Below are 287,632 nucleotides of genomic sequence, written 5' to 3' on the forward strand. Positions count from 1 at the left end.
CCTGTCCTGTCCCTTCCATTAGTGTCATGTCACACTGCCAACTCCACCTTGGATGAACAAACAAACTCATGGAAGTAAAGCACAGTTTGGCCAGGTGCACATATTTCCTCCAAGCTCCTATTCTTGCCCTGTGATGCACTCCAGGTGTGTTGGCCAAGCTGTGGCCTCATGGACTCATCCCTAAATCACCTCCCATCACCTATTCCACTCTATTCTGACCTACTGTCAAAGTTCTGGCTGCTGATTTTTATATTCCTTCTATTTATTTTCCCACTGTTCCTGTTGGATTTGGCTTTGGTTTACTCAGAAAGCCCTGAGTGACGCCTTTTCTATTTCAGCCCATCTTCCTTTACGCCAGCCCTGAACAGAAGGGCTGTTCTCCTACCCGGCCCTCCCTGGCCTTGCAGACAGGACTCAGGACCAGAGAGCCATCCAGGGGACATTCACCACATCAGAAGAAGGTCAAATTGGCAACAGCCAAGCTAGATTCAGCATTAGATGTGGAGGTTCCAACAATCTCCAGAACCTTTGGCCAGGCTGTACCTCCGGGATCTGAGATCAGCACACTCTATAGAGAGACAGGGACACATTCAGCAGGACTGCTGATTCCCCAGGGAGGCTTTGAGAAAGTAGCGCTTCAGGAAGCAGCATCTGGGAGCTGATCGTGCTCCTACTTGGCAGCACAGAGCTGTCCCGTCCCTCCCACTGTTCCAGACGCAGTGATGATGGAGCAAACAGCACTGCACTGTGGCTGCAGCAGCTCGAGCTCACAGCCAAGTCACACAAACTGAACATGTTCCCTGCCCATTGCGTACTATTTGGGGGTAGACATTGGAGCCAGGCAGGCCTGAGTTTGAATACCAGTGTGACTCTTTGGCCCCAGTCCCCTTTTAGCCTCAATTTTCTCAGCTATTAAATGACAGTGGTTATACCTCCCTCACGGATTAAACCACATAAAAATGCACAGCATGCACATCACTTGATACAGCAGACACTGACCAATGTGAATTCTGATTCCTTTTCCGGAGAGTCTGATTCCAACCTGCGGCAGAATCTCCAGGATCCTAAAGTAGATGTGCTCCACGGAGACATCCTCTGTACTCAGCCGTCCTTCTGCCTGGCCCTTCAGGAGCAGGGCCATAACCTGAGTCAGATGGGGCTCTTCCTTCAGAGCATGATTGAATAGGCTTCATGGGAAGGAGTGGTGCTGAGGGTGAGGGACTCAAAACAATGTATACCACTTTGTTTTCAAACTTCAGTGAGCGTGGGAATCATTTAGAGAGTTTATTAAAAATAGAGGCCAGGGCCAGGTGCAGTGGTTCACGCCTGTAATTCCAGCACTTTGGGAGGCCAAGGCGGGCGGATCACTTGAGGTCAGGAGGTCGAGACCAGCCTGGGCAACATGGTAAAACCCCATCTCTACCAAAAATACAAAAATTAGCCTGGCATGGTGGCAGCTACTAGGGAGTCCGAAGCACGAGAATCTCTTGAATCTGGGAGGCAGAGGTTGTAGTGAGCCAATATCACACCACTGCATTCCAGCCTGGGTGACGGAGCAAGACTCCGTCTCAGAAAAAAAAAAAAAAAAAAGTAGAGGCCAGGTCACTCCTTAGACTTACTGCTATTAAATAAAATTTAGAGGAGGCCATTGGTTTGGACTGAGCTCTAGGCCTGACAGACCAAACCAAAATAGTCACTCATGCTGAAGCTCTACCCCACCGAGTTGAAAATAAGTTGTTTATCTGACCTTCCCAGAAATTGAGAATGAAATAATAGCCCAGTCCCCAAGCTATTTGAGCTGGTCGGTTTGAGCTGGTATGATAAGAAAATCTTCTCTACTTCAACCTTTACATGGAAAGGAAATTTGAAACCACCAATCCACTTTTCATTCTCTGTTTCTGCTTCTCTCCCCTCTTCTCTGTTTCTAAATCCAACCTCCTCTGCTCAGCTTATCGGAACACTCATCGTTCTTTATGGAATGAAGTATTGCTCAATTCTAGAATTGTAAATAAAAGCCAAGTAAGATCTTTAAACTGGCCAGGTATAGTGGCTCACACCTGCAGCCCCAGCACTTTGGGAGGCTGAAGCAGGAAGATCATTTGAGCCCAGGAGTTCAAGACCAGCCTGGGCAAAACAGTGAGACTCCAACTCTATAAACAACTATTTTTTTTTGTTTTCTTTTTTTGAGACAGGCTTTCCCTCTATTACTCAGGCTGGAGTGCAGTGGTGCAATCACAGCTCACAGTAGCCTGGATCTCCCAGGATCAAGTGAGCCTCCTGTCTCAGTCTCCAGAGTAGCCAGGACTATAGGCATGCACCACTATGTCTGGCTATTTTTTTTTTTTTTTTTTAGTAGAGACAAGAACTTATTGTGTTGCTCAGGCTGGTCTCAAACTCCTGAGTTTAAGCGATCCTCCCACCTTGGCCTCCCAAAGTACTGGGTTTACAAGCATAAGCCACCATGCCTGGCCTACAAAATTTTTTTAAAGAATTAGCTGAGGCGGGGCGTGGTGGCTCATGCCTGTAATCCCAGCACTTTGGGAGCCCGAGGTGGGCGGATCATGAGGTCAGGAGATCGAGACCATCTTGGCTAACACGGTGAAACCCCATCTCTACTAAAAATACAAAAAATTAGCCGGGCGTGGTGGTGGGCGCCTGTAGTCCCAGCTACTCGGGAGGCTGAGGCAGGAGAATGGCGTGAACCCAGGAGGCGGAGCTTGCAGTGAGCCGAGATCATGCCATTGCACTCCAGCCTGGGCGACAGAGCAAGACTCCATCTCAAAAAAAAAAAAAAAAAGAATTAGCTGAGTGTGGTGGCACAAATTTGTATCTCAACTACTTGGGAGGTTAAGGTAGAAGGATCGCTTGAGCCCAGGAGGTCAAGGCTACAGTGAGCTATGATGGTGTTACTGCACTCCAGCCTGAGCCACATAGCAAGACACTGTCTCTAATAAATATATAGTCTTGTCCCTTGGAATCTCCTGAGTTATAAGGGTTTTTTTAATATGCTAATGAGATGACTCAAGATGGGGGGGCCCTAGATAGCTTCAGGATGGGGGCTGGTTGCCAGAATAACCAACCAAGAGATTTGAGGATTAGAACTGTCAGGCCAACTTCCCTAGCGGGTTGGGGGAGGAGTGAGTTAAAGACTGAGTTTGATTATCAAAGACAAAGACTTGATTAATCTTGCCTATGTAATGAAACCTCCACAAAAACCCCTAACCAATGGGTTTGGTGAGTTTCTGGGTTGGTAAACATATTGATGTGCTGGAAAGGTGGGGCGCCAAGAGAGGGCACAGAAGCTCTGCGCCACCCCACCCCCATATCTTGCCCTATACATCTTTTTCATTTGGCTTTTCCTGAGTTTTAGCCTTTATAAGAAACCAGTGAGCACATGTAAGGTATTTTTCTGAGTTCTGTGAGTCATCCTAGTGAATTAACAAATCTGAAAGGAGGTCATGGAAATCCTCACATTTGTAGTGGTCTGGGCGGAAGTGTGGGTAGCCTGGGCACCCTATTTGCAGCTGGTATCTGAAGACAGGGGCAGTCTTGTGAGACTAAGCCCTTTAACTTGTGGGGTCTGACGCTAACTCCAGATAGAACATGTCAAAATTGAATTTGGGACACCCAATTGGTGTCGTGGAATTGGTTGGTGTGATTGGGTGTCAGAGCTGGTGTCAGAAAAAAACACTGCACAGGAACCTGTCACATTTGCCCTCTCCTGACTTCATCTGGCGCTTGTACAACCACACATCTTTATAGAATGTGGTTAAGCTCAGAAGAAACTGCCAATTCCACTACAATTCTCTGACCTAGATTCAGTGTTAGCCTTTTGAAGAGACGCAGAAGCGAGGCTTACATTTCTCTGTTCAAGCCTGCCCAAGGCAGGCCTGGATTTGCCTGCGGGCCTCTGATCTTCTTCTGACTACAGTCCACACTGCACCCAGTGGGCTGTTCCAACGGACCACGGAGCATAGGACCTCAGCTCTAGAACAGGGCAGAACACACTTGCTGGCCATCTGATGGACTCACTGCCTGCCCTGACTGTGGAGGGACCCTGTCTTGTAACCCTGGCCACATGGGGTCTGCCAGAGCCATTCTATCTGGCTAGATTTTTGCTCTAGTTCCTCTCGGCTTTTTATCAGTAGTTCAGTTTTTCCTAGGGCCCCAAAGTTGCTGAAATAAACTCGCTCAGCCATTTCCACTTGAATGTGCCCCAGGAGTCCAGGTAAAGGATCTGCTGAAAAGACTTCCCTCTTGCCCCTGAGGTCGCAGCCATGCTGCTGTCCCAGTGTGTGTGGTTAAATGCCATCTCCTCCCCTCCTTGCCTTCCCTTCTCTCTTTCCTTCTGGAGAGGCCACACAGTTTCATCAATCAATGCCACCTGTCTTAGTCCATTTGTGCTGCTGTAACAAAACTACCTGAGACTAGGTAATTTATCAACAACAGAAATTGTTTCTCACAGTTCTGGACGCCGGGAAGTCCAAAATGAAGGTACCGGAGGACTTGGTGCCTGGTTAGGGTCAGGTCTCTCCTTCTAAGGTGGTGCCTTGAAGTCTGTGTCCTCACGTAGTGGGAGGGAAGGAAGGGCAAAAGCGCCTAAACTGGTTTTCTCCAGCCACTTATAAGCCACTAATCCATTCATGAGGGCGGAACCTTCATGACATCATCACTTCCCAAAAGGTCTCACTTCTTAATACTACCACAGTGGGGATTTAGTTTCAACATGAATTTTAGAGGGGATACATTCAAATCACAGCACCACCCGTCTTGGTGTACCTACTGGTATACTTGAAACCATTCAAAAGGGCTTCATTCTCAGTCTTTTTTTTTTTTCCCCCCAAAAAATGTGGCGTTTCTTGACAGGAACTTCCTCTGCTAGGACCCCATTCAGAACAAAGTTAATCTGGTCAATGAGTGTCTCCCTGACCTGCAAGGAAGAATTTGGTAAGCTATGGCACAAAATCAAGGGACATGACTGAGGCTCAAAGAGCTGTAGAACTCCAAGTGGAATTTGCTGGCCAAGCTTCTATGTTGAGCAGAGGCTGAAGTCATCCACAGAGAGGCTTTCTTGGGACTACCGGGAAACACTGCAGAGCTCCCATTAGTTAGTGGAAGATCCTACCAGCTGCAAAGCCATCAGAAGAGGACTAGGTCCCAGATTACCATAGTGAGTGCAGCTGCCATACTACCCCTGGATCACCTATTGAGTGAATCAATCAGCCAGGGCCCTGATCATTACTAAACATCCTTTTTGGATATGCCAAAAAAGCAGAAAGAAATGGCCTGACTGCTCTTTAGTCGGCCATTTCTCAGGGTTACGTTTGTATGAGTAGCCTTGAGGGATGAGGTAACATCTCCCAGAAAAAAAGCAGGCTTGCTTGCCACTCTATAAAAGTGGTAGATTTCAGCTGCAGTGTGAGTCCACTATGTGTACAGTGTTTACCTGGTTCTCTCTGTGTTGTCTTCATGGGTCTTGGGGGACATGGGGAACTAGCCCCAAAATCATGAGTATGCTACTTGTTGTGCAGTGAGTAATAAAATCCTTTGTCTCACCCTGCCTGGCCTGTTTTGCAATTTTTAATATTATATAAATGATATATATGTATCCTTTTGTCACTGCTTTTTTTGCCCCCTCCCCCCCCTTAACATTGTAGTTATGAAATTCATGTCTGAGGATCTGTGGAGTCCTAGCGCAATCATTTTCCTGTTTTCTCATCTTCCACTGCATGGATATACCACAATTTGCTTATCTGCTTTTCAACTGAAGAACCTTGTTTGTCTCAGATGAAGGCATCTTCTGCCAGCATCCATGCAATAGTAATTTATTACCTTGCAAGTAGGATAAAATTCCAGAACCTGACATACCTTCCTCTGACTCCATTCCGGAGATAGGATACTGTAGGATAGCGTGGGGATGCTAGAGATCATTAGGTAAAAAAAGCAGGACTGAAAATAAGGCCAAACTAATAGGAGACAAAACCAATAGGATGAGAAAAACAAGTCTTACTGACAGTTTTAGTCTAGAGTCATCCATGCCTGGAGGCTGTTTTTAGGAGAGAAATCATCTTGTCTCTCTCTTAAACCAAATCCAAAACTGCTATTTTGGATTTCTGTCACATGCAGCCAGTCCTAATCCTAACTAATCAAAGAGTAACTTCTCCAAGTTCTGATTTGGCAAAAAAATCATGATTATATCTTGTTGGATATTTATCATTCAAGCTGACCACATACAATCCATTCAAAAGCAAGATATTATAAGAGTGAGACGTGCACATTAGTTGGGACCTCTTGAACAGGTGGTGTCAGATAGGAATTATGAAGACCACACTGGCCAGGTGCGGTGGCTCATGCCTGTAATCCCAACACACTGGGAGGCCGAGGAAGGAGTATTACTTGAGTCCAGGAGTTCAAGACCAGCCTAGGTAACATGGCGAAACCCTGTCTCTACAAAAAATATAAATATCAGTCAGGTGTGGCGGCACGCGCGTGTACTCCCAGCTACTTGGTGGGTTTATGTGGATCGCTTGAGCTCAGGAAGTTGAGGCTGCAGTGAGCAATGACTGAGCCACTGCACTCCAGCCTAGGTGACAGAGCAAGACACTGTCTCAAAAATAAATAAATAAATAGGAAGAACATACTATGCATGGCTCCTATAGTTAGCAGATATCAAAGGCACTGTTACTGGATCAAGCTGTCAAATTTTTGAAAGCGACTTCTCCACATTTATTTAAGAATTTTTTTTTTTTTTTTTTTTTTTGAGATGGAATCTTGCTCAGTCACCCAGGCTGGAGTGCAGTGGCACAATCTCTGCTCACTGCAACTACCGTCTCCTGGGTTCAAGTCTCAGCATCCTGAGTAGCTGGGATTACAGGCACCCACCATCATGCCCAGCTAATTTTTGTATTTTAGTAGAGACAGGGTTTCACCATGTTGGCCAGGGTGGTCTTGAACTCCTGACCTCAGGTGATCCACCCGCCTCGGCCTCCGAAAGTGCTAGGATTACATTCATACGCCACTGTGCCTGGCCGAGTAAGATAATTTTTTAAAGCTGCTTGAATGTTATTTTCTTCCATTAATTAGATTAATCCATGCTTTTAAATGTAAGATTCCCTATTACAGGGAATGGAGCCCAGATGAAGTTGGAGAGCAAATCCCTAATCTGCCTTGTCCCCAGAGTTCTTTCTAGTATGTCGGCAGCTTGTTTTTTGAGAAATAGCAGGGTAATTGGAAATATTGAGAAAGGTTCCAGTAAGGTTTTATCACTACTACATAAATCAGGAGACCAGGGCAGACACAGATAAAACAAGAATCAGTGTGAGGCTGTGGCAACGCCTGCTACTGAACCTCGGACAAAATGTCAGAAGCTCTTCTGTGAGATACAGGTATTTTGATAAGTCAAAATATTATAAATGCTTGATTTCTCAACCATAATTCCCTGTGTAGTTATTTCTGATTTCCAACTTCTAACATGTTCACAATTCTCTAATGAGATTAGCACCATCACTCTATTTTGGATTCATGTTGTTTTTGCCAGCTCGGCATTCATTCTCACCTTGGGAACAGCATCCAGATTTTCCCTTGGGGAACCACTCATCCCTACTCCCAATCCATATTGTTGAATGAGGCTGATGCTACCTTACCAAGCACCAGGTAATTGGTTCACAAGGGCACATGATTCAAGCCTGCCCAGTGAGATTCAATACTGAGAGTTTTGTGAATATACTGGGAATGAGAAACTTGTTTTATACTTAGATTGCAACTGTAGGATAACCTGGTGATGGTGCTAATTTCACACGTCGACCTCCTGAGTAGCTGGGATTACAGGTGCCCACCACCACACCCAGCTAATTTTTTTTCTTTTTTTTTTTTTGAGACGGAGTTTCACTCTTGTTGCTCAGGCTAGAGTGCAATGGCGAGATCTCTGCTCGCCGCAACCTCTGCCTCCTGGGTGCAAGCGATTCTCCTGCCTCAGCCTCCTGAGTAGCTGGGATTACAGGCATGTGCCACCACACCCAGCTAATTTTTTTGTATTTTTAGTTGAGACAGGGTTTCACCATGTTGGCAAGGCTGGTTGCCAACCCCTGACCTCAAGTTATCCGCCTGCTTCAGTCTCCCAAAGTGCTGGGATTATGAGCGTGAGGCACCCCGCCTGGCCTGTGTTGCAATTTTTAACATTATATAAATGATATATATGCATCCTTTTGTCACTGCTATTTTTGTCCCCCCAACTTAACATTGTAGTTATGAAATTCAGGTCTGAGGATCTGTGGAGTCCTAGTGCAATCATTTTCCTATTTTCTCATCTTCCATTGCATGGATATGCCACAATTTGCTTATCTGCTTTTCACCTGAAGAACCTGAAGTTGTTTCCACATTTTTATTCTTATACATAATATGGCTATAAATATTCTTACATGCATACGCAAAATATCATCCAGAGTATATTACAAGGAATGAGGTGTTGCTGGTTTATGTGCAATTTGACTTAATTAGATATCAACAATTTGTCCTCCAGAGTGGTTTTACCAACTGAGACATCCACCAGCTGTGTATAAGAGATGCTTCACATTCTCTCCAGCATTCAGTCATTCACTCAACACATATTTATTAGTGATCTACTAGTTTGTTCTACTTACTGGTATGCAGTAGTGACAGTTCCCACTCTCCTGTAGCTTCCATTCTCTTGGCACTAGATATCCAATAACAAATAAATGAATGAATATATAATACATCCGGAAGTGATAAGTGCCTTCTTTTTTCACTGCAACCTCTGCCTCCCGGGTTCAAGTGATTCTCCCGAGTAGCTGGGATTACAGGCGCGCACCACTATGCATGACTAATTTTTTTTTTTTTGAGAGGCAGTCTCTGTCACCAGGCTAGAGTGCAGTGATCCCGACTCACTGCAATCTCCGACTCCCCGGTTCAAGTGATTCTCCTGCCTCAGCTACCTGAGTAGCTAGGATTATAGGCATGCGCCACCACGTCCATCTAATTTTTATATTTTTAGTACAGCTGGGGTTTCACCATGTTGGCCAGGATGATCTCGATCTCCTGACCTTGTGATCTGCCTGCCTCGGCCTACCAAAGTGCTGGGATTACAGGCATGAGCCACAGCGCCCGGCCCTAATTTTTGTATTTTCAGTAGAGACAGGGTTTCACCATGTTGGCCAGGCTGGTCTTGAACTCCTGACAAGTGATCCACCTTCTTCCGCCTCCCAAAGTACTGGGATTACAGGCATGAGCCACTGCATCTGGCTGAGTGTCTTGTTTTGAGGCTCTGTGGGTACAAAGGACTAGCCCTTCTTCCTGGAGACTTCTTTATTTACGGTAAGTGAATGCAATGCCCTCATGAGCCCAACATGACCTAATTCAAGAGAACAACTTTTAAAACTTGTAATTACCATAAAATTAGAAGATGAACATTTTACATTGCTATAATGTGTTAAAATATACAGTATTTTGGAATCCATGTTCTCAGATGACCTATATAACACCAGGCAGTATATGAGGAAGTGGTGAAGTGTTCCCATCTTTGCAGTCACGCTGCCCAGAATTAAATCTTGGTTTCCTGACTTACCAACCTGGTGACCTTGAACTCTGTGAACTTAACCTGTCTAAGTCTCAGTTTCTGTACCAGATAATAGTGCCTGACTCATAAGGGTGCTTATCACAGTGCACACTAAGTTTTTAGCATGGTGTCCAGTACATTTTACTACCAGTCAATTAATAATAATTGAATAGGCCAACCATGTGACATTATTCCTCTTTTACAGATGAGGAAACTGAGGTTTTCAGTGGCTGCACAAATTGTCCAGCCAGGAAATACTGGTGCCTGTTTAACCCAGGTCTTCTGATACCAGAGCCAATTTTCTACTACAACATTGCTTGTATATATAAATGTATCAGGATTCATCCAATAATTATTTATTGAACATCTACTATATGATAGTTACTTGGTGCTTGGTGCTAGGAAATTCTAAAATAATCCTAACAGGGCTAGTCATCTTTGAGCAACCCTGAAAGCACACATATCCTGAGGCAGGTCCCGGCATTCTGTTTCATCCAGCATTGGCTAGTCATGAAGTGTGAAGATTTTATTGACACTTTTTGTTGTTGTTGTTGTTTTTAGATGGAGTCTCGCTCTGTTGCCCAGGCTAGAGTGCAGTGGCGCGATCTCGGCTCACTGCAGGCTCCACCTCCCGTGTCCACGCCATTCTCCTGCCTCAGCCTCCCGTGTAGCTGGGGCTACAGGTGCCTGCCACCATGCCTGGCTAATTTTTTGTATTTTTAGTAGAGACAGGGTTTCACCATGTTAGCCAGGATGGTCTCGATCTCCTGACCTCGTAATCTGCCCGCCTTGGCTTCCCAAAATGTTGGGATTACAGGTGTGAGCCACCGTGCCTGGCCTTATTGACACTTTTATAGGGGATGGAGATGAGGATTGTATCACATTTGACTGAAAGCTCCTTGAGGGCAAAGACCAACTTTTACTTATCAGTGTATAACCACTACTTAGCACAGTGTCTAGCACATACTCATTGAGTATTTGATGAATGAGCAACATGCCATGCAGTCAAATTTAATCCATTTTCTTAAATAACTTCTCACATGCAACACACCATGCAGTCAAATTTAAAGCATCTTCCTAAATAACTTCTCACATGCCCCCCATAATGCCTTCCCCAGCGGCTGCTCCAAAATCTTTGATGAAATTGAGTTGAATTAAACTGTGAAGGCTTGGTGCAGTGGCTCACGGCTGTAATCCTAGCACTTTGGGAGGCCAAGGCAGGCAGATCACTTGAGATCAGGAATTTGAGACCAGCCTGGCCAACATGGCAAAACCCGTCTCTACTAAAGATACAAAAATTAGCCAGGCATGGTGGTGCACACCTGTAGTCCCAGCTACACGGGAGACTGAGGCAGGAGAATAGCTTGAACCCGGGAGGCAGAGGTTACAGTGAGCCCAGATTATGCCACTGCACTTCAGCCTGGGTGACAGAGAAAGACTCTGTCTCAAACAATAAAAAATAAAAATTAAAAATTAAAAAATTAAACTGTGAATAATTCTACCTTTTTTAAACTTGATAAGATTCTCTCAGAGATTCCTGGCTTCCAGTGCAGGTAGTTTTTTTATTTGTTTTTTGTTTTTGTTTTTTTTTGAGACAGGGTCTCACTCTGTTGCCCAGACTGGAGTCCAGTGGTGCAATCTTGGCTCACCACAACCTCCGCCTCCCAGGCTCAAGCGACTCTCCTGCCTCAGCCTCCTGAGTAGCTGGGATTACAGACATGTGCCACCATGCCCGGCTCATTTTTGAATTTTTAGTAGATACAGGGTTTCACCATGTTGGCCAGGCTGGTCTCGAACTCCTGACCTCAAATCATTCACCCGCCTCAGCCTCCCAAAGTGCTGGGATTATAGGCATGAGCCACCACGCCAGGCATGTACAGGTAGTTTTTATCTGAAATCAAGTAGAGTGAGTTTGGTTTGCAAAAATACATAAGTTGGGCTGGGTGTGGTGGCTTGTGCCTGTAATCTCAGCATTTTGGGAGGCTAAGGCAGGAGGAAGGCTTGAGGTCAGGAGTTTGTAACTAGCCTGGGCAACAGAGCAAGAACCTATCTCTAAAAAAAAGTTAAAAATTAGCCAGATGTGGTGGCACATACCCATGGTCCCAAGTACTTGGGAGACTGAGGCAGGAGGATTACTTAAGCCCAGGAGGTTGAGGATGCAGTGAGCCATGTTTGTGCCACTGCATGCCAGCCTGGGTTACAGAGCAAGACCCTGTCTCAAAAAATAAATTAATTAAAATAAATTAAAAAGGGGGCCAGGTGCAGGGGCTCATGTTTGTAATCCCAGCACTTTGGGAGGCCAAGGCAGGCAGATCACAAGGTCAGGAGTTCGAGACCAACCTGACCAACAGGGTGAAATCTGTCTCTACTAAAAATACAAAAAATCAGCCAGGCATGGTGGCTTGCGCCTGTAATCCCAGTTACTCAGGAGGCTGAGGCAGGAGAATTGCTTGAACCCAGGAGGTAGAGGTTGCGGTGAGTGGAGATCGCAGCATTGCACTCCAGTCTAGGCAACAGAGCAAGATTCCGTCTCCAAAAAAATAATTCATTAATTAAAAATATGTAAGTCTGGCCAGGCATGGTGGCTCACGCCTGTAATCCCAGCACTTTGGGAGGCCAAAGTGGGTGGATCACCTGAGGTCAGGAGCTCGAGACCAGCCTGGCCAACATGGTAAAACCCCATCTCTATTAAAAATATAAAAATCAGCTGGGCCTGGTGGCACGTGCTTGTAGTCGCAGCTACTTGAGTGGCTGAGGCAGGAGAATCACTTGAACCTGGCAGGTGGAGGTTGCAGTGAACCAAGATCACACCACTGCACTCCAGCCAGGGCAACAGAGTGAGACTCTGTCTCAAAAAAATATATATCTATATGTATGTAAGTCAAAATATTAAGTCAGAGAGCCAATAGTTGAGTAAGCAACAACAAAAATGTACTCATGGAAAGATAAGGAATCATCTAAGATAGTAGCTACTGAGTGCCCTTTAAGGGAGAACTGATGATAAACAATGTTGGAGTTCAGAGAAATGACAAAGAGAACAGGAGTGTGGTAATGGACCAATGTGACTGGAGAGAATCTTTTTTCCAGGTCTTTTTATAGACAAACTGTGACTCAGTTTGGTTATTATAACTCAGGGAATTTTCTCTGTGTAGCAGCTTGTCAATAGCTTAGAACTTCATATTGTTTTTATTTTTATTTTATTTTTTGAGACAGGGTCTTGCTCTGTCACCTCAGCTGGAGTGCAGTGGTGTGATCACAGTTCACCACAGCTTCAACCTCCAAGGCTCAAGCAGTTCTCCAGCCTCAGCCTTCCAAGTAGTTGGGACCAGAGGAACCTACTACCACACCCAGCTAATTTTTTTTTGAGACAGAGTTTCGCCCTTGGTGCCCAGGCTGGACTGCAGTGGCATGATCTTGGCTCACTGCAACCTCTGCCTTCTGGTTTCACGCTATTCTCCTGCCTCAGCCTCCCGAGTAGCTGGGATTACAGGTGCCTGCCACCATGCCTGGCTAATTTTTGTATTTTTAGTAGACACAGGGTTTTACCATGTTGGTCAGGCTGGTCTCGAACTCCTGACCTCATGATTCGCCCACATCGGCCTCCCAAAGTGCTGGACCTAACAGTCATGAGCCACCGTGCCCAGCCTAACTATTTTTTTTTAACTTTTAGCAGAGATGAGGTCTCGCTATGTTGCCCACTCCTGTGCTCAAGCGATTCTCCTGCCTTGGCCTCCCAAAGTACTGGGATTACAGATGTAAGGCCACTGTGCCCGGCCCAGAATGTTTTTACGAAAGCAGGGTCTGACCCACACCCTGCCATTTCTATGTTGAATGAGGAGGTGGTGGCAGCGTCCAAGGGTTCAGATTTCCTCATGCCTGGCTCCCCAGGCACTCAGTTTTGGGGACTGACCTCTATCTGATAAGAGACAGACCTTGGCTGGACACAATGGCTCAAGCCTGTAATCCCAACACTTTGGGAGGCTGAGGCAGGTGGATCACCTGAGATCAGGAGTTTGAGACCAGCCTGACCAATATAGTGAAACCCCATCTCTACTAAAAATACAAAAATTAGCAGGGCATGGTGGTGGGCACCTGTAGTCCCAGCTACTTGGGAGGCTGAGACAGGAGAATTGCTTGAACCCAGGAGGTGGAGGTTGCAGTGGGAGCTGAGATCATGCCACTGCACTCCAGCCTGGGCAACAGTGAGACTCCCTCTCAAAAAACAAACAAACAAACAAAACAACACAGAAAAAACCCAGAACTTATTCTTCACCAGGCCACCCTGACACCTCCCTTTCTAGTTAGAGGAAATACTATCTACTTTAAGTAAGTCTCCTTTTACATAAATGCCATAATCCCTTCTCCCTTTACCTTATAATCTCATCCTCAGGCCCTTACCCCCAAAATAAAAATAAATACCTCCTGAAATTTGACAGTGCTTCATTTTCCAGATTACTACCTTACCTCTGACTTCCGTGCAGATGGAGAATTTCCCCTAGATTTAGGCTTTTTTTTTTTTTTAAGTGCACAGATATTCCTTTAGAGTTTCACTGTGGGATGAAAATGGGATATTAGGGTGAGGAAAAATCAAGGTTTGTGCCTGACAGTTGATTCAAGCACAAGGTAATCCTATTTGCGACAATATATGTTAGTTAAACCCTTCAAAGGAAAATGAAATCGAGAAAGGTACTCCTTACAATTTTTTTTTTTTTGGAAATGGAGCCTCTCTCTATCACCCAGGCTGGCGTGCAGTGGCACAATGTCAGCTCACTGCAACCTCCGCCTCCCGGGTTCAGGCAACTCTCCTGTCTCAGCCTCTCGAGTAGCTGAGACTACAGGCACCTGCCACCACACCTGGCTAGTTTTTGTATTTTTAGTAGAGACAGGGTTTCACCATATTGGTCAAGCTGGTCTCAAACTCCTGACCTCAGGTGATCCACCCACCTCTGCCTCCCAAAGTGCTAGAATTACAGGTGTGAGCCACCGCGCCCAGGCCTCTTTACATTTTAGGGAGACATCATGGTACGTTCATTTTCTACCAAATGGAGTAACAAGACCTTTCCTAGAGACATTTAGCATTGGGCACGCAAATGCATTTCTTTCTTTCTGTAACAGCATGTGCTTGGCAGAACACTGAGAACTGGAGGTTGAGAAAAAAGAAAAAAGTGGTCTTCCTGCTCAGAGAAGAGATTCTAAGACATCCTTGCTAACACAGCATTGCCAAAGGGCTTATGTGTGAATCAACCACAAAGTTAAGTGGCTGATGAAACTCAGAGTTTATGAGAACTTCTGATGAAGCAGCACATAGGAGTGCCTGTTGGTTATTGTATGAGTGTGATGCAGTCTATAATTTGACTTGTTTGGGTCTTTTTATTATTATATGTTGAGCTCCACTGAAGCCTGTTGCAAGTCTTTTTTATTTTTCGATTGCTATCAAAATTCTTCCGCTTCATGATGGAGAATTGAGGCTCTATGGCAAGAATGCTAAATATTCCTTAAATTACAGACAGAAGAGGCTGAGAGATAGTTATTATGTTTCATTAGCATCTGATTCCAGGCACATAATCCCAATTCTCCTAATTTCCTAATCAAAGATGCATTTCATTTCTGCACTCACCACAGTCTAGTTGGATACCCTCTGAAGTACCCAGGAGCCAAGCCAAGAGCAGTATCAAGAAAAGATAGATGATTATGCAGATGGCTTGAGTAAAATTTGTCTTTAGGCTCCCAGTACCCTCCCACTTCCTAGGCTCAGTACTCCTCTAGAGTTGCCAGACTTAGCAAGGAAATACATAGGTGCCTGTATGTTATCTCATTAAGGCCCTTAATAGCTTTATTTTAATTCTTCTGCCATCAGAGCCTACTTTTTTGGGGAAAAAAAATTTCAGATTAGTCATCAAGCCTTAAAGCAATATTTCTCTAAATATGGTCCTAGATAATCTGCAGAAGAATAACTTGGGGAATATGAAAAACGCAGATTCCTGAGTTTCACCCTAGACTTTCAGAATTAGAAATTCCAGAGGTGGGCCTGGGAATATGCATTTTAAATGTCCTCAGCTAATTCTGAGACACGATCAAGCAAGACAATTATTTAATGACCTTAGTGTCTTTCCTCTCCAATTGTACATACCTGAAGACTCCATCCTACTTGCAGAAAAGGAGATAACAAAGGTTCAGTACCTGGCATTTACAAGGACCTCAATAAATACTTGTTCCCTGAATCCCTTCTTAAAGGAACTGTGGAATTCAGGAGCCAGAAAACACCCGAGGTCCCTTCCCAGTCCCCTGAAGTAAAGAGAGTCTGAGGCTGTCTCTAATCACCTCCGCACACGGAGGGGAAGGCCTAATTCATCTACCTGACCCTGTCTGGGCCAAGCTCCTCGAGGCTGGCACAGCTTTGACAGTCAGGAAAGCCTTCTGGGTAGTGGCTCCAACAGAACGAAGTCCAGGACTTCATCTGTGGGACAAAAAGAATGGATCTTCAGTAAGTCTGTGTGCAGAGAAGACCAAAATGATTTACCTCATTTCTAAACTATGAGTGTACTTTTTTTTTTTTTAAGACGGAGTCTCGCTCTGTTGCCCAGGCTGGAGTGCAGTGGCGCAATCTCGGCTCACTGCAAGCTCTGCCTCCCAGGTTCATGCCATTCTCCTGCCTCAGCCTCCTGAGTAGCTGGGACTACAGGCATGTGCCACCACACCCGGCTTTTTTTTTTTTTTTTTTTTGTATTTTTAGTAGAGACGGGATTTCACCGTGTTAGTCAGGATGGTCTCGATTCTCCTGACATCATGATCCCCCTGCCTTGGCCTCCCAAAGTGCTGGGATTACAGGCGTGAGCCACCGCGCCCGGCCAACTACTACTGTACTTCTTGCCCCTTGTATCAGAGTTAAAATAGAATTTTCTTCCAAGATCGGTCTCACTGGAAGTCTGCTATCTATATTTTCCCGCTTTTCGTCTGATAGCCACCGACATTAATGACCAGCTCATTACATGTTGAGGTGTGGGGAGATGGAGGTAGAACACTGTCAACCCAGGATTCGAGTTTAGAAAGACTACAGGCCCCAAAATGCAATTTCACCTCCCAAAAACTACAATTCCCAACATGCAATGCAACCAGGGCACGCCAAGGAAAAGAACTGCAAGCGTGGCTGCAAAGTTTGCCCCTCTTGTTACCCTCAGGCAAAGGAATGATTTAGAAAGGCCCCAGGGGCTATTTTTTGCAGGAACGGTCACTCCCTAAATCCAGGCAAGGAAAGGGAGGAGTCTGAGCCGAGTCACGCCCCTGCCCCTGTAAACTTGTGTCGCCTCTAGCTTAGCGAGCACTGGAGTTTGAAGAGCGGGCAGTAGTTGCACACGCCGAACTTTCCCTATGGCTTCGGTGACCAGAGCCGCGTTTGGAGAGCTGCCCTCGGGAGGAGGGACAGTGGAAAAGTTCCAGCTGCAGTCAGACCTCCTGAGAGTGGACATCATCTCCTGGGGCTGCACGATCACAGCCCTAGAGGTCAAAGACAGGCAGGGGAGAGCCTCAGACGTGGTGCTTGGCTTCGCGGAGTTGGAAGGTGGGTTGAACTCGGCAGAGGGCTGCGAGCAGGCCCCAGACCCACGCTACACACCTCCCGGATCTATCGGGCCACTTGCAATGAGAGGGACCAAGGGGGAAAGTCGCCTAGCTTGGGACCGTCTGACTTGCAAGTGCGTGCATCAGGCTAACAGAGGGCTGTGTGGCCATCCGGCGTTTGGGAAAAACTGTAATAAATAAGCTATGGGAGTTGGCCTCTGGTTATCCGTTCAGGCTTTGCCCCAATTAACGTAAAAGGTCAGCTGATGGTAAGATACACTTCAGCGATCCTGGAGCGATCTTTGAACTGCCTGATCTTTGAACTGCCTGATCCCTTGAGGGCTGGAGAGGAAAGAGCAGGCAAGAGGGGGTGTGGCTCCCAGTGCTTCCCTTCTGAAGAAGGAAATTCAAATACTTGCCTCTTCTACTTCCTTCTTCCTTGATCAGATTCTCTTTGAGGCCTGGTTGTCTCAGAAATGCTCCAGTAAGCTCAGTGGTTGCCTAGTACACCAGCTACCCAATAACCATTTAGGGAACAAAATAGACAAGACCAACTCAGTGTCTAGAGATCAGGTCTCCTACCAATTAGGATTGACTTTTATCCCAGAATCCATGGGCAATTAGGATCAGGCATTAATTCATACATTTGAAAACTCTATTAATCCATTGACCCTCATTCAACAGGACAGACAAGGTCCCCACTCTTGTGGTTTGGCTGGGGAGATAGACTTTGACTCAATAATTGCATAAAGAAAGAATGACAATTGCAGCTTTAACTCAGTAATTGCATAAAGAATGACAATTGCAGCTTGATTGCAGCAAAGGAAAATGTACATCATGCTCTCTTAGCACCGTGGTGTAACTAGACAGAAAATGAGGTGTGAAATAAAGCTGGCAAAGAGAAACTGAGAGTTAATACTCTCTGCTTAGTGGTTGGGGCATAGACAAATTCTGCTGGAGAGGAGGTTTGAGGTTTTCCTTTTGGTGTGTCATTCTGTCTGGTTCTTCAGATATGTAACATGGCTCATGGTTACATGTTGGCCAGACAAGCCTGGCCAACATGGTGAAACCCTGTCTCTACTAAAAATACAAAAAAATTAGCTGAGCATGGTGGCACGTGCCTGTAATCCCAGCTAGTCAGGAGGCTGAGGCAGGAGAATCACTTGAACCCGGTAGGCGGAGGTTGCAGTGAGCCAAGATTGTGCCACTGCACTCCAGCGTGGGTGACAGAGTGAAACTCTTATCTTAAAAAACAGAGAGCAAATTTCAGATTCCTAAGGTAAAAAAACAAAACCCAGCTTTCTGTTGAACACCACTATGCCCGGCTAATGTTTTTGTAATTTTAGTAGAGATGGGGTTTTGCCATGTTGGCCAGGCTGCTGGCAGGCACCTGTAATCCCAGCTACTTGGGAGGCTGAGGCAGGAGAATCGCTTCCGGGAGACGGAAGTTGCAGTGAACCGAGACTGCGCCACTGCACTCCAGCCTGGGCGACAGAGTGAGACTCCATCTCAAAAAGATAAAAATATACTCTAACCTTTCCCTCTGCCTTTCTGTGTAACAGCTGACCATAAAGAAAGTAAGACCCTCATTTCAGAGGAGTCCTGCCCCATACCTGGGAGGAAGGAATGCTGCATGGGGAGGCCAAGAAAAATCTGAACACAGGCCTTGCCAAGTTTCCGCACTCCCTCTATTAGCAACAGATCCTACCTTTTTTGTCCAATCATATTTCTACATGGCTGTCCATGCTTCACTGGACCTAAGCATAAAAATGGATTGTTTTCCCTGTATCTGTGGGTCTTCATTCTGAAAGCTCCTTTGTCACATAAAACTATAATCAAATACATTTGTTTGGCTTTTTTATTTATTTTTTAGAGGGGGGAATCTCACTCTGTCACCCAGGCTGGAGTGCAGTAGTGCAATTATAGCTCACTTGCAGCCTTGAACTACTGGCCTCAAGCAATCCTCCCACTTCAGCCTCCCAAAGTGCTGGGATTACAGACATGAGCCACTGTGCCCAGCTGTTTTGCTTTTCTCTTGTTAACCAGTGTTTGTTGTAGAGGTGTGGGCTGTGACTCTTGCAGGGGAGATATACAGCACTCTGTTACTATTTTGATGGTGTGATACTATATTTCGAGTGCATTAAAACCTATGTTAACAATAAACTGGTAACAGTAGTTGTTAAGAAAGGATCCTGGGTACCCAGGGTGCAGGGGGTGGGAAGGAGACTTAATTTTCACTGTATATTCTTTTAAAATGTCAGAGTATATAAACATATATAAACAAACAGAGGTAAATAATTAAAAGTAATAAGACTTGACAGAGGCCGGCATGGTGGCTCATGCCTGTAATCCTGGGAGTCCAAAGTGGGAGGATCGCTTGAGGCCAGGAATTTGAGACCAGCCTGAGCAACACAGTGAGACCCTGTCTCTAAAATAAATAAAAATAAATAAATATAAATTTAAAAATTTTTTTTAAAGATTTGACAGAATAAGGGGCTATCTTGACATTACCATATCTCAAAAATGGTTTTGAGCCATGCGGAAGATCTGAGCGTGAATAATTCCATGAGACGTGGTCCTTTTGTAACTGCAGAGTTAGAGATGAACAATCTCCAGTTTCCCAGACAGGTTATATAAACTGTTTGGATGACAGCCATAACCAGAGGTCAGAATGGTTCAGTTTCTCCCTGGGAAAATGAGATTTTTTTTTCTTTCATGGAATTCTAAAGAAGAAAATTATATAAATTTTTAGTTATAGTAAGGGAGGAAACCACCCCTCATATTGTCTTATGCCCAGTTTCTACCTCCAAAGAAAGAAGTAGTGAAAACTAAAAGGCAGAAATGAAATCCACAAGCAGCCAGCCTGGCATTGCGCCCTGGACCTGGTAGTTAAAGATCGACCCCTGACCTAACCGGTTATGTTATCTATAGATTCCAGACATTGTATGGAAAAGTACGGTGAAAATCCCTGTCCTGTTGTGTTCCGTTCTGATTACCAGTGCATGGAGCCCCCAGTCAGGTACCCCCAGCTTGCTCAATTGATCACGACCCTCTCATGTAGACCCCCTTAGAGTTGTAAGCCCTTAAAAGGGACAGGAATTGCTCATTCGGGGAGCTCAGCTTTTGAGACGCAAGTCTGCTGAATAAAGCTCCTTCCTTCTTTAACTTGGTGTCTGAGGAATTTTGTCCTGCTACAACAGCCTAGAAAAATCAGTAATGCCTCCTATGAGTTTTTCTACCTTTTTTTGTGTTGAAAAATGTTTTTTGCCGGGCACAGTGCCTCACGCCTGTAATCCCAGCACTTTGGGTGGGCAGATCACAAGATCAAGAGATGGAGACCATCCTGGCCAACGTGGTGAAACCCGTCTGTACTAAAAATATAAAAATTAGCTGGGCATGGTAGCGAATGCCTGTAATCCCAACTATTCGGGAGGCTGAGGCAGGAGAATCGCTTAAACCTGGGAAGCGGAGTTTGCAGTGAGCCGAGATTGTGCCGCTGCACTTTAGCCTGGTGACAGAGCAAGACTTCGTCTCAAAAGAAAAAAAAAAAGAAAAGAAAAAAACTTTTTTTTAAGTGCAGTGGCGGGATCTCGGCTCACTGCAGCCTCCACCTCCTGGGTTCAAGCGATTGTCATGCATTAGCCTCCCAAGTAGCTGGAATTACAGGTGGGCACCACTACACCTGGCTAATTTTTGTATTTTTAGTAGAGACGGGGTTTCACCATAGTGGTCAGGGCTGGTCTCAAAATCCTGACCTCTAGTGATCCGTCCACCTTAGTCTCCTAAAGTGCTGGGATTACAGGCGTGAACCACTACGCCCAGCCTAAAAGTGTTTTTCATTGGCATGTCCCACCTACAGTCATTATGATTTCTTTCAAAGCCTGTGCTGAGAATATTTGCTTATAAGCCGCAGGTATAAACAACCTACGCATACAATCATCGAAACGCCTTCCTTTTCATGTTTCCCCCAGTTACCACCAAAGATCTGGCTATTAACTGCCATGAGAGGCATTAAGGAAAAAATAGAAAAAGTAAATTTAGTGCCTTTAGAAAACCTGGGTTCAGAAGAGGGGATCAGGGAAATAAAGGATCAAGTTAGAGGCTGTAGTTTAATGTCACACACGACCAGGAGTACCCTGGTGGGAGCATTGAGAATTCCTGGTTTAAAGTTATGCTTCCTTCCTTAAAGCCGTGTGACCCCGGGCAATTTATTTAAATGCTCCAGACCTATTTCCTCACGTGAAACAAATGGATTGTGATGATTTAATGAGCTATGGGCTGTGATATGTGTCTCACCATATCTGACCACATATTTGATATGTCTCTGACCAGAGTGAGCAATTAATAATTGTTATCCCCTTTCTTTCCTTTGCCCCCAAATACCATCTATCACTCTACTAGAACTTTTTATTTCACTTAATTAACACTGCAAAAAATGGCATGGAGATTCATCTAGGACAGCAAGAAGCCACTAAAAAGTATATAAATTATCTGAGATTACTAAAGTGCTTATTAATTAAAGTTAATTGTTTTCTTCATATAACCAAAGGATAAGTCATTCTGTGAATGGAGGTTTTGATTGAGAGTGGTGAGTAATTTTATTTCAGACTTTAGTGCATGCTGGCTAATTTTGGTCTGTCCGAGGTGGGTGTCATAGTTGTGGTCCTTGGGATGTTAGAGGAATGGAAAGGGCCATATCCCATGATTAAGCGTTTATTAATTTATTCTCACCAGTGCCTTGCCCAGGAAAAGGGGCGAGCATTTCCTCTACTCTAAGCTCAGCAATTGTCTTGGTTAAATCAACATTCATGGCTTGACCCAGGAACTTGGAACATTTTCATGGAAAACAGTATTTTCTGCATTTCAAAACAGATTTTTAGCCATGCCTTATTCGGGATTTGGGGATTGTCACTTTTTGTAATTCTGATTTGATGTGAAAGCTTAGTAACTGTATTAGTCAATTTTCACACTGCTCTAAAAGAACTGCCTGAGACTGGGTAATTTATAAAGAAAATAGGTTTAATTGACTCACAGTTCCTCATGGATAAGGAGACCTCAGGAAACTTACAATCATGGCAGAAGGCGAGGAGGAAGCTAGACAGATCTTCCGTGGCAGTGGGAGAGAGACGGAAAGCAGGGGAAATTGCCATTTTTAAACCATCAGATCTCGTGAGAACTCACTGACTATCACGAGAACAGCATGGGGGAACCGCCCCCATGATCCAATTACCTCCGCCAGGTGGGATTACAATTTGAGATGAGATTTGGGTGGGGGCACAAAGCCAAACCATATGAGTAACATTTGAAGGTAATATAAAATTTGTTCTAAAGGGTTTTTCAGAGACAGGATTTCTGCTGTGCTTAGAGTCTAATTCTTAAAAACTATTCCTCCAGGGGCAGAGTGGCTCTCACCTGTAATCCCAGCACTTTTAGAGGCCTCGGTGGGAGGATCACTTGAGCTCAGGAGTTCAAGACCAGCCTGGGCAACACGGGAACACTCTATCTCTAGAAAAAAATACAAAAAGTATATAGGTGTGGTGGTGCATGCCTGTAGTCCCAGCTATTTGGGAGGCTGAGGTGGGAGGATCACCTGAGCCCGGAGGTCAAGGCTGCAATGAGCCGTGATGGCACCACTGCACTCCAGCCTAGGTGACAGAGAAAGACCCTGTCTCAAAAAAACAAAAACAAAAAAACCCTGATAATTATGGGGGAAATAACAAACAACAAAAAAACCCCAACTATTCCTCCAAACCAAGGAACTGGCCTGGCGAGTGCTGCTTATTTCTTTCACACGCATCCCTGTGAAGAGACCACCAAACAGGCTTTGTGTGAGCAGTAAAGCTTTTTAATCACCTGGGTGCAGGCAGCCTGAGTCCGAAAAGGGAGTCAGCGAAGGGAGATGGGGTGAGACCGTTTTATAGGATTTGGGTAGGTAAAGGAAAATTACAGGCAAAGGGGGTTGTCCTCTAGTGGGCAGGGGTGGGGGTCACAAGGTGCTCAGTGGGGGAGCTTTTTGAGCCAGGAGAAGGAATTTCACAAGGTACTGTCATCAGTTAAGGCAAGGGACTGGGCCATTTTCACTTCTTTTGTGGTGGAATATCATCAGGTAAGTCAGGAACAGGCCATTTAAATTTCACTTCTTTTGTGATTCTTCAGTTACTTCAGGCCATCTAGATGTATATGTGCAGGTCACAGGGGATATGATGGCTTAAGTTGGGCTCAGAGGCCTGACAATCTCCAAGACGTGATTGTTTTCAGGTAGTGGTCACTTGTAAGGGGATTCTTGCAAGCCCGAGTGGTAGGATGGGAGCCCTGCGGTTGTCTTTGTGGTTGTCTCCAACACCCAGTATGCCTCCGGCAGAGAGCGGGAGCTCAGTGTTCACTTGTTGAATGAATCAAAGTAGGACTCAAAAATCTCTACAGTCAAACATCTTGTTTTTTAGAAAAAAATTCTGCTTTTCTATAATTTTTGAGTTTCTGAAAAGCAGATGAAACAAAACCAAGGAAAGATTGTTTGGCTCTTTGGGACTCCTTTTGGTTAACCAGTGTATGGGATTTTAAAGCTATTTTCAGAAAGAGAAGAAGGTGGGGAGAGGTGGGAACAGGAGAGAGAGATCAGCCTGGCCTATGCCTAAGGATGGAGGTAAGGTCAACAGAAAGCCTGTGCTTTCCACATAATTTGATACTGAAGAACACGAACTCATGAACTAGACTGTCTGGGTTCAAGTCTTTGTTCTGCCACTACTTAGCTGTGTGTTTTGGGGCAAGTTATTTAACTTTTCTGTCCTCAGTTTCCACATCTGTAAATTGGGATAGTAATAGTATCTACGTCATAGAAACGTTCTGAGTATGAAATGAGGTAAATATAGAGCACTTAGAAAGTGGCTGGGACACACTTCGGGAGGCCGAGGCAGATGGATCACCTGAAGTCAGGAGTTTGAGACCAGCCTGGCCAACATGGTGAAACCCCATCTCTACTAAAAATACAAAAAAAGGCTGGGCGCGGTGGCTCACGCCTGTAATCCTTGCACTTTGGGAGGCCAAGGCGGGCGGATCAGGAGGTCAGGAGATCGAGACCATCCTATCTAACACGGTGAAACCCTGTCTCTACTAAAAATACAAAAAATTAGCCAGGCATGGTGACGGGTGCCTGTAGTCCCAGCTACTCAGGAGGCTGAAGTGGGAGAATGGCATGAACCCGGGAGGCGGAGCTTGCAGTGAGCCAAGATCCCGCCACTGCACTCCAGCCTAGGCTATAAGAGCTAAACTGCGTCTCAAAAAAAAAAAAAAAAAAAGCACTCAGTAAGCGTTAGCTCTATTATGATAGTCCATGGCAACACTCTGATGCACCTGCAGATTAGCAAAGAAGCAAACCAAGAAAGGCCTGGAGGAGAAGGATTAATGTTTAATCTGTACCCAGCCAGTTGGGTAATGGAAACCTGTGACCTGTAACTGGCCGAATGAGCTCAGGATCTGTATCCTGAGAGCCTCTCCATCCCGTGGAAAAATAGTTCATAAGTTTGAATTGCATTCTCCGCTGATCTGAAGTAGACATGACAGATACAGAGTACCATGGGAAAAGACAATGGAATTCAGAGGACGTCTGAGTGAAAACTAGAGTGGAAAGTAATCTTGGTGATAATACAGAAAACAATCTCCAAACCTTAATCTTTTCTATTGTAAACTAAGCACAGGCCAGGCGTGGTGGCTCAAGCCTGTAATCCCAGCACTTTGGGAGGCCAAGGCGGGCGGATCACGAGGTCAGGAGATCGAGACCATCCTGGCTAACATGATGAAACCCTGTCTCTACTAAAGTATACAAAAAACTAGCCGGGCGTGGTGGCGGGCGCCTGTAGTCCCAGTTGCTCGGGAGGCTGAGGCAGGAGAATGGCGTGAACCCGGGAGGCGGAGCTTGTAGTGAGCTGAGATCGCGCCACTGCACTCCAGCCTGGGCGACAGAGCAAGACTCCGTCTCAAACAAAACAAAACAAAACAAAAACTAAGCACAGAGGAACTTAAAGAGAAGAAAAGTACCGTAATATGCCCACACACAAAGCTGTGTGAAGACGCTGCTTTGCTTTTTATAGCCCCTCCCCTAAAAAGGCCCCAAACAGTTTGTGCTCATTATGTAACCATCAAAAGGAATATGGGGCCAGGTGGGGTGGCTTATGCCAGTAATTTCAACACTTTGGGAGGCCAAGGCAGGAGGACCACTTGAGCCCAAGAGTTTGAGACCAGACTAGGCAACATAGGGAAACTCTGTCTCTATAAAATAAAAAGTAAAAAAATTAGCCAGGCATGGTGGTATATACCTGTGGTTCCAGCTACTCCAGAGGCTGAGGTGGGAGGATCATTTGAGCCCAGGAGGTCGAGGCTGCAGAGAGCTGTGATGGCTCCACAGCACTCCAGCCTGGGCAACAGTGAGATCCTATCTAAAAAAATAACAAGGAATATGGGCCGGGTTGGGTAGCTCACGCCTGTAATCCTAGCACTTTGAGAGGCCGAGGCGGGTGGATTGCCTGAGCTCAGGAGTTCGAGACCAGCTGGGCAACATAGTGAAACCCTGTCTTTACTAAAATACAAAAAAAAAAAAAAAAAAAAAATTATCTGGGCGTAGTGGCTGTGCCTATAATCCCAGCTACTTGGGAGGTTCAGGCAGGAGAATTGCTAGAACCCAGGAGGCGGAGGTTGCAATGAGCCAAGATTGCACCACTGCACTCCAGCCCGGGCGACAGAGCAAGACTCTGTCTCTAAAGAAAAATGAAAAGGAATATGGTAGATATGTCATGACATGGAGCAATCTGAAGATATTTGATAAATGAAAAGTTGCAGAACAATATATGATTATGATTATAGTGTGATATTCTACATAGTATGATTCTCTTTATATAGAATATGTGTGTTTGTGTATTTGTGTATTTACTTATATGTAGTTAATTCAAATTTTAAAATAAAGTGTGTGTGCCAGACTGTTAATAGTGGTTACCATTGGAAAGGAGGGGAGTGGAGAGGTGAAGGAAGGCTTTTGTGTTTTATTCTTTGTTTAGGTTGCTAGATTTCACAAATAAAAGTACAGGATGCCTGGTTAAATGTGAATTTCAGATAAATAGCTTATACTTTTTTTTTTTTTGAAACAGTGTCTCACTTTGTCACCAGGCTGGAGTGCAATGGCTCGATCTCAGCTCACTGCTGGAGTGCAATGGCTCGATCTTGGCTCACTGCAACCTCTGCCTCCTGGGTTGAAGTAATTCTCCTGCCTCAGCCTCCCAAGTAGCTGGGACTACAGGCGCACACCATGACACCCAGTTAATTTTTGTATTTTTGGTAGAGATGGGGTTTCACCATGTTGGCCAGGATGGTCTCGATCTCTTGACCTCATGATATGCCTGCCTCGGCCTCCCAAAGTGCTGGGATTACAGGCATGAGCCACCGCGCCCGGCCACAACTTTTAAAGTATAAGTATGTCCTGCGTATTTTAATAACATGAATATACTGATACTAAGCAATTATTTATTGTTTATTTGAAACTCACATTTAACCAGGCATTTTATATTTCCTCTGGCGAGCCTACTCTATATCCTTGTGTATTACCTAACTCTCTTTAAAGGATATTTTAAAGTACTAATTATGTGATTAAAAAAAATGAGAAAGAAGAATAAGATCGTTTCCCCTCGAGACCACAGGAAACTATAACTTTGGCCTAGAGAAAAGGAGATTACAAAGCAGTGTTATACAGTCCCCCATCAGCAATAGTTTTGTTTCCTGCAGTTTCAGTTACTCAGAGTCAACTTTGGACCGAAAATAGGTGCATACAGTACAATAAGATGTCTTGAAAGAGAGGCAAAATGCTGGGCACGGTGTCTCACGCCTGTAATCCCAGCACTTTGGGAGGCCGAGTTGGGTGGATCGCCTGCAGTCAGGAGTTCGAGACCAATCTGGCCAATATGGTGAAAGCCCGTCTCTACTAAAAATACAAAAATTATCTGGGTGTGGTGGTGCATGCCTCTGCTCCCAGCTACTCAGGAGGCTGAGGCAAGAAAATCACTTGAACCTGGGAGGCAGAGTTTGCAGTTAGCCAAGATGGGGCCACGGCACTCCAGCCTGGGCAACAGAGTGAGACTCTGTCTTAACAACAACCACAACAACAAATAGTTTTATAAAAAGAAAGAAAAAAGCACACAGATGCATGTACTAAAAGATGGAAGAGTGTGTGCACATAAGAATATTAGCAGTGATTCTCTCTAGTGATGAGATGAAGGATGATTCCAGTTTTTTCTGTGTGCTGTATAAAATTCTTTACAATTTTGTATAATGAATATTAATTACTTTTGGAAAAGGAAAGGATCATATGTAATGAAAGCCATTTTCTGTGATTTGGTGAGGACTTTGACATGCCCAAGATGTTACCATGTGCAGCATCCCTCTGAAGAAGGTGGGGGACAGTGGCATGCGCCACACCTTTGGATTGAGGGTTTTTTTGTTTTTTTTTTTTTGAGACGGAGTCTTGCTCTGTCGCCCAGGCTGGAGTGCAGTGGTGCGATCTCGGCTCACTGCAAGCTCCACCTCCTGGGTTCATGCCATTCTCCTGCCTCAGCCTCCTGAGTAGCTGGGACTACAGGTGCCCGCCACCACGCCCAGCTAATTTTTTTGTATTTTTAGTAGAGACGGGGTTTCACCGTGTTAGCCAGGATGGTCTTGATCTCCTGACCTGGTGATCTACCCACCTCGGCTTCCCAAAGCGCTGGGATTATAGGCGTGAGCCACAGCACCCAGCCTGAATTGAAGTTTTAAAAGTGCTGTCATCCCTTGTCCTTGCAGGATACCTCCAAAAGCAGCCATACTTTGGAGCAGTTATTGGGAGGGTGGCCAACCGAATCGCCAAAGGAACCTTCAAGGTGGATGGGAAGGAGTATCACCTGGCCATTAACAAGGAACCCAACAGTCTGCATGGAGGAGTCAGAGGGTTTGATAAGGTAAGTCTGGCACATGAGACGCAGTTCCCTTTAGGCTCACTTTATACGTACCTTCTGCTTGCCAGGCACGGTCTTAGGCCCTAGAGCACATGTGTGGTGAGGAAATACAGGAAAGAGGTCACTCCCATGGTTCAGGGCAGCAGGTGCAATGGGCATGTCCCAGGACCCATCCTTCTCTAGTTCATCTGTTGAAACAGACAGGAGAGCCCCAAGAGAAAGGATGTCAGTCTTTGACTTAGGAAAAACGAGAAACAACGTTCTCACAGTGTTGCAATCAGGGAGTTAGATTGAAGAGATGTGGACTGATAACAGTATCTTCCACTTATTGGACAAGACACTAACATATATTATCTCTTACCCTTACTAAAACTCTGTGTTATCACTAAATGGGAAAACTGAGGCACTAAAAGACCACATGACCGGGCACGGCAGCTCACGCCTGCAATCCCAGCACTCTGGGAGGCTGAGGTGGGCAGATCACCTGAGGTCAGGAGTTTAAGACCAGCCTGGCCAACGTGGTGAAACCCCATCTCTATGAAAAATACAAAACTTAGCTGGGTGTAGTGGCCACCTGTAATCTCAGCCACTCAGGAGGCTGAGGCAAGAGAATCGCTTGAATGTAGGAGGTGGAAGATGCAGTTAGCTGAGATCACACCACTGCACTCTAACCTGGGCAACAGAGCCAGACTCCATCTCAAAAAAATGAAAAATAAAAAATAAATAAAAGACCACATGACTCCTAAGTGGGATAACCAGGGCTGCCTGGCCCGAAACACTCATTCTTACACCATAGCTGCTGGTGTCCACCCAGGCTGCATGGGTGCCCCCGTCCAACATGCTTCCCTGTACCTGTCGTTAAGCCCCCCGCCCCATGCAGCATGGCCCTGCACCAAGGCCTGCCCTTCCACTGAAGTGCCTCCCCTTCCACTGAAGTGCCTCATGCCTCAAAATCATATCAGATTCTCCCCAGTTCCTCCCCTCCACATGAAAACGTCCATTCTTTAAGCAGATCCCTAGAAAACAAGGTCAGGAAAGCAAATTGATCGAACAGCTTCTACCTGGCTTGGGAGTGCTTTGCCCCCTGCTTCCTAGCCCCATGGGAGTCTATGGGTTAACCCCAGTGATTGCTCTCTTACTAGTCTGATTTCAGGCTGTGAAGGAGTAAATTTCAGTAGTTAACTTTCTTTTACATTATACCACCCAGGTTATTTGCTAGAGAAGAGCCAGAGAAGACAGAAACATGTATGCCCACTAATAGCCACAGTTTCTTCTCTTCTGCCTCTAACCATCACTTGTCCTGCAGAAGGAGGCTGTTGGCTCTGGTTTCCCTGCTTCCATGAGCTTCCTGCTGGTGGCCTGGAACCAGACTGACTGCCCCATGGGTTTCCCTTTCCTCAGGATGGGACTCTTCATGCCAGGGAGGCAGAGGGCAGCATGTGCTCTGCCCATATTAGTGCAGAGTCTCTAGAACATGCCAGGATCATGAGCAAACCCCAACCAGAGGAAGTAAGGCCCAGCCTGGCTTCAGACAGGGATCTTCAGAGGAGCCTTAGGACAGCACCTCGTTCTAGCTTGCCCCTGCTCCACCTGTTCACTGTGGCATTTTCCATGGTGTTACTTAACTTATATTCCCTTCAAGAACACAGCAAAATCGTGAGTGTACATAGCCTTCAGTGCAGTGTGCCCTTGAGCCCCTTCTGTGAAGCAGGGGGCACAGTAGGCCGGGGACTCCTGAGGCTCACAGTATAAAGAGGGAGGTGGACTCTTACATGATAACTGTTAAAGGCGAGAAGCCACAAATGCCGCAACAGATGACAACAAGGTGCAGTAGGAACTGGGTGTGAACAAATGAAATAGCAACCTAGGAGGTAGGATTGGAACTGGCCTTGAAGAGCCAAAGCATTTCATTCAATACATGGATATGGGAGAGAATGGCTGCACAGTGGCCCTGAGAGGGGTAGGGAAATACTTTGAACGTTTTTTGGTTTTTTTTTTTGAGGTAGAGTTTTGCTCTCGTTGCCCAGGCTGGAGCGCAATGGCGCCATCTCAGCTCACCACAACCTCCGTCTCCTGGGTTCAAGCAGTTCTCCTGCCTCAGTCTCTCGAGTAGCTGGGATTACAGGCATGCGCCACCACGCCTGGCTAATTTTGTATTTTTAGTAGAGACGGAGTTTCTCCATGTTGGTCAGGCTAGTCTCAAACTCCTGACCTCAGGTGATCCACCCACCTCGGCCTCCCATAGTGCTGGGATTAAAGGCTTGAGCCACTGCACCTGGCCAACTTTCAACATTTTTATAAAGCCACTGAAAGTTTTTGAACAGTTGGTTTTGACATAGTGCCATGCGCCCATCAGGTGAACGTTGTTTTACATTGTGTCACGTCTCAACAATGACTGAATAATTGTTGGTTTGGAGGTATGTGTTTTTCTATTTATACCAATGCTTTTTTTTTTTTTTTGAGATGGAGATTTTTTGCTCTTGTCCCGCAGGCTGGAGTGCAGTGGCGTGATGTCAGCTCACTGCAACCTCCGCCTCCTGGGTTCAAGCGATTCTCCTGCCTCAGCCTCTCAAGTAGCTGGGATTACAGGCATGTGCCACCACGACCGGCTAATTTTGTATTTTTAGTAGAGTACAGGGTTTCTCCATATTGGTCAGGCTGGTCTCAAACTCCAGGCATGAGCCATTGCACCCGGCCACCAACACATTTTTTTTAAGATGAAAGTTGAATGGGATTTGAAATGGTATAAGAAGGTCTAGAGCTGCAAAGTTTCTGGAAATTTAGAAACTATAGGCTCAGGGAAATCATTCTATAAATAGGAATTATACTTAACCAATCATATTGGTTTACCAAAAATCTTTCCATTGTGTCCTTTCTCTGCAAAAGAAAAACTAGGGAGCAAGTTAAGATTTCATTTCAATTATTTAATTCTTGAAATGTTCTATTTGGGATATTCTATTTCCTTTTTAATTACACGTGTAACAGGCTTCATATTTTGAGTGTCTTGACAGTTCAACCTTTCTGGGAGCTAACTAGGGTGTAAAATGAATTTTTCACTAAGCTCGGTGAAAGTATTTCACATACCAGCTGCTTTCACTGTAGGTGAAGGCAGAAACCTCCGTTCCTGCTGGGTTCTCCTTCCTGGCAAATGCCGCGTCTGTGAGAGCAAAGTGGACAGATCCTGGGCTCAGAGGCCACTCCTGGGTCCCACAGAGGCTATTATCTTTCAAGTCTATAGAGTTTGGCCTCAACTTTTTTGTTGAAAAGGAAGATTCAAACAAAAACTTCACTGAGACTAAAATGTGGAATAGTGGAGACAGCCAGTCCTGAGTTTGAACCCCAGCTCTGTCACATATAACATGTATAACTTTATCTATTTACTTATTTTTTGAGATGGAGTCTTGCTCTGTTGTCCAGACTGGAGTGCAGTGGTGTGATCTCGGCTCACTACAACCTCCACTTCCCAGGTTCAAGTGATTCTCCTGCCTTAACCTCCCAAGTAGCTGAGATTACAGGAGCCCACCACCACACCTGGCTAATTTTTGTATTTTCAGTAGAGATGAGGTTTCACCATGTTGGCCAGGCTGGTCTCGAACTCCTGACCTCAAGTGATCTGCCCACCTTGGCATCCCAAAGTGCTGTAATTACAGGTGTGAGCCACCGCACCTGGCCACATGTGTGATTTTAAACAAGATTTTTTTTCCTTCTAAACAATGGACAGGAAGTATGAAACTCCCTACCCTCCCCGACGCACACTAGGAATGTGGAAGGTAGATGTGGGTATAAGTTAACTCCACTGAACTCAATTTGCTCATCTCTAAAATGGAGGTAAATAATATTTGTTGAAGCCACATGAAATTGCCAGTGTTCAACGGTTTTGACCTACAGTGATGGTCATTTCATTTGGTTCAACCAAATCTTTACCTTGCAAGATGATTTATGTAAAGCACCAGGTCATTGACTATTCAGCATTCAACAAATCGGAGGTCTCATGCCTGCAACAGGCCCCTTCTTTAGTGATCCCAGAGCTCTCTAAAGGCACTGGGAATCTCTGGCCAACTCATCCCCTGATAATGTAGAATAACGGAACAGACTCAGGATCCAATCCAATGCCACACACTAGCTGTGTGGCCTGGGGCAAGCGGTTTATCCTCACTGAGCCTCCATTCTTTCATTATTCAATGAGGATGATGTTACCTACTTTAAGTCTGCTTTGAGACAGATGAGACAGTGTCTGTGAAGTTTCTAGCAAAGAGTCTTGACTCATAATGGGTACCAGATAAATGTTCGTTTTCCTTTCCCTGTAAGTGTAATCTTAGAGCCTCTAGGACAAAGTTGAGAACAACCACTATGTTAATCCAAGATTCCAATTCCTATTTCCAAAAGCAAAATGCTTTTTACTTATTTATTTACTTTTTGGAGACAATGTCTTACTCTGTCACCCAGATTGGAGTGCAATGGTGCAATGGTATGTGCGATCTCAGCTCACTGTAGCCTCAACCTCCTGGGCACAAGCGATCCTCCCTTCTCAGCCTCCTGAGTAGCTAGGACTACAGGTATGCACCACCATACCTGGTAATTTTTTTTTTTTGGAGACAGAGTCTCGCTCTGTCGCCCAGGCTGGAGTGCAGTGGCACGATCTCAGCTCGCTGCAAGCTTCGCCTCCCAGGTTCACACCATTCTCCTGCCTCAGCCTCCTGAGTAGCTGGGACCACAGGTGCCTCCCACCACGCCCGGCTAATTTTTTGTATTTTTAGCAGAGACGGGGTTTCACTGTGTTAGCCAGGATGGTCTCGATCTCCTGACCTCATGATCCGCCTGCCTTGGCCTCCCAAAGAGTTGGGATTACAGGCGTGAGCCACCGCGCCCAGCCCATACCTGGCTAATTTTTTAAACTTTTTTATAGAGATGAAGTCTCACTATGTTGCCCAGGCTGGTCTTGAATTTCTGAGCTCAAGTGTTGGGATTACAGCATGAGCTATTGCACCCGACCACAAAAAAAAAAACTTTAAAAATAAACTCCATACTTTTTTTGTCGGTCTTAGAATCATATTTTCTAGAACAAGAAGAAACTTGGAGATAATTTCTTCAACCCCTTTATTTTATGAAAGAGATTAATGCCTAGAGTCACACAATGGGCTAGGGACAAATGAGGCCCCCCAAATCAGGACTCTTGACTTGTGGGCTACAACTCTTCTTAATGGCACAAGTGCCTTATTTGTTTTGAACTCTGCCTAGGGAACACAGAGAGCCTTGCAGGAATTTTAATAAATATGTGTATATAGTACCCCCAAGAGACAGGGGCTGATTTATTAAAGTTTTTTTAGTACTCTCAGCAGATATTGCTATATGGCATTTAGCAGAGTGGGGCTACAAGATTTAAAAAAAAATCAAAGAAAAATCATCAAAGAAGAGGAGAGGAAAATATTGTAGACACACATATACGTACAAAGTTAGAGAAAAGAGAATGGGGAGTGTGAGAAGGTAGAGAAAAACAAAAATATGGAATAATTAAAATCCAGGGGCCGGGTGCGGTGGCTCATGCCTGTAATCCCAGCACCTTGGGAGGCTGAGACAGGTAGATCACTTGAGGTCAGGAGTTCGAGACCAGCCTGGTCATCATGGCGAAACCCTGTCTCTATGAAAAATGCAAAAATTAGCCGGGCATGGTGGCTCATGCCTGTAATCATACTCGGGAGGCTGAGGCTCGAGAATCTCTTGAACCTGGGAGGTGGAGGTTGCAGTGAGCCAAGAATGTATCACTGCACTCCAGCCTGGACAACATAGTGAGACCCTGTCTCAAAAAAAAAAAAAATCCAGGCTGTCATTCAAAAGTCTTAATTGATTGTATAACCATTTTCCTTGTGAAATCAGTTGTCTTTAAATATTGAAATGTGGCTTTAACTTGAGGTTGGAGCAACTACACAACTTTGAAAATACTTTTTTCCAGGTACTCTGGACCCCTCGGGTGCTGTCCAATGGCGTCCAGTTCTCGCGCGTCAGTCCAGATGGTGAGGAAGGCTACCCTGGAGAGTTAAAAGTCTGGGTGACATACACCCTGGATGGCGGGGAGCTCGTGGTCAACTATAGAGCACAGGCCAGTCAGGCCACACCAGTCAACCTGACCAACCATTCTTACTTCAACCTGGCAGGCCAGGTAAGTGAATTTGTTCTTTCCTGCTTCGTGCTTTGTGGAATGTCCTGGGCTGTGGCTAGAGAGATCAGAGCAGTGTGGAATTGCTGTGGCAGTGAGGTCACCCTCATGATGACAAAAAGGGCCCAGTAGAGGACTTATAGTAGGTGCTCAATAATTGAAAATTATAGAGAAAGACAGAATGAGTACATTGTACTGCCAAGAGAGTACCTATTTCTCATTTGCTTCAGACAGGTAACTAACTTTCAAGAACTCCCTCTCAGAATCTAATTGTAACATGCACTTATATTTGCTTCCCTTATTCCACTTCTATTCCCCCCTAATTTGTTCCAATTAAGATGCCTTCCACCCTTGGAGCTTTGGAAATGGCATGGCCCAGCTCCTTTAGATATGCTGCCAATATGTGTGTGTTTCCCTGTGAACCTGCCACCTCCTCCCAGGGGTTTGGGTGGGCCAGTCCTGCCCTGCACAGTACCGTGGAAAGAGCACTGGATTTGTATTTAGAAGACCTGTTTTTTTTTTAGCTTAATAGGCATGTTCTCGATTTCATAATCATAACACCACCTACTGTTTGTCAGCTGCTGTTAGAAGCCCTTTATGAAGTTGTTGGTTAAGACACTAAAATCAACCCAGCAGAGGAACAGACCCCAGTGGGGGACCACTTGAACTGCCCACCTAAGAGTGGTGTAGAGCTGCTGACAACCCCCCTTAAAGTGATCCCTTCTGAACTACCTCATTCTCTCCTAACGGTAACAGTTTAGCTCATTGAGGAGGCTATCATATCAGATAGAATAAAAAACTCAGCTAAACTCTGTAGATTATATTTTTTACTTCCTCTTTATCTGAAGAACTCATCATTGTCCACTATACTTGACTCACTTTGGCCTCATTTTCTACCGAAAGATGATATTCACAGTCAGCTAGTAATAGCTCACATTTTTATACTGTTTCAGGAGTTTGCTGATGATCTGCTGGGTTCTGTTTTCTAGAATTTTCCCAAATTGCAGAGTTAATTGGTTCTTGTAAAATTTCCAACGTTCTCCCTTTAAAAAAGTTGACCCTTTACTTGCGTGTTCCTTATCTTCAGGAACTTTCACCATCCTTCTTGAAATCTTAAAAACAAGGCCGGGTGCTGTGGCTCATGCCTGTAATCCCGGCACTTTGGGAGGCCGAGATGAGTGAATCACCTGAGGTTAGGAGTTTGAGACCAGCTTGACCAACATGGTGAAACCCCGTCTCTACTAAAAATACAAAATTAGCGGGGCGTGGTAGCATGGGCCTGTATTCCCAGCTATTCGGGAGGCTGAGACAGGAGAATCACTTGAACCTGGGAGACTGAGGTTGCAGTGAGCTGAGATTGTGCCATTGCACTCCAGCCTGGGCAACAAGAGCGAAACTCCATCTTTAAAATAAATAAATAAATAAATAAATAATGTTAAAACCAAAACAAAAGACAAAAATAAAACAAAAACACTCAGACCTAAGAGGCTCTACTTCTTAAAATAAGTTCAGAAAGAAACGACAGAAATAGAACAAAGTATTGTTTTATGTAGGTAATAAACTTTGGTGATAATTCTGTTTTTTACATTTCTGCGTACTTAGGACATCCTATTTAATAATGGGGAGGGGAGATCTAAAGGAATAGATTCAGAAATAGAAAGAGAAATTATGCATGCAGTATTCCATCTGCCAGTGTGTTCCAATGAAGGTAAAAAGCCTTTTTTTTTTTTACCACCCTTCCAGTCCTGCAGGGACTTGCAGTAACGGGTATTTCTGAATCTCTTTTTAGAGGCTGAATAGTTTCCTAGATCTTAGACGCCACCCAAAAGGGCAGTCAGTATAAACTTCCTTCCATATACCACAGATTGAATATCCCTTATCCAAAATGCTTGGGGCCAGAAATGTTTTGGATTTTGGAGATTTCCAGATTTTGGAATATTTGCATTACGTATACTTATTCGTTCAGCATTCCTAATCCGAAAACTCGAAATCTGGAATGCTCCAGTCAGTGACTACTTTTCTGAGCATCATGTTGGCACTCAAAAAGCTCAGATTTTGGAGCATTTCAGATTTTAGATTGTCTTTTTTTTTTTTTTTTTTTTGAGATGGAGTTTTGCTCTTGTTGCCCAGGCTGGAGTGCAGTGGCACCATCTCGGCTCACTGCAACCTCCACCTTCCGGGTTCAAGCAATTCTCCTGCCTTAGCTTCCTTAGTAGCTGGGATTACAGGCGCCCACCACCACACCCAGCTAATTTTTGTATTTTTGGTTGAGATAGGGTTTCACCATGTTGGCCAGGCTGGTCTCGAGCTCCTGACCTCAGTTGATCTGCCTGCCTCAGCCTCCCAAAGTGCTGGGATTACAGGCATGAGCCACCGCACCTGGCCCCAGATTTTAGATTTTCAGATTAGGGATGTTCAACGTGTATCTTAGTAAGCGTAGCTTGAATCCACAGTCACCAGCTTCAGGTTTGAAGGTGGATGGGGGCACCAGCCTTCTGAGGCACTCCAGTAGGAGTGGATGATCACCAAGCCGGACCTGGAGTCAAGGGCTTCTGCATCTTCGGAATATCTCTTGCCATATCTTGAGAAGCATTATCATATATCTCAAACCCTCCCCAGGGACATAGCTCAAAACCTGATATTTAAATTAGTCAGCTCATCTTATATATTTTTGTGTGTTATTTAAATTTAATAAGTGGTATTTTTGTTTCCGTCTGCTTCCTCAGTATTTTGGCTTTTGTCTTCAGCCTTGTCCCCTCATGGCCACAGCTCCAGGAATCACCTCCTCATATAGTCACATCCAGAGACAAAAAGACTAATTCCTTTTTTCATATCTCTAATGTCCTCGTTTTAAGAAAAAGCAATACCTTTCCTAGAAGCCCTCCAGCCAACTTTCTCTGACTTCTCATTGGCCAGAAGTGTGGCCTATGCTCTGCCTAACCCAATCGCCAGCAAGGGAATTAGGCCACGATGATTGGTTTAGACCAGTCAAAATTCGCCCTCTGGGAACGGAGAAGGGGAGTCCCCTTCCCTGAATATCTGACTATCTGGTCTAGCATAGGATAAATCAACAAACCTGGTTTCTGCCTGGGGGCACAGAGTTGCTGGTAAAAGAGTTGCCATGGCTTGTAGGTAGTAACCTGCAGTGTCTGTACCCTCCTGCTAGGAGTGATGAGAGCTGAGTTAAGGCTGTGGTAGTGACATTGCACAATGTCTTTAAAGTCCCCTGCAAATCATAATGGGCTCTGTAAATGGTTAATGTTACAAATGGGTAGCAGCCAAGCAAAGTTAACCAAAACAAATACTGAACCCAGAGATGGGCCTCAAGGTCTGTTTGTGAATCAGCATTTCTTGCCAAGTTTTCATCAGTCTTGAAAGGAAATGATTCCAACAGTAATATTCCACCAGAGTAGATCATTGCATTTTTCCAGCCTAGAAGAGTCATAAAAAGAAGCATGCATCTTTTTATTTTTATTTTTATTATTTTTTTTGAGACGGAGTCTCACTGTCTCCCAGGATAGAGTGCAGTGGCGCAATCTTGGCTCCCTTCCACCTCCACCTCCCAGGTTCCAACGATTCTCCCGCCTCAGCCTCTGGAGTAGCTGGGATTACGGGCGTGTGCCCCACGCCTGGCTAATTTTTTATATTTTTAGTAGAGATGAGGTTTCAGCATGTTGGTCAGGCTGGTCTCGAACTCCTGACCTGAAGTGATCTGCGCATCTCAGCATCCCAAAGTTCTGGGATTACAGGCGTGAGCCACCGCGCCCAGCCACAAAGCATGCATCTCTTTAATGAAGGAATGTTGCTACCGCTTGGTGACCCTTAAGAAGGTGGGTGCCTGATGAATGTTCTTTTCCTTCTCCTCCTAGGCTTCTTCCTAAATCTTAGATTCATCAGTTTATTTGGTGTGTGATTTTCATGTTGATTCATTTCTCTAGTGCTAAAAAAAAAAAAACCCAAAAAAACAGAAAATGGAAATTTCTAAGCAGCTTTATTTATAATAGTAAAACACTGGAAACAACCCAAAAGTCTATCAACAGGAGAATGGATAAACAAACTGTGATACATTCATACAATGGAATACTACTCAACAGTACAAAGGAATATAACATGGATGGTCCCAGGAGCATTATGTTGTGTGGAAGTAACAAGGCACGAAAGAATATATACTGCATGGATCTGTTTCTAAAGAGGCAGGCACCTAGGAAACAGAGGGAAGACCTGAATTAATGCTAGGCCAGGAGTCTGGAGAATGGCTTTGCCTCCTGCAGGCGTCCTCATTGGATGACATTAGATAGATTGTGTTCCTCTAGGCTTGTTTGTGCACAGGAAGTATGGAGACGCTTCAGTCCATCTGGGTTCTCCTTTTCTAACACGCTTCATTTCTGTACGTGGGCTGCAGCTCCCAGTTTAGTGCCACCAAGGCCTTGAACCCAACCTTCGCACCCCTTGTCTCGGCTGACCCAAAGCCCTCCATGTTGAGCTGAGTAGTGAACAAATAGGGCCAGGAAAGTACAGTAGTCCCAAATTCTCTTCCCTCAGCTCCTCTCCAACAGTCCCAGGGGCATCTTCAGGTGCTGGCACCACCTGAGGCATGAGAAGATGGCAGGAGAGAGAGCCACACAGAAGAGATATCCCCTCTAGTCTAGACCTGCTCTAGGCAGGGGTGCAGACCCTCTCCCATCTTGGACCTGCCGCCCCAACTCAGAGCAGGGACCAAACAAGCTGTAGGAAGTGCAGAGGAGAGGCCTCTGCCCTGGCCTTGTCCCCCACCCACTCATACCCCTGTCCAGCATGCACCCACTGGGAGAATACAAGAGCATCATGGTTCTTCTGGCCAGGCGCGGTGGCTCAAGTCTGTAATCCCAGCATTTTGGGAAGCCACGGCAGGCAGATCACTTGAGGTCAGGAGTTTGAGACCAGCCTGGCTAACATGGTGAAACCCCATCTCTCCTAAAAATACAGAACTTAGCCTGGCATGGTGGCGGGCGCCTGTAATCCCAGCTACTTAGGAGGCTAAGGCAGGAGAATTGCTTGAACCCTGGAGGTGGAGGTTGCAGTGACCAAGATTGCACCACTGCACTCCAGCCTGGGCGACTGTAAGACTCTGCCTCAGAAAAAAAAAGAATCGTAGTTTTTCAGAAAAAGAGCCAGTTTCTGTCATGTGTAGACATGCATTCTCATGGTCTCTCAAATCTTGACCTTTCTTCTCAGAATGACTCAGTTTGATTGTGTGGGCCAGTCTTTCAGACCATAGAATCTGTTTCCAGCTAACCTGTCCTAACCCTGTCTCAAAAAAACGAGCTGGCCAGGCACAGTGCCTCACACCTGTAATCCCAGCACTCTGGGAGGCTGAGGTGGGTGGATCACCACCTGAGGTCAAGATTTCAAGACCAGCCTGGCCAATATGGTGAAACCCCATCTCTACTAAAAATACAAAAATTAGCTGAGTGTGGTGATGCGCGCTTGTAATCCCAGCTGCTCAGGAGGCTGAGGCAGGAGAATCGCTTGAACCTGGGAGGCAGAGACTGCAGTGAGCCAAGATTGCACTACTGCACTCAGGCCTGGGTGACAGACCGAGACTCTGTCTCAAAAAAAAAAAAAAAGTCTACTGGGCATGGTGGCTCACACCTATAATCCCAGCACTTTGGGAGGCCGAGGTGGGCAGATCACCTGAGGTCAGGAGTTCGAGACCAGCCTGGCCAACATGGATAAACCCCGTCTCTACTAAAAATACAAAATTAGCTGGGCGTGGTGGTGCATGCCTGTAATCCCAGCTGCTCGGGAGGCTGAGGCAGGAGAATCACTTGAATCCGAGAGGTGGAGGTTGCAGTGAGCCGAGATTGCGCCATTGCATTCCAGCCTTTGGCAACAAGAGCAAAATTCGGTCTCAAAAAAAAAAAGTCAAATGTCAAATTTCCCCTGAGGGGCAAAATTATCCCCAATTGAGAACCACTAGTTTAGCTTATCTTTGAGCATTCACTAAGCAAAAGCCCTCACTTGGTTTCCCTTCCGCATCTTCTGGTGTGAAGCTTTAAAATATGTTGCTATTGAATAATAGCAATATAATATAAAATAATTATTTTATATAATAAATAAATAATAATATAAAATAAGCATTTGTATTAGAAACATGCATGTATAAAACTATTTGCTGATTTACAAACAGCACAATGCACCTTGTGAACAATAACAGTTCACAAGGACCCTGGAAAAGGTAGAGGCATCAGTAGCCCAAATTTATTTTATTTTGTTTATTTATTTATTTATTTGTTTGTTTATTTATTTTTTGAGACGGAGTTTTGCTCTTGTTGCCCAGGCTGGAGTGCAATGGTGTGATCTTGGCTCACCGCAACCTCCACCTCCAGGGTTCAAGCAGTTCTCCTGCCTCAGCCTCCGGCATAGCTGAGATTACAGGCATGCGCCACCACGCCCGGCTAACTTTGTATTTTTAGTAGAGATGGGGTTTCTTCTTTTTGGTCAGGCTGGTCTCCATCTCCTGACCTCAGGTGATCCACCCACCTTGGCCTCCCAAAGTGCTGGGATTACAGGCATGAGCCACCGCGCCCGGCCCCATTAGCCCAGTTTTAAACCAAAGGAAATGAGAGTCTATGAGGTTAAATAAATTCCCCGGGACCGCTCAGGAAGAGCTGGAACTAGACCCCAGGCCTTCTGACACTGACCAGTACTTCTTGCACCAGCCTTTGACTCCCCCGACAAGGGCAGACTGCATCTTCATGGAGGAGGTGGGCAAATTCTCAAAAGCAGGGACCACAGTTCTGACACCTGGGCTTCTGTCATGGAGCAGAGAGTGGGGCCTCTGTGTGGAAACTGGGCTAGAGGGGAGTGCCAGGTGCACCCCCAGGAGTGAGCCTGGAGCAGTCCCCTGACCTCTCAGGCTGTGTTTCTGGTTACCAGCCCTTGCTCTTCTGGTTGCCTGGCGTGTGAGAAGAGTAGAAGAAACACCTACATGAATAAGCCAAAGTCCAAAAGGCTTTCAAACCACTGTGGTCTCTGATTTTTCACCTTCATATTCTATTTAGAAAAGAAAATGCGTGCACACTTGAAAGTTTCTTCCAAATTTATCTGTTGCTATTTTGAGGCTTTATCTACCTACACTTAAATGATTATATTCAATCATGACCATCAGCCAAACAAGATTTTAAAAGTTTTTGTCAATGCCTGAAAACATTTTTGCAAAAGAAGTTAAAAAGTGGGTATATGAAATAAGACTAAGCAGGAAACCTTTCCCCTATCTTTTCCTCCCAGGGTTCCCCGAATATATATGACCATGAAGTCACCATAGAAGCGGATACTTACTTGCCTGTGGATGAAACCCTGATTCCTATAGGTTGGTGAATTTAACCTATTTGTGTTATGTGGGATCGTGGATTGGCTCTTGAGGCCAAGAAAGGACATTAGTGGAGAAAGTGGTGAAATCTTTATAAAGTCTGTAGTTTAGTTAATAGAATTATTCCAGTGGTAATTTCTTAGTTTTGATATGTGTACTGTGTTTATGTAGTCTTAGCATGAGGGAAAGCTGGGACAGAGATGTAGTATTTTTACCACTTTTCTGTAAGTCTAAAATTATTTCAAAATTTTAAAAATTTTTTTAAAATGGTGAGTAAGATAATACTTTACTGGGGCTGGGCATGGTGGCTCACACCTGTAATCCCAGCACTTTGGGAGGCCAAGGCGGTTGGATAACTTGAGGCCAGGAGTTAGAGACCAGCCTGAGCAACATGGTGAGACCCTGTCTTATTTTTTTTTAAGATTAAAAAAATGTTTTTTTGGCCAGGTGCAGTGGCTCACGCCTGTAATCCCAGCACTTTGGGAGGCCGAGGTGGGCAGATCACGAGGTCAGGCGATCGAGACCATCCTGGCTAACGTGGTGAAACACTGTCTCTACCAAAAACACAAAAAGTAGGCGGGTGTTGTGGCAGGCGCCTGTAGTCCCAGCTACTCGGCAGGAAAATGGAGTGAACCCGGCAGGTGGAGGTTGTAGTGAGTCAAGATTGTACCACTGTACTCCAGCCTGGGCGACAGATAGAGACTCCGTCTCAAAAAACAACAACAACAACAAAAAATTTTTAATGCAAGAGAAATTTTTTAAAAATTTAAATAAGTTTACTGGATACTCGTCTTACACCAGGTAAGAGCTTTTGTTTTAGTTGGCTTTTTTGGGGGTTCGGGGGAGGGGACAGGGTCTCACTCTGTTGCCCAGGCTGGAGTACAATGGCGTGATCTCGGCTCATTGCTGCCTTGACCTCCGCAGGCTCAGGTGATTCTCCCATCTCCACCTCCTGAGTAGCTAGGACCACAGGCATACACCATCATGCCCGTTGTATTTTTTAGTAGAGACAGGGTTTGACCAGGCTGGTCTCAAACTCCTGGACTCAAGCAATCTGCCCGCCTCGGCCTCTCAGAGGGCCCGGATTACAGGTGTGAGCTGCTGCGCCCAGCCACTTTGTTGTCTTTAATGGGTTGAGTTTATGGCTGCTAGTTCAAACTTTTTATGAGGAAGAAAGGTAAGCATGTGAGCCTGCATACCAAACAACAACTTCAGTTAACAGCAGGCATTAGGAACTCCCATAAATAGAGTGACTACAAAACTAATTGGAATAATAAGGAAAAATTGAGATCAATGGGGTCAAATTTTTGGCATCACGGTTTTGAATATTTTCCTGGCTCCAGGGCTGAGTTTAAAGGCTTTTCTGTTTGTCTTGGTAGCACATGTCATCTTGTGATATTTACATGACTCAGTAGAAGGGCATGAGTAAGCTGGCCCATCTGGTCCTAGAGTCAGAATTATTGCAGTAGAACTATATGTTGTGAACTGCAAGGAAAAAATAGTGGTGGCTGCTGTTTTATGACTGATAAGGAAGAAAGTGAACCAATTAGCTTATAAGTGGAGGTTATGAAATAAGTGCACATTTATTTGTGTATATTTATGAAATCTTCTCATGCTATCTGGTTGAGTTGATCAGATGAAAATCACAACAGGGCATAATTTGTGCATTTAAAGGCCCTGTAAAGGCCAAGTTATTTTACTTGATTGTAAAAAGTCATTGTGGCAAAGCATAGTAGGGCTTAACATGCACTCTAATGGACTGTATAAAACTTGTGTTCGCTGGGTGTGGTGACTCACACCTGTAATCCCAGCACTTTGGGAGGCTGAGGCAGGGGAGGATCACTTGAGCCCAGGAGTTCGAGACCAGACTATGCAACACAGTGAGATCCCATCTCAACAAAAAATTGAAAAAAAATAGCCAGGTGTGGTAACACGCACCTGGGGTCCCAGCTACTCAAGAGGCTGAAGCAGGAGGCTCTCTCAAGCCCAGGAGTTGGAGGCTGCAGTGAGCCGTGATCTCTGCTACACTCCATCCTGGGCAACAGAGCAAGACCCCATCTCAAAAAAAAACCTAACTGGGAATATATATATTTCAGCTTTTTCTTTTTTTTTAAAAAAAAGACCAAACTATCATTTATAATCATCATCTTTTCATGAAAGAATATTTTAGTACCATAAAAGTGTAAACATATTTAATCTCAGAATAACAACTATTTATATTGAATTTATGTAGCTTTTTAAAAAATATATGGTATCACTTGGAGCCAATACTGTAAAAAAAAATAAATAGCAGATTATCCAAATGTATCTGTTTTCTGTGGACCAGTGAAAATGTTATCACTAACTCATAATTGAGAACTAGTAATTGATCTGTAAGGCCACTTCTATCTCTTGCATTCTTTAATTCTACGAGGCTCCTAGCACAACATTTTAATGCTATTTCCACAACTCTTCAAATGCTTTAGAACTCTATCATTGAAGTAAATAAGTTGCTGCAACTTCAGAGCTCATGAAAAATTTGTAATTCTCTCCTACCTATCCATACTTGAGCCAGACCTACATGTTATACCTGTTTGCCCAGTGACACTTAAACAGAAATTATAGTATTGTTTTCTCTTTTCTCAGAAGTCCTTAAGAAACAAGTTTATTGTCTGATTCCTTTGAAACTTCCTCTAAAAATGGGTGGTAACTGCTACCCTGCACTTTAGGAATGTAAGAATTCACATGTCTAGCCCCCTTTCAACTGAGAACAAATCTCTAGGAGCCCAGATTTTCTCTTTTTTTTTTTTTCTTTTTTGTAGAGACAGGGTCTCCCTATGTTGCCCAGGCTGGTCTTGAATCTCTAGGCTCAAGCAATCCTCCCACCTGGGCCTCCCAGAGTGCTGGGATTACAGGTGTGAGCCACCACGCTGGTCCTCATCTGACTCTTAACACTGATTAAAAGCCCATGAGCTTAATTTTGAAAGAAGTCCAAAAGGCTTGCCCATCATTTGATCATTCAGAAGTGTTGCTGGGCTTTCCAGGAGCTGGCAGTCTATGGGAAGGGTCAGCCAGAATTGTGTCCATTACTCTGGAAAATATCAGGATAGACATAACTAGGAGACTTGGCACAGAGGGCAGGCACTGCTGAGGGGGCTTCCAGATAGAGGAAATGAGAGTTAAATAAAACCTGGAAGGGAAAGTGGAAGTTTGCCAGGGAGTGAGGAGGAGAAAGGTGTTCCAGATAAAGATGAACAAGCGTGGGCGGTGCAAGAAACAGCAGGACTAGCCCAGGGAAGTGCTGTGCTTTTGAAGCAAAGCATTTGGGGGACAATTTTAGTGGCAGAGAGTAGATGGGCCTGGAGAGGTTGATTGGGGCCATGTCAGATCTGTACCAGGCTCTGTGGAACTGCGATCCCTAGGGTGGCCCTGGGTGGCCCCAGGCTGGCCTGGAGCTCAAGGCTGATCCACATAGCTGACTCACAGGTGTACTTGAGTCCAGTCTCAAACTTCAGCATGTTCTGCCAGAGCTGGACTGAACCACAAGGCCACTTTCCTGAGACGTGCTACAAGAACCTATTAGACCAGGCCGGGCACAGTGGCTAACGTCTATAATCCCAGCAATTTGGGAGGCCGAGGTGGGCAAATTACTTGAGATCAGGAGTTCAAGACCAGCCTGACCAACATGGCGAAACCCCGCCTCTACTAAAAGTTCAAAACTTAGCTGGGTGTGGTGGTGGGTGCCTGTAATCCCAGTTACTTGGGAAGCTGAGGCAGGAGAATTGCTTGAACCTGGGAGGCAGAGGGTGCAGTGAGCCAAGATCACGCCACTTTACTCCAGCCTGGGAAACAGCGAGACTCCGTTTCCAAAAAAAAAAAAAAAAAGAAAGAAAGGAAGAAAGAAAAGAACCTGTTAGACCGGTCGTACTCCATTAAGACTTCTCAAAATAAATATGCACTATCTACCAACTGTGGTTTTGTTGAATTGAGAAAAAGAAGATACTGATTATCTGTGAGATAAGGTAAAGATTTATGATAATAATAGCTAGTATTTCAGGGAGGACTTTATAAATAATTCATAACACAAACCTGTAAGGTTCTGTTCATTTTTCTTATTTAACAGATGTGAAAACTATAGAACAAGGAGTTAAAGTACCTTACAGAGGATGACCCAGTTAGCAAGTGGGGGAAAGCTGGGATTCACACCAAGGTAGTCTGGTATTAGAACTCAGGCTCTTAATAGACCTGCACTCTGCAGATCTTACAGTGTGGTTAGATGTCAAGAAGGTTCGGTGCCAGACACAGTGGCTCACACCTTTAATCCCAGCACTTTGAGAGACCAAAGATTGGTTGAACCCAGGAGTTCAAGAGCAGCCTGGGCAACATAGGGAGACCCCATTAATACAAAAAAAATGTTTTTAGTTAGCCAGGAGTGTCAGTGCATGCCTGTGGTCCCAGCTATTTGGGAGGCTGAGGTAAGACGATTGCTTGAGCCCAGGAGGTCAAGGCTGAAGTGAGCTGTGATTGTGCCACTGCACTTCAATGTGGGTGAAGAGCAAGACCCTGTCTCAAAAAAAAAAAAAAAAGAAGAAGAAGAACGTTTGAGAGGTAGGGGAGAGGCAGAAAGGAGTGAGGATAGAAAGAAAAGTAAATTAATTTCTTTTTTTTTTTTTTTCTTTTTTTTTTTGAGAATGGCGTGACCAGGAGGCAGAGCTTGCAGTGAGCCGAGATCGCGCCACTGCACTCCAGCCTGGGGGACAGAGTGAGACGCCGTCTCAAAAAAAAAAAACAAAGAAAACAAAAAAACTAATTTCTTAACTATATAAATACCCAAGTGCAACATATAGTCAAGAAATGGGAAGTAAGCCAAAACAAAGAACATACTTTTGCCAGTTGTCAGTCCTCAGCTCTTTTGTCACCTTTTGTACAGGGAGCCTCCCCAGTCCTCCTCCTTGTTCCTTCCTCCCTTCAATTTATTTCTACTTTTCTGCAAAGAAAACAGGAAACCAAGTTTGTTTAAATTAAATATAAGAAAAGGAGAGAGAGAGAGAAAGAGGAAGGAAGGAAAGGAAAAAGGGAAGGAGGGAGAGGTTTCTTGAAATTAAAGAGCATGAATTTAAGTGTCTGTCCTTGTTAGTCTGACAAGAAAGGGAAAGTCCAGGGAAAGTCACCTCAGGTGTCATTGTTCTGTTGCAACATGTGGTGTTCCTGACGGATCCCTTGTCTTTCCGGTTCTTGGTTTTCTCATATGCAGAATCTTGTTGTGACCAAGTTGTGTTGGCAGTTCACTTTCTTTAAGTATATATGTTGGTCATCTCTGTTGAAGATGATAGAAAAATCACCGTCAGTAGAAAATTTACAAACAGGCCAGGCGCGGTGGCTCATCCCCAGCAGCTCAGGAGGCAGAGGCGTTTGGATTTTTGAGCCCAGGAGTTCGAGACCAGCCTTGGCAACACGGTGAAACCCCGTCTCTACCAAAAATACAAAAATTAGCCAATCTCACAGCCCGGTCTCAAAATAAAAATTAATTAATTAATTAATTAAAATTTCAAAAAATGAAAGAAAATTTACAGACATAGTCAAAGAAAAGCCGTACCACTTACAGGATGGCGTTCAGCTATCTGGAGCAGCCCCGTATGGTGGGTACTTCATTTATCCGGGGGAGATGCCGGATAATGAGCTCATTTTAGACCCTTTGCCCTACCTGGCTTTCCCTGGGAAGGCTGCTTGGTTGTGTTGAAACCCTCAGAAATCAACAGTAGAAAACTTCTCTAAAACAGCTTTGGCCTTTTTGCATATGAATGACTTTTACTCTGTAAATCAGTTCTTTTGCTTACCATCCTAGTCCTCTGCTTTCCACCCCAAATCCTGGTTTATATGTTTGTGGTTTTCTTTGTTTGTTTATTTGTTTGCTTGTTTGTTTTTTGAGATGGAGTCTCACTCTGTTGCCCAAGCTGGAGTACAGTGGCTTGATCTCAGCTCTCTGCAGCAACCTCCACTTCCCAGGTTCAAGTGGTTCTCCTGCCTCTGCCTCCTGAGTAGCTGGGATACAGGCGTGCATGCCACCACGCCCGGCCAATTTTTGTATTTTTAGTAGGAATGGGGTTTCACCATGTTGGCTAGGCTGATCTTGAACTCCTGACCTCAGGCGATCCACCCGCCTTAGCATCCCAAAGTGCTGGGATTACAGGCGTGAGCCACCACACCCGGCCTATATGTTTGTTTTTAAAATCTCTCTTCCTAGAGTCATGAGAATTCTCATTAATTTCACTTAGAGCTCCTGGAGAGAAAAGCCTCTATTTTTGTCATTGTAACAATAAAAAAAGTGTAGAGGTTTTTTTCTTTTGAGACAGTGTTTCGCTCTTGTTGCCCAGGCTAGAGTGCAGTGGTGCAATCTTAGCTCACTGCAACCTCCACCTTCTGGATTCAAGCAATTCTCCTGCCTTGGCCTCCCAAGTAGCTGGAATTACAGGCATGTGCCACCACACCTGGCTAATTTTGTATTTTTAGTAGAGTCAGGATTTCATCATGTTGGTCAGGCTGGTCTCGAACTCCTGACCTCAGATGATCTACCTGCCTTGGCCTCCCAGAGTGCTGGGATCACAGGTGCAAGCCACTGTGTCCAGTTTGTTGTTGTTGTTGTTGTTGTTGTTTTTGAGACAGGGTCTCATTCTATTGCCCAGGCTGGAACACAGCAGCACAATCATAGCTCACTGTAGCATCAAACTTCTGGGCTCAAGCAATCTTCCTGGCTCAGCCTTCCAAATACCTAGGATTACAGGTGCACACCACCACGCCCAGGTAATTTTTTCTTTTCTTACACAAATGTGACTCAACATGGATTTTTTTTTTTCTTTTTTGGCAGAGATGATGTCTCACTATGTTGCCAGGCTGGTCTCAAAATCCCTGCCTCAAGCCATCCTTCCACTTTAGCCTCCCAAAGTGCTAGGATTACAGGTGTGAACCACCGCACCTACCCCCAAGAACTCTTTTTTTTTTTTTTGGAGACAAAGTCTTGCTCCGTCAACCAGGCTGGAGTGCAGTGGCATGATCTCAGATCACTACAACCTCTGCCTCCCAGGTTCAAGCAATCCTCCCACCTCAGCCTCCCGAGTAACTAGAATTACAGGTATACGCCACCATGCCCAGCTAATTTTTGTATTTTCAGTAGAGAGGGGGTTTCACCACATTGACCAGGATGGTCTCGAACTTCTGACCTCAACTGGTCCACCCGCCATGGCCTCCCAAAGTGCTGGGATTATGGGCATGAGCTACTGCACCCGGCCCCTAAGAACTCTTTAAATGCACCTAGTGTCACAAGAACAGATAGCTAAACTGTGTCTGAAAAAGGCTCACGCAGGGAAATTTGTGATGGATTTGGGGAAGCTTAGGGCGAATTTTAAACATGAGGCCTTTTGTCAGATCACCTACATTCCTCGGATTGTGCGTGGGTTTGTCGCAGATGCTTGATGTGACAAATTACACAGCTCCTATCGCTTCATTTGATCAGCCACCCGTTGACTTTCAGCCAAGTCCCGCAGGGTTGCTTCTCAGATTGTATCTTTCTGCAAGACAAATATGTTTTCATAGTCTCTCTTTAACTTCTCCCTTTTGTGGCTATTAATGTATACTTTTATGTTTTTCAACTCCTTATTTTTGTTTTCTCTTTATGAAAGCTTTTAACGTGTGCTGTTCTTGAGGGAAATACTGATGCATATCTAAACTTTAGGGGTGTTTTTCACGCTGGCTACAGACACTCGGTAAATAATTTTTCAGGTGATGGGAAAACCCATCATCATGAGAATGTAGCAACTTTTATTTTGTAGTAACTGTTAAAATTGTGGCCACGGTGCTCAGTAAAAGGGGACCTTCCCCTTGTAGATGTTTGGGGAGGAGTGAAGTCCTGTCCTCCATTTTGTTAGTAAATTGCTTATGGATGGGGCATTATCACCTAGAAAGAAAAGAGATACCATGGTATGCAGTAACAGGGAGCCGGAGCAAGAGCAAGACAAAGAAATTCCCTTATGCTTTCAATGCAGAGCCAGCATTTAGACCTCTACCCCAGGCAGGGCCCACAAATACCTGGCAGCTGTGAGCGCCTGTTTTGCTCCTGCCTTCTTCCTGTTGGCAATTTTGAGTTTTGGTGGTTTTTTAGACAGAGTCTCACTCCGTCACCAGGCTGGAGTGCAGTGGTACAATCTCGGCTCACTGCAGCCTCCGCCTCCTGGGTTCAAGTGATCCTCTTGCCTCAGCCTCCTGAGTAGCTGGGACTACAGGTGCGCACCACCACAGCCAGCTAATTTTTGTATTTTTAGTAGGGATGGGGTTTCACCATGTTGCCCAGGCTGGTCTCAAACCCCTGACCCCCTGACGTCAAGTGATCTGCCCACCTCAGCCTTTCAAAGTGCTAGGATTATATATATACATATATATTTTAAATATACGTTTTATATATAAATATAAATTATATATACGTATATATTTTAAATATACGTTATATTTTAAATATATACATATATATTTTAAATATATACGTTATATTTTAAATATATGTTATATTTTAAATATATACGTTATATTTTAAATGTATGTTATATTTTAAATATACATTATATATAAATATAAATTATATATACGTATATATTTTAAATATATACGTGTATATATATAAAAAAATGAGTAGAATTCATCACCTAACTTCTAAAGCTGCTTCTCTAGATGAAATTCCGGCACTTAGGAGTCAGCAGCAGTGTATTGAGTGCATGACCCTTACTCACAGGTGCTTCTTTCCTGTCCCATGGCAGGTGACACCAACAGAAAGCTTCTGCAAGGCTGAGAGCTCCTTTTACCCATGGACCAGGAGCAAAGTTTGCAGCTACACTGTCAGGCTGTGTTTGGATGTTAGCAGTTAGTTTCGCTTTGCGTCTTCAGAGCAATTATCCTTAGCTATTTAAAAATTTAAAAAAAGGGAAAAAAAAATGACGCCCATAAAGCATTTGCTGCTCCGTAGGATGGGAGCACACTCTATTGTTGGGCATTTGAGGCCCTCTGGCATGTGTTTTCTGTTTGTTGTTGTCAGGGTTGTCCCTGTAGTTTCCCAGAAGTAGAACTCCCCGAAGCTGTTTCCCAGAAAGGATAGGGGTGTAGATAATGGATGTCCAGAGACAGAGAACACTCCAGTGCCAGATCCGTGTGCTGCTTTGTCAGACATTTGTTTATTTATTATTTTGTTTGTTTGTTTTTTTTTTTTTTTTTTTTTTTTTTTTTTTTTGAGACGGAGTCTCGCTCTGTCACCCAGGCTGGAGTGCAGTGGCCGGATCTCTGCTCACTGCAAGCTCCGCCTCCCGGGTTTACGCCATTCTCCTGGCTCAGCCTCCCGAGTAGCTGGGACTACAGGCGCTCGCCACCTCGCCCGGCTAGTTTTTTGTACTTTTTAGTAGAGACGGGGTTTCACCGTGTTAGCCAGGATGGTCTCGATCTCCTGACCTTGTGATCCGCCCGTCTCGGCCTCCCAAAGTGCTAGGATTACAGGCTTGAGCCACCGCGCCCGGCTTGTTTGTTTGTTTTTGAGATGGGGTCTCACTGTGTTGCCCAGGCTGGTCTTGATCTCCTGAGCTCAAGTGATCCTTCCACCTCAGCCTCCTAAAGTGCTGGGATTACAGGCATAAGCCACTGTGTCCAGCTGTTATTATTATTATTATTATTATTATTATTATTATTATTATTTTGAGACAGTTTTGTTCTTGTTGCCTAGGCTGGAGTCCAATGGCACAACCTTGGCTCACTGCAACCTCCGCCTCCTGGGTTCAAGCAATTCTCCTACCTCAGCCTCCCGAGTAGCTGGGATTACAGACATCCGCCACCATGCCCAGCTAATTTTTGTATTTTTAGTAGAGGCGGGGTTTCACCATGTTGGCCAGGCTAGTTTCGAACTCCTAACTTTAGGTGATCCACTCACCTCGGCCTCTCAAAGTGCTGGGATTACAGGCATGAGCCACCGTACCTGGCCCCAGCTGTTATTCTTTTTAATTGATACTTAATACTTGATACCTAATACACATTTAATTGATACCTAATACATATTTACAGGGTATATTGTGATATTTTGATACATGTTTACAATGTGTAAGGATCAAATCAGGGTAATTAGCATATCCATCACCTCAAACATTTATCATTTTTTTGTGTTGGGACATTCAAAATCTGCTGTTCTAGCTATTTGAAAATATACAATAAATTGTTACTTATAGTCACCCTATAGTGCTTTAGAGCACTAGAACTTATTCCCCCTATCTAGCTGTACTTTTGTATCCATTAAGCAACCTTTAGGCTGTGCACAGTGGCTCACGCCTGTAATCCCAGCACTTTGGGAGATCGAGGTGGGTGGATCACCTGAGGTCAGTAGTTCAAGACCAGCCTGGGCAACATAGCAAGAACCGTCTTTAAAAAGAAAAGAAGGCTGGGCGCGGTGGCTCAAGCCTGTAATCCCAGCACTTTGGGAGGCCGAGATGGGCGGATCACGAGGTCAGGAGATCGAGACCATCCTGGCTAACACGGTGAAACCCCGTCTCTACTAAAAAAATACAAAAAACTAGCCGGGTGTGGTGGCGGACGCCTGTAGTCCCAGCTACTCGGGAGGCTGAGGCAGGAGAATGGCGTGAACCTGGGAGGCGGAGCTTGCAGTGAGCTGAGATCCGGCCACTGCACTTCAGCCTGGGCGACAGAGCGAGACTCCGTCTCAAAAAAAAAAAAAAAAAGAAAAGAAAAGAAAATTTAAAATTTTCTTCACTGGTCATTCAGGAGCATATTGTTTAATATCCGTGTATTTGTACAATTTCAAAAGTTCACCTTATTGTTGAGTTCTGGTTTTATTCCATTGTGGTCAGGAAAGATACTTGATACAATTTCAGTTACTAGACTTGTTTTGTGGCCAAACATATGGTCTGTTCTGGAGAATGTTTCTTGTGCTGATGAAATAATGTGTCTTCTGAATCTGTTGGATGAAATGCTCTGTAAATGTCTCTCTGTTAGTCTAAAATGCAGGGATTTTTTGTTTTTTTGAGTCTCACTCTGTTCCCAGGCTGGGAGTGCAGTAGCATGACCTTGACTCACTGCAACCTCCACCTCCCAGGTTCAAGCAATTCTTATGCCTCAGCCTCCTAAGTAGCTGGGATTACAGGTGCCCACCACCACACCCAGCTAATTTTTGTATTTTTAGTAGAGACAGGGTTTTACCATGTTGACCAGGCTGGTTTTAAACTTCTGGCCTCGAGTGATCCTCCCACCTTAGCCTCCCAACGTACTAGGATAACAAATGTGAACCACCGCGCCCAGCCTAAAGTGCAGTTTAAATCTAGTGTTTTGTTGTTGATTTTCTGTCTAGATGATCCGTTCGGTGCTGAGAATGGGTTGTTGAATTCCCCAGCTATTGTACTGGTGTCCATGTCTCCCTTTAGATCTAATAATAATTTGCTTTATATTATATATCTGGGCGCTTCAGTGTTGGGTGCATATATATTTAGAATTGTTATGTCCTCTTGCTGAATTGATCCCTTTACCATTATATAATAACCTTTTTCTTTTTTTTAATCGTTTTTGACTTGAAGTCTGTTTCATCTGATGCAAGTACAGCTACCCTGCTTGCTTTTGGTTTCTGTTTGCATGGAATATCTTTTTCCACCCTTTCAGTCTATGTGTGTCTTTACAGATGAAGTGAATTTCCTGTAGGCAACCATAGTTGGGTCATGTTTTTTAATCCATTCAGCCAGTCTATATATTTTAAGGGGGGAAATTTAATCAGTTTACATTCAAGTTTATTATTGATAGGTGAGGACTTCTGTCATTTTGTTAATTATTTTCTGTGTTTTTTTTTTTAATATCCTTTGTTCTTTTCTTCCCCTCTTATTGTTCATCCTTGTGATTTGGTGGTTTTCTATAGTGGTAAAGTTTGATTCTTTTCTTTCTTCTTTGTATATGTGCTCTACCAGTGAGTTTTATATTTTTTGTGTTTTCTTGATAGTAATTATCATTTCGTGGAACACCCTTGAGCATTTCTTGTAAGACTGGTCTAGTGGTGATGAATTCTGTCAGTTTTTGTTTGTCTGAGATATGTCAGACATTTAGTTTCAGGACCTGATTCTAGTTCCCTGCCCTATGGCAACAAGTAGAAACAGATCCCTGGTGCACTGCTTAAGTATTAGGCCAGCTAGATGTGAGCAGATGAGAAAATCAAATCCTTCTATTTTGCCAGGGATTAATTCATTCTCAGGATTGTAAATATTTACATTTCACCTTCACCTCACAGAACTGTAGAATTAGGGGGTGAGCTGGGCAGCTTGCCCAGCAAGACATTATGATGTATACAACACAGTGCACTACTAAGGAGGTGTGTTAAAAGGCATTTACAGCACATAGCTTTTTTTTTTTTTCCCTTATAAGTTTGGTGCTCTTTATTTGTAGTAGTAGATAAGGAATTAAGAAAGCAAAAATGAGTGCTTTGACTAGGTCTTTTGCCTTTGAAGGTAACATTAGTAAAATCCCCTCTTCTTTTTTATTCTTATAAAATTTACCCAATTCACTCTGCCCCCCAGCCCATCTGTGTTCACTTGCTGTTCTTGATGCTCTCAGTTTTAAAAGCTTATTCTAAAATTACATGAAAGCAACCCCATTTTGACAAAATTAGAATTCTGGTAGGAAACGCTTGCCACAAGGCTATGGAGAGAGGCCCAGCAAGACTTTTGTATTTTTTTCCAACCTCTTTTGGTTAAACCTACAATTCGGTAGATGATACAATTACCTCCCTGGGGTAAGTCTCTATCTCTGCCTTGGAGAAATAACAAAGTCCAAAGTAGTCTCCTCATTCAAAGATGTTGCAAACGAAGGCTGTTTTGATCTTTATGTATTAGCATTTGGGTTTTAATCTTTCTGGAGCTCCTGACAGAAAATTCCTTTACATTTATTATATAATTCTAAAATATTGGACATATTTGTTTCAAGCATCTGTCAATACCCTTACTCTTTCCATTCCACTCCCCACTGCCTTCATTAGTCATCAGGTTCTACTGATTTTTAACTCCTAAGTATTTCTCAAATCTGTCTCCTCAGTGTGTATCGTGGATTATATAACTCCATCTCCATTGTCACTGTGCTGCTTTAGACTATCTTTTCTTGTCTAGATTAGTGCCTGGCTTATATTATGGGCTTCATAAAGTGGGATCAATGAATGAATGATTCATATTCTGGACAACAACACTCTAACACCTAACTGAAAAAAAAAAAACTTAACCTCTATCTTCCATGTAAAAGCATCTATCTAAAAGGCAAATCTTACTTTGATAATCTCCAGGTTAATAAACCTCTTAGACAGTTCCCAGGCCTCCCCAAAACCATCTCTCATTTCACTGGTCAAAAAAATAAAAATTTAAAAATTGTAAAACTAAAAAAAAAATCAAACATTTCACTGGTCAAAAAACAAAAACAAAAATGATCTCTGAGCATGCCTCACTCACACCCCACCCTGCTGTGCATCCCTCTCCCACCCCCAGCCTACAGGGACCACCCAGTAACCTCTTCTTTGCTACATAACCCTTACCCTCCTTCTTCACAACTCATATTTTCTCCTTAGAAACTTTCCCCCCCACTTTCTGGAAACCGTAGATTCTTTCTTGCTTATGGTTTTTGTAATGACATCAGCTGTTTAGAATTCATGATGTGCCCAGGCCCTGCTATTTGCTTCTCCACAGAGCTTGCTCAGATAATCCATCAGGATTTAGTCACAGATTGAAAGTAGGGAGCTTCAGGCTTGGTCTCTTTGGGTTGAAGCTAGAAAACTAATCTATACTGAACACAAAAATGAAGCTGAGTAATAGCCAACCTATACATCCTAGGAATTAACTATTGCTTTTTTTGCCCCCAGCCAGTCTCTCTACACTCCTCTCTTCTTTACATTTGTTTTAAACACAGTATATATATATACACACACACACACACACAAAAACACACACACATATATACAATTTATTATTTTTTTTAATTTAGCTGGGCATGGTGGGGCATGCCTGTGATCCTAGCTGCTCAGGAGGCTGGGAGGCTGAGGTGGGATGATATGTGGGATTTTTTTTTTTTTTTTTTTTTTTTAGACAGAGTTTTGCTCTTGTTGCCCAGGCTGGAGTGCAATGGCATGATCTCGGCTCACCGCAACCTCCACCTCCCAGGTTCAAGTGATTCTCCTGCCTCAGCCTCCCGAGTAGGGGGGATTACAGGCATGTACCACCATGCCCTGCTAATTTTGTATTTTAAGTAGAGACGGGGTTTCTCCATGTTGGTCAGGCTGGTCTCTAATTCCCAACCTCAGGTGATCCACCCACCTTGGCCTCTCAAAGTGCTGGGATTATAGGCATGAGCCACTGTACCCAACCTTAAACACAGTATATTAGCCCAACACTGTGTGAGAACTGGGATTCAGAAAACCAGAACATAGGTCTCCGTTCTGCCATCCACTAGCTGTGCTATGAGTCAGCCATGAAAATTCTCTGGGCCTGATTGACTGAATCTGTAAAATCTGACTTGATGAGGATTATATTCATTGAACTCTGAGGTCCTGTCCATTTCTTACATCCTGATTCAAAGACCACACAGAATCTCTAACCCAGATGTTCTTAACTAGGGTTCTTGTATGTCTGGGAAGATGATGAAAGAACTTCAAGGGGATCATGAGCTCTTTAAATTCTATGTAAAATCCAAGGCTGGGCATGGTGGCTCACACCTATAATCCCAGTACTTTGGGAGGCTGAGGCGGGCAGATTGCCTGAGCTCAGGAGTTCGAGACCAGCCTGGGCAACATGGTGAAACCCCATCTCTATTACAATACAAAAACAATCAGCCAGGTGTGGTGGCATGTGCCTATAGTCCCAGCTACTCAGGAGGCTGAGGCATGAGAATTGCTTGAACCCTGGAGGTGGAGGTTGCAGTGAGCCAAGATCATGCCACTGTACTCCAACCTGGGAGACAAGGAGAAATTCTGTCTCAAAAAATAAATAAATGAATAAATAAAATAAAATAAAATAAAAAATTCTATGTAAAATCTTTTGTGAACTGGCTGCATCACCTTGGCCCACAAAGGGGATTTTCTTATCTTTTTTCCTCTTTCAAAGTAATGGTAGTCTATGGTTGCCCTACCATGTATTCTCTTTTTATTATTTTATTTATTATTATTTTTTTTAGAGACAGGGTCTCACTCTGTTATCCAGGCTGGAGTGCAGTGGTGCAATTACAGCTCACTGCAGCCTTGGCCCCCTGGGCTCAAGCGGTCATCCCACCTCAGCCTCCTGAGTAGCTAGGATCACAGGTATGCCCCCACCATGCTCAGCTAATTAAAAAAAATTTTTTGAGGCTGGGAACAGTGGTTCACGCCTTTAATCCCAGAATTTTGAGAGGCCAAGGTGGGAGGACTGATTGAGTCCAGGAGTTCAAGAACCTGAGAAATATAGACCCCATTTCTACTACAAAAAAAAAAAAAATCAAAAAGTTAGCTGGGCCCAGTGGCATTCACCTGTAATGCCAGCTACTTATGAGGCTGAGGCAGAGGATTGCTTAAACCCAGGAGTTCAAGGCAAATTGAGCTATGATGTGTACCACACTCAGCCTCGGTGACACGGCAAGACCTTGTCTCCAAAAAAAAAAAATATATATATATATAGCTACAGGTAAGAAAGTACTTGGATAACAGTAAAAAAGTTAAAACAGTAAAAAAGTTAAAGTCATGACATTGGAGCCTATGAAATGTGTTTTTTTTGTTTTTTTTTTTGTTTTTTTTGTTTTGAGACGGAGTCTCGCTCTGTCGCCCAGGCTGGAGTGCAGTGGCCGGATCTCAGCTCACTGCAAGCTCTGCCTCCCGGGTTTACACCATTCTCCTGCCTCAGCCTCCCTAGTAGCTGGGACTACAGGTGCCCGCCACCTCACCCGGCTAGTTTTTTGTATTTTTAAGTAGAGACGGGGTTTCATCGGTTTAGCAGGATGGTCTCGATCTCTCCTGACACCGTGATCAGCCCATCACCGGCCTCCCAAAGTGCTGGGATTACAGGCTAGAGCCACCGCGCCCAGCCCTATGAAATGTGTTTACCCGAGAGCTGTTTATTGTATGTTGAGTCCCTCCTAGATGGTGTTCAAGGTTGAATGCAAAAACTCCAAGGACCTCTCCAAGGACTAATGGTATTCTTTAAGAGGGTACATTACTGAATCCTTCCTATAAAATGGTCACAAGATCCTTTTATGAGCCTCCAGAATAACTCCTGAAGCTACTCATGTTCCCTACTGGAAAACACATTACCACTACAAGATTGGCAAACATGAACCAGCATGGTAGAAATTTGGCAGGAAGAAAGCTCAAAATTTAGCACTTGGCCAGGCAATGTATAATTCCTGTGAAAATTGCAGGCTAACCTTCAGTGAATTTGCCACAAGGGGAATTATTTGCTAGAGCAACCACCCTTGGAGAGTTGATGGTTCACATCTACCCTTCCTCCAGCACAGGTCTGGACAAGGGCTGGCTCTAGTTCATTCCTGGTGCATAGCCATCCTTAGTGGTCACTACATTCTGAAGGGGCTTAGTGGGACCGTGGGCCTTGGGCAATGGACCTGATGTTAACTCAGGTGAGTTCCCAGAGCAGAATTGTGTTCAGTTCAGCTAACATTTATAGAGCACCTACTGATTGTTAGATGCTGCCTGAGAGAGAGAGGACGGAACACTGTCTCTGCCCTTGAGAAGCTCAGAGGGATGGAGAGAACCTAATGTGGTCAGAGCAGTTGTAGACATAATGCCTGTGGGACTGATGGAGTATAGAAGCCAGGGTAGAAGGAGGCTTCTCAAGATTGTCCTGAGCTGTGAGAAGCCTCTCAGTGTCTGTGAGGATCTAGCCACAAGGAGAGTGAGAGTACCAAAGCACAGAATTCAGGAGTGGGGATGACTGTTAAGCCAAGAAGCCAAAGAGGCAGTTGGACAGGGCAAGGACTAGGGTGCAGAATGTAAGGAGCACTCACTCTCAGGGTGATGCATGTGCAGGGTCAGCACCTGAGAGTGTGTGTCTCCTTAAATTTTGCACCCTAGGCACCGCATTTACCCAGCCCTACAGTTGAGTATAGTGTGATTGTCTTTCTGGGCCATGCTGATGAGCTGGGATTTTTTTATTTTTAATTTTTGACGGAGTCTTGCACTGTCACCCAGGCAACTTCCCCGTCCGGTTCAGCAGTGCAACCTCCCACTCTGGGTTCAATGGTGCAGCCTCCCTCTCCAGGTTCAAGCTGTTCTCCCACCTCAGCCTCCCGAATAGCTGGGGTTCAGGCATGCACCACTATGCCCGGCTAATTTTTGTATTTTAGTGTTTTTATTTTTTTTGAGACGAAGTCTCACTCTGTTGCCCAAGCTGGAGTGCAGTGGTACGATCTCGGCTCACTGCAACTTCTGCCTCCCAGGTTCAAGCGATTCTCCTCCCTCACCTCCCAAGTAGCTGGGATTACAGGTGCCCGCCACCATACTCAGCTAATTTTTGTATTTTTAGGAGAGACAAGGTTTCACTATGTTGGCCAGGCTGGTCTCGAACTTCTGACCTCAGATGATCCACCCGCCTTGGCCTCCCAAAATGTTGGGTTTACAGGTGTGAGCCACCGCGCCTGACTGGAATTTTAACTTTAGATCATAGAGGGCTTTCAGAAGTCAGATTTTACAGATTCAGTCAATAGGCCCAGAGAATTTTCATGGCCGATTCATAGCATAGCTAGTGGATGGTAGAACGGAGACCTATATCCTGGTTTTCTGAATCCCAGTTCTCACATGGTGGCACTACAGGTGAATGCCACTGGGCCTGGCTAATTTTTTTATTTTATTTTTTTGTAGTAGAAATGGGGTCTCTCCATATTTCTCAGGTTCTTGAACTCCTGGACTCAATCAATCCTTCTGCCTTGGCCTCTCAAACTTCTGGGATTAAAGGCACAAACCACTGTTCCCAGCCTCAAAAAAATTTTTTTTTTTTTTTTTTTTTTTGAGACGGAGTCTCGCTCTGCCGCCCAGGCTGGAGTACAGTGGCGCGATCTCGGCTCACTGCAAGCTCCGCCTCCCGTGTTCACGCCATTCTCCTGCCTCAGCCTCCCAAGTAGCTGGGACTACAGGCGCCCGCCACCTCGCCCGGCTAGTTTTTTTGTATTTTTTAGTAGAGACGGGGTTTCACCGTGTTAGCCAGGATGGTCTCGATCTCCTGACCTCGTGATCCACCCGTCTCGGCCTCCCAAAGTGCTGGGATTACAGGCTTGAGCCACCGCGCCCGGCCAAAAAAATTTTTTTTTTAATTAGCTGAGCATGGTGGGGGCATGCCTGTGATCCTAGCTACTCAGGAGGCTGAGGTGGGATGACTGCTTGAGCCCAGGAGGCCAAGGCTGCAGTGAGCTATAATTGTGCCACTGCACTCCAGCCTGGATAACAAGCGCATTCTAAGCTGGGGACTGACCTGGCAAGATTGGCATTTTAGAAATATCACCCCGGGTTGGGCGTGGTGGCTCACACCTGTAATCCCAGCACTTTGGGAGGTTGAGGCAGGCAGATTGCTTGAGCCCAGGAGTTTGAGACCAGCCTGGGCAACATATTGAGACCCTATCTCTAAAAAAAAAAAGAAGTAGCCAGGTGTGGTAGCCCACACCTCCAGTCTCAGCTACTCAGGAGGCTGAGGTGGGAGGATCCCTTGAGCCAAGGAGGTGGAGGTTGCAGTGAACTGTGATCCAGCATGGGCAACTGAGGGAGATCCTGTTTCAAAAACAAAGAAATATCACCTCAGCAACCGTTCTGGTGGGACTTGACTGGAGACAGAGACCAGTTTAGATGCTGTTGTTGGAGCCGGGCACAATGGTGTGTTCCTCTAGTCCCAGCTACTCAGGAGGCAGAGGTGGGAGGATCACTTGAATCTAGGAGTTCAAGTCCAGTCTGGGCAACATAATGAGACTCCATCTCTTTAAAAAAAGGTGGGTTGGGGGGTCGCTATTTTAATAGTCCAAGCAAGAGATGAGACCCAAACTAAGGGTCAGGTGGAAGAAGGCAGTTTAATCATATTTAGGGGGTAAAAATCAAGAGCCCTGAATTGAATGCGTAGATGAGGAAGCAGGAAGGCTATGTGATGACCTCGGGACTCTAGGGCAGCTGCTGGGCAGTAGGGATGGGAATGTTCAGTGAGTCGTGAGTAGGGGAGGAGGGGGAGCTGGCATGGGACTGGGGGCTGGGGGAACTGTGGATTTGATCTTGAAATATTTGAGGTTAGGGTGCCTGTGGCGTGTCCATCTCCTCTGTACACCTGACCTTACACCTCCAGCAGTTGGACCTATGAGTGACGTTAGAGAAATGAGAGCTGGAGACATACATCAGCGTGTACCTTGTAGATTAAGCCACTTGGATTTCCCAGAGAGGAATTGTAGATTGAGGAGAGCAGTGGTCTGAGGACCAAACCCTGGGAAACTCTAGGAACCAACCACCAATATTTAAGGTCCAAAAAGGGTCTACCTTAAAGTGCCAAGGGAGATGGCCAGGGGTAGAAGGCAAGGAAAGAGAAGAGGTGTCTAGAAGTCTTGGAGTGACCAACAGTGTCAATACTCCAGGGAGGTCAAGTGGCAGGAGACCTGGGAACCTGCATGGCTGTGGTGGTTGTTGTCCTGAGCCCGTTTAAGTATTTAACAGAGTGGTCAGGGCAGAAGCCAGACTGTAACCGTTTGAGAAGTGACAAAAAGTAAGGAGAGATTCAGGAATATAGGCCAATAACTGGTTCCCAACTAGGCAGCTTTCTTGAATACGGAACTCTGCCAGGCACAGTGCCTCACACCTATAATCCCAGTCCTTTGGGAAGCTGAGTCGGAAGGATCACTTGAGGCCAGGACTTCAGGACACAGCAAGACCCCATCTCTACAAAAAATATATAAAATAAAAAATTAGCGGCCGGGTGTGGTGGCTCATGCCTATAATCCCAGCACCTTTGGGAGGCCAAGGCGGGTAGATCACTTGAGGTCAGGTGTTCAAGACCAGCCTGGCCAAAATGGTGAAACCCTGTCTCTACTAAAAATAAAAAATTAGCCAGGCATGGTAGCACACACCTGTAATCACAGCTGCTCGGGAGGCTAAGGCAGGAGAATTACTTGTACCTGGGAGGCGGAGGTTGCAATGAGCCGAGGTTGTGCCACTGCACTCCAGGATGGGCAACAGAGTGAGGCTCTGTATCAAAAATTAATTAAATTAAATTAAATTAAAAAGCCTGGCATGGTGGCTTGCACCTGTAGTACCAGCTGTTTGAGAGGCTGAGGCAGGAGTATCTCTTGAGCTCAGAGAGCTAGGGGCTACAGTGAGCTATGATCACACCACTGCACTCCAACCTGGGTGACAGAGCAAGACCCTGTCTCTAAAAAACAATAATAAAAATAAATAAAAAAGAACCCTGGGGCCCACCTCAGAGATTCTGATTCATTGGCTTTAGCACAGGGCCATGGAATCTGTCCCAGCATCCTAGATGCTGCCTCAGTGAGTTAACAGAAAGGACTGGTATTGAAAGTGCTGTCGGCCGGGCGTGGTGGCTTACATCTGTAATGCCAGCACTTTGGGAGGGCAAGGCGGGCAGATCATGAGGTCAGGGGATCGAGACCGTCCTGGCTAACACGGTGAAACCCCGTTTGTACTAAAAATACAAAAAAATGAGCTGGGTGTGGTGGCAGGCGCCTGTAGTCCCAGCTACTTGGGAGGCTGAGGCAGGAGAATGGCGTGAACCCGGGAGGTGGGGCTAGCAGTGAGCCGAGATCGCACCATTGCACTCCAGCCTGGGCAACAGAGCGAGACTACGTCTCAAAAAAAAAGAAAAGAAAGAATGTGCTGTCAACAAGTAGTGACAAAGAGAAGGCTCCTCTGTGAGGCAGGGAAGTGGGATCAAATAACAGTTTTGTGTTTTTGTGTTTTTTTGGAGGAGAGGAGCTGATTTAGGACAAGTAAAATGGTTGTCAGAGAGCACAGGAATCCAGGGAAGGCTTGAGACCGTGAATCTGTGGTGGCCTCAGCGGGTGCTTCTGTGGGCTTTCTCCTCTCTCGGCAGGGTGGAGTCAGGAGCAGAGAAGGCAAATGGTGAGATGACCCGAAGCTGGGGTTTTATCAGAGAGGAGGAACTGGAGGACAGGGTGTAAGACGGATCAAGGAGTGTTACTAAGGGGCTCAGGTCCTAGACAGTGGGCCTAGACAGGTAGGCAGTGAGGGTCGTGGGGGACAGGGAAGATGCATGGCAAGGGGCCCTGAGAACTCGGGGAATATTGCCACATCGGGGCCTGGCAGTCCCAGGAGAGGAGCAGGTCTAGCAGGAATGCCCTTGCGCCTTTGTAGGAGAGCAGCAAGACTAGGAGACTGCAGACAGATAGTGGGTAACTGAAAGGTGAACTTTCTACCAGATAGCAAATCCCTGGATGTCATCCTGATGGATCTAAGATGAAAAATACCCCACCATGAAAATGCCTTACATGGTCCCAACCATGAAGCGTAAAATTGCCTTTTCACCTGAAAACGACCTGCAGCTTGGTTTAGCATTTTATGCTTTGGATGTCATGTAACATCCAGAAGCAATACCCTCCCCACGTTGCAAGTCAAAGTAAAATCAGAAAATGCTCAGTGGAAAGGAAAAAAAAAAAAACATAAGACAAAAAACCAGCAATAGAATAAAGCCGCAAACCCAAAGCACCAACAGAGGAAAAGGAAAAAAAGCTGCAGCATAGACAAGCTTTGATGTTGTGTGATCTGTGAAAATGTATAGAAATGTTACCTTACCAAAAAATTCCCAAGGTGCTTTACTTGCCAACCACTGGAAGGAAGTAAAAATTCCCACCCAGGGTGTTACTTTTAATTATCATCCTCTTTATGTTGTTTCCTAAAATAACAACAGGCATTCTAGAGATGATTTACCAAGATGGCTTAATGAGGTGTCAGATGAGTACCTGTGCCCACGAGCCCCTTTACCGCAGGCCTCCTCATGCAAATTTGACTGACTCTTCTGAGCCCGACTAGATAAAGAAACAGACATAATTGGAGCAGCTGGGCTGGAAGCACAGCTGGGCCATCCGCATGGAGACTAGACTCTAGCACCATGTGCTCTTCCTGTTGCCCCAGCGTCCCTCCCAACTCTTGCTTTTCAGAGCGGCACCCCACCTGAACCTGGGTCTTGCTCAGATGATCTCCACATCAGTGCTTGTCAGCTTTCATGTGTACACAGATCACCTGTGCAACTTGCGAAAATGCATATTCAGACTCAGTGGCTGGGGTGTAGCCTCTGGATCTATGTGTCTAACAAGCCCCTGGGTGATGCATGTGGTTGTCAGATGGTCCTAGGCCCACACTTGGAGGAGCTATTTAGAGCCTACAAAATAGTTACTCCCCTATCCAGTGTTTGAGTCCCAGACTTCTGGATTCCGCCAGCACTGAGATGCTTCTGGGACAGGATGCTTACTATCCATCTTGGGTCAACATGTCAGAAAGGCCTTCCTGTATTGAGCTGAGATCTGTCTACGTAGGGCTCACCCTCACCTGCCCTACTTCTGGGCCTTGGTTCCTATGTGGCCGGCTTAAGACCTTAGAAAGTGGCTGGCATAGGCCGGGCGCGGTGGCTCAAGCCTGTAATCCCAGCACTTTGGGAGGCCGAGATGGGCGGATCACGAGGTCAGGAGTTCGAGACCATCCCATGGCTAACGGTGAAACCCGTCTCTACTAAAAAATACAAAAACTAGCGAGGCGAGGTGGTGGAAGCCTGTAGTCCCAGCTACTTGGGAGACTGAGGCGGAGATAGGCGTAAAACCGGGCCCGGAGAAAGCACAATGAGCTGAGATCCGGCCTGCACTCCAGCCTGAGGCGACACAGCGAGACTCCGTCTCAAAAAAAAAAAAAAGAAAGTGGCTGGCATATCCCCCAAGTATTTTATTCAGGCAAAACATGCCAGGTCCTCTGGCTATAATTTAAAATTTTTTTTCTAGAGACAGGGTCTCACTATGTTGCCCAGACTGGTCTCAAACTTCTGGGCTTAAGTGATCCTCCTGCCTCAGGCTCCCAAAGTGCTGAGATTACGGGCATGAGCCACCATGCCTGGTCTTGGCTATTCTTCTTATGCTATGGTTTGGTCATACTGGTCATTTTCTTTTTTTTTTTTGAGACGGAGTTTCACTCTTGTTGCCCAGGCTGGAGTGCAATGGCGCGATCTTGGCTCACCGCAACCTTCGCCTCCTGGGTTCAAGCGGCTCTCCTGCCTCAGCCTCCCAAGTAGCTGGGATTACAGGTGCCTGCCACCACACCCAGCTAATTTTTGTATTTTTAGTAGGGACGGGGATTCACCATCTTGACCAGGCTGGTCTTGAACTTCTGACTTTAGGCTATCCGCCCACCTCAGCCTCCCAAAGTGCTGGGATTACAGGCGTGAGCCACTGTACCCACCCCTGGTCATTTCCTTCTGATCCTGCTCTGTGTGTCTTTAGGCCTCTCCTCTGTGATACTCATGCTGCAAAAAGTAGCTTGGGAGTGTCACCACCTCATTACAGATAGCCTTTTTTTTTTTTTTTTGAGACGGAGTCTCGCTGTGTCGCCCAGGCTGGCATGCAGTGGCGCAGTCTACGCTTACTGCAACCTCCGCCTCCCAGGTTCAAGTGATTCTCCTGCCTCATCCTCCTGAGTAGCTAGGATTACAGGCACGTGCCACCACGCCTTGCTAATTTTTGTATTTTTTAGTAGGGATGGGGTTTCACCACGTTGGTCATGCTGGTCTCGAACTCCCGACCTCGGGTGATCCACCCACCTCGGCCTCCCAAATTGCTGGGATTACAGGCGTGAGCCACCACACCTCGCCTTACAGATAGCCTTTATGTGACTCGTGTTGAACTTGCTGTCAGCCATCATCCTTAAAGTCATTTTCACACATGCTATGGATCAGCCACATTTCTTCCTAGTCAGTAATAATGATAATAATTACACTTAACACTTATGAGAGTTAGTATAGCAAGGTGATTAAGAACATAGTCTCTGGAATGAGACTGCCTAGTGGGAAGCACTATGATTAGCACCATGTGTTATCTATCACCATCACCATCATCATCATCCATCACCATCACTATCACCACCATCATTGTTACCATTATCATCACTATCCATCTATCCATCCACCATCCACCATCCATCATCCACCATCCACTATCCACCATTATCCACCATCCACCATCCACTATCCACCATCCACCATCATCCACTATCCACCATCCATCCATCCACCATCCACTATGTCCATCCATCCACTATCCACCATCATTACCATCCACCATCCACTATCCACCATCCATCTTCCATCCATCCACCATCCACTATCCACCATCCACCATCCACTATCCACCACCATCATCCATTTACCATCCACTATCACCACCATTTATCCACCATGCCATCACTATCACCACCATTGTCACGTCCGCTGTCACTGCCATCGCCATCCGCCTATCACCGCCATCATCAGTGCCATCACATCACTGTCACCATTTATCCGCCATCCGCCATCCGCCGTTATCCGCCATCCGCCATCACTATCGCCATCATCAATTATCATCCATCCACCATCTTCACCATCCATCCATTCATCCATCCACTGTCACCACCATTGTTATCACCATCACCATCCACTATCCACCACCATTATCACCATCACCATCACTATCACCACCATTATCACCATCACTATCATCACCATCATCATCATCACCATTACTGTCATCCATCACCATCACCACCATCATTAGCACCATCACCATCACTGTCACCACCATTATTAGCATCACCATCACTGTCACCACCATCACCGTCATCATACCACCACCATCATCACCATCCCCACCATCATCACTACAACCACTGTCATCACCAGCACCATTATCATCATAAATCACCATCATCCGCCGTCGCCATCATCCGCCATCCACTTTATCATCCCCTTATGACCATCGTCGCCATCACCACCGTCATCCTGACCGCATCATCACCATCGCCATCTTTATCATCATCACCATCCTGCCATCATCACGCAATCATCCGCCATCCGCTGTTATCACCATCATCCTTGCACCATCGTCACTGCAGCCACCGTCATCCGCCATGCCATCCGTCATCATCCTTGGCGCCATCGTCACAAACCCACCATCATCATCACCATCACTGTCATCATCATGGTCACCAGCACCATCATCACCATCACCATCATATCACCATCACTATCACATCACATCACCATCATCACCTCATCATCACCATCACTATCACCACCATCATCATCATCACCATCTTCATCATCATCATCAATATGTTAAGTAAGTGCTCTGCCTACATTTACTGATTTAATCCTCATAACAACTTCATGAGGTAGGGGCTATTGTTATCCCAGTTTTATAAGTGAGGAAGTGGGACCTCACAAGATTATGTTTTGTGCCCAGGGTAACAGTGACAAGAATCTAAATCTGAGCAGTGTCCATTGGTTGGTTTTGTTTGTTTCATTGTTGACAAAAGTGCAAGACCATATCTGTTCCTGCTATTCATAAATTTCTTCTTTCAGTCAGCATTTTACCCTTACTTTACACTATCTTTTGGATTCCTGGTTCTGTCCTCCCAAGTGTATCTGCCCCTAGCTTCATGCTGTCTGTCATATTGTGAGAAAAATATGTGTCTTCACCTAGATCATACCCAAGGTCAGAGGCCATGTGGCAATTCCCTACAGATTCTGCTCACTGAAGCCCGATGGTGCACATCTCCTGAAGCTCCCTGAGCCTGTAGTCTTGTAACCCACTCAGAGAAGCCTAGAGAGTGGTCAGGCATGATTTGTATTTGAACATATTTGTATTTGGTTCCTGGGAAACATGTTTCCTCCCCGCTTTCAGGTCTGCATTCCAGAATCCTTTCCAAGATGGACCGCACCCTCCAAATTTATAGTTGTTGAAATTAGTCCTCTGGGCAGCTAGATGCAAGGAACAGATAGAAAGCAGGGTCTGCAGAACACACATCCCAGAGGGGATAATGACCAGTTAATCCCCGCAGATAGTTAGATCTAGGAGACTGTCCCTGGGCTTCAGGGCTCCCTGCCTCTGACTCCAGCAGTGCAAATGCAAGCCTCTGTGTTCCCACTAAACCATAGGTGGCTGAGCAGTCATGGTGTTGCCTGCATTTCTATAAAGGAGGAGCTCAGGGCAGCAATCTCATCAGAGGGGAGGCTGGGGCTGAATTTAGGTTGTATGTTTATTTGGGGTGATTTGCAGGCAGGGGCTGCCCTGATAGAGATTACGGGGGCTAAATCCCCCACATAAAGCCATTTTGTGCCACTGCTCCTGTGCCAAATGACCAGAAAGACTGGACTGATTTTTCCCCTGTCTCCTTTCCTGGTTCTGTTCTCTGACCCTGGGTAATTGATGTAACCTAGCTAAGTTCAATTACCCACCCTTTTCACGATGTCGGGATGTCTGCCACCTGTCCCTGGTGCCCTTCTTGGCTTCCTGTGAGTCGTGACTGTGGGAGCCTTGCGACTTTTGGAGGAGAGCAGGAGGCCCTGGGTCTGCCATCAGCATGGGCTCCCTAATCACGCCGTTGTCACCGGAGCCTGCCCGAGCTGCTGGGAAGTAGCAAAACAAGCATGCAGGGAACATTCTTCCACCCCAGTATGTTCCCCTCATGAAATCATCAAGCAAACCCTGAATGCCTTCCCTTGGTGTGGTCAGGCAGAAGGGTTGTCTCTCTCATACTAGAGCAGTCAGTGGCCATTGGCTGACTGAGCCAGTGGATTTGGGGAAGGCTGTCTTGTTCTCTTAGAACAGCATGTGGCCCTAGCAGTCCTCCTGTTCTTGGATAATGGTGGCCCCTCATGCCATGAAAACTGATGGGGCAGGCAGGGGAGCCCCAGCCAGAAATGGGAAGTGTCTCAAACCCTAGTGAAATGATCTTGAATCGCTGATTTACAGGGCTGATTTTGACACATTATTCTCAGGAAAACAGTGGTTTAGGGCAAGGTCTCGAGCTCTGTCTAGGTTGAAATCTTGTCGGGTGTGCTGGCTCACAGCTGTAATCCCAGCCCTTTGGGAGGCCAAGGCAGGAGGATTGCTTGAGCTCAGGAGTTTGAGACCAGTCTGAGCAACATAGAGATACCCTATCCCTACAAAAAAAATTTAAAAATTAGCTGGGCATGGTGGCACACACCTGTAGTCCCAGCTACTGAGGAGGCTGAGGCAGGAGGATCATTTGATTCTAGGAGGTTGAGGTTGTGATAAGCTTTGGTCGTGCCACAGCACTCTAGCCTGGGCAACAGAGCAAGACCCTGCCTCAGAAAAAAAAAATCTTTACTGGCTCTGTGATCTAGCACAATTTATTTGAGTTCTGTAGGCCTCATCCAAAGATAATAATTGGACTTACCTTACTGGTTGTGACAACTAAATAAAAAATAATACATGTAAAATGCTTAGAACAGTTCCTGGCATTTAGTAAGAGCTTTGTAAGTATTAACTATTATTAGTACCATCATCATCTTTATTGCCAGTATTTACTGAGTGTCTAATATGTACCAGACGTGTCTAAACGCATATAGCACATGCACTATGAGCTCATTGAACTACTTTGGGGTTTTTTTGGTGGTGGGGAGGGTTGTTGTTTTTTGAGATGGAGTCTTGATGTGTCGTCCAGGCGGGAGTGCAGTGGCACGATCTCGGCTCACTGCAACCTCTGCCTCCTAGGCTCAAGCAATTCTCCTGCTTCAGCCTCTCGAGTAGCTGGGACCACAGGCGTGCACCACCACACCTGGCTAATTTTTGTATTTTTAGTAGAGATAGGGTTTCACCATGTTGGTCAGGCTGGTCTTGAACTCCTGACCTCAAATGATCCTCCCACCTCGGCCTGCAAAAGTGCTGGGATTACAGGTGAGCCACTGTGCCTGGCTGAACTACACTTGGAAGTAGGGTTTAACCCTGTGCCTCAGTTGAGGAAGCTAAAAATGGGAGAGTTCAGTAACCTGCACAGAGTTAAACTTGTAAGTAATTGGTGAAGTCAAAATCTAGAATCAAGGGGTTTTTGTTGTTTATTTTTTGTTTTGGAGACAGGGCCTTGCTGTGTCGCCCAGGCTGGAGTGCAGTGGTGCAATCACAGCTCACTTTAGCTTCAACCTCCTGAGCTCAAGTGATCCTCCCACCTCAGTCTCCTGAGTAGCTGGGACTACAGGCATGCACCACCACACCTGGCTAATTTTTGTACTTTTTGTAGAGACAGGGTTTTGTTGTCCTGGCTGGTCTTGAACTCCTGGGTTCAAGCGATCCACCCGCCTTGGCCTCCCAAAGTGCTGGGATTATAGGTGTGAGCCACCGTGTCCGGCCTGGAATCGAGTTTTCCTAACTCCAGAGTTACACTGTTATTGTCCTCTGCTACTGCCCATAGTAACAGCCATATTACTGAGTACTTCCCACTTGCTGAGGAGGGTGCTGAGCACTTTACCTGCCTCATTTCATTTAATGATCACAATAATCCTAAGAGGTAGATTCTCATTATCCCCATTTTACAGATGACGTAATCAAGGTTCAGAGAAGCTAAGCAGCCTCCAAAAATTTATACAGCAAAGAAAGCCAGCATTTAAATCCAGGCCTGCCTGACTCTAAAGGCTGTTCTCTTGAGTTTGACTGCCGAACAGGTGAGCAGGATGCTCCTAGGAGGTTGGTAACAGCAATTGGTGATCCATGACTTCTAGGATCCACTGAAACCCAGGGATACACAGTTTGCCTAATCAGCCCTATTTTCTGAGCTATTGTTAGGGACAATTTTCACTTTCTCTGATGCTTCATTTCCCTGCAGTTCTGAAAGCTGTTGATTTGCTCAGATTAAGACCAGCTTCTGTGCCTTTTGCTCGTCAGATTGTTGTGTACGTGTTCAAGAGTATAGAGGAAGGCCGGGCGCGGTGGCTCAAGCCTGTAATCCCAGCACTTTGGGAGGCCGAGGCGGGTGGATCACGAGGTCAGGAGATCGAGACCATCCTGGCTAACATGGTGAAACCCCGTCTCTACTAAAAATACAAAAAACTAGCCGGGCGTGGTGGCGGGCGCCTGTAGTCCCAGCTACTCGGGAGGCTGAGGCAGGAGAATGGCGTGAACCTGGGAGGCGGAGCTTGCAGTGAGCCGAGATCGCGCCACTGCACTCCAGCCTGGGTGACACAGCGCGAGACTCCGTCTCAAAAAAAAAAAAAAAAAAAAAGAGTATAGAGGAATCGTAAACAATCCAGAAGGAGGCCTGGTGTACTACACAAAGTTTTTGCCACGTTGCTATGGGAGGAATCTGTGTTTCTTGAACAAACACTTGAGGTTATGTGACTGTGAGATTCCAAATGTGCATTTCAACATCAGGTCGTGACGGGGCAACTTGTTTTGTGATGAACAGCACCGTAAGTAGAACATATTCTATAGACCAGGGATTCTTAGCCAGGGATGCACGGCAGGGCTTCAGAGGCTCTGGGAACATTTTGTATGTGTGTGTGCATTTTACTGGAGAGAGAGCTCATAACTTTTATAATATTCTCAAAGGATTTCATAACTCAAAAAAATCATTGAAAAATCATTGTTCTCAATTTTAAAATCACTAGAAGAGGAAGCTTCAGAAAACAGAATAAGCCAGGCACAGTGGTGTGTGCTTGTAGTCCCAGCTACTCAAGAGGCTGAGGTGGGAGGATGGCTTGAGCCCATGAGTTCGTGGCTGCAGTGCACTATGATTACACCTGTGAATAGCCACTGCACTGCAGCCTAGGCAGCATAAGAGACCCTGACTCTAAAAACAAGCAAACAAATAAACAAACAAAACAGAAACCTTAAGTACTCTTATGAAAATGACAGTGTGCCCTGGAGGCAGAACTGCACCTTCCTTTTTACGTGATTTATGCTATGGGGCCCAGGCTGCAGTGGCTCATGTCTGTAATCCCAGCACTTTGGGAGGCCGAGGCGGGGAGATCACCTAAGGTCAGGAGTTCAAGACCAGCCTGACCAACGTGGTGAAACCTCATCTCTACTAAAAACAAAAAATTAGCCAGGCATGGTGGCACATGCCTCTAATCCCAGCTACTCGGTAGACTGAGGCAGGAGAATTGCTTGAACCCAGGGGCAGAGGTTGCAGTGAGCCAAGATTGTGCCATTGCACTCCAGCCAAAAAAAAAAAAAAAAGAAAAGAAAAGAAAAAAAAGGTTTCTGCTGTGATTAATACCTGGTCTCTGTATTAAGGAAGTGTGTGTGTGTGTGTGTGTGTGTGTGTGTAAAAGAGAGAGAGAGAGAACACACACTATGTGCCAGGTAAATACTAGTATTAGTTCCATTTTTCTTTTTGAGAGAGTCTCACTCTATCGCCCAGGCTGGAGTGCAGTGGCACCATCTTGGCTCACTGCAACCTCTGCCTCCTGGCTTCAAGCAGTTCTCACACTTGAGCCTCCCAAGTAGCTGGGTTACAGGTGCACACCACCATGCCTGGCTAATTTTTTGTATTTTTAGCAGAAACAGGGTTTCACCCTGTTGGCCAAGCTGGTGTCGAACTCCTGGCCTCAAGTGATCCCCCCACCTCAGGCTCCCAAAGTGCTGGAATTATAGGTGGAAGCCACCATCCCAGGCCTTAGCTCCATTTTATAAATGGGGAAATTGAATCTTACAGGGCATAGAAATACCCGAGATCAGTTAGTAAGTCCACGCAAGCCCTAAGACAGCTTGCATAGATTTGTAAAGCAAAATAAGGAACAAATTATATAAAACCATTTTCTTTGTTTTCTTTTTTTGAGACAGAGTCTCGCTCTGTAGCCCAGACTAGAGTGCAGTGGCACAGTCACAGCTCACTGCAGCCTTAACCTCCCGGGCTTAAACGATCCTCCCACCTCAGCCTCCCAAGTAGTTAGGACTACAGGCACGCACCACCACGCCTGGCTAATATTTTCTGTTTTTTGTAGAGATGGGGATCCTGCTATGTTGCCCAGGCTGGTCTCGAACTCCTGGGCTCAAGAGATCCTCCTATATCGGCCTCCCAGAGTGCTGAGATTACAGTGTGAGCTACTGCCCCCAGCCAGAAAACAGTTTCCAAATAACATGCTTAATATGTGTACAAGTATTTCTTTTTTTTTCTTTTTTGAGATGGAATCTCCCTCTCTCGCCCAGGCTGGAGGGCATAATCTCAGCTCACTGCAACCTCTCCCTCCCAGGTTCAAGTGATTCTCCTGCCTCAGCCTCCCAAGTAGCTGGGATTACAAGCGCCGCCACCTTGCCCAGCTAATTTTTGTATTTTCAGTAGAGACAGGGTTTCACTATGTTAGCCAGGCTGGTCTTGAACTCCTGACCTCAGGTGATCTGCCTGCCTCAGCCTCCCAAAGTGCTGGGATTACAAGCGTGAGCCACTGCACCTGGCCCAAGTATTTCTTTTTTTAGGGGAAAAAACATTATTGGAGAAAATTTCTTTCCTACTCATTTCCCAAATTTTTCTAGGAAGTCTATGTCAGATTTCCTTTCTTTTCTCTTTTCTCCCTTAAAATAATTTTTAATTGTTATTATAAACAGGATGTATCTGTGCTGAGGAGCACAGGTACTGTGCTTTTATACAGTCCTCGTCTGGCAGGACTGTGGTTTTATTCCTGGATTGTCTACTGGGTTGTGTGAAGATGGGCTAGAAAGAGGATCTGTTGGGAAGGAAGAGTCTAAAAATGAATGAACTCAAGAGTCAATAACTCTTACAGCGTCATTACCATCTGTTCCTCTTCTCAGAGAGTCAGGCATGAGGGCCACCAGGCAGGGAAAAAAAGCGACTTGAGATCATGAGAAATTAAAAGCTTTGAATTAAAATTCACCCCAGGTGAGAGAGTGTTCATGGCCAAATATTACAAAAAAGGCTATTTTCCTGTAATCGGTGCTTGGTCAGAAGTTCATAGACCCAGTTCACTTTCTACCTCATTTCTTCAGTCTTCCCCGTCAAAATTAAGTTAGCGCTAGGAGCCTGTAGAATGTGTGTGGCATAAATGTGTCTTGCCTGTACCACAGCTGCACCTTCACTGGTGGCTGGAGCCAGTCCTGTGCGTGTTCTCTCCTGCGCCTCATCAGTTAGCCAATCCCAATTTACCCTTCAAGATTAGGATCCTGTCTGGGCGCAGTAGTTCATGCCTGTAATCCCAACACTTTGGGAGCCCGAAGCAGGTGGATCATGAGGTCAGGAGTTCAAGACCATCCTGGCCATGATGGTGAAACCCTGTCTCTACTAAAAATACAAAAATTAGCCAGGCATGGTGGCAGGTGCCTGCAATCCCAGCTACTTGGGAGGCTGAGGCAAAGAATTGCTTGAACCTGGGAGGCGGAGGTTGCAGTGGGCTGAGATCACGCCATTGCACTCCAGCCTGTGCAACAAAGCGAGACTCCATCTCAAAAAAAAAAAAAAAAAAAAAAAAGGATCCTGACCGGGTGCAGTGACTCACACCTGTAATCCCAGCACTTTGGGAGGCTGAAGTGGGTGGATCACTTGAGGTCAGGAGTTCGAGACCAGCCTGGCCAACATGGTGAAATCCTGTCTCTACTGAAAATACAAAAATTAGCCAGGTGTGGTGGTGGGCATCTATAATCTCAGCTACTTGGGAGCTGTGGCAGGAGAATCGCTTGAACCCAGAAGGCAGAGGTTGCAGTGAGCCGAGATCACGCCATTGCGCTCTAGCCTGGGGGACAGGAGTGAAATTCTGTCTCAAAAAAAAAAAGATTAGGATCCTGTCACACCTCGGAGAACCTTTTGTGACCCCCGCGGCTGAGTTCGATGCCGCTTCTCCCTGCTCCCCCAGAGCCTTAGGAATTCCACTGTCCTTGCATGTCTCACACTCTCCTGTAAGTGTTATTGTTTTGGCCAGGTGCGTTGGCTCACACCAACACTTTGAGAGGCTGACCGGGTGGGTTGCTTGAGCCCCGGAGTTTGAGACCAGCCTGGGCAAGATGGTGAAACCCCATCTCTACTAAAATAATAATAATAATAATAATAATAATAATAATTAGCCAGGCACGATGGCACACATTTGTAGTCCCAGCTACTCGGGAGGCTATAGTGGGAGGATCAACTGAGCCCAGGGAGGTCAAGGCTTCATTGAGCTATGATCACGCCGCTGCACTCCACCAGGGTGACGGAGTGAGACCTTGTCTCTAAATAAATAAATAAATAAATAAATTGTTATGGTTTTAATCTGTCTCTTCCGCTAGATTCTAGGTTTCCTGAGGTCAGTTTAATGCCTGGCACGTAGAAAATGCTCAAAAATTGGTAAACTAACAAATTTGTGTTTGTTTTTTCCCCATCCAAAAGTAAGTGCAAGGATTAGTGTTCTTAAGGTATAATCATGTAAAGGCACTTCTGACTATGTTAAAAAAAAAAAAAAAAAGGAGCGCGGGGCAAGGAGGAGCTGGGGAGGAAAATTAGTCTCCTGTCAGAATTTGTGAAGTCAGTGCTAGGAGGTGAAAACATCACCTCTTAGATACTAGCAGTATACTAGCAATCTATTGCTATACAACAAATTACTCCAGCACTTCGTTCATTGTTTCTATTGGCCAGGAATTTAGACAGGGCACATCTTGTTTCTGCACATGATGTCTAGGGCCTCAGCTTAAAAGATTAGAACAGGGCTGGAATCATCAGAAGGCTTGTTCACTCACATGTCTGGCAGTTGATGTTGGCTGTTGGTTGGAGGCCTTGCTGGGGCTGTCAGCCAGAACAGCCCACACACAGCCTCTCCACGTGACTTGAGCTTCCTTACAGCATGGTGGCTGGGCTCCAAGGGCGAATGCCTTGAGAGAGAGAGAGGGTGAGGCTGGAGCCTTTTATGTAACCTGGTCACAGAAATCACACAGCGTCATTTGGCCACATTCTTTTGGTTAAGGTGGTTAAAAAGGTCCATCCAAGTTCCAAAGAGGAGACACAGACTCCACCGCTCAGTGAAGAAGTGTCAACATCACATTGTAAGGAGAGCTTGTGGATGGGATCTAGACTAGTGTGGCCATCTTTGAAAACTGCAATCTGTCACAAGCAGTCATGGGGAAAAGGCCAAATTCCTCATAATAGACTGTGGGTGTGAATCTCTTATGTAAGACAAGAGATATGAATCAAGGCAGATGGATTTTGTGAAGGCAGTGAGTTTTTCCTTCACTTTCAGAGTGCAGGTAATTTTAACTCTGTCAATAATGCAAATAGAAAGAGGAAGGTTTAATCTTTTGTGACAGAGATCTGGAATGTTAGAAAGTCCTATTTCCAGTGATCAGATCTACTTCATCTTCTTGCAAAAATGAGGCAGTCGTAGTGGCTAGAGTAACACCCTCACGAACTCTCTTTGTTAAGTCATCCCCCCTCCTCCAGTCACTTCCACCTCTTCCTGGCTTACTGTCACTCTAACATCACTCTTGTCATAATCCTTGATTATTTTCTTATCCGTGTTGGTGATACTCTGACCACTCTGCTTCTTTTTTGAGATGGCCTCTCACTCTGTCACCCAGGCTGGAGTGCAGTGGCATGATCATGGCTCTCTGCAGCATTGACCTCCCAGGCTCTAGTTATCTTCCCACCTCAGCCTCCCTAGTAGCTGGAGTCACAGGTGTGTGCCATACCACACCTGGCTAATTTTTTAATTTTTTGTAGAGACGAGATCTCACCGGGTTGCCCAGGTTGGTCTCGAACTCCTGGGCTCAAGGGATCTGCCCTCCTCAGCCTCCCAAAGTGCTGGAATTACAGGCGTGAGCCACCACACCTGGTCCACTCAGCTTGAGATCCACTCTTCCAATGATCTTGTCCTTCACCCTTCTCAGCTGCTCACTTCTTTGACTTTGTCATGACCTCTCTTTGCAACCTTCCATGATCGCTATTCCAGATATCTTTCAGCTCCAATAATTCTTCAGCACCACAAGAACATACAGTTCTTTGGCATAACTATCACCTTTTCACTGTCCCTCCCCAACTATACCTTCCCTTCCCCACCCCCTGCCCCCACCTAGAACAAAGGTGCATCATGCAGGCAGGGTGAGGCGGCTCACGCCTGTAATCCCAGCACTTTGGGAGACGGAGGCTGGTGGATCACTTGAGGTCAGGAGTTCGAGACAGCCTGGCCAACATGGTGAAACCCTGTCTCTACTAAGAAGTCTATCATGAGAATCATCCCTTTGCACACACTCAACTCTCTTGCCCCCTCCCTCCTTCTTGTATGTTCCTAACAAACCCAACCCTGATTAACCCCACCCCGCACACCCTCCACAGCTGTCACCATGCAGCTTCTGGTCTCTATATTTATGAAAACAACCTCTAGTGGGCCCTTGATGCTGCCTGCAGTCAGACATTCTTTGAAATAGGGCATGAGCTGCTCCTCTGGCCCAGAGCTGTAACCCTACAACATTGGGTCATAGCCCCTCATCTGCCAGGCACTGCTGCCCAGACCTGAATACACACCCATCTGGCCTCCAGGAGAATAAAAAATCCTCTTCAGAAACTGCTTCTCCCTGCCGACACCCCTGGCTTTCTGGTGGCTTCAGAACTAAAGTCAGAGGATGTGACATTCTCTCTGAGGGTACCCTTTCCATTTCCGCTTCATTTTTCTGAACACTCAGCGTTGCTGAGAGAGCTATTTTGACATCTTCTTCTATTCTTAGCACCAAAGCACAAAGTCATATATGCAGATAAACCAGGGTTAGAAAAACTGCACGTTCATTTTTTAAATTCTTAGTGAGAAAAATCAAGAGCACCTGTTGGGGTTGGGGGCGTAAGGGGCTGTAACCAAGTCGGACACTCCAGAGGAAGGTGGAAAGTGCCTGAATGGAGGTTCTGACACTATGCAGATGTGTCACCTCGGGCAAGTCCCTTCAGTTGCCGGGGGCTCAAGCTCACCATCTGCAAAGTGAGGGGACGGGATGAGGGAATTCCTAAGCCCCTTTCTAGATCTTTCATTCTTCATCACCAGATGCTACAATATACACAGTTGCCTCTGGGTTTTTCTCTGCCTCTCCTGCCTTCATTCATCAGTTTTTCAATCAACTAAAGGCTCTGCTTCATGCCCAGAGGGTACAGAGATAAATAGGGCACAATTCTTGCCCTTTAGGAACTCACATTCCTTATAGACAAATCACTTGATATATGTGAAAGTTGGTTATACAAACTGGGTCATTCTTGTCATACCCAACTAACTCAGAATTGAGAGGCTGGGGGAAAAGGGCATTTAGGGTACATAGCACCTGCTCCAAGAATTGATTTTTCTGCAAAGCTGAAACAGCCTGCTGTAACCCTAAGACCAGTTTCACCCTAGTAATTGCTAAAATGACCTGCTGTGACTCTAACACTAGTTTTACCTACTGCTGTCACTCACCAGTCAGAGCCTGCCAGCTCCCAGAAGTTTCTTTAGTGCCAATGAGTGTTCTGTCAGAATAGTATGTAACATTTCTCTTTCTAATAAAACTCCCGGCCAGGTGCAGTAACTCACGCCTGTAATCCTAGCACTTTGGGAAGCTGAGGTAGGAGGATCACTTGAAGCCAGGAGTTCAAGACCACCCTGGGCAACATAGTGAAACCTCATCTCTACAAAAATATTTAAAAATTATAGCTAGTATGGTGGTGTACTCCAATAGTCATAGCTACTCAGGAGGCTGAGGCAGGAGAATCCCTTGAGCCCAGGAGTTTGAGGCTGCAGTGAGCTCTGATCAAACCACTGTACTCCAGCCTGGGTGACAGAGCAAGACACTGACTCAAAAAACAGAAAAACAAAAGCAAAAAAAAAATATATATATATATATATATATATAAAATTCCCAACCTTCTCTCTGTTTTCCGGACATACTGAGGACCACCCAGGCTGTGTGTGCGCTCTGAATTGCAATTCTGTGATTCTCTCTCTTTTTTTTTTTTTTGAGACTGAGTCTCGCTATGTTGCCCAGGCTGGAGTGCAGTGGCACGATCTCAGCTCACTGCAAGCTCCACCTCCCGGTTCAAGCATTTCTCCTGCCTCAGCCTCCAGAGTAGCTGGGACTACAGGCATGCACTACCATGCCCAGCTAATTTTTGTATTTTTAGTAAAGACAGGGTTTCACCATGTTGGCCAGGCTGGTCTCGAACTCCTGACCTCAAGTGATCTGTCCATCTCAGCCTCCCAAAGTGTTGGGATTACAGGCATGAGCCACCACGCCTGGCCAATTCTGTGATTCTCAAATAAAACATTGAGAGATTCATCTCTATATTTTATTTTGACTTTGATAAATCATGTAATTATGTCATAATGTGATCAATGTTTTGAGAAAAGTCTGTTCTAAGTATAATGGGAGCAAAGAAAAAAAGATTGGTTCTGGCTATAGAGATTAGAATATTTCACAAGAGGAAATTATGTTAGAGAATATTCTTGAACAATCAATTGGACTTTGCCAGAGTGTGGTGGGCATAGGGAACCCAGAAGGAACATTCATTCCAGTTATGAGAAAGGGCCCAAAGACATGGCAAATCTGGGGGACAAATTCCACATTTTCCATATAGCTGACCATTAAACACATGACCAAGTGTGTCAGTGCATGACGTTGGACAAGATAGATTGGAGCCTTCTCTCTTTTTCTTCTTCTCATTTAGCAAAAATTTCATCATTGTAGAATTGTCCCAATTTTCTAATTTTAAGTCAGGGCTTCTTTGTCATGCTTAAAGTCTTACCCTCTGTGCCCTCTGCTCTGTATTCTATGTGGTAGCCTGAAATCTGGCCCTGTTATATATATTTTTTTATGCCAGCCTCCTGAAGGTGTTCAAGCATACCATTTATCAAATATTTCCATGTAATGTGGCAGCAAATAACAGCTTCATTTTACAGAGGGAAGAGCTGAAGCAAACACTGATTTGTAGATGCTTGGTAACAGGGAAAGAGACCTGATATACGCCCTCTGTCTTTCCTTCACAAAAATTTTGTAGCTTTCTTTGTTTCTTCAAGCCTTCTACCTGTAGTTATATCTTAAGGGAGATAATTATAAGCAATTTTGACTGACCTGAGTCAATCACACTAGGACCGTCATAAGGGTTAGATTTTGAGTTGACTGTGGCTTTAAGGAAGAATTAAATATTGTGAACACCATTTAAAGTTATAGAAGAAAGCATAAGTTACCACTCGGAATATAGGTTGGTAAAGCTAAAATCTTCCTGAGCCCATGAGAATACCTGCTTTTTTTCCCCAAGTCTAATTGTTTCATGAAGAATTGCTGAGCATGGTGGCTCATGCTTGCAAACCCAGTACTTTGGGAGGCTGAGGCAAGAGGATTGCTTGAACCCAGGAGTTTGAAACCAGCCTGTGCAACAAAGTGAGACTCCCATCTCTACAAATAATTTAAAAATTAGCCAGGGGCCGGGCGCGGTGGCTCAAGCCTGTAATCCCAGCACTTTGGGAGGCCGAGACGGGCGGATCACGAGGTCAGGAGATCGAGACCATCCTGGCTAACACGGTGAAACCCCGTCTCTATTAAGAAATACAAAAAAACTAGCCGGGCGAGGTGGCGGGCGCCTGTAGTCCCAGCTACTCGGGAGGCTGAGGCAGGAGAATGGCGTGAACCTGGGAGGCGGAGCTTGCAGTGAGCTGAGATCCGGCCACTGCACTCCAGCCTGGGCGACAGAGCGAGACTCCGTCTCAAAAAAAAAAAAAAAAAAAAAATTAGCCAGGGGTGCTGGTACATGCCTGGGGGTCCTAGCTACTCAGGAGGCTGAGACAGGAGGATTACCTGAGCCTGGCAGGTTGAGGCTGCAGTGAGCCGTGATCATGCCACTGCACTACAGCCTGGATAACAGAACGAGACCCGCTCTCTTAAACACACACACACACACACACACACACACACACACACACACGTATGTGTATATATATATATAAATTGGACATACACCTGTAGTCCTAGCTACTCAGGAGGCTGAGGCAGGAGGATCACTTGAGCATAGCAGGACCCTGTCTCTAAAAAAGAAAAATTATTGCTGCCTTTTTCTTTGCTTTGCTTTTTGTTTTTGTTTGTTTGTTTGGTTTGGTTTGGTTTGCTTTTTTTTTGAGGCAGGGTCTCACTCTGTCACCCAGCCTGGAGTGCAGTGGTGAAATCTTGGCTCACTGCAACCTCCATTTCCGGGTTCAAGCGATTCTTGTGCCTCAGTCTACTGAGTAGCTGATATTACAGGCATGCACCACCACACCTGGCTAATTTTTGTATTTTTAGTAGAGATAGGGTTTCGCTGTGTTGCCCAGGCTGGTCTCAAACTCCTGATCTCAAGTGATCTGCCCGCCTCGGCCTCCCAAAGTGCTGGGAATACAGGCATGAGCCACCATGCAAGTCTGGGAGGTGGTTTATCATGTAAGTGTTGCAGGACAAAAGCATACCCAAGTGAGTCACACTGCTATCTCGGATTTGGCCTTTGGCTTTCGAGATCCAAAAAGTTCAACTATGAATCCTGCCAGAACTGATCGGGGTTTAGAGACTGTAAAGCAACCTCTTTCTATTGTGTCTCTAGCACCATCTACTGGGAGACAAAAGTGCCTTTATTAGTATACCTTCAGATGAAAGTGTCAGCAACCTAACAGGTAGCAGAGGAAGGAGAAAAGGGGAGGAAAGAGAAGCTCAGAGCAGATTCTATGTAAGAAAAAGAGGATTAAATGCTTATATATTAGATGGAACCACTAAAACAAAAATACAGACCTTCTAAATTTAAATTACCAGAAATGCACACAAGCAAACACAGTCCATATGGTAAAAGATGTTTTTTCTTTTTTTTTTTTTTGAGACAGGGTCTTACTCTGTCACCCAGGCTGGAGTGCAGTAGCACAATTTTGGCTCACTGCAGCCTCGACCTCCTGGGCTCAAGCGATCCTCCCACCTCGGCCTTTCTAGTAGCTGGGACTACAGTGTGCACTACCATGCCCTGCTAATTTTTGCTTTTTTTTTTGAGACAGAGTCTCGCTCAGTCGCCCAGGCTGGAGTGCAGTGGCGCGATCTCAGCTTATTGCAAGCTCCGCCTCCCGGGTTCACGCCATTCTCCTGCCTCAGCCTCCGACTACAGGCACCCGCCGCCACGCTCAGCTAATTTTTTGCATTTTTAGTAGAGATGGGGTTTCACCGTGTTAGCCAGGATGGTCTCGATCTCCTGACCTCGTGATCTGCCCGCCTCGGCCTCCCAAAGTGCTGGGATTACAGGCGTGAGCCACCGCGCCCAGCTGCATTTTTTTTTTTTTTAAATAGAAATGGGGTTTCATCATGTTGCCCAGGTTGGTCTTGAACTTCTGAGCTCAAATGACCCCCCTGCCTTGGCATCCCAAAGATTTAAAAAGAAAAACAAAAAAACAGAAGTCATAAAAACAGAAAGTATACTATAAAGTACAATGACAGAACTAACAACAGAACACACACACACATATATTTATATATATATAAAAAATATATATATGCTGTATTAATGCAGTTAAATGTGCCTATTAAACAGAGTCTCAGTTTTTTGTTTTTTTGTTTTGTTTTGTTTTTTTGAGATGGAGTCTCCCTCTGTCACCTAGGCTGGTGTGGTTGCAGTGGCATGATCATAGCTCACTACAACCTCGAACTCCTGGGCTCAAGCAATCCTCCTACCTGAACCTCTCGAGTAGCTGGGAATACAGGCGTGCGCTACCACATCCAGCTACTTTTTGTATTTTAGTAGAGACAAGTTTTCACCGTGTAGGCCAGGCTGGTCTCAAACCTGTAATCCCAGTTACTCGGGAGGCTGAGGCAGGAGAATCGCTTGAACCCGGGAGGCAGAGGTTGCAGTGAGATCATGCCATTGCACTCCAGCCTGGGCAACAAGAGTGAAACTACGTCTCAAAAAAAAAAAAAAGAACAAAACATTAGATGAGAATGGTGGCGCGTGCCTGTAATCTCAGCTACTCGGGAGGCAGAGGCACAGGCAGGAGAATCACTTGAGCCGGGGAGGTGGAGGTTGCAGTGAGCTGAGGTCGCGCCACTGCACTCCAGCCTGGGCAACAGAGTGAGACTCTGCCTCAAAATAAATAAATAAAATGTTTGAGGTGATGGATATGCTAAATACTTGATTATTACAAAATGTGTACATGTATCAAAACATCAACACTATGCCCCATAAATATGTACAATTAGTATGTGTCAATTAAAAATAAAACTACAAAGCCACACCTGTAATCCCAGCACTTTGGGAGGCCGAGGCAGCAGATCACTTGAGGTCAGGACTTCAAGGCCAGTAGGGCCAACATGGTGAAACCCCATCTCTACTAAAAATACAAAATTAGCCTGGCTTGGTGGTGTGCACTTGTAATTCCAGCTACTTGGGAGGCTGAGGTATGAGAATTGCTTCAAAAAATAAAAAAAAGCTAAAAAAAAAATGGTTGTGGCCAGGCACAGTGGCTCACGCCTGTAATCCCAGCACTTTGGGAAGCTGAGGTGGGTGGATCACCTCAAGTCAGGAGTTTGAGACCAGCCTGACCAACATGGAGAAACCCCGTCTCTACTAAAAATACAAAAAATTAGCTGGGCATAGTGGCACGTACCTGTAATCCCAGCTACTAGGGAGGCTGAGGCAGGAGAATCGCTTGAACACGGGAGGCCGAGGATGGGGTGAGCCGAGATTGTGCCACTGCACTCCAGCCTGGGCAACAAGAGCAAAACTGTCTTAAAAAAAAAAAAAAAAAAAAAAAAAAGGTTGCATGTGCAAATATTCCCTGTTTAAAATTTAAAAATTTAAACAGGGAATAAATTAAAAATTTGGCCAGATCACACCTGTAATCCCAGCACTTTAGGAGGCCAAGGTGAGCGGGTCACTTGAGACCAGCCTGGTCTACATGGTGAAACCGTGTCTCGCCAGGAGCGGTGGCTCACGCCTGTAATCCCAGCACTTTGGGAGGCCAAGGCGGGCGGATCACAAGGTCAGGAGATTGAGACCTGGTTAACACGGTGAAACCCCGTGTCTATAAAAATACAAAAAATTAGCCGGGCGAAATGGCGGGCGCCTGTAGTCCCAGCTACTTGGGAGGCTGAGGCAGGAGAATGGCGTGAACCCGTGAGGCGGAGCTTGCAATGAGCCGAGATCGCGCCACTGCACTCCAGCCTGGGCGACTGAGCGGGACTCCGTCTCAAAAAAACAAACAAACAAACAAAAAACCGTCTCTACTAAAAATACAAACATTGTCTGGGCTTGATGGTATGTCCCTGAAATCCCATCTGTTTGGGAGGCTGAGGCGGAAGAATCACTTGAACCCGGCAGGCAGATTGCACTGAGCCCAGATCGCGCCACTGCACTCCAGCTTGGGCGACACAGTGAGACTGTGTCTCAAAAAAAAAAAAAAAAAAAAAAAAGAGCAAGGAATCCTTTGTGCACTTCCCAGATTCTCTCGGTTGAACGGTGGACACCCAGACACGCGGGATGGTATCACCTGGACCTCAGTGTCTCACTTGAGTGCTTCGTACCCAGGCACCCTGAGGCTGTGTGTGAACTCAGAACTCTAGTCTTCAGATACCAGGAAGACTACATTTTTGAAGAGCAGTTCTGAGTTTAAGAAAAGAAATGGGGCCGGGTGCAGTTGTTCACACCTATAATCCCAGCCCTTTGGGAGGCCGAGGCTGGTGGTTCTCGAGGTCAGGAGTTCAAGACCAGCCTGGCCAATATGGTGAAACCCTGTGTCTACACAAAAATTAACTGGGTGTGATGGTGTGCGCCTGTAATCCCAGCTCCTCGGGAGGCTGAGGCAGCAGAATCGCTTGAACCCAGGAGGCAGAGGTTGCATTGAGCCAAGACTGCGCCATTGCACTCCAGCCTGGGCAACAGGCAGGGGGAAACTATGTCAAAAAAAAAAAAAGAGAGAGAGAGAGAGAGAAAGGAAATGTCCTCTTTTACTCAGATAGATTTGTGTGTTCTCTCAGCATTTAGGAACCCACAAAAGCAGAACCAAATGTTTTAAATGACTGGCAATTGGTTCTTCTTTTACTTTTTAAATTATTTTAATGGTAAGGTACAAGTTCCTGCTTTTTCTTAGCCTCTTGAGATTTCAGCCCTACTTTGCATGCTAATTCTCTTCCCTAATAACAGTAGAAGCCAAGTTCCTAAAATTGCCATTTGACCACATGAAAGGGAAAAATAATTATCACCCTAAAAGAGTATATTAACCTCCTATCACTTGCATTTACCTTTAAAATATATGAGACAGCTCTGGGACTATAAGAAAACTTTTTAGGCCAGGCATGGTGGCTCACACCTGTAATCCCAGCACTTCGGGAGGCCACGGCTGGTGGATCACCTGAGGTCAGGAATTGGAGACTAGCCTGGCCAACGTGGTGAAACCCCGCCTCTACTAAAAATACAAAAATTAGCTGGGCGTAGTGGTGTGTGCCTGTAATCCCAGCTACTTGGGAGGCTGAGGCAGGAGCCTCCAGCCTGGGCGACAAGAGCAAAACTCTGTCTAAAAAAAAAGCTTTTAAGAAGACTCAACTGTATCATTGTTTCAGGCTCTGAAACAGAGTCCTTTTCTCTTTCCTCTTCAAAAAGAAAGGGCTGGAGCGATTTGGCCTGTTACAGAGGAACCTGGGATTCTCTATTCTTGGTGCAAGGTTCTAGCACCTGGCTGTTACTCCTGGGTGGGCCATAATTTTAAGAGGAAGTGGATCATCTTATCCTGGAGTTTTCCACCTGAGCTGCTCAGAACCTGTACTTGATTCAGCCAGAACAACTCTGGCTTTTATATATATGTTACTATATACTTATGAGTATATATTTTCCATTGTCCCTTGGAATCCACAGAAGACTGGTTCCAGGACCCCCTACTGATACTTAAATCATTGGACACTCTAGTTCGTTCTATAAAATGGTGCAGTATTTGCATATAATCTGAGCCCATACTCCCATATACTCTATTTACTTATTTATTTATTTGAGGGTTGTTTTGTTTTCTCTTCCCCACCCTCTCCATATTTGTTTGTTTTTGAAGACAGTCTCATTCTGTCACCTATGCTGGAGTGCAGTGGTGCAATTATGGCTCACTATAGCCTTGACCTCCTGGGCTCAAGCAGTCCTCCTGCCTCAGCCTCCTAAATAGCTGAGACCACAGGCACACATCACTATGCCTGGCTAATTTTTTACTTGTATTTATTTATTTATTTTGGTAGAGATGGGGTCTCTGCATGTTTCCCAGGATCTGGGCTCCCATCTCTTTAACAAATTAAAATGAAGGTGGAGAGGGTAGAACCAGTGAGTGTTTGGGGAGGCTCTATATAAAGATGAAACTTGGGCATTTATCATCTTTGTTTTCTGTCTCCTCCCATCAGGAGAAGGTGCCCCGGTGCAAGGAACTGCATTCGACCTGAGAAAGCCAGTGGAGCTGGGAAAACACCTGCAGGACTTCCATCTCAATGGTTTTGACCACAATTTCTGTCTGAAGGGATCTAAAGAAAAGCATTTTTGTGCAAGGTGAGGTACTTTTCACTTCCTGAGTCTGTAAGGAAGAAAGAAATGACACCACCTCCTATCTTCCTCTGGGGCTTTTCCTCTGGCCACATCCGTGGCATTTACCGTGCTACAGGTGACCCAATACCACATCCCATATTTTCTCAAAGCTCCCATGGCACAGGTGAGCTCTTTAGAATGTATCCTCCTCCCGCTGCCTGCCATTACCCTTAGGCCCCCTGCTCAGCACCCCTTCTCTCACTCTCTGCCTGTTCTTTAAGGCTCATTTTCTGTTAGAAGCCTTAACTCTTCCTAGCGTAAGTCACCTTGGCCATCATCGAACTTCCAGAGGCTTTGTGTTTTCTCCATCTGTGACTTATGCCTGCCTACTCCATGGCCAGTTGGAGGCTAGGCATCTCCCGCAGCACTCACCGCCTCCAGCCTTGACCGATAGACACTTGTGTGCACACTCTCGCCTTCTCACCAAATCCCAGCTCCTCATGTCATTTCATCTTTGTGAAGCCCTACCTCTACCCTAACACCTAGTATCATCCTTGGCACTAGCAAATAATGAATAAATATTTGCGGAATTAACAGTTGGTTTTTTTTTTGTGAGACAGAGTCTTGCTCTGTCGCCCAGGCTGGAGTGCAGTGGCGGGATCTAGGTTTACTGCAACCTCCGCCTCCCGGGTTCAAGCGATTCTCCTGCCTCAGCCTCCTGAGTAGCTGGGATTACAGGCATGCGCCACCATGCCCAGCTGATTTTTGTATTTTTAGTAGAGATGGGGGTTTCGCAATGTTGGTCAGGCTGGTCTTGAACTCTTGACCTTGTAATCCACCCGCCTCAGCCTCCCAAAGTGCTGGGATTACAGGGGTAAGCCACTGCACCCGGCTCAACAGTTTTTAAATAAAGCAGAGAAAATGACTCAAACCTAATAGTGACAGAAAAAAGGTCAAAGACCTTCTCCAGGCTGGGGGTGGTGGCTCACGCCTGTAATCCCAGTACTTTGGGCGGCTGAGGTGGGCGGATCACTTGAGATCAGGAGTTCGAGACCAGCCTGGCCAACATGGTGAAGCTCTCTATCCCTACTAAAAATACAAAAATTAGCCGGGTGTGGTGGCGCGGGCCTATAGTCCCAGCTACTCGGGAGGCTGAAGCAGGAGAATTGCTTGAACCAGGGAGATGGAGGTTGCAGTGAGTGGAGATTGCACCACTGCACTCCAGCCTAGGTGACAGAGCAAGACTCTGTCTCAAAAAAAAAAAAAAAAAAAAAAATCCCTTCCCTGACTCTGAGCCCCAGTACAAGGTCCCAGCAGTGTTCCTGCAGCTCCACCCCACTTTCCTCCTCTGTGCTCTTACCCACATTCCTCTCCCCAACCCGGGAGACCCTCCTGCTCTCTCCCCATTTACCCAAATCCTAGCCCTCCTTCTCCAAGCATCTTTCTCAGAACCTCTTGGTTAACTGCCTGTGGTGGGGATGTTTTAACTATTTCATGCATGTGTTTTGCCTCTCAGTGAAACTATAAGACCCAGGCCTGTTTTAATCTATATCCCTTCAACACCAAGTGTAGGACCAGGCAGGAAACTCCCCACTGTAGAGGCCTGGATTTTTATGTTTTATTTTGCTTTGTTTGGTTTTTGAGACAGGGTCTTGCTTCATCACCTAGGCTGGAGTGCAGTGGCGAGACCGCAACTCACCTGCAACCTCAATCTCCCAGGCTCAAGCAATCCTCCCCCCTCAGCCTCCCAAGGACCATGCGCCTAGCTAGGTTTTTTAATCATTTATTTTTGTAGAGATAAAAGTCTCACTATGTTTCCAGGGGTGGTCCCAAATTCCTGAGTTCAAGCAATCCTCCTGTCTTAGCCTCCCAGAGTGCTGGGATTACAGGCTCCACCATGTTTGGCCAAGGCCTGATTTAAAAAAAAAAAAAAAGAACACAGTGAATCTAGTGAAAACCCACAGCAGGACTGTTATGAGGGGAGACCTAACTAAAAAACAGCCTGCTTAAGTCCCAGGGAAGGGAACAGTTTAATTTAGAAAAGCTTCTCTTCACTTTCATGAGACAAGGCTGGTGGTTTTGCCAGGTCAAGCAGAGAGCCCCAATTCTTTATGAAAAAGAATCTCAGTAGGGCATGGTGGCTCACACCTGTAATTCCAGAACTTTGGGAGGCTCAGGCGGGTAGATCACCTGAAGTCAGGGGTTCAAGACCAGCATGGCCAACATGGTGAAACCCCGTCTCTACTAAAAATATAAAAATTAGCCAGGCGTGATGGTGGGCACCTATAATCCCAGCTACTCAGGAGGCTGAGGCAGTAGAATCACTTGAACCCGGGGGGCAAAAGTTGCAGTGAGCCAAGATTGCACCACTGCACTCCAGGCTAGGCAATAGAGCAAAACTCCATCTCAAAAAGAAAATAATCTCAGGCTGGGTGCAGTGGCTCTCATGCCTGTAATCCCAGCACTTTGGGAGGCTGAGGTGGTCAGATCACCTGAGGTCAGTAGTTCAAGACCAGCTGGGCCAACATGGTGAAACTCCGTCAATACTAAAAGTACAAAAAAAATCAGCTGGACGTGATGGCGGGCACCTGTAATCCCAGCGACTCTAGAGGCTGAGGCAGGAGAATCACTTGAACTATGGGGGCAGGGGTTGCAGTGAGTCAAGATCACACCACTGCACTCTACCCTGGGCGACAGAGCCAGACTCCGTCTCAAAACAAACAAACAAACAAAGACACAAAAAGTAGCTGGACGTGGTGGTGTGACCTGCAGTCCCAGCTACTGGGGAGCTGAAGTGGGAGAATTGATTGAGCCCGGGAGGCTGAGGTTGCAGCCTGGGCAATAGAGCAAGACTCTATTTCAAAAAAAAAAAGAATCTCAGCCTCTCCAGGACCTTCTTCTCTCCAACCTGGCTGCTGCCTTCCTCCTTACTCCCCAGCTGGCAGGAGTGAGTCTGTTTTGTGATGCCCCAAAGAAGCCAAGATCAGAGTGAGACGTTGCTACTGAGGATCCTGAAAGCCACCTGCTCATGCCTTGCTTTTGAGACTGGAAGAATTTTCCATCATGCTCTTCTTACCTTCATCTCCTCCTTATATCTGGTCCCTGCTCTGTGGCTGGGTCTGATTCCTGTCTCAAAGCTGCTTCCCAGCTTCTACTCCTCCCCGCCTGCTTTTCTGCCCTGGACTCATGTGGTTTGTGTTTCTTACCAGGGTGCATCATGCTGCAAGCGGGCGGGTACTAGAAGTATACACCACCCAGCCCGGGGTCCAGTTTTACACGGGCAACTTCCTGGATGGCACATTAAAGGGCAAGAATGGAGCTGTCTATCCTAAGCACTCTGGTTTCTGCCTGGAGACTCAGAACTGGCCTGACGCAGTCAATCAGGTAATGCCACAGACTGGCTTGTTGGAGTGGAGTTGTGTCCAAGGTCTCACTATACGACAGAGTTCACTACACTCGGATCAGGTTGTATGATTCAAAAGTTCAGGCTTTGTTTGTTAGGTTGTTTTTTGAGACAGAGTCTCATTCTTGTCGCCCAGGCTGCAGTGCAGTGGCGTGATCTCAGCTCACTGCAACCTCCGTCTCCTGGGTCCAAGCGATTCTCCTGCCCCAGCCTTCCAAGTAGCTGGGATTACAGGCACCTACCACCATGCCTGGTTAATTTTTGTATTTTTAGTAGAGATGGGGTTTCACCATGTTGGTCAGGCTGGTCTCAAACTCCTGACTTCAAGCGATCCACCTGCCTTGGCCTCCCAAAGTGCTAGGATTACAGGCATGAGCCACTGTGCCCGGCTCAAAAGTTCATGCTTATTCTCTTCTCCAAGTCACAGAAAACCCACAGCCAAGCTACTGACTTGGGATTTACATGGTTTTAAGAAAGCTCAAAGCCTTTATCCAGTTTGTTTCTCCTTACCAATACCTTCTCGTTTTCTGCAGCCACACTTAAGGAGCGCTTCCATATCGTCTCCTCCTGTGTGCTCCCTCATAACTTTCTTTTCTGGTTGTTACCTAAAGCAGTACTCCTGAAAGTGCCAGCACACAATAAGAAACTTGCACCTTGGGCTGGGCAAGGTGGCTCATGCCTGTAATCCCAGGACTTTGGGAGGCTGAGGCAGGAGGATTGGTTGAACCTGAGATTGAGGTTAACCTGGGGAACACAGGGGGACCTCATCCTTACGGATTATTAGAAAAATTAGCCGGGTGTGGTGGTGCACACCTGTGGCCCCAGCTACTTGGGAGGCTGAGGTGGGAGGATCACCTGAGCCTGGGAGGTCAAGGCTGCAGTGAGCCATGATCACACCACTGCACTCTGGCCTGTGCAACAGAATGAGACCCTGTCTTAAAAAAAAAAAAAAAAAAAAAAGAAAGGGCCAGGTGCGGTGGCTCACACCTGTAATCCCAGCACTTTGAGAGGCTGAGGCAGGCGTATCACTTGAGGTCAGGAGTTCACGACCAGTCTGGTCAACATGACAAAACCCTGTCTCTAGTAAAAATACAAAAAGTAGCTGGGCATGGTGGCAGGTGCCTGTGATCCTAGCTACTTGGGAGGCTGAGGTAGCAGGAGAATCGCTTGAACCCAGGAAGCAGGGTTTGCAGTTAACTGAGATTGTTCCACTGCACTCCAGCCTGGGCAACAGAAGTGAGACTTCATCTCAAAAAAAAAAAAAGCCTACACCTTGCACCGGATTATAGATCAACACACTGCTTCCCTTCATCAGGAAAGCCTTCCTTTAACAAAGTGTGCTTTTTTCCACTCTGATTAAACTTCTTTATCTCGCCATGAACCAATCATAAACAGTTCCCGCACTGGCGGCCCTCCACGGTGCACTGGTCTAGAGGACTGTCCAGAAGCACACCCGAATGGTTAATGTTGCAGCCTGTGGTGTCAAATGTCACCTGTGTTGCTTCCCCCTTCACAGCCCCACTTCCCTCCTGTGCTGCTGAGGCCTGGTGAGGAGTATGACCACACCACCTGGTTCAAGTTTTCTGTGGCTTAAGAAGGTGTGAAGATATGATCCAGTCCAGGGCTAGGCTCAGCCGCCTGTCTCCTGTCCAGAAAAAAGGTGAAGATTAAGAAGCTTTCAGAATGATTCTATGGATTAAAATCATACAAATGGTGGCTGTCGTGAGAATCAGTCTGGGTATTGATTTCCTTTTCCAGTGACTGGCTCCAGGCCATGTCTAATGACCAGCTCGATTCCCTGTGCAGTTCAGAGGGCAAGTGAACCCAACCAACGATGTCGTCATCTAAGCCCTGATCCTAGCCAGGGACTCCCATGCTGCTGTTGGCTCCATCTCTCCACGCTGCCTCTTTCAACTTTTCGCCCTTCCTTTCTTTAAAGCTATTCTCGCATTGCTTTTGTTTCCTCCTCCTTCACCTCCAACTGCTGTCAGCAACACTCTGGAGTTTTCAAATGTCACGTTAGCTCACCCTGCATGCTGGGAGATGGACCTGTCTCTATACAGCAGTAGATGATTGATAAGTGAGGAAACTGAGACTTAGAGAGGTTGAAGACCAACAAGCTAATAAATAAAAAGTTGAGGCTGGGCACGGTGGCTCACGCCTGTAATCCCAGCACTTTGGAAGGCCAAGGCAGGCAGATCAGGAGGTCAGGAGATCGAGACCCTCCTGGCTAACACGGTGAAACCCCATCTCTACAAAAAATATTAGCCGGGTGTGGTAGCACGCGCCTGTAGTCCCAGCTACTTGGGAGGCTGAAGCAGGAGAATCGCTTGAACCTGGGAGGTGGAGGTTGCAGTGAGCCAAGATTGTGACATTGCACTGGGCAACAGAGCAAAACTCCATCTCACAAAAAAGAGAGAGAGAGAGAAAACAGCTCTCTCTGTCTCTAGGGAGAGGGAGGGGACTTCCGAGAGGAAAAGGCCTGCAAGGGCCTTTGGGTTGACTGAGAAAGCACAGCCAGGCCAATGCTTGGGAAGGCAGGCAAGCACTAGAGACAGGAGATACTAGGGTGAAGAGAGAGCCTTGCCTTTCACAGCACAGTGAGCATGACATTGCACCAGGGACAGAGGTTGTGTTATATGACAAGGCTGGGGGCTCCTTCTTTCCTAGACAATCAAAGCATCGGTGATGGGTTTTGGTTGGTGATTTTGAAAAAAAAAAAGTATGTTATACTAATATATACTGTACTGAATTGAAATAAAACCAAAATCTGCATCTTCAAAAGACTTGTTCCTTTACTCAGCTTTAAGTCTCTCAGGCGTGGACCTTTGGGAAATGGACCGAGAATATGGATGTGTTCTGGATTCTACGTTGCCCTCCAGTGGGAGCCCCGGCATTTTCCTGCCTAACAGGAAAGCTATCTCAGTGGAAGTCGCTTTCCATACTTCCTCTTTCTTTGTAACCGATAATAAACCAAAGATCTTGTTTATTTTTCAATTCATTTCGGCATGGATTTTCTGAGGACCTGCTCTGTACACAGCCCTCTGCTGGGTCTGTGAAGGGGTTCGAGTCAGGTGTGATGCTGCCCACGACAGCCCGTCAGGTGGGGCAACGTACTCAGGTGTCTTCTCACTGGTGAGGTTAACTTTGGTGACTTGAGGCTGCCTGCAGGTCTCTCCACTCTTAAAGTTACCAATGTATACATTAGCCAAGAGGCCTCAGAGATGAACTGTTAAGCTGACTGCAACCCAGCTACCAATTTGATTAAACTGTTCGATGCAGGGTTCTCATACTCTGGGTGCCAGCAATCATTTAGGAAATCCCAGAGAAGAGAATGAACGTTTTCTTATTCACAAGTGCAGGGTTGCCAGTTGCCCCTGCTTTCTGTATCCTGACCAAAAGTCACAGAGTGCCTTGACCTGTGTCCCCTAGCCAGCTGCAGGTTTTTCCCAGCAGGCTTGAACCCAAACCGGGCGTTGAACATTCCCAGGCACTGATAAAGCTGTCTAGGTTGTTCCCTAAAACACTAAAAGAAACTGGCACTGGGCCGGGCATGGTGGCTCACGCCTGTAATCCCAGCACTTTGGGAGGCCGAGGCGGGTGGGTCACCTGAGATCAGGCATTCAAGACCAGCCTGGCCAGCATGGTGAAATCCCGTCTCAACTGAAAAAAAATACAAAAAAATTAGCTGGGCATGGTGGCAGGTGCCTGTAATCTCAGCTAGTCAGGAGGCTGAGACAGGAGAGTTGCTTGAGCTCGGGAGGCGGAGGTTGCAGTGAGCCAAAATTGCGTCACTGCACTCCAGCCTGGGTGACAGAGCGAGACTCTGTCTCAAAAAAAAAAAAGAAAAAGAAAAAAGAAACTGGCTCTGGCCCTGAGCCAAATTCCTTAAACTGTCAGAGAAACTCCCTCACTGCTGACATACCTGGGCACAACACTCCTTTTCTCTCTCAGCGATTGCTGCAGCACTCTGTAAGGAAGTTCCTCTAATACATGCTTTGGATTGATCACCCTGGCGCTTAGAGCTTCTTTCTTTGGAATCCCAGCCGGCCCTATCTCGAGACAGCTTGGAGCACTCCCTGGTGGGGTCTCCCCTGCTGCCACTATGGGGACAATTCCAGCCCTGGATCCACTGAGACAAAACAAAGAAATGTAACAACTACAAATTAGTTCTTAGTGTAATGGCTTCTAGGTTTGAGAATGCCAAATTAATTAATTTATTATTAATTAATTAGCCAAATGCTTTGTTTTCTTCTGTCCAAAAAGAGTATTGTTTTTATAAGAAGCCAAGTCTCCAGGAGTCCAAGTAAGGATACTCATCGCCTGTGGGGCAGCTCAAATAAGTTACTGGCATTTAAATTAATGGTGTTTATAAAAGCAAGTAAAAAGGCGGCCAGACGCAGTGGCTCACCTCTGTACTCCCAGCACTTTCGGAGGCCGAGGCGGGCAAATCACCCAAGGTCAGGAGTTCAAGACCAGTCTGGCCAAGCTGGTGAAACGCCGTCTCTACTAAAAATACAAAAAAAATTAGCTGGGCGTGGTGGCATGCGCCTGTAATCCCAGCTACTCAGGAGGCTGAGAGAGGGGAATTGCTTGAACCAGGGAGGCAGAGGTTGCAGTGAGCTGAGATCTCGCTACTGCACTCCAGCCTGGGAAACAGAGTGAGACTCGTCTTAAAAAAAAAAAAAAATTGGCTACGTTTGTCACACCATGCATCTGAGGCAAGCAAAAATTTGGAGAAACTCTTTTTGTGGCAGCAACCAATCTGTCCTTTTTCATGAAACACACGAGAACTTTGCTTGAGAAGCCCTTCCATGTGCTTATAAGACATAGATTGTGACGTGTGACAGCATGTGAGCATAACTGTGTGATTTTATAAAGTCTCTGAAGGCCCCAGCAAGAAATAAAATTTTAGAAGGTGCTTGGTGCAGTAGCTCATGCCTGTAATCCCAGCACTCTGGGAGGCTGAGGTGGGTGGATCACTAGGTCAGGAGTTTAAGATCAGCCTGGCCAAGATGGTGAAACCCCGTCTCCACTAAAACCACAAAACTTCGCCAGGCGTGGTGGTGGGTGCCTGTAATCCCAGCTACTCAGGAGGCTGAGACAGAGAATTGCTTGAGCCTGGGAGGCGGAGGTTGCAGTAAGCCTAGATTGCACCACTGCACTCCAGCTTGGGTTACAGAGCGAGACTCTGTCTCAAAAAAAAAAGAAGTACAAGGTAAGATGTAATATTAAAATAATTGCACAAACATTGCTGTAAAGATTAAGATGTCATGCTGTGGAGGTGGAACTGGAGAGTTTACAGAAAGTAGAACATGAACAAAATGCAGGACTACCAGCACAGGGCAGGAAGGAAGCCCGGCATGTGTCCTGGTCCCTGGCCAGTTCCCATTTTCACTCTTAACCATTTTAAGCAATTGGATCACCAGTTTTCAAGAGGCTGTTTGGACAGGAGTACAGTCCTTTTCCAATCAAGGCATTTCCTGCGTAACTCAGTTACGCAGGTCATCGTTAAAGTCTCAGATGCTTTGGGCAGCACTTCCAGCTATAGTCAGGCAAGGACGTCAGCAAATCCTCTCCTTATTATAGTTCAAGCAATTAAAATGCTGAAAACATTTGGCAAAACATTTTTTTTGTTTGTTTAGAGATGGGGGTCTTGCTATGTTGCCCAGGTTGGTCTTGAATTCCTGCCCTCAAGCAATCCCCCCTCCAGCCTCAGCCTCCTAAGTACCTGCAACTATAAGCACACACCACTACTCCCGGCTCAAAACAATTTTGGTGCTCTGGAAACAGACATAAAACCTTCCAGTCTGAGATATGTTGTCTGAAAAACTACTGAGCTTTGAGTAGGAATAGTGGGAGTCTGTAGTGTTCTTGCCTGGGGCTGTTCCCATCCCCCTCACTCCTCCAACTCAGTAATTATGAAGGTTCTGTGGAGGACGAGCAAGCAGCTGTGGTTGAAAGAGGGTTCACTCCTTTTGGAGGTGTGAGTGGCAGCCATATCCAAATCATCGTCAATAGAAGTAACCATCCCAGTGCTGTGCAGGCAGGAAGGGCCTATGGCTCTACTGGCCTGAGGTTGCAGTCATGGCTGCAGCAAGCAGATTTTTGGCTGATCGGAGGCTGGGTGCATGTGCAACAAAGATGAAGGGCTCAACAAAAAGTAAAACTCAGGATAAACTTGAAAGCAGCCTGAATATTAAAATTACTCACCTGCCTACACACAGACCCATCAGCAGAGGGCAGAAGTCTGACTGGTTGAGGTATCAGCACAAACTCTCCAGAAAGTGGCTGCCCCCTAAGCTGTGCAGACACAAGGCAACCCCCTAGAATTTTAAAATAAGCATAAGAAGCTGGACATAGTGGTTCGTGCCTGTAGCCCCAGCTACTCAGGAGGCTGAGACAGAAGGGTTGCTTGAGCCCAGTGTACTACGGCTATAGTGTACTATGATCCCATCTGTGAATAGCCAACTGCACTCCAGCCTGGACAACATAGGGAGACTCTGTCTTAAAAGATAAACACAATAATGTTGGGGGGGAAAAAAAAAACAAACCTGGACATTATAAAAAGGAATCAAGTAGGCTGGGCCTGGTGGCTCACGCCTATAATCCCAGCACTTTGGGAGCCCGAGGCAGGCGGATCACCTGAGGCCAGCAGTTTGAGACCAGCCTGGCCAACATGGCAAAGCTCAATCTCTACTAAAAATACAAAAATTAGCCAGGTGTGGTGGCGCACACCTGTAATCCCAGACACTTGGGAGGCTGAGCCAGGAGAATCGCTTGAACCTGGGAGGCGATCTCAGTGAGCTGAGATCGTGCCACTGCACTCCATCCTGGGTGACAGAGTGAGACACTACCTCAAAAAAAAAAAAAAAAAAAAAAGGAGGTGGGGCATCAAGTGAAGAGTTTGTTGAAAACAGTACAATAATGCATGAAAAGTTAACTAGAGAGGCCAGGCACAATGGCTCACACCTGTAATCCCAGCACTTTGGGAGGCTGAGGCAGGCGGATCACTTGAGGACAGTAGTTCAAGACGAGCCTGGTCAACCTAGTGAAACCCCATCTCTACTAATAATACAAAAATTGGCCAGACGTCACCACATGCCTGTGCCTGTAATACTGGGAGGCTGAGGCACAAGAATCACTTGAACCCAGGAGGCAGAGGTTGCAGTGAGCCAAGATCATGCCACTGCACTCCAGCCTGGGTGACACAGTGAAACTGTGTCTCAAAAAAAAAAAAAAAAGTTAACTAGAAAGACTCAGAAGTAGATTTGAGACAGCAAAAGAAAAAGTGAACTTGAAGGTAGAGTAATAGGAATTATTCAATCTGAAAAACAGAAGAGATTGAAGAAAACTGAACAGAACCTCAGAGACCTGTGAGAAAATAGGCACATGAGTGTATGTGTAATGGGAGTCCAAAGAGAGGGATAGAAAAAATAATGGCAAAAAACGTCCAAATTTGATGAAAACCATTAATCTATAAATCTAAGAAGCTCAACAAACTTCAAGATAGTGATTCCCATCTAGGTACATCAAACTGTTGACACATTTAAACTGTTGAATGTCAAAAGCAAACAAAATTTGAAAGCGGCAAGAGAAAAATGACTCCTCGCTATAGGGGACCACCAGCACCAGTACAATGAACAGCTGACTTCTCATCTGGAACAATGGAGTCCAGAATGCAGTGGAATGACATGGTCAAAGTGCTTCAAAACCAGAGATTCAATTATCACCCAGAACTATCCTTCAAAAACAAAGGTGAAATAAAGACTAGAGAATTCATTGCTAGCAAGCCTGCCTTATGAGAAATACTGGAGGAAGTCCTTCATACTGAAATTACACCAGAATCCATGGAAATAAAGAAGATCAGAAATAGTAAATATATGGATTAAAAAGAAAGATGCTATAATTTTTCATTTATTATCTTAAAAGATGTAAGATTGGCTGGGCATGGTGGCTCACACCTGTAATCCCAGCACTTTGGGAGGCTGAGGAAGGCGGATCAAAGGTCAAGAGATCGAGACCATCCTGGCTAACATGGTGAAATCCTGTCTCTACTAAAAATACAAAAATTAGCTGGGCATGGTGGCATGCGCCTGTAGTCCCAGCTACTCGAGAGGCTGAGGCAGGAGAATCACTTGAATCCAGGAGGCAGAGGTTGCAGTGAGCCAAGATCGTGCCACTGCACTCCAGCCTGGCAACAGAGTAAGACTCCATCTCAAAGAAAAAAAAAAAAACGTAAGATTGCATAAAGCAATAATTATAACACAGTATCGAGTTTAGAATACATAAAAACAGCATAAAGGAGGGAGGAGTAAAAGGAAATAGCATTGGAGTATAATTTCTATATTTTACCAGAATATTAATCAGAACTACATTGTGATAAATTAAGATTCAACCACTAACTAAAAAATAGTTTTAAAAAATCAAGAGGAATTAAGTAACACATTTATCTAAATTTTTTATACTAAAAAAAATATTTAGGTCAGGTGTGGTGGCTCATGCCTATAATCCCAGCACTTTGGGAGGCTGAAGTGGGAGGATCACCTGAGGTCAGGGGTTTGAAACCAGCCTGGCCAACGTGGCGATACCCCGTCTCTAATAAAAATACAAAATTAGCCAGGCATGGTGGTGCATGCCTGAATCCCAGCTACTTGGGAGTCTGAGGCAGGATAAATTGCTTGAATTTGGGAGGTGGAGGAGGTTGCAGTGAGCCGAGATCATGCCACTGCACTGCAGTCTGGGCGGCTGAGCGAGACTCCATCTCCAAAACAAAACAAAAACAAAAAACAAAACAAAAAAAAAAACCCCACACACACAAAACCCTGTCCTCCTTCAGGGCCCTGCTAGGGCTTTATTTCTTTGTGACAGAGCGTAGGGACGTTTAGGTCATCAGAGAGACCTGGTAAATACTTCTTCAAAATTCCTTAATAGAGGGCCAGGCGTGGTGGCTCACACCTGTACAATCCCAGCACTTTGGGAGGCCAAGGCGGGTGGATCATCTGAGGTCGGGAGTTTGAGACCAGCCTGATCAACATGGAGAAACCCCATCTCTACTAAAAATACAAAATTAGCCGGGCGTGGTGACACATGCCTATAATCCCTACTACTCAGGAGGCTGAGGCAGGAAAAAAGGTCGAACCCGGGAGGCGAAGGTTGCAGTGGGCAGAAATCACGCCATTGCACTCCAGCCTGGACAACAAGAGCAAAACTCTTGTCTCAAAAAAAAAAAAAAAACAAAATTTCTGAATAGAACGTTAACTTTTTTTTAAAGATGATTATTTCCTTGAGCACAGTGACCTCTACTGGTACTAATATAAATTAAAATGCCGTTTCTGTTTTTTTCAGTTTTGTTTCCAGCATGGGATCATTTGGAGACAGAGAAACCTAGAGGACACATAGTAGAATCCTTCTTTGAAACACGTATGAGTGCTGCTACTTCCTTACTATTATAGAATAAACCAAGCCAATCTTCAATAACGAAAACGACTTCCAGAGCAGTGGTTTTCAATTCTGGTTGCATATTAGAACCAAGGGAGAGGCGAGACACTGTGGCTCACACCTGTAATCCTAGCACATTAGGAGGCTGAGGGTGGTGGAATGCTTGAGCCCAGGAGTTCAAGACCCACCTAAGCAACATGGCGAAACCCCATCTTTAAAAAAAAAAAATGCAAAAATTAGCTGGCATGGTGGCACGTGCCTGTAGTCCCAGCTACTCGGGAGGCTGAGGCAGGAGGATCACCTGAGCTCAGGGAGTCAAGTGATCATGCCACTGCACTCCAGCCTGGGTGACGGATGCTTTCAGAAAAAAATCACCAGGTAAAATGTTTAGATTAATACCCAGGCTTCACCACCCTCAGTGATTCTTTCATTCAAATGTCTTTAAGCACTCTGGGTGATTTTAGTCTGCAACTAGCAATCAGAACCACTGACCTAGAGTAAAAGTTTTCCCTACTATGATCTCATTCACCAATTTTATGGTGTGTAAATGTGTTTGGCTAGAATTTGCCCCCTAGCTTCACAAAGCACTTCAAGGAATGAGTCCTGGAGAAGTCGGTCTTCCCAGACCAAAAGTCTTATCTTAGTAAGGCCCTGGCAACCCTACAAATAATCTTGGTACCCAAGATCTCCAGGTAAAAATTGTTTTGAAAGTTGTAAAGTTGAAGACAAATGTCTAAACCAGGGGCTGGCAAATATTTTCTATAAAATGAAAAGGAGAGAGTAGATATTTTAGGCTTTGTGGCACTTTGTTACAACTACTCAACTCCACTACTGTTAGCACAAAAACAGTCACAGCCGATAAGCAAACAAGTCATGGCTGTTTCCATAAAACTTTATAAACACTACAATTCAAACTTCACACAATTTACATGTCATAAAACGTGAACAATTTTTTTTCAACCACTTCAAAATGTAAAACTTGGCCGGGCATAGTGGCTCACGCCTGGAATCCCAGCACTTTGGGAGGCCAAAATGGGAGGATCACTTAAACCCAGGAGTCCAAGAACAGCCTGGGCAACAAAGCGAGATCTCTACGAAAAATAAAAAATAAATAAATAAGCCCAGTGTGGTGGTGTATGTCTGTAGTCTCAGCAACTCGGGAGACAGGTAGCAGAATCACTCGAGCCCAGGAGTTCAGAGGCTGCAGTAAGCTGATTGTACCAAGGCACTCCAGCATGTGCAACAGAGTGAGAACCCGCCTCAAAAAAAAAAAAAAAAAAAAAAATGTATGCTGAGGCCAGGCACGGCGGCTCACGCCTGTAATCCCAGCACTTTGGGAGGCCAAGGCGGACAGATCACCTAAAGTCAGAAGTTCAAGGCCAGCCTGCCCAACATGGCAAAACCCTTTTCTACTAAAAGTACAAATTAGCAGGGCGTGGTGGTGGGCACCTGTAATCCCAGCTACTTGGGAGGCTGAGGCAGGAGAATCACTTGAACTCAGGAAGCAGAAGTTGCAGTGAGCGGAGATCACGCCACTGCACTCCAGCCTGGGTGACAGAGCAAGACTCCTTCTTAAAAAAGAAAAAAAAAATCTATGCTGAAAGAGCATTTTTCAACTTGAGATTGGTAAAAATCAAGTTTGATAGCCCATCAGGTAGGAATTGATTCAAGGAAACAGGTACTCCTATACACTGCCATGAAGGCAAACCAACAATACCCAGCAAAAATCATAATGCACATACCCTTTGACTCAGCAATTCCATTTCCGAGGATGATCTGGATAAGCATGTTCACCTGTCAGTGGTGTACTGTAGTTATTCACTGCAACACTAATTTTTTTTTTTTTTTTGAGACGGAGTTTTCCTCTGTGGCCCAGGCTGGAGTACAGTGGCACGATCTCAGCTCACTACAACCTCTATTCAATCGGGTTCAAGCAATTCTCCTGGCTCAGCCTCCCAAGTAGCTGGGGGATTACAGGTGTGAGCCACCGCACCGGCAAAAAAAATTTTTTAATTAAAAAAAAAACTGATTCCTCATCAGTGCTAGGCTGTAAGTTTAGAAGGAATGAGTCTGGACCAGCACTTTTCAAATCAGTATCTATTTGGCAGTTCCAATCACAGAAAACAAGTGGGAGATGCACCAAAGCTTATTTTGAGATCAGTAACAGGGGTGCCAAGTTGCATGTGATGTAAGAGAGCCCAGACAGCCCTCTTCCCAAGGGTAAAATTTGTTTAAAACCATTTTTGCCCCTACCCCTCCTCCATACCCTTTTAGCCTTTCAATGCTCATTTCTAGGACGCTGCTAGCTGCCCATCCTAAAGCTACAGGATTAATGCCTCCTACTTTTGGCTGAGAGCTCCCACTTCCAAAAATTAAGTATCAGGATTATTTGTTCAATCTCTGCAGATTTATTGTTCAGTAAACTTATCTTTATATAATACAGAACAATTAAAGCTAACCAAGTGCAACAGATAAATAAGCCTGCCAATTATACACATAACTTTATACCAACCATAATTCAGCCAGTTGTCAAAATTCCAAAAACAAAGAATCCAAATAACTTCCAACATACTAGCGATCAAACTACCAAATAAACTTGATGCAGACCAGTATTCCCAAGTTGCAATGGTATCCAATGACTTTGCTGAAATGCATAAAATGGACAAGCCTAGGTATCTGTGCAACCAGCAGGGTTTTTTTTTTTGTTTTTTTTGTTTTTTTTTTTGTACCAAGGCTAGAGAATGCCTGGTAAAAGCTTGACCAGAAAACTCTCAAAAGTAACTGTTACTGCCCTACTATTCTTAATATATTTAAAATCTGAATAAAGAACCTACTGGCTATAACATTCTAAGGTCTACCAGATGCTACCAAAAAAAAATTAGCTACATGGAGTGTTGCTAAATATAGCTGAGATTTACAAAACCACTTTAGTCTCATTGACATTTCTGATTGACATCTTTAATTACTTTGCACCAGCCTGGCAAAATAGAAGAATGTTGGTGGTTGGGAACTGCAAAACCTAGCTTGAAGATTACCAGGTCTTTGCTCAGAATAAGACAATCCATTTGAATACAGGAGGAGTATCTGGGCTGGAAAATTTTGCAAAGCTGGTTTACATGGTGTTTTGTCCCTATTTCAGACAATTCCTCAAACATGCATTTTTTTGGTATAAAACTGGTTATAACTAATGTAGAAAGCAAAGAAACGAAAGATCATTGAGTAGAATTCCCCCTATGTTGGGGAGTTCTAATTGACACTATGCCACCTAGTAGTAGCCTGAAAGCTGCAATTAGTATAAAGATCATCCAGAAATCAGTTTCTCCCTATTTGTCATACATTTAATCACTTTTGCTTAGTTCCTGTCATGCTCATTTACAGACAGATCAGCGGTCCCACTAGCCTGACCACTGATCATTAGTTTGACAATACCTACTAACACCAACTTCAAACGGATTAGCTAACTTAAGGATCTGTCATGATGCATTCATGCTATATTATAGGGGACTCAAGGTCATCTTACCCAAAGCTACAAGGGTAAAATTTAATTTTCAAAGTCCCTTAAGATCCTGGCCAAGTTTTATGTATAGAACAGTTAGTGATGTTCAAGACTTAACCAACACCTTTCAATTCTGAATGTAGGTCTGTATGAATAAGGTTAACAATTATAACGTCTGACTCTGAAATTCATCAAATTGAGAAGTGTTAATATTGAACACAAATCAAAAATCTAGTTAGAAACATTTTATTTAAATGTGCCAAATAAAAACCCACATTTTCAGACCATAGGATGTTAATACATTCAACAAAAATTTATATTATCTTACTGCTGTGAATTTACAGAGTAGTAATCCAGATCCATTTTGATTAGATGGTTGAATTATCTTTCCTAGGTTACACTTTACAGACATCACAAATCCCTTATAATAATGTAAACAAAATAACTTTTCCCTAAAGGGTGAACTTGAGAGCTTCAGTCCATTCTTTCAGGACTTGCACTTCTGCGAGGACTTCCTGATGGGGAACGACTAAAAAGAAAAACATTAGGTTTGGATCCAATTAGTGTCAATTGAAACTCTCATGTACACGTACTAACTTTCAATAAATTCAAAGGTAGCCTAAGGTACTAATTTCCTATAGCAAAGACCTAAAAATGTCATGAGACTTACATATTCATCTTTTGTCCCTGGCTTAAAATTAGGCTACCCTGGCCGGGCACGGTGGCTTGCACCTGTACTCCCAACACTGGGAGGCCGAGGCAGGTGGATCACCTGAGGTCAGGAGTTCAACACCAACCTGGCCAAACATGGTGAAACTCCGTCTCTACTAAAAATACAAAAAATTAGCCAGACGTGGTGGTGGGCCTGTAATCCCAACTGCTCAGGAAGCTGAGGCAGGATAATCGCTTAAACCCAGGAAGCAGAGGCTGCAGTGAGCCAAGATTGTGCCACTGCACTCCAGCCTGGGCGACAGAGTGGAAACTCCATCTCGAGAAAAAAAAAAAAAAAAAAAAATTAGGCTATCTTCCTTGTCAAAATTGGAAGGTCAACTTGCAGTTAAATATGACAACTATTTGAAGTTTTCTGGTCATTAGCACTATGCAGGTAACTATTTGCAAGACTTTTCTCCTCACTTTGTATCTATTACATGTGGGGAAAAGGCATGTTTCTTAGCAAAATTTCTACCAAGTACTCACAGGACCAATCACATCTTAATAATCACACTAACATTTTATGACTAAATATTTCCAGCTAAAGTATAAACTAATGTTCTTGAATCAAGAAAAGCAATCATTTCAGAAACTTAGCATAGTATTTTAATCTATATAGCACCAATTCTCCAAAGAGCTCAAAGACTGCAAAGCAGTAAGCAAACAAATTCTGCAGAGGCCACACTTGACAGGCAAGATCTGGCAACAAAACATTTAGCTTACCTTCTTTTTGGAGATGGAGATCTGGACTTTGATCGGCTGTCAAAACATGAGAAATTCTATTAAAGAAAGAGTACTAACCAATCCCTTTCTTGTAGTCACCAATACCGTAAAACAAACCCCCAAAAGGTCCTAAGCTTAAAATGTCAGACTGCACTTAAACTGAAAAACATCCTACCAGTTGTTGCTAACAAAGGCCAATCTTCCAACAACTGTTTTTCAAAAAAATGAATCAATTACTGTATCATGATTAATCTTTTACATTGCATATTAATTTCAGGATGCTTCTCCATGCACCTATCAGTTCTAACAAGGGCCTCTTTAATATAATCCCCAAAGTCACAAACGTCTTTCTCACTACAGTTTTACATTCCCTTTTTCAGGGAAAGTAGTCAGTAATAAATAGGACATACACAAATAAGGTACTGTGTTCCCACTAACAACTAAGTTTAGAGTTAACACTTAAAATTTCAACAATTAAAAAACACTTTGAACTCTTTGGATATTGGTGCCATATAACTAGAAGAGCATAATCAAATTTTTACCGTACCTGCTTCTTGGTCTTGAAATAGACCTGGATCTTGATCTTGACCTCGACGGGGATCTTAATAAAAAAGTGAAAAACACAATTATATCAATTATCCAAAGGAATTTCCTTAAACAACTACTCAACACTGTATTAGGTAGGTTAGGCGTAGAGAAGCTAAGACTAAGCAAGATACAACACTTGCCTTATTCTAAACACACTTTCAAACAAACTGTTACGAGACATAAGGAACCACCATTTCAATTACTTGTTTCTATCACTCAGCTGGTTACAGTTCCCGTACAGGAATATTCTCAAACACTGTGTAACATCCAAGGGAAACACATGGTTTTCATTTGATAAGACTGGTATGATGGAAGCAAAACTAACCTCACTTAAGGCACAGATTCCTCAGCTGGGCACTGTGGTGCACAATGGTAGTCCCAGCTACTCAGGAGGCTAAGGCAGGATGAAAATAACCAGACCCCAGCTGGTGTGGTGGTTCACGCCTGTAATCCCAGCACTCTGGGAGGCCAAGGCATGTGGATCACAAGGTCAGGAGATAGAGACCATCCTGGCTAACATGGTGAAACCCCGTCTCTACTAAAAATACAAAAATTAGCTGGGCATGGCGTCGTGCACCTGTAGTCCCAGCTGCTGGGGAGGCTGAGGCAGGAGAACGGCATGAACCCAGGAGGCGGAGCTTGCAGTAAGCCAAGATTGCGCCCCTGCACTCCAGCCTGGGCAACACACAGAGACTCCATCTCAAAAAAAAAAAAAAGAAAATAACCAGACCCCTGAACTGAGACTAATTCAGGTGATAAGGCCAGACGAGAAGAAAGCCACCACTTAGTAAGGCTTTACATTCCTGGATCGTTACGTTTGAGAGCCATCAATTTGTCAGACAAACCAAATCGGACATATCTATCTTTTAAATATATCTAATGAGATAGTTCATAGCTTTCTCAAATAGACCACAAGATTCAGAGTTCCTGCCCTACTAAACAGCAATTTAACTCCCAGTAGCATTCTGTACCACTGTTTTATCATTGATACAGATAATATTGTTGGGCCAGGCGCGGTGGCTCAAGCCTGTAATCCCAGCACTTTGGGAGGCTGAGGCGGACAGATCACAAGTCAGGCGATCAAGACCATCCTGGCTAACACAGTGAAACCCCGTCTCTACTAAAAATACAAAAAATTAGCTGGGCGTGGTGGTAGGTGCCTGTAGTCCCAGCTACCAGGGAGGCTGAGGCAGGAAAGTGGTGTGAACTCAGGAGGTGGAGCTTGCAGTGAGCAGAGACTGCACCACTGCACTCCAGCCTGGGCAACAGAGCGAGGCTCTGTCTCACAATATTGGAATATTATTAATTACATATTACAATACTCATTTCACAATTTTTTCCACTCTATCTCCTTTTAAGGCCGCCTACAAAGAGTAAAGCTCTGGTTCTTAAGTTTGTTTTTTCAGGTCTCTGTCCAAAAAAAAAAAATCCACATTCATTTGTATGTACACACTACTGCCCCAACTTTCCAGTGTCTCCAATCAACCCCATCATTCCAAAAATGAGAAATGTTTCTACTTGCTTCTAATCTCTTTTCCTGGTTCTAACAGGCCTTTTTGTCAGGAAAATCAATTACCATCTTTCAGAGCTAGTATCATCTAATCTGAAGCCACAAGTTTATAGCAATACGCCTATCCAGAGTGTTCACTAAAATTGTGTTGCTTTGGACCTTTCTCTACCACCATGGCCTCTCTAACAAGCCTTAAAATCTCTAGTAGCCCTTTTCTTCATCTGTAAAACTAGATTAATATTTATGTTACAAGTTACATATCAATTCCAAACTTTTACATCTCAAATATTCCCTGAAACAATCCATTTGAATTATGTCTTTAAGACACTCTACTGCTGTGAAGATGTGAACAACCCAAACACAAATAAGAAAAGAAAGTGTTACATACTGGAAATACCTCGATCCTTTTATAGAACCAGACCTAGATCTTCTGAGTGAAGCTGATCTTGATCTACGAAGAGAGATAGATCTTGATCGTCGAGGAGATGCTGACCTTGACCTAAAATAAAGAACTTTAAGTCCATCTCCATATTTTTTTTTTGGCCTGTTAAGACTTCAATTGGGGAACGGTGCAATGGCTTATACCTGTAATCCCAGCACTGGTCTCAAGCCCAGGAGCTTGAGACCAGCCTGGGAAACAGTGCAAGACCATTTCTACAAAAAGGAAAACTAGCTGGGTATGGTGGCAGTGCCTACAATCCCAGTTACTCAGGAGGCTGAGGCAGGAGGACTGCTTAAATCCAAGAGGTCAAGGCTGCAGTGAGTCGTGATTATGCCACTGTACTCTAGCCTGGGTGACAGAGCAAGACCCTGTCTCCAAAAAAATAGTGAGCTTTTTCTTTCTGTATTGGACTATCAGTGAATTTAATAATAATACAGAAAGACTTCAATTAAACAAGATCTCACCTCCGTCCCCTGCTCCTGCTGCGTGAGCGAGAGTATCGCCTTCCTCTGGATCGAGAATGTGATCTAGACCGTGACCTATTTTTCAAGTTAGAGAAAAAACAAAATGTCAGACAATAACTCGTTTTTAAGAGTTTGTGTGCCTCTGCTGAAATCAAATCTCAAAACTATTTAAATTTAGTGTCTCATTTGGAAATAAACTCTGGGCCTATTAGTTGTTGAGTATTTTTTTTTTTTTTTTTTTTTACTACCTAAAAAAAGATTTGTTAAAAGCTGAATTACAACTTAGAATTACATAATATAAAACACTGTAATGTGTATTTAAAATAAACCTTGCAAGTTTGCAGGTCGACCCTCTTTGGCCCATGGTCTAGTAGATCTAGACGATCTAGAAGTATCTATAGCCGATCGCTGCATCTAGATGTTTTCTTCAATCTAACGACGATCAAACTGACAGCCAAATGAGCCAGGTGAGGCTTGATTGACGCAAGAAGATTTTTCTAGTTGGGAATGTGGTCAATCTGGTGTTCCTCTTTCTAAACCGGAGGGGGGCCCCAATTGTAAGCCAAATTTACTGTTACGGCGATCACCGTCTCAAATTTTCTGCCCTTTAAAGAATAAGGTGAAGCTAGGTGTAGATGACTCGAGGGGATCTGGCCTCTTATGCTGATCACCTCAAGGTCTAGGAGGATCTTAATTGTCGGATTTGCAAGGCGCCTCAGCATGATATCATAAGGCTCGTGACATTCTGAATCAAGGCGACTGACTCAAACGAAGAAACCTGAAAGGTTTTGACCAGGTTGATTATTAATATAGTAACATTTTTTTAATTAAACAAAAATTGTAAAATACACCTGTACAATTAACATTCAAGTTTATAGAAAAACACTAGTTTCTGCCTTGCTAATAAAAGAATTACTTGATTAACTAGAATACCAACCATTCCTTTATTAAAATAAATACCTGCTTCTTCTTCGCCGGCTGTAACGATGACAGTCATAGGCATAATGTCCCTTTTCGCCACACTCATAGCATCTATCATTTGGATCAAAGGGACGTCGGGCAGGTGGTCTATCAAAACGTGATCTCCGAGGCATGCCTGTCGATAGTTCAACCCTCACTCGGGAGCCACAAATCACTCTAATAAAAGTAAATTAACAAAATTCTACAGTTAAAAATATATTCAGGACTTCTAGATTTAAAAAGAACTCTTTCCAACCACTCCTTCCCCCTCACAAACTTTGGCGGTCTTTACTAAGCCCTAACTCCATCTCCGCTATCTTCTTTAACCTTCGTGTGCCTTTAGCAAGTAACACCCTGACTAGCTATTTAAGGTCTCTTCCAGACTTCAGTATCCAAGCTTAGCACTAAGTTTATTATCTAGCCACAGTATATTTTAATGAACAGAAGTTTCATAACATCTTACTTACTTTCCATCCAGTCCTCGTACTGCATCTTCTGCATCTCTAGGATCTTCGAATTCCACAAAGGCAAATCCTGGAGGATTTCTCGCAATCCATACAGTTCTTAAAGGACCATAATAACTGAAAGCCCTTTCTAACTCTCCTTTGCCAGCGCCAGTTCCCAGGTTACCAACATACACCTTGGTTTCTGTTTAAAAACGCAAATAGAAGAATGTACGTTATGCAAAACCTGGCCCAAGTTTCAATCAATTATTTGCCTTAAAACGGGCCATCCTCAAGATTGGGCAAAGCACATTAAATGCCCTCTATCCAAGATTGAACTTAGTCCTAAAACTGGTGAAAGTCCGCAAATCCCTGAAAAACTAGACTTTTGACAAAGTTCTTAACGTTCTAAATAATGCGAAGTGACCCTCCCGAACACAGAGATGCGTGGTAGGATACACCGAGGCGTGGGGCGGGAGCCTGCCCGGCCCCGCCCATGAGTCCCGGGCGCACGGGGAGCGCGCGGGCCCGCAGCGGCAGCGGCGTCGGCGGCGGGAGGGCCTCGGTAGGGGCCGGGCAGGGAGAGCAGGGCTGCACCAGCTCTCTTCCTCCGCCGCAACCGCCCCAGGCACAGGCTCGCCCAAGACTCCAGCTCCCCGCCCCAGAGCCATAAACAGCGCTCGAAAGAACTAAAAGAGAAAAAGAAACCAGCCGCCAGTCGCAGATTACGTCCCCATTCCCATTCCGCAATTTAACCGATTGTTTGACGAGAACACGCAGCTCACAGCTGTCAATTTCGTTCCTTCTCAAACACAACCACGATCTTACAGCTGCGGCCAGATCTGTCCGCTGAAGTGGCGGGAAAGCGCTGAGGAAATGCGCCACCACGGTCGTCAATGTGCGCAAAATGGCAGCCGCCGCCGAGGGCGGGGGGAGGGGGGGCCGCCGGGCGGCTCCGAGAAAGGCAACGCGAAAACCGTGATCTCAACCCTGCTTCAGGCTGGATTGGGCCACAAAAATGCCCGAGAGTACGGAACTCGGCAGAGAGGTACACCCGCCATCCTCTGTCTCCCTTCAGCACCCCGCCCCCGCTGCCTCCGGCTTCGTATGGCGTGCGCCGAAGCCGCCATTACGCACGCGGAATAACCGTCTCCCAACCGCCGCGCCAACCCTACGGCCTCGCAGTGCTCATACACCCACAGCAACGTCCCTCACCGGACTCCAGCCTCTTACCTCCTCCGTACCGCCCGTAACGCGACATGATGACCGACCCGCGTGCTCGGCTCTTCAGCTCGCAGCGCCCAGGGCTCGAGTGACGCAAAACCTGACACAGACCCACACCCGCCAACAGTCCCGGCGGCACTACGAGGAAGAGCCCGGGTTCGCATTTATATATGCGGCCGCTGGGCTCTGCGCATGCGTCATCCCGTTGTTCTGCGCGGCACAAAGGAGCTGGGCGGAAACAGCCGAGAAACGACGCGGAAGGAACTGAAGAAACGAACACGCGGGTCATGGGCGGAGGGATACGTTTCCATGGGAACGCCACGATCTCGCCCGTAAACCTGAGACCTTCCCCATGCTGTCCCGCCCCCTCCTCTCCCCCTTTTCTACACCCTCCTTGTCTTCCTTCCCGTATCCCTACCCCCTGCCTCCATTCGTTTTCCCCAGTCTAGGGACCCTCAGCCTTAACAATCTTAGTACGGATGCATTAGACCGGCCTATGAAAGGCTGTACCATTTAACCGCTGATGTTGCAGCCGTCGCGCCTTTCCGTTTGGGGGACCTGGCCTAGTCAGCTACTCTGTGATCTTTGGGGCTCATCAGAGGTAATCGAAGGTTTGGCCCTGGTGAAAAGTCCATGAGCCCCGCCATTCTGAGTGGTGGTTTTTACACCATAGGCTTTAGGAAGGATGACGCACCAAGGGACTGGTGGTAAAGCCTCCTGCCCTGCACGCCCCCTCCAACTTCTTCTCAACCAGTCACCAGTTTGTCACCACCACGGTCTGAGTTCTTGGAGTCTGAAAGACAAAGGAATAGAGCTGTGGGGTCCCGCCCCCCCCCCCCCCCCCCCCCCCCGTTATATTGAAATTGTGACAAAACCCTGAATGTTTAAAGCATTTTGGGCAGTGACAATTTGGAAATTATTTGCATCTGAAGCTCAGAGTAACTGATTTGCACTTCCTAATGCTTTCGTTTTGTAACACGTGTGATCCACCAATACTCAGATCCTGAGGACTGGGACTCATAAGTCATCTTTGTGTATCTCCACTCAGTGGAAATTGCGGCTCAGCCACTCAATAGTGCCAGATAAATGCAAAACTTCTTTACATTAGAATTGCTCTAGACACCAACTACAAATAGAGAAATAGTTCTTTTTTGCTAGAAACATAGACATTACATCGTAAATTCTTGGAATACACAAAAGTTGGAAATGTACATAAAAAAGGACATCTTTAGGTATTTGCATTTTTATCTTTTTCATCTTCAGCAACTTCATTTGGTGTGTATAGGTGTGGAATGTAAAGTACAGGGAAAGGAGGCCTAGTTGGTGAATAAAGCATGGATTCTCTCCAGGTCATGCTATGATTTTCTGCATATTTTTTAAATAGATTAAGTTATAGAGAGAATTAGTCTGTCTCAGGAAAATAGGAAGGAAATAGGAGCTCTGTAGAGTATATGTGTTCTCACTTAGTCTTGGTGATTTTTGTCTTAACAAGGTTCTTCTCAAAAGAATTAAACAATAATTATAAAGACTATATAGGGGCCGGGCGCAGTGGCTCACGCCTGTCATCCCAACGCTTTGGGAGGCCGAGGCGGGCGGATTGCCTGAGCTCAGGAGTTTGAGACCAGCCTGGGCAGCACAGTAAAACCCCATCCCTACTAAAATACAAAAAATTAGCCTGGCGTGGCGGCGTTTGCCTGTAGTCCCAGCTACTCGGGAGGCTGAGGCAGCAGAATTGCTTGAACCCGGGAGGCGGAGGTTGCAGTGAGCTGAGATTGTGCCACTGCACTCCAGTCTGGGCAACAGAGCAAGACTCCGTCTCAAAAAAAAAAAAAAAAATTATATAGTCACTGAAAGATAGAATATAAATTCTGTACAGCCTTATTTCTTCTGTTAAGAAGCTATGAAAATTACTGTTGAGGCCAGGCGCAGTGGCTCACACCTGTAATCCCAGCACTTTGGGAGGCTGAGGCTGGTGGATCACCTGAGGTCAGGAGTTTGAGACCAGCCTGACCAACATGGAGGAACCCTGTCTCTACTAAAAATACAAAATTAGCTGGGCGTGGTGGCGCATGCCTGTAATCCCAGCTACTTGGGAGACTGAGACAGGAGAACTGCTTGAACCAGGAGGCAGAGGTTGCAGTGAGCCGAGATCGCATCATTGTACTCCAGCCTGGGCAACGAGAGCAAAACTCCGTCTCAAAAAAAAAAAAAGAGCAAAACTCTGACTCAAAAAAAAAGAAAATTACTGTTGAACCAAGCATAGATAACTGCTTGAAAGACAGTGCATATTATGCTGTATAATTCCTAATAAACCTCAATAAACTTTTTTTGACTCTGAATACAAAGTCTAGGTCGGGCTTCGTGGCTCATGCCGGTAATCCCAGCACTTTGGGAGGCTGAGGTGGGAGGATTGCTTGAGGCCAGGACTTTGAGACCAACCTGGGCAACAGAACTAGACCCGCATCTCTACCAACAAAACAAAAAGTCTATAGCTGTACTAAAGAAATTTCTAAGCAAGTAATAGTAAACAGAAGCAGTTTTAAAATTTATAACCAATTGCTTTCAAATCCTGATTCACAGACATGCCTGTCTTGGAGACAGGTGTTCAGTAAACTAATTACATACTATTTATCCCTATGAAAGCAGGGTCAGTATAAGGCCAGGCTTTGTTAATCTGGTTACCATGAAAAAATCATAGTACTGTATACTATTTCCACAGACTATTCTACTTTCTACTGAACACTCTTTCTCTAAGAACAGGCAACCAATTCTTTTCATTAAATGTCAATCCAAATCAGGGAGATTTTACTGTGCAGAGAACTTTCATTCCTGCTAATTCTTTTTGAATTCACATTCACCCACATAAGTTTCTGCCTCTGGAAATCTGTGTTAAATTTAGATTACATTCTCAGATTGTTTGAATATGAAAAGTACTTAATTCAAATATTGTAATATTTCCTAATATGAAGTATTAGTTATTAACATGTTACTACTGTTAAATTTTAACAGTATTATTAGTTTAGGAAAGGGGAGTAATTCATAAGCCTTTTACAGCAGTCTTCAAAATGTATCCGCATTTTCTACATTTGGTATTTCCAGATAAATATTAAAGAAAAAGTTCCCTTTTTAATCTTACTTCTCTCACCATTTCAGTTTCACTTTTAAGTCATTATCATCATTATTATCATCACTTGAGCTTGAATGTGAAAACGTTAAAACAAGAAAGGAAAAACAAATTTAAACCTTTTGCACATTAATCTTTTTTTTTTTTTTAAGGCAGGGCGAGAAGTGGGCAGACCTCGGACTCCGCCTCCTGGACCCCAGCTTCCCCCTCTGCCAGGCCAATAATCTATTTTTAATATAAATAAGTAGCCTATGCTAACAATTACTAGTCTTTAATATGTATCTATGTATGTGCTGTGTGTGTGTGTACTGTAGGTCAAGTCAAACAGCTATATTCAGCTTTCTTTACTTTTTCCACATTTCATGATTTTCTGTTTCCTCTAGAATGCTGTTAGGACATTCTGGGAAGGAAGAGGCATGTTCATAATTCTTTCATACTGTATTAAGAAATTAATTTCTCATTAGCCAAGTACTGGACAACTGTCAGTACTAAAAGATGAGAGGCTAGAGAGAGAGAGCAATAGTTAAACAACTGCAGTGCTCTGACCAACTTCAAGAGTGAAACTAGGAAAAGGAATAATGTGATGTAGGAATGCCCCACTGGTACAAATACTACCTAAATGGATGGTTTAGGTGTGTAAAATCTAGGTAATGGTAAAGTTTTCTAAGGAATGTTACATTGTATTATGAAATGGCCAGGTGAGGTGGCTCATGCCTGTAATCCCAACACTCAAGGAGGCAGAGGTGGGTGGATGGCTTGAGCTCAGGACTTCGAGACCAGCCTGGGCAACATGGCAAGACCCTGTCTGTAGTATTATTTTTTAAATAATTGTATTATTTATTATTATTATTTATTTATTTATTTGAGACAGAGTTTCACTCTTGTTGCCCAGGCTGGAGTGCAATGGCATGATCTCGGCTTTATTGCAACCTCCACCTCCTGGGTTCAAGTGATTCTCCTGTCTCAGCCTCTCGAGTAGCTGGGATTACAGGCATGTGCCACCACACCCAGCTAATTTTGTATTTTCAGTAGAGACAGGGTTTTTCCACGTTGGTCAGGCTAGTCTTGAACTCCCGACCTCACGTGATCCGCCCGACTCAGCCTCCCAAAGTGCTGGGATTACAGGTGTGAGCCACCCCCTCCCCGGCCAGGGGGCTGCTTTTCTAAAGAAGGAATAAGGATATTTGTGCATAAAAATACAATAGACTGAGCCCGGTGGCTCACACTTGCCATCCCAGCAGTTGGGAGGCCAAGCGGGAGGATTGCTTGAGTCCAGTTCAAGAGCAGCATGGGTAACATGATAAGACCCCCATCTCTACAAAACAATTAAAAAACAATGCCAAAAGCAATAGTAAACAACCTTCCATGGTATGTAACCAGACAGAATAATTCTAGGACACAGTGGCGTGGGTTTTTGTTTGTTTGTTTTTGAGACAGGGTCTGTCTCCCCCATCCAGGCTGGAGTGTGATCTCAACTCACTGCAGCCTGGAACTCACAGGCCCAAGGGATCCTCCCACCTCAGCTTCTGAGTAACTGCATCTACAGGCATGCAACAGCACTCCTGGCTTTTTATTTTTTTGTAGAGATGGTTGGGGCGGGGGAGATGAGGAAGGGAGTCTCACTATGCTGCCCAGGCTGGTCTGGAACTCCTAGGCCCTTTGGTCTCCCAAAGTGCTGGGATTACACAAGTGAGCCACTGCGCCTGGCCTCTTTTTTTTTTTTTTTTTTTTTTTATTTGAGATGGAGTCTTGCTCTGTTGCTCAGGCTAGAGTGCAATGGCATGCAACCTCCGCCACTCTGGTTCAAGCTGTGCTTCTGCCTCAGCCTCCCGAGTAGCTGGGGTTACAGGCACATGCCACCATGCCTGGCTGATTTTTTATATTTTTAGTAGAGATGGGTTTCAGCACGTTGGTCAGGCTGGTCTCGAACTCCTGACCTCCTAATTCACCCTCCTCAGCATCCCAAAGTGCTGGGATTACAGGCGTGAGCCACCGCGCCTGGCCCCATGAATCTTTTTTAAAAAATCACATTCAAGACTGGGTGCGGTGGCTCACGCCTGTAATCCCAGCACTTTGGGAAGCAGAGGCAGGAGGATCATCTGAGGTCAGAGTGAAACCCCATCTCTACTAAAAATACGAAAATTAGCCAGGCATGGTGGCATGCAGCTGTAACCCCAGCTACTTGGATGGCTGAGGCAGGAGAATGGCATGAGCCTGGGAGGCAGAGATTACAGTGAGCTATCATGACATTGTACTCCAGTCTGGGCGAGACAGCAAGACCCTATCTCGAAAAAAGAAATTAAAAATCACATTCAGTTTATACCTTCCCAGTCACTATTTGTGACTGTTTTCTTTAAAAATCCTGTAGTTTATTGACATTTCATTTTTTGATAGATTTGCAAATTCAAACTATTTCACTTCTGTAATTACATGAGCCAATTCCTTACACTAAATCTCGATAGATAGATGATATTGATAGATACAGATACAAACACAGATATAGATATAGATATCCTCCTGGTTTTGTTTCCCTGGAGAACCCCAACTAATACAGTGCATTATGCCATAAACAATTTTCTAAGTCATTAAATATTCTTCTACAGCATTTTGTTTGCATAGTATCCATTATATAGGAATCCTCTCTTGTAAGAAGTTTAGATTGCTTTCATGTTTTATGTTATAGGTAATGCTGAAGTGAAAAACAAGTCTGCAATAGTATTTGATTCTCACTACCTTCCTTAATACTGGATGTTAATTTTTTAATCTGCCAAATTTGATTTTAAAAATGGATTTTTGGGCTGGGCGTGGTGGCTCACGCCTGTAGTCCCAGCACTTTGGGAGGCCGAGACAGGCGGATCATGGGGTTAGGAGATGGAGACCATCCTGGCTAATGCAGTGAAACCCCGTCTCTACTAAAAATACAAAAATTAGCTGGGCGTGGTGGCAGGCGCCTGTGGTCCCAGCTACTTGGGAGGCTGAGGCAGGACAATGGCGTGAATCCAGGAGGCGGAACTTGCAGTGAGCCGAGATTGTGCCACTGCACTCCAGCCTGGGCGACAGAGTGAGACTCCATCTAAAAATAAAAATTAAAAAAAAGGATATTTTTGGCCGAGCATGGTGGCTCACGCCTGTAATCCCAGCACTTTGGGAGGCCAAGGTGGGCAGATCACGAGGTCAGGAGTTCGAGACCAGCCTGGCAAACACGGTGAAATCCTGTCTCCACTAAAAACACAAATATTAGCCAGGCATGCTGGCATGCGCCTGTAATCCCAGCTACTCAGGAGGCTGAGACAGGAGAATTGCTTGAACCCGGAAGGCAGAGGTTGCAGTGAGCAAATATCGTGCCACTGCACTCCAGCCTGGGTGACAGAGAGAGACTCTATCTCAAAAAAAAAAAAGAATCTTTTAAGTATTTTGTTGATTTACAATGAGGTTGAACGCTATGCTTATTGGCAATTTGTTTCTGTCCTTTGCTGATTTTTTTTTCTGTTGGGGTGTGTGTTCTAGCTTACTGATTCATAGGAACTCCTTCTACTTTAAGGACATCAGTCCTTTGTATTCACTGGTATATTTTCCTGACTTTCGTAGTATTAACAGTTAAATGATTATCTTAAATTTGTTATAGTATATGTATATTGAAAATAATCATAACTATCTGGTAAATGTTAATTTAGGTTGTTTCTTTTTTTTTGAGACGGAGTCTCACTCTGTTGCTCAGACTGGAGTGCGAATAGCGCGATCTCAGCTCACTACAACCTCTGCTCCCCAGGTTCAAGCGATTCTTGTGCCTCAGCTTCCCAAGTAGCTGGGACTATAGGCATGTACCACCACATTCCTTACCTCAACTCCTGACCTCAGGTGATCCACCCGCCTCGGCCTCCCAGAATGCTGGGATTACAGGCGTGAGCCACTGGTCCCGGCGAGCCATGGTGCCCAGCCTAGGTTCTTTTCTTTTCTTTTCTTTTTTCTTTTCTTTTCTTTTATTCTCTTCTCTTCTCTTCACTTCATTTTTGAGAGAGTCTCATCCACCCACACAGTTCACTGTGGCCTTGACCTCCCCAGGCTCAGGTGATCCTCCCACCTCAGCCTCTAGAGTAACTGGGACTACAGGCATGCCCCACCACCTCCGGCTAATTTTTGTATTTTTTTTTGGTAGAGACAGGGTTTCGCCATGTTGCCCAAGCTGGTCTTGAACTCCTGGGAGCAAATGATCCTCCTACCTCGGCATACCTCTACCTCTGCCTCTCAAAATGCTGGGATTACAGGCGTGACCCACTGCTCCCAGCATAATTTCGTTTAATGACTAAGTGCCAGTCATAATCAGTGGTGAAGACAGATATAAGAAACATGGTCAGAAGACAAACATTTAAAAATACAGGCTGGTGCAGCACGTCATGCCTGTAATCCCAGCACTTTGGGAGGCCTAGGTCAGAGGATTGCTTGAGCCCAGACTTGAACTCAAGCTTGAACTCATTTGAGTTTGAGACCAGCCCAGGCAACATAGCAAGACTTCATCTCTATATATAAAATAAAAGAAAAATAAAAATGTCAAATTAAAAAAAATAAAATAGGACCGGGCGCAGTGTCTCATACCTATAATGCCAGCACTTTGGGAAGTGGAGGCAGGTGGATCACCTGAGGTCAGGAGTTTGAGACCAGCGTGGCCAATATGGTGAAACCCTGTCTCTACTAAAAACACAAAAATTTGGCAAGGCGTGGTGGCTCTCTCCTGTAATCCCAGCACTTTGGGAGGCCAAGGAGGGTGGATCACTTGAGGTCAGGAGTTCGAGACCAGCCTAGCCAACATGGTGAAACCTCGTCTCTACTAACAATACAAAAACTAGCCAGGTATGGTGGCACGCACTTGTAATCCCAGCTACTCGGGAAGCTGAAGCAGGAGAATTGTTTGAACTTGGGAGGTGGAGGTTGCAGTGAGCTGAGATCATGCCACTGCACTCCAGTCTGAGTGATAGAGCGAGACTCCATTTCAAAAAAATAAATAAATAAAAGGAGAAAAAGAAGAATGTCCCTTCTAATGGGCTACATGGCTTTTCCACTCAGAACTGAGCCTGTAAGATAAATGTATAATTAACCTAGCTTGTATTTATTTATTTTATTTTTATTTTTTTTGAGACGGAGTTTTGCTTTTGTAGCAAGCTAATTGGCTGTGCCTGGCCTGATAAATGCATGCTTTTACACTTAAGATTCAGTTATGTTTCAGGTTGTTAGCAACAGTAATCACTAACCTTTTAAAAGCTAGGTTAAGGCCCAGTGTGGTGGCTCTTGCCTGTAATCCCAGCTTGCTATTTGTAATTGGCCTTCCATTGTACCCACTCCCACCCCAGTATCCAGGTATTAAATGACTCCCAGTAGAAAAAAAAGATTTCCTACCAAATACTTTATTAATGCTGTGATAACAACTATTAATATTTGAATTTCTTTTTCTTTTTTTCTTTTTTTCTTTTTTTTTGAAATGGAGTCTTCCTCTTGTTGCCCAGGCTAGAGTGCAATAGCATAATCTTGGCTCACTGCAACCTCCGCCTCCCGGGTTCAAGAGATTCTCCTGCCTCAGCCTCCCGAGTAGCTGGGATTACAGGCACCCTCCACCATGCCCGGTTAATTTTTGTATTTTTAGTAGAGACAGGGTTTTGCAATGTTGGCCAGACTGGTCTCAAACTCCTGACCTTGTGATCTGCCCGTCTCAGCTTCCCCAAAGTGCTGGGTTTAGAAGCGTGAGCCACCGCACCCAGTCTGAATTTCTTTTTTCTAACAGAAACAATGCTAGGAAATCTTTCTAGGTTTATACAACTCTCTCCACGTCCAAAGTTCTATATAACTGACCATAATGTTTCATTTCATTAAAAGTTAGTTTTAGGCCAGGTGCAGTGACTCACAACTGTAATCCCAACACTTTGGGAGGCAGATGCATGTGGATCACTTGAGCCCAAGAATTCGAGACTAGCCTGGGCAACATGTCAAAACTTCATCCCTACAAAAAAATCAAAAAAAAAAAAAAAAAAAAAGGTAACTGGGCATGGTGGTACATGCCTATAGCCCCAGCTATTTGAGAGGATGAGGTGGGAGGATCTCCTGAATTTGGGAGGCAGAGATTGTAGTGAGCTGAGATCGCGCCACTGTACTCCATCCTAGGCAACAGGGCAAGACTCTGTCTCAAAAAAAAAAAAAAAAAAAAAAAAAGGAAAGAAAATAGAGAGCTACATACATTCCCTTTTCTGGCCAGATTCTTATCCCCCAAGGCCTTCCCATAGAGAATTTGTTTTTTTTTGTTTTTTTTTTTTTGAGACGAGTCTCGCTCTGTCGCCCAGGCTGGAGTGCAGTGGCCGGATCTCAGCTCACTGCAAGCTCCGCCTCCCGGGTTCACGCCATTCTCCTGCCTCAGCCTCACAAGTAGCTGGGACTACAGGCGCCCGCCACCACGCCCGGCTAGTTTTTTGTATTTTCTAGTAGAGACGGGGTTTCACCGTGTTAGCCAGGATGGTCTCGATCTCCTGACCTCGTGATCCGCCCGTCTCGGCCTCCCAAAGTGCTGGGATTACAGGCTTGAGCCACCGCGCCCGGCCTCCATAGAGAAATTTTACAGCTATCACAGTACAGTTCTACAACATGATCTTATGAAATTGATATGTTGGAGGAATGGTTACAAAAGAATTCTTTTGCTTACAAAGGATTTACTTTGCAGTTTTTTTTTTGTTTTTTTGAGACGAAGTCTTGCTCTTGTCCCCCAGGCTGAAGTGCAATGGCACGATCTCGGCTCACTGCAATCTCCGCCTCCCGGGTTCAAGCGATTCTCCTGCCTCAGTCTCCTGAGTAGCTGGGATTACAGGTGCGCGCCACCACGCCCAGCTCATTTTTTTTGTATTTTTAGTAAAGATGGGGTTTCACCATGTTGGCCAGGCTGGTCTCAAACTCCTGACCTCAGGTGATCTGCCCACTTCGGCCTCCCAAAGTGCTGGGATTACAGGCGTGAGCCACCGCGCCCAGCCTGCAGTGTTTTTTAAAAACCATTTTTTCCTCATCTATAGTTGAATTTAGAAATTTTTTTAAAAAGCATGTTTTGTTTAGTACCTTCCAAATGATTTGAACTTTTCAGAAATGCATCTTCTGGGTAACTAAAATTATTTTTTGTTCCCCCCTTGTCTGACATAGATGATAATATCCTAATGCCGCACCTTACAGATAGTTGTTTGTTTGTCTCTATTTTAACAGCAACACCTCAGACTGAGCTTTGTGTGGAAGAAGTGACCTCAATCAGGAGATCAGGAGCTACCCTCATTACAACCACGTCACTCCACTTCCACTTCAGATATTTCTCATCTGTAAGTGGGGAAACAAATGATGTCACTTACTCTAAGTAAAATAAAAAGTAATCAGGAGGACAAGTTTGAAGATGCCTGTGAAAGTATCCCTGTGGCAACGACGATGAATCTACCATCTTCCTTGGAAGAATGCACCACTGGATTGTATTTATTTCTAAATAATAGATTCTCAGATGCAATAAATCTCATTCATCCATGGTCTAAAAACAGCATGTACCATTCCCTAATGTATGGTATCCTTATGGTTGTCAAGGCCATACTGACTTTTGAGCCACATGATTTACAGATTGGAATGATGGCTGCAAAGGATGCTTTGAAAACCTGTGACAATTTCCGAAAAAAAACTAAAATGACATTGTCTCATCTAGTAAGTAGACAGGGAATAACGGCTATCACAGAAGAGGAATTGCATGCAGAAGTCTGTTATGCTGAGTGTTTGATGTTGAAATCCTTTATATCACTTATACAGGAGGAAAGCATGCTTGCTTTTCTTAAAAGCGGGATCAGTGTTGGGTCAAGTTACCACATATACAAAGACTGTGAACAAGTATTAACACAGATCCCTGACAACCACAGCAAAGCTCACAAACACCTGGTTGGAGGTATAAAATTTGGACTTGGAGCATTCAATTTGATGTTATCACTTATGCCACCAAAGACACTTAAACTACTCAATATTATTGGATATTCTGGTGATAGAGAAGTGGGCTTGGCTTTGCTTCATGAGAGTGCATCTGAAACCCATATAAATAATGTCTTAAGTCTTTTGACTCTACTCTTTTATTACAATTATGTCTATGTAGCTTTTGGTGTTGAAAAGGTTTACAATTCTGCTACAGAGGATCTCTTCCTAGTCTACCTCCAGAAATTTCCAAACTGTGTCATATTTAAATTTTTCCATGCACGTTCTAGTATGCTGAAAGGAGATTTTGAAAATGCACAGTTAAAATTACAGGAGTGCATTTTTACTCAGAATGAATGGAAGCAGGTTCATCACCTCTGTTACTGGGAATTCATGTGGTGCCACATTTTACTGCAGGATTGGAGGCAGGCTTACCACTACGCCAATCTACTGTCTCAACACAGCAGATGGTCCAAGGCAATATACGTGTACAGTAAAGCTATCACCCTGGCTTTGCTTCCTTCTGATTTTGTGAAATCAGTAAGTGAGGATATGAACTCTCTCTTCTTAAAAGTGGAAAGCCTGAAAATCAAATTTTTAGGCAGTGCTGTGCCAATAGAGAAGTTTGTTGCAGAGAAGGGTCAGCGCTATGGTACTACAACAGGCTGGTTTACAGCCCAGCCCCTTCTGGAGTTCATATATGCCTGGAGTGGTTTCCTAGTCATGAGCAAAAAGAATGAGCTTATTTCAAGCTGGCTGTCAATAATCGACAAAGGAGAAGACCTTTTACAAGAAAATCCACATGAAGTGTATGGCACAGATGACATAAGTTTATTAAATTTACTGAAAGGCCTATGCCTGAAACACTTAGGCAAATATTCAAAGGCTGAGTATTACTTTAATCGTGTCATTCAAAAGAAGAAATCATTAAAATATGACCACTATTTGGTGCCATATACTTACTATGAACTGGGAATCTTACACTATCTAAAAGGAGACTATGACAGTGCAACAAAAAACCTAGACAACGTAAGAAATTACAAAGACTATTCCATGGAAACCCGATTACAGTTTAGGACTCACATAGCACTTGAACAAATAGCCAAAGAAAAATGACTTAAACACAAAGTGTGGTTTTGTATAGTAGAAGTGAAATATCTACAGCGAGCAAGTAATTAACAGGTAGAAAAATCATATCTTTGCGGAAAAAAATTCAAGAGGCAGCTGCCAAGAATCTGATCAGTAATGAGAAAGGAATGGGCCATGACTTTCCCTCTTTCTTTCTCATACCTATAAAATGTGGTGTCTTAGAGGCAAATGAGGTGAAGCACATTCTTGAAAACGAAAAGGCAAATGATGTACATTAAAAAGAATTCTATGTTATAAATTTATCAATTATGTTAGAGAACATTTTCAAAACCTCAAAAACATTTTTAACATCTCACTAGATAATTTATACAACTCACTATGCTAGGAATCCCAGTGCTCTATACATATTTTTATTTAATTGTTTTTCTCTCGGCCTTAGTGCCATCTTCTTGGAAACCTCTGTGTCGTGAGAGCCAAGTGGAGGAAGACGTGAATGCACAGGCTGAAGTGTAAAAGAAGAAAGATGAGGCAGAAGTCCAAGTCAACCAGTAGCTTGTGTACCCAGAAACATGGAATGCCAGAGGCTGGAGATGCTGGTACAAGTTGTTGGACTGCATGCTGCTGTCTAAGTAGATCTAGAGCTTCCATCACCATCTGATCACCGATACTACCTCTGATACCCATCTTGCTTGTAACCAAAACAGCCCATGTTGGTTCTTTGCCCTGGAACTGTGACATTCTGTACTATTTCTCTGTTCACTTGTGGCTGAGTATAACAAGCATACAATAAATCACCTCTTCTGCTGTCTTAGCTGAAGAATTAAAAAATTTTTAAAAAGACAAATTTCCAAACAATGATGCACCGAATGGCACAGACTCTGAATGATTTTCCATTATACACAATCATTTTTATTGGCTTTTTATACCAGAGGGGCTTGTCCGCCCTGGGTGATCAGTAGTATTTCTTACCCTTTTTTAGTAAGAAGCAGAATGTGAGTTTATAATTTGCCACAGAATAGAGAAGAAAGCCCTCTCCTTCTTCTACACACACATAAACTCTTTGAAGATAACTGGGAGAGGCCAAGAAGATAGATGCAGTGGCAGTCAGAGGAAAAGTTTTGTTACCACGTAATCCTCCCTTTACTTGTCCTCCTTCAGGTGTAATTCTTAATAAGACCAGCTCTTCAACATAATTAAACTGATGGCATCTATCCATTGTGAGTGGGTTAATCTGAGAGTAAATAGCAGCTGTAGGGATGGGGCTTGGTATTGTTTTACTTGCCTTAGGGATAAAAAAAATGACCTAATTTCCAATTCATTAAGTCTGGCTAAGTGTGTCTGCCTGGTAGTCACCCTTTGAAACAGAACTTGCGCCGGGCGCGGTGGCTCACGCCTGCAATCCCAGCACTTTGGGAGGCCAAGGCAGGTGGATCACGAAGTCAGGAGATCGAGACCATCCTGGCAAACATGGTGAAACACCGTCTTTACTAAAAAGTACAAAAAATGAGCTAGGTGTGGTGGTGGGCGCCTGTAGTCCCAGCTACTTGGGAGGCTGAGGCAGGAGAATGGTGTTAACCCAGGAGGCAGTGCTTGCAGTGAGCGGAGATCACGCCACCACACTCCAGCCTGGGCGACAGAGGAGACTCTGTCTCAGAAAAAAAAAAAAACAACCAAAAAAATAAAAAAAACAGAAGTTGCTAGAAAAGCATAGCTTGCTAAAAACATATCAACGAAACATGCTACCTTAATACTTTGGGTATCCAAACAACCAACTCAGACAAGATGAGGAGTTGGTATTTCAAGATTTAGCGGTTTGCTTTTTAAAACATTTTCCTCATCAATTAAAAATAGACTTTGAAGTGAATAATTATGCTTGAGATATTCTTTATTATTTAATTAGTATGGTTATAGTGGTTAAGAGGGCAGGTTCTGGACTGATTACCTGAATTTGTATCCCAGTTCTGCCACTAACTAGCTGTGTGTGGCCTTGGGCCTCTGTATCTCAGATTCCTTGGCTATAAAATAGGGATAATAATAGTATCTGTCTCATGGTTTTGCTATGTTAAGATCGAGCTAATAAACATTTATTACTATAATTACTACTACTACTAATACTACTACTACATTGTTCTGCAGTGGAGGGAACTTTCTTTGAAAGAGCAAAGGTCCTGTCATTACTTGCTTTGTCAATCTGAAATTTGACCTGTTAATTTACTTTTTCTGTTCTGTTTATTTTGGTCACTTATGAAACAGAAACTCTCTGCCTAAATGCTTTTGGGTTTTGTAAAGTATTTCAACTTCTTCCAGTGAAGAGCACATTTATTAATTGCTTAAACAAATATGTATTGAATGTCTACTGTATGCAGTTACTGAACAGTGCTGAGGATATAAAGTCGGTTTCTCTTCTGAGGGCCTTATTAGGGAGATAATTTAGAAAAGGATTTTGTTTGGCCAGGCACGGTGGCTCACACCTGTAATCCCAGCACTTTGGGAGGCCGAGATGGGTGAATCACTTGAGGTCAGGAGTTCGAGACCAGCCTGGCCAACATGGCGAAACTCCATCTCTACTAAAAATATAAAAATTAGCCGGGCATGGTGGTGCTCGCCTGTAATCCCAGTTACTGGGGACCCTGAGGCACGAGAATCACTTGAACCAGTGAAGCGGAGGTTGCAGTGAGCCAAGATTGCATCACTGCACTTCAGCCTGGGTGACAGAGTGAGAACCTGTCTCCAAAAAAAAAAAAAAAAAAGAAAGAAAAGGAAAGGGTTTCGTTTGGGTGGAAACACTCAAAACACAGGGATTAGACGGGCATTAATTTGTCCCAAACAAAAGAAATCTGAAGGTAGGTAGTGCAGGTCTGATAGTTCATGGCTCTTTTGATTTTTCTTTTATCTTTCTACTTAGCATGTAAGCCTTCTTATGCATGTCTCCTCGTGATGGAAAGAGGCTGCCTCACCTCTAGGCCTTATGTCCAAGTCAGGCAGGCTGGAGGAAGAATGGTAAAGGGACAAAAAGATCTTTCTCCTTCCTAGGAGGTTTCGCCTTTTTTATTCCAGAAGGGATGGCCTTCTTAGAGACTTCCATGTGTATCTCATTGGCTAGATGTATTCATATGGCCAGTCCTACCTGCAAGGGAAACTGAAGATTTTTAGCTTTGAAGCCTCATAAGAAGGTTGTGTGAAATGGTTAAGTGAACCAAGCTACATACAGCAGCTGCCAAAACACATATGCCAATAACAATAAGCTACCAAGTGGTATCAAGGGACATAGTTAAAAAGGGTAGTAGGCTGGGTGCGGTGGCTCACGTCTATAATCCCAACTCTTTGGGAGGCCGAGGCGGGCAGATCACTTGAGGTCATGAGTTCGAGAAGAGCTTAGCCAACATGGCAAAAGTCCGTCTCTACTAAAAATACAAAAAATTAGCCGGCTGTGGTGCCGGGCACCTGTAATCCCAGCTACTTGGGAGGCTGAAGCAGGAGAATCGCTTGAACCTGGGAGGCAGAGGTTGCAGTAAGCTGAGATGGCGCCACTGCATTCCAGCCTGGGCAACAGAGCAAGACTCCATCTCAAAAAATGAAAAATACAATACAATAAAAAGGGTAGTAGGTGGAATTTCCAGATAGCTGAACACATAGAGATTCCTGGAGGGTGGTGCACCCAGGGAGGACACAGATGCTCCACGTCCCGTCCCCCATATGCATTGTTTTTTCTTTCTTTCTTTCTTTCTTTTTTTTGAGACAGAGTTTCACTCTTGTCACCTAGGCTGGAGTACAATGGCATGATCTTGGTTCACTGCAACCTCTACCTCTCAGGTTCAAGTCATTCTCCCGCCTCAGTCTCTCGAGTAGTTGGGACTACAGGTGCACACCACCACGCCTGGCTCATTTTTGTATTTTCTGTAGAGATGGGGTTTCACCATGTTGGCCAGGCTGGTCTTGAACCCCTGACTGCAGGTGATCCACCCACCTCGGCCTCCCAAAGTGCTGGGGATACAAGTGTGAGTCACTGGGCCTGGCCCCCCATATACATTTCTTCATATGTATCCTTTATAATATTGTTTATAATAAACTGGTAAATGTTGGATCAATAATTCATATAGGAGTACTGAGCTTGAAAAAATCGTAAGAACTGGCCCAACATGCAGAAGAAATAGAAGCCAATGGCATTGATGTCACTGCACTTTTCTTTTCAAACCATGAAACAAAGATGCTCTAATTAATTTTCTAATGGAGGCAGCTGCTGCTACCCTTGCACTGCCATTTTATCACTATCACATTCCTGCCCTGACAGGGGTAAAGATTTGTGCTGAGAAGCTGTGTGATGAGATTCAGTGTGAGAGCCCCACTTACTTTTTTTTCTCTTCTTTTTTTTTTTGGAGACAAGAGTCTGGCTCTTGCCCAAGTTGGAGTGCAGTGGCACTATCATGGATCACTGCAACCTCTGCCTCCTGGGCTCAAGCAATCCTCTCACCTCAGCCTCAAGAGTAGCTGGGACTACAGGCATGTGCCTCCACACCTAGACAAAATGTTGTATTTTTTGAGGGGATGGGGTTTCACCATGTTGCCCAGGCTGGTCTGAAACTCCTGAGCTCAAGTGATCTGCCTTCCTTGGCCCTCAAACTGCTGGGATTACAAGTGTGAGTCAGTGTGGCCAGCCAAAAGCCCCACTTTGTAAAGGCTGAAATTCAGTGACACAGATCTCAGACTTCAGGCAATGTGTTGATCAGAATCGCCAGCAATAGTTGACCTTCCTATTGTGGATGGATGAGCAACTGTTAAGTGCTCTGGTGATGGGAGCAACTGGAGCAGTGGACAGATTTATATCCACAGATTTATCAACTTTTTGGTCAAACTAGGTTTTCTAGTGTCCCTGCAGCGGAAGTGCGCCCACCCCATCTTCCGCTGCAGAAAGACTCTAGGGAGTTCACTGATAGTGCTGAAGTTAAACTAAAAAGCTTGGATTTTTTTTTCTTTCACTGGTTTAAAAGATGGAGACTTGGAAGCCTGTAGCCAGTCTGTCCAGTCAGGGTGTGTACATTAAGACATCATCGGCCGGGCGCGGTGGCTCAAGCCTGTAATCCTAGCACTTTGGGAGGCCGAGACGGGCGGATCACAAGGTCAGGAGATCGAGACCATCCTGGCTAACACGGTGAAACCCCGTCTCTACTAAAAAGTACAAAAAACTAGCCGGGCGAGGTGGCGAGCGCCTGTAGTCCCAGCTACTCGGGAGGCTGAGCCAGGAGAATGGCGTAAACCCGGGAGGCGGAGCTTGCAGTGAGCAGAGATCCAGCCACTGCACTCCAGCCTGGGTGACAGAGCGAGACTCCGTCTCAAAAAAAAAAAAAAAAAAAAAGACATCATCCACCCTAAATAGTGCATTCTTTTCTCAGGGACTTTTTAGAAAAACTTGAACTGAACTCTCTCCTAGCAAATGAAATCTCACATCAATCAACAGATATTTAAGTGCTTACTGTGAGTCTTAAAAAGGTTTATTTTAGGTTGGACAGGGTGGCTCATGCCTGTAATCCCAGCACTTTGGGAGGCTGCCTTTGGGAGCTGGAATTAATCAATTATAGTTATCTTGATTTCTAGTTCTTAGTCTGATTTTAAAGTTTTCTACTGGACGTGGTGGCGCACGCCTGTGGTCCCAGCTACTTGAGTGGCTGAGGTGGGAAGAACAGTTGAGCCCGGGAGTTTGAGGCTGCAAGTGAGCTATGATTATACCATTGCACTCCAGCCTGGGTGACAGTGTAAGACCCAGTCTCTCAGAAAAGTTTTCTGATTTTAAACCACTATAATGTAGTTTTTTTTGGTGGTGGTGGGGGGGAATGTAATTTCATTTTAATAAATATCCATTTGGAATCTAGGTAACACTGAGCTACAGCATTTAGATAGGTACTTTAAAACCAAATTATAACATGATTCAACTATATACAACTGTGAATGCACCAGCTCATTTGGCTTTTCAGTCTAACTTTAGAGCAGATGCTTTCAGTTTAATTGCAATGTCACTGTTTTCTCCGAATACACTGTTATAGGACGAACAGGTTTGTATGCCCACTGCACAGTAACAGATCCATTACACTGAGACAGCAGGGATGTGGCAGAGAGTTTAATGACGGCAGAGCACCGAGTAAGGAGATGGGAGAAGACTTTCAAACCCATCTCTCCAAGGAGTTCTGAGCCTGGGTTTTTTATTGTGTTTTGTTTTGTTTTTTGAAACTGAGTTTCGCTCTTGTTGCCCAGGCTGGAATGCAATGGCATGATCTAGGCTCACTGCAACCTCTGCCTCCCGGGTTCAAGAGATTCTCCTGCCTCAGCCTCCCGAGTAGCTGGAATTACAGGCATCCAACACCACGCCTGGCTAATTTTTTGTATTTTTAGTAGAGACAGGGTTTCACCATGTTGGCCAGGCTGGTCTCAAACTCCTGACCTCAGGTGATCCACCTGTCTCAGCCTCCCAGAGTGCTGGGATTACAGGCGTGACCCACCATGCCCTTCCCTGGGCTTGGGTTTTAAAGGCTATCATGAAGGGCAAGGGGCCAGAGATTTGGGGTTATCAATTGGTTTTAAAGGCTATCATGAAGGGCAAGGGGTCAGAGATTTGGGGTTATCAATTGGTCAGGGCAAAAGGGATGAAATCATCAGGATGTGGAAACTGCATTCTCTGGTGAATCAGCTTTTTGTGAGGTCCCTCAGACCAGCTGGCATTAGCGAGGTCCTGCAGATCAGCTGGCATAGGAGTGTTACCAGTATGTGGGATCTGAAGGCATGTCTCAAAGGGAAACCCTTTAATAATGTTCAGGTTATCTCTAGAGCAGTTATGGGGGACTAAAATCTTCTAACGGGGTCTACATGATCCTAGGATAATAGGCGCCAAACAACTACGAGGAAGCAGGTCAGGATTAAGCTGACCTCAGGATCAAGCTGACCTCAGGATTAAGCTGGCCTCAGGATTAAGCTGGCCTCAGGATTAAGCTGACCTCAGGGTTAAGCTGACCTCAGGATCAAGCTGACCTCAGGATCAAGCTGACCTCAGGGTTAAGCTGGCCTCAGGATTAAGCTGACCTCAAGATTAATGCTGCATGTGCTGCAAACTTGGTTTACTTTTGTTTCTTCCCCGATTAATCTTATAAAGTTTATAGGGGCGGTTTCAATGTTGGAGTTAGATGAGGACTTGCTTTAGTTCTACAACTAAAAGGTTTTTTATGGTGGCTTTCTCATCACAAAGCAAAGATCTTCTGCAAAGATGAATTTAAGTTTCCACTTCCTGCAATGTAGGAAACTTCTCAAAGCTCAAAGTTTCAGAATTCCAAAGGGCTCTTGAGGGCCTTTTCCTCTTGGAAGTCCTCTCTCTGTCACTAGAGAGAGGGCTGTTTTCTTTTTCTTTTCCTTTTTTTTTTTTTTTTTGAGATGGAGTCTCGCTCTGTTGCCAGGCTGGGGTGCAGTGGCACGATCTCGGCTCACTGCAACCTCCGCCTCCCAGGTTCAAGCAATTCTCCTGTCTCAGTCTCCCGGGTCCTGGAATTATAGGCGCCTACCACCATGCCCCAACTGCTGACCTTAGATGATCCACCCACCTCGGCCTCTCAAAGTGCTGAGATTACAGTCTGGGCCACTGCACCTGGCCCTTAATCTCTTTTCTAACGAAATTTGGTGTATGCTGTGTTTTTTTTTTAAGACAGGGTCTTGACAAAATGTTGGGATCACAGGTGTGAGCCACTGCACCCAGCAAAGTGCTCACATCCATTTAGTTTAATTTTTAGTGCCAGTTTATTAGAGCTTGAAGAAGGTACCTCACTGTCGCTTTCCTGTACATAAACATAGATATAGTGCTATTGAAGCACTTTTTCCTTCGTTCTGTTTTTTTCTTAACATTTCCATTGAACAGATGATTTTTCTTTCTTTTTTTTGAGATGGAGTCTCGCTCTGTCACCCAGGCTGGAGTACAGTGGCGTGATCTTGGCTTCTTGCAGCCTCCCCCTCCTGGGTTCAAGTGATTCTCCTGCCTCAGTCACCCAAGTAGCTGGGACCACAGATGAGCACCACCACACCCAACTCATTTTTGTATTTTTAGTAGAAATGGGGTTGCACCATGTTGGCCAGACTGGTCTCGAACTCCTGACCTCAAGCAATCCTCCCGCCTCAGTATCCCAAAGTACTGGGATTAAGGAGTGAGTCACCACACCCAACCAAAGCATTTTCATCCTTGGAAAACAATCTTACCTTCACTTTACTGCCAGGGAAACCAATCTTCCCTCTCTGAGGTTGTAAAATCTTCCCTCTGGGCAGGGTAGATAACACTAATCAATTTGGAGACACATCTCTCTAAGATTGGACCCTCCCTCCCTCCCTCCCTCCCTTCCTTCTTCCCTCTCTCCCTCTCTCTGTCTCTCTCTCTGTCTCTCTTTCTCTCTTTTCAATGTCTTGCCCTGTCGCCCAGGCTGGAGTGCAGTGGTGCAATCTCAGCTTACTGCAACCTCTGCCTCCCAGGTTCAAGCGATTCTTCGTTCCTCGGCCTCCTGAGCAGCTGGGACTACAGGCACGCACCACCACACCCAGCTAATTTTTTGTATTTTTAGTAGAGATGGGGTTCCACCATGTTGGCCAGGCTGGTCTCCAACTCCTGACCTCAAGCAATCCACCGGCCTTGGCCTCCCAAAGTGCTGGGATTGCAGTCATAAGCCATCTCTCTCAGCCTAAAATTGGATTTCCTTTTTCTTTTTCTTTTCTTTTTCTTTTTCTTTTCTTTTTCTTTTTTTTTTTTTTTTGAGATGGAGTCTCGCTGTGTCACCCGGACTGGAGTGCAGTAGTGCGATCTCAGCTCACTACAACCTCCACCTCCTGGGTTCAATTGATTCTCCTGCCTCAGCCTCCTGAGTAGCTGGGATTACAGGTGCATGTCACTATGCCTGGCTAATTTTTGTATTTTTAGCAGAGATGGGGTTTCATCATATTGGTCAGGCTGGTCTTGAACTCCTGATCTCGTGATCCTCCCACCTCGGCCTCCCAAAGTGCTGGGATTACAGGCGTGAGCCACTGTGCCCGGCCCACATTTTCTATTAGAAAGATGGTTGTTCTGGAGTCTTTTTCATAATACTATTATTCTAAGCAGGAAAGTATATTTTATATAATGTCTCATGGTGTAGCTGCTCTATACTTCACTATTTTCCCCATATCCAATTTCTCAGCATCCTTTCTAATATACTAATTTAATCATATCATCATCCCATAAAGCAACATTTCCTGATTCTCTGTAGCTTATTTACTGATTCTAATCCTTTCTAATATACTAATTGAATCATGCCACTCCATATATCAAAATTTCCCCATTGTCTATAGCCTGTGTAGTCATTCACCAAATGAGTGAATGTTTGAAAGTAATTAGAATAGTGCCTGGCACAAGTTCTAACAAACAGAAGTTAGTTAAAGAAGTGACCGGGAGGCCGGGCGCGGTGGCTCAAGCCTGTAATCCCAGCACTTTGGGAGGCCGAGACGGGCGGATCACGAGATCAGGAGATCTAGACCATCCTGGCTAACCCGGTGAAACCCCGTCTCTACTAAAAAAAAAGTACAAAAAACCAGCCGGGCGAGGTGGCGGGCGCCTGTAGTCCCAGCTACTCGGAGGCTGAGGCAGGAGAATGGCGTGAACCCGGGAGGCGGAGCTTGTAGTGAGCTGAGATCTGGCCACTGCACTCCAGCCTGGGCGACAGAGCGGGACTTCGTCTCAAAAAAAAAAAAAAAAAAAAAAAAAAAAAAAGAAGTGACCGGGTGCTGTGTCTCACCCCTGTAATCCTAGTACTTTGGGAGGCCAAGGCGGGCAGATTGCTTGAGCCCAGCAGTTCAGGACCAGTGTAGCAACACAGTGAGAACCCGTCTCTAGAAAAAATTACCCAGGCATGGTGGAGCGTTCCTATAGTCCCAACTACTTGGGAGGCCAAGGCAGGAGGATTACTTGATCCTGGGAGATCAAGGCTGCAATGAGTCGAGTGGTACCACTACACTCCAGCCTGCGTGACAGAGTAAGACTGTATAAAATAATAATAATAATAAATAAATAAAATAAGTCATTTTGGATTTGGCGGAGAAAGGTATGTGTGTGTTTGTGGGTTTGAGGGTGAGGCTGGCAAATCTTTGGAAGGAGATGGAGGAGAAGTAGAAAAGCAGAGAATGTGAAGGGAGGGACACCAAATGGAGTGAAAGGCTCTAGGGGGACCAACGGTAAGGGCTGACCTAGGAAAGGAGGTAGCCCCATTTGAACTCAGTGACAACCAGCTACAGGAGAGGGCCATTCTGAGAACTTGTGTTAGGAAGTGGGCTGGGCACCAGTCTCTTAGAAGTCAGTGATTTGCATCAGCAGTTCCTGAGAATTTTACTTACAAGGCTAAAGGGGCAAAAAGGTAGGGAAATTGCCCCAGTCTCATCACCTTAAAAAGAGTAACTGGCCAGGCAGGGTGACTCATGCCTGTAATCCCAGCACTTTGTGAGGCTGAGGCAAGAGGATCGCTTGAGCTCAGGAGTTAGAAACCATCCTGGGCAACATGGCAAGACCTTGTCTCTACCAAAAATTAAAACAAACAAACAAACAAACAAACAAACAAACAAACATCAGCAGGGAGGGCATGGTGGCACACGCTTGTAGTCCCTGTTACTCTGGAAGCTGAGACAGGAGGATCGCTTGAGCCCAGGAAGTCCAGTCTGCAGTGAATCATGGCCCTTGCATTGCACTTCACCCCGGGAGAAAGAATGAGACCTTGTCTCAAAACCAAAAACAAAACAAAACAAAAAGGATGGGGAGTAACTGAAGTTTACCTTGACACTCGTTTCTTTTTTTTTTTTTTTTTTTGAGACGGAGTCTCGCTCTGTCGCCCAGGCTGGAGTGCTGTGGCCGGGTCTCAGCTCACTGCAAGCTCCGCCTCCCAGGTTCCCGCCATTCTCCTGCCTCAGCCTCCCGAGTAGCTGGGACTACAGGCGCCCGCCACCTCGCCCGGCTAGTTTTTTGTATTTTTTTAGTAGAGACGGGGTTTCACCGTGTTAGCCAGGATGGTCTCGATCTCCTGACCTCGTGATCCGCCCGTCTCGGCCTCCCAAAGTGCTGGGATTACAGGCTTGAGCCACCGCGCCCGGCCGACACTCGTTTCTATTTGTAGAATACACACACACACACACACACACACACACACAGGCCAAAGTCTTTCATTCTGGAGTATAGAGTACAGCTTAAAATGAAAATGAACAGTTTGTTGGCGGGGCACAGTGGCTCACGCCTGTAATCCCAGCACTTTGGGACGCCGAGGCAGGCGGATCACAAGGTCAAGAGATCGAGACCATCCTGGCCAACATGGTGAAATCCTGTGTCTACTAAAAAATACAAAAATTAGCTGGGCGTGGTGGCGGGTGCCTGTAGTCCCAGCTACTCAGGAGACTGAGGCAGGAGAATTGCTTGAACCTGGGAGGTGGAGGTTGCAGTGAGCTGAGATCATGCCAATGCACTCCAGCCTGGCGATACAGCGAGACTCCGTCTCGAAAAAAAGAAAAAAAAAAGAAAATGAAGTTTGTCACATGTTGGTTGTAACTCTTTTGGACCGAATTTTTACGAGTTCAAGTGTTTTCCTTCACACTATGATAACAATTGGCACTTATATGAGCTCTTTGTAGATTTACAGAGGGCGTTAACCAGCAAAATCTAACAATCCACTAAAACTACATTAATATAATCAGCCAATCATGTAATGAATAAAGGCTATGGGAAAGATTATTGAAATGATGACAATAAGAAAATATACTTTGAAGATTACATGGAATTTAAATTTCAAGGAGTAAGGGAAAAGCTGATTAATTTTTGATGCTTTCTACACCTTTAATAGTCTTTTCATTCGGTTTTTGTAAATCTCCCTTGGTTTTTACATTTCCAGGAATTCAGCGTTTAGCACCTTGTACCATTTTTTAGTTCTAAAAAAGATTCTGGATCATGCCAGAAGCCAGTTAAGTGCATGACCAGAAATCTGTAGCAGAAGCAAGTCTTTTGCACTTTTCCACTGGAGGGGTTTATAGAGAGTGATCTGCTAGATGAAATTCAACCCGGTTTGGTTCATTTCTTTCCAGCTTCTGCACCTTTAACAAGATTGTACTGAGTGCACATCCCAAAGGAGCAGGCATTTTAATTGCCCTATACAAGCCAAGCAAACAAGAAATACCTTGGCCGTGTCAGAGACGTTGGAATCAGAGTGACTCCATTTTGAGTGAGGGCTAGGGAAATGAGGCGGAGACTTGCTGGGCTGCATTCTCAGAAAGTTAGGCATTCCTAGCCTCTTGATGTTTATGGTTAAGGGAACAAATTAATAACGTTTGCCGCCGGGCGCGGTGGCTCACACCTGTAACCCCAGCACTTTGGGAAGCTGAGGCGGGCGGATCACTTGAGGTTGGGAGTTTGAGACCAGTCTGGCCAACACTGCAAAACCCCGTCTCTACTAAAAATACAAAAATTAGCCAGATGTGGTGGCGCATGCCTGTAATCCTAGCCACTGGGGAGGCTAAGGCACGAGAATCGCTTGAACTCGGGAGGTGGAGGTTCTCAGTGAGCCGGGACCACACCATTGCACTCCACCTGGGTGACAGTGTGAGACTCTGTCTCAAAAAAAAAAAAAAAAAAAAAGTTTACTAAACAGACCCAGACTTGGAAGGGTCCAGATATCCCAATATCTGGAGAACAAAGGCATTCCTAATTTTACTTTAAAGATAATAATATTGATGTTTGCAAAATACAGTAATTAAGAAAATTAATCCTTTTATCATAAACCCTTGAAGTAGAGCGCATCTCCTCATATATAGGACTATTGTATCTAGGATGGACATGTTCCCCTTACTTTCGGGAACATCCTACTCTGTCTACGGAGCAGCTGTTCTTTCACCACTTTACTTTCTTAATAAACTTGCTTTTGCTTTGCACTGCGGACTCGCTCTAAATTCTTTCTTGCGCGAGATCCAACAACTCTCTCGGGGTCTGGATCAGGACCCCTTTCCTGTAGTAGCCCTATCGCTCTTCTCCACGGCACGTTCACCTCACATTCCTAGAGCTTTAGGATTTACCCTGAGGGTTCATGTGCTTTGATTCTAAGGCAAAAGTGCATTTCCAAGTCTACCATCATTGAGGACCTAGTACGAGCTTTTTCCTCTTTATTTATTTTTATTTTTAATTTTTTTGAGACGAAGTTTCTCTCTTGTTGCCTAGGCTGGAGTGCAATGGTGCGGTCTCGGCTCACTGCAACCTCCGCCTCACGGGTTCAAGCGATTCTCCTGTCTCAGCCTCCTGAGTAGCTGGGATTACAGGCGCCCGCCACTAGGCCCGGCTAATTTTTTGTATTTTTAGTAGAGACGGGGTTTCACCATGTTGGCCAGGCTGGTCTCGAATTCCTTACTGGTCTCGAACTCCTGACCAGTCTCAAACTCCTGATCCGCCCGCCTTGGTGTCCCAACGTGCTGGGATTACAGGCGTGAGCCACCGCGCCCGGCCGCTTTTTCCTCTTTAAAGAAAAAAAAGAGATTATTTGAAATGTCCGTCGTGGCAATGGAGAGGGATAGCCCTAGAGGACATGCGGGCTTATTATTATTATTAGAGAAGAATCTTAGCCCCTGTCCGCCTCCTACACTGGAGATTCCGCGACTCCCAGACCTCCAAGTAGGACTACAAAACAGAGGATTCTGGGGGAAGGAAGTGACGACCGGCGCAAAGCATGCTGGTCTCAGGCGGGCTCCTCTCAACGGTCCTTCCTCAAAGCGTGGTTGCTGAGTACCCAGTGTTGCAAGGAGTTTTTTAACCGGTATTTTTCTCGTTTGTCAGGTACTTAAACGTTAAGTACCACTTGGTTTTGAGTACAGCCTTAGGTGTCGTGTGGCTGCAGGACAGGACCAGAAATCTAAGCTCTAGAGCTCTGGCCGCTGCCGCCTCGTTTGTGCATCCTTCAAACAAATTTTAAGGACAGTTGTCATAAATCGGGGTGCCTCTCGATGGCGGGATCCAGCGGAGACACAGAGCCAGAGAGCGCGTGGGTGGATATCAGGAGAGTTCTCTGCTTCAGTTGAGGAGTGGGACGAAGTCCTTTGGTCGATGGAAGGAAAAGCAGAGTTGAAGGGTTTGAGCATCATCTGCAGGCCAGAGTTAAAGCGATTTGGAATGTGGTTGTGCACCGGAATAGATATGTGCTGGGTGAATTTCCTCAGACTGCACCCGCGGCAAATTGGTGTCCCCTCTGCTTTAGGCCGAATTGTACATATTAACTATTTTCCTGAGAAAGAAAAATTCTCAAGCAGCCTTTACACGTGTTCTTTTCCCCAACTATAGTATGAGTTCCTATCAGTACATGCATTAATAATTAATTGTGTTAAGTAACTTATTACGAACTTGAGGCAAATCACAGATGTTCTCTGTCTCTAGGACAGGATGGAGATTAGGGATAAGACATTTGCTTAGGTGGAACATATATTAACCAGCAATGGTGGTTGTTTCAGACCTAGACAGGTGGCAATCATGAGTGAATGGATGAAGAAAGGCCCCTTAGAATGGCAAGATTACATTTACAAAGAGGTCCGAGTGACAGCCAGTGAGAAGAATGAGTATAAAGGATGGGTTTTAACTACAGACCCAGTCTCTGCCAAGTAAGTATGCATCCTACTTCCCTGAAATCTTGACACCCCTTTGTGCTACCTGTATAGACAAACAAAGCAGATAAATGAAAGGCTAATTATTAATACTTTCATCTAAGAATTTTTTGTTTGTTTGAGACAGGGTCTCACTGTCACCCAGGCTGGAATGCAGTGGCGAGATCTCAGCTTTCTGTAACCTCTGTCTCGCAGGTTCAAGCGATGGATTCTCCTGCCTCAGCCTCCTGAGTAGCTGGGACTACAGGCATTCGCCACCACGTCTGATTTTTGTATTTTTTGTAGAGACGGGGTTTTGCCGTGTTGCCCAGGTTGGTCTCAAACTCCTGAGCTCCAAGGATCTGCCCGCCTTAGCCTCCTAGAGTGCTGGCATTACAGACTGAGTCACTGTACCCAGCCTACATATGAGAACTTAACTGCCTTTGAATCTAAATGCTGTTCCGACTATAGATTACATTATCAGACCAGGCAACTTCATAGAAATGGGGCATAAAAATTATTCTTACCATATATATATACACACACACACATATATATACACACACATATATATACACATATATATGTGTGTGTGTGTATGTGTGTGTATATATATATATATATATTTTTTTTTTTTTTGCAGGGGGGGATGAAGTCTCATTCTGTTGCCCAGGCTGGAGTGGTGCAGTGGTGTGATCTTGGCTCACTGCAACTTCCACCTCCCAGGTTCAAGCGATTCTTGTGCCTCAGCCTCCCGAGTAGCTGGGGTTACACGCATGTGCCAACATGCCCCACTAATTTTTTGTATTTTTAGTAGAAATGGGGTTTCGCGGCCGGGCGCGGTGGCTCAAGCCTGTAATCCCAGCACTTTGGGAGGCCGAGATGGGCGGTTCACGAGGTCAGGAGATCGAGACCATCCTGGCTAACACGGTGAAACCCCGTCTCTACTAAAAAATACAAAAAATTAGCCGGGCGAGGTGGCGGACGCCTGTGGTCCCAGCTACTCGGGAGGCTGAGGCGGGAGAATGGTGTGAACCCAGGAGGCGGATCTTGCAGTGAGCTGAGATCCGGCCACTGCACTCCAGCCTGGGCGACAGAGCCAGACTCCGTCTCAAAAAAAAAGAAATGGGGTTTCGCTATGTTGGCCAGGCTGGTCTTGAACTCCTGACCTCAGGTGATGTGCCCACCTTGGCCTCCCAAAGTGCTAGGATTATAGGCTTGAGCCACTGTCCCCAGCCTATAATTTTGTTTATATATACTTCACTATATCTCTTAAAAGATAAGGACTTTAAATAAATGTAACCACAAAAACTTTTTTTTTTTGAGATGGAGTCTCGCTGTGTTGCCCAGGCTGGAGTGCAGTGGCATGATCTCAGCTCACTGCAACCTCCACCTCCCCGTTTCAAGTGATTTTCCCGCCTCAGCCTCCTAAGTGGCTGGATTACAGGCACATATTTTTAGTACAGATGGGGTTTCACCGTGGTAGCCAGGGTGGTCTCCATCTCCTGATGTTGTGATCCTTGTGATCCTGTGATCCGCCCGCCTGACCTCCCAACCAAAGTGTTGGGATTATAGGCGTGAGCCACCTCACCTGGCCTTTTTTTTTTTGGAGACAGAGCCTTTTTCTGTCAGCCAGGCTGGAGTTCAATGGCTCCATCTCGGCTCACTGCAGTCTCTGCTTCCCGGATTCAAGTGATTCTCCTGCCTCAGCCTCCCGAGTAGCTGTGATTATAGACGTGTGCCACCACACCCAACTAATTTTTGTATTTTTAGTAGAGATGGGGTTTCACCATGTTGGCCAAGCTGGTCTTGAACTCCTGACCTCAAGTGATTTACCCGTCTTGTCCTCCCAAAGTGCTGGGATTACAGGCTTGAGCCACCGCGCCCGGCCTTTTTTTTTTTTTTTTCCCCGAGATGGAGTCGTGCTCTGTTGCCCAGGCTGAAGTACAGTGTCGTGACCTCGGCTCACTGTAACCTCCGCCTCCCAGGTTCAAGCAATTCTCTGCCTCAGCCTCCCAAGTAGCTGGGATTACAGATGCCTGCCATCACGCCGGGCTAATATTCGTATTTTTAGTAGAGATTGGGTTTCACCATCTTGGCCAGAGACTGGTCTTGAACTCCTGACCTCATGATCCACCTGCCTCGGCCTCCCAAAGTGCTGGGATTACAGGTGTGAGCCACCACGCCTGGCTATCCTGCCTTCTTTTCTAATACACATTTAAGGCATTCATAACTCTTGTTTAGTCCTTTAATTGTATCCCACAATGATTGGCTGTAGGCTAGGCAAAAAGTTTACATATTTAGAATCCTTAGTGAATATTTGTTGAATAAATGGAAGCATTCGTTGGTGACAGGATTCATTTCAAACAGAGTAGAGTGTCATCTATTATTTTAGTGACCTACTTGGGTTGATGATGCCTCTGAACTTACTTTTCCTCCAAAGTATCGTCCTTGTGAACTTCCTTGAAGATGGCAGCATGTCTGTGACCGGAATTATGGGACATGCTGTGCAGACTGTTGAAACTGTGAATGAAGGGGACCATAGAGTGAGGGAGAAGCTGATACATTTGTTCACATCTGGAGACTGCAAAGCGTACAGCCCAGAGGATCTGGAAGAGAGAAAGAACAGCTTAAAGAAATGGCTTGAGAAGAACCACATCCCCATCACTGAACAGGGAGATTCTCCAAGGACTCTCTGTGTGGCTGGGGTCCTGACTATCGACCCACCATATGGTCCAGAAAATTGCAGCAGCTCTAATGAGATTATTCTGTCTCGTGTTCAGGATCTTATTGAAGGACATCTTACAGCTTCCCAATGAGAGGCCAGGAAGTGTGAACATACTGATAGAAAAAGACTATTTTTTATCCCTCATAAAATGTTTTGAATGTTAAGTTCATCATCTGATTGTAGGACTTTAAAGGTACATGACTCTGTGTGTGTGTGTGTGTGTGTGTGTGTGTGTAATTCTTTGTTTTGGTAAAATCAAAGGAGCGGGTTATAAGTGCTAATTTCCTTGGGAAATTAATGAACTAGGGCAAGGATAGCATCCCATGCAATAAAATTAGCACAGGGACTTCAGAATTGTATGGGTCTTTTCTTTTTTCTTTTTTTTGAGATGGAGTTTCGCTCTGTCGCCAGGCTGGAGTGCAGTGGCGCGATCTCGGCTCACTGCAACCTCTGCCTCCCAGGTTCAAGCAATTCCCCTGCCTCAGCCTCTGAGTAGCTGGGATTACAGGCGCCCGCCACCACGCCTGGCTAATTTTTTGTATGTTAGTAGAGACAGGGTTTCACTTGTATGGGTCTTTTCTTGTGATGGGGTTATACCCCATTTTTGTTAGGCAAGGAAAGCATTTGGAAAAAAATGTAACATGTTAGATTCAATATAAAATATTATGGTAAGATCATGGTCTTGTTAAGTCTCTTCGCTATATGTGTCTGTTTTTAAAATATTTGTCTTTTATTTTTTAATTTTTAATTTTTTTTTAGAATTTGTCTTTTGGTGTCATGATGAAATAGTTTTTGAATCAAGACTGCCCTTTTTTGGTTGAAACTTGAAAGTTTTGACTACTAATAAAATGTAAGCCTTAACTTTCAAAGCCTTATTTATTTATTTATTTATTTTGAGGTGGAGTCTTGCTCTGTTACCCAGGCTGAAGTGCAGTGGCGTGATCTCTACTCACTGCAACCTCCATCTCCCGGGTTCACGTGATTCTCTTGCCTCGGCCTCCTGATTAGCTGGGATTACAGGCGCATGCCACCATGCCTGGCTAACTTTTTTGTGTTTTTAGTAGAGACAGGGTTTCACAATGTTGGTCAGGCTGGTTTTGAACTCCTGGCCTCAAGTGATCCACTCTCCTTGGCCTCCCAAAGTGCTAGGATTACAGGCCTGAGCCACCCCGCCCAGCTGACTTTCAAAACCTTTGAAGTGACCATTACCTGATAATAGTTCTGAGAAAAAAGGTTAAAGTGACAAGATATTTTGCTGCTGAACTCAATCCAGTTATTTTGCCTACTAGATTCAACTCAGTCTTCAGACTTACAATGCTTTCTGCCTATAGTCTCCATTCTCTGGTTCAAGCTTTACTGAGGAAAGAGAATGCAGGAAGCATACTTCACCTACACTTAACCCTACCCCCTTGAAAGCCAGTGAGAGGCCAGGACTCTCTACGGAGGTTCTGGATTAGAAAGGTACCTGTTACAGGCCAGGTGCGGTGGCTCACGCCTGTAATCCCAGCACTTTGGGAGGCTGAGGCAGGTGGATCACCTGAAGTCGGGAGTTTGAGACCAGCCTGACCAACATGGAGAAACTCTGTCTCTACTAAAAATACAAAATTAGCCGGGTGTGGTGACACATGCCTGTAATCCCAGCTATTCGGGAGGCTGAGGTAGGAGAATCGCTTGAACCCAGGAGGCAGAGGTTGTGGTAAGCTGAGATCACCTCATTGCACTCCAGCCTGGGTAACAAGAGTGAAACTTCGTCTCAAAGGAAAAAAAAAAAAAAGGTACCTATTATATAGGCTGGGTGCTGTGGCTCATGCCCGTAATTCTAGCACTTTGGGAGGCCAAGAGTGTGGATCTTGAGGTCAAGAGATAGAGACCATCCTGGCCAACATGGTGAAACCCTGTCTCTACTAAAAACACAAAAATTAGCTGTTTGTGGTGTTGCGCACCTGTTAAGCCCAGCTACTCAGGAGGCTGAGGCAGGAGAATCACCTGAACCCAGGAGACAGAGGTTGCAGTGAGCCGAGCTCGCAGCACTGCACTCCAGCCTGGGCAACACAGTGAGAGTCCATCTCAAAAGAAAAAAAAAGAAAAAACGAAAGAAAAGTACCCATTACTTTGGGAGTCTTTTCAGGTGCATGTCTAGAATGGCCCCAAAGTTTCCACATCAGATTAGAACTTTGAGCTTCTGACTCCCTAGGACAGGAGTCTGCAAACTGTGGGCTCTGGCCAAATTCTGCCTGCTGCCAATATTTGTTAATAAAAATTTATGGCCAGGCACGGTGGCTCACGCCTGTAATCTCAGCACTTTGGGAGGCTGAGGCGGGCGGATCACAAGGTCAGAAGTTCAAGACCAGCCTAGCCAATATGGTGAAACCCCATCTCTACTAAAAATATAAAAAATTAGCCAGGTGTGGTGGCACGCACCTGTAGTCCCAGCTACTCAGGAGGCTGAGGCAGGAAAATCACTTGAACCCGGGAAATGGAGGTTGCGGTGAGCCAAGATCACGCCACTGCATTCCACCCTGGGCGACAGAGCGAGACTCCATCTCAAAAAAAAAAAATTATTGGAACACAGCGTTACCTATTGAATTACAGTTTTCTGGTTTTTTGTGGAGTTTTTGTTTTGGTTTTTGAGACAGCGTTTCACTCTTGTTCCCCAGGCTGGAGTGCAATAGTACAGTCTTGGCTCGCCACAACCTGTGCCTCCCGGGTTCAAGTGATTCTCCTGCCTCAGCCTCTCAAGTAGCTGGGATTACAGGCATGCGCTACCGCGCCCCACTAATTTTGTATTTTTTTAGTAGAGATGGGGTTTCTCCATGGTGGTCAGGCTGGTCTCAAACTCCTGACCTCAGGTGATCCATCCGCCTCAGCCTCCCAAAGTGCTGGGATTACAGGTATGAGCCACCACGCCCCGCTGTTTTTTGTGTTTTTTTTTTTTTTTGAGACAGTCTTGCTCTGTCATTCAGGCTGGAGTGCAGTGGCATGATCTCGGCTCACTGCAACCTCTGCCTCCTGAGTTCAAGCCATTCTCCTGCCTCAGCCTCCCCAGTAGCTGGGATTATCAGGCACTTATCACCATGCCCAGCTAATGTTTGTATTTTCTGTAGAGACGGGTTTCACCATGTTGACCAGGCTGGTCTCGAACTTCTGACCTCATGATCTGCCTGCCGTGGCCTCCCAAAGTGCTGGAATTACAGGCATGAGAGCCTCTGTGCCCAGCTTTTTTTTTTTTTTTTTTTTTCAAAGAGGGTCTTGATATGTTGCCCAGGCTTGTCTTCAACTCCTGGGCTCAAGTGATCCACCTTGGCCTCCCAAAGTGCTGGGATTATAGGTGTGAGCTACCACATCCAGCTGTAAGAAATATTTTAAAATATTTAGGCTTCAGGGCCTTTGAATACAGGCCCTGATAACATAGCTATTTGCCTGCATAGTTGTCTAATAACAAGATGGTATAGCCCAGTGCTTCTTGCACTTTAGCAAATATCAGAATCAGCAAATATTTAGGCTTCAGGGCCTTTGAATACAGTCTGATAACACAGCTATTTTCCTGCATAGTTGTCTAATAACAAGTTGGTATAGCGCAGTGCTTCCTGCACTTTGGTAAGCATCAGAATCAGCTGTAGGGCTTTTCAAAACAGATTGCTGGACCCTCCTCCCAATAGATTCTGATTCAGTAGTTCTAGTTGGGACCCAGGAATTTGCATTTCCAGCAAACTCCCAGATAATGATGTTACCATTCCCAGACCACACTTGCAGAAGCAGTTCAGAAACTTTAGGGGAACAGAAAGTTCCTCCCTGGCAACTTCAAAGTTCCATGATCCTGAAAGCAAAATTTAGCACACATAGCCTTTCTCCTAGTCACTAAGACTCTCCTGTTCAAACCCTGGGATGTCTTCAGAAAGCAAATAGAAGGGGAATATGAACAAACTGAAGTCAGCATGGAAATGATTCTGAGAAGATGAGGGAGGCCTTTGAAAAGGAAGAAGCCAGCCAGGCATAGTGGCTCACGCCTGTAATCCCAGCACTTTGGGAGGCCAAGGCGGGCCGATCACTTGAGGCTAGGATTCGCGACCAGTCTGGGCAATATGGTGAAACCCTGTATCTACTAAAAAAATTAGCTGGGTGTGGTCGTATGCGTCTATAATCCCAGCTACTCATGAGGCTGAGGCACTCGCTTGAATCTGGGAGGCAGAGGTTGTAGTGAGCCGAGATTGTACGCACTCCAGCCTGGGCAACAGAACGAGACTCTGTCTCAAAAAAAAGAAACAAAAAACCATGTAGGAAATAATCCACAGCATCAATTGGACTTGATCTTGGCTCAGGGACCAGGCCTGGTGCCTTGATATTGGTAGATTTATTTGCCATCAAACTAATGAGCTGGGGACATTGACTGTTTCCTGGCAACTGAGTCCCCTGATTGTGTAAACAATTTGCCTGCAAACAAAACCTGAGTGCTTGAAAGGGTAAGTGATCCTGATCTGCCATAGAAACCTTCATGCTTAGGGAGTTTCCCTAGCTAGTTCCTCAGCTAAGAGTCTCCCCAGGAGTTTCACTCACCTGTTTCTAGTTCCTCCTTTGGGCTGTCAGCACCTGTGATTCCAGATTCCCTAGAGGGAGATTCCTCCCCAAAGCTGGCTCCATTTACTGCCAGTTCTGGGTGGTAGCCAGGGCAGTCTTTGAACACATTATCAAGAATACTTTTTAAAATAAAAGGCTGTTTCAACTTCCACAGTGTATTTTTTGTCTCCTTGGAAGCAAAGTTTCCAATCTTTGCACTGATTTCTCACCATCCCCTTTTCATCTGATTTCCTAAATCCACTTTTTTCTTCTAAAGATACTGAAGTTGATTTTTCCATGCACTTTTTTTTTAAGTGGCATTTAAAACATTCAATCAATTGTTTTAATTTGCTGAGAATTGATAAAAATTTCACTTTTTTTTTTTTTTTTTTAAGAGTCAATGTCTTGCTCTGTCACCCAGGCTGGAGTGCAGTGGCATGATCTTGGCTCACTGCGATCTCTGCCTTCTAGGTTCAAGTGATCCTCCTGCCTCAGCCTCCTGAGTACCTGGGAGTACAGGCCTGGACCACCATGCCCAGCTAATTTTTTGTGTTTTTAGTAGAGACGGGGTTTCACCAAGTTGGCTAGGGTGGTCTAAAACTCTGGATCCACCCACCTCGGCCTCCCAAAGTTCTGGGGTTACAGGCGTGAGCCACCACACCCGGCACCCATTAAGTGTTTTTTCAAGCAAAAATAAAATTATTCCAGTACCCATACATGTTTTTCGCTTTAGCACATTACTTTATAATCCTTTAAAGACTTTTAGGTAATTGTAATCAATGTATATACTTTTTTCTTTGTTTTTGTAGTCTTTATTTTTTTGAGATGGAGTTTTGCTCTTGTTGCCCAGGCTGGAGTGCAATGGCGCGATCTCGGCTTACCACAACCTCCACCTCCCGGGTTCAAGCGATTCTCCTGCCTCAGCCTCCCGAGTAGTTGGGATTACAGGCATGCGCCACCACGCCCGGCTAAGTTTTGTATTTTTTTAGTACAGATGGGGTTTCTCCATGTAGGTCAGACTGGTCTTAAACTCTTCATTTCTGGTGATCCGACTGCCTCGACCTCCCAAAGTACTGGGATTACAGGTGCGAGCCACTGCACCCAGCCCATATATTTTTAAATAAAATTGTGATTACTTAGACTTTACTGACTTTTTTATTTTTAATTAATTAATTTTTGATACAGGGTCTGGCTCTGTCACAGGCGTTGGAGTTTAATGGCAAAATCATAGGTCACTGCCGCCTTGACCACCTAGGTTCAAGCAATCCCGCCTCCAGGTGCAGTCCACCACATGGGGCTAATTTTTTTTTTTTTTTTTTTTTTGTAGTAAAGAGGAGGTCTGGTTGTGCTGCCCAACCTGGGCTCAAATGACCCTCCCTCCTCAACCTCCCAAAGTGCTGGGATTATAGGCTTGAGGCACTAACCGCACCCAGCCTGTGTTTTTGGTGACAGCCATTCTAGTTAGGTTGTGAAGCAGTATCTCCTTGTGGTTTTGTTTTGCATTTCCCTAGTGACTAAGGATATTGAGCATCTTTTCATGCGCATGTTAAACTATTTGTTTTTCTTCTTTGGTGAAACGTTTATTGAGATATTTTGCCCTTTAAAATTTTTTTTTGCAACTTCTTCCAGGAAGGCACTCATTTTTAAAATTGGGTATTTATTGGCCAGGCGCAGCGGCTCGTGCCTGTAATCCCAGCACTTTGGGAGGCCGAGGTGGGCAGATCACGAGGTCAAGAGATCGAGATCATCCTGGCCAACATGGTGAAACCACGTCTCTACTAAAAATACAAAAATTAGCTGGGCATGGTGGTGTGTGCCTGTAGTCCCAGCTACTCGAGAGGCTGAGGCAGGAGAATTGCCTGAACCCAGGAGGCGGAGGTTGCAGTGAGCCAAGATCATCATGCCTCTCCAAAAAGAAGATAAGTGATTTGCAAATATCGTCTCCCAGTCTCTCTCATTTATTTGTATGTTCTTAACAGTGCTTCTTGTTTTTGTTTTTTTTTTTTTTTGGAGACAGGGTCTCACTCCATCACCTAGGCTGGAGTGGAGTGGCGCGATCCCAGCTCACTGCAACCTCTACCTCCCGGGCTCCGACCTCCGCCTCCAGAGTAGCTGGGACTACGGGCGCCACCAAGCCTGGCTAATTTTTACATTTTTCTTTCTTTAGAGACAGGGTCTCCCTATGTTGCCAGGGCTAGTACGGAACACCTGGGCTCAAGCAGTCCTCCCACCATAGTCTCTCTAGTAGCTGGGACCACAGGCACACCCACCACACCCACCACACCCAGTTAATTTAAAAAGTTTTTTGTTTATTTTTTTTTATGTAGAGGAAGGGTCTTACTATGTTTCCCAGGCTGGTCTGGAACTTCTGAGCTCAGCCTCTCAAAGTGCTGGGATTACAGGTGTGAGCCACAGAGCCCCACCTGAGAAAGTCTTAAAAACCACAATTAAGAGACTTGGTTGAATCCCTTAGCTCCCTTTTAATTTCAATAGACCCTTCTCTTCAGACCCTTCTGGAGGCTAAATTATGGTCCAGATTGAATTATTCAGATAACTTGAACCTGGGAGGCGGAGGTTGCAGTGAGCCAGGATTACGCCACTGCACTCTAGCTTGGACGACAGAATGAAACTCCGTCTCAAAAAAAAAAAAAAATTCAAATAAACTTTATTTCTCTGTTCTCATGTATCCCTATTTATCTTTGTATTCTGAGTTCCTAATACGGTGACTGACACATAACACTTCTTTAAAATATGTTAAATTGTAATTTTAAGGCCAGGTGCAGTGACTCACACCTGTAATCCCAGCACTTTGGGAGGCCAAGGCGGGTGGGTCACTTGAGGTTAGCAGTTCGGGCCAACATGGTGAAACCCCATCTCTACTAAAAAATACAAAATTAGCCGGGCATGGTGGCGCACGCGTGTAATCCCAGCTACTCAGGAGGCTGAGGCATGAGAATCACTTGAACCCGGGGGGCAGAGGTTGCAATGAGCCAAGATTGTGCCGCAGCACTCCAGTCTGGGCGACAGAGCAAGACTCTGTAGAAAGAAAGAGAGAGAGGGAAGGAGGGAGGGAAAGAAATTATAAGCATAAACGTGGAGGGCATTTTTGCAACCCCAATATGGGTCTCAAACTAGCCAAGTAGCAAACGTTAGTTATAAACTGTACAATTGGCTTTTTTTTGTTTTGTTTTTTAGATGGAGTTTCACTCTTGTTGCCCAGGCTGGAGTGCAATGGCGTGATCTCAGCTCACCGCAACCTCCGCCTCCTGGGTTCAAGCGATTCTTCTGCCTCAGCCTCCTGAATAGCTGGGATTACAGGCATGCACCACCACGCCCGGCTAATTTTGTATTTTTAGTATACATGGGGTTTCTCCATGTTGGTCAGGCTGGTCTCACCTCAGGTGATCAGCCTGCCTCGGCCTCCAAAAGTGCTGGGATTATAGGCGTGAACCACCATGCCTGGTGGCTTTCTTGTTAACGAATCAGATTGCATGCTTCCGTTAATTCAGTCTTAGTCATGCTTACTGTAAAAAAAGGATGGTATAAATATTTATGAGCTAGAAGTAATAGCTACAGCTGGAGTTTGAATGGGAAGGTGCACAGGTGAATTTCAGAGACAGAAGGGCAGCATTAAAGGAAATGTTCCTAATTACTAATTGTTTTGCTCTTGGTCTATAATCAGCGGATTAGTTTCTTTACCACATGGGATAGTCCCTTGGTGCCCATCCTATAGCATGGCTCCTGATTTGTAAAGACATCTGTCTTCTAAGGAGCATCGCATGTCTTTGCTGTTCTTCTGTCTGGTAATCTTACTAATAATCAAGTCCTAAAACAAATGGATTTTTCCAGTTCACACTATAGGAGAAGGGTTACTGGGCCTAGAAACTAAATTTTCTAATCAGGCTTCACTTTAAACATCGTACAGTCAGCCGGGCGTGGTGGCTCATGCCTGTAATCCCAGCACTTTGGGAGGCCGAGACGGGTGGATCACCTGAGGTCAGGAATTTGAGACCATCCTGATCAACATGGTGAAACCCCGTCTCTACTAAAAATACAAAAATTAGCCAGGTGGTGATTAGTGTGGTGGTGAGCGCCTGTAATCCCAGCTACTCAGGAGGCTGAGGCAGGAAAATTGATTGAACCCAGGAGGCAGAGGTTGCAGTGAGCTAAGATTATGCCATTGCACTCCAGCCTGGGCAACACAGTGAGACTCTTTCTCAAAGAAAACTAACGAACAAAAAACCCATTCTACAGTCATAGCCCTCTAGAGTCATATACTTTAAAACAAAACAGGCCAGGCGCGGTGGCTCACGCCTGTAATCTCAGCACTTTGGGAGGCCAGGCAGGCGGATCACGAGATCAGGAGATCGAGACCATCCTGGCCAACATGGTGAAACCCCGCCTCTCCTAAAAATACAAAAAAAATTAGCCGGGTGTGGTGGTGGGCACCTGTAGTCCCAGCTACTCAGGAGGCCGAGGCAGGGTAATCACTTTAATCTGGGAGGCGGAGGTTGCAGTGAGCCGAGATAGTGCCACTGCACTCCAGCCTGGGCAACAGAGTGAGACTCCGTCTCAAAAAGAAAAAGAAAAGGCATATTGGCCAAAGTCGACTAGGTTGGACTTTGTTCAAAGATAAGGTAACAGTGTGTGTGTGTGTGCATGCGTGTGTTTTAAACATTTTAATGTGGGCCTAAGTGTGACAACTTAAATTTTGTAGTGCAGAGGTTTAGCAGTAGTAGCATTCACATACAAGTCATGTCTTCACATTTTCAACATAAGTGATTCTGGCCAGGCGCAGTGGCTCACGCCTGTAATCCCAGCACTTTGGGAGGCCGAGGTAGGCAGATCACCTGAGGTCAGGAGTTTGAGACCAGCCTGGCCAACATGGTAAAACCCTCTCTCTACTAAAAATATAAAAATTAGTCAGGCATGCTGGCAGGTGCCTGTAGTCCCAGCTACTCGGGAGGCTGAGGCAGAAGAATTGTTTAAATCCGAGAGGCAGAGGTTGCAGTGAGCTGAGGTCACTCCATTGCACTCCAACCTGGGTGACAAGGGCGAGACTCCATCTCAAAAACAAAAACAAAACAAAAGTGATTTTTTTTGTAAAAAGCCAAAACAAAATTTAATGATAGAACATGTTTTTAAAGTAAATGTATCCCTATTCATCTGCGCCAGGCTTTTCTCATTTATACATACAATTTCTTCAAATACTTAAGTACTCAGAATTCTTCATAACAACACAATGTACACACAAGCTCTTATTCACACAGTACATGTTTATTAGAGTTGATTTGGCAGAGATTTTCTTTTTTTTTTTTTTTTTTTTGAGACTGAGTCTGGCTCTGTCGCCCAGGCTGGAGTGCGGTGGCCGGATCTCAGCTCACTGCAAGCTCCGCCTCCCGGGTTCACGCCATTCTCCTGCCTCAGCCTCCCGAGTAGCTGGGACCACAGGCGCCCACCACTTCGCCCGGCTAGTTTTTTGTATTTTTTAGTAGAGACGGGGTTTCACCTTGTTAGCCAGGATGGTCTCGATCTCCTGACCTCGTGATCCGCCCGTCTCAGCCTCCCAAAGTGCTGGGATTACAGGCTTGAGCCACCGCGCCCGGCCGATTTGGCAGAGATTTTCACTGTATTTTTATTTTAGTTTTTTTGAGACAGAATCTTGCTTTATTGCCCAGGCTGAAGTACAGTGGCATGATCTCTGCTCACTGCAACCTCTGCCTCCTGGGGGTTCAAGCGATTCTCCTGCCCCAGCCTCCTGAGTAGCTGGGATTACAGGTGTGTGCCACCACACCTGGCTAATTTTTTTTTGTATTTTTAGTGGAGACGGAGTTTCACCATGTTGGCCAGGCTGGTCTCGAGCTCCTGACCTCAGGTGATGCACCTGCCTCAGCCTCCTAAACTGCTGGGTAATTACAGGTGTGAGCCACTGAACCCAGCTGAGATTTTCACTTTCTGTAGTCCAAAATATATTTTCATTTTCAGAGATGTCTGTGGACATAATTTACACCTAATAGCTATTAGACTTTGTTAGTGATTACTTATCTCATTTTGTTTAAAGCAGGGTTTTCTTCACCTTGGTTATATTGACATTTTGGACTGAGTAATTTTTTCTTTGGGTATCCTGTGCCTTGTGGGATATTTAGCAGCATCCCTGGCCTCTAAGCACTTGATGCCAGTAGCACCTCCCACCCCACAAGTGTGAAAACCAACAATGTCTTTGGACATTGCCAAATGTTTCCTGCCCCCTCAAAACTGCCCCCATTTGAGAACCATTTGTTTAAAACAAATAAAAACTACATTGAGCCGGGTACAGAGGCTCAAGCCTGTAATCCCAGTACTTTGGGAGGCAGAGGTGGGTGGATTGCTTGAGCCCAGGAGTTGGAGACCAGTCTAGGCAATAGCAAAACCCCGTCTCTACTAAAAGTAAAAAAAAAAAAAATTAGCCCGGCATGGTGGCACATGCCTGTAATCCTACCTACTTGGGAGGCTGAAGTGGGAGGATCACTTGAGCCTGAGAGGCAGAGATCGCACTACTGCACTCCAGCCTGGCCTACAGAGCAAGACCCTGTCTCAAAAAACAGAAAAATAAAAGAACGCCTACATTGTCTCCTGGGTGAGGAAACTTCTTTATACTTTTTGTATAGGATAGGCCCCCGTATTTGTTAATCTCTATGGACAAATAAAGTCTTATTTGAAAGGCTAACAGGCATTGTTGTTAAAATACATTTCAAACTCAAGGATGGACCAGCCTCGGCAACATGGTGAAACCCCAACTCTATAGAAAGTACAAAAAATTAGCTGGGTTCCAGCTATTCCGGAGGCTGAGGCAGGAGGATCCCCTGGGCCCAGGGAGGTTGAGGCTGCAGTGAGCGGTGATCACACCACTGCACTCCAGTGGCATCGGAGTGAGACCCTGTCTCAAAAAAAAAAAAAAAAAAAAAAAAGAGAAACCAAAGGATGGAATGAAGCAATGCTTGCTCAAAGTGGAATCTCAGGACATAAAGGAAACTTCTTGGCTGCTATCCTGTCTTTTATTATTGTTTTCTTTTTGTCCACCAGGAGGTTCATGTCTTTTATTACTATAGAAGAAAATCAGACATGGATAATCTCTATAGTATAAATTCATTCAACATAGAAGAAAAATAATTCCTTCAGGCCATTTTCAGTAAAACCTAGGATGGGGAGGTAGCAGTAACTGCATTTTCTGTATGAAGGAATAATTTAAAACACCTCACTGATGTGCTCTTTCTGAGAATGTTTATTAAATAATAATATATCATTATTATTATTTGAGACAGAATCTTGCTCTGTTGTCCAGGCTGGACTGCAGTGGTGCAATCTCAGCTCACTGCAACCCCTGCCTCCTGGGTTCAAGTGATTCTCCTGCCTCAGCCTCCCGAGTAACTGGGACAACAGGTGTGCACCACCACGCCTGGCTAATTTTTAAAATATATATATATATATATATATATTTTTTTTTTGAGACAGAGTCTCACTCTGTTACCCAGGCTGGAGTGCAGTGGCCGGATCTCAGCTCACTGCAAGCTCCGCCTCCCGGGTTTACGCCATTCTCCTGCCTCAGCCTCCCGAGCAGCTGGGACTACAGGTGCCCGCCACCACGCCCAGCTAGTTTTTTGTATTTTTTAGTAGAGATGGGGTTTCACCATGTTAGCCAGGATGGTCTCGATCTCCTGACCTTGTGATCCGCCTGTCTCGGCCTCCCAAAGTGCTGGGATTACAGGCTTGAGCCACCGTGCCCGGCCTAAAATATTTTTGGTAGAGACGGGGTTTCACCATATTGGCTAGGCTGGTCTCAAACTACTGACCGCGTGATCCGCCTACCTCAGCCTTCCAAAATGTTGGGATTACAAGCATGAGCCACCGTGCCCAGCCCAATTATATATTATTATACCTGATTTCTCAATATTGTGTTTGTAGCATATCAGGGATCATTCTAAACGCTGATTTTCATTGCTGGTAGTTATGAGATTGGGCTGAATTTCTAAGACCACCCCTTAGAAGTTGGCTTTCCAAACAAGTGCCTCAAAATGGTTTTTGTTGCCATTTCTCTCCTAAAAAATTCAAAGAGGTGAAAAAATCTAGGTGACTAGATTCTAAGCTATCTCTTATCATAGCTCTCTCAGTTGGGGCCCTGTGTCCTGGTTTATTTAGTCAATTAGCCAGGCATGAACTGACTCAGGAGCAGCTCCGGGGCTAGCTTAGATGGGGCAAAGAGGCTGAACTATCTGGGGGAACAGGTTGTTCATGTCTGGGTTGCTGCCCTGTATCTTTTTTGTTTGGTTGGTTTTTTGAGATGGGATCTTGCTCTGTCACCCAGGCTAGAGTGCTGTGGCACAATCCCAGCTCACTGCAGCCTCAACCTCCTAGGCTCCAGGTGATCCTCCTGCCTCAGCCTCCCCAAGTAGCTGGGACTACAGGCACACAGCACCATGCCTAGGTAATTTTTTTTTTTTTTTTGTATTTTTTGTAGAGACAGGGGCTTCCTATGTTGTCCAGGCTGCCCTTGAGCTTTTGGGCTCAAGCAATCCTCCCGCCTCAGCCTCCCAAAGTGCTGGGATCATAGGCACACACCACCATGCCTGGCTAATTTTTTTTTTTTTTTTTTGGTATTTTTTGTAGAGACAGGGGCTTCCTATGTTGTCCAGGCTGGTCTCAAACTTTTGGGCTCAAGCAATCCTCCCGCCTCAGCCTCCCCAAGTGCTGGGATTATAGGCGTGAGCCACTGTGCCTGGCTGTCTTGTATTTTTTATGAAACATTGATTCCTCTAATTCCTGAGGGTTCATGAATGACAGGGCATGTGTGATTCTCCAAAAGAACTCCCTTTTTCTGCTCTTTGATAAAACAAATGATTAAAATTTGTAAGACTTGAAAGCCCCTTAAGTATAAGTGATTGGCTACAAATTCCATCTAAGACCAATCTCTGTGATAAATAATTTTAGAGGTGAGAACTTAGAAACAGCAGAAAGTCTCTCCATGTTAACGATTCATTGCGGTTAGCTGTTCACCCAGTCATTCCATCGCTTTACATTTATGGGACCAAAAGACGCGGAAGAAGCCTATCACTCTGGAACAGTCTGAAACTATTGCTCTGACGACAAACTGAATGAGTTGTTTCTATGTTGTTTCCATTTAGGGCACCTCTGTACTGTGATCACGCAAGTATTGACTGACACAGATTCGTGACCAAGATCTAACTTCTGAAAACAACAACTAGCCTTGTATTTATTAACTAGTTGAGTATTTTAAGCAAATTTTACCCCTGTATGTGGGGGAAAATAAGCTGGAGGAATTATGCTTAATTCCCGTGTGACTTAGGAGGAAAAAGCCAGCCTCTGCCTAGGCTTGTTGAAGCATAATGCAGTGTGAGCATATTCTGTTGCCTCCAGGAATCCATTATTTATGTGGCAACTGAGTGACATCCACGAGACAACCTCAATAGTGTGACACCCCGAGTTCACCCGCTGTGGGCCTTGCAATTGAGAAAACACAACACAGGCTGGAGTCCCCAAAGAGCCAGCCTGGGCTGTACCTGAAAAACCACATCCTCAGTCTTAATGCCTTACATTTGCTGTATTTTAATTTTACAAAGTGCTTTAACAAGATCTTTTTTTTTTTTTTCCCTGAGATGAAGTCTTGCTGTGTCACCTAGGCTGGAGTGCAGTGGCACAATCTTGGCTCACTGCAACCTCCACCTCCTGGGTTCAAGTGATTCTCCCACCTCAGCCTCTGGAGTAGCTGGGACTACAAGCACGCGCCACCACGCCCAGCTAATTTTTGCATTTTTAGTAGAGACGGGCTTTCACAATGTTGGCCAGGCTGGTCTTGAACTCCTGACCTCAGGTGATCCACCCTCCTCGACCTCCCAAAGTGCTGGGATTACAGGCGTGAGGCACTGTGCCCGGCCCACAAGATCTTATTTTATGTTAACCTCTTAGGAACATGTTCAAACCATTGCCCATATATTACCATATGCCTACAGATCCACATGCTAGGCTTAGAGTTTTATCTAAATTAAGCTGCTCAGATAATATTAAATAGGAGAATAAAGATCAAAGTTCATTACTTGCCAGGGAGTTTGAGTTGTTAATAATCTGATATGGAATTCGAGGAGGAAGAAGACAAAGCTCATGCTTTGTCAGTCTATGACCCCTTCGATCAGAATGCTTAGCTCATCTCATTTTCTAAGATCTTCCCAATTAGTCATAGTACAAAATAGAAGAGCAGATTCGTTTCACAGCAAGTATTTTATTAATGTTGTTACCTTGCTAGATTCCAATAGAAGTAAAACAAATATTTGATTTTGATTTTTTTTGAGACGGAGTCTCGCCCTGTTGCCCAGGCTGGAGTGCAATGGCGCCATCTCAGCTCATTACAACCCCCACATCCCAGATTCAAGTGATTCTCCTGCCTCAGCCTCCCAAGTAGCTGGGACTACAGGTGCACGCCACCACGCCTGGCAAATTTTTGTATCTTTAGTAGAGACGGGGTCTCACCATGTTGGCCAGACTGGTCTTGAACTCCTGACCTCAGGCAATCCACCTACCTTGGCCTCCCAAAGTGTTGGGATTACAGGCATGAGCCATCATGCCCAGACAGTAAAACAAATATTTAAAAAACTATTTACCAGGCTCTCCATAAATTACATTAAATGCTGACCATCTTGTTGAGGGTTAGAAATCCTTGAAACACGGCCGGGTGCAGTGGCTCACACCTGTAATCTCAGCACTTTGGGAGGCCGAGGCAGGTGGATCACAAGGTCAGGAGTTCAAGACCAGCCTGGCCAAGATGGTGAAACCCTTTCTCTACTAAAAATACAAAAAAATTAACCAGGCGCGGTGGCAGGTGCCTGTAATCCCAGCTACTCAGGAGGCTGAGACAGAAGAATCACTTGAACCTGGGGGCGGGGGTTGCAGTGAGCCGAGATTGTGCCACTGCACTCCAGCATGGGTAACACAGCGAGACTCCGTCTCAGGAAAAAAAAAAAAAAAATCCTTGAAACACTATACTGCATTCTGATCTTTCTTTCTTTTTTTTAAGATGGAGTTTCACTCTTATTGCCCAGGATGGAGTGCAATGGTGCGATCTTGGCTCATTGCAACCTCCACTTCCTGGGTTCAAGCAATTCTCCTGCCTCAGCCTTCCAAATAGCTGGGATCACAGCATGCGCTACCATGCCCGACTAATTTTGTAGTTTTAGTAGAGACGGGGTTTTACCATGTTGGTTAGGCTGGTCTCAAACTCCTGACCTCAAGTGGTCTACCCACCTCGGCCTCCCAACATGCTGGGATTACAGGCGTGAGCCACCGTGCCTGGCCTGCATTCTGATCTTTCATCATAAAGAAGTAATTTTATTTAATTTCTTATGTCATTATTGTAATGATGAGCTTAAGAAGTTTGGTCTTTGGGGCGAGGATATTCTTACTTAATGCGTTATGTCAAAGCTTCCCAACCTTTTTCACATTCTGGCACATCTATACCATGACAGTATTCGTGCATCTACATGTGGTTGGAAGTGACCATCCAAGAGCTGGCTTTCCTGAGAAAATCAGTTTCACTGGGTGGAAAGTTTTGCTATTAATTATCTCCCAGTTGAGTGCTCTGGGGCAAACTTGTGTTAAACGCTGCAGGTCCACTTGGGCAGATGGCTCTAACTAGGGCGGCATGAGCACCACTGTAGCACCAAGAGTGAAAACTGATGGTTTTTTTCATTTTTGTTTTTTGAGATGGAGTTTCGCTCTTGTTGCCCAGGCTGTAATGGTGCAATCTTGGCTCACCACAACCTCCGCCTCCCGGGTTCAAGCAATTCTCTTGCCTCAGCCTCCTGAGTAGCTGGGATTACAGGCATGCGCCACCATACCCGGCTAATTTTGTACTTTTAGTATACATGGGGTTTCTCCACGTTGGTCAGGCTGGTCTCGAACTCCCAACCCAACCTCTGGTGATCCACTCGCCTCGGTCTCCCAAAGTGTTGGGATTACAGGTGTGAGCCACTGCTCCCGGCTGTGAAAACTGATTTTTAAAAACTTTTTTAGGCTGAGCAAGGTGGCTCACGCCTGTAATCCCAGCACTTTGGGAGACCGAGGTGGGTGGATCACCTGAGGTCAGTACTTCGAGACCAGCCTGGCCAACATGGTGAAACCCCATCTCCACTAAAAAAATAAAAATTAGCTGGGTGTGGTGGTGCATGCCTGTAGTCCTGGCTACTCAGGAGGCTGAGGCAGGAGAATCGCTTGAACCCGGGAGGCAGAGGTTGCAGTGAGCCAAGAACCCACCATTGCACTCCAGCCTAGGCGATAAGAGTGAAACTCCGTCAAAAAAAAAAAAAAAAAAAAAAAGAAAGGAAAGGAAAACTTTTGTAGAGGCTTAATGCAGTTTTCTTCATTTCTTCTAAAGGTCTCAGCCTAATCAGTTCTGTAATAGGAGCCTTGTTTCAACAGCAAGTCAGAATTTGGATTCTGTGGGTGCTTGCATATGTATGTTTTTTATTTAAAGCAATGACATGAATCGATGTCTTTTAAAAATACTGCTTAGAGTCTAAGCTCTTCAATGCACCGAAGCTTAAATATACTTGATAATAGGCCGGGCGCGGTGGCTCAAGCCTGTAATCCCGGCACTTTGGGAGGCCGAGACGGGTGGATCACGAGGTCAGGAGATCGAGACCATCCTGGCTAACATGGTGAAACCCTGTCTCTACTAAAAAATACAAAAAACTAGCTGGGTGCGGTGGTGGGCGCCTGTAGTCCCTACTACTCGGTAGGCTGCACAGGAGAATGGCATAAACCCAGGAGGCGGAGCTTTCAGTGAGCTGAGATCCGGCCACTGCACTCCTCCAGCCTGGGCGACAGCAAGACTCTGTCTCAAAAAAAAAAAATACATATATATATATACACACATACTTAATAATAATCATTTTGGACAGCCAAGGAGACTTCCTGAAAACTTAACTAAAATAATACCTTGAAAAGTGAACACCTTTCACTGATTTCACTGAGATGGTTTTGATTTAGTTTGAATTCTATCCATAGTATGGAACCTGTAGTGACCCTGTCCTGAGGTCCATTTTTTTTTTTTTGAAACAGTGTCTCACTCTGTCACCTAGGCTGGAGTACAATGGTACAATCTCGGCTCACTCCAACCCCCACCTCCCAGGTTCAAGTGATTCTCCCACCTCAGCCTCCCAAGTAGCTGGGACTATAGGCGCCTGTCACCATGCCTGGCTAATTTTTGTATTTTTAATAGAGATGGGGTTTCACCAAGTTGCCCAAGCTGGTCTTGAACTCCTGACCTCATGTGATTGGCCTGCCTCGGCCTCCTAAATTGCTGGGATTACAGGCATGAACCACTGCGTCCAGTCCTGAGGTCTAAACAAACATACAAATATTTTTTCTACTCAGCAATTTGGGATCCTTCCTGGCCACACTGATAGATGTCCAGGGAGAATGTAAATCCCCTGATGTTTTCCAAAATGCTAGTGCCCCATTAGCCTAAGTGGTGGTTGAAAAGAAGCAATTTCATAGAAAGCATTGTGATGACTGTAAATCCGATGGCAACCTTTTTGACCTCATCCATGCCAACTCTGCCCCAGGAATGCTATTAAAATTCTCCTTCGGTGATGAGAAACGTGACCATTGCGTCTGGCTGAGTTCACAGAGAGAGTAAAGATTCCTAAATGTAGAACTATGAAGACATCCAGATTGTTCTGCTTTTAAGAATAGGAGTGTTATCAATAAGGCCAGCTTGCATTTTAATACCAAAAGAGAACTCATTCAAATTTTTTTAAGTTGCCCTTTAATGAGTAAAAATAAAAATCCCTCACAAGTCAAGGTTACTCAGTAGCCAATAGCCTAAAATGAAATTTTATTTTTTCTTGTTCACATAATTTTGTTTTTTTTCCCTTCTCTGTTCTGAATTCTCTCAGTTGAGCCTTGACGACAGGGAAAGAAAAAAAAAAAAGGCGTAATTTCTCCTCATGCCCCTGTCTCACCCCAGTAAAAAGTAGGAGAAAAAGAATACACAGATTAAAACAGAATTATATTATACATTCACTTTTGTGTTATCAGGTGAACTTAATTCACTCCGGAACAGTCACAGAGACAAAGACAGGCAAGCTGGGTTTTAGGCTCTCACCCTTGACACTCCAAATTGTGCTGGGAGTGGCAAGGCTTTGTTAGAAATGGCCCTAAGGGTATATGCACTGCCTCAGCTGCCTTGGGCTGCCTGCCCTGGGCTCCTCCACCAGGGCCAGCCCCAACAGGTCTTTAGTTGGAGGTAGAGGTTCTGCTGTTATTTCCCAGGTGAGCTAGAAGCAGGTGAGTAGCAAGCACTCTCTAAGACTGCTCTTTATTGTGTGGTGACAAGTTTCACAATTGTGCTGATGATCCGGGATCCTCGAGGACACGTACACAGATCAATGCTTGGGTTTTTAATTTTATCCTGGAGAAGCTGATCAAGTTCGCAACGAAGCTCCTTTACCAATTCAGCCACCTAAAATGAAAACTACAATTTGAGCAGTGCTTGGAGGAACAGGCAGGATAGGTTATTGGAGGGAAATACTCCAGTTATGATTACCATTATTTATATTTCTGATATAATTTTAACTCCATTAGGAACAAAAAACGTAAACACATTTTCATTTTGTAGTAGACTAAATGAGGTCCATTATAAAAAAGTGCCTCTATCACATCTCATCTAAAGAAAAGATTTGGGCCAGGCGCAGTGGCTCACACCTGTAATCCCAGCACTTCGGGAGGCCGAGGTGGGTGGATCATGAGGTCAGGAGTTCAAGACCAGCCTGACCAATGTGAGAAACCCCGTCTCTACTAAAAATACAAAATTAGCTGGGCATGGTGGAGCATGCCTGTAATTCCAGCTACACGGGAGGCAGAGGCAGGAGAATCGCTTGAACCCGGGAGGCGGAGGTTGCGGTGAGCCAAGATCATGCCATTGCACTCTAGCCTGGGCAACAAGAGCAAAACTCCGTCTCAAAAAAATAAAAATAAAAAAAAGGAAAAGAAAATTTACTGATCACTCCACAGAATACCTTGTTTCAAAAAAAAAAAAAAAAGTGGTAGATAGGTTGGGCGTGGTGGCTCACTCCTGTAATCCCAGTACTTTGGGAGACTGAGGTGGGTGGATCACCTGAGGTCGGAATTCGAGACCAGCTTGATCAACATGGAGAAACCCCATCTCTACTAAAAACACAAAATTAGCTGGGCATGGGGGCACATGCCTGTAATCCCAGCTACTCAGGAGGCTGAGGCAGGAGAATTGCTTGAACCCGGGAAGCGGAGGTTGTGGTGAGCCGAGATCGCGCCATTGCACTTCAGCCTGGGTAGCAAGAGCAAAACTCCATCTCAAAAAAAAAAAGAAAAAAAAAAAAAGTGGGCTGGGCTCAGTGGCTCACGCCTGTAATCCCAGCACTTTGGGAGGCCAAGGAGGGCAGACCACGAGGTCAAGAGTTTGAGACCAGCCTGTCCAATATGGTGAAACTCCATCTCTAATAAAAATACAAAAATTAGCTGGGCGCGGTGGCTCACGCCTATAATCTCAGCACTTTGGGAGGCCGAGGCGGGCAGATCACCTGAGGTCAGGAGTTCAAGACCAGCCTGACCAACATGGAGAAACCCTGTCTCTACTAAAAATACAAAATTAGCCAGGGTGGTGGTGCATGCCTGTAATCCCAGCTACTCGGGAGGCTGAGGCAGGAGAATCGCTTGAACATGGGAGATGGAGGTTGTGGTGAGCCGAGATTGCACCATTGCACTCCCGCCTGGGCAACAAGAGCAAAACTCCGTCTCAAAAAAAAAAAAAAAAAAAAAGCCAGGCATGGGCATGGTGGCGTGTGCCTATAGTTCCAGTTACTCAGGATGCTGAGGCAGGAGAATTGCTTGAACCCGGGAGGCGGAGGTTGCAGTGAACCGAGATGGCGCCACTGTACTCTAGCGTAGGCGACAGAGCAAGACTCCATCTCAAAAAAAAAAAAAAAGTGGAAGATATTAGATGAATCAAAAATCTCTGTAGCTTTGGGATACACTGCATGCTTTTATGGCATTTTGTTTATGCTGATGCTGTGGCACTGTAGACGTCTTCCCAACATCTGTTTTGCCCCTTCCCCACTGTATGGGAACCATGCAGTTTGGACCCTGTTCTAACTCAGGTTCACACTGTGAGCCTTGCCAGGGTGAATGGCTCAGGTACTCCACGTCTTCAAGTTCAGGACATCCCTTTGGTCACAGGAATTGGTTTAGGAGGGGAGCTTTGATTGAGCTTGTAGGTAAGAAAGTTTCTGGCTCTTCTGGACGGTATGTTGCATACATGTGATGCCAGGAGCTATTGCAAGCCCTTCAATACCACTAGGTTAACCACATTTTTGTCACCACTGAACTGCTAAATCAAACCAACCTTGCCTGGCCTTGACCTGGACTGTCCAGTAAGGTAGCCACTAGTCACAAGTGGCTTATCTAATGTCTACATGAAATGTGGCCAGCCCAAACTGAGATGTGCTGTGAATATAAAATATATACCCAATTTTGAAGACTTAATATGAAAAGGTAATGTAAACAATCTCAATAATTTTTATATTGATTACATGTTAAAATTAAAACATTTTGGATGTATTAGGTTAAATAAAATATACTAAGATTAATTTCATCTATTTCTTTTTACTTTTAAAAATGTGGCTACTAGAACAATTAAAATTACATATGTGGGTCACATTGTATTTCTGTTGGACACTGCTGCTCTAGACTATGTTAAAAGTTAAATATGCCAATCAATTTCTTTTAATGTTTGAGTTGGCATATCCGCTTCTTGTAACATAAGAATTCTAGGCCGGGCGCGGTGGCTCAAGCCTGTAATCCCAGCACTTTGGGAGGCCGAGATGGGCGGATCACAAGGTCAGGAGATCGAGACCATCCTGGTTAACACGGTGAAACCCCGTCTCTACTAAAAAATACAAAAAACTAGCCGGGCGAGGTGGCAGGCGCCTGTAGTCCCAGCTACTCGGGAGGCTGAGCCAGGAGAATGGTGTAAACCCGGGAGGCGGAGCTTGCAGTGAGCTGAGATCTGGCCACTGCACTCCAGCCTGGGCGACAGAGCTAGACTCCGTCTCAAAAAAAAAAAAAAAAAAAAAAAGAATTCTAACAGATGCAGACGTTAAAATGAAATTTTATTTATTTATTTTTTTGAGACACAGTCTCACTCTGTCACCCAGGCTGAAGTGCAGTGGTGCAATCATGGCTCACTGAAGCCTTGACCTCTTGGGCTTGAGCAATCCTCTCACCTCAGCCTCTGGCAGCTGGGATTACAGGTGTCTACGTGAAGTTTTATCTATCTATGTATTTATTTATTTCATACGGAGTCTCGTTCTGTCACCCAGGCTGAAGTGCAGTGGTGCGATCTTAGCTCACTGCAACCTCTGCCTCCTAGGTTCAAGTGATTCTCCTGTCTCAGCCTCCTGAGTAGCTGGGATTACAGGCGCCCACCACCACGCCCAGCTAATTTTTGTGTGTGTGTATTTTTATGTATTCATTTTTTTGAGATGGAGTTTCCCTCTTGTCGCTCAGGCTGGAGTGTAATGGCGTGATCTTGGCTCACTACAACCTCTGCCTCCTGGGCTCAAGAGATTCTCCTGCCTCAGCATCCTGAGTAGCTGGGATTGCAGGTGCCCGCTACCACATCTGGTTATTTTTTTTGTATTTTTAGTAGAGATGGGGTTTCACCATGTTGGCCAGGCTGGTCTCGAACTCCTGACCTCAGGTGATCTGCTCACCTCGGCCTCTCAAAATGCTGGGATTACAGGCGTGAGCCACCGCACCTGGCTGAAGTTTTGTTTCTTAAATATGTGCTCTCCATGAAATGTTTTTCACAGAGACTCCATATAGTGAATAATTGAGACCTGACAATAAATTAAGAATTCAGACCCATTATCTTTTTCTCAAAATAGCAGTGGTGGAATCAGGGTGGTTTTTATTTATTTATTTTTGCTTATCTGTATTTTCTGACTTTTCTTTGGTGAACATCTATTATTTATATAACAATAAGGAAGGTCCAGCACCCTCACTTTACAGTTTCTGTCCTAGCCTTTTATACCAACCCCAGCCCATAACGAGACTTCCCTTCCCAGTATGCTTGCTGGAACTCTTATCAGGGCTCCACTCCTGGCCTCACTTCAGCCTCACTCTTTCTTAGTGTCCCAGTGTAGACCATCATTCATTTATTTTATTTTATTTTATTTTATGAGACAGAGTCTCGCTCTGTTGCCCAGGCTGGAGTACAATGGCATGATCTTGGCTCACTGCAGCCTCTGCCCCTTAAGTTCAAGCGATTCTCATGTCTCAGCCTCCTGAGTAGCTGGGATTACAGGCACCCACCAACATGCCCAGCTAATTTTTGTATTTTTAGTAGAGACGGGGTTTGACCATGTTGGCCAGGCTGGTCTCAAACTCCTGGCCCCAAATGATCTGCTCGCCTCAGCCTCCCAAAGTGCCGGAATTATAGGTGTGAGCCACTGGGCTCGGCCGCCATCATTCATTTTTAATTAGGTCTGTTACCTTGGTTCCTAGAGGAATGCCCTTGACTTCATAACTTCATATTATCAAAGTCCCTCATGACCTGAGCCTCATAGAACAGACCAGTTCTCTGTTTACCTGATGGGAAGCAGCTACAAAACGGATCCAACCATCATCCAGGGAGACAACGAACTCTCCTCTTTGAAGCTGCACATTCACTTGGCCTCCTCCAAACAAGACCAGCGGGTACACAGACACCATGCTGCAGTCTCGGATGAATACCCGACTCGTTTTTATCTTCTCGTGGTACAACAGGTAGGGGCTGTCAAAGTGTCTCACCTGTAACAAAAAACCTCAGATGATGACAGTGAAGTCACTGGCAACAAAAAGGGAACACCCCCACCAGTCCCATGGATTTAAATACTGCCTGTCCATTAATGACTCCCCAAATTTATCTACAGCCCGTGACTTTCCTGAGCTCCAGATTTGCGTGTGTAACTATTGACTTGCCATCTCTTCTTGGACATTTAATAAGTATCTCACACTTCTTGTGTTAAAAAAAAAAAAAAAAAAAGCTTTTGTTTTTTATATTTTTTCCTAGAGATAGGGTCTCACCATGTTGCCCATGCTGGTCTTGAAACCCTGGGCTCCAGCAATCCTTCTGCCTTGGCCTCCCAAAGTGCTGGGAATACAGGTGTGAGCCACTGTGCCTGGCCCAGATGGAATTCTTGATTCTTCTTCCTTGCAGTGTTCCCTATCTCGGGAAATGACGCTCCCATTCACCCAGGGGCTCAGGCCCCTAATTGAGGAGTCATCACTGACTATTCTTTTCCCCCTCACACCATCTACATCGTCACTAAGTCCAGTCAGCTCTCTTTTCAAAATACAAAATGCCTTGATATATTCTCACCACTTCTACAGCTACCAAATTTTCTTTCTTTTTTTTTTTTTGAGATGGAGTTTTGCTCTTTTTGTCCAGGCTGGAGTGTACTGGTGCAATCTCAGCTCACCGCAACCTCCGCCCTCTGGGTTCAAGAGATTCTCCTACCTCAGCCTCTCAAGTAGCTGGGATTATAGGCCCCTGCCACCATGCCTGGCTAATTTTTGTGTTTTTAGTAGAGACAGGGATTTCATCATGCTGGCCAGGCTGGTCTTGAACTCCTGACCTCAGGTGATCTGCCTGCCTCCGCCTCCCAAAGTCCTGGGATTACAGATGTGAGCCACTGCACCCAGCCTTTTTTTTTTGAGATGCAGTCTTGCTCAGTCGCCCAGGTTGGAGTGCAGTGGTGTGATCTCGGCTCACTGCAATCTCTGCCTCCTGGGTTCAAGTGATTCTCCTGCCTCAGCCTCCCAAGTAGCTGGGACTACAGGCTTGCACCACCATGCCCGGCTAATTTTTGTATTTTTAGTAGAGATGGGGTTTCACCATGTTGGCTAGGCTGGTCTCAAACTCCTGACCTCAAGTCATCCGTCCGCCTCGGCCTTTCAAAGTGCTGGGATTACAGGTATGAGCCACTGCACCCAGCTACTAACTTAGTACAAACCATTGTCATCTCACAGAAACCACTGTGATGGCTTCTCGAGTGCTCTCCCCACTTCTATTTTTGCATTTTACAGTGTCTTTTCTACCCAGCAATCAAGGTGATCTTTTAAAAACGTAAGTCTGGCAGGGCGTGGTGGCTCATGCCTGTAATTCCAGCAATTTGGGAGACTAAGGCAGGTGGATCACCTGAGGCCAGGAGTTTGAAACTGGCCTGGCTAACATGGTGAGACCCCATTTCTACAAAACTGCAAAAATTAGCTGGGAGCGATGACGCATGCCTGTAATCCCAGCTACTCAAGGGGCTGAGGCAGGAGAATCACTTGAACCTGGGAAGCGGAGGTTGCAGTGAGCTGAGACTGTGCCACTGCACTCTAGCCTGGGGGACAGAGAGACACTCTGTCTTAATAAATAAATAAAATAAAAATAAAAACATTAAGTTCAATTATGGCTCAAAACCCTCCAATGGTGTCCAAAGATTAAAATCTTAAGTCGTTGCCAGGGCTACCAGGTCCGCCCTACCCCACCCTGCCCCTCGTCCCCATGCCTCTCCTACCACTCTCACCCATGATCATCCCTCTCCACTGGCCTCTTCGTGCACTGCCTGGAACACACCAAATACACTCCCACCTTGTGGTGTTTGCACTTATGTCCTCTGCTGGAATGTTTCTCCTTTCTCTATATCTGCATGACTCGCTTTTCATTTAGGATTTGCTCAGTTGTTTTCTCCTCCTGGAGTTCTTCCCTGACCACCCCACGTGCAGGGCCCCTCTCCTGTCACTCTCTGTCTCTCTATCCTGCTCTATTTTTGCTTTATAGCATTACCTGAGATTCTGTTTACTTATGTATTGCCTGTCTCCCTCACTAGAACATAAGCTCCTTGAGGGCAGAGACTGTGTGCATCTAGGTTCTTCCACTGTCCTCAATAGCCTACAACAGTGCCTGGCACAGAGTAGGCGCTAGTAGATATTACATGGATGCATGAACGATTTGGATTCTCAGAAGAGGAGTAGTTCTTTCTTGGAGAAACATGCAAAACAAACAAAAAAAAGTATTTAAAAAAAAAAAAAAGGAGGGGGCCTGGAGCTAACTCAGGCCTGTGGTTCCTAACAGGCTGAAAGGGCAGATGACCTCCTGATCCTCAAAGTCCTCTAAGCTTAAGGAAATCCTTTCCAGGCTTTGTGAACATGGTCCTCAGTAGTTCCAGAGGATAGAGCAGCCTGAATGTTTCAAACCTGGGGACAAGGTATAGGAAGGACCATGTGAAGAGTCATGTGAGAATGTGTGGTACACTCTGGATATGAAGATTTAAGCAGGGAATTAACATAGTCAAATAGATGTTTTGTAAAGGTAATTCTGGCAGCAGTAGAGTAGTAGAAGGTTGGAGAGAGAAAGCACCAGAAGTAAGATTATTATAGAATTTCAGGCAAATGATATTTGGGGTTCGAGCTAAGGAAGTGGTAGTGGGGATAGTGGGGATAAAAGGCAAATCTTAGAGATGTCAAAAAAGAGACATTGATGGGACCTGGTGACCAACTGAGTTGGCGTAAGAAAAGAATTTGCTGATGCTTTCCAGCGGGAGAGCTCAGAAAAAAAAATGCAGGTCTGGAGAGACAGATCTGGGGTCTGTGTCTGCGTGTAAGCGGCAGTTGGGAGGTGTAAGTGCTGTTGTGCGTTTGGTGGTTCAGGAAGAGTGCATGATGGTGAGAGAATAAGGACAAAGGATAGAACCACTGTTTCAGAGCAAAGGAAGAGAAGCAAATAAAGGAGATAGAGAGGATGACCAGAGAGAGAGAAGAAAGTGATATTTCAGAAGCAAAAATAACATCCAGGAGAATTTCAAGAGGAAGAGAGATTAGCAATGTCAAATACCATGTGAGAGGTGGCATGATGAGGACCAAGGGATCACACTGGCTTTGACAACTAAGAAGTTATTTGTAACTTCTGATGGGTTTAGTAAAGTGGTGGGGGCAGAAGCCTCACAGTGGCAGGCTGAGAGCTGAGGAAGTGGGATCAGCAAGAATAGGTCATTCATTTCCTTTTAAGGCATAGATTCAGTGATGTAATTAGCTCATGACTTCAATTACCATTGCAAAGAAACAATTTTATATCTGAAAGCAGGCTTGAGTACTTTTTGGTATTCAGTAGAATTTTCTTCAAATGGAAATAGTCTTTCCAGAAATAGTCCAATTTCTAGTCTGTTTATTCTTATTCAATCTTCCCTAAGACAGTGGTGCTGCTGGGCACAGCAAGTGATAGAACATGGTGTGGCTGAATTTAAGGGACTGTTTCCTACCCCAGGACGACCTGTAAACATTAAGTGTATACCACCGTTCTGACCTGATAGTTCACTGATGAAGGGTGAATGTGTACATATCCATCGTTCTTGGTGACAAACTTCAACTCAGCCGATTTTGGTTGCATTCTGACAGCTCCAGTACTGGTCTTCTGAAATTTTCCTTCTGGGCTTTTCACCTAAACAACAAGTATTTGTAAAAATAGACGTATAATACTGGGCGACAGAGCAAGACTCCGTCTCAAAAAGAAAAAAAAAGACATAGAATATATATATTCTCATAGAAAGTATCTCTTGGCACAAAAGCACAAAACCAGTCTTGCTCAGTCTTGCCTGAATAGCTTTCCTGTTTCTTCCCTTTCTTTCTTATTTTGTTTCCTTCTGAAAGCAGAACAAGCACATGCTTTTTTTTTTTCCACCAAGAAGTGTGAATATAGGTGCAGTGGCTCTGGGTGACTATACCACATTGTGGCCATGTGGGAGAAAACTATGTTGATATTTTGGTTCTGTACTGATGATCAGGTGCAGTGACCCAGCTGATGACACTGGACCAGAGATCTGAGTATCCCAATCCCAACACCTTTCTTGTTTTTTTTTTTTTTTTTTGAGACCGAGTCTCACTCTGCACTCTGTCTCTCAGGCCAGAGTACAGTGGTGTGATCTCAGCTCGCTGCAACCTCCGCCTCCCAGGTTCAGGCAATTCTCCTGCCTTAGGTTCCCAAGTAGCTGGGATTACAGGTGTGTGCCACCACACCCAGCTAATTTTTGTATTTTTAGTAGACACATGGTTTCACCATGTTGGCAAGGCTGGTCTTGAACTCCTGACCTCAAGCAATCTGCCTGCCTTGGCCTCCCAAAGTGCTGGGATTACAGGCGTGAGCCACCGCACCCAGACTGGTAAATATCTTTTTTTTTTTTTTTTTTTTTTGAGATAGAGTCTCCCTCTACTGCCCAGGTTGGAGTGCAGTGGAGCCATGTGGGCTCACTAAAAGCTCCGCCTCCTGGGTTCACACCATTCTCCTGCCTCAGCCTCCAGAATAGCTGGGACTACAGGCGCCTGCCACCACACCAGGCTAATTTTTTGTATTTTTAGTAGAGACGGGGTTTCACTGTGTTAGCCAGGATGGTCTCGATCTCCTGACCTTGTGATCCAGCCACCTCAGCCTCCCAAAGTGCTGGGATTACAGGCGTGAGCCACTGAGCCCGGCTTTTTTTTTTTTGAGATGGAGTTTCGCTCTTGTTGCCCCGGCTGTAGTGCAATGGCGCAATCTTGGCTCACTGCAACCTCTACCTCCTGGGTTCAAGTGATTCTCCTGCCTCCGCATCCCAAGTAGCTGGGATTACAGGCATGCACCACCATGCCCAGCTAATTTTGTACTTTTAGTGTAGATGGGGTTTCTTCATGTTGGTCAGGCTGGTCTTGAACTCCTGACCTCAGATGATCCACTTGTCTCGGTCTCCCAAAGTGCTGGGATTACAGGCATGAGCCACTGTGTTTGGCCTTTTTTTTTTTTTTTGGAGATGGAGTCTCGTTGTGTCATCAGGCTGGAGTGCAGTGGCACAATTTTGGCTCACTGCAACCTCCGCCTCCCAGGTTCAAGTGATTCTCCTGCCCCAGCCTCCCGAGTAGCTGGGACTACAGGTGCACGCCACCACACCCAGCTTATTTTTGTATTTTTAGTAGAGATGGGGTTTCACCATGTTGGTCAGGATGGTCTCGATCTCTTTACCTCATGATTCACCCACCTTGGCCTCCCAAAGTGCTGGGATTATAGGCATGAGCCACTGTGCCCAGCCAGTAAATATCATTTTAATCTTCTCTTCCAAATTTATATTTTTATATATAAAAAGAAAAAACCATAAACATATAATATAAATAAAATAGCTTGAAAATGATGTATTTTCAATGATATCTTGAAAATAAACATATCTTGAAACTAAAATAGAATCTTTTTTTATAACCTACTTTTTAAAACTTAATATATTAAGAACATTTTTCTATGTTGTGACATATTTTCCTAAAACATAATTTTCGATGGATATATAAGACCTTGTCGTAAGAATTTATAATAATTTAACCAATAAATTCCGTTATTTCACATTTAGATTGTCTGCAATTATAAACAGTGCTGAAATGAATATTCTCCCAGCTGTATCTTTGTACATATCTGCAATTAATTATTTCCTAATAACAAATCCCTAGGAATAAAGCTGCTATCTAGAAAGGGGGTATAAACTTATATTCCTACTCAGAGTAAGAGTACTCATTTTGGGGGGTTCATGACAGCACCAGCATTATATTTATTTATTTGCATTATTATCAAACAATTATTTATTTATTTTAATCTATTTTTGGTAGAGATGGGATCTTGCTATGTTGCCCAGGCTGGTCTTCAATTCCTGGCCTTATGCAATCCTCCCACCTGGGCCTCCCAAAATGTTGGGATTGTAGGTATGAGCCACCTTACCTGGCCTATTTTTTATTGTAGGGATAGGGTCTCTCTCTGTTGCCCAGGCTGGAGTGCAGTGGCTATTTACAGGCACAGTCATAGCTAACTGTAGCCTTGAACTCCTGGGCTAAAGTGATCCTCCTGTCTTAGCCTCCCAAGTAACTGAGATTACCAGTGCATGGTACCACATCTGGCAGTATTATAATTTTTAAAAAGTTTTGCCTATTTATTATTTTTTGAGACAGGGTCTCACTCTGTCACCCCGGCTGTAGTGCAGTGGCACAATCACGGCTCACTGCAGCCTCAACCTCCCAGGCTCCAGTTATCCTCCCACCTCAGCCTCCCAAGTAGCTGGGACTACAGGCATGCACTACCACGCCTGGCTAATTAAAAAAAATTTTTTTTGTAGAGACAAGGTCTCACTATGTTGCCCAAGCTGATCTCAAACTCTTGGCCCCATGTGATCTTCTCACCTCAGGCTTACAAAGTGCCATGAGCCACTCTGCCCAGCCCAGTTTTGCCAATTTAAAAAGTAAAAAGAGGCTATTTCTTTGCTGTTTTTTTTTTTTTTTTAGACGGACTCTCGCTCTGTCGCCCAGGCTGGAGGCAGTGGTGCAATTGCAGCTCACTGCAACCTCCGCCTCTCGAGTTCAAGCGATTCTCCTACCTCAGCCTCCCGAGTAGCTGGGACAACAGGCACCCACCACCACGCCTCCCTAATTTTTTTTTGTATTTTTAGTAGAGACAGTGTTTCACCATATTGGCCAGGCTGCTCTTGAACCTTGTGACCTTGTGATCCGCCCGCCTCAGCCTCCCAAAGTGCTGGGATTACAGGTGTGAGCCACCACACCCGGCCTTCTTTGCTGTTTTAATTTGCATTTCTTCTTACTAGTAACACTGAATATAATTTTTGTGTATGTATTATCTGTTCAGTCATGTCCTTTGCCCACGTTTCTATTAGATCTTTTATTTAGTCTTTTTTTTTTTTTTTTTTTTTTTTTGAGACAGAGTCATGTTCTGTAGCCCAGGATGGATCTCTGCTCACTGCAACCTCCGCCTCCCAGGTTCAAGCTATTCTTCTGCTTCAGCCTCCCAAGCGGCTGGGATTACAGGCACTCACCACCACGCCCAGCTAATTTTTGTATTTTTTAGTAGAGATGGGGTTTCACCATGTTGGCCAGGCTGGTCTCAAACCCCTGACCTCAGGTGGTCTGCCCGCCTCAGCCTCCCAAAATGCTGGGATTACAGATGTGAGCCACCAAGCCCGGCCTTAGTCTTTTTTTCTTTTTCTTTTTTTAAATTGTCATTTTATAGCTCCCCACAGTAGCTGCCCCCCACCCTTCCCTTTGATGACCACTTTTACAGGCTTCAGGGGGACCAGGGAACAAAGCTGGGGCCCGGTAGCCCCACTACACTGTTAGCCAGAGAGAACAAGTCACAGTTACAAATTATCACAACAATTAGTGCCTGTACTTGGGGGATCTGCAAAGTGAGGCGGCTCTAGCTCCCCATTGTACCGGGGTCTATTTGGCAGTGACCTTGCTCTGAGATGATGATATTCCTTCAGCCTGAGGGAATTGATGTTGATGAGACTGGTGGCATCGACTGGCTGGCTCACCATTGCCCTGCATGTTCATGCTCACTGCTCCCCACTGTAGAGAGACAGTGGGGCTCCTGGCAGAGGATGTACACCTGGCCCTTGAAGATGGACACCTGCACTTTCCCTTCCACTTGCTCCTGGGACTTGGCGATGCAGTGGCAGGCAAAGTCACACTCAGGGCTGTGCCAGAAATCGGTGTACACCAACTCAGCAAATTTCAAGCCCAGGCCTTGTTTGATTCTGCGCACTTCCTGGTCCATGGCAAAGGCCTCAGTGTCTAAATGAGGGTAGTAAAGGATGGTGCCTGCTGGGGTCTTGTAGATACCTCAGGACTTCATTTTAATGAAGCGGGTCTCCACGATGTCAATATGGCCCACACTGTGCTTGCCTGCGACTTCATTCAGGTACACGAAGAGCTCCAAGGAGGTCTGGTGGGTGGTGCCATCCTTAATGCTGGTCACTTTCACGGGGACCCCTTTTTCACTCAATCTTGAGAATGTTGGGGGTGTTGGGGGCTTTGGTTGGGTCCTGGATCTTCATGTAGAGACTTGAAGGTGCTGGGTTCTTGGGGTTCTCCAAGATTCCAGCCTCATAGTTGATGTGCATGAGGTTCTCATCCATGTTCCATGGGTGCTTCGGAGTGACTGGGATGGGAATCCTATGTTTCTCTGTATATTCCATCAGATCACTGTGGCCCTTGAACTGGTTGTAGAAGTTGGGGATCCTCCCGGGAGCAATGACCTTAATCTGGGGGGCCAGTGAGTAGCAGGTGAGCTCAAACTGGACCTGATCATTCCCCTTTCCCATGGCACTGTGGGACATACACTTGGCCCCATCCTGCTGAGCAATTTCCACTTGTTTGCGGGTGATGCAGACGCTGGGGAGAGAGGGGCCCAGGAGGTAGCGGTCCTTATACAGTGCACTGGACTGGACGGCTGGCCAGATGAACTCCTCCACAAACTCCTTGCTGATGTCCTCAATGAAAACCTTTTTGGGCCCAAGGTTCAGTGCCTTCTTCCTGGCTTCCTTGAAGTCTTCCTTCTTGCCGATGTTGGCAAGATAGGCAATGATGTCATAGCCTTGTTCCTTGAGCCACATACAGAAGGTGTCCAGGCCGCCACTGTAGGCCAGAACCACGGAGCTTTTGCTGAACATAGCATCTGGGATTGGAGGTGCAAGTTCCTGGCACCTGAAATCTGTCTTTATTGCTCCGTGAACCACTCGGGGCCTGGGGAGCAATGGCAGGTGACAGAGCAGGGCCCAAGTCTTTCTTATTGATGAGTTCTTAGATATACAGTCAGATACATCACTTTTTCCTTTTTGGCTTAGCCTCAAAACTATATTGTTACCTAAAACTTCTTATCCCACATTTATGTTCTTTGTTTCTACATTTTAAGTCTCCACATGATTTTTTCCCCATATTCTTTTTCTTTTTTCTTTTTTCTTTTTTTAGAGACAGGGTTTTGCCATGTTGCCCAGGCTGGTCTCAAACTCCTGAGCTCAAGCAATCCGCCCACCTCAGCCTCCCAAAGTGCTGGGATTACAGGCATGAGCCAATGCTCCTGGCCCCCACATTCTTTTTTAAATAATCTTTTTATTTTGAAATAATTATAGACTCTCAGGAAGTGGCAAAATAGTACTGAGTTCCTTGTACCCTTCACCCAGCTTCCACCAACGGTAAGACCTTACATTACTAGAGTATGATAGCAAAACCAGTAAATCTATATCCAAATGACTTTTTTTCCCTTTCATAACCACACTACAAAGCACAAACAATTTTTTAAAAGTACATTTCAAATGGTTTAAAAAGCATACAAGTGCTAAGCAGAAAATGAGCCATAAATCAGTCAGACGTTAACTGAGGATTTAATAAAAAAAGTGAAGGCTTTGAAAAATGATTCAGTATTCTGCCAAATTCAAACTCTTTGGGGAAAATGGTGCCTTGTTAGGGATGAATAATCAAAACTCAGGTAAAAGTCCAAGAGCACACTCAGGTAGCGTTTCCAGTAGTCTGGCCACAGGTAGTCTTATGGCAAAGCACTGATTTTTTATTTTTATTTGAGACAGAGTTTCGCTCTTGTTGCCCAGGCTGGAGTGCAATGGCGTGATCTCGGCTCACCGAAACCTCCGCCTCCTGGGTTCAAGCGATTCTCCTGCCTCAGCCTCCTGAGTAGCTGGGATTACAGGCATGCATCACCACGCCTGGCTAATTTTGTATTTTTAGTAGAGATGGGGTTTCTCCATATTGGTCAGGCTGACCTCGAACTCCCGGCTTCAGGTGATCCGCCTGCCTCAGCCTCCCAAAGTGCTTGGATTACAGGCGTGAGCCATCGCACCTGGCCCTTATTATTTACTTGTTTGTTTGTCTTTGAGACAGTCTCGGTCTGTGGCCCAGGCTGGGGTACAGTGGCATGGTCTTGGCTTATTGCAACCTCTGCCTCCTGAGTTCAAGCAATTCTCCTGCCTCAGCCTCCTGAGTTGCTGGGATTACAGGTACGCACCACCACGCCCAGCTAGTTTTTGTATTTTTAGTAGGTACGGGGTTTCACCATGTTAGCCAGGCTGGTCTCAAACTCCTGATCTCATGATCTGCCCACCTCGGCCTCCCATAGTGTTGGGATGACAGGCGTGAGCCACCATGCCTGGCTATTTACTTTTAGTCCAGAGTAGAGGGCATAAGATAAACTGTAGTTGAATCAAGTTTCCAACTAACATAGAAAGTTAGTTACATATAGGTTGGCCGACTGACATTTATGTCTATTTTAATTTTTGGAATATCATATGTCAGAAGGATTAAAAATTTTATACAATAAATGTGTTATTGAATAATGTATCCCAACAGATTTGGGGAACTGAAGGAGTGAAAACGTATGCTAAGTTTAAAAGGGTGTGTGTGTGCGTACACATGTGTATATATCTCTTTAAGATGATTAATATGCACATCTTAACTTATATCACTTGGCTACAAATCAAACAAAAAATGGAAGGATCTAGGAAAAATGTTTTGTTACCTGCACTACATTTGGATACAAAGCAGCACACAGCATTGCTGATATCAGCTTGGGGTTCTCAGCATTTGAGTTTGCCTATGAGAAAAGTACAGCATTAATTAACAAGTAATATGGCTATTTCTTCTTTTGTTTTGAGACGGAGTCCCGCTCTGTCACCCAGGCTGGCATGGTGGCATGCAGTAGCGTGATCTCGGCTCACTGCAACCTTTGCCTCCTGGGCTCGAGTGATTCTCCTGCCTCAGCCTCCCAAATAGCTAGGATTACAGGCATGTGCCACCACGCCCAGTTAATTTTGTAGTTTTAGTAGAGACAGGGTTTCTCCACATTGATCAGGCTGGTCTCGAACTCCTGACCTCAGGTGAGCCGCCTGCCTCGGCCTCCCAAAGTGCTGGGATTACAGGCGTGAGCCACCATGCCCGGCCTCTTTTCTTTCTTTTTGAGACGGAGTTTTGCTCTGTCACCCAGGCCAGAGTGCAGTGGCGCCATCTCGGCTCACTGCAACTTCTGACTCCCAGGTTCAAGCGATTCACCTGCCTTAGCCTCCCGAGTAGCTGGGATTACAGGCGTGCACCACTATGCCCAGTTAATTTTTGTATTTTTGGTAGAGACGGAGTTTCACCATGTTGGCCAGGATGGTCTCTAACTCTGGACATCAAGTGATCTGCCTGTGTCAGCCTCTCAAAGTACTGAGATTACAGGCGTGAGCCACTGTGTCTGGCTCTAATATGGTTATGTCTGTGCTGTAGAATTTACCATTTTATTATATTTGGTCTCTACCTTAAAGCAAAAAAGAGCATCTAATTTCTATCTCTTTGCTAGAAAAACTATTTCTAAGTAAAAAACAAATCTACTGGACCACAGTCACATTGGACCCATTCCAAGGAGCCTACAATGACTTTCTAGACTTTTGCAAAGCAGTTACAAAGCCAGTGTTCCGAGGTATAAATGGAGAAAAAAATTCTGGTTCATGAGATGTTCAGAATTTCCAGGAAGTGCTAACTGCACTTGGAACACAGGGGCATCAGGTTCATCTTACAGAAGTGCTCTTCCTATAGTTATAGAAAAAAACTGTCCTGTGTTAGAAAAAATGCTGGCCTGATTTAAGAAAATTCTACCGGAAGTCTATTCTACCTTTTATGAATTTATCAAGAAGCAGCATGAAATTTAAAAACCAAAAACAACAGCAATCATGAGCAGAAAACCTTCTATTCTTTTTTTTTTTTTTTTTTTTTTGAGACGGAGTTTCGCTCTTGTTGCCTAGGCTGGAGTGCAATGGCAGCTCCCCACACCCTCTGCCTCCCGGGTTCAAGCGATTCTCCTGCCTCAGCCTCCCGAGTAGCTGGGATTACAGGCATGTGCCACCATGCCTGTATTTTTGGTAGAGACAGGGTTTCTCCATGTTGGTCAGGCTGGTCTCGAGCTTCCAACCTCAGGTGATCTGCCCATCTTGGCCTCCCAAAGTGCTGGGATTATAGGCATGAGCCACTGTGGGCATGAGCAACTGTGCCCAGCCCCCTCTATTCTTATGAGTGTTAGCTGACACTTAAAAACAATTTTTTATACTTTTTTCTTTTTTTTTTGAGGCAGGGTCTAGCTCTGTTACCCAGGCTAGAGTTCAGTGTCTCAATCTTAGCCTACTGCAACCTCTGCTTCCTGGGCTCAGATCATTCTCCCACTTCACCCTCCCGCGTAGCTGGGATGACAGGTGGTACACCACCATGCCTGGTTAATTTTTTTGCAGAGATGGGGGTGGGGGTGGGGTTTCACCATGTTGCTCTGGCTGGTCTCAAACTCCTGAGCTCAAGCAATCCACCTGCCTCAGCCTCCCAAAGTGTTGGGATTATAGGCATGAGCCACTGTGCCAGGTCAGCTGCTATTTATTTGCGCAAAGTAGAAAATCAAGAATGCCATTAACCCACTGCTCATAAGGCTTAAGTGAAGAATGTCTACAAGTGTTCTCAGGTTAAGATCGTATTTAGGTGCTAATCAAAGAGAAACAAGAACCAACTCCACATTCTTTACCTCTTCTCCTGTGGCATCTAAGACACCATCTCCTCCTTGGGCCCTTTTCTCAATTTCCCTTGCTCTGAGCCCTTCCCTTGCAAACCCTATATCCGATAACAGCTCCGTGAATTGTCGTTTGAGGCTGGCCATTTCCTAAAAGAAGTGGAAAAACCTTTAAGCAAGGGCATCAGCATAACAGTGTTAAGTCTTACAAAAATGAGTGACTACGAAAATGCATTATTTCAGGGGATAGCAATGAGGCTCAAGCGGATTCATCACTCAGATAGGAAGAGGATCTTGTCTGGTCATTTCCAAGAAGCAGATTTCACTTACACAAACTGGCAGGCAGAGTGAAACAGTTATGCAGAAATGCAAAAATTCAGTAAATCCAAGGATCATTTATTTCACTCTAGATTACAATTTTAAACACTTTCATTGGATTTTGGGTAGGCCTGATTTTCCACGAAATTCTTAGGACAGCAAAAAATGCGGCTGGTTTTGACTGGAATTCCAACTCCAAGTGCTGCGGCACTGTCTACTGTCTAGCTTTTCCTACTTGCATTGCTGCTCCTGTCCTCTCAGTTCCTTACTCAGGCCTAGAGTGGTTTGTGCTCTCGGTGGAACTCAGCAGAATGTTTCCTCTTTCTCTTTCCTTATGGTCTTGCTGGCTCATATCTTTTCCTAGGAATAGGGACATCATTAAGTGGTTTAAGATTTTTTTTTTTTTTTTGAGACAGTCTTGCTCTGTCGCCCAGGCTGGAGTGCAGTGGCACGATCTCGGCTCACTGCGACCTCTGCCTCGTGGGTTCAAGCGATTCTCCTGCCTTAACCTCCTGAGTAGCTAGGACTACAGGCACGTGCCACCATGCCCAGCTAATTTTTGTATTTTTAATAGAGATGGGGGTTTCACCATGTTGGCCGGGCTGCTCTCGAACTCCTGATCTCAGGTGATCCACCCACCTTGGCCTCCCAAAGTGGTGGATTACAGGCGTGGGCCACCACGCCTGGCTGTGGTTTAAGATTCAGACACTCCTTTTAGTGGTTGAGCACAAATGTGAGAAAGAAAGTACAAACTTCTTTCTTTTGTGGCTACTGTTCTCACATGGGCTGCATATCAGACAAAGAGAAGGAGACAATAATCATTTAAGGAACTGAAAGCTAAGCAACACTACCCTGTCTCTCAATGATGGTTTAAGTATTTTCTTGGAATGTCTCAAGTGTACATGGATAACTATAATATAACTAGGAGTTAAATATACCACAGTTTCTATTTCATGACAAGGTTTTAATTGAAATCTTAAAAAAAAAATCCTACAATCTAAGCTGGAGTTTAGTGAAAAGACACAACTCTTGTTTGATGGACCTCATAAGTCACAGCAAAATCTACACATAGCCTAACAAAAAATAAATAAATAAATTTAGTAGGAAATATAATTTAAAAGAAATATCCTCATCTTATATTTAAGCATCTTAATGACTTGAGAAAATATTTCTTATTACCCTGTACATATAAATACCCCTCCTTTGATTATTGATTCTCAGCCTCCCAAGTAGCTGGGACCACAGGCATACACCATCACGTGTGGCTAATTTTTTTTTTTTTTTTTTTTTTTTTGAGACGGAGTCTCGCGCTGTGTCACCCAGGCTGGAGTGCAGTGGCGCGATCTCGGCTCACTGCAAGCTCCGCCTCCCAGGTTCAGGCCATTCTCCTGCCTCAGCCTCCGAGTAGCTGGGACTACAGGCGCCCGCCACCACGCCCGGCTAGTTTTTTGTATTTTTAGTAGAGATGGGGTTTCACCATGTTAGCCAGGATGGTCTCGATCTCCTGACCTCGTGATCCGCCCGCCTCGGCCTCCCAAAGTGCTGGGATTACAGGCTTGAGCCACCGCGCCCGGCCACGTGTGGCTAATTTTTATATTTTTTGTAGAGACGGGGTTTCGCCATGCTGCCCAGGCTAGTCTTGAACTCCTCGGCTCAAAGGTTCTGCCTGCCTTGGCTTTCCAAAGTGCTGGGATTATAAGCATGAGCCACTGTGCAGGGCCCCAAAATCTTTGAGTAAAATATGCTTTGCAAAGATGTGTGCCATCATTATTTTGACTTCTCATACCACTCTGGAATTTATTTATTTATTTATTTTTTGAGACAAAGTCTCCCTCTGTTGCCCAGGCTGGAGTGCAATGGCACAATCTCAACTCACTGAAACCTTCATCTCCTGGTTTCAAGTGATTGTCATGCCTCAGCCTCCTGAGTAGCTGAGATTGCAGGTATGAGCCACCACGCCCAGCTAATTTTTTGTATTTTCAGTAGAGATGGGGTTTTGCTATGTTGGCCAGGCTGGTCTTGAACTCCAGGCCTCAAGTGATCTGCCTGCCTCGGTCTCCCAAAGTGCTGGGATTATAGGCGTGAGCCATAGTCCCTGGCCTCATCCCACTTTGGAAGGGCACATAAAACACTGTTGCAACAGGGGACAGAAGCCCTGTCTCTACATTATACAGAAGATAAGACATTTTTAATTTTTATTTTTTTGAGACAGGATCTCCCTCTGTTGGCCTAGGCTGGAGTACAGTAGGGCGTTCATGGCTCACTGCAGTCTTGACCTCCCAGGCTCAAGTGATCCTCCCACCTCAGCCTCTGGAGTAGATGGGATTATAGGCCCAAATCACTAGGTCTGGCTGATTTTTGTATTTTTTATAGAGATGGGGTTTTGCCATGTTTCCCAGGATGGTCTCAAACTCCTAGGCTCAAGCAATCCTCAGGCTCCCAAAGTGCTGGGATTATAGGTATGAGCCACCAAGCCCGGCTAAACATTTTCTTGTATACTTAGTAGGTTCTGATAGATGTAAGAAAAATAACAAAATCTGGTTCAGTATTAGTTCTTTGGTTTTGGGGAGAGGGTAAGGGGATTAGAGATGGCCATGGACCCCTCTGAAAAGCTGATGAAAGCTATGGTCCGTCTCTCCAGAATAACGCACACATGCATAAGCATACAATTTTGTATACAATTTCAGGGGCTCAGAGATTCCAGTTAAGAATGCCTGGTGTAGCCTGGCGTGGTGGCTCACGCCTGTAATCCCAGCACTTTGGGTGGCCAAGGTGGGTGGATCATGAGGTCAGGAGTTCAAGATCAGCCTGGCCAGCATGGTGAAACCCTATCTCTACTAAAAACACAAAAAAATTAGCTGGGCATGGGGGCATGCACCTGTAATCCCAGCTATTCAGGTGCCTGAGGCAGGAGAATCGCTTGACCCTGGGAGGTGGAGGTTGCAGTGAGCCGAGATCACGCCACTGCACTCCAGCCTGGGTGACAGAAGGAGACTCTGCCTCAAACAAACAAACAAATGAAAAAGCATCCCTGGTGTAATTACTGAAAAAACTGACTTCCAGTAAGCAGCAATCTTCAGAGTGCCTATGTTCTACCCTATCCTCCACATAAGTAAACAAAAATTCACCACAAAGAGGAAAAGGAGGTCAGTGGAAAGGTTCAGCACAGAAAGCCTGATATCACAGTGCAGGAGTCCATTTTACCCGGCTGGTAAAGCCAAATATACTCCAGAAATAACATTTGCAATGTTAAGACAGGACACATAAGATAAAGTCGCAGCACCCTCTGGTGAGCTACTCTAATACAAAATGAAGAAAAAGCCACAGACACAACTCACCTGCAGAACTCTTCCGGACAAGAAGTTTTGTCTGCAGTAATTATAACCTGCACGCACACCTTCTCTTGTACTTAGCTGCCATCCCTAAATTTTGGAGAAAATCAAACTGAACTTACTCAGTCTTTAGTGCCAACATGGAATAAAACAAAGCTATTAGGTCATATGCTTACCTTATACGCTTGTAGAAGGGCCAGATAATCACTGTTTGCGAATGCAAATTCCAGCTTTTTCTGGTTAGCTTCTTCTTTTTTATCCCAGGGAGATACCTAAAGGAGGGAGGAAAATCAGATTTAAAGAACACTTTTTTTTTTTTTAAAGACAGGGTCTTGTTCTGTTGCCCAGGCTGGAGTGCAGTGGTGCGATCATAGCTCACTGCAACCTTGATCTCCCAGGCTTAAGCAATCCTCCTGCCTCAGCCTCCCTGGTAGCTGGGACTACAGGTGTGCCCCATCATGCCAGCGAATTTTAAAAAATTTTCGGTAGAGATGGAGTCTCATGTTGTGCAGGCTGGTCTTGAACTCCTGGGCTCAGGCAATTGGCCCACCTCGGCCTACCAAAGTGCTGGCATTATAGGCATGAGCCACCACACCCCAGGTCCTACAGGACACTTTTTATCTGAGGTTTCAAATGGCATTTTCCTATTGCTAAAGCCAGATGCCTTGGGAAAGGATTTTGCGTGGAAAAGTGTAATCAGTGGGTCAGCTAATGAAAGGCAGTTATGATGGTAAATGGCAAGCTCACAGTCTTTGCTCTGTGAGTCTACCTGCCCACCCAAAAGAAGCTCTTCTGGGTCTTTTAGTTCCAAGTGGCAAGAGTCATCAAAGAGCCACTCATTCTAAAGCTACATTTAAAACCTAACATTCTGTTATCTGTGTTCTTTATTTTACAGATTCTTGTTCATCTTCTACGTTTGAATCTCCCTTGCTACTATACCCACACTAGTGTTTTACTCTTATTTATTGTTTTACTTACAAATCTACACTGGGAAGAATCCTCTTATTTTATTACAAATGTTTACAGGTCTTCCTTTTCCCTACAAATGTGTAAAATCAGCAGGGAAGTAAATTTTCACCGCTTTACACATACTAATTCATTAATCCAATGACATTTCTCTGCCTTCTCAGGCTCTAAAAACACCAGCATGAGCTTCAGTAGTTTCTCATGGCAATCTAAACCAATGCCCTAGCTGCAACACCACTGAAAATCATTCTAAACCAACCATAGTGCTTCTAATTTTTGTATATTTAAATATCTTATAACTAATATAACAGCAGTAAAATTTTAGTTTCTACTTGAAAGTAAAATTCCTTCCTTTTTAGACAGGCCAGTGGGAAAAGGATTGCACGTGGGAGGTTAATATTATGTTTACAGAGTCCAGCAAAGGACAGGTGCTCAGTTTTGGCCAAGGATGACATCAACATTTCTTCTCTCTCTCTCTTTTCTTTTGTTTTTTCTTCAGATCACTAAACGAAGGGAGACATCAACATTTCTGGATTCAGAGTCCAGAATGCTCACCATTATACCATGGAACCTCACACCAGACATCAACATTTCGAATGAGTCTTTCTTGATTCCAATAAAAGAAAATGGTCAGTGAGAGGTTGGTTTAGATGATTTGGGAAAAGGCAATGGAAGTCCTGTTCACAAGGTTGATACTGTGTACCCCCAGCAAGTTATGTCACCTCTTCGGGTTCTTGGTTTTATCATTTCTTTCTTTTTTTAAAGACTAGTCAAGTCTCAACAATCAATTGAGATAACTCACTACCACTGGACCAGCTGGTTTATAATTTGTTGTTAAGTCAGGGAGCTGGACTAAGATCTTTTTGCAGATCTGTGAGTTTATAATTCGATGACATATAACATTAAAACTGAAGAAAATGAATACATCCACTGATTCCCCTAACTAGATAAAATAAGCCACGATAAAAATAAAGGCAGAGGCCGGGCGCGGTGGCTCAAGCCTGTAATCCCAGCACTTTGGGAGGCCGAGACGGGTGGATCACGAGGTCAGGAGATCGAGACCATCCTGGCTAACACGGTGAAACTCCGTCTCTACTAAGAAATACAAAAAACTAGCCGGGTGAGGTGGCAGGCGCCTGTAGTCCCAGCTACTCGGGAGGCTGAGGCCGGAGAATGGCGTGAACCCAGGAGGCGGAGCTTGCAGTGAGCTGAGATCCGGCCACTGCACTCTAGCCTGGGCTACAGAGCCAGACTCCGTCTCAAAAAAAAATAAAATAAAATAAAAAAAATAAAGGCAGATTGCTTATCATGAAAGGACCAGTAAAAAAGATTTTTTTAAATGAAGAAGGAAAAAAAAAAAAAAGGCAGACTGACACTCCACCTAACAGCAGAAAATCCTTTCTTCTCAAGTATACGTGGAACACCCTTCAGGATAGACCATATGCTTGACCATAAAACAAAGCTCAATACATTTTAAAGAGGATTGAAATAGCACAAATATGTTCTCTGTCCACAATAGACTGAAATTAGAAATCAATAATGAAAAAAATTTTGCAAACTCACAAATATATAGAATTAAACAACTCATGCCTAAATAATAAAGGGTCACAGGAGAATAAAAAGAAAAATCAGAAAATACTTCGAGATGAATGAAAAGGAAAACCAAAACATATGGGACACAGCTAAAATAGTCCTTAGAGAAAAACTGAGAGCTGCACATGCTTACATAAAAAAGAAAGATCTCAGAACAATAACCTAACCTTCTACTTTAAGACACTAGAAAAAGAAGAGCAAACTAAAGTAAATAGAAAGAAGGAAAGAATAAAGAGCAGACAGTAATGAAATAAAGAACAAATTGGATGACATTGTTCCCTAAAAAATCTTTTTGTTCGTTTTATTTGTTTTATTTGTCTTTGTCTTTTCAGAAATTTATTTTTGACCTTCTCCCTCCCATGCAGATGTGCCCTAAAAAATTCACATCTAACACACAAGCAAATTTTTAGGGGGCTCACATGCCCTTGATTCCTCCATGGTCCCCTTAGAGACCTATGGTCGTCCTCTCAGAGACTCCAGTTTAGATGAATGTTGTTTACTTACAAACGGAGACTTAAAAGCCAAACTGGCAGCAATGGTGAGAGCAGGATCCAAACAGCGGAAGATGGATCCAAACAACATTAGTTTGCCAATTCTCACATCCACAGGCAGAGAGGCCAAGTGATACCCAAGAGGGGTCAGTTTTTCATCTGGAGTTAATGCTCCTAAGTCTCGTAATCGTATTTTTGAGGCACGAAGAGAATCGGCGTGTGGAGGTTCAATGAGCCGAGAGAACACAGACTGGAGATTATGAGCACTAAACATCTCTAAAATTTTAATTCTGAAAAGGCAACAAAATAACAATTTGTCAATTTTATTTCTGGTGGGATGACACAGAGGAATAATTTCTTGTGAGTGAGAATAATTGACAAGTTTAAATACAAATTTTTAAAATCTCGTGTTTTCTACTTCTACCAATAAACCACAGAAGCCCTTTCAGATTCTGAAACTTACTCATATTCAGAATAAAATTCTCTCTATAAACTTTCAAAATGCTTCTTTCCTTAATGGTGGGATCGAATTATGATATAGAGTTCATGACAAAAGATAATAAGTGCTGGCAAGGATGTGGAAAACTTGGAACCCTGCACATTGTTGGTGGGAACGTAAAATGATGCAGCCACTATGAAAAACAGGATAGAGATTCCTCAAAAAATTAAAAATAGAACTACCATATGATCCAGCAACCCCACTTCTAAGTATACACCCAGAAGAACTGAAGTCAGAATCTTGCAGAGAGGCCAGGCACAGTGGCTCACGTCTGTAACCCCAGCACTTTGGGAGGCTGAGGTAGGTGGATCATTTGAGGTCAGGAGTTCGAGCCCAGCCTGGCCAACATGGTGAAACCCAGTCTCTACTAAAAATACAAAAATTAGCCAGGCTGGTGATGCACACATGAAATCCTAGCTACTCAGGGGGCTGAGGCAGAGAATCACTTGAACCCGGAGGTGGAAGTTGCAGTGAGCCAAGATCACGCCACTGCACTCTAGCCTGGGCGACCGAGCAAGACTCTGTTTCAAAAAAAAAAAAAAAAAAAAAAAAAAAAGAATCTTGCAGAGCAGAGATACTTGCACTCCTGTGTTCACTGTAATATTATTCACAATACCCAAGATATGGAAACAACCTACATGTCCACTGACAGATGAGTGGATAAAGAAAGTCCAGTATATATACATACAGTGGAATACTATTCAGGCTTAAAAAAGAAAGAAATTCTGCAATATGCAACAGCATGGATGAAACCTTGAGGACATTATGTTAAGTGAAATAAGTCAGTCACAAAAAGACAAATGCTGGATGGTTCTACTTGTATGAGGTATCTAAAATAGTCAAACTCACAGAAGCAGAGAGTAGAATGGTTGGCCAGGGGCTGGACATGAGGGGAAAATGGAGAGTTGCTGTCCAATAGGTATAAAGTTTCAGTTTCGCAAAATGAGTAAGTTTGAGAGCTCTGCTGTACAACATTATGCCTATAGTTAACAGTACTGTGTTGTAAAATTAAACATTTGTTAAGAGGGTAGATCTCATATTAAGTATTCTTACCATAATAAAAAACTGGACATGAATAGCTTAGATAGTTCTGACTGCTATACAATTAAAGGCATTTATTAAAAAATTTTAAATGATCCACTTATTCCTTCGCACATCTGAAGGTGCAATCATTGTTTATTTATTTATTTATTTATTTATTTTTTGGGGATGGAGTTTCACTCTTATTGCCCAGGCTGGAGTGCAATGGTGTGATCTTGGCTCACCGCAAACTCTACCTCCCAAGTTCAAGTGATTCTCTTTCTTCAGCCTCTTGAGAAGCTGGGATTACAGGTCTGTGCCGCTACACCTGGCTAATTTTGTATTTTTTTAGTAGAGATGGGGTTTCACCATGTTGGCCAGGCTGGTCTCGAACTCCTGACCTCAGGTGACCTGCCTGCCCCAGCCTCCCAAAGTGCTGGGATTACAGGCATGAGGCACCACGCCTGGCCCAAAGTTGCAGTCATTGTTTATAAAATTAATCTGCATTGTGTCCTGCCTTGTGATAGCTCTTCAAAAACTAGTGTTTTAAATTATGAACTTCATCCAGAAAAAGAGTTCTCATTTTAAAAAAACAAATTATGAATATCAGCAACTTAAAGAAAAGTGTAACATACATAAAATTTTATTTACTTCACATACAGCTCCTTTTTAAGTTGCCAACTTATAAACATACAATTTCACATTTTTATTAACATGTATATTTTTGGTACCTTGCCTTTTCTCACTTAATGTAGTTCACTTTAAGACATGAATTGGCAGTAATTCACTTACTTAAATTTCATTTTTATTTTATTTATTTATTATTTTTTTTAGAGACAATTCTCGCTCCGTTGCCCAGGCTGGAGTGCAGTGGCGCGATCTCGGCTCACTGCAACCTCTGCCTCCCGGGTTCAAGAGATTCTCCTTCCTCGGCCTCCCAAGTAGCTGGGACTACAGGCGTGCACTACCACACCCAGCTAATTTTTGTATTTTTAGTAGAGATGGAGTTTCATTCACCATGTTGGCCAGGCTGGTCTCGAACTCCTGACCTCAGGTGATCCACCCTCAGCCTCCCAAAGTGTTGGGATTATAACTGTGAGCCTCCACGCCCAGCCCTACATATATATTCTTAAGCTCTATTTTAGGGCCATGCTCTGCAATGTAAGAGATCTTTATGTGCAGAAATTTAAAAGGAATGGTAAAGGTAACACTAAGGATCTTTTTCTTTGCAAATAAATGAGATTATTGGCAGTCATTCTTAGCCAAATATCTTCTAGAAGTAAAAGGAAAACATGGAACTTAATAGAGTGAGAAACATTTAGACCTTTTGGAAGCAAAACACAAAAAACCAGATGTCACCTTAGACACAGCTGTTCCAGTGGCACTCTTTGTATTTCTGGTAGCTGTTGCTTTAAAAGCTGGTGATTGTAGTGATGGCTAGTGAATAAATGGAAGCAGACCCCAGATGCAACACGGCCTGCTCGGCCTTTCCTTTGTAGAGCATTGGCTTGAGACACAAAAGTGTCCTCTAGACTTTCCATCCCTTTGCTGGCATCATATCTATAAAGAAAAAGAAAATACAAAATTGAGTCATTTTATAAAAATGTGGCCAAGACTGCTTGGCATGGACAGAATAGATGAACCACCTTCCTCCTGCAGAAGGACACAGTGCCCTGTATATTCTGGGATAGTTGAGTCCCTGGTAGGAGCAGCTAGTGCTGATTTAAGTGGCATCAAGTGCAGAGTTTCCCAAACTACACAGTTTCTTTATTTAACCCTTTTTCATACAAGCACATATAAAATCACATGACAAAAAGAGAGAAAAAGCAATTCATTACTTTTCATCCTCATTTGATGTTAAGCTCCATGCTCTTGGCTACAGAATCACTCACGCATCCATGTGCAGTTTTCATAAAGTATTTTTTCATACAGTAACCCATATAGCTTAATAGCATTAGCCATTAACAACTGTGTCTCCCTAAATGAAGCATTTTTAGCCCCTCTCTTACATCACCACAAGACGGAATACCTCTTTTCTTTCATTTTCCCAGAATCGATGACATAGACAACATCATCGATGGTTATGGATGTCTCAGCAATGTTGGTGGAAATTATAATCTTAGTTACTCCTACAGGAGGTTTTACAAACACAGCCTGCTGCTCTTCACTGGATAACGATGAATGAAGTGGGTGAATAACACATCTGGAAGAAAATAAAAGCACATGAAGTATTCTAGCACATAGCACTGAAACTGGATTTCAGTGGGTGAATTTCTACTATGACTTCGGGTATTAGCAACTTCTCCACAATCTGTACTCGGAGCCCAGCTTTTCTACATAGTAAAGTCTTGGCCAGGCGCAGTGGCTCACACCTGTAATCCCAGCACTTTAGAAAGCTGAGGGGGGCAGATCACCTGAGGTCAGGAGTTCGAGACCAGCCTAGCCAACATGGTGAAACCTCGTCTGTACTAAAAATACAAACATTAGCCAAGTGTGTTGGGGGGCACCTGTAATCCCAGCTACTTGGGAGGCTGAGGCAGGTGAATCACTTGAGCCCAGTAGGCAGAGGTTGCAGTAAGCTGAGATCCCGCCATTGCACTCTAGCCTGGGTGACAATAGTGAGACTCTGTCTCAAAAAATAAAATAAAAATAAATAAATAAATGGTAAAGTCCTTTCTGATTTTGACAAAATATTTACTTAGTTCTAGGAACCAAAAACCTCATACCAACTTGGGAAAAATGCTGGAGTGTAATTCAGTAATAAATAATGAGGAGGAATAAATAATTGATATTCTACAAGCAACAAGCCTAGTGCAAACTAACCAGCAAAGAATCATTCTTCCTTTAAATACAGAGAAGAGCTTGTAATCCCAGCTACTTGGGAGGCTGAGGCAGGAGAATCACTTGAATCTGGGAGGCGGAGGTTGCAGTGAGCCGAGTTCATGCCACTGCACTCCAGCCTGGGCCACAGAGCGAGACTCCGTCTCAAAAAAAAAAAAAAAATAGAGAGAGAGAGAGAGAGAGAAGAGAGGCGATAACAATGATGTAACCTCAGAAACTTCATTCTTACATTTTTAGGGAGTGTTCATTTGTCAAATAGTTCTCTTCTTAAATATGAAAACACACCTAGTGTGTCTTGCTCCTGGAATCAGAACTACTGAAGATGATTTTCTCCTATAATGGTAGGACTTCTTTGTTGTTACTAACGCTGCCTTTCCCCCACCCTCCCCCACTCTCTGGGGCTCTGACATCTAAAATTACATGCAAATTTGCTGAGTCACTATGCTATGTGAAGAGAATTTTTTTTTTGAAACGGAGTTTCACTCTTGTTGCCCAGGCTGGAGTGCAATGGTGTGAATTCGGCTCACTGCAACCTCCGCCTCCCAGGTTCAAGCTGTTCTCCTGCCTCAGCCTCTCGAGTAGCTGGGTTTACAGGCGCCCGCTACCACACCTGGCTAATTTTGCATTTTCAGTAGAGATGGAGTTTCTCTGCATTCGTTAAGCTGGTCTCGAACTCCTGAACTCAGGTGATCCACCCGCCTCGGCCTCCCAAAGTGCTGGGATTATAGGCATGAGCCACCACACCTGGTCAATATTTTTCTTTAATAAAAGGGGAATAACTGATTTCCTGCAGCAAATAGGTTTGTTCATTTCCAGCTGGCAGAAACAAATGTATGCTCGAAGAGTCGCACTCTTCCAGGGTCCAAAGAGGGTGGTATCTTTACAGGTAACTGCAATGGATGATTAAGAATATAGAAAGCTATTAGCTTACCGATTACTACGTCTGTTGTTGAAAAGAGAATTACACTGTAGCTGTTCATAAAGCATTTTGATTTCTGCTAGTCCTGGTAAAAATACAAGTATAGCACCTGGGTATATAAAAAGAGTCAATATGTGGGTAAGCATAGGCACAGAAAAGAAACAATGAAATTTTTTTTTTAAAAACAATCAATATGATAAATGAAGTAAATGAAACACTAATATAGATTATAAAGCTGTTTTTAACCAAAATATGCAATAATCTGAGAATTTCGCCTGTGGTCTCAGCTACTCGGCAGGCTGAGGTAGGAGGGTCGCTTGAGCCAGGGAGGTGGAGGTTGCAGTAAGCCAAGATTGCACCACTGCACTCTAGCCTGGGTGACAGAGCGAGACCCTTTTAAAAAAAAAAAAAAAAAAAAGAAAAAAGAAATTTTCACTATCATTTTTATTTTCTTTGTAAAGTCTCAGAGGATTTAAAGAAATAAAAAATTACATGTTTTATATATTCTCTGACTTAATAAGGACAAAATGGAGATTTATCCTTCTATAACCAGAAAAACTGAGGTGTGGAAAAGTATAATGTCTATCAGTATAATGCCAAGAATTATTAGCTAAGCTCTTTTTTTTATTTTAATTTTTAGTTTTTGAGACAAGGCCTTGCTCTGTCACCCAGGCTGAAGTACAGTTGCATGATCACGGCTCACTGCAGCCTCAACCTCCCCAGGCTCAGGTGATTTTCCTACCTTAGCCTCCTGTGTAGTTGGGACTACAGGTATGCGCCATCAATTTTTTATGTTTTTAATAGAGACAGGGTTTCGCCATGTTGCCCAGTCTGGTCTCAACCTCCTGGACTCAAGTGATCCACACACCTCAGCCTCCTAAAATGCTGGGTTTATAGGCGTAAGCCACTGTGCCTGGCCTAGCTAAGCTCTTTAAATACACTTTTTCAGTACACTGGTTATTTTTTTTGTTTGTTTTTGAGACAGCGTCTTGCTCTGTTGCCTAGGCTGAAGTGCAATGATGTGATCTTGGCTCACTGCAACCTCCGCCTCCTGGGTTCGAGCGGTTCTTCTGCCTCAGCCTCCTGAGTAGCTGGGATTACAGGCGCGCGCCCCACACCCGGCTAATTTTTGTATATTTAGTAGAGACGGGTTTCACCATGTTGGTCAGGCTGGTCTCGAACTCCTGACCTCATGATCTGCCTGCCTTGGCCTCCCAAAGTGCTGGAATTACAGGCGTGAGCCACCGCACTTGGCCCCACTGGCTACTTTCTATTTCTTTCTTTTTTTAATTTTTTAGAGACGAGGTCTCACTGTACTGCCCAGGCTGGTCTTGAACTCTTGAGCCCAAGCAATCTTTCTGCTTTAGCCTCCCGAGTAGTTGGGACTACAGGCATGCACCACTGCACCTGGCCTTGACATTAAATTTCTATAGGAAGAGGTATTCTCCTAACCTTATAAGATAGGAAGACTATTCTCTCTATTAATAAATAAAATCCATAAACATTTTACTGGAAATGAGAAAAGGAAACTATAACTGGCTGGCCAATCTGGTAATCTAAATTCAGATATATTTTAGAGACAGCCCATTAACTAACCCTATCATATTAACAGTTTATGGGCTTTTAAATTTTACATTAAAGAAAATAAGCATGAAAACTGATTATAGTATATTTCTGTGTGAAGAGCAGTCACTCACTCAACAATAGTCACCTTCTTTTGTGCTTTATTCAGGGAGAAAAATGGTACTGTTTTCACCAGCCTCTCCTTTATTCCCACAAATATTTATTGGGTACCTACGTCAGCTCCATGTGAAGTGCAATGGGATATAAAACAAGCATCTGTCAGCAGAGAACTCATAACCTATTATTCAGTCATAGTTCTCCTTCCCACTAAATAAATGAGGAATCTGAATTATCACAAAACTGGAACTCTGATGAAGGCTGAAAGAGATCTTACAGCCTTTAAAAAAAATACTTCATAGTAACAAAGAATGCTCCCGTATATTATCTCATTTAATCCTCATAGCCATCCACTGAGAAGGTTATTAGTGGCCAGGCATAGTGGCTCAGGTCTGTAATCTCAGCACTTTAAGAGGCTGAGGTGGGTGGATCACTTGAGGTCAAGAGTTCGAGACTAGCCTGACCAACATGGTGAAATCCCATCTCTACTAAAAATACAAAAATTAGCCTGGCATGGTGGTACATGCCTGTAATCCCAGCTACTCAGGAGACGGAGGCACGAGAATCACTTGAACACAGGAAGTGGAGGTTGCAGTGAGCCGAGACTGTGCCATTGCACTTCACCCCGGGCCACAGAGCGAGACTCCGTCTCAATTAAAAAAAAAAAAAAAAAAAAAAGAAGGCTACTAGTACCCCTACTAGTGACTCAGTAACTTCAGACTCAGGTCACAGAGTTAGTAAGCATGGAGCTTGGACACAAACCTAGGGTTTCTGGCATCAGATCCATGTTCTTTCCATTACATACCCCATGATCCTCTCTGCTAAAATGCCACAAAATTTTATTGAGGTCAGGTGTGGTGGTTCATGCCTGTAATCCCAGCACTTTGAGAGGCTAAAATGGGAAGACTGCTTGAGCCTAGGAGTTTGAGACCAGTCTGGGCAACATAGGGAGACACCGTCTCTACAAAAAATTAAAAATTTAGTAGGGCATGGTGGCACATGCCTGTGGTCCCAGCTACTCAAGACGCTGATGGAAATTGTAGGATTGCTTAAGCCAGGAAGTTGGGGCCGCAGTGACCCGTGATCGGGCCACTGAACTCTAGCCTGAGAGACAAAGTGAAACTCTGTCTCAAAAAGAAAAATTTAAAAAATTATTTATTAAAAGAGAAGATAAGCAAAAAGAAAAATACAAAGAAAAAAAAGCCACAAAATTAAAGAATGATAAAACACACTATTATATGTGAATTGAAAATTTTGTCTATATTTTTATGTGCCTCATCTGTCCGGGATATCTTTAATGTTCACAAATATGTCACATATGTCACTGACTTCCTAGTCACTATATCTACTCTGCTTTAAATTTAGGTAATTTTCTTTCTTTCTTTTTTTTTTTGAGACTTGTCCCCCAGGCTGCCAGGCTGGAGTGCAACGGTGTAATTTTGGCTGGCTGCAACCTCTGCCTCCTGGGTTCAAGCAATTCTCCTGCCTTAGCCTCCGAGGAGCTGGGATTACAAAATTTAGGTACTTTTCTAACATTTCTTCTTCATTTATGATTTTTTTGCTATGCTGGATTTTTTTCTTTTTCTTTTCTTTTTTTTTTTTGAGACAGAGTTTCGTTCTTATTGCCCAGGCTGGAGTGCAATGGCGTGATCTTGGCTCACTGCAAACTCCACCTCCGGGTTCAAGCAATTCTCCTGCCTCAGCCTCCCGAGTAGCTGGGATTACAGGCATGCACCACCACACCCGGCTAATTTTGTATTTTTAGTAGAGATGAGGTTTCTCCATGTTTGTCAGGCTGGTCTTGAACTCCCAACCTCAGGTGATCCGCCCACCTCGGCCTCCCAAAATGCTGGGATTACAGGCATGAGCCACCTCACCCGGCTGATTTTTTTCAACAATAGTCTTCTCCTTTGGAATGAAACAACATAGGCTGGGCGCGGTGGCTCACGCCTGTAATCCCAGCACTTTGGGAGGCCAAGGCAGGTGGATCATCTGAGGTCAGGAGTTCCAGACCAGCTTGGCCAACATAGTGAAACCCCGTCTCTACTAAAAATACAAAAAAATTAGCCAGGCATGGTGGTGGGCACCTGTAATCCCAGCTACTCGGAAGGCTGAGGCAGGAGAATCACTTGAACCCAGGAGGCAGAGGCAGTGAGCCGAGATCGCACCGTTGCACTCCACAGCGAGACTTTGTCACACATACACACAAAAAAAAAATTACAAAAATTAGCTGGGGGACATGGTGGTGCACACCTGTAGTCCCAGTTACTTGGAAGGCTGAGACAGGAGAATTGCTTCATCCTGGGAGACAGAGGTTGCAGTGAGCCGAGATCCTGCCACTGCACTCCAGCCTGGGTGACAGAGCAAGACTGTCTCAAAAAAAAAAAAAAAAAAAAAGAAACAAGATATTCAGTCCAGTGAAGTGATACTGCATTAGCCAATACTCACTACTTGCCAAGTAAAAATAAGGCATTTAAATAATTTTTTATGGCTCACAAGTCTCTTTAGACGACCACACAATGGGCCGGGTGTGGTGGCTCACGCCTGTAGTCCCAGCACTTTCGGAGGCCGACTCAGGCAGATTATCTGAGTCAGGAATTCGATACCAGCCTGGCCAACACTGTGAAACCCCATCTCTACTAAAAATACAAAAATTAGCCAGGTGTGATGGCACATGCCTATAGTCCCAGCTACTCGGGAGGCTGAGGCAGGAGAATTGCTTGAACCCAGGAGGTGGAGGTTGCAGAGCTGAGATTGAACCACTGCACCTCCATTGCCTGGGTGACAGAGACTCTGTCTCAAAAAAAAAAAAAAAAAGGAAAAGAAAACCATGTAATGATTAAAGTGTAAGCAGAAAAAAGCAGCCATTCCCATTTCTCTTCTTTATGACTACATAAATATATATATTTTTTATATATATATATATATATTTTTTTTGAGATGGAGTCTCGCGCTGTCGCCCAGGCTGGAGTGCAGTGGCCAGATCTCAGCTCACTGCAAGCTCCGCCTCCCGGGTTCACGCCATTCTCCGGCCTCAGCCTCCCGAGTAGCTGGGACTACAGGCGCTGCCACCTCGCCCGGCTATTTTTTGTATTTCTTAGTAGAGACGGGGTTTCACCGTGTTAGCCAGGATGGTCTCGATCTCCTGACCTCGTGATCCGCCCATCTCGGCCTCCCAAAGTGCTGGGATTACAGGCTTGAGCCACCGCGCCCGGCCTATTTTTTTTTTTTTAAGAGACAGAGTCTTGCTCTGTTACCCAGGTTGGAGTGAAATGGCGCAATCTTGGCTCACTGCAACCTCCACATCCTGGGTTCAATGACTCTCCTGCCTCAGCCTCCCAAGTAGCTGGGCTTACAGGTGCCCATCACCATGTCTGGCTAATTTTTGTATTTTTAGTAGAGATGGGGTTTTGCCATGTTGGCTAGGCTGGTCTTGAACTCCTGACTTTAGGTGATCCGCCCACCTCGCCCTCCCAAAGTGCCCAAGGTGGGCATTACAAGCATGATCTACCATGCCCAGCCCACATAAAGTAATTTTTTGATCTATTATTCCATTTAATGATTACATTCATTTATTCATGCAACAAACATTTACTCTGTACCTAAATATTCTAGGCACTGTTCTAGGGTCTGAGAAATATAGTGGTTAACAAGAACGGTCTATTCTTTTTCTTTCTTTTTTTTAAGACGGAGTTTTGCTCTTGTTGCTTGGTGGTGAGCCAGGGCGCCTGGCTGAAATCTCTACTCTTAAGGAGCTTACATCCTATTGAAGGAGGTAGTCAGTATGCAAAATTCTAATTTCAGACATTGTTAAGTGCTACAATTAAAATGAATTATTTTATTTTATTTTTTGAGATGGAGTCATGCTCTTGTAGCCCAGGCTGGAGAGCAGTGGCACGATCTTGGCTCACTGTAACCTCCGCCTCCTGAGTTCAAGCGATTCTCCTGCCTCAGTCTCCTGAGTAGCTGGGATTACAGGCGCCCGCCACCATGCCCAGCTAGGTTTTGTATTTTTAGTAGAGATGAGGTTTCCCCATGTTTGCCAGGCTGGTCTCAAACTCCTGACCTCAAGTGATCCGGCTGCCTCGGCTTCCCAAAGTGCTGGGATTACAGGCGTGAGCCATAGCACCCAGCCTATTTTTAGATATTATGATAGAGTAAGGGGAGTAGGGCAAGATAACAGATAGGGTGGTCTGTAGAGGTAAATTGAGAAGAAACCTGAAGAAAATAAAGGATTTAGTTAAGAGAAGATTTGGAGTATTAATTCTAGGGACAAGGGACTGCAAGTGAAGTTAAGAAGGCTCTCGGGATGGGAAGACAGTGAGTGGAGAAAAGTAGTGATTACTCTGTGTACAGTAGTAGTAATAGTGTTTAACCATAATAAGCGTTCAGTTGATCCTCGAACAACACAGGTTTGCACGGCACGAGTCTACTCATTGACAATTTTTTTTCAATGAATATATTGGAAAATTTTTGGAGATTTGTGACAATTTGAAAAAAACTAGCACACAAACTGCATAGCCTAGAAATATGAAAAAAATTAAGAAAGAGACATGTCATGAATGCATAAGACACCTATAGATACTAGCCTATTTTATTATTTATATCATGAAATAGTATATCATAAAATACACACAAACCTATTATAAAGAGTTAAATTTATCAAAACTGCAGTATTAAATCAGGCCAGGTGCGGTGGCTCATCCCTGTAATCCCAGCACTTTGGGAGGCTGAGGTGGGCAGATCACCTGAGGCTGGGAGTTCGAGACCAGCCTGATCAACACGGTGAAACCCCGTCTCTACTAAAAAAATAAAAATTAGCCGGGTATGGTGGCGCATGCCTGTAATCCCAGCTGAGGCAGGAGAATCACTTGAACCTGGAAGGCAGAGGTTGCGGTGAGCCGAGATCGCGCCACTGCACTCCAGCCTGGTCAACAACAGCGAAACTCCTTCTCAAAAAAAAAAAAAAAAAAAAAAAAAGCAGTATTAAATCACAACTGAATGCAGTGAACTATAGTGCAGTATACTGGTGTAATAACTTTATTAAAAAAATGATTTTGTAGCCACCTCCTGTTGCTACTGCAGTGAGCTCAAATGTTGTGAGAATCCACTTAAAAAATGTATTGTGACACTAATCATCTCCAAGTAAGTCATTTGCTTTGTCAGAAAATTATATATTACAGTAAAAAGTGATCTTTGTGGTTCTTGTGCATTTTTCATTGTGTTTAGTGGAATACTGTAAACCTTGAATAACATCATGGACCTATAAAAAGTGCCACTAGTGATGCTGTAAGTACTCCCGAGAAGCAGAGAAAAGTCATGATATTACATGCAAAAGGTGAATTGCTGAACATGTACTGCAGATGGAGGTCTGTAACTGTGGTTGCCTGCCATTTCCAGATAAATGAATCCAGAGTAAGGGCCATTGTGAAAGAAGAAAAAGAAATTTGTGAAGCTGTCACTGCAGCTACGCCAGCAAGTGTGAAAACCCTGTGCTTTTTGAGAAATACCTTTTTATCTCATTGAAAATGTAGTTTTTATGTGGGTGCAAGATTGCTATAAGGCATACCTATATGATTCAAGAAAAAACAAAGTATTATATGACAACTTAAAGCAAATGGAAGGGAGGATCTAAAGCTGGGAAATTTAATGCCAGCAAAGGATAGTTTGATAATTTTAGAAAGAGGTTTGGCTTTTAAAATATCAAGATAACAGAAGCAGCAGTTTCTGCTGACCAAGAGGCATCAGATGATGAGTTCCCAGATGCCATTAAGAAAATCATTGAGGAGAAACGATATCTGCCTGAAAAGGTTTCAAATAACTGATGAAAGTGCCCTCTTCTGGAAAAAAAATGCCACAAAGGACATTTATTAGTAAGGAAGAGAAATGAGTACCAGGATTTAAGGCAGGAAGGGATAAGCTAACTCTACTCTTTTGTGCAAATGTAGTCGGGTTCATGATCAGCACTGCCCTGTCTATAAAGTTAACCCCTGGTCTTGAAGGGAAAGAAGAAACACCAGCTGTCAGTGTTCTGGTTGTAAAAGAAAGGCTGGCCAGTGGGAACCCCTTTTCTGGACTGGTTCCATCAATGCTTTGTCCCTGGAATCAGGAAGTACCTTGCCAAAGTTCTTTTCATATTGGACAGTGCCACTGGCCACCCAGAACCCCATGAGTTCAACATCGAAGACACTGAAGTGGTCTACTTGCCCCTAAACACGTCTCTAATTTTGCCTCTATATTAGGAGTTCATGAGGACCTTTAAGGCTCATTATACAGGGTACTTTATGGAAAGGACTGTCAATGCTACAAAAGAGAATTCTGATAGAGAGAACATCATGAATGTCTGGAAGGATTATTCCCTTGAAGATGCCACGGGAGTTACAAAAAAAAGTGCAAAAGCCATCAAGCCTAAAACAATAAACTGATGCTGGACAAAGCTGTGTCCAGATGTACATGACTGCACAGGATTTATAAGACAATTGAGAAAATCATAAAAGAGATTATGGATATAGAATAAAGGTGGGGAGATGGTGGCAGTGGTGAAGGATTTCAAGATATGGATCTTGGAGAAATTCAAGAGCCAGCAAACACCACAGCAGGGGAATTAACAGAAGACGACTTGATGGAGATGAATGCTTCCGAACCAGTGCCAGACAATGAGGAAGACATAGAAGCAGCAGCAGTGCCAGCAAACAAACTGACATTAGACAATCTGGCAGAAAGGTTCAAGACTACTTTTAACTTCTATTATGACATGGACCATTCTATGATACAGCACTGAAACCAAAGCAAACAGGGGAAGGATTGGTACTATATAGGAACATTTTTAAAGAAATGAAAGAGCAAAGGCAGACAGAAATTATAATATGTTTCCTTAATGTTGCAATGAGCATGCATCCCTCTTCTGCCTCCCCTTCCACTTCTTCCACCTCTGCCACCCCTGAGACAGCAAGAGGAACCCCTCCTCTTCCTCCTCCTCAGCCTGCTCAATGTAAAGGCAACAAAGATGAAGACCTTTATGATAATCTGCTTCCACTTAATGAATAGTAAATATATTTTCTCTTCCTTATAACTTTTTAAGTTACATTTTCTTCTCTTTAGCTTACTTTATTATAAGAATACAGTATGTATGCCAGGTGCAGTGGCTCACGCCTGTAATCCCAGCACTTTGGGAGGCCAAGGTGGGCCGATCACCTGAGGTCAGCAGTTCACGACCAGACTGGCCAACATGGCAAAACCCTGTCTCTACTAAAACACAAAAATTAGCCGGGTGTGGAGGTGCACACCTGCAGTCCCAGCTACTCGGGAAGCTAAGGCCGGAGGACTGCTTGAACCCGGGAGGAAGAGGTTACAGTGGGCCACCATCATGCCACTGCGCTCCAGCCTGGGCAACAGAGTGAGACCCTGTCTCAAGAAAAAACAAAAACAAACAAACAAAAACCAAAAGAGAATGCAGTATGTAATACATATAACATACAAAACGTGGTGTGTGGTTTTTTTCTGTTTTTTTTTGAGACAGGGTCTTTCTCTGTTGCCTAAGCTGGAGTGTGGTGGTGCAACCATGGCTCACGGCAGCCTCCACCTCTCAGGCTCAGGCAGTCCTCCCACTCCAACCCCTTGCTGGGACTACAGGCATGTGCCACCATGCCTGATTAATTTTTGCATTTTTTTGTAGAGATGGGGTTTTCCAGGCTGATCTCAAACTCCTGGGCTCAAATGATTCACCTGCCTTGGCCTCTCAACGTGCTGGGATTACAAGTGTGAGCCATCACACCTGGCCTGTATTATTATAATTATAATCTCACCAGTATTAGGGGTAGTATCTACTGGGCCTTAACTATACTGTGCTAAGTGCCTTACCTATGGTTTCTTTTAATCCCCAGAATAGTTCTACATAACAGGATTTGTTACTGTCTTCATTTCACAACAAGGAAATTGAAGCATAGAAAAGATAAGGACTAGGCTGGGCATGGTGGCTCACGCCTGTAATCCCAGCACTTTGGGAGGCCGAGGTAGGCAGATCACCTGAGATCGGGAGTTTGAGACCAGCCTGGCCAACACGGAGAAACCCTGTCTCTACTAAAAAATACAAAATTAGCCAGGTGTGGTGGCACATGCCTGTAATCCCAGGTACTCAGGAGGCTGAGGCAGGAGAATCGCTTGAACCTGGGAGGCGGAGATTGCGGTGAGCTGAGATCATGCCATTGTACTCCAGCCTGGGCAAAGAGAGCGAAACTCCATCTCAAAAAAACAAAAAAACCAACCAAACAAACAAACAAAAAGATAAGGACTTTATTCAAGGTTACAAGATTCCTGAATAGCAGAGCTGGGAGGTTTACCAGACTGCAAAGCCTGTGCTCTTAACCCCACTGCCGTGTAGCCTGTGTGCAAAGAGTTTGCATGTAATTCAAACAATCATAAGTAGACTCCCATTTAGCCAAGGACTGAGTGTTTCATTTGTGGATCATTCAGGCCTGAATAAAGAAGCAGTTACCTGGAGGGTAGGAGTGCTTTCCGTCCACAATCCACTCTAATAAGGCCTCTATTAATTCAAGATTCACCTTTTCAAAATCCATGATGGACATTGTTTTGATGACTGACTTGCTAACCCCTGAAAGAAAGAAAGGTAAAAATGAGAAGGATATTTATACCTTGTTGATGTATTTTATTGTATATTTATACCATATACAATTTGCCTGTGAATTAGGTGAGTGTTGGTTTGATTTAATAGCATAGATGTTAACATTTAATGTACTGAAATGAACTTTTTTCTTTATTTATTTAGAGACAGGGTCTTGCTCTGTCACCCAGGCTGGAATGCAGTGGTGTGATCACAGTTCACAGCAGCCTCAACCTCCCAGGTTCAAGTGATCCTCCCATCTCAGCCTCCTGAGTAGCTGGGACTGCAGGCATGCACCACCATGCCTGGTTAATTTAATTTTATTTTTTGTAGACACGGGGTCTTACTGTGTTGCCCAGGCTGGTCTTGAACTCCTGGGGTAAGGCAATCCTCCTGCCTCAGCCTCCCGAAGTGCTGGGATTACAGCCACCACACCCAGCCCACTTTTTTCATTTAGTTTCCCAGAAAATCTAGCCTCATCAGAAGTAAGTTTTGCTTGAACAATGACCTAAAGAGCAGGTTCCTGCCCCTGTTAGAAAGACCCAGACAGGCCAGTTTTTACTCTCCTTGTTCCTTCCCCTCTTTTACCCTTCAAATATTTATTGAAAGCTTGCGTTCTGGAAACAAAATTCAAAGTCAAATACATTTTAGAAACTTCTCCTAGATTCAATCAAATCATGAACGAGATATGCTGTTAGTCCAGGTAACACTAACCTATGGCAATCAATGGACAGAGACCACAACTTTCACCAGCATTTTTATAACAGTGACTCGCTGAACCTTTAGGTTCCTTTGAGAAAATGATAAGTGATGGATTTTCCCTGAAAAATAAATGTGATTGTAATGTCTTCAATAACACCCGTGGAGTCTATTCATAGACCCTCACAATCTCCCCAGTCACAATCTCCTAATCTATCCGTGACCTGGTAAATGATGTAGTTCTGTAGGATGTACTACAAGCCTCAGTTCTTTTATTTTATTATTTTGTTTTATTTTTGAGACAGAGTCTTGCTCTGTCACCCAGGCTGGAGTGCAGTGGCGTGATCTCGGCTCACTGCAACCTCCGCCTCCTGGTTTCAAGCGATTCTCCTGCCTCAGCCTCCTGAGTAGCTGGGATTACAGGCACGTACCACCACAGCCAGCTAATTTTTGTGTTTTTAGTAGAGATGGGGTTTCACCATGTTGGTCAGGTTGGTCTCAAACTCCTAACCTTGTGATCCACCAGCCTCAGCCTCCCAAACTGCTGGGACACAGGCGTGAACCACCGTGCCTGGCCGCCTCAGCTCTTTTAAAAGCAATAGTATATTGTTGGGGTGACTAACTCTTCAAAGACTGCTGTCCTTTCTTCTCAGGCCCTCCTAATGACCTATCGCCCTAACTACAGTTTAATTGGAACAAAATAACTATAGTTGGTACCAAGGAAGGGAAACTTTCTATATGAGAAGTTTGAAGAGGGACAAAAGCAGTTTCCGCTGGGTGTGGTAGCTCATGCCTGTAATCCCAGCACTTTGGGAGGCTGAGATGGGTGGATCACCTGAGGTCAGGAGTTCGAGACGAGCCTGACCAATATGGGGAATCCCCGTCTCTACTAAAAATACAAAAAAAAAAAAAAAAAAAAAAAAAAAAAAAAAAATTAGCCGGGCATGGTGGTGGTGGTGGGTGCCTGTAATCCCAGCTACTTGGGAGGCTGAGATGGGCGGATCACCTGAGGTCAGGAGTTCGAGACGAGCCTGACCAATATGGGGAATCCCTGTCTCTACTAAAAATACAAAAAAAAAAAAAAAAAAAAAAAATTAGCCGGGCATGGTGGTGGTGGTGGGCGCCTGTAATCCCAGCTACTTGGGAGGCTGAGGCAGGAGACTTGCTTGAACCCAGGAGGTGGAGGTTGCAGTGAGCCGAGATCACGCCACTGCACTCCAGCCAGGCAACAGAGCAAGACTCCATCTCAAAAAGAAAAAAAAAGAAAGAAAAAAGCAGTTTTGAAACAATGTTGTTCTAGTGGAGTGAATGCCATGTTGGTCAAAAATGAAAAAAAGGAAGAAACAGGCTGCACAAAAAAGGGTGTGGTTGGGTGAGCAAGGTGGAGCAGGAATCACTTTTCTTTGCCAAGACTCCAAAAAGCCAGACTTTTCAAAAAGAAGAAAGGATCAGCTAATTGAAAAAAGAAAATTGAACATAGTTTTGTTTTTTTAAATTATTATTATTGACACAGGGTCTCACTCTTTTGCTCAGGATGGAATACAGTGGCATGATCATGGCTTACTGCAGCCTTGGCCCTTGGGGTTCAAATGATCTCTCACCTCAGCCTCCTGAGTAGCAGGGACTATAGGTGCATACTACCACACCAGCTAATTTAAAAAAATTTTTAAGAGACAAGGCAGCACCATGTTGCCTAGGCTGGTCTTGAACTCCTGGGCTCAAGCAATCTTCTGGCCTCAGCCTCTCAAAGTGTTGGGATTATAGGCATGAGCCACTGTGCCCAGCCAAATCAATAATATATTTTAAATGACCAATTATTAATTTTTTCAAAGAAAAACTAGAACATGCCTTAAAAATTGAGCTAGGAAACATTATTTAATTTGCTGAAAGGTGAAAGAGAACATTGAGATCAACCAGTTCAAGGCTTTTTTTTTTCTTTTTGAGATGGAGTCTTGCTCTGTTGCCCAGGCTGGAGTGCAGTGGTGTAATCTTGGCTCACTGTAGTCCCCGCCTCCTGGGTTCAAGAGATTCTCATTCCTCAACCTCCCAAACAGGCGTGCGCCACCACGCCTGGCTAATTTTTGTAAGGACTTTAAAACAAAAACAAAAACAAAAACAGAACCAGAAGCTCAGAAAAGCTAAGCAATCAGCCCCGTACCATACAGAAGCTGGTGGCAGAGTCATGTTTCCTGACCTCAAGTCCTCCATTCTCCTTCCTTAAAAAGGAGGTCCCAAAGGTACTTTCTGAACTTTCGTAACCTTTGTGCTTAAAATTAGAAAGTCATGGATTAGATTCAGTGATAATTTTAAAAGAAAACTCCAAAATTCTGAAAGAGATGCCAAAGGGATTTTCTTTTTTTTGAGACAGGGTCTCACTCTGTTGGGACTGGAGTGCACTGGTGCGATCATAGCTCACTGCAACCTTGAATCCCGTTGCTCAAGCAATCCTCCCCCTCAGCCTCCTGAGTAGCTGGACTACAGGTGCCAACCACCATGCTCAGCTAATTTTAAAAAACATTTGTAGTAGAGACAAGGTCTCAATATATTGCCCAGGCTGGTCTTGAACTGCTGGGCTCATGTGATCCTCCTGCCTCAGCCTCCCAAAGTGTTGGGATTACAGGTGTGAGCCACCGTGCCCAACCTCAAAGGAATTTTCTTGTTCCATAATTTAATGGAATAAGGGAATGGGAATTATCAGTTGGTATGATGTATAAAAAGAACACAAATTTTTGAGTTAGACATATTTTAATTAGAATCACAGATCTGTACTTACTAGCTGGGCACTATCCTTGTGGGTTTGTATTATATTCCTCTAAATGACTCCACTTTATAGATAAGGAAAACTGAGGCACAGAGATGATAAAGAACTTGCTCAAGATCATTAGCTGGTTTTATGAGAGCCTTGGAGTTGAACCCAGGTCTATAAAATACAAGTCCATTCTCTTAGCTTTACATCTCTCAATACTGGGAAGATGAAATAAAATGTTAGGGAGCTATGCTTATCTTCCTAAACAACAGAACAATGGCTAATATCTTAATTCCTTGGTGATTACCATTCCACATCCAGGATTGGGAACTGTCTTTGGTAGACGGAGAAAAAGGAAAATTCATTTGCCTTTTATCCTATAGAAGCAGTAATGGGTTGGAAGCTCTTACTCATGAATGATAAACACCCCTTTTTGGGAAGAACTAAGAGGAACAGAGGTGACAGTCTAGGGAAAAAGGAGAAAGAAGGGCAGCTGAGATCTGCTTCTAGTCTAGGCTTCAAGGAAGAAAGCAAAAGTAGTAATCCTGGGGTTTCTATGGGCTCAGTTTAGCTTCTATGGATACAAGACCACATAGGAACAAAGAATAGCCAGCTAGAGTCTGGCATGGGAGGAGGAAGTACCTACTAACATACATAAAAAGCTCAGCACAGGGTAGGCCTCAAAAGATGTTATTTTAAAAGCCCACGAATAATGCTAAAACTAGTGGGATATTAAAGGATTTTAAAATCATGTCAAATATTGCTTTATAAGTGACTTATTAACTACAAAAGAAATAGTAATTATCCAGGGGAGAAACCTAGCAAACATCACTTTACCAAGTGAACAAGTTAACATTGCCAATAATGGGACAAACCAACACCACGGGGCCCATGTGCCTTTTGATATGATGCATTGAGAAATCAAGATCGTTTTTGTGATGCTCCAGCCAAAAATGTATAACCTAAATTTAATCATGGGGAAATACTAAACCCAAATGAATGGACATTCTACAAAATAATCTTTAAAAATATCAAGGTCACTAAAAGACAAAGGATGAGGAGCTGTTCTAGATCAAAGGAGACTAAGAACACATGACTGAATGTAATATATGATCCATGATAGGATCCTGAATCAGGAAAATATAGCAAAAATAAACATTATTGAGATAATTGTTCAAATCTGAGTATGGACTGTGAATTATATAATTGTATCAGTGTTAAATGTCCTCATTTTGATCACTGTACTGTGGTTATGTAAGAGAATGTCTTGTTCTTAGAAAAATCATACTAAAGTATTCAGGGTAAAGGAGCGTCATATCTGCGACTTACTCTCAGGAGATTCAGGAAAAAAAAAAAAAATACATGCATCCAGAGCAAATGATAAAGCAAAAAATGAAGCAAAACATTAACAACTGATGAATTGGGGTAAAGGATATATAAGAGTTCATTGTTTAGTCTTGCAAACTTTTCTGTAAATTTGAAATCACATCAAAATAAAAAGCTACAAAATATACAAGAATATAACTTACATTTTACTACCTCACAATTTTTCTCTAATGAGTACATATTTCTTTTATAATTAGAAAAAAAACCCATTGGCAAATAGAGTAACAATTATATTCTAAATATGTATCTGAGCTATTTTTCTAGGTTTAAGGTTTCTCCGATGAATTAAAGGCAATGTAACTATGAAACAAGAATCATATTTTTATTCTTCCACATCATGGTAAGAAAGAATACTAGAAATCTTTGGCATAGTTATAATATTCCCCCAGGAGGCATGTTACCTTTATAACGGGCCAGGAGCTGCTTAAAATCTAACTGTTGATCTGGCACTGCATCTTTGACAGAATCCTGATCCTGGAGGTGAAGGGAGAGCCTCAGGTCTTCTTCCACTTCTTCAAATGCAGTTCTGTTCCGCCTTGCTTTAAGCTTTTCTTTTGAAATCTGTTTCATGGACCGCATATATGGGCTCCCATCCTGTAATACATACCTGAGAAAGACAAAGGAATGTGGTTGTGTGTATGTGGTTCTGTTGGTGAGGAGGGAAAGAATTCACCTATTTCACGTGCTCATTCAGCAAAATGTCACTGTTTCTGCCCAATTCATGTGCCATCCTTCCACCAGTCCAGGATTCTGGCTGTACCCTATTTCTGGTTGGGAACACACTGCAACGCTTTTAGGTCTGTCTTGGAAACCAGCTAAGACTTTGGAGAAAAGCTCTATCCAGGAATAATGCCATGGACATTCAGAAAACACATCTGAGTTACAGCCTCAGTAACACCCCTCTTCATTTTTAATTCTTCTTTGGCAATCTTATTGATCCTCTTGTTTCTATGATAATTCCCAGGCAGCTGATTCCCTTTTGTTGCAATCAAATTTGGACTCAAGTTTCTAGCTGTTGGCTGAATATCAACCTAAGACGGTCCTTAAAACATTTCAAAACTCTTACAACTGGATAGTTTAATATTTGTTAGTGACAACACTATTAGACATCATGGCAAAGCAGAAAAATGAATAGATTTGAAAACAAAAGCTCTGGATTTGAGTTCTAGGTCTGCCACTAAACCAACCTGCTATGAGACTTCCAGCAAGTCAATTTCAAAGGGCTTTACTTTCTCATCTTTTGGGAAATTGGCATAGATAACTGCCTCGAATTTTTTTTCCTGGAGCCTTAAATGTTGCTCAAAGCCCCAAGGAAAGGTAAGGGAATGGGAGCAAAGTAACTGTGGGCTATTCTTTCAGCCCGATCATTCCTGTTTTATGTTTCATTTCTTGATGATTTCCTATAAGATTTCATTTGCATAAAGTGTATTGTAGCTTTTTTTAAAAAAAGATTTAAAAACCTATGATTCTATAATGCTGACTTCCTCCAACCCCTTCTCTCCATTAAATGCCATATACTCTTTTCACAGTCACCATTTGTTTGTTTATTGAACATTTACTGAATGTCTTTTTTGGACAAGGGACTCTGGCAATGGTGGTGGTATGGTATAGAAAAATATACTTTCAAGGAGCTTACAAACTAGTGAGAACAGAACAAAACAACTCACTGTACTGTAAGACAGACAGAAATAAATGTCATTAGAGGCACAAGAAAAGTACTCTGTGACTTCCAATAAAGAAGTGATTAATTTTTAATAGCAGAAATAGGAAATTTCATGGAGGTGCATTCAAGTTGGGTGTTAAAGAATGACTAGAGAAGGAAGTGGGAAAAAGAAATACAGACAGTAATAGTATGGCATCTTTGAGAAATAACAAGTAGTCTGACAGTGCTAAGGTTTGTGTAGGTAGGAAAATAAAGAAGGAAAGGAAGTTAAATATTGGCTGGGGTCAGATGATATGGGCCTTGAGTGTCCACAAAGTGTGACTGATAGGGAACCAATGAAAGTTTCTAAGAATAGGAGGAATGTGACCAATTCTATGTTTAAAGATAATTCTGAGCCTGGGCAACATAGTGAGACCTTGTCTCCCTAAAAATAAAAAAATTAGCCAGGCATGGTGGCACACACCTGTAGTCCCAGCTACTTAGTATTCTGAGGTAACAGGATCACTTGGGCCCAGGAGACCAAGGCTGCAGTGGGCTATGATCGCACCACTGCACTCAGCCTGGGTGACAGAGTGAGGCTGTCTAAAAATATATATATGTACTCTGGAAGCAGTGAATTTGAAAAAGTAAAGACAGATAAACTAGTTGAAAGATGATTTCCTCAGAAACTCATGTTCAATGGCAGTGGGATAGGGCCCAGAAAATAAAAATTCTAATAAGCTCCCCAAGTATTCTTATTGCACATTAAAATTTGAGAGCCACTGGTTTTGGGTTTTTAGCTTGAGAATACAGTATCATCAAATGAATATGGAATTAGGAGGGGGGCTTATTAGAGAGGGAAGGAACAGAGAAGGAGAAAAATTCTGACTTGTATTTAAGCTGCCAGATATTAAGGGTGTTTCATTCTAGAGCTCAGAGGTCAGGAATGAAGATACTGATCTGGGAGTTCTCGGCACAGGGATGACAGCTGAAATCACACGAGTCTAAGGTAGCCAAGGGAGAGTTAATAGTGAGAAGAAATAGTGCAAGGAAAATCTTGGGGAATCCTCAAGATCAAAGACTAAGAAGAGAAAGTAGGGCTTTCAAAGAAGAGAGATCTGTTTATACACAGTGGACGTTAACATTTTCTACCTAGTACTTACAATTGTTTATACAGATATCTTAACACTCAGGCTATACTGCAAACTCTATGCGAGTAGAATGATGATGATGATAATAATAGCTAACTTTTTTTTTTTTTTTGAAACAGAGTTTTACTCTGCCACCCAGGTTGGGTGCAATGGCACGGTCTCAGCTCACTGCAACCTCTGCCTTCAGGTTCAAGCAATTCTCCTGCCTCAGTCTCCCAAGTAGCTGGCATTCCAGGCATGCACCATCATGCCCAGCAAATTTTTGTATTCTTAGTAGAGATGGGGTTTCACCATGTTGGCCAGGCTGGTCTTGAACTCCTGCCCTCAGGTGATCCGCTCGCCTCGGCCTCCCAAAGTACTGGGATCACAGGTGTGAGCTACCGTGCCCGGCCAATAACTGCTAACAGTTATTGCCAATAACAATAACTGCTATTTGAGAGCATCCACTATGTGCCAAGCACAGTTCTAAGCACTTTGCAAGTATTAATTCATTAATTTTTTTATGCTCTCAGCAGAATCAGCAAGTATTAATTCATTAAACTTAAAGTACAGAGAGATTAAGCTACTTGCTAAAGTTATGGTATGTAGAGGGGGCCAGGCATGGTGGCTCATGACTGTAATCCCAGCACTTTGGGAGGCAAGGCAGGAGGACTGCTGGAGGTCAGGAGTTTGAGACCAGCCTGGGCAACATAATGAGACCTCTGTCTCTACAAAACCACTAAAAAAAATTAGGCATGGTGGTGTGTGTCTGCAGTCCAGCTACTCAGGAGGCTGAAGTAGGAGGACTGCTTGAGCCAGGTGTTTGAGGCTGCAGTGAGCTATGATTGTACCACTGCACAGCAGCCTGGGCAACAGAGTAAGACTTTATTTCAAGAGAAAAAAAAAAAAGAAAAGAAAAAGTAAGTAGAGGGATTTAAATATTGGCCACCTGTTTACTGAAAGAGAGGGGAGAACAAAATGTTCAAACAGAAAAAATAGAAGAAAATCACTTCTTGGCTTTTTGGCTAAGATCAAGTGTAGAAAAATTAGAAAAACAGACTAACACATGTATTAGTATTCTGGTACATTGAAGGTCAAATATTCTGTTTTCAAAGTTTCAATGAATCTTTTTTTTTTCTCTCAAGAGATGGGGGTCTCAATATGTTGCCCAAGCTGGTCTTGAACTGGCCTCAAAAGATCCTCCCACCTTGGCCTCCCAAAGTGCTGGAATTACAGGCATGAGCCACTATGCCAGGTCCTTTCACTGAATCTTAATTAGTATCTTCCTTACCTTGTCACAGCAATTGCGTCTTCCAAAAAAAATTGATCAACAGGAAATGTACGACCTAGAAAAACAAGGAGATAAAATAGAAAAGCCTGAGAACACCCATTCAACCATCTTGAAATAGTTTATATATATAAAATTCTCTTAAAGCTTGTCATGCTAATGTTCTATCTGTTCTGTGGTCTTAAAAGTATCAAGAAGAAAAGTTCTTGGTAACAGAAATTGGAAAGGGTAGATTTCAGTCAGTAAACAGAAGACAGTGTATAGGTAGAGAAATGATCCTTTGCTAAGACTTTTTTTCTTTTACCTGTTATACCTTTTATACCCTCCCCCCGCACTTCCACTACAGAGGACCTCTAAACATTCAACGACTGTATTCTAGATCAAACACAACATTTCTTCCCTAGATTTATCACCAGCATTCTCTATAACTAAAATAAACTGCACTATTGTTTATCAGTCAGTGTTTGCAAAGTGTCTTTTTAGTATTTAATTGAAGAAGGATAAATCAAAGCTAAGATGATAAATTAATTCCACAATGAGACTGTGGAAGTGCCAAAAGAAAACACAGACTATCCAGCCTCACTTTCTGCGACAGTGGACCAACATCCAGAAATTTAGCAGAATCCAGAAATGAACAGATACACTGTCACAGACACAAGTTCCCTCTTTATGACAGACTGCCACTATAAACTTTGATGTTAAACACAATGGAATGCTAGAAATAAGTAACTATGACTTTTTAAAAAAGTCCCCTAAAAAACATTAAAATCTCCCAGCAATGGCCGGGCATGGTGGCTCACGCCTGTAATCCCAGCACTTTGGGAGGCCAAGGCGGACAGATCACGAGGTCAGATCAAGACCATCTTGGCAAACACAGTGAAACCCCATCTCTACTAAAAATACAAAAAATTAGCCGGGCGTGGTGGCGGGTGCCTGTAAACCCAGCTACTTGGGAGGCTGAGGCAGGAGAATGGTGTGAACCCAGGAGGCGGAGCTTGCCATGAGCTGAGATCGCGCCATTGCACTCCAGAGCGAGACTTCGTCTCAAAAAGAAAGAAAAGAAAAGAAAAAAAAAAATCTCCCAGCAAGATATGTTACCTCCTTATCAGCTGCATTATATGGTTATGATTTTATGTTATAAATAAATCACTTCTCTAGAAAGAGGTATACATATCTACTTATGTCTCAAACTTTAAAATAATTATATTTGCTTGTTAGAATGATACATATTTAATGATGCACTTTATTCACCTGGTATAGTAATAACCGGGCAGGAATTAAAATATTCTGAAAAAAGCTCAGCGTTTAGAGTTGCACTCATTAAAATAACTTGAAGACCTGGCCTCTGCGATACAATGTCCTTCAAAACTAGCAGCAAGAAGTCACTAGAGAAAATAAAAGAAACACCTGAGGATCAAACAAATTCAACACATGAAAATTAGTAACTTTTAGTATATTTTGAGCAAGAAATGTGTAAATCTCTGTGGGAAAAAACCCCGTAACATTCATAGAACAGTGTGTCATGTTCTTGGATGTGAAGCCTTACTATTATAGGTTGAATATCGTTTATGTGAAATGCTTGGAACCGGAAGTGTTTCAGATTTCAAATTTTCTCAGATTTTGGAATAGTTGCATATACATAATGAGATATTTTGGGGATGGGGCCTAAATCTAACATGAAATCCATTTATGTTTCATATATACATTATACACATAGCCTAAAGGTAACTGTATATAATATTTTGAATAATTTTGTCCGTGAAATAAAGTTGGTGTACATTGAACCATCAGAGAGCAAAGGTGTCAGGTGGGGAATTTGCCACTTGTAGTGTCATGTCAGCACTCAAAAAGTTTCAGATTTTGGACCATTTCAGATTTCAGATTTTTGGATTAGGGATGCTCAACCTGTATAAAGATATAAATTATTTCTCAAATAAACCAAGTCCAGGTAGTGCTAATCAAAATCCCAACAGGATTTATCATCAAATTTTATAATTATTATTTATTTTTACTCTTAGCTGGTATAGGGTACAAATTTGATCATTCTACTTCTTGATACCTACATGTACCACAAAGACGCATATACAAAGATTTTCATTATAGCATTGTTTGTAATAATAAAACAATAGAAACTACCCAAATGTCCATCAACTGAGAAATGATTAATTATAACAATATCATCCAGTCTATGAAATAACATGAAGCAGATACAAGGAATAAGGTAGAGCTCTAGATAATAACATGAAAAAACCTCTAAGACATATTTTTAGTAGGAAAAATCCCAAGTTGCCTGGAATAATACACATGGCAGAATACCACCACCCTAATTGGACTCTTGGCCCTTGCCCCCTTACAATCTGTTCTCAATATAGCCAACCAATAATGCTCTTCGAATGTCAGTCTGATTGTGCTGACCGGCGCGGTGGCTCACACCTATAATCCTAGCATTCTGGGAGGCTGAGGTGGGAGGAATGCTTGAGGCCAGGAGTTCAAGACCAACCTGGCCAATATAGCAAGACCCCATCTCTTAAAACAAAAAAGAAAAAGAAAAGAAAAATCGGATTGTGCCACTCTTATGCTCAGAATCCAATGACTTCTCATTAGAATCCTTACTAACAAGGCTCTATACGGCATGGTCTACACCCCATGCTCCCCATCTTTTTCTAGTGCTCTCCCGCTCATTCACTTAGCACCAGCCTACTGTTCTCCTTGCTGTCTTTGAGGCATGCACCTCGGGTCTTCTGTACATGATATTAATCTGCCTGGATTACTGGGCTTCTCCTAAACCTTCACACAGGTAGCTCCCTCACTTCCTTCAAGTCCTTACTCCAAAGATTTTTTTCAGTGAGGACTTCTTTGGCTACCTTATTTAAAATTTCAAATGCTCTCCTCCCTTACATTTCTATTGTCTTGTTTCTGCTTTATTTTTCCTTCTTAGCACTTACCATATTCTGTATTTTACTTATTTATCTTGCTTATTGATGAGCTCTCCCACTAGAATAGAAGTTCTACAAGGACAAGAATTTTATTCACTACTCCAGGATCTACAACAATGCCTGGGACATAGTAAGTACTCAGTGAATATCCATTGACTTACTAAATGAATATATCATCTGTGTAAGAAAAAAAGGTCAGAAAACAAAAGTAACTATTTCTAACAAACTAAACGTCTATATCCATGCATAGAAGGACGTATTACCAGTTTACTTCTAAGAAAGGAACTGACAGTGGTCTGGGAGTATTAAGAGGGACTTACACTTTATCCGTAATGTTTTTCTTTTCTTTTTTTTTTTTTTTTTTGAGACAAGGTTTCGCTTTGTCACCCAGGCTGGAGTGCAGTGGTGTTATCACTGCTCACTGCAGCCTTGAACTTCTGGGTTCAAGTGATCCTCCTGCCTCAATCTCCTGAGTAACTGGGGCTAATTTTTTTGTTTTTGTTTTTATAGTAGAGATGGTGTCTCCCTATATTGCCAAGGCTGGTCTCAAACTCCTGCGCTCAAGTGATCCTCTTGCCTTGGCTTCCCAAAATGCTGGGATTACTAAACATATAATCAGCAATCCCAGAATGGGAGGCCTGTAGGTGTGAGCCACTGTACCTGGCCTGTTTGAGTTTTTAATGAAAACATATTCTTATACTACTTAGCTCTTTTTAAAGAGCTAATTTAATTACATTTATGACTATTTTTGTTTCTTTTTCAGGGAAAAGGGAAATAATCTAACAACAACAGGCAAATGGCTAAGTAATTTATGGTATATCCAGACTTCAGAATTTCCTTATGTAATTCTTAATTTTACAGATAATTCAGCTGGGCGTGGTGGCTCACACCTGAAATCCCAGCACTTTAGGAGGCCAAGGCGAGCGTATCACTTGAGCTCAGGAGTTCAAGACAAGCCTGGCCAACATGGTAAAACTCTGACTCTACTAAAAAAATACAAAAATTAACCAGGCCTCGTGGCGTGCACCTCTAGTTCTGGCTACTTGGGAGGCTGAGGATGGAGGATCGCTTGAACCTGGGAGGTGGAGGCTGCAGTGAGCTGAGATTGCACCACTGCACTCCAGCCTGGATGACAGAGACTTCGTCTCAAAAAAAAAAAAAAAAAAGATAATTTGTTAACTCATGCTGTCATTCTGTTAAATCAAAAGTAGCATGACAAAACTATATAATCCCAATAGTGTTTGTGGAAGTACATCTCACTACCATACCCCTCTTCTAACTCCCTGTATACTCCCTGAAGAAAAGAGACCAAAATTATAACATGTAACTAGCAATTTTATAGGGGACAGAGATTATTCTTTTACATTTTTTGGTATTTACTGAATGCTTTAGAATGATCATGTTATCTCTGTGATGAGAAAATTTATCAAAATTTCAAACTAACACAACTGTCACCTTTCTATATTCAACTTTTAATCTTGTCAATATTTTCACTGATTTTTGTTTCTAGATTTTATTAGTTTTTGCTTTTTTCAATCAGAGTTAGCAAATATTCCCCTACTTTTCCTCGTAATTTGTATACCCTTTCCTGTAAACTGGTATTTGTAAATGCTTGAAGCACCCTTCTCCACTGTGTAATTAATCTTTATTCAGATGTGAACATCTTTTGAATTTTTAACTGTTCATATTCTACAGATCCTTAGGTTTTATAAAAATCTTTCTCCTATTTTAGCCAGGAACCAAATCCAGTGCTATGTTCTCATTTCTTTAAGTCTGTGGAAGTACAAATGTTACAGAATCTAAAGCTATTCTTCATATTCAAAATTATACTGGATATAATTTTCCCTAAAAGTTTAAACTTATCTTTATAACTCAATCATTTAAATACCATTAGTCTGAGAGAATGTTTTATTTGGTTTCCTCTTCCAAGTTGTTCAGTGATTTTGTTAAAAAAATTTCTTCTTTCAGATGTTCATTTCCAACAGCTGCAAAATGACATTATTTACCATTAATTCTTTTTTCCATTGTTTTCTGGAGTTTCTACAAAAAGATCATTTGCCCCTTAGAGATTTCCAACGTTTTCTGTATAGTCATTTAATATTTATTATTGTCTTGTTCTAGGAATTATTTCTTTTTCTTTTGGTTTATTCTTTTTATCTAAAAGTCCGCTTTCTTTAGTTTCTAATTACTTCATATGTCTTATTTACTAATAGTAGTAACGTATTATTTCTTCTAATAGTTCTTCTGGTTACACATCTTCTCCGTTCAATTCCTTTTTTTTTTTTTGAGACAGTCTTGCTCTGTCACCCAGGCTGGAGTGCAGTGGTGTGATCTCGGCTCACAGCAACCTCCACCTCCCAGGTTCAAGCGATTCTCCTGCCTCAGCCTCCCGAGTAGCTGGGACTACAGGTGCCCGCCAACAATCCTTTTTAATTTTTTTTTAATGTTTTGCTTTTAGCTATTTTCTGCTTTCCTATCAGTCCACCAAATTTACTTAGACTATTTTTCTTCTTCTCAAGATATTTATAGTGGTATACTACTTTTTGGGAAAACTTCATAATTTTCACAGGACTTTCTCTTTTTTTTCCCCCTACTAGTTTTCTTTTACTGCTCTAGGGCATGATCCACATGACAAACTATGATTAATGCCATCCATCTTCCTGGCCCTCTTCAGTACTTAAAATATTGAGACTTTTAATTTTTTTTTTTTTTCCCTAAGAGATGGGGTCTCATGATATTTCCCAGGCTGAAGTGGCTCTTCACAGGTGCAATCATAGCACACTATAGCCTTGAACTCCCGAACTTAAGCAATCCTCCTGCCTCAGCCTCCTCAGCAGCTGGAACTACAAGCATGCACCACTGTGTCTGGCAAGAATTTTTATTTTATGCCTCACCCTTTAATGACTTCTAATTTCATAAGATAAAATCCACATGCTTTATTATTCATGATGCTTAAGGCTCTGGAAGGTCTGGCTCCTGCTGCTTGTTCCCTGTGCTACTTTCCCCTTTGCTGCTACACAGCAGGTGCACTGGCTTTCCTTGTTCTGGACTCAAAAAGCCCCTTCCCACTGCACAATCTTCAAACATGCTTTCCTTGCCCCCGTTTGTCACCTGGGATTGCATCTCATATTTCAGTTTCCTTTTTTTTATTTGAGACAGGGTCTTGCTTTGTTGACCAGGGTGGAGTGCAGTGGTGCTATCACAGCTCACTGCAGCCTCAACCTACTGGGGGTTCAATTGATTCTCTTGCCTCAGTCTCCTGAATAGCTGGGACCATAGGTGTGAGCCATCACGCCTGGCTAATTTTTTTTTTTTTTTTTTCTGTATCCCCAGTAGAAAGACTACTGGCTTTTTTTTTTTTTTTTTTTTTTTTTTTTACTTTTCATAGAGACATGGTCTCACTATGTTGCCCAGGTTGGGCTCTAACTCCTGAGCTCAAGCGATCCTCCCACCTCGGCCTCCCAAAGTGCAGGGATTATGGGTGCGAGCCATGCGCCCGGCCATACTTCAGTTTTCAATTTAAATTGTCATTTTACAGAGATATGATCTTTGAGCATCTATGGGTCTCTCTCTCCAAACACAGCATGCCATTTATTCCTTCATAGTGCTTATTCCAATTTGCAATCATTTACTTATTTACTTGTTCATTATTCGTTTTTTCTACCAGACTGTTAGAGGGGGAGCCATACATGCTTGTTCCTCACTGTATCCCCAGCAACTAATATATCACTTGGCATTTAATGCAGGCTCAATAAATACATGAATCAATGTCAGGACTGAATGACTGACCAAACAAACAAGGAAGAAGATACATTCAGCCACAGCGTGCATGACATCTGTTACTTCTACTGAGTAAGGTATCAACTTAGCATAATGCCCAGGATGGTGTGAAGTATACCTTCTAACCTAATAGGATGACTCCATCTAATAAGTGATGAGCATGTGCTGTCCTTCCTTTTTAGTGTTATAGACCCTGGAAATCAAGAAACCAGTTGCTCTTCTCTAACATAGGTCTTCCTTGTGGCAAATTACCATTACTAGCTGCATGAAACTGAATTGGAACTAGAAAGCATTTTTTTCTGCCATGCCTTCATTTCATGTGAGTGTGTGTTCACTAGGAAAGTCTTTGTTTTACCTTTCTTCTGTCCTCTCATGAACTTCATCGACAATGATATGGGAGACTCCTTGTAGAGCTGTATCTCCTTCTAGCCTTCTCAGCAGCACTCCCGTGGTACAGTATAACAGTCTGGTGGCTGAGGACTTACACAGGAAAGGGCAATATAAACCATTAATAAAATTTTCAAAAAAAGGAAACATTACTGGAAAGCCATTTTGAATGGAGAGTGATAAAGAATATTGAAAACACTAGCAGTTCCATTTAATAGGAAACCATACTAAATATAGTTTTTATTGCCAGGGACAGTAATAAAATCCTTTCTACTTCATATCAAAATGTTAAGATTTTCATAAAAAGCATTAAAAAACAGTGAATAATGAAATCAGTTCTCAATTTGTCTGCTCCTTATTTGGTTAAATGGATTAAGTCCCACATTCAAGAACATAACAGTCTTTACTAGATGACTTTTGTCAATAAAAAATAAAAAGCTTTACAGAGGAAATTTAGTACAACCAAATAAGAGTGTTTTTTTGTTGTTGTTTTTTGTTTTTGAGATGGAGTTTTGCTCTTGTTGCCCAGGCTGGAGTGCAATGGCACGATCTCAGCTCACTGCAACTTCCGTCTCCCAGGTTCAAGGGATTCTCCTGCCTCAGACTCCCGAGTAGCTGGGATTATAGGCATGTGCCACCACACTCGGCTAATTTTTGTATTTTTAGTAGAGATGGGGTTTCTACATGTTGGTCAGGCTGGTCTCGAACTCCTGACCTGAGGTGATCCGCCCGCCTTGGCCTCCCAAAGTGCTGGGGTTACAGGCATGAGCCACCGCGCCCAGCCATAAGAGTTCTTATCCCAAGATATTTCTAAAAGGACTTCACCCCTACCGAAGGTGATCATTAATTTAAAAATAACCTGAAAGTATATATCCCAAATTGCCCATGAATCTCCTAACCCCCAGAACTCTTTATACCTAAAAATCATAAATTTCTGTTACCAGGAAATAAGCAGAGCATACAAACCTTGACACTTTCTAACCGAATCTGGTATCCCACGGTCAGACCCACCCTCTCTGCTCTTTCTTTAGCAACGCGTTCAGCAACAGAGATTGCAGAGATTCGTCGGGGTTGGGTACAGATGATGTTGGCCACCTTTTCAGGTGGTCCATTCAGAGAATCATCCAGAATAAACTGTGGAATCTGTGTGGTTTTCCCACATCTGTATATTAAAACAAATAAGTCCTAAAATGAAGTTTTCAAGGGCTAGTTAACTAAAGAAGCAATCATACGGAATGAGGAAAGTGATAAAGCTAATTAGAATACAAATTGTTCAGATTCAGGTATTTTCTAAAACAACCTCCTGACTTATTACCTAGAGGTGAGAAATTCTAGGAATTTGCACTCCAATCAAAAGGACAATCAAATAATAGTTTAGTAACATTTGTAAAATTGGGGCTATTGAACAGACATTAGATTAAGGTCTGTAAATGCTTCTAGGAATGTAAACTCTACACATGAACCCTAAAGAAAAGGAGTATTAGCTTATGATTATCAAAATATTTTACATTTTTCCCTTTGATATGTATTAATTTGGCTATGATTAGGCTGAGGTTAAAAAGATAAACTAGATGATACGAATTGTTACCATATCACTGAGTCTGGACACAAATGTAATTATTAAATTGTATACTCTTGAATACATAACTAAATAAAGTCTGCAACTTGTCCCTGCTAAATAGGAGAATGTAAAACAGGAAAAATAATGCACCATAATTAAGTTGTTTTTAAAAGAAAAATAAAGGCTGGGCGTGGTGATTCACACTCGTAATCCCAGCACTTCAGGAGACTAAGGCAGGTGGATCACTTGAGGCCAGGAGTTCGAGACCAGCCTGGCCAACATGGTAAAACCCCCCTCTCTACTAAAAACACAAAAAAATTAGCTGGGTATGGTGGTGCACCATAGTGGTGCACCTGTCATCCCAGCTATTTGGATGGCTGAGGCATGAGAATCACTTGAACCCGGGAGGCAGAGGTTGCAGTGAGCCGAGATCATGCCACTGCACTCCACCCTGGGTGACAGGAAATCAGAATAAATTTAGAAGATAAAAAAGCTTTCAGGCTAAATGTTCTAGAACTATCCTTTAAATTTAAACATGAGCCTTGTTAAAAGTCTTCAGCTGGATGTTTTGCCTTATTTCTCAAGGCAGAGGTATATAATGTCTATAAATCCAGTTACAGTTTTTAACAAGTTGAACTGGTTATGGTAACCAGGGTGCATACAATATTTATAGATGAAAGCTGCCAATGAATAAACTGCATTCTTACCCAGTCATACCACTTATGACAACCACCTGGTGCTTACGCAGTAAGTTAAGAATGGTTTCTCTTTCTTCCCAAGCAGGGAGTGATTGTCTCTCTTGCAGAATGGACTGGAACTGTCTGGAAGCCTAATAAAATCAAAGATAAGACATCATTGGGTTACTTCTCTTTTTTTTCTTTTTTTCATTTGAGACAGAGTCTCACTGTGTTGCCAGGCTGGAGTGCAGTGGTACAATCATGGCTCACTCCAATCTCCACTCCAGGCTCTAGCCATCCTCCTGCCTCAGGCTCCCAAGTAGCTGGGACTATAGGTGTGTGCCACCATACCCGGCTTTTTGTATTTTTTTGAAGAGACAGGATTTCACCATGTTGCCCAGGCTGGCCTCAAACTCCTGTGCTCAAGTAATCCACTTGCCTTGGTCTTCCAAAATGCTGGGATTACAGTTTTGTTTTTGTTTTTGTTTTAAATTACAGAGACCGAGTCTTGTTATGTTGCCCAGGATGGTCTTGCACTCCTGGCCTTGAGTGATCCTTTGTTGGATTTGTTGGGATTGGATGTAGAGGACTTTATTCAGAATGCTGCTCAGAGAATCAGTCAGAATGAGCTGTCGAATCTATACATTAAATAGTTTTCCAACATCTGAATAAACTGAAAGATTTTCTGAGTGAAATAAAGCCCTCTTGCTTAGCGCATATCCAGTTCTTCCCAGCAAGAGTCTCTATACCAACACTGTCCAATGGAACTTTCTGTGTTGATGGAAATGTTCTATACCTGTGCTGTCCAATACAGCAACCCCGGCCACATGTGGTTATTGAGCACTTGAAATGTGAACAACAGTGTTACTGAGGAACTGAATTTTTAATTTTAATTAATTAATATAAACAGCCAAACATGGGTAGGGGTTACCATATCAGACAGCATAGCTCTAAACAGTATCAGATTTTTACCTAAATCAATAATAGAAAAGCACTCACTAAAGCATTATTTTTGGGCAGTCACTACAACTATATAAATCAATTTCATATTTAATGGCCAATGCTATAAACATTGCCTTGTTTATTAAAACTCTGGCTGTACTTTTGAATACTGTAATAACTTTACAGGAACATGCCATTTCCTACATATAATTTTATCATAAACTTAGCACACTGATCAAATTGAATATCTCATTTTTCGTTTCTATCATCTACAGTGCAATTTATAAACATTGTGATGTTTTATGGGTATTGCACTACATATGTGATGGTGTTATATGGTGTCAAAAATCAGACTGACAGAACTTTAGAACTGGAAGTGCCCTAAGAGAGCATGTAATCCAATTCCCATATTGGTTAAGCAACTTGCCTCTGCCCTATCTCTAACTTTGCCCTCAGGGTTCACTTATGAATTCTCTTAAAATAACCTTCATGTGAATGGGGTAAAAACAAAATAGACTTTAGAAACAGAATTGGCTAAACCACTCACTAGCTATGTGACCTTGGGCACATTATTTATCCTTTGAGTCTTTGAAACAGGGTAAAAGTCCTTCCTCATCCTTCTCCGTTTATATATTAATTTTTTCTAATGTAAATCGCAGTATTTGTATTGTTTTGTTTTTAGAGACAGGGTCTCATTATGTTTTCCAGGCTGGCATTATCTCCTCCTGCCTCAGCCTTCCAAGTAGCCGAGACTACAGGCATGTGTTACCATGCCCACCTGGCTCTAACCCCAAAGTATTTGTTTTTGTTTCGTTTTTTTTTTTTTTTGAGACGGAGTCTTGCTCTGTTGCCCGGCTGGAGTGCAGTGGCGCAATCTCAGCTCACTGGAATCTGCACCACCCAGGTTCAAGTGATTCTTGTGCCTCAGCCTCCCAAGTGGCTGGGATTACAGGCACCTGTCACCATGCCCGGCTAATTTTTGTATTTTTAGCAGAGACGGAGTTTTGCCATGTTGGCCAGGGTGGTCTTGAATTCCTGACCTCAGGTGATCTGCCTACCTCGGCCTCCCAAACTGCTGGGATTACAGGTGTCAGCCACCGTGCCCAGCCATTAAACCACAGTATTGATATTCCTTTTACATACCAGATTGTCCGTCACAGTACCAAAGGCACATGATTCTGAGACCATTTGGCATATATGTGTGTGTCTGCTACAGGATTTTCCAAAACCATCTAGCATATGCACTTAAGTTTGTTGTGGCCTGTAGAAATTTTGACCACTCAGGGAGAAAATGAACCAAAAGAATATTAGGGAGGGTAGCCAAAGCGTCCTAATTCCTAATCCCATCATCCAGATATTAGGGAGGCAATGCTACTCATTCTCTCGCATACCCTACCTGTTTCATTCGGAATTGCTTGCAGATTTTACCATTTTCAGCATGTACTGACTTTGCCTGCCAGTCATATCTTTTGGAAATCTTTTTCTTAAGGTTCACATAGCTTTCATTCTCTACTATAACAGGTGCAGGACCTTCATCCTCATCTGACTCCTCAGATTCTGATTCTTTTTCAACTTGAAGGAAATAAAAGAAAACGTTTCAATACAGAGCCCTTTCTTTAACAAAACGGGAAAGTCGCTGTCTAACAGAGTATCAAGTCAAACAAAAAGTCAAAATGGAGAAAAAGTTAAAACTTGAATAAAGTAAGTTCATTCATTTCCAGTATTTCTATTGCCAAAGAACTTAAAATGCATCCTCAAGTAAACTTTTATCAAGCACAAGTGGTTATTTTTAAATCAAATTAAAAACAAAGTAACATTAACATAATTAGCAGTGAATGTTTCAACTATTTGCAAGTGTCCCCAAATCCTACAACATAAAACAACCCAAATGTCTATCAAATGATGAATCGATGAACAAAATGTGGTATGTTCACATAACAGAATAGTCCTCACTAATAAAAAGGAATGCTGTACTGATATGTGCTAGGACATGGATGAACCTTGAACACATTATGCTAAGTGAAAGAAGCCCATCTCAAAAAGCTGCATATTGTATAATTCCATTTCTATGACATGTCCAGAGTAGGCAAACCCATAGAGATAGACAGCAGATTTGTGGTTGCCAGAGGCTGGGGGAAGGGGTAAATGAGGAGAGACTGTTATGGTACATGGGTACAGGGTTTCTTTTGGCAGTGATGATAATGTCCAGGGATTAAAAGGTGGTCATTGTTGCACAACTCTGTAAAAATCCAAAAACATTGAACTGTATACTTTAAAAGAGTGAATCTTACGGTATATAAATTATGTCTCAATAAAACTACTATTTTACAAAAAAAGGCCATGGCACATAATTGTCATTTCCCAAGGAACATATTTGAATCCCATGCCCTAGAAGCTGGCATCTGGGAGTGGGTTGGGTGGTTAGTGAGTGAACCCGGCTAACTGACCAGCCCCAACATCTCAGCACAGCATCACTATTCTCTACTCATTGAAGTTTACCCAAGGACTCTTACGTTTCTTTTGTTTCTCTGGAAGAAAGATAGATAGCAACAAATAAAAGAGGATCCTTCCTTCCCTTCCTTCCTTCCCTCCCTCCCTTCCTTCCTTCCTCCTTCCCTCCCTTTTTCTTTCTTTCTTCTTTTTTTTCTTTTTCTTTCTTTCTCTCTCTCTTCTTCCTCTCTCTCTCTCTCTCTCCCCCTCCCTCCTTCCTTCCCTCCTTCTCCTTCCTCTCATTCCTTCTTTCCTTCTTTTTTTTTCTTTTTAAGAGATAGAGTCTCACTCTGTCTCCAAGACTGAAGTGCAATGGCTCACTGCAGCCTCTACCTTCCAGGCTGAAGTGATCCCCCAACATCAGCCTCTTGAGTACCTGGGACAGAGTGCACGACCATGGCTGACTAGCTAAGAAAATATATATATTTTGTAGAGATGGGGTCTCGCTATGCTGCCCAGGCTGGTCTCAAACTCCTGGGCTCAAGCAATCCTCTCACCTCAGCCTCCCAAAGTGCTGGGATTACAGGCGTGAGCCACTACACCCAGCAGAGAATTCTTTGAAAGGGGCTTACTTGTGCTGTAAGAATCTGCACAGTAGGCCATGTGTGGTGGCTCACACCTGTAATCCCAGCACTGGGAGGCTAAGGCAGGTAGATCACCTGAGGTCAGGAGTTCGAGACCAGCCTGGCCAACATGGTGAAACTCTGTATCTACTAAAAATAGAAAAGTTAGCCAGGCGTGGTGGTGGGCACTTGCAATCCCAGCTACTCAGGAGGCTGAGGCAGGAGAATCACTTGAATCTGGAGGGCAGAGGTTGCAGTGAGCTGAGATTGCACCACTGTACTCCAGCCTGGGGGACAAGAGTGAAACTCCATCTCAAAAACATAAAAAGAATCCTCAAAAACATAAAAAGAATCTGCACAGTAAACCTGGATCTAGACTAGGCTAGAAGCCTGCACAAGTATTTGGGGATTTAGGGATTCATAGAGCTATCCCTAATGAATTCTGGGGATCTAGTATACCAAAAGCAGGAGGGTACGGATAGTGGTATTGAAAGCAAAATATCTCTAAAATTTCATTTGAAAGTAATTCAGTATATAATATAAGAAGTAATCATATGAAAACCAAATGAATTAAATAAAATAGATTTTCTGAGAAGGTACCTTAAGGTCCTTCCAAGCCTCAGATTTTATATGGTTAAAATAAACACACATCACAACAAACTTCAACTCAGGAAGCCTATCCACAGCAACACAACTGGGCCTTAAGCAACACAATTGAGCCTTACAATTAAAGTTGGACACAATTACAGTTCAGGGAATTCTCATTCCCTTTTGCCCATGGGACTGAATGGCTTGTTCAGCTTGTTCAAGATCACTAAGCCATCCTGGATCAGCTTTAAAAGCTTTGACTTCTAAACCCATCATTCTGAATGCCTCCCTCCACAAGATCAATGCCTTACATACCTTCTGGAATTTGATTAGAAACAAAAGAATTATTTGGAATCACTGGTTTATGACAGGCAGGATTATTTATTCTGGTCCTAGAGGGTACTGGCAGAACGTTCACGGGAGGGACACTATACTTGTGATGGGTATTCGTTAGTAACTTGATTATTTCCGATTCTTCCTCTAAAAGGGTTATCAAAGAATATACAACAGGTTCCGAAGTTTCCGCAAATGTCAAGGCCTTGTCATAAAGAAACTCAGAAATATGTAAACGACAAGCCAGAGGTAGGTTCTCATTGGTGGAATAAAATGCCACGAGGGGAGCTTGGTAGGGATATTTGTGGTCTTTAGAAAATCGAATTTCAAGTTCATATAAAAAAGATCCATCTTCATTAGCATTAAGATGAGAATCATCTACACTTCTTTCTATTCTTCCAACAATTTGATTTGGGGGCACTTCATGTTTGAATTTGCATTTCGATCCAAATTTACAATTTCCTTTGAGGTAAAATTTACAGATTTCAAGTGAATTCTCTTGTACATTTTTGGTACTTTCTTTTGGCTTGGATTTGCGGAATCTACTTGTCAAATATTCCAGTTCAAATCCAATGGTCCAGACTCTGTTCTGAATTCTTTCTATAAATTTTTCTCCACAGATGGACTTGAGAGCAAACGCCTCTTCCTGTCGCTGTTCCATACACTCATCCAAGCTTATCTGGTTGACTGCCTCAGAGATCTTCATCCTCTCTCCAAATGTCTCTGAAAAACACTGGGTAAGGAGCTGCTCTAGTGATGCTCCCACATCTCCATCACACATCCTCAGGACTGCTTGACAGCGTTCAATATTGAAACCATACCTGTCAAGGGCAAAACATGACAAAAATGGCACATAAAAAGCAGTATCACACCATTACAGTAAAATTCATTTAAATATGCTTATATGAAGTTATGACTATACATAGGCAGGGCTTGTATTTTGAAAAAGCAACCCTGATAAAAATAAGCCGTCCTGAATGACCCCATCTGATAAGATAGAATATTAGGCCTGGCAGGCTTTGCTGGAACCCACAAAATAGGAAAGTACACAAAGAGGGGTAGTGGGTTTATATGATTTCAGTTTCCTTGAATTCTTTCCCAACTCCTAAAAATGATTAAAGCAATCACCTGGAAAGTTTTTGCACTGCAAATGGGGAGACTGTAAATTCTGGAACATGAGGCTCCACTGGGGCTAAGCCAGCATATTCCAAAGGATCCAAGTCGGGAACGAGGGAAGGTTCCTGTCCAGCTGGCCAGTACCGCTCATCGTTACAGCAATCAGGCTCATCATCTTCCTCCTCCCAAGAAATGCCTCTTCTAGCAAAGGCAACATTTTCATATATTAGATATTACTTTCTACTTACTTCAAAGAAAAATTTAGCAAAGGTCTAAGAATTTAATTAATAGGCTCCTGACTACTCTTCAGTTGCTGATTTAATCTTATATTGAACTATTAATTTATACCTTGGCAATTAACATTTAGCAGTCATTTATTAAATGCCAGGTACTGTGTTAAGTGCTTTATATGAACTAACTCCTTTAATCTTCCCAATAACTGTACCAAGTAATATTGGAATGTCCTTTTTTTTTTTTTTAAGATGATCAACTAAAACTCAGAGAGGATTAGTAACTGCCTAGGTTATACATTAAGGAGCAAATAGAGATTTTACCAAAGGCAGACAGATTCCAGAGCCTATGCTCTTAATCACAGAAACCTTGGCTATCCTCTGTCTTCTCATTCATAAAAATAACTATCCCTAATTGTTCGTTTTGCTACATAATCTCCTTTTGTAGATCTCAAACAGACAAGAGATTTGTAGATAGGATGGAAAATGAGCTGTTCATGACTGAACAGAATTAATGAGCCACTAATTAATTCTGATAAATGGAAAGAAGGAATTAACTCCTTCAACTGAAATCCAAAACAAAAGAGTGACTAAGATTTAAGAATAAAAGCTTTCTCTTAGGCAGATGGTCATGATAAGCAAATTCTGAGACTGCACCTGACCAAGTCAATATTTGCTCCTTGAACACTACTTCTACTTGTTCATTACAAGGGTTTATCTGGAAGATTACAGATAAATCAGTTACTGAATCCATATGAGCACTGCCCTGGAAAAAAATAAAGATAAAAAGGCAATCCCATGGATGCTGCAAAACAAACTCACTCTAAAATTGTTGCTGAATAATTATTCTTGTATTTCTCTTGACTCACTTTCAACTAATTATATGGCCACAATAGAATCAGTACTGACACAGCATTCCAAAGATGCACAGGACCTTCACACTGCCAGTATGTTTTCCTTACTATCATAGTTTATTCAAATAGAACAATTTACTCAGATCCAGCATCAGCATCTTGTTCTTGCAGGTCTCGGAGAAGAGCTTTCACTTTCTCTTGATTCTCAGAAGTCATATGTAGAGTCTGAAGGGGTACTTTGGCTTTGGGTTTCCATTTTGGGCGTGCCTCTCCTTTGCTTATGTTACTGTTGCTAGGTCTATAGAGGACAAAAGAGCAAAATTACACACATTGTCTGCGATCAGAACTTTTACACTCTCCTCAGGGTCCCCAAATATACACAATACAAACTGGATTGTCAAGTATCTTACAAAAGATGACAATGAATGTGAGGAGATTCTCCATTTTCTATAGTATTTACCAGACTTCATTATATCAAAACTGCTGGAAAAAAACCTTATCAGATTCTTGGCCAGGCGCAGTGGCTCACGCCTGTTATCCTAGCACTTTGGGAGGCCGAGGCTGCTGGATCACCTAAGGTCAGGAGTTTGAGACCAGCCTGGCCAACATGGTGAAACCCTGTCTCTACTAAAAACACAAAAATTATCTGGGCATGGTGGTGCGTGCCTGTAATCCTAGCTACTCAGGAGGCTGAGGCAGGAGAATCACTTGAACTCGGAGGTGGAGGTTGCAGTAAGCCAAGATTGCGTCAACTGCACTAGAGCCTGAGAGACACAGTGAGACTCCGTCCAAAAAAAAAAAAAATCTTACCAGATTCTTAATCATTAATTCTGGCTTCACTAACTCAAGAATCCTTGGGAAAAAGCAATGCTAATGATGGTTTCCTCTGCACTATAGGGTTCTGAAAAGAAATAAGCTACACACAAAGAACATTTCATTTCATTCTGCATTAAAATCTGAAAACCACTGAGTTTCATTCTTCCTTGTGAATATTAGGTCCTATTTCTAAAATACCCAATTATCTTTATTTCTGATTATTTAAAAAAAAAACAAAAAAAAGGCCAGGGGCAGTGGCTCACACCTGTAATTCCAGCACTTTAAGAGGCTGAAGTGGTAGGATTGCTTAAGCCCTAGGAGTTCAAGACCAGCCTGGGCAATATAGCAAGATCCTACTTAAAAAAAAAAAAGAAATAAAAAAATTACACAGCATATACAATCTTTTATGATTTGTCTGATCATGAGGAAATGATCAGTAAAAATGAGGGGGAGTTGTGAGTTTCACATGTTCCTATCTTAACCACCATTTATTTGTACACCCCTGTGATTTGCCTTCCTTCCTGTTATTAAGGGTGAACCATCCTTTATCTTAAAGTCAGTCTTTCTATTTGTAAACTATATGCCATTTCTTTAATCTCCTCAAGGAAATCATTCCAACACTTATCCTCCTTTCTACATCATTGGTTTTTCATTCTTCTTTGGATCATTCCCATCAGCATAGAGACATACTATAATGTCTACCCTCTTAAAAAAAAATCAAACCAAGCCAAATCCTCCCTTGAGTGCACATCTCCCTACAGCTACTGCCCCATCTCTCCTTCCTCTAGTTCCCTTATAGTAAAGCTTCTCATTTAGGTTACCAAAATCATTGTATCTGTCTCCATTTTCTTTCCTCGTCTCTCTGAAACACAACCCAATCAGTATTTCCTATGCTAATACAGCTCTTGTCAAGGTTAACTATGATATCCACATTGCCAAATCCAGTGGACAATTCTTAGTGCACATTTTCCTTGACCTGCCAGAAGCATTTTTCCACAAATGTGTACCCTCTTTAAGCATACAATTCAATCTTATTGACTACTCTCCTTTAAAACACCTTTGTCCCTTGGCTTCCAAAAACCACTCTCGTAGTTTCCTATTTCATTGGCAGCTCCTTCTCAATCCCCTTTGTTTTTCATACTTTCTCTTAGTTTTATTTTTTAATTAAAATTTTTAATTGATACATAATAACTGTACATTCTTTATAGGGTTGATAGTGGTTTGGCTGCAAGTCAAATCTCATCTTCAATTGCAGTTCCCATAATCCCCATATGTCATGGGAGGGAACCAGTGGGAGATAGCTGAATCATGGGGGCAGTCTCACCCACACTATTCTCATGATAGTGAGTAGCTTCTCACGAGACCTAATGGTTTTATAAGGGGCGTCCCCCTTCACTTGGCTCTCATTCTTTTCTCTCCTGCCACCTTGTGAGGAAGGATGCGTTTACTTCCCCTTTTGGCATGATTGTAAGTTTCCTGAGGCCACCCCAGCCCTGTGTTTTTTGCTATTTCCTAAACCTTCAAGCACATTCCTGCCTTAAGAAATTGCTATTCCCTCTGCCTTGAATATTCTATACTCAGAACTTCACAGCTTATTCCTTTTTTTTTTTTTTTTTTTTTTTTTTTTTTTTTTTTTTTTTTGAGACGGAGTCTGGCTCTGTCACCCGGGCTGGAGTGCAGTGGCCGGATCTCAGCTCACTGCAAGCTCCGCCTCCCGGGTTTACGCCATTCTCCTGCCTCAGCCTCCTGAGTAGCTGGGACTACAGGCGCCCGCCGCCTCGCCCGGCTAGTTTTTTTTGTATTTTTTAGTAGAGACGGGGTTTCACCGTGTTCGCCAGGATGGTCTCGATCTCCTGACCTCGTGATCCGCCCGTCTCGGCCTCCCAAAGTGCTGGGATTACAGGCTTGAGCCACCGCGCCCGGCCCACAGCTTATTCCTTTACTTACTTCTTGCCTCTCTTCACGTGATATCTTATTGGGGGCTATCTACCTTATTGGGGGGCTTTCTACATAAAATAGTAATTCTATTTTGGTATTTTATATCCCTGTTACACTCCTTTATTTCTCTCCATAGCATGTGCCACCGGGTAATGTTATACATTTGTTTATGTCTTTTCTATCTCAAATCCCATTCTATCTAGATAAGGACAATATTTTACTCCCTGCTGCAATTCGAAGTCCCTAAAACAGAAAACAGTGCCTGGTGCATTCAGTAAATACTTACTGAATGAATGAACACCTATGGACTCCAATAATGTATAATGTCCACATGTTTTGAAAAACTATGGAGCTGCAGCTAACTCAGAAGTTAGGTTCTTGGCTAGGCACAGTGGCTCACGCCAACCGTGGCTCACCTCCAACACTATGGGAGGCCACGGCAGAAGAATCGCTTGAGCCCAGGAGTTCGAGACCAGCCTGGGCAACATAGAGAGACTATGCTGCTTGCTATTTATAAAGTCTATAGTAGTGTACAGTAATATCCTAGGCCTTCACATTCACTCACCACTCCCTCACTGACTCACCCAGAGCAAATTCCAATTCTGCAACTTCCATTCACGGTAAGTGCCCTATACAGGTACCATTTTTAATCTTTTATACTCTATTTTTACTATATCTTTTCTATAACTCGACATGTTTACATACACAAATACTTACCATTGTGTTATAATTGCATACTTAGTACAGCAACATGCTGTATAGATTTGTAGTCTAGGAGCAATTGGCTACATCATATAGCCTAGGTGTGTTGTAAGTTGCACCATCTGGGGTTGTGTAAGTACATTCTATGATGTTTGAACAACAATGAAATCGCCTAACAGTGCATTTTTCAGAACACATCTCTGTCAACAAGTGATGCCTAATTGTATTTATACTGTATAACATGCAATAGCAAAATGTTTACTTTTATTACTCATTAGAATTACTAGAATTCCCATAATTTATTCATTAGTTAAAAGTTGAATAGGAGAGAAGCCTAGATAAGACATCTGTTACTGGTCACCACATGTAACACCATCAGATGATGGCTGATTTGGCTGGAAAACACACAGCTTATCAACTAGAAAGACACAGTACAGTCATGTTGCACTTTAGGCTGTTCAATGTTTGTTTTTTGAGATGGAGTCTCACTCTGTCACCCAGGCTGGAGGGCAGTGGTGTGATTTCAGCTCACTGCAACTTCTGCTCCCAAGTTCAAGCAATTCTTCTGCCTCAGCCTCCCTAGTAGCTGGGATTACAGCTGACCACCACCATGCGTGGTTGATTTTTGTATTTTAGTAGAGATGGGATTTCACCCTATTGGCCAGGCTGGTCTCGAACTCCTGACCTCAAGAGATCTACCCACCTGGGCCTCCCAAAGTGCTGGGATTACAGGCGTGAGCCATTGTGCCTGGCCACGTTCAATGTTAACATCATCATTTTAACATCAATCTATGATGCCTAAGGAATACTTAAAATAATTTTCCTCACACTATTTCTGTATTTACTTTCAGAGTAACACTGGGTATAACAGCAGTATTACACTCAATTCACAGCGTCATGCAACCTACATACACACAAAACCTGTTATTTCCCATCATGCCTTCAGAAATGGGTTAGAAAGAGGAAGACAATTAATTTGACCAGAATTACTCGACTTTTTTTCCCTTCTCAGCCATCTGTTGTCCCATACATTAGGGGTTGATACCATTTCCATATTTAAACATTCAAAGAGTTATAATGACCTGGAAGGGCGCCTTGATTCACTGAAGATACAAAAGTCATCTCCATCATCCCATATTCTACTGGAGGCCTTTCTGTTGCCGCCACCTCCACCACCACCACCGCCACCGCCACTACTACCACTCCCGTGAGATTTACTGGCGTGACTCCTGCCTCCTCTTCCTCCTCTAGAAGACCCTTTTCCACCTCCTTTGCCTGGCTTGCCTTTTCTTCTTACTGAAGAACTCATTTTCACCTGTAAGAGAAAAAAATTAATGTAGACATCATAAAACCAGACAGGTCTGATAATCCTTTGTTTGCCAAACTTATGAATATAGGCTACTTTAAAGAAACGAAGGAAAATGCACATGTAAAAAGAGCTGATCTTGGAGCAGGATTCTGAATCTGTTCCAGTGAAAACATTTTAAAACTACAAAATAAGGCCGGGCGCGGTGGCTCAAGCCTGTAATCCCAGCACTTTGGGAGGCCGAGGCGGGTGGATCACGAGGTCAGGAGATCGAGACCATCCTGGCTAACATGGTGAAACGCCGTCTCTACTAAAAATACAAAAAACTAGCCGGGCGTGGTGGCGGGCGCCTGTAGTCCCAGCTACTCGGAGGCTGAGGCGGGAGAATGGCGTGAACCCGGGAGGTGGAGCTTGCAGTGAGCCGAGATCGCGCCACTGCACTCCAGCCTGGGCGACAGAGCGAGACTCCGTCTCAAAAAAAAAAAAAAAAAAAAACTACAAAATAAAAAGAGTCAGCCAATTTAGGGGTAGTGTGGATAAATCTTCACAAAAGATTTATAAGCACTTCTACCTCAGGACTAATATTATTGAATGTCTCTGACACAGATTTCTTAACTAAAGAAAGTAATCCTAGATTCTCATTTGGTTAGGTCTAATTTAGAGTTTTATTTATTTATTTATTTAGAGATGCAGTCTTGCTCTGTCGCCCAGGCTGGAGTGCAGTGGCACGATCTCGGTTCAATGCAACCTCCGCCTCCTGGGTTCAAGCAATTCTCCCGCCTCAGCCTCTGGAGTAGCTGGGACTACAGGTGCCTGCCACCATGCCCAGCTAATATTTGTATTTTTAGTAGAGACGGGGTTTCACCATGTTGGTCAGGCTGGTCTCAAACTCCTGACCTCAAGTGATCTGTGCACCTCAGCATCCCAAAGTGCTGGGATTACAGGTGTGAGCCACCACACCCGGCCTCGTATAGGATTTAAAAAATCCAGTTGAGAAGTTTCCATGAATTTAATATATGTTTTGACAAAATTTAAATGTATATACGCTCTATCAGGAACACAGCTTGGGCTCAGAGATTCTGCCAAGGGCAAAAGGGAAGTAGGCCATAAAACAGATAGCTCCTAATCTTTTTCCAAAGGACCGACTCCATTTACAATGGAGTGTGGAGAAGTTCAAACTTAAAGGTGCTTTCAAGAATAGTGAGGTTGTGGGGAAAGGGAGATTACAGGATTAAATGAAGATACAGTTTAGACTGTTGGCCAACTAGTTTGCAGGAAGCAAACCAACGATTAAGACCACTAGGAAGTTCCTTTTTGGGATTAGAACAAGTATTAAACCGGGATCTCAGAAACTATTGCTTCACAGAAGCCATAGTTTGGTTGGATTAGTTTGTAAAGGAATTTACTCTCCAGAGCATTGTTGAAAACAATTGAGCAATCAACCATGGGCATATCCAAAGCTGTGCCTCCCAGAGGAGCAACAACAGAGGCTTAAAATCGTGGGAGGGAAATAGACTTCACTAAAATATTCTAGCCAGTCACTAAAAAGTAAACCAGCAAATAACAATAAGAAGCCCCTGAAAGGGGAGAATCAGTACCCAGAGTTGTTACAGTGTGTTATCTAAAACGCCCAGTTAACAACAAAAAGTCACAAGGCAGGCGAAGAAACGCTTAAGTATGACCCATACACTGGGGAGAAAAAGCACAAACTGTCTATGAGTGTGATCAGATGTCAGATTTAACAGAAAAGAACTTCAAAATAGTCATTGTAAGTATATTCACAGAAATAAAGGAATGCACAATTAAAGCAGTAAAGGAAGGTCTGATGACAATGTCATATCAAATTGAGAACATCAATAAAGAGATAAAAAATTATATATATTAAAAAGAACCAAATGGGAATTCTGGAGTTGAAAAGTATAATAATTGAAATTAAAAATTCACTAGAGAAGCTCCATAAACATGAACTAGCAAGAGAAAGAACTGATGAACTTGAAGACAGACTGACATTGATTATGCAAGCTGAAAACAGAGAGAACAATAAATGAAGAAAAGTGAACAGAGCCTTGGAAAAATGTGGGACACCATCAAGGGTATCATACACATATAATTGGAATACCAGAAGGAAAGGAAAGAAAGAAAAGAGCAGAAAAAATATTCAAAGAAATAATGGTAGAAAACTTCTCTGATTTACTGAAAATCAATAACCTCTACATGCAGGAAGATCAATGTCCTCCAACTATTAGAAAATAAACACAGAGATCCACAAAATAGATAAGTTGCAACAAAAATGTTGAAGGTCAAAAGACAAGGAGAAAATCATGAAAGGAGTAAGAGAAAAACAACTTATCACTTACAAGGGGAACCCCAATAAAATTAATGACTGATTTCTCCACAGAAACAATGGAGGGCAGAAGGTAATGACATATATATTTAAAGTACTCAAAGAAAAAAATAGGGCTGGGCACAGTGGCTCACGCCTGTAATCCCAGCACTGTGGGAGGCTGAGGTGGGCAGATCACGAGGTCAGGAGATCGAGACCATCCTGGCTACCACAGTGAAACCCCATCTCTACTAAAAATACAAAAAATTAGCTGGGTGTGGTGGCACGCACCTGTAGTCCCAGCTACTCAGGAGGCTGACGCAGGAGAATCGCTTGAACCTGGGAGGCGGAAGATGCAGTGAGCTGAGATCGTGCCACTGCACTCCAGCCTGGGTGACAGAGTGAGACTCTGTCTCAAAAAAAAAAAAAAAGAAAGAAAAAGAAAAAATAGTTAACCAAAAAAAGCTATCTTTCAAAAATGAAGGTAAAATGAAAACTTTCTCAGACAAACAAAACTGAGAGAATTTGTTGCCAATAGACTCGCCTCACAAGAAATACTAACAATTCTTCAAGGTGAAGCAACTGTCCCTGGATGGTAATTTAAATCTACATGAAAAAACAAAGAGTAAAGGTAATTGTGTAAGTATTTTTAAAAATCCAGATTTATATTGGACATTTATTTATTTGAAAACCAGTATAAATGTATTGTTTCTTCTTCCCTCTGAAATGATTTTAAAAAGCAATTATATAAAATAAGATGTACATGATATAACGTTGGGCCTGTAACCTACAGGAAGGTAATATGTATGTAATATATTTGCCAATAACAGCACAAAGATTGGTGGGAGCATAATTGTACTGTGCTGAGAAAATGACTACAGACAGTAAAGTAATACTTGTAATAAGTATAGTTGGGTATATAATATTAATAGATATAATATGTATAATAATACTATAAAAGGGAGGAAGGGAATAGAGCTATATAAAAGTAATACTTCTATATATCTGTCTTAGTCTGTTTTCTGCTATAACAGAATGCCACAGACTAGGTAATTTATAAACAATAGAAGTTTATTTGGCTCATGGTAATGGAGGCTGGGAAGTCCAAGAGCATGACAATGGCATCTGCTGAGTATCATCTCATGGTAGAAGATGGAAGGCAGAGTGGGCATGATATAGAGAAAGGCACCAGCAGCCAGACTTATTTTATAATTACTCATTTTTGCTATAACTAACCCACTCCCATGCTAGTGACATTAATCCATTAATAAGGGCTCTGCCCTCATGATTGAATTACGTGTTATTAGGCCCCATCTCCTAATACTGTTGCATTGGAAATTAAACGTCTAACACATGAACTTTGGGGGTAAACATTCAAACCATAGCAATATTGCTGGAATTAAGCTAGTATAAATCTGAAGCTGTTCATAAATCCCAAAGCAATCACAAAAATACTACATTAGAAAATATTCACTTAATGACTAAATGCAAATGAAAGCATAAAGTAAGAACAGAGGAAAAAATAGACATTGAGACATACAGACGTCCAAAAGTAGACTAGAATTAGATGTAATTCCCAGTATACAGATAATAAAAATAAATGTGAGAGAATAAAGCAGTCCAATCAAAAGACAGAGACTGTCAGACTGGATTAAAAAACAGGATCCAAATATATGCTGTCTGCAGGATAGGCATTTTAAATTCAAAGACACAATAAATGAAAAGTAAAAGGATGGAAAAAGATGATCTTGCAAACAGCAACCACAAGAAAGGTGGAGTGGCTATGTTAATATCTGACAAAATAGACTTGAAAGCAAAAAATGTTACTAGAGATAGGGATATTTCTTAATGACAAAAGGGTTAATCTGTCAGGAAAAGATAACAATTAAAAACACATATGTACCTAATAAGAAGGCACCAAAATACACAAAGCAACAACTGACAGAAATGAAGGGAGAATTAGACAATTCAATAATAATAGTAGGAGACTTCAATACCTCACTTTTAATAATGGTAGAACAACTAGACAGAGGATCAACAAGGAAATAAAAGACTTGAACAACACTCTAAACCAACTAGACCTAATAAGTGTCTATAGACAAATATTCACACTTCTCAAGTACACATGAAACATTTTCCAGAATAGACCATGCTAGGTGATAAAAGAAACCTCAATACTTTTTGTTTTTTTTTTAAGATGGAGTATTGCTCTGTTGCCCAGGCTGGAGTGCTAATGGTGCAATCTTGGCTCACTGCAACCTCTGCCTCTCAGGTTCAAGCGATTCTCCTGCCTCAGCCTCCCGAGTAGCTGGGACTACAGGCACCCGCCACCATGTTCCCTGGCTAATTTTTGTATTTTTAATAGAGATGGTGTTTCATCATGTTGGTCAGGCTGGTCTCGAATTCCTGACCTCAGGTGATCCGCCCACCTTGGCATTCCAAAGTGCAGGCATTACAGGTGTGAGCCACCTTGCTTAGCCATAAACCTCAATAAATTTAAAAAGAAAGAAATAATATGAACTATGTTCTCCAACCAAAATGGAATTAGAAATCAAAAGCTAGAAAAAATTTGGGAAACTCACAAATATGTGGATATTAAACTAGGTCTTCCTAGGTATTCCTTTCTTCAAAATTCTTGATGATTATACATATGTATTCAGTGTTTAAGTTTGTTTCTCCTTTCTACTCCCAGAAAGCTCTTTGAAAACAAGACTATGTCTATTTTGATTACCACTGTACCCTTAACACAGTGTCTAGCATATGGTAGGAATTCAATATCTATTTGTGGAATGAATGACTGAAGGTTGGAAAAATGACTTATGTGGGAATGGAGATTTATTCATCTATTTATTCTTTCCACAAATATTTATTGAGCACTTATTATGTGCCAGATCCTGGGGATATAACAGCAAAGAAGACAAAATTTCTGCTTCATGAAGCTTACCTTCTAGAGGGTAAGACAGACATTAAACAAATAGATATATATTATTACTTAAGTGTTATCGAGAAAAAAAAAAAAAAACCTTGAGGCAGTTATTTTAGATAGAGTGGTTGGGTAAGGCCTCTTTGAGATCACATTTTAAAGGACATCCGTAAGAAACTGAGAGAATGAGCCATGAAATAGTCATCCCTCAGTATACACAGGGGATTGGTTCCAGAACCCCATGTATACGAAAATCCACGGATACTCAAGTCCTCCAGTCAGCCCTGTAGAATCTGCATACAGGAAAAGCCGGCCCTCTGTATGTGTGTTTTGCATTCCAGGAATACTGTCTTTTCTTTTTTCTTACTTTTTTTTTTTTTTTTTTTTTTTGAGACTGGATCTCGCTGTATCACCCAGGCTGCAGTGCAGTGGTACGATCACAGCTTATTGCAGCCTCGATATCCTGGGCTCAAGCAATCCTCCTGCCTCAGCCTCCTGAATAGCTGGGACCACAGACGCACCACCACACCTAGCTACTTTAAAATTTTTTTAGTAGAGATGAAGTTTCGCTTTGTTGCCCAAGCTGGTCTCGTACTCCTGAGCTCAAGCAATCCTCTCACCTTGCCCTCCCAAGGTGCTGGGATTACCGGCATGAGCCACTGTGCCTAGTTGAAATACTGTATTTTCAATCTGTGTTGGGTTGGAAAAAATCCACCCATAAGTGGGCCCGTGTAGTTCAAAACCATGTTGTTCAAATGTCAACTTTACTCACAAAAATGTAGAGTCATTAAAATTTTAACAGGCAAGAAAAATAACAGGTCAAACTGAATTCTGTAAGGTTGTGCATCAGTAATTACCTATGATTTCTAAAATTTACGGAAAGGAAATAAATCAAACAGACAGATTAGAACTTCCTCTCAAAAACCATGCAGCCCAGGTAAATTTGTGTACTGAGAAACATTAGGAAAAAGCAAGAGGATACTTACTCTGATTCAAAACAAGTTGTCTCACATCAATCCAGAAAATGTTACTTTTACAAGTAGATCTGAGATATGCGCTCAAAATTTTAAACGAAGATTTGCTGACTGTAATGGTATCCAATACCACTCTCCCAGAGTTTTCCAGGCAATAGGAATTAGGTTGTATAATCCACGTGGTTAGATTCCACTATCTATTCCATCTAGCCCGGGAAGATTCCAACTATCTTTCTTCACCATGGATACAGGGACCTAAGTTTGGCTGTAAGAGTATTCTTTGTTTGACAGCCAAGGCACTGAAAAGTGACTACACACTACCCTCCTCCCAGGCAGATCTCTGACTGATCACAATATAACCAGCTCCATCCAGATATCCAGATCTCGCATCCTTTTTCGAACTCACATCGTCCCCACCCTTCTCCCCAAAAAAGCCACACAGACAGAGACAGGGAACGGAGCCTGACCCCTTCAATCAACCCCTTAGCCTGCTCCAAGCCTGAATTTCACGCCTCGTCTCCTAGCCCCACCGCCCCCGCACTGCAGTTTGAGCGTGCACAACCTCAGCGGCAGAGCTCCGCCTTGGTCCGGTCCCGGGGCCTGGGATCCTGCTGGTCCAGATTCACCGGCCCCAGGCAGACAGGATGAAACACTGGGCCGCGATGCTCCTCAGATCCCGACCACTCCTGGAGCAGGAGGCGGCAGACACACTGACAAACAGGGCGACGCGCAGACCGTGCGCACAACGCGCATCACTTGTCCGCAGAAGTGGAAGACGTACCTGGCTCGCAGAGTTGGGTCCCGAGCCAGCTGTCGGGAGGTGCTGCCCAAGGGTCAGAGGTCCCCACAGGACTTGGCCACCCTCCCGGTTCTCACTTGGAGCAGCCCTGCGGTGGCCCAGCTGCAGCGGCACAGCCCTGGCGCCTTCTGATTGGCTCAGCTTCAGCCCCTCGCGTATTCGCTTCCGGGTGAGAGGTGCCCGGTCGCCCCAGCAACCAAGTCGCACCTGGAGCTGTCCTAGCGCCTAGTTCTCTCCCGGTTGCAGAGCTGGCCGCCCAGGGGGAGTCGCAGAGTTTGGAAGATCTCTCTAACACCTCTCGGCCAAGTGAGTGCCCATCCTCCCAACGACCCGGGCAGAGAAGGGCTCCTTTAAGTCGAACTAGCGTGGAGTCAGAACTTGCTTGGCCTCCGGTAACTCCTGTAGGGGTGTGACATATTTCCTAACCGTCTAGCCGAGGGGCACGGGGGAACCCTTGGTCTGGGAATCTAGCTCTGATCTGTCGCTGTTGAGACACCCGAGGCGCGTGCCAACCTCCCTGGGCCTCAGTTTCCGCTATGGTGCCGGGCGGTCTCTGTGAGGTTCCCTCTAGCTCTGACATTCCCAAGTTTCGAATGTAGAACATTTTAGCGGCAATTGAAAACAGTCCAGTTTCTGATATGATTACGTTTAATGCTGTGCTTCATAGGCATTTAACGATTGCTTCCGAAGTGCCCTTCATTCACTAGACGTTCTGTTACTATTAGTACTAAACACGGAGTCGGACAGTAGGGTGAGAAGAGATTTGACTAATCCGCCATTCGTGGGCTGGAGGAACTGGGTGGGATAGGGGATCCCGGTACAAAGCCATGGTTTTACTAGAACCCTAAGTACGACAGTAGGAATAGGCCCAGAGTGCTGTGAGGGCTCCTGAAGGAGTCTGAGGTTGAAGAAAGGCTTTGTGGGAGAGCCCATACCTGACCTGGAGCTACAAGAAAACAATAGCTAGTATTTAGAGTTTAGACACTGGGTTAAGTGCCATTTTTTTTTTTTTTTTTTTTGAATCCACTGTTGCTAATGTCAGTCCTTTGTAGTTTATTGTAGGTAATGTGGTTTTTGTTTGCTTGTTTTTAACTAGCCTAACTGGCCTTTGGTCTTTATGTCATGAAGTTTTACTGTAACCTGTCTAGGTGTGGGATTTTGCTTAGTTCCCATTTGTAGCCCATACAGTCATTTTCTTCAGTTCTGAGAAATTTTGGGGTATTTATTCAAATATCTCTTATTCTTTCCCTCTGGAATTCTTATTAGACTGACAGTAGCATTTTGGATCCACTTTCCATTATTTTAAAATTCCTTGTGCTACTTGCTTTTTTTAATTAAAAAAAATATTTTTCCAGCCATCTCACTCGCACTTTGTGCTACTTTCTAAGCACATTTTTCAACCTAATGTTCCAGTTCACTAATTTGTTTTCAACTGTATCTATTCTGCTATTCATCCCTTCTAAGAAGTTTTATTTCACCAATTATATTATTCATTTCCTGGATTGCTAATTGTTCTTTGTTTTTTATAATCACCTGTTCCTATCTCAAAGATACTAATACTCTCCCTTTCTCTCTGAGGATATTACAGTTTAAGTCCTCTACCTATTGTGTTAATTCTGTTTCCTCAGAGGGGATGAACCTCTAGCCTTTCTCAACTGGCACCTAAATTAATTTTTAAATTCCCTTGCCCCACCCATAAAAACTCTGATTCAGTAGATGTGGGGTAGAGAGAAGAAACTTAGAAGCATCTCAGGTGATTCTGAAGGATGAGCCACAGAGGATATGCCTGCATACCCTCTCTACATAAGTTTTCTTCAGTATCGGAAAATACAGTTTCTAATGTTTTAGTCCACTAAGTGTCCAGGGATCTGAGGCCCAGAATCCCCCTCAGTCTTGTGGTCCTCTTTCTTCCTTTTTCACTTGGTCTCCATACCATTCTCATTCTGTGTGGACCTACCAGCCCTTCCCCACTTGCTATCTTTATTTTCCATTTCTTCCTACTGCCAATTTAAAGATTCCTCACTCCACCTTACCTCTGTGGGACAATCAGTAAACCATATGGGCTACCAAAGAGAAATAAAAACATATCCACACAAAAATTTGTACACCAATTTTTTTTTTTTTACTCCTAGGAAGCTGTATGTTTTAAAAATTTACATCAGTGTTTATAGCAGTATTATTCATAATGGCCCCAAACTGGAAACAACCTAAATGTCCATGAACTGATGAATGAATAAACAAAATATGCTATTTCTGTACAACATATCTATACAATATACTTGGCTATAAAAAGGAATGAAGGCCGGGCGCGGTGGCTCAAGCCTGTAATCCCAGCACTTTGGGAGGCCAAGACGGGCGGATCACGAGGTCAGGAGATCGAGACCATCCTGGCTGACACGGTGAAACCCCGTCTCTACTAAAAAATACAAAAAACTAGCCGGGCGAGGTGGTGGGCGCCTGTAGTCCCAGCTACTCGGGAGGCTGAGGCAGGAGAATGGCATGAACCCGGGAGGCGGAGCTTGCAGTGAGCTGAGATCCGGCCACTGCACTCCAGCCTGGGCGGCAGAGCGAGACTCCGTCTCAAAAAAAAAAAAAAAAAAAAAGGAATGAAGTACTGATACACGATACAACATGGATGAACCTTGGAAACATTAAGTGAAAAGAGCCAGACATAAAGGACCGCATATTGTATGATTTCATTTATAGGAAATATCCAGAATAGGCAAATCCTTGAGGCAGAAAGTAGATTAGTGGTTGCCAGGGGTTTGGGGTTGTGGGGTGAGGGGTGTTTGAGGGGAATTGTAATGGGTAACTGCTCATGGGTACAGAGTTTCTTTCTGGGATAATGAAAATATTCTAAAATTAGATTGTGATGATAGTTGCACAACTCTGAATCTACTAAAAAACGTGAAATTGTATCTTTTAAAGGTAGATTTTGTGGTGTGTGAATTATATATTAATAAAGCTTTCATAATAAATAAATTTTAAAGGAGATCATGTAGGCAAAATTGTTTATTTCCCCAGGACCCTACATTAGACAATGGAAATGCCAAGTAATCATGATATGCTGTGATCTTGAGAAGTAAGTCCATTTGGATAGTGTTGAAAGCACATTGGTTATAGGTCTTATGACATAAGAATATTTACGTTTGGCTGGATGTGGTAGCTCACATCTGCAACCCCAGCACTTTGGGAGGCTGAGGCGGGAGGATGCCTTGAGCCCAGGAGTTTGAGACTGGCCTTGGCAACATAGTGAAACCTTGCCTCTATCAAAAAAAAGTAAACTTATGTCATTTTTCTTAAATCTTTTAAAACAGCTTCAGAAGTGTATAAGATCAGCTTTATCTTTCCAAATGGAGACAAGTATGGTAAGCATACACTGCAATTACTTTTTCTGTACAGAAAATTAAATAGCTTAAGAATAAAAAAAGAGACTTAAATTTTATAAAACTATTAGGATATTAACTTTATTAACTAAGATAACAGAAATCCTAATGGATAAAGAGATGTTAAAATCAAAACTCCAGTGTTAACTCTAGACGATATGCCTTGGAAACCTATGGGATCTGTCAGTCTTCCTGGCCTTTGAGTCTCAGTTGTTACAAGATGTTGTACGTCCACGGATTTACTCATCTCCGGTCTCACTGGTTTCAGTGCTAGGGAGCCAAAGAAACCCATGAGGTGTAGTTGTGATTAGGCCCAGATATAACTATTCTCGTTTATAATCTTCAGTATTTCTCCTTTGTTTAGATGGTGACTGTACAAGAACATCTGCTGGAATCTATGAGAGAAATGGAATAGGTATTCATACCACTCCTAATGGGATTGTCTACACAGGAAGCTGGAAAGATGACAAGGTATTGTTGTTGTTTTTAATACTGGCAGTGGATAAATAACCCTGTGGGTTTAATGATTCCAGGCATTTCACCATTAATCAAAAACTCCTATAATGAGTAGACTATATAATAAAAATAACGAATGATCATATTAACATATATTAACTTATAAGTAATATTAAACTCACTGCAGAGAGCTAATCATCGTTATTACCTTTCTCATCTCCTATTCACTGAGTAAAGCTGAATCCGTTACATAATTTTCTCATTTAATCCTCGTAACACCCTCATGAGCTGGGTACCATTAATACTCTATTTTACAAATGAGGAAAATCAGGCTCAGGTTTCTTGCCCACCTAGTAAATGATAAAACAGGAAAGTATACCCTGGTCTGCTTGAATCCAAATTTGAATTATTAGCAACTACTTTGTACTGGTTTCTTGAACTAACTAAACTGGTTGCCCTTTAAGATTTCTGATACATTCAGGGTATCTTGAGAACCCCTATTATCTTCATCATGGACCCCTTGATGTTCAAATGCCCCAGATCCAGAACATTTGATTTAGTGGACTTCACAGATAGACACAGATGAAGGAAAATGATAAAAATGTTGTCTTTATACTATGGAAATAAAGGACAATACAAAGTTGATTAAGTAATAATTAGCAGATGATAGACTTATATTTGTACATTTTTGAAAAGTTCTTGGGAAACTGAAGATTAGTTTCTAAGGTAATTTTCTTTGTTACAAACAGATGAATGGTTTTGGAAGACTTGAGCATTTTTCAGGAGCAGTATATGAAGGACAATTTAAGGATAATATGTTTCATGGACTGGGGACTTACACATTCCCAACTGGGGCAAAGTATATTGGAAATTTCAATGAAAATAGGTAAGCTTAAAATAAAGAAAAAATCACTGCAGTTCTGAAAGATTATTTTCTGGTACGTTTGCTTAAATACTTATTTATTTATTTATTGAGACAGACTCTTGCTCTGTCATCCAGGCTGGAGTGCAGTGGAGTGATCTCAGCTCACTGCAACCTCTGCCTCCTGGGTTCAAACGATTCTCCTGCCTCAGCCACCCAAGTAGCTGGGTCCACAGGTGCACACCACCATACCCAGTTAATTTTTGTATTTTCAGTAGGAACGGGGTTTCACCATGTTGGCCAGGCTGGTCTAGAACTCCTGACCTCAAGTAATCTGCGTGCCTCGGCCTGCCAAAGTGCTGAGTATACAGGTGTGAATCACTGTGCCCAGCTGCTTAAATACTATATTTAGTTAATTCTAAATATTCTTTTATAATATAGTTTCTAAAAATTGTTAGAGGCCCGGTACAGTGGCATAGCACCTCAAACATCATTGATGGTCAAGAAATATTTGTTGAATAAATGAAGTAATTAAGCTAGAGAGCCAATGTAAACTCTTCATTTTTTTAACTCATTGTTTTGGTTTTGTATGAACTTAGATTATGTGATCCTAAAATCTTGGACACCAAATAATTGATTGTGTTTGTTTAGAATAGTACTTGTTTTTCTTTTTCTTTTTTCTTTTTTTTTTGTAGTATGTGAAGGCAGGATGCTGGGTTTAAAAGCAAAGCTTGAAAGTAAAAGATATAATGCTTCAGACATAGTATATATTATGCTAGACAATCTTATATCTGGACTGTAAATTATTTGTCTTTGTTAATGAAAAACTTATTTTCTACTATTGCAGGGTAGAAGGTGAAGGGGAATATACTGATATCCGAGGACTAGAATGGAGTGGTAACTTTCATTTTACAGCTGCTCCAGACCTGAAATTAAAACTTCACATGTAGATGTGCTTCACATTGTAGATTTAATGTTAAATTAAAGTTTAAATGTAGTCATTGAAGCTTTTAGTTGTGAGGAAAGCAACTTAATCTGTTATTTGAAATGACTTCATACACTACCCCATAAGTTTGCCCAATAAAACCATCACTTCCTTACGTCTTTTTGAACTTTATTTTCATTGTCTTACAATTAGTTTAAAATAAATTACATGATTCAATTCAGTCTGCTTATTATAGTAACTACGGCAGAATCATCCAAATCTTGGCAAAGTTGATTTCCAATCCTCTGAGTTTTGTCGTCTTTTTTTTTTTTTTTTAGTTTGTGCTTGTGTGTCCTGGTCGACATTCACCCTCTTTGAAAAAAAAATTTTTTAAGGCTATAATACATTTTATTTATTTATTTATTATTTTCTAACTTTTATTTTAGGTTCAGGCATACATGTGCAGGTTTGTTATACAGGTAAACTCATGTCACAGGGGTTTGTTGTACAGATTATTTTGTCCCCCAGATACTAAGCATAGTATCCAATAGTTATTTTTTCTGATCCTCTCCCTCCTCCAAACCTCCACCCTTAGGTAGCCCCAGTGTTTGGAATTTTCTGTTCCTGTGTTAGTTTGCTAAGGATAATGAACACAATTTTAAGTGTACAATACATTATTGTTCACTACAGGTACAATGTTATACAGCAGATCTCTAGAGCTTATTCATCTTGCTTGACTGAAACTTCATGGCCTTTTATTAGTTACCTCTTGTTTTCCTATTACCCCAGCCCCTGATAACCATTATTCTACTCTTTGATACTACGAATTTGACTATTTTATTTTTCTTATTTTTTATTTTTTTGAGATGGAGTTTCACTCTTGTTGCCCAGGCTGAAGTGCAACAGTGCGATCTTGGCTCACTGCAACCTCCGCCTCCCAGGTTCAAGCTATTCTCCTGCCTCAGCCTCCCGAGTATTTGGGATTACAGGCATGTGCCACCATGTCCAGCTAATTTTTGTATTTTTAGTAGAGATGGGGTTTCACCATGTTGGCCAGGCTGGTCTCGAACTCCTGATCCACCCGCCTCGGCCTCCCAAAGTGCTGGGATTACAGGCGTGAGCCACCCAACATGGCCAAATTTGACTATTTTAAATACCGCATACTTAAAAGTGGAGTCATACAGTACTGGTCTTTCTGTGACTGGCTTGTTTCACTTAGAATAATGTCCTCAGGGTTCATCCATGTTGTCACAAATCACAGGATTTCTCTTTTAAGGCTGAATGGTATTCTATCGTATGTATATACCACATTTTCTTTATTCATTGTGGTGGACGTTTTGTTTCCACATCTTGGCTATTGTGAATAGTGCTGCAATGAACTTAGGGTACTAATGTTTATTTGAGATCTTGATAGCAATTCTTTTTTTTTTTTTTTTTTTTTGAGACAGAGGAGTCTCACTGTTGCCCAGGCTGGAGTGCTATGGCGTGATCTTGGCTGACTGCAACCTCTGCTTCCTGGGTTCAAGCGATTCCTGTGCCTTGGCTGCCCAAGTAGCTGGGATTACAGGTGTGCTTCACCACCCCTGGCTAATTTTTTGGTATTTTCAGTAGAGATGGAGTTTCACCATGTTGGCCAGGCTGGTCTTGAACTCCTGGCCTGCCTGGCCTCCCAGAGTGCTGGGATTACAGGCATGAGCCACTGTATCTGGCTTCAATTCTTTTGGATAAATACCCAGAAGTAGGATTGCTGACTCATACAATAGGTTTTTTTTTTGTTATTTATTTATTTATTATTATTTTACCGTGGACCACTTCACAAATTTGCGTGTCATCTTTGCACAGGGGCCATGTTAATCTTCTCTGTATCATTCCAATTTTAGTATATGTTCTGCCAAAGCAAGCACAGTAGTTATATTTTTAATCTCTTGAGGAACCTCCATAGCATTTACCATAGCAGCTGCACCATTTTGCATTCCCAGCAACAGTGGGCAAGTGTATGGTAATCCAGTTCTTCCCACTTTCTTTCTTTGCCCTTACTGAAAATCACAGAGTACTTTGACTACTCTGTGACCCGGCTGGCTACAGGTTTTTCTCAGCAGGCTTGAACGCAAACTGGGCCTTGAACATTCCCAGGCAATGAGAAAGGTATTTGGGTTGTTGCTCAAAACACTGAAACTGGCCCCCAGCCTTGAGCCAAATTTCTCAAACTGTCATAGAAACTCCAGACTCTGATCCCCTTGCTGCAGACATACCTGGGTATAACATTCCTTTTCTGTCTCAGCGATTGCTGCAGCACTCTGTACGGAAGTTTCCCTAATACATTCTTTGGACTGATCACCCTAGAGCTTAGAGTTTTTTTCTTTGGTATTCCAGCCAGCCCTATCTCAGGACAGTTGGAGACTCCCTTGTGGGAAATCCCCCTGCCACTGCTTTTGGGGTAATTCCAGCCAAGGATTTGAGGATTTGGAGAGACAAAACAGCAAGGGTTCAATTTATCCACTTCCTTAGCATTTGTTTTTTGTTTTTGGTGATAGCCATGCTGTCTGGTATAAGGTGATATCTCATGGTGGTTTTGATTTCTATTTCTCTGATGATTAGTGACATTGAGCATTTTTCCAAATACGTATTGACCATTTATATGTCTTCTTTGGAAAAATGTCTATTCAGTTCCTAACCCATTTTTAAATCAGGTTATTAATTTTTTGTTACCATTGAGTTGTAAGAATTCCTTATATATTTTACAGATTAAATCCTGATCTGATATATGATTTGCAGATATTTTCACCCATTCTGTAGGTTGTTACCTTTTCACTCTGTTGATTGTTTCCTTTGCTGTGCAGAAGATTTTGGTTTGATGTAGTCCCACTTGTTTACTTTTTGTTTTGTTGCCTGTGCTTTTGGTGTCATTATCCATGAAATCATTGTGAAGACCCATGTCATGAAGATTTTCCCCTGTTTCCAACAACATTTGGAAAGGGTCATATACCATGACCAAGTGAGATTTATCCTTGGGATGCAAGGATAGTTCAACATATGAAAATCAACTAATGTGATATTCCACATTAACAGAATAAAGGATTAAAATCACATAATCTGCTCAACAGATGCAGAAAAAGCATTTGACAAAATTGAGCACCTGTTCATTATTTAAAAAAAACCTCTTAACAAATTAGGAATAGAAGGAAATTACCTAAGCATAACAGAGGTCATATATAAAAAGCCTGCAGCTAATATCATACTCAACAGTGAAAAATTGAAAAGCTTTTACTCTTAAGATTGGGAACAAGGCAAGGATGCTTTCTTGTTACTTCTATCTTTAAAAAAGTATACATTAAAGGAGACTATCAAGAAAATGAAAATACCATCCTCACAATGGGATAAAATACTTGCAAATCATATCTGATTGTCAGAAATTTGCTTAATATAGCCGCTGCCTCAGCATCCATTTTTAGGCCTGACATAAGTTGTCTGACGTCCAGTCATATCCCATTACTGTTGGCCTAGTTAAAACTTTCCTTCCCCTTGTAGTTGTTTGCAATACAGCCCACTTGTTCCTTACCCTGCTGACCCAAACCCAACACATCTCACAGGTGCTGACCATGATAAAACCTAAAGGTCAACATAAGTCATGCAAAAATAAGTTCCCTCTTTCCACGTGTTTTCTTTAAACTAGCCAATCCACAACCCCAGAGGGAAAGCCTAAGGGATAACATCCATGGACCTTAATAAAGGCATAGTCCTGTGGTCCTCTCTCTCACCCCCACCCCACTGGTTGAGCTCACTGCTACCTCCAGATTTCCAGAAACCATAGCAATAAAAATTATGACACTGATAAAAAGTCTAATTTCCAAAATTTATAAAGAACTTTTACAACCAACAGTAAAAAAAAATTTTTTTTAAACCCAGTTTTTAAAATGGGCAAAGAAGCGGGGGGCAGTGGCTCACACCTGTAATCCCAGCACTTAGAGAGGCTGAGGCAGGTGGATCACCTGAGATCAGGAATTCAAGACCAGCCTGGCCAACATGGTGAAACCCCATCTCTACTAAAAATACAAAAACTAGCTGGGCGTGAAGGCGGGCACCTGTAATCCCAGCTGCTCGGGAGGCTGAGGCAGGAGAATCGCTTAAACATGGGAAGCGGAGGTTGCAGTGAGCTGAGATCACACCATTGCACTCCAGCCTGGGTGACAGAGCGAGACGCCCATCTCAAAAAAAAAAAAAAAGGGCAAAGAATTTGAATAGATGTTTCTCTGAAGAAGATATACAAATGGCCAATAAGTAAACAAAAAAATGCTTAATATACTTACTCTTAAGGGAAATGCACTTTAAACCCACAAACCCACCATGAGATACCACTTCACATCAACTGGGATAGCTATTTTTATTTTATTATTTTATTTTATTTTAAGTTCTGGGGTACATGTACAGGATATGTAGGTTTATTACATAGCTAAATGTGTGCCATGGTGGTTTGCTGCACTTATCAACCCATCACCTAGGTATTAAGCCCAGCAAGCATTAGCTATTTTTCCTGATACTCTCCCTTCCCCTGCTCCCGCAACAGGCCCCAATGTGTGTTGTTCTCCTCCCTGTGTCCATGTGTTCTCATTGTTCAGCTCCCACTTTTAAGTGAGGACATGCATTATTTGGTGGGATGGCTATATTAAAAAAATAATAAAAATTTAAAAAAAACCAGACAATACAAAGATTGGCAATGATGTGGGGAAATTGGAGCCCTCATGCATTTGCGGTGGGAATATAAAATGGTGCAGCTGCTGTGGAATACAGTTCCTCAAAATATTAGACATAGAGTTACTACATGACTCAGCAGTTCCTAGGTATGTACGCAAGGAATCAACTTGTACACAAATGTTCATAGCAACATTATTCATTGCTATAGTCTGAATGTGTCCCTCCAAAATTCATGTTTAAACCTAATTTCCTCATGCCTGTAATCCCAGTACTTTGGGAGGCTAAGGTGGGTGCATCATTTGAGGTCAGGAGTTTGAGACCAGCCTGGCCAACCTGGTGAAACCTCTTCTCCACTAAAAATACAAAAATTAGCCAGGCATGGTGGTGTGCGCCTGCAATCCCAGCTACTCGGGAGGCTGAGGCACAATAATCGCTTGAAACTGGGAGGTAGAATCTGCAGTGAGCCAAGATGGTGCCACTGCACTCCAGTGGGGGCAACAGAGCGAGACTCTGTCTAAAAACAACAACAACAACAACAAAAACCTAATCTCTACTGTGGTAATATTGAGAGTTGAGGCCTTTAGGAGGTAATTAGGTTATAAGGACAGAGCCCTCATAGATGGGATTAATGCCCTTATAAAAGAGATGTGAAGGAGATTGCTTGCTTCTTCTGTCACAAGAGAATGCTGCAAGAAGGTGCCATCTTTGAAGAAGAGAGCAAGTCCTTACCAGACACTAAATCTGCTAGTGCCTTGATCTTGGACTTAACAGCCTCCAGAACTGTGAGCAATACATTTCTGTTGTTTACAAATTACCTTGTCTAAGGTATTTTCTCACAGCAGTTCAAATGGACTAAGACATTTATAATAGCCCCAACTGGAAACAATCCAAATGTCCATCAACTAATGAATGTATAAACAAAATGTCCACATAATGGAATATTATTCAACCATAAAAAATGAAGTACTGATACTACAACATGGATGAACTTCAAAAACATTGTACTGGCCAGACAGAGTGGCTCATCCTGTAATCCCAGCACTTTGGGATGCCAAGGTGTGTGGTGTGTGGATCGCTTGAGTCCAGTTTGAGACCAGCCTGGGCAACATGGCAAAATCCCATCTCTACAAAAAATACAAAAATTAGCCAGGTGTGGTGGCACATGCCTATAGTCCCAGCTACTTGGGAGGACGGCTTAAGCCCAGGAGGCAGAGGTTGCAGTGAACCAAGATCGTGCCACTGCACTCTAGGCTGCATGACAGAGCCAAACCTCATCTCAAAAACAACAAACAAACAAACAAACAAACATTGTACTAAGTAAAAGGAGCCAGTCACAAAAGGCCACATATTGTATGATTCCATTTATGTGAAATGCTCTGAATAGGCAAATCCTCAGAGACAGAAAATAGATTAGTGGTTGCCAGGGGAGGAAGGAATTGGGAGGCATGAGGTTTCTAGAATTAGACAGTGGTGATGGTTGCACAGTCTTGAAAATATACTAAAAACCACTGAATTGTTCACTTTACAGGGACAAATTTTATGTATGATATGTAAATTATGTCTCAATTTCTGAAAAAGTAGATCTGTGTGTTTTCATATATTCTATGTCCAGAAAATCTCTTTACTTTTTACATAAAATAATTTAAACATTTCCAGAGCAGTATATGTCAACTACATTTTAAAAATTACAATAAAGACCTGAATGTTTTTTGCTGAAACTCTATATTCTAAAACTGACAAAAATAGTGTATCCAATAGATAACTTCTTTGTCATATTTCTCTATTCAAAATCTTCTGAATATTTGTATTTTGCAATATATCATTGCCAAAAAATGTATATTTTTATTTTTTGCTGTACTGGCACAAATTTGGGTTGCAATGTCTTCTAAAATGTTAAAATAAAAATGGCATTTTTGTTAGTTTCTCATAATAATAGCTTTATGGTTAATTTCAAAACACCCTATTTGTAAGTTTTCAAAGATAGATTTTAAGAATTGGACATTTTTGCATATGTTGCTTAACATTAGCTGGCATGGCTTTAGAATTAAATATTATTATTATATGGAAATTTATGAAGAGATAAATACTGGACAAGTTAAGATAAGGTGAGAAGATGTTTTCAGGGACCAGGACATATAATTTAAATTCAAAAACTTCTGGAAAATATAGAAAAGTATCTGTTTTGCTGCAAACTAAATTTTCCCTAATTTTTTTCAATTTACTTAAGGCAGCAAGATATACATTTTACTCTTAAAATATTTAACTTGTATTGCTATATTAATAACTTTTCAATGTACAACTTTTCAATTTTCTAATACACCAAAGATATTCCTCCTAAATGGGTTTCTTCCTTTTACTCATTGAAACTAAATGCAGTTCAGTTATTTGATTAGTTGATGCTAGAATTTGACCTGGAGCTTATATAATTAGAAGAGACACTAGTTTTCATCATTTAAAAGCCTGGTTAGCATACTACGGTCTCGTTTCAGGGGAAGTCAAACCTCTCTACTGCTTCTTTTTATAACCTTTAAGTTAATTCAGAACCCAGATAAGCCTTGATCTGAGGATGATATAACCACCGCAAGCAACATGGGGTAAGTATGCGCTTTTATATGCTTTAAGGGGCACTGAAAGGGGAAACAATTTTATAAGAGATGAAAACCCATCAATCCTTACCATATGGTGTATTAATTTAAATTCGATATATGCTAACATTTATTTAAGGTAGCCATTCAAAGAAATAACTTTTATTTAAAAGTTATAACAATTTGTAAAACCTTCATTTATTTCCTTAATTTTTATATTCTGTCTTAACTGAGCTTTGCAGGTTATCAATAAACTGGAGACTGAAGTTGTTCTGCATATTAATAAATATAGTTGAAGCTGAGTTAAATTTTGAGAGCAGTCTTAAAGAAAGGATGCTAGGCAGCATAAATCTGACATGGACATGCCTCTTTGGGATTAAGAATAATTAAAGAATGAAAAAGATTAGGGATAGAGGGAGATTGGTTTATTCCTTTCTAACACAGAAAAGGAATAGAGGAATCTTCAGCATTCACTCCTCCATGTACAGAACAAAAAACACATCCTGATTGGAAATGTGTACTGATTAATTACATGGGGGCTTTATTGGTGAAACATAATTCTAAGCACTTCATGGGGCTTTGGCATGTAATGAGAAGAACTGAGTTTCACTTAAACACTGTCTTTACTTAAGTGAGAATAGCATTCTATTATAATTGGTATTGGAATTATGTGAGTTTTTATATGCTGAAATAGTATTCTGAATATGTAGAAATCTCTCTTTATATCACCCTTTTATATTTTTAATAGCCCCTTTTAATACAAAATCATATTGCTGTAAACGGGATAGCTATTTCATTGAAGGCTACTTCTGAAGGATTCAACATAATGATCAGAAATTTATACTAGATAAAAAAGTTTTTGATTAATATTTATTCTAAACATTTTTCACAAACTTAATTAATTAATGTCTATATTTTTCATACCATGGGCTCTGAAAATGCAATCTAAACTCATTTGAAAACTTGGAGGCTTTTGAAAGAAGATGATCATACTATTGTGTTTTTTTTTATTTTCTTCTCTTTTTTTTTTTTTTTTTTTTTTGAGACGGAGTCTCGCTCTGTCACCCAGGCTGGAGTGCAGTGGCCGGATCTCAGCTCACTGCAAGCTCCGCCGCCCGGGTTCACGCCATTCTCCTGCCTCAGCCTCCCGAGTAGCTGGGACTACAGGCGCCTGCCACCTCGCCCGGCTAAGTTTTTGTATTTTTAGTAGAGACGGGGTTTCACTGTGTTAGCCAGGATGGTCTCGATCTCCTGACCTTGTGATCCGCCTGTCTCGGCCTCCCAAAGTGCTGGGATTACAGGCTTGAGCCACCGCGCCCGGCCTATTTTCTTCTCTTTTTTTAGACAAGGTCTCAGTTTGTCACCTGGGCTCAAGCGATCCTCCCACCTCAGCCCCCACAGGTAGCTGAGACCACAGGTGTACACCACCACACCTGGCTAATGTTTGTATTTTTTCTAGAGATGGGGTTTTGTCATGTTGCCCAGGTTGGTCTTGAACTCCTGATCTCAAGCAGTCCTCCCACTTCAGCCTCCCAAAGTGCTGGGATTACAGGCGTGAGCCACCATGCCCGGCTTTATTGTTAACTTTTTCTTAATTCCCTTTATTTACCTTCCCTTTTCTCTGTGTATAAGGGTGTACTTCAATGTAGCAGGCCACTAATAAACTAAGCAGTGTGGATACAGAGATCAACTGATCTTCCTCCTTCCCTTTCTCTCTCCTTTCCTCCCTTCCTCCCTCCCTCTTCCTTCCTTTCTTTTTCTTTAATGACGGCAGTTCTTAACCTTTTTGGTGTCAAGAATTGCTTTTAGAATCTTCAGAAACCAGTCCACCATTTCTGCAAAAAAAAAAAAAAAAAAAAAAAAGGTATAATTACACAAAAGTTTGCATACAATTTCAGGAGATTTACAGGTGACCTGAAACCCTGTTCCTGGGACCACAGGTTAAGATCCTTAGATTTTGAGTTTAGGACTGGAGTATGATTTGTTCAATATTTCTCTTTGGATTTTTATAAATGTAAGAATCTTTAAGTTCATAATTCTTGCGAATCTTCTCAAGGACAGTGTGGAAGATTCCCCACCCCCCACACACGCAATTTACATGAGTGTGAAACATAGTTTAACCAACATGCATCACATTACTGCTGCTGGGCCCCAAGGACTTGACTAATCACTTGTTCCTTTAGAGAGTGCCAGGAATCACCTTGGGAGTCACGGACGGAAAAAAACCCTCATTATGTTATTTGTAAAGCACTTTGAATGCCCCAAATAAGATGAACAAAACAAATCATAAATGCTAATATTATAGGAAGCACTCTTCTGATTGGTATGTTCGTGATTATTTTGTTGTCTGTTTGTGCCTTTATTGACAACAAGACAGGGTAGTAAGTATTAACATCTGTTTGAGTCTTCCTAAAATAATCAGAAAAAGAGAAAGTGGCAGCTAATCGGATTCTCAAATGTATCCATTTGAAGAAATCTCTAGAATTTATTTCCTGAGAATGAGGGAGTAACTGTTGTGGATTTGTCTTTGGGGCCTACTTATCTCAAATGATTTGAGGATATAATTCCTTTATATGGGGCAATGCCAGCCCTTTCCACCTTTCCCCAGGCTATGTTGGCATGGTTTTAGCAAGCAATAAAGAAGCAAATACTGGAAAATTCTTACGCTCTCTAAAAAATCTCCTCCTCATAAATTTTCACTGGATTTCTTATGGAGTGTGTGAGTAGGTGGGGTGGGTAGAGATGATGCCTAACGGTGGTGAATAGATAACTGGGGAAAAACCTAACTGACATCTGCTAAGTACCGTAACACCTGGGCAAAGGATGAACAATGGGAAAGAAAGGATGGCTGTATTTCTTTTTTGAGATATTTTTTAATGTGCTTTCCCCATCTCGTAGCAGGGTTAGTCAGTGCACCCCCAACTGACATATGGGAAAAACAAAAGTTAAGGTTCTGCTAAAATTGTAGAACCAACAAGTTCATTATTATAGCATATTTAGCCTCCTTTTAGTCTTCTGGTTCAAATAAGTTTAGATTAATTTTAAAAATTATCTTATGGACATATTTCCTCCTTCTGAATCTGAGAGTGACTATCCAACTCTTTTTCTTGGGTGAAGCATACGTTTGGCTCATGGAGCAACCTTTGAAATGTTACTTCTATCTGTGCCCTCCTTTCCTTTCTAAGAGTCACTTCCCTAATTCAGGTCATCATCATCTTTTACTTGGGTTATTAAAGGTGCCTGCTCACTGGCCTCTCTGCAGCTGCTCTTTCCTCTACCATGCCACAAAGTCATCTTCTTACCAGAGATATGTGATCTTGTTATACCACTGCTTAAACATTTTCAATGACTTATTCTCTCCACTGCAGAGCAAGCTCCAAAGAAGAGATTTAAGGCCCTCTATCTGCCCCCAATCTACCTGTCTAACCTCACCTTTTACTCTACCTGCCTTGCTCCCTAGGGTTCCTAAGTCCACCTAGGCCTTGTGCTTTGTTCCTCTGGTAATCCTTTTTTTTTTTTTTTTGAGACAGGGTCTCACCCTGTTGCCAGGCTGGAGTGCAGTGTCATAGTCTCGGCTCACTGCAACCTCTGCCTCCTGGGTTCAAGCAATTCTCCTGCCTCAGCCTCCTGAGAGCGGGGACCCACCACTATGTTTTTGTATTTTTAGTAGAGACAGAGTTTCAGCATGTTGGCAAGGCTGGCCTCGAACTCCTGAGCTCAAGCGATCCACCTGCCTCAGCCTCCTAAAATGCTGGAATTACAGGTGTGAGCTACTGTGCCTGGCCCCTCTGGTGATCCCCTTTTGACCATTTCTACATATCGTGCAAAGCCTGGCTCAAATCCTATCTTCTTAATGAAGCTTTCTCTAATCCCCACAAGGGAATACATCTTTTCTCTGAAAATTTTAGGCATTTTACACTTTTCTTTTTCATTTGTCACAATCCATGACATGTTACAGTTATTTGTGTGTCTCGTCTTCCCTACTAGACTGGAAGCAGAAACAATGACATCCTTGCATTTCTCCCAACACCTGGTACAATGCCTTTTATATGGTATATGCTTATTAAATACTTGTTGAATGCATGTGAACTCTGTTTAAACCCCTAAAAACTTAATTTTAGGCAAACTTTCTTCTTTTTTTCCCGATCGAGTTGCCTCGTTTTCCAGGTTTCTATCTGAGGAGCTCAAATGAGTGAGTAGTATCTAAAATGTAGGCAATTCAAGGGAGACAGGGCACAAACAAGGGCTGGAGTGAAGACTTCTGAAGTCTGAAGACTGAAGACTTTGTTGTTAATTAGCAGAAAGCACATGTAGGCTCCAAGGAAATATAAGAAAACTTTCCAGAATTAAAAATCGTTCTTGCCAGGCTGACTCATATCTGTGATCCCAACACTTTAGGAGGCCGAGACACTGGGATCACTTGAGCCCAGGAATTCAAGACCAGCCTGGGCAACATGGCAAAACCCCATCTCTACCAAAAACAAAAAACAAAAACAAAAAATTAGCCAGGCATGTTGGCATGCACCTGTAGTTCCAGCTACTCAGAGGCTGAGGCAGGAGGATTGCTTGAGCCCGGGAGGTTGAGGCTGCAGTGAGCCACGATCACACCACTGCACTCCAGCCTGGGCTTCAGAGGGAAAACCTGCCTTTTATTTAAAAAAAAAAATTTTTGCTTTTGGGCTCTGGATAGCTTCCTAGAAGACCAGCATATCAGTAAGGATTGGGTTAATCTGTATATGCCGGGGTTAGGGGGCTGGGGGGAAGAATAGGGGCTTAAACAAGCTAGAAGTGTATTTCTCTCTTACATTAAAAACAAACAAACATACAAACAAACAACCCCACAAAGGTAGGCAGTCCAGTGTTGTTAGATGAGTTCCTTGGTGTGAGGCACCCAGGTTCCTCTCATCTTGCTCTTCTGCCATCCTTAGTATATCAACTCTTGGTCCAAGAAGGTTGCTAGGTCTCCACCTATCTCACTGGTGTTCAGCCAGCAAGAATGAAGAATGGGGAAAAAAGGTGTGTTCTCCCTTTTAGGAAACTTCCCAGTGGTCACTCAGTGTTTCTCCTTGTATTGCATGGGTAGAAATCTAGACTCATGGTTACACTAGCTGTGAGGAAGAGGGGGAATACAGTGTTTCAACTGGGTTTCCAAAAAAAAAAAGAGAGAAGAGAGAACGAATCCTGGATGGCAACTAGCAGTGTCTGTCAGAGCCAGTATCCGGCCTTACATGGCCTCTTATATTCCTTTAGACAAAGTACAGCATTATGTACAAAAGTAATCTTTTAAGAAAAAAAAATCTGTTAAGTTAAAGGAAAAAAAGAGCAAGCCAAGCTGGGAATAAACAGATTCACCCAGGATAAAGGCCTCTTGATAAAATGACAAAAGGTGACCAAGTAAGGCTTTGCCCCTCCCCGCACTCCACATCCCAGTCTCCCTCCCTCTGGGCTTCAGGTCCCTGACTCTTCACATCCACGCTGTGAGGCGAGTATTACTATTACTAAGCCAATCATACAGGTCAGGAAACCGAAGTCCAGGAAGATTCGGTGAATTGGCCAAACTGCCTGTACTGCAGCACAAATTATATAAATCACAGAATGTTTTCTAAATAGATTTGTTCTTAATTTTGAGTATAGATCACTTCGATTGGCCCCTAAAGAAAAACCTATTACAAACACATTTCACTTGTCACTTGAAGTAGGTGATTTAATGTGGAATATTAGAAAAGACTCTAGATTTGTGGCTTTCAATATTTTAAGGTCGCATCAACTGCTTTGAACTCTTCTGATTCAGCAATGCCCCCAAGCCATGTTGGAGTTCTCTAGCTATGTTTTTAAATACATAGAAATTTATTTTTAATAGTCCCCCAAACATATGAATACTGAGGTGATTGTACTTACTCAATACCAAGTGACTTAAAAATTAAAAGACTAAAAGAAACGAAGACTTTTACTTTTTTACTGTATATGTTTTTTACCTATTAGAAATTTATAACAACAGTGAATTGCATATATAATGAGAACTTTTAATTACAAATTATAGGAAAAAAAATGATGGGATAAAATGCAAGGCAGCTATCATTATTAATGGCATTTTGTTTTTTTACAGAACTTCTAGAGAAAACAAGAAGAAGACTTCAAAAAACATGCTGTGATGTCTCCCAGTGGAGACAGGGCACGAGGTGAGTGAAAATTGTAAAGAACTGTTTTCTAATAAGAACACAGGCAAACTGAGAGCTTAGCTTAAACCAGTGATCATTCTTGAAGCAGAAGTATTATAAATTTCTTTGTAGAATTTTATAACACTTCTTGGTTTGATAACCATCAAATAAACAAATTGTGAGATTACTTAATTAGCTAGCAGTAAGGGCAAATAGCCACCTTCTAAACCAGCTGTGTTTCATCAGACTTGATTGCATATATGAATGCTTATAGCATTGAGACAAGAATGAACTATGTTTTTGTTTGTTTGTTTGTTTGTTTTGTTTTGTTTATACAGAGTCTTGCTCTGTCGCCCAGGAGTGCAGTGGTGTGATCTCAGCTCACTGCAACCTCTGCCTTCCAGGTTTAAGCAATCCTCCTGCCTCAGCCTCCCGAGTAGCTGGGATTACAGGCTCACGCCACCATGCCCAGCTAATTTTTGAAATTTTATAGAGACAGGGTTTCACCGTGTTGGCCGGGCTGGTCTTGAACTCCTGACCTCAAGTGATCCGCCTGCCTTGGCCTCCGAAAGTGCTGGGATTACAGGTGTGAGCCACTGCGCTCAGTCATACTATGTTTTAATTAAGTTCTATTTTGGATGTCTTTGATGATTGCGAAAAACAGATGACATTTACTTTCCATTGTAGTGATGTATTCTGAGTTCCTACTTCATGCCGGGCTTTGTCACTTAATAACCATGTGGGCTAGGTAACTATTATGCCCACTTGACAGTTGAGGGAGCATAGGCTTAGGTAGATTAACTTTCCCAAGTCATAAAACGAAGTAAGTAGCAGAGCTGGGATTGGAAGCTAGATGTCTGACACACTTAAGAAAAAAGTCTCATAATTTAAAACATTATTTTAAATTTCAAAACCCAAAAGTGCTCATTGTAAAATAAAATACAAACGTGATCATGACAGAAGAGTTTAAGTAAGATTTAAAAGCCCGTCCTACCCCTAACCCCATTCCTCTTTCCAAGCATAACCACTGTTAGTAGTTTGGTATAAATCCTTCCATATCTTTCTTTTTGCCTAGTGTAATTTTCTTTTTTTGAGACTGAGTCTCGCTCTGTCACCCAGGCTGGAGTGCAGTGGCACAATCTTGGCTCACTGCAACCTCCATCTCCCGGATTCAAGTGATTCTTCTGCCTCAGCCTCCCGAGTAGCTGGGACTACAGGCACACACCACCACACCCTGCTAATTTTTGTATTTTCAGTAGAGATGGGGTTTCATCATATTGGTCAGGCTGGTCTCAAACTCCTGACCTAGTGGTCCATCCGCCTCAGCATCCCAAAGTGCTGGGATTACAGGCTTGAGCCACCACACCTGGCTCAACCCAGTGTACTTTTCATCGTACAGTTGGCAAGAGAAAGATATGGAAGGATTTTCACAGTATCACACTTGAATGTATGAAAGATATTCACACTTTTCACAGAATCACACTTTCTATCTACTTAAATCAAAAAACAGAGGAGGCTGAATTTACTATATATCTTTACTAGAATAAGCATCTACCTCTACACAATAACTGAAATGCTCATTCAGCTAACATTAGGCATCTATCTGCAGAGACACAAAGAACTCTAGAACTCACTCTCTGTTTCCCAGGGACTCACAATCTAGTGCGGTGGTTCTAAGTTTATTTTTGAGAGAGTAATTATAGACTCCTTTGAGAGACTGCTGTGAGCTCTGAACTCTTTCCCAAGAAGAAAATGAACCTGTACAATTTTGCCTATAATTTAGAGGATTCGTGAAAACCTTGAGAGTATGGACCCCTGATCTTGTAGAAGTGAGACTTTTAAATGTATAGTTTGATAGAAATACTATAATGGAAATGTAGACAAGATGCTATACCACAGCACAGAAAAACAGGGCTTAACTCTCCTGGGACATATCAAGAAAGACAGGGAAGAATGACATTTGCACAAAATTTTGAAGGACATTAGGAGTTTGACAACTAGCCTGGTGCAGGGGAAGGGTGTCCGCAGAGGGAACAGCCCCAGAAGCTAGAATCGATGGGGAACCATGACTGTCTTTGTGATAGGAGCCCGGTGTGTATGGGAGCGACTAAAGGTGAGTCTGCAGAGCTGGGCAGAAGCCAGAACTCAAAGGGGTTTGTCCGCTGGTTTAGGACATTTGAACTTCAGGAGTCACGGAATGATTTTGATCAAGACTTTCATCGGTAGGCAGAAAGTCTATATTAGTGCATGGCTGAATATATCATCATGGGAATAATAATTTGGATGACGGAATAAGGTATAAAAAGTAGATAAGACTATTTGATTCTGATTTTGGAGGGGATCATTGACTAAATGATATATTATTGAAAATATATATATTGCTAAAATAAAATGGAATTGATTGCAAAGTCATTGCTTTTACAAAGGAAGTTGGGAGAATAAAGTTCTGAAACTGTATGAGATAAAAGGGGTATATGTCAAACACAAAATTTGGGCAGCACATTGACTCCTTGGCTGCAGTAAGTCCCATGCACAGATTAGCTAGTGTCAGTCACTCAAGGTGGATCGCTCGCTCCTGATTTAGCCATTGTCATGCCCTCTGCTGTCTTCCAGGCGCTCCAGATGGGCCATGTGACTTCCCATTGACCCTTCCACCTACAATGAGCAGGAAAGAAAAAAAGGGTCCAGTGGGTCAGGCTTTTAACATCTCTACATTAAGCATGTATTGCTTTTATAATTGAGATTTGAAAGCAATGTAGTATAAAGCAAGGCTTGCAGACAACATCATAGCTGATTCATTTCTATTTGGCTGTACTTAACCTGATATACTTAAAAAAAAAGGAAAATATTAGTTTTATGCTCTACTTCTTGGCAGTGGCTTCATAAAGTCTCAAGGATATTTCACTGGATAAATACTTATTATTTATTATTCAGTTAAATTTTTTACTTATCAGATACTGTAAAGACTTGGAAAAGTAAACTGTACATGTATTGCATATGCTATTTTACGTGTATAATGTATCTTATAAAAAATTTTTTAAATACAAAGAATCATTTGGTCTTTGCCAAAGGGTAGTGCTCTGAAAGGTTTCTCAGACGTGTTTAAATAGTGAGCTTTGTTAAGCCAAAATTTACAATTTAGGTGAAATAACATTGATTTTTCCAGTTTGCCTTTTCTAACTCATTAATTTTTTTAAAAAAAGAATGGTCTTCTTGCTGTTAATATGAATAAATAAAGTTCTGTGGGGTTTTTTTAGGGAAAGAAATAATTGATTATAAACATCTCCTGAAATTAAATTCAACTCAAACTTGTGTTGAGTGCCCACTGCAAATAGTTCCCATGTCAGAGGAATGTGAACAAATGATTTAAATGTAGTTATCTTTTTTTTTTTTTTTTTTGAGACGGAGTCTTGCTCTGTCGCCCAGGCTGGAGTGCAGTGGCCAGATCTCAGCTCACTGCAAGCTCCGCCTCCCGGGTTTACGCCATTCTCCTGCCTCAGCCTCCCGAGTAGCTGGGACTACAGGCGCCCGCCACCGCGCCCGGCTAGTTTTTTGTATTTTTAGTAGAGACGGGGTTTCACCATGTTAGCCAGGATGGTCTCGATCTCCTGACCTTGTGATCCACCCGTCTCGGCCTCCCAAAGTGCTGGGATTACAGGCTTGAGCCACCGCGCCCGGCCTAAATGTAGTTATCTTTAAAAGTCCAGCTAATTTTGCACTCCCCTCCATAAAATATCTGAACATTAAAAATATTTGATAATTTTTTAATTGCTGAAAATTAAGTAAAATTGTTAGTATAAAAAGTAAAATTGCTAATATAAAGAGTAAAATTGCTACTATAAGGAGATATGCCATGTTTATTCTGAGGCTTCAAGTCCAGCACTCTAGGATCATAGGATATTATGCTCAGAGAAGTAAGCCAGCACCAAACAGCAAATACTACATGAGCTCACTTATATGTGGAATCTAAATAGTCAAACTCATGGAAGTCAAGAGTAGAATGATGGTTTCCAGAGGCTGGGGGTGGATGGGTGAGGGGGTGGAATGGAGACATGTTGGTCAAAGGGTACACTTTTCAGTAAGACAGGAGGAATACATTTTTGAGATCTATTGCATAACAGGCTGACTTTAGTTAATATATCGTATATTTCAAAATTACTAAGGGAATAAATTTGAAATGTTCTTACCACAACAATGACAAATATATGAGGTGACAGGTAGGCTAATTAGCTTGATTTACTTATTCTATGTTGAATACACATATCATAACATTGCACTATACTTTCTAAATATATACAATTATAATTTGTGGATTTAAAAAAAAGAAATTAAAAAAAGAATCATTACCTGCCAGATACAATGGATATGAATATGAAATGGTCAGCTGGGCATGGTGGGTCATGACTGTAATCCTAGCACTTTGGAAGGCTGATGGGGGAGGACTGCTTGAGGCCAAGGAGTTCAAGACCAGCCTGGGCAAGAAAGCGAGCCCTCGCCTCTACAAAAAATAATTTAAAATTAGTCTGGTGTGGTGGCGTGCACCTGTAGTCCCGGCTACTTGGGAGGCTGAGGTAGGAAGGTTGCTTGAGCCCTGGAGATCGAGGCTGCAGTGAGCTAGGATTATACCACTGCATTAGCTCCAGCTTGGGCAACAGAACAAGACCCCTCTCGAAAAATAAATAAGTAAATACGTAGAGACTATTGCCTATAATTCCTGGTAGGAAGAAATACTAATAATGCAGTCTGAGAATGTAGTAGAAGACGGATTGACTAATTATGACTTAGAGGATAGGGGCAAGCTTCATAGAGAAAGAGGCGCTTGAATTGAGCCCTGAAGGATGAGAAGTATTTCATTAGAAAAAGAAAGATATTTGAGGGATAGAAGATGGGAGGAACAAAGGCACAGAGGCATAAAAGTGTTTGGTGAAAGGCATGAACTGTGATAATCTACACATGTATATCACATATACTAATTACTAGAAAGTTTTATTTGAATTACTCTGAAATAGAGGAACAAACCAAGTAAGTTCAGCTAGTCCAGTCACTAGCTGTTACAAGCAGCAAAATTGTATCAACCAATGTCTAACTGGCTACAGGGACACACCAGGAGCTCCACCCAGACAACCTCTCCAGATTCTGATTAGAGGAGCAGTCCCACAGGATATGGGGAGGTAGTGATTTGCAGAGCCGACGAGGTGGAGTTAGTAAGATGGGGTTTCTGAGATTTGAGATTAAGGTCCCACAGACAGAGCTGAATTAAGATACCTGAGGCAGAGTAAAAGTCTGACACTTGCTTAAACGGATTTTCTTTCAATATCTCACACTTGAATGAAGAGAGGGTGATCTCTTCCTGGAGGAATGGTGGAAGAGGAGGCTCCTGAGAGCAGTAGTCAGCTCAGCTTCCTGTCCAGGATCAGTAAAGTTCAGCTCTGACCTCACACTGGCTACACCACTCAGCAAAATGAAAATCCGGCAAGAAAACCAGACTGTCTTCTTTGAAGGCTAAAGGCTTTTTGGTGACCATGTGTTGCTATTCAAACCTGCATTTAGGATACCCTACTCTCACCCCAAACACACACACACACACACACACACACACACGCACACCTGCCCTCAAGGGGCTTATCGAAGCATTTCTTTCTTTTTATTTATTTATTTTTCTTACTTTTTCATGATCAGTAAAACTGCCAGAAGGAAGCATACCATTCAATCACGCAAGAGACTTTCCTGAAGAGATATCCTGATAAATCTAGTTTTCTCCCTCTCACATTTCCGGGGATGTTTTAGCACCTCTGATAAATTGGTGCCAGGGCAGCTCCTTCATCCCACTCTAACCCCAACTTTAGGCCCAGAGTTGCCAAGCAGCTGGTTGCTGGTGAGCTCCCTTCCTACCCACTGCTGGGCTGAGGCTGCGCTGTGGATGGGAGCACTCCATTCTGACAGCTGCAGCAGTAACCAACTCCCGGGTGGGGCTCACTTCTGAGCTCGGTGCTTCAGACCTTGGAAGCTAACACATCTCTATCCTGGAAGACCTTTACATCTGGACTCCTCAGGAGACTTCTGCATTTGCTTGTTCTCTTATCTCTACTGATCTCAGGCTAGAGCTGAACTTCCAGCTTTGTACTAGGACCAAACTGCAAAGCATAGCAATAATCACCACTAGAGACTTACGGTCATTCCAGAGACTGAGCTAGCAGACTCAGAGAGGATAAGTAATTTTCCCAAGGTCAACCAGCTATTTAAACCATGGACTTGGGATTTTAATTCACATCTTCCAGACTTCAGACTCAAATTCTCCATTTCTACTCCCTATTAACAAACAACTAGCATGGCTCTCGGTGTTGCTCTCAACTGGCTGAAGTATTAGCTGAGAACAGATTAAAGTGTGTTTTTAAAAATCTCTCAGGATTCAAAGGAATAGAGTCATAATGTTGATGACAGGCAGTGAAGTTGATATATTTGGGCAAGGCATCTGACCTGACGGCCATTTTACACCACTTACTTCTGAGGTCTGCCTCACTGAGATGAAAGACGTGTTATCCGATTCCATAATCATCATATGTATATAAGAAATTGGGACTCTGTAGTGAATCATTTTATTTTTTCTGTCAAAACAGGAGCTTATGACGTAGCCAAGTCACTTTTCCTCTCTGGACCTCATTTTCCGTATTTGTAAAGTGACAGGGCTTGGCTGGCTGATCTCTGTATAATCTTTCCGTTTGATTTTCTTTACCACTCTACACTGATTCCTTAGCCCATATTGCAAGTAGTTGTGGTGGGTGCAGTTTTGTTTCGTTTGATCCTTCCGAACTGTGAGATTGGTTTATTCATTTATTCAGCACCTATTTATTCAAGGCCTATTCTGTGCTAGACACTGGTTTAGGTCTTGGGGAATACACAGTGAACAAAAATGTCCAAGCCCTCATGCGGTGGCGCTGATAAGCCAAGATGGTTAATGAGCAAAGAAATATATAACATTATCATTTGATTGGTAAATGTTGTGGAGAAAAATAAAGCAGTGAAAGGGAGATAGGGCACAGAGGCCAGGACTCCTCTCTTATATGTATGGGTCAAAGAAGGCCTTTCTAATAAAGTGACATTTAAGCAGAGACCTTAGATCTTTTTTATCCTTGATGTCGGGTAGGAGGATATTGTCAATTTGAGAAGGCTCTGAAGTTGCCAAGAGATAGGAAAGAAATAGGCCTTAGTGGAGATAAATCATAGCTTGAGGTTCAACCTAGCTCTTGCTCCTCACACTCCTTATAGCCCAGGATTTCCACAAATGAGCTTCTCTGGGCTTCTATGATTCCAAACAGTCTTTTAAACATTTTAATGACTTCTCAAATGTATTGCATCTACTTATTTATTTAATTTTTACCAATGGACAATTAACAGTACATTAAAACTAAACTATCATAACTGAATTTACAGGATTTTAAGAAGCAGGGATCTGTTTTGCATGTGAATTTTACATCCAGATTTATACCACACGCTAAAGGAAGTACCTAAGCTAAAAAATGTATAGGAAAGAGTTAAAGATGCAAGGACTAGGCTGGAAATACTATTTTCAAGGGATGGATTTTTTTTTTTTTTTTTAGATTTATTCTGCATCTACTGGCTTATTCAAAGCCCATCACATAATTTGTTTTGGAGACAGGAGCATCCAGGAACAGATGAATGGCAGACACTAGGGGCCAAAGGCAAGCCCTCCAGGTGTTAAGAGGAAAGAAGTGGACAAACACCAGGCAGTGAGGATTCTAAGGTGCATTCCCAAGTGGGTGAAGGAAGAAAAGGATTGAGTTTGCTTCTAAATTTAAAACACTAGAATCTAATATATATAACAAGGGCTAAGCTATTGCAGATCATCCTATTTTATGACCCTGCAACTCTGCTAATGTCCTTTAGGGCCTAGATAGAACACTAAATCCCTTTGTTCTATTCTCCCAGTCTGGATTTTCTTCTACCAATTATTTCTCCCTTAATCTCTACATCCATGATTTTTAGATGCGAGAACACCTTATCAATTAATTATCAATAATTCATTAGTTGAGGGGGATTATTTGCTAGATAGTTACCACTGCCAGTGTTTAGGACAGTGTAGTGTCTTTGTCAACAAGCCTTTATTAAACTTCTACTCTATGTTAGAATATATCCTATGTATCAGGCATAATAAGAGGTGGAAAAAATAGCCTCTTTTCTCAAAGAAGTTTACAATTAACTTAGAAAATGAAATTATTTACATAAAATGAATAACAGTAGAAAAATTTGTTTTGATTCCTATTGAGTTTTATAGTTATTCCAAGAAAGGAAAGATAATTTCCTATTGGATTGAAGGGGAAAGTTCTAGAGAGGGAATGGGCCTGCATTAGACTTTGGAGAATGAGTAAGGATTTGTCCACTGGAGTGGGGTGAGCCGGGCAGACCAGGCAGCAGGGAGAGGGAGAGACAAAGTAGGAATGCAAGTGGCGAACAAGGCTGAGGCGGCTGGCAGACCTCCTACACATCAGAAATGAGGCTGGAGGGGCGGGCCAGGGACATTGTGGAGGACCTTGAGATCTCGATTTTATTTTATGAAGACAAAAAAACAGGCCGGGTGCAGTGGCTCACTCCTTTAACCCCAGCACTTTGGGTGGCCGAGGCAGGCAGATCACCTGAAGTAAGGAGTTTGAGATCAGCCTGGCCAGTATGGCAAAATCCCATCTCTACTAAAAATACAAAAATTAGGCAGGCATGGTGGTGGGTGCCTGTAATCCCAGCTACTTGGGAGGCTGAGGCAGGGAGAATTGCTTGAACCTGGGAGGCAGCGGTGGGCAGTGAGCCGAGATCGCACCACTGCACTCCAGCTTGGGAGACAGAGTGAGACTCTGTATCAGAAAAAGAAAAAAGAAAAAAGGAAACGCCTATTGCAGTTTTTGAGCAGGAGCAAAAGATCATCTGTGACATTTAAAGGAAAACAATGTAGTAGCAGTGAAGAGGATGGATAAACTAACTAGGATGCTCCTAGAGATGTTTAGGCATGAAGCAGTCAGGGCTGAACCAAAGAGGCGACAATGAAAAACAAAGGAGAAAATGAAAGAAACCTTACCAAGGAAGACTTGTAAGCATTTCACAACTGGTGGATTTTAGGATGAGAGGCAATCATTCGGGGTCTTGAGCGTGGGTCAGTGGTGGTGCTGGTGGCAGAGCTAGGGGAACCTGAAGGGGAAGTCTGGAGAGGTTAAAGATACCAATGTGATTTCAACAGACTGAGTTTCAGGTAGGTGACCATGGAACAGCGCAGTGACAGTATTCATTGGAAAGAAATATAAGCATGACCAGGGACATTCACTTAGCCAGAAAAAGAAAGAAAGAAAGAGAAAAAGTCAGTTTTGTTTCCTTTCCTTAAAGACCTGAATACTAAAACATAGGTAAAACTGCATAGTGAAAATACTAGGAATTGAGAAATGATGAACTGTTTAGCATAATTTCAGCTTAGGGTGAGGTGATGATTTCTTTGGATTAAACAAAAGAACAGTTACAGAAGGCTTTGGGGGCTGGAGGGCTGAGGAAGGGAGGCCATTGGTGGTGATATCACCGTGTTACCACACTGCTGAGTGATATTTGGAATTATCCTGTTAAATTTTAGCCTCAGCATTTTAGAGCTACCAGGACTTTGAAAGCCTCCTCATACTACAGATGAGGAAATGGAAGCCCAGAGGCAGGGTCTGGCTTTCCTAAGGCCCCACAGTAAGAAGTCAGGGTTAGATCTCAGTCTAGTATTCTTCTATTTCCAGACTGCATGGGCCAGCAGGTGCCCTGCCTTCCTGACTCTTTGAGGAACGCTTTTATTTAGTTCTACAACGGGAAGCCTGATGAAAATGTTCATAGATTGCATTCTCAAAAATCAAAATGGAAGACCCTCTGAAGAGCATTAAAGGCAGGAAATGGTGTGGGGCAGCGTGTGTGTACCCTGTTAGATCAGCTTGTCTTCAGGTAAAGGAATCATTTTCCAGTGGCATCGGAACAAGATGAAAGGAGCATAATCTGCACAGGGACTGACTGCCTCCCAGCATATGCTTAAGCAGTCCCAGAATAGACTTCAAGTGAGGTTGTTCAGTGTCTTTCCTCACATACTTTAAAAAATGCTGAAGAAGCCAGGTGTGGTGGTTCATGCCTGTAATCCCAGCACTTTGGGAGGCCCAGGTGGGCAAATCACTTTCACCCAGGAGTTCGAGATCAGGGCAACATGACCTGGGAAACATGGTGAAACTCCATGTCTACAAAAAAATACCTAGGAGGTGGAGGTTACAGTGAGCCAAGGTTGTGCCACTGCACTCCAGCCTGGGTGACAGGGAAAACCCTTGTCCAAAAAAAAAAAAAAAAAAAAAATTCTGAAGAACAGGATTGCTATCTAACTACCTGGAACAAAGGAGAAGTATGTAATTCAGTTTGGAGGCAGGGGGATGGAACACTTCTCTTCTATTTTTTTTTTTTTTTGAGACCGAGTCTCGCTGTGTCACCCAGGCTGGAGGGCAGTGGCGCAATCTCCACTCATTGCAAGCTCCGCCTCCCGGGTTCACGCCATTCTCCTGCCTCAGCCTCCCATGTAGCTGGGACCACAGGCACCCGCCACCGCACCTGGCTAATTTTTGTATTTTTAGTAGAGACGGGGTTTCACTGTGTTAGCCAGGATGGTCTCCATCTCCTGACCTTGTGATCCGCCCGTCTCGGCCTCCCAAAGTGCTGGGATTACAGGCATGAGCCACCGCGCCCGGCCCTATTTTTTATTAACTTATTCCTGTCCCAACTTGTTCTAAACAAGGACATTAAAATAATGCAGCAATAGATTGAGGAATCAAAAAATAGCTTCTTAGCAAAACCAGCCCCAGCGTGTTCTGGCCTCCTTATGGAAAGTCTCTAGCCCTTTTCTCATTGTTCCAAACTTTTCAGATGTGGTAAAAATGTACTAATTGGTGGGGTTCAGTATGCCTTATCTCTAGGGAGGGCATGTATAAGCTGAAATTATAAAAGAAATAATCAAACTAATGATGAATTTACACTTTTCATTGATCAACAAAAATGTTGACTCTTTCCCATATCTAGGCTTCTGCTGCTGGACTTTGCGATAATAATCGGTTGTAAGATGAGACTTGGCTGGGTGCAGTGGCTTATGCCTGTAATAATCCCAAGACTTTGGGAGGTCAAGGCAGGAGGATTGCTCGAGTGCAGGAGCTCGAGACCAGCCTGGGCAATATGGTGAAACCCTGTCTCCATACACACACAGCTACTCAGGCAGCTGAGGTGGCAAGATCGCTTGAGCCTGGGAGGTCAAGGCTGCAGTAAGCCATGATTGCATCACTGCCTGGGTGACAGAATGAGACCCCCTGACTCAAAAACAAGATGATCCTTGGTTTAGCTGAGGAGAGACGACAGATGACAGTTGAGGAGAATGGCCAAAGCCGGCCTCATGAAGGGTATAAGACATGAGTTGCCCTTTGAGGGTTGAGCAAGACTTGGTTGACAGAGAGCAGAGGGTTGTAGGACCGAGATCCCCAGGTAGGAATGCATAAGGCCTGTGAGTGGACTAGTTCTGTAGGGGAAAGTGCTGTGGTTTTAGTACCCAGGGACTATCGCTGACCCGTCAAGTATGCACAGACTGTGGGTTATTTTTCTAACTGAACTCATCGATTTTCAAGGTTTAACTATGATTTCCAACTTTTGAAGGTTTTGCTCACTGGGAGTCTTTGTTCACTGGGCAGTAGTGGGAAATTATAGTCATTCTGAAAATTGGATTGTACTCTTTTTCTCCTTTCTAGCTGTTCTGAAAGCGCCAAAGGCAGTTCCAAATTGGATGTCATTTCATCTGAACTATGAAAAAATTCTCCCAGGAGGGGCAGCAGTAACCTGGTTTCCCCTCTCACCTAAATTAAGCTTTGGTGACTGATGATCCATTTCACAAGGTACTACTAACTCAGCCACCTGGTTCAGATCTTGGGAGTCCTGCAACTGCCTCTGCTTTAGCAGAAGGAACGTTTCCTGAGGACTAAAGTTTTTCCACGTTAATGTACTCCTCTGCAGATTGGGGCCATCTCTAGGACTGGAGGGAGTTGTCTGTGGAGCTCAGGGTTCTTTCCCTCCAGCGTTTCCCAGGACAGCGCTCTTATCCTTCTTTGTCTTTCCTTCCTATCAATCGGGACTTACTTAGTGAAAGTATAGCTACGGTCGCTTTATTGTCTTTTGAAGTAGATATTTACATTGTACTGGGGCTCTCTGCCTCTTGCACAGTGTCTCTGGGAGGCTTTTTGGTTTTTTTAAGACAGGGGCTCACTCTGTCATCCAGGCTGGAGTGCAGTGGCACAATCATGACACACTGCAGCCTTGACCTACCGGGCTCAAGCGATCCTCCCACCTCAGCCTCCCAAGTTGCTGGGACTACAGGTGCATGCCAACATGCCCGGCTAATTGAAAAAAAAAAAAAAAAACCAAACTTTTTGTAAAGACAGGGTCTTACTATGTTACCCAGACTGGTCTTGAACTCCTGGGCTCAAGTGACCCTCTTGCCTCGGCCTCTCAAAGTGCTGAAATTTATAGGCTTCAGCCACTGTGCCTGGCCTCCAGGAGGTTTTTAACTTCCACTCAGATGAATCCAGGGAGAGAATCTGTTTGAAAGATTGAGATTAAAGAGAGTCAAATCAGGATAAGAAAAGAGATGAAGCATATCTTCCCTGACCAGACGCAGAGACCATGAGACATTCAGGCTCACAAAATCTGGTTCTGACACATTTAAGTATGCCAAGCATTAAAATGAGTCAGAAGAGCCCCTGGAAGTGACTTTCAGCCCTGATCTGAAACTTTTGAGAAGTTTTCATGTCTTCAATGAGGCGTTTTTAAACTTAAAATAATCTCTGGCCAGCGGTTGGTTTTGTGTGTGTGATAGCATGCTGATGTTCTTTTTTTCCTGATTGATGTAGACACATATTAACTCTACCAATTGACTCTATCCTGACTGATCTTAGGTGAACAATGACAAAAATTAACATGCCAGTGGAGTGAGGATGGAAGGATCTTTGTTATTTCATTTCTGAGGCTTCTGTGCTCCTGAGCTATGGAATTACCTACTCTGCATGCTGTGCTCCTGTTCTCACTGGCTCTGGGCACTTTGGGGCTGCTGGCCGTGATGAACATCACTACAGTTAGTTTTGGTGTGGGACCGTTCTCTAGGAGAGCCTACTCTCTCTTGGTTTTTCAAGCCAGGGAGTGGGAACAAGGGGATATATTTCTGCCAGTGGAACTTTGCTTGTTAAAATAAAATAGGGCTTTTTTCCTAATAAAAATTATCTTCAAGCCAAACTCCCTGTATTTACCACTAAGTCTTTATTGTTGATGTGAAACAAGTTGTAGTAAAAAGCATGTTTCTCTGGTGGTCTATTGCATGAGAATTCAGGTCACTTCCACAAATATTTGTTGAGAGTGTGTTGAGAATGGTGCCAGGAGCTGGAGACAGAAAGATGAATAAAACTCCCTGTGTACTCCTTAATTGCTCACAGTCTGGGGAGGGGACAGCCATGCAGGCAGTTAACTAAGGAGGGGTGATGGCCTTGTGACCTGGTTCAGTGGCAGGAGCCACCCTGTTTCTAGCAGCACCCATATTTGAGAAAGGGTCACGTAAGGGGCTGACTTGAGCACCAGGGACCATTCTCAAAATAAGGCCACTTATTGTTTGAGATGTCTGGTGACCGAGTCCTATTTTAATTCTTTTATTTATTTCATTTTTTAATTAAAAAAAAATTTTTTTTGAGACCAGGTCTCACTCTGCTGCCCGGGCTGGAGTGCAGTGGCTCTATTATGACTCACTGCAGCTTTGAGTTCCTGGGCTCAGGTGATTCTCCCACCTCAGTCTTCCAAGTGGCTGGAATTACAGGAGTGCACCACCATGACTGGCTAATTTCTTTTTTATTTTTTTATTTATTTTTATTTTTTGTAGAGACAGGGTTTTGCCTTTTGCCCAGGCTGGTGTCAGACTTCTGGGCTGAAGCTAACTGCCTGCCTTGGCCTCCAAAAGTGCTGAGATTACAGGCACGAGTCACTGTGCCAGACCCTTATTTTAATTTTAATTCTTTAATTTATTGCCTTTGCCACTTTAAATTGCTATGTATTCAAGGATTTGTTGTTGTTGTTGTTTGGTGGGCATAAAAAGCTACATTTTCATTGAGGTATCCTAGTTTTAAACACTTGTGTATCTACATATTGTGAGAATTGTCTTATCTCCTTACCATTTTGCTTCTAAGGGTCACACTGTACTCTTTGTTTTCTTGCATTACATTGATTAATTAATTTTTATTTTCTAGAACAAGCTTTGCTGATCATAGTGTTATATTTTTGTTTTCTGACATTTTATTTAGAATATGTTTATTTATTTATTTATTTATTTATTTATTTAGGCTATCCTAGAGTTGGTCTCAGAACCTCATAGAATAAATTAGCTATTTACATACATCCTATTCTATAGCATAGATTAAATAACACAGACACTGTTATTTATAGGACCTTCCTGTGATATGATGCTGAATCATTTCTTATTGGGGAGTAGATATTTGACCTTCCCTTTTAATATTTTCTGCAGATAGTTGTTCTGGATAAAAACATTTCTACTGTTTTTAAAACAAATTTCAATAATGTATGTTTTCCTCGAAAATTATCCATTTCATCTAGCTTTTAGAAATTATTGGCGGCCGAGTGTGGTGACTCATGCCTGTAATCCTAGCACTTTGTGAGGCCGAGGCAGGTGGATTGCCTGAGCTCAGGAGTTCGAGATCAGCCTGGGCAACACGGGTGAAACCGTGTCTCTACTCAAATACAAAATAAATTAGCTGGGCATGGCAGCTTGTGCCTATAGCCCCAGCTGCTTGGGAGGCTGAGGCAAAATTGCCTGAACCTGGGAGGCAGAGGTTGCAGTGGGCAGAGATTGTGCCATTGCATTCCAGCCTGGGCGACAGAGCAAGACTCCGTCAAAGAAAGAAAGAAAGAAAGAGAGAAAGAGAGAGAGAGAGAGAAAGAAAGAAAGGGAGAGAGGAAGGGAAGGAGGAAGGAAGGAAGGAAGGAAGGAAGGAAGGGAGGAAGGAAGGAAGGAAGGAAGGAAGGAAGGAAGGAAGGAAAGAAGGAAGGAATTGGCAACAAATATTACATATCGAATTTTACAAGTAATATTTCATATTCTCTGAATTGCTGGTTACATCCCTCTTTGTAGTCCTACTTTGTATTATTTCTCTTTCTCTCAATCTCTCTCATCAAACTCGCCAAAACTTTTTTCCTTGTATCAGTCCATTCAACCTGTTTACTCAGATGACTATCAGAGCCCACACAGCAATTGATACCTTTTTTTAATGACAATGGTACCTTAAAGTAGTACCTTAAATTACAGTACTTTGGAATACTGTGGCATGAAGCAGTTTATTTAAAGATAGAGAATCATAGAAAGACTACTGGTCTTACTTGAAGCAACTTCCAGTGTAACTTTGGGCAAATAATTTGTACAAGCTATGGCTTCCGTGGGTATAAAATGAATGGAACATGTGCTGGCCCAGCGCACAGCATTGCTGTAGTGATCAAGTGAGATAACGTACATAAGAGTGCTTTGAAAACTACGAAGCATGAACAAACAGGGTGTTACTGTCACAAAATAATGTTGCTTTTAGGCGCTATAGAAAAAAAAAAGGAAATAGCCCTTTTCATAATGTTTAAAGCATTTTTTCTACACCACAAAGATCATATAGACCCTCTTCTTGAAAAAGGCTGCAGGATTTGTCCTGATGAATTACTTTAGTTTCAGGGGAAAGTATTTCCTCATCACCCTCCCCCCAGCATAAAAAAGTTCTCATTCTACTAAATTAGAAATGTGCACTAAAGACCCATTCAATAAAGGACACTGAAGTGGAAATTAACTCAAGTCTGCTTTCAATTAATTTCAATTCCCCAAAGTGCCAAACTTTCCTTTTCTGTCACAGCAGTAATTGGAAAATAATAGACAATCCTCAGTTTTTGTGGTCTTATGTGTGTATGTTGGGAGGAGGATACACGTTCTAGGTCAGTCTGGGGGAGGGTCAGGAGACTTTTCAGTATTCTTTAGGTTTCTGTTAACTTATTATTTTAAAATTTTTTTCTGAATTAATTTTACAAAAATATGGCTATAACTTCTTATTGTTTCAACATTCTTATTTCTCTATATCAATGATTTTAGAACCTTTGTTTTTAAACAGCAGAAACTGATCTTCAAAGGAAATTCTTTCCCGCCAGTCACTATGGCTCATGCCTGTAATTCAGCACTTTGAGAGGCTGAGGCAGGAGGATTGCTTGAGCCCAGGAGGTTGAGGCTGCAGTGAGCCATGATCCTGCCACTGTACTTCAGCCTGGGTGACAGAGTGAGACCCTGTCTCAAAAAAAAAATAAAATAAAATAAAAAATAAAAAAAGGAAATGCTTCCCCGAAAGCTGTAGTATGTGAATCAGACAAGAACAGAGACTCTGGTTGAAGGGGGTAAGAAGGGGAACCCAGAACCCCACCAGCTTGGTGGCTTCCTCTCTCCACTCAAGACAGACTCAAGAAAGCCTGAGGGCTTCAAAAAATATAAACTGAAAACCATTGCTTTGTATCATGATCAGGCATGATATAGAGACCAACAGGCTCTTTCCAGAAATTTAACATTATTTTCCTGAGAGTTTACCAAGGCCTGAATGGGTGTTTTTAGAGGTTAGCACTGCAACTGTAGAGATGGAAAGAAAGGAGGAAGGTCAGGGAGGAATAGGAGCCACATTAACTTGGTGAGAGGCATGTGGCAGCATCTGATGGTTATTTATTCAAAGGCAGGCAGTGATTCAAGGGCTATCAAGAACAGAGTGAAGAATTACTAGGCTCAGAGTGAGGGATTCCCAGTACAAAATGACGAGCAGACTGCAAGTGAGATCTCAAAGGGACTTTCATAATCATAGCAAGGCTTTTTCCAGAATAAGTCATATTACCTGTCTGTGTAATCCTGTTATTAAGCTCCCTTTTAAACTGTACCCTTTAATACATATTCATTATCACAATCATTCTCGTCAACCTAGAAATTCTGTTCTGGAAACTTAGCTTAAGAAAAGATGTCCTAAATATGAAGAAAAAGGACTCTATTCCTTTTTATATCCACTTATTATCGTAAAAAACAGAAAAATACCCTAATAATTGGGGGAGGGAAAGAAAACGATGACACATTTTCTCAAGCAACTATTTCTTAGTCAATAAATGTAATGATTGTGAAACTATTTGGAGAAAGCCAGGTGTAATAAATGAAAGAACCAGTTCTGAAATCATATGGATGTACCTGAATTACAATTCTGGCTCCCTTTGCCATGATCCTGGGCATATTATTACCTCATTTTCCCAAGCCTCAGTATTCTCATCTGGAAAATGGGGATAATGATACATCCTTAACAGAATCAATATGAGATTTAATTAAATGAGACAATAGAAATAAAATATGAAGCATCATGTTTGGCACATAGCAGCTGTTCAACAAATGTTCCTTCTCTCTCCACCATTCCTTACATAGCATATGGGAAAATGCTTATGCTCTGTCAACAAAATTTTATTTATTTATTTTTTTTTTGAGACAGGATCTTGCTCTGTCACTCAGGCTGGAGTGTAGTAGTGCGAGCCTAGCTCACTGCAGCCTTGAACTACTGGGCTCAAATTATCCTTCCACCACAGCCTCCCAAGTAGCTGAGACTACAGGCTCTGTCAACAAATTTGACAAACTTAAGGAAATACATAGTTTCCTAGGAAAATATAAATGGCTAACTAGTTGAAAAGCTGCCTAGATAAATTTCTTTTGAAGAAACAGAAAAGGGCTTGAAGATCTGACTACTTTTTAAAAAGGGTACCAAGATCAAATGGTTTCATAGCTATGCTCTATTATCTTTTAAAGAACTGATAATTCCAATGTAATTGAAGTTTTTATAGGTTATAGAAAAAGATGAAAAACTTCCAATTCGTTATGGCTAACATAAGCTTAATGACAAAATAAAATAGAATAAAAACCAAAAACAATCTACCAGCTGGGTGAGGTGGCTCATGCATGCCTGTAATCCCACTACTTTGTGACAGACCAAAGTGGGTGGGTCATTTGAGGCCAGGAGTTTGAGACCAGCCTGGCCAACATGGCAAAAACCCGTCTATACTAAAAATACAAAAAATGAGCTGGGTGTGGTGGCTCATGTCTGTAATCCCAGCTACTCAGGAGGCCGAGGCACGAGAATCGCTTGAACCCAGGAGGTGGAGGTTACAGTGAGCCAAGATCGTGCCACTGCACTGGGGGACAGAGTAAGACTCTATCTCAGAAAAAAAAAAAAGAATATTTTAATAGCAAAAGTGACCACAAAGTCAAAAGACAAAAAGATAAATGGGAAAAACATTGCATATAACAAATAAACAGTTAATACATGTTATTTAGAAGCTCTCACTACTTGGTACAAAAAAAAAAAAAAAGGCTGATAACCCAAAAGAAAATTAGGCAAATCAGAGGACTAGATAACTGAAAGACGAGCAAATCTTAATGTATAGTAGGTATATGACATAGAGATGCTCAATAGCACCAGCAATCAGCAAAAGTAGCTATAAACTATCACTTGTCACCCATCTGACTGACAAGAACTAAAAAATGTTAACATCCACTATTGGCTGGAATGCAGGAGAAAGGTATTTAGGCAATAAATATTCCTGGGGGAAATGAGAATAGTTATAGCCTTTTTAAAAAGCAGCCTAGCCACATCTATGGAAACGCCACATAAATGAAAGTACCAATATGTAAAGCTGTATGTACCAAGATGTTCGTTGTGGCATTGTTTGCAGTGGCAAAATAATGGACATAAAGGGAATGTTCATCAGTGGAGAAATGGTTAACACAGTCATTTGTGCCATGGAATATTATGCAGTCATTATAATTAATTTCTTAGGGCCAAGCATGGTGGCTCACACCTGTAATCCCAGCACTTTGGGAGGCTGAGCCAAGTGAATCACGTGAAGTCACGAGTTCAAGACCAGCCTGACCAACATGGTGAAACCCGTCCCTACTAAAAATACAAAAATTAGCCAGGCATGGTGGCGCACATCTGTAATCCCAGCTTGAGACTGGGAGGCGGAGGTTGCAGTGAGCCGAGATCTCACCACTGCACTCCAGCCTGGGCAACAGTGAGACTCCATCTCAAAAAAAAAAAAGTAATTTCTTAGATCTATAACAATTAACTTGGAGAGATTGCCACAGTGTATTACGTGAGAGTAAGATGCAGAGAAGTACAATATGTAAACCTACAATGACAACCCCACTCCATATATGTATATTCTGTATATGACTGTATGCGATTATATGAGGATGGATAAAATAATGAAAGAAGACCAAAGATTATTAACATCAGTTGGGATTGGGGAGGAACACTTTTACCTCTGCTCAAAGAGCCACAATAAAAGCAGTATAAATAATAATGGTCCAATTTAAAAAAAAATTTTTTTAAAGTTTTTCTTCACTTATTTTATCTGTACAACAATAATGATCCCATGTTTATTTTATTTTTTCCTTTAAGAGATGGGATCTTGCTATGCCTAGGCTGATCTTGAACTCCTGGCCTCAAGTAATCCTCCATCCTTGGCCACCCAAAGTGTTGGGATTACAAGCATGAGCCACTGCACCCAGCCGTGGTCCAATTTTTAAAAGAAAATAAAATGTTTATGCTTTAATATAGGTGGGAAAGGTAGTTACAAAATTTTAGGTAGGCTTCCTTAATAATTATGTAAAATATTCTAGAGAAAAAATATTAACAGGCAATACAAACAAGTGATCATGATAGCTGTTTAAGTAGAGACATTATAGTAGCTTTGTCCCCTATATACTTTCCAAATTTTCTCTAATGTAGGTTTTTGTTTTGTTTTTTTTTTTTTTTTGAGACAGAGTTTTACTCTGTCCCTCAGGCTGGAGTGCAGTGGCGCAATCTCGGCTCACTGCAATCTCTGCCTCCCGGGTTCAAGCGATTCTCCTGAGTAGCTGGGATGACAAGTGTGTGCCACCACCCCTGGCTAAGTTTTAAATTTTTAGTAGAGCGCAGTTTCACCATGTTGGCCAGGCTGGTCTTGAACTCCTGGCCTCAAGGTATCCACCTGCCTCAGCCTCCCAAAGTGCTGGGATTACAAGCGTGAGCCACCATAGCCCGGCCTCTAATGTAGTTTTGTTGCTTTTGTAATTTACTAAATAAAATTTCTAACTCACTATCCATCACACGTGTTTATTATGTCTGATAGTGGTTCATGCCTGTAATCCCAACACTTTGGGAGGACAAAGTGGAAGAATTGCTTGAGGCCAGGAGGTCAAGAACAATCTGGGCAATATCGGGAGACAGTGTCTCTACAAAAAGTGGAAAGTTAGCCATGCGTGGTGAACATGCCTGTAGTCTGAGCTATTTGGGAGGCTGAGGCAAGTGGGTCCCTTAAGCCGAATAATTCAAGGTTACATTGAGCTATGATCATGCCATTGCACTCCAGCCTGGGAAAAGCAAGACTCTGTTTCTACAAAAAATAAAATAAAAGAAAGTCTTATGCCTTGAAATAAGTGGTCACATGTACATATGTGAGCATGTGAGCATGAGGATATTCTAGCTCAGAAAATGTGTAAGTTTTCATTTTACCTATGATATATGGGTTTTTTGTTTTTGTTTGTTTGTTTATTTTCAATTAGTTGTAGATTAATGATTAAATCTCCAGGAAAAATCACCCACAAAAATCCCATAAAGGTATGACTTTGCATATTTAAAGATTTTCTTCCCCCAAATAGTAACAGAAATCGCTTCTAAAGACCATTTTTAAAGCTGGTGGCTTTGGGCAGGCCACTTCTCTTCCCCTCCTTAGGTCTCGTTTGCTTCTTTAATAAATGAAGAACTTGGATAGAATAATGTTCTTAGAACCTCTTTGACGGTCATATTCTGTGATTTCATTATATTCATCCTGGAATGGATTAGATGTCAAGTAAATTAACAATTGCTAAGGAGAAGAAAGCTTTCATCTTAGAAATGTTTGTATCAGCTACGAAAAAAGATTCAAGATAGTTAGAGAAGATGCCCTAGTTTGCCGTAACTTTCATGCTTACAAGTGAAAAATGTGCTAGAGTTTAAACAGCATATGGCCTTGACTTTGGGCCTTTCTTTATATTCCTCATTTATAACCATGTAGCTGTTTTCCAATGGCTTTTTACCTGTGTGTACCCTCCCACCCTGCCAACTTATTATTTTGCTTTATAAACCTCAGCATGTGAATAAAAAGTCTTTTTCTTTTGGTCTGGATACACTACATATTTTATAATAAAGTCTTTTTTTTTTTTTTTTTTTTTTTTTTGAGACAGAGTTTCGCTCTTGTTGCCCAGGCTGGAGTACAATGGGACGATCTCAGCTCACTGCAACTTCTGCCTCCTGGGTTCAAGTGATTCTCCTGCCTCAGCCTCCTGAGTAGCTGGGATTACAGGCATGCGCCACCACGCCCAGTTAATTTTGTATTTTTAGTAGAGACAGGGTTTCTCCATGTTGGTCAGGTTGGTCTGGAGCTCCTGACCCCAGGTGATCCACCCACCTTGGCCTGCCAAAGTGCTGGGATTATAGGCATGAGCCACTGCACCCGGCCTTTTTTTTTGAGACAGAGTCTTGCTACATCACCCAGGCTGGAGTGCAGTGGTTGATCTCAGCTCACTGCAACCTCTGCCTCTCAGGTTCAAGTGATTCTCCTGCCCAGCCTCCCGAGTAGCTGGGATTACAGGTACCTGCCACCATGCCAGACTGATTTTTGTATTTTTCGTAGAGACGGGGTTTCACCACGTTGGCTAGACTGGTCTCGAACTACTGACCTCAAGTGATCCGCCCATCTCAGCCTCCCAAAGTGCTGGGATTACAGGCAAGAGCCACCACATCCAGCCCATAATGAAGTCTTAAATCAGCTTTCTTCAGATATAATTTATGTAAGATAAAATGCACCCAATTAAAACATACATTCAATGAGTTTTGGCAAATTTGTGCACCCATATACCACTGACACAATTAAGCAGTAGAACATTTCTATCATCCAACAAAGTTTCCTGTGCGGCCAGGCATAGTGGCTAATGACTGTAATCTCAGCACTTTGAGCTACCGAGGAAGGAGAGTCGCTTGAGCCCAGGAGTTCGTGATCAGCCTCGGTAACATAGTGAGACTCCTGTCTCTATGAAAATAAAAAAAATTAGCCAAGCACAGTGACCTCCACCTGCAGTCCTACCTACTCAGGAGGCTGAGATGGGAGGATCACTTGAGCCCAGGAGTTCAAGGCTTCAGTGAGCCATCCTAAGGCCACTGCACTGCAGCCTGGGCAAGAGTGAGACCTTGTCTCAAAAAAAAAAAAGTTCCCCATGCCTCTTCCCAGTTATCCCTCCACCTCCTGCTCTAGGCAACTGTTGATCTGCATTTTGTCACTATAGATTAGATTTGTCTATTCTAAGTGATGAACAAAGTTTAAACTTGTGTTTTCTTAATCTTGGATAGTGTTCATATATTTGTATTGTTTCAGTCAGGTTTCTTAGTTGTAAGCAACAGAAAACAATCTCTGGCTGATTTAAGCAGCAGAGGAATTTGTTGAAAGGAGAGGGACAGCTCACGGAATTGCTGGGAGGCTGGAGAATCGAGTTTGGGATTCTATGGCCAGCAGCAATGCCTAAATCACATAGTACAACTGTTCTAGTGAGGAAAGCACTGAAAGTAGCACCTGGAATTTCCTAATATGATTGTAACGGATAATGGTCACCACCACCACCCTCGCTGCCACTGCTGTCTTAGAAGGTAGAAAGAATATTGAGTATCTGCCTTAGGAATTCTTTTTGCAACTGCCAGTGTTAATTGGGATAGGTGCATCTGAGTGGTATGTCCTAGGCATATATCTGTCATGCCTTAGCTGCAAAGAAGGCTGGAAGAACCTGGTGCTTTCAGCCTCTATAGTGGGAGGCATCTGATCAAGTCTCATAAGTCAGGGGAATTCTTCAAACTTAGGAAAGGGTTAAAATGCTGGATGGCTGAAAAGAGGGCCAGTATCCACAACACTGACTGTGTGCTAGACTGCATTCTGACTTTGCAGCTTCATGTCCAATGGTCACATCAGACATGGCCTGTTTGCTAAGCATTTCCTGGGTGCAAAGGAGTCTACCAGGTGCCAAAAGTGGGGACAAGGCTATCAAGGAACATACTATTTACTGGAATAGAAACAGATGTGTTGGCCTTCATATCTGCTCAATTTTTTCTCCTTAAGATAATTTCCCTGGGGCTGGGTGTGGTGGCTCACACCTGTAATTCAGCACTTTGGGAGGCCAAGGTTGGAGGATCACTTGAGCCTAGGAGTTTGAGACCAACCTGAGCAACATAGGGAGACCCCACCTCTACAAAAAAAAAAAAAAAAAAAAATTCCAGGTGTGATGGCATATGCCTGTGGTCCCAACTATTTGGGAGGCTGAGGTGGGAGGACCGCTTGAGCCCAGGAGGTCAAGGCAGCAGTGAGCCATGATTGCATCACTGCACTCTATCCTGGGTGACAGAGCAAGACCCTGTGTGGGAAAAAAAGAAAAAAAAAGAAAATTTCCTTAAACTATAACTTGCTAGTAAAACCAATATGTCTTAATTAATTGATTTGATCCAAAAAAGAATGTAGCATATTGAAAAACTACCCTAAATTTGAATAATGAATTTCATATGTATTCACAAAATGTATTTACCTTTACGCTAAATGTTTACTCAACTTAATATTTTTCCTCTTCTGAAATTGCATGCATCTCAAGCTGTGTTCATTTCAATTTTTTTAAGTTAATATATGAAGTAAATCCAGTTTCTTTGACAATTTTACCTGTTATCCTTTACTCTTGATTTGAATTGACAGGTGCAGGGAAGAGGAGGTGGCCTGAGACAGGACGATGAGGATGCAATGTTGAAGAATAAGCTGGAGAAGAGAAGTAACCGGCACTATGGAAAAAACCAAAACAAAGCAAGGTCAGATTTTTCCCATGTCTTGTTTTAGGACTTAGGATTCAAGGAATGTAGGTTTTTGCTTTGTCTTACCACTGTCTCGAGACATGACAGTATGTTAACTATTTTCATTTCCCTATCATGTAATGACTATGAAGAATATAGACTGAGTGCTGAAAAAATAGGAAATGCTATTAGAATTTGGTCTGTGTTGTTATTTTATTGTTCTTAGCAATAACTTTAGGACTCCCTCAGAACAACTTGCTGGGTAAGGCCAAGACACAGATTCAACTACTAGACATCTATCATCTTCTAGACTAGCCTAGAAGCATAAGTGCTTTCTCTTTTAATCTTTACCATATAGAAACAACTATATAGAAGTAGATTCTGTTATCATCTCCAATTTACGGAAGAGGAAACAGTCATAGGGAAGTCAGGTGACAACTACAAAGTATCAAAGTTAGGTCTGGGATCTGGATCTTTCCTCCCAAGCCCTGATTCTTGCTATTATACCAGGCTGTTGGGACATAGTATGAAATTGTCTAAATAATCTTTACTCAAGCCTATGCAGGAAGTTTGGGTAACCTCAAATCATATGGATTTTATAGGGACAGCCTGCTGTGTGTATAAATTCTGGGCTAAGGTTATATATTATTTATGGACTTAAATACTGAGGCTGGAGGGGTTTCCTGTACCAGCATGCCTTAGGAGAACAATATACACATCCACACAACCAAATGTTTGCAACCAGGGGCTTCCTCTATAAACTGCTTGATGCATATAACGTGACACACTGGAGAAGAAGCTAAATGGATAAGCAACTAGCTGAATGTTTTACATGGATTGCCTCATCTTTATGGCCAACCAATGTAGTTCTGAAAGTGCATTCTAGGCCAACCTCTTTTTCTCCCTAGGTTGTGAATGGTTTTCTTTTCTTTTCTCTTTGCTTTTCTTTCTTTTCTTTCTTTCTTTCTTTCTTTTTTTTTTTTTTTTTTTTTTTGAGACGGAGTCTCGCTCTGTCACCCAGGCTGGAGTGCAGTGGCCGGATCTCAGCTCACTGCAAGCTCCGCCTCCCGGGTTCACGCCATTCTTCTGCCTCAGCCTCCCGAGTAGCTGGGACTACAGGCGCCCGCCACCTCGCCCGGCTAGTTTTTTTGTATTTTTTAGTAGAGACGGGGTTTCACCGTGTTAACCAGGATGGTCTCGATCTCCTGACCTCGTGATCCGCCCGTCTCGGCCTCCCAAAGTGCTGGGATTACAGGCTTGAGCCACCGCGCCCGGCCTCTTTCTTTCTTTCTTTTTCTTTTTTCTTTTTTTTTTTTTTGACAGAGTTTCACTCTTGTTGCCCAGGCTGGAAAGCAATGGCACAATCTTGGCTCACTGTAATCCCACCTCCCGGGTTCAAGCGATTCTCCTGCTTCAGCCTCCCGACTAGCTGGGATTACAGGTGCCTGCCACCACACCCAGCTAATTTTTGTGTTTTTAGTAGAGACAGGGTTTTACCATGTTGGCCAAGCTGGTCTTGAACTCCTGACCTCAGGTGATCCACCCACCTTGGCCTCCCAAAGTGCTGGGATTAGAGGCGTGAGCCACCGCGCCTGGCCTGTGAATGGTTTTCTACAACCTACTACTTTCTCTGTGTGTGCCCTGTGCTTCCTGAAGTCTAGTATTATACATTACTGTTTTCTTCTGCCTGCATCTTTCCCAGAACCTTTCCGTTGACAATTCCTTCTATCAGCCTCTTGCTCAGGAGGACAGCAATTCCCTTAGCTGAACTTGGCACTGACAGCAGGGCAGAGTTCAGAAGTCTGGCAAAGATCAGAGGTGGGGGAAGTAGAGGATATTCTATGCAGGCTTGCTGAGATCAGTAAGTGCCTGGTGAAGAGCCGCCTTCCTGACTGTAGAACTGTTCCCGCAGGTCAATTTCAGTTAGCCTCAAGAACATAAGGGAGACACTTCCTGCAAATTCCTTTCTGGCTATTTAGTAATCACACATCATTCAGTTTGGTTGAGAAACTTCCCTACTGTGGTAAAACGTGGTTTTCTATTGCAAGAGAATATCAGGTAGATAACGGTTTAGTGATTAGGACGTGTGAATATGGACACCACCTACTTCAGCTCATTCTTTGTTCCTCTGGAATCATCGGTTTCTTGTCATGCAGGCACAAATGTAGGATCCTGTAAGTTTCCTTATTCCCTGCATGTATCTGGAGAGGATAGGGACAGAATGAGTAGTGTTGATTGAACAAAGCTTTTTCTCCCTGCAGGAGAGAATGAACATATGCCGGTGAATAATCCTTCCACGCAGATTTACCAGGTAAAGACAAATCGATTGTTTCGAATGCTCCCATGTATAACAGTGATGACTCACTATTCTTTACGTGTAGATGTTTTTAGCACTCACTTCCACATATATCATTGCACTTGTTCTCTTAACAGGACTGCGAGACAGGCACCTCAGTGGGTCTCGCCACTCACAGTGCACTTTGGCGATAACTGTTTTTTTTTTTGAGACAGGGTCTTGCTGTGTTGCCCAGTCTGGTCTTTAACTCCTGGGCTCAAGCTCAGGTTCCTGAGTAGCTAAGACTATATGTGAGCACCACTGTGCCTGGCTGAGAACTCATTATTGAAAGACAAGTTATCCCGTTTATGAAATGCAGCACTATCACCCCCACCTCAACTCTGCTTCTCTTGCTTGCTGCCCCCATCGCCATGGCCATTACACTGCAAGATAACATTTCCATCAGAGAGGAGAGGGCAAGATCTGTTTTTCTTTCTTTTCTATTTTAGCAGGGAGAATTGAGAATGAAAAGGGGGCTAACATTGCAAATGTTCAAATATCTGTACAGGAAAAACTTTCAAGCTCTTTTTAAACAATGGGAACAATTTGCTTTACAAGGAAGATGAAAGTTCTGCAAAACATCTTTGCAGTAAGAGTCATATGAGATTGCTTTGGTCCTCTAAGTGGTATTCACTTGGCTTCTGTCTCCCAACTGTAAATTTAAAGTACATCTCTGTTCTTAAAAATCATGAAACTTTATTCTGACATAATTTGTAATATAAAAGCAGCTTGGGCTAGGGAAACCCATGCTCCTCTCCAGACTTCAGGCAGTGCTTCCTGGAATACGTGAAAAGGAAGAAAACATTGACAGAGCTTGGTGGGGGTTGGGAGAAAGGATGCTTTCAAAGTTGATCTAAGGTTTTAAGCCCTGGTCACTAGGAAAAAGAGTACTCTTTCAAGCAGAAATACAGGAGTCCAGAAGACTAGATAGTTTAGGGGAAACATTATTTAGATTTGTCTAGTTTAAGTGACGGTAAAGTGAAAATGACAACTAGTTCCCAGAATTATCATGTAAGAGATCTTTGCTGTAGACCAAACTGGAGCAAATCAACACAAGATTATGGAAACATGATTTAACCATATTGCCCCTAGACTCAGGCCAGCTATAGGATGAATGGGGGAAACAGCATCATTTCAACTGAATACACATTTATTGGGCAGTTACTATGTGCAAAGTCTACTGCTTGGCCTCATGGCAGATTAAACAGATGAAACAGACATTCTCATTGATTTTTCTGTGTCCACAACCTGAAAAACACATAGAATAATAGTTCTTACAAGGTAGGCTGTTGAAAGGATTGTGATAGAGGCGTTGATAAAATTCTGTGGGGAAGGGATGATTTAGTATTGACTGGAGGATTTGATTTGGTACTTAAGGACAAGTTGATCATTTGACAAGTAGGTATAGGTAAGGTTGTTTTGGGCAGGGAGATTAGCTTGAACAAAGGCCTAGAAGCAAAAAAAATGGGTCTTCACTCAGTGCTGCTTTGATGCCTCACTGGTCCAAGTCCTCCAGACGCTTTCCCTATCCACCTCCCCTCTGTTCTCATCTGACCTGTGTATGACATTTGAATGAGTGTGAGTACCTCTTTAAAGTCAGGTATGATTTAAAGTCTATTATAGATTTTATGTAGGTCACTCCCTGAATGTTGGCTAAATATAGCTGCAGTGGGGGTGGCCTCATTATCTTATTGCACTACAAATCCTAGTACATCTGTTCGCAGTGGAACACACAAAGCAATGGAAATGAAGTTGGTCTATATGACCTCTGTGATGCTATTATAACCCATCCTTGTTTTAAAAGAACACTTCCTAAGCCCCAGTCTGTTTACTCCAAGCAACATTTAACCAAAAGAAGAAGAAGAAAGAGGAGAAGTAAAGAAAGAAGAAGAGAAGGAGAAAGGAGGGAGCTGGGGAGGAGTTAACCATAATACAATAAGATCTATAATAGAAGGGAGGGCACCTGAAGCAAAATATAATATTTTGGTAGTTCTCTACCTCATTTTATTTTCTGGATAGATCCTATCCCTACCTGACATTATCGTATGTATCACCTTGTTTGTTTTTTAATTTTCTGTCTTCTCATCTAGAATGTAAGCTCTAAGGGCAGGAATTTAGTCCATTTTGCTCTCTGTTGTATTCTCAGTGTAAAGTACAATGCCTGGCATATAATACATATTCAATAAATATTAGTTGAATGAATGAATGGATGACTATATTACAAGATGTCTGTATTGCTTTGAGCCAAGAGGTCTCATGCAGTCATTCAGTCTTGTGCCAAACAGTGTTGGAAAGATTTTTGTCTGGTTCTTTGGAAAAAAAGAAGAGATCCTCACTTCATACCCCAATCAAAACAAATGCCAAAGTGGATTAAAGGCTTAAATATAAAAAATTCAAACCATAAAATTTTAAAATAAGTATTTATTTTGTCTCCAAATGTGAAATATCTAAGTTAAAAAGCAATGGAAGAAATCACAAAGAAAGAGATTTGAGAATTCATCCACATTACAATTTAAACTATTTCCATAAAAAAAATGTTAAACAAATTCAGAGGCAAATAACAAAATCAGAAAGACACAACAAATATTTCAAGGTTTAATTATAAATAAGTAGTTCATGAAGGTCAATAAAAATGGAAACTTCTAAAACCCTAATAGAAAATTAGCAAATAACACAGACAATTTACCAAAGTAAAATTATAGATAGTGAAGAAAAAGTTGAAGCTCAAAGAAGCAATGATTAAAATAAGGAGTATTATATTTTGACTAATTAGCAAATAATAATTAATAATATTTAGTTCTGGTGAGTGTGTGTAATTGTTAAAAACTTTTAGAAAAGTCTATTCCGTATTTCCTTTTTCTCTTATCCTTTGTCCACTGCACATACCCCTCTCAAAGTCGTTGAATCAGATCTCTTTTCCCGAGTCAGATGGTATCATTTCACCCTAGATTACTTCATTTTGCATATGGATTATTAAAATTATGATCTCATTAACATGAGAGGGGATCCCATAATTAAGGCAACAGACATAGTAACTGCACAATTTAATGCTAGCCCAACACTCACACTAATGATTTCAACTCCAACTGTGTTTTAAGCTCACTTGTAGTCTTAGGAATGTAAACACTGTGGCTTCTTCTATTTCTATTGTTTTATATATTTTATTATTCAAGGTATGTTTTTCTAAATCCATGAATTTAGGACATTACATATCACATATAATGTTTCCAAGAATATACAGCCATATTGCTATAACTTTTCAAATCCGCTGGTCAAATATAATTTGCATAGTTATTAATTAGTTGAATATATTGCCTCCCTGTGATATAGTAGCTTTCCCTTTGGGTCAAACACTACCTGACATCTTTGACCCACAGGCATTTCATATTTAGGAATTTATTCTAAGGAAATAATCTGAAATATATACAAAACTTTAAAACAAAAACATAGTATGACAGCATTAGTTATAACATTGAAAAATTACAAGCAACATAAATTTCCAACAAAAGTGAATGGGTAGGTAAACTCTGGCAAATTCATAGGATGGAATATCATGTAGCCATCAAACGTAGACATTTAGAAAAATTTTGAAGGTTATCGTAAATGCCTTATTAGAATATTAGGAGGGAAAAAAGAGAGGTAGAATCAAAATATATCTGCAGTGTGATTTCAACCATATAAACATCTGCATTTATATGCATAGAACTAAATAGAAGGAAATGTGAGTGTTAATTGTTGTACTGAAATAATGAAATTTGGGATGATTCTATTTGGCAATTCTCTTTTTTCTTCTTTATTTTTCTCCGTAATGAAAATAATTTAAGAAAATAAGTGATGTTCCAAAAGGACCTCTAACTGAAACACTATGGGAACCAGTCCTACAGTAATAGGTTTCATCATCAACACTGCCGTTGAAAGTTTTCTAGGATTTGTAAATCCTGATTGAGACTCAGTCTCTTTTTGCCATTGAGGAATATTCTTCTGATACTAGAGAAGTTAACTCTTCTAGGCCTGTGGTGTATCCGGGGATCAATAAGATAAAGTTCCAGCACACCAGGCTGCATGTCAGTCTCAATAAGGCCCTGCAAGAATGACTTGAAGGGTCAGCCTCTGCAGGGAATGTAGAGGAGTAGATACGGGAAGTTTACTCTCGACATTCAGATTACTTGCTCCTCACTTTCTATTTTAAATCATTGCACCTCTGGGGATCAATAAAGAGCCCTACAATTGGAAGATGGAAGTTGGCAGAAAACTCTTGTTGCTTCTGCAGTGACCCTGGTTTAGGGGGGAATCCAAAGCAATTACCTTGGCCTCCTTGCCATCGTGTATGTACCACTGCGAAACACCTGGCTTTTGCTTTTATAGAATTGTAGGAATTGGGAGGTTTCCCAAACCTTGACATTTATGACTTTGCAAGGTTCCCAAGCCACAGGTCCAGTCCCCCTAATTTACCTCTTGGTAGCCTCCTGGCCTGGGTAATGTGGCAAAAAGGAAGAAATGCCCGTAAAACACACGTTGAAATTTGTGAAAATTAAGTTTGAGGCCTGAGGGATCTCTCATGAAAAAAAAAATTGGAAGACACTGACTAAAATTCATCTTAAGAAGAGTTAAGAAGCCAAGAAAAGAAAGAAAATTGAGAATCAGAAATTAAGAGCAGGAAATAGGAAGAATTCGGACTCCTCTCCCCTATTTCTTTGAGCCTAAGATGCCCTCTGTGGTACCGTAGGCTTCGAAGTACAAGTCTTCCCTGAACCTACCTCCAGTGGGAGCCCGCCTCCAGCGGCAGGATGGAGGGATCATAACCTCTCTAGAGCAGCTTCATGAAAAAATCAACGAGATGAGGAACGTGTTCAACTCGCTGGAGAACAAGGTAGACACCCGTTTCTAATCCTTGGGGTGGGCTGTGGGCTGTCAAAAAAGAAAGCTGAAGAGAGAGCAGAGAAAAGATGTTAAGACCGTGTCTTCACAGTATTTATTGTTTACAAGGGAGTGGTCAGGTTGATAGTTGAAAAGCACTCTGTAGGGGCTAAAGAGACTAAGATCCCTCAGCATCTTAAAAGTGACGTGTTGTATCAGGTGTGTGTCCTCCTGACGGCTTCCCCTCCCTGGCTGGTCAGGGCTGTGAAGCTGTTTACAAAGCAGTAGCAACACTTCAGTGGCAGGTACCCATGGAGCTCAGAGTAATATGTTGGTAGGAAATGGGCACACAACTCAAAAAGAGCTTCAGAATTCCCAGAGTTCCTATGTCACCTGGCTGTTAGGGGAAATTTTAATAAGTTTTTGAGAGCTGGGGTTCTGCAGGCAGGAAGGTCCTTTTCCTAGGAGTCTGCTGCTGCCTTTTGGTCTCTGCAGAAAACTCTGCCTAAGGAAGCAAGGATAATGAAACCTATTTCTGTTTGGTAGTGGTTCCCTTTTTTTTTTCCCCCCAAGCAGGAAACCTAAGTGAATGTTACTAAGAAGAATGTCAGCTTTCCTTCTTCCAATTTTAAAACTTGCATACATTTTTGATTTGATGTTATATAACCATCACTTTTGTTTATTTTGCTTACAGAAGATACATTTACATAATGAAAAATTACCAGATCAGAAAGTGGTTGATCTGGTGATTTAATCCACCATGATGACTGAGTTAGGATGTAAGCCAAAATCAATTGCAAAGATTCATTATAATTAAAAATGATTGAAATGAAAAATAGATTGCTCATGATGTTTCCCAGCCTTCTAGCCCCAAATACTTGACAAGCCCTGCTTTTTTCCTCAAAATGATCTCTCTGGTTCCTCTTATTTCTCTCTATTCCCAGCAATCCTTTGTAAGGCACAATGAACCACAAAATCCTATATTTTTAAAATGTGATATAGGAGACAAAGTCACTGTATAGTGAGTGGGAGGTGCCATTGCAGGTGGGAATCATGTGGATGACCTGATTCTGAAAATTTTCAGAAATACACATTCAAAGAAATTTGTTAAGGTATCTGGACTTTAGTTTTCATTCCTTTAAAGTAAAAATACTTGAGGCCGGGTGCAGTGGCTCACGCCTGTAATCCCAGCACTTTGGGAGGCCAAGGCAGTTGGATCACCTGAGATCAGGAGTTCAAGAGCAGCCCGACCAATATGGTGAAACTCCGTCTCTACTAAAAACACAAAAATTAGCCAGGAGTGGTGGCACATGCCTGTAATCCTAGCTACTTGGGAGGCTGAGACAGGAGAATCACTTGAACCCGGGAGGCAGAGGTTGCAGTGAGCCGAGATTATGCCACTGCACTCCAGCCTGGGTGACAGAGCAAGACCCTGTCTCAAAACAAGACAAAACAACAACAACAACAACAACAACAAAACTTGATTATAGAATAAACCTTCTAAATGGTTCTGTTTTAAAGAGACACGTGGAGCTAAGAGTTCCTCTACTTAACAGAGTGTAAGATCATAAATGTCAAGAAAGTAATGTTATTATCTTATTGTTATTATTAACTTACTGTCTGTTGAAAATGCTTTTTTCATTTGTTCAATAAATAAAACTGAACTTTAGAAGTGCTCCATTTTCTCCACATTTCTGTTTGTGCTTAACTTTTTGATTTACCACCTAAAGGGGGAGAAGAATGAACATTTCTTGAACATCTGTATACCAAGTATGTGCTATGGTAGGCCGCTTACCTACGTTTACTCATTTAATTCTCAAGGCAGCCCTGTGAAATAGATATTATTATAGCTATTTTATGGATGAGAAAACTGCTACAAAAAAGTTAACCAACGTTTCTAAGGTCTTAGTACTTTAGGGTAGAACTAGGATTTGTACCCTACCTGATCCCAAACACCTCTTTCTTCATGTGAAAGTTGACCTACATGACCAGGACTGACTGCTGAAGATGATTCATATCACCATCAACAACATTCTGAGCTCCTACCATACCCTACCAGATATTTCTGTGCCTTCCTTATGAGTTAAAGCCCACTGTCATTGAAAATACTGTTACCTCCTTTCCCATGATATCATCTAAGAGTATTTTTTTTTTTAAAAAGAACCTTCTTTCCTTTCAAATAAATTCTCAGTTATGCTTAGTTGTTTCTGTTTATTCTTTAATTTCTTAAGAAAACAAGAACTGAATTTCCTTGCCTCTCATAATAACCAGAGAGAATATGACCCATTTTCTTCTTTCACAGAATTCAAAGAGTTATTGGATCAAGATTCACATACATGTTTCTTTTCAAGCAAATCTCATTTTAATCAAAGGTGTTAGAATAAATAGAAGCTTGTAGAAGCACTTGTAAACTTAATTAACAGCTTGTTTTCTTGTCATTTATCAAGCTTCAGCATGTGCTGTATATAAAGAAGACACTCTTTTTCTTAGATAAACGGGACCAAGGTTGTCTTAAGTTGTCCAAACTGAAGTACACTAGTAAATGAGGTCTGTAGATTTTCAGGAGCCTCATTTCTCAAACAAAAGAAAAATTCAAGGGCCAATGGTGCCACTTATAATAATTTCCAGCAAATTGAATTAACTTTTCATGCGTTATTTAGTTGCAGGCACTGGCCTCCGAACTCAAAACTGGCTTCACAGAAGCAATGCAAGAACTGTCAAGAATTCAACATGGAGAATATGCTTTGGAAGAAAAGGTTAAGAGCTGCAGATGTTCCATGGAAGAAAAAGTTACTGAGATGAAGAATTCATTAAACTATTTCAAGGTAGGCCCCTCTTTAATTTCCCTGCTGACAAGAGAATTTTGGTCTCGGTAACAGGAGTAGAAAACTTGCCTTTTTCTGGCTGGGCATGGTGGCTCACACCTGTAATCCCAGCACTTTGGGAGGCCAAG

General features: G+C 43.3%; 7 protein-coding genes, 1 long non-coding RNA gene, 1 other non-coding gene and 1 pseudogene across 37 annotated transcripts in view; 5 read left to right on the forward strand and 5 right to left on the reverse strand.

The window, feature by feature from the left end:
- The first annotated feature begins 16,461 nt into the window (after positions 1-16,461).
- On the forward strand, positions 16,462-98,945 carry GALM (galactose mutarotase). Of its 2 annotated transcripts, none has more exons than XM_021924765.2 (7): positions 16,462-17,129; positions 27,947-28,101; positions 34,049-34,255; positions 41,522-41,603; positions 85,938-86,079; positions 89,265-89,439; positions 98,807-98,945. In XM_021924765.2, the coding sequence occupies exons 1-7, from the start codon at positions 16,940-16,942 to the stop codon at positions 98,858-98,860; spliced, it is 1,005 nt and encodes a 334-aa protein (XP_021780457.2). In that variant the 5' UTR covers positions 16,462-16,939; the 3' UTR covers positions 98,861-98,945. The 2 variants fall into 2 exon arrangements, with proteins under 2 accessions (XP_021780457.2, XP_003908579.1); XM_003908530.4 differs by lacking the exon at positions 98,807-98,945 and adding an exon at positions 90,975-92,242.
- Positions 46,344-49,132, reverse strand: LOC116270267. The gene is made up of 3 exons (XR_004178227.1): positions 49,014-49,132; positions 46,754-46,899; positions 46,344-46,569 (listed from the first exon to the last, which is right to left on the reverse strand). It is a non-coding gene; the product is annotated as an uncharacterized LOC116270267 (long non-coding RNA).
- Positions 98,946-101,287: 2,342 nt separating the features above from the next.
- On the reverse strand, positions 101,288-109,728 carry SRSF7 (serine and arginine rich splicing factor 7). 4 transcript variants are annotated; one of them, XM_009184018.3, is made up of 8 exons: positions 109,470-109,728; positions 108,261-108,441; positions 107,794-107,970; positions 106,834-106,908; positions 106,325-106,426; positions 104,377-104,430; positions 103,830-103,865; positions 101,288-102,924 (listed from the first exon to the last, which is right to left on the reverse strand). In XM_009184018.3, exons 1-8 carry the CDS (start codon positions 109,495-109,497, stop codon positions 102,870-102,872), a joined length of 708 nt encoding a protein of 235 aa, XP_009182282.1. In that variant the 5' UTR covers positions 109,498-109,728; the 3' UTR covers positions 101,288-102,869. The 4 variants fall into 4 exon arrangements, with proteins under 4 accessions (XP_009182282.1, XP_003908580.1, XP_009182283.1 ...); XM_003908531.5 differs by having other exon boundaries at positions 106,316-106,426; XM_009184019.3 differs by lacking the exon at positions 103,830-103,865.
- LOC101021313 (tetratricopeptide repeat protein 39B-like) lies at positions 109,694-122,843 on the forward strand. 2 transcript variants are annotated; one of them, XM_009184025.4, is made up of 3 exons: positions 109,694-110,061; positions 119,812-121,572; positions 122,072-122,843. In XM_009184025.4, exons 2-3 carry the CDS (start codon positions 119,938-119,940, stop codon positions 122,123-122,125), a joined length of 1,689 nt encoding a protein of 562 aa, XP_009182289.2. In that variant the 5' UTR covers positions 109,694-110,061; positions 119,812-119,937; the 3' UTR covers positions 122,126-122,843. The 2 variants fall into 2 exon arrangements, with proteins under 2 accessions (XP_009182289.2, XP_009182287.1); XM_009184023.4 differs by having other exon boundaries at positions 119,812-122,843.
- Positions 122,844-135,292: 12,449 nt separating this feature from the next.
- On the forward strand, positions 135,293-139,674 carry GEMIN6 (gem nuclear organelle associated protein 6). 2 transcript variants are annotated; one of them, XM_003908533.4, is made up of 3 exons: positions 135,293-135,452; positions 136,141-136,287; positions 138,713-139,674. In XM_003908533.4, the coding sequence occupies exons 2-3, from the start codon at positions 136,160-136,162 to the stop codon at positions 139,086-139,088; spliced, it is 504 nt and encodes a 167-aa protein (XP_003908582.1). In that variant the 5' UTR covers positions 135,293-135,452; positions 136,141-136,159; the 3' UTR covers positions 139,089-139,674. The 2 variants fall into 2 exon arrangements, with proteins under 2 accessions (XP_003908582.1, XP_009182284.1); XM_009184020.4 differs by having other exon boundaries at positions 135,347-135,472.
- A 17,673-nt stretch (positions 139,675-157,347) lies between these two features.
- DHX57 (DExH-box helicase 57) lies at positions 157,348-234,527 on the reverse strand. Of its 6 annotated transcripts, none has more exons than XM_021924766.2 (24): positions 234,380-234,527; positions 227,291-227,387; positions 222,756-222,914; positions 221,545-221,733; positions 220,399-221,237; positions 217,839-218,014; positions 215,531-215,652; positions 214,229-214,424; positions 213,231-213,355; positions 207,411-207,544; positions 206,163-206,217; positions 202,501-202,706; positions 197,143-197,259; positions 186,981-187,077; positions 185,238-185,411; positions 184,568-184,768; positions 181,703-181,979; positions 178,816-178,911; positions 178,646-178,729; positions 175,005-175,139; positions 172,983-173,057; positions 165,966-166,100; positions 162,224-162,424; positions 157,348-158,060 (listed from the first exon to the last, which is right to left on the reverse strand). In XM_021924766.2, exons 3-24 carry the CDS (start codon positions 222,830-222,832, stop codon positions 157,917-157,919), a joined length of 3,855 nt encoding a protein of 1,284 aa, XP_021780458.2. In that variant the 5' UTR covers positions 222,833-222,914; positions 227,291-227,387; positions 234,380-234,527; the 3' UTR covers positions 157,348-157,916. The 6 variants fall into 6 exon arrangements, with proteins under 6 accessions (XP_021780458.2, XP_003908583.2, XP_009182293.2 ...); XM_003908534.3 differs by having other exon boundaries at positions 227,155-227,387; positions 234,380-234,522; XM_009184029.4 differs by lacking the exon at positions 234,380-234,527 and adding an exon at positions 234,161-234,338 and having other exon boundaries at positions 227,155-227,387.
- LOC103876876 lies at positions 169,583-172,110 on the reverse strand (annotated as a pseudogene).
- A 32-nt stretch (positions 234,528-234,559) lies between the features above and the next one.
- On the forward strand, positions 234,560-240,204 carry MORN2 (MORN repeat containing 2). 4 transcript variants are annotated; one of them, XR_004178228.1, is made up of 6 exons: positions 234,566-234,703; positions 237,422-237,479; positions 237,715-237,765; positions 238,148-238,254; positions 238,989-239,125; positions 239,949-240,204. XR_004178228.1 is itself a non-coding variant. In XM_009184026.2 (5 exons), the coding sequence occupies exons 4-5, from the start codon at positions 238,989-238,991 to the stop codon at positions 240,049-240,051; spliced, it is 240 nt and encodes a 79-aa protein (XP_009182290.1). In that variant the 5' UTR covers positions 234,560-234,703; positions 237,715-237,765; positions 238,148-238,254; the 3' UTR covers positions 240,052-240,204. The 4 variants fall into 4 exon arrangements, 3 of the variants coding, with proteins under 3 accessions (XP_009182290.1, XP_009182292.1, XP_031510946.1); XM_009184026.2 differs by lacking the exon at positions 237,422-237,479 and having other exon boundaries at positions 234,560-234,703; XM_009184028.4 differs by lacking the exon at positions 237,422-237,479 and having other exon boundaries at positions 234,572-234,789.
- Positions 240,205-241,823: 1,619 nt separating this feature from the next.
- LOC116270491 lies at positions 241,824-241,930 on the reverse strand. The gene has a single exon (XR_004178518.1). It is a non-coding gene; the product is annotated as a U6 spliceosomal RNA (small nuclear RNA).
- Positions 241,931-246,058: 4,128 nt separating this feature from the next.
- Positions 246,059-287,632, forward strand: part of ARHGEF33 (Rho guanine nucleotide exchange factor 33) — a 134,006-nt gene continuing 92,432 nt past the window's right edge. For 12 of the 15 annotated variants that reach the window (XR_002516614.2, XM_009184033.3, XM_009184034.3 and 9 more), the window contains exons 1-6: positions 246,059-247,312; positions 253,410-253,482; positions 277,396-277,505; positions 279,749-279,798; positions 284,549-284,692; positions 287,340-287,504. Coding sequence is in view for 14 of the 15 variants with exons in the window: in XM_009184033.3 (XP_009182297.1) it covers positions 277,481-277,505; positions 279,749-279,798; positions 284,549-284,692; positions 287,340-287,504 (384 nt within the window). In the remaining variant the exon portion in view is untranslated. The remainder of the gene's footprint in view (positions 247,313-253,409; positions 253,483-277,395; positions 277,506-279,748; positions 279,799-284,548; positions 284,693-287,339; positions 287,505-287,632) is intronic. The other 3 variants (XM_009184044.3, XM_009184045.3, XM_031655089.1) reach the window with 1 other exon arrangement.

This window comes from Papio anubis, chromosome 14 (assembly GCF_008728515.1).
Source record: "Papio anubis isolate 15944 chromosome 14, Panubis1.0, whole genome shotgun sequence".
In the NCBI taxonomy this organism is placed as follows: Eukaryota; Metazoa; Chordata; class Mammalia; order Primates; family Cercopithecidae; genus Papio; species Papio anubis.

Bases quoted from the DNA above. Each gene is read 5' to 3' on its own strand.
- GALM (XM_003908530.4), top strand. From the start codon at position 16,940: ATGGCTTCGGTGACCAGAGCCGCGTTTGGAGAGCTGCCCTCGGGAGGA. The intron at 41,604-85,937 runs GTTGGTGAATTT...TCCTCCCATCAG, and splicing joins TGAAACCCTGATTCCTATAG to GAGAAGGTGCCCCGGTGCAA. The intron at 86,080-89,264 runs GTGAGGTACTTT...GTTTCTTACCAG, and splicing joins GAAAAGCATTTTTGTGCAAG to GGTGCATCATGCTGCAAGCG.
- SRSF7 (XM_003908531.5), bottom strand. From the start codon at position 109,497: ATGTCGCGTTACGGGCGGTACGGAGGAG. The intron at 106,909-107,793 runs GTATTTATTTTA...CTTGAAAAATAG, and splicing joins AGCCGGCGAAGAAGAAGCAG to GTCACGGTCTAGATCACATT. The intron at 106,427-106,833 runs GTGAGATCTTGT...TCTTTATTTTAG, and splicing joins AGCAGGAGCAGGGGACGGAG to GTCAAGGTCAGCATCTCCTC.
- LOC101021313 (XM_009184023.4), top strand. From the start codon at position 119,938: ATGATGTCACTTACTCTAAGTAAAATAAAAAGTAATCAGGAGGACAAG.
- GEMIN6 (XM_003908533.4), top strand. From the start codon at position 136,160: ATGAGTGAATGGATGAAGAAAGGCCCCTTAGAATGGCAAGATTACATT. The intron at 136,288-138,712 runs GTAAGTATGCAT...TTTCCTCCAAAG, and splicing joins ACAGACCCAGTCTCTGCCAA to TATCGTCCTTGTGAACTTCC.
- DHX57 (XM_003908534.3), bottom strand. From the start codon at position 227,381: ATGAGTTCTTCAGTAAGAAGAAAAGGCAAGCCAGGCAAAGGAGGTGGA. The intron at 213,356-214,228 runs GTTTGTATGCTC...TTCCTGTGTAAG, and splicing joins TTCGGTTAGAAAGTGTCAAG to TCCTCAGCCACCAGACTGTT. The intron at 181,980-184,567 runs GTGACATCTGGT...TTGCCTTTTCAG, and splicing joins CTGGAACAGCTGTGTCTAAG to AATTAAAATTTTAGAGATGT.
- MORN2 (XM_009184026.2), top strand. From the start codon at position 238,989: ATGAATGGTTTTGGAAGACTTGAGCATTTTTCAGGAGCAGTATATGAA. The intron at 239,126-239,948 runs GTAAGCTTAAAA...CTACTATTGCAG, and splicing joins GGAAATTTCAATGAAAATAG to GGTAGAAGGTGAAGGGGAAT.